The sequence below is a fragment of the Xiphophorus maculatus genome, chromosome 1 (assembly GCF_002775205.1).
Source record: "Xiphophorus maculatus strain JP 163 A chromosome 1, X_maculatus-5.0-male, whole genome shotgun sequence".
Taxonomy (NCBI): Eukaryota; Metazoa; Chordata; class Actinopteri; order Cyprinodontiformes; family Poeciliidae; genus Xiphophorus; species Xiphophorus maculatus.
The window spans coordinates 34,940-296,216 of record NC_036443.1 but is presented as its reverse complement, the minus strand read 5'-3'; the positions used below and the strand labels follow the sequence as shown (position 1 = coordinate 296,216).

General features: G+C 40.9%; 1 protein-coding gene, 1 long non-coding RNA gene and 1 pseudogene across 9 annotated transcripts; 1 reads left to right on the top strand and 2 right to left on the bottom strand.

The window, feature by feature from the left end:
- Positions 1-41,638: 41,638 nt before the first annotated feature.
- Positions 41,639-166,930, top strand: LOC111609308 (protein FAM19A5-like). 3 transcript variants are annotated; one of them, XR_002753051.1, is made up of 6 exons: positions 41,641-42,897; positions 80,293-80,442; positions 125,129-125,256; positions 162,116-162,159; positions 162,554-162,669; positions 164,897-166,930. XR_002753051.1 is itself a non-coding variant. In XM_023336900.1 (5 exons), the coding sequence occupies exons 1-4, from the start codon at positions 42,801-42,803 to the stop codon at positions 162,137-162,139; spliced, it is 399 nt and encodes a 132-aa protein (XP_023192668.1). In that variant the 5' UTR covers positions 41,642-42,800; the 3' UTR covers positions 162,140-162,159; positions 164,897-166,930. The 3 variants fall into 3 exon arrangements, 2 of the variants coding, with proteins under 2 accessions (XP_023192678.1, XP_023192668.1); XM_023336900.1 differs by lacking the exon at positions 162,554-162,669 and having other exon boundaries at positions 41,642-42,897; XM_023336910.1 differs by lacking the exons at positions 125,129-125,256; positions 162,554-162,669 and having other exon boundaries at positions 41,639-42,897.
- Positions 45,427-57,355, bottom strand: LOC111609312. Of its 6 annotated transcripts, none has more exons than XR_002753055.1 (6): positions 56,006-57,355; positions 55,565-55,910; positions 55,422-55,482; positions 53,975-54,585; positions 48,839-48,978; positions 45,427-46,273 (listed from the first exon to the last, which is right to left on the bottom strand). It is a non-coding gene; the product is annotated as an uncharacterized LOC111609312 (long non-coding RNA). The 6 variants fall into 6 exon arrangements; XR_002753059.1 differs by having other exon boundaries at positions 45,427-48,978; positions 53,975-54,040; positions 54,447-54,585; XR_002753058.1 differs by having other exon boundaries at positions 45,427-48,978; positions 53,975-54,040; positions 54,469-54,585.
- A 50,449-nt stretch (positions 166,931-217,379) lies between the features above and the next one.
- On the bottom strand, positions 217,380-219,010 carry LOC102226101 (annotated as a pseudogene).
- Between the last annotated feature and the right edge of the window lie 42,267 nt (positions 219,011-261,277).

Below are 261,277 nucleotides of genomic sequence, written 5' to 3'. Positions count from 1 at the left end.
GTGGCTGGGCTCTCCCTTAGAGATAGGGTGAGAAGCTCAGTCATCCGGGAGGGACTCAGAGTAGAGCCGCTGCTCCTTCACATCGAGAGGAGCCAGTTGAGGTGGCTCGGGCATCTGGTCAGGATGCCTCCTGGACGCCTCCCTGGTGAGGTGTTCCGGGCACGTCCCACCGGGAGGAGGCCCCGGGGAAGACCCAGGACACGCTGGAGGGACTATGTCTCTCGGCTGGCCTGGGAACGCCTCGGGATTCCCCCGGAGGAGCTAGAAGAAGTGGCTGGGGAGAGGGAAGTCTGGGCCTCCCTTCTGAAGCTGCTACCCCCGCGACCCGACCTCGGATAAGCGGAAGAAGATGGATGGATGGATGGATGGATGGATGGGTTGAGGCAGAGTCTGCTGTAGAATCAGGAGCCAGGGCTGGGGGATGATGGATCTTGTCCAGAGGGTCGGGACCCTCAACTGTTGAGAAAAGATTACTTGCTGGAGACGTTGACTCTCTTGAGGTTTTATTTTTACCCAATTGCTAATGTTTGTAATGCGTTGGTAGGATGCTAAGAAGCTTACGGAAAATTGTTTGTACTGTAAACAACCATCCTCCTTTGCAAAGAGAAAAGGGCTGATCTGAATGAGGCGACTGGTTATGTTAGTTTAATATTTGGAGATTTATCACCGATTGAACGACTTACTTCAGTTCCTCTGCTGCCATTGCTAAAACTACAGGCAGAGTACAATTTAAAACAGAGCAGAAGATCAACGGCATCCTTCACCACTCCTGTCCACTGATTGGCCCGGTTATGGATAAAATGATTCTGTCTTTCTTCTGCCTCTTTTATCTCTTTATACTGCCGCTGCTCATGTAACCATACCATTTAAGACTGGCGACAGTCACACAGAAACAAAAACCAATAAACAGACCAACTTCTCAGAGAGTGCAGAATGAGAAGATAAAAGCAGAACTCGCTACAATCTTTGCTTCACCTGTTGTCAGCCCTAAGGTGAGCTGAGTGGAGCCCATCTAGGGAAGGTGAATGTCACTCTGTATCTGTTCCATTTGTATGATTTGTAACATTTGATCATTTTTCAGCATTAAAGTCTGTTTTATACTTAACCAAATCTCATTATTTCTCAAGGGGTTCTGGTCAGGTCCCAGACCTGGTAAACGGACTAGTGTCATACACAGAGGGGAAAAGAGAGCAGCACAAAACAGCCCAGTAGAAATTCTGCATGAGAAATCCACTTCAGTGGGAGAAAGCTCGGACGGAAGGGAGATGAGTGGAGTGGAGTTGATGGAGGTGATGGCCAGTCCCAGTCAAGGCTTTTCTTAGATGAGCAACATTTGAGCCTTGATGAAACTGGTTGTTCTTCATCTGTGATTTTCTTTCAGCCTCACCACATGTGCAGCCCTGTTTCTTTGTTTGCCTAGTTTTTAGAATATAATTTTTTTTGTGTTAACGGCTTACAAAGGTGTATTTTAGCAGAGAGCACAGGTCAGGTGGGATCAGATTCACAAATTGTGAAATTGTGAATATGAACAGCAGTGTGGAAGTTGGGTTTGCTCTGAGTGGCAACTTTCCTCATCATCTAGCCAGAGTAAGAAAGTGAAGAAAGGAAGGAAAGTTTTTGAGTTTCATTCCCAAAGAGCTGGTCCAGTGTTCCACAACCAGGACGAAAACCACACTGCGCTTCTTAAATTCGAGGTTCGACTATCCAACGGACCCTCCTATCCAGGACAGACCTTGCCAGGTAGGCTTAAGAGTGTGACTCCCCTATAATTGGAGCACACCCTCTGGTCCCCTTTTTGAACAGGGGGACCACCACCCCAGTCTGCCAATCCAGAGGAACTGCCCCCGATGTTCATGCAACACTGCAAAGTTGCGTCAGCCAACACAACCCTACAACATCCAGAGCCTTAAGGAACCCAGGACGAATCTCATCCACCCCTGGGCCCCTGATACCTTGGAGCTTTTTAACCACCTCGGTGACCTCATCCCCAGAGATTGGAGAGCCCAACCCAGAGTCCCCAGGCTCAGCTTCCTCAATGGAAGGCATGTTGGTGGGATTGAGGAGGTCTTCGACGTATTCTGCCCACCGGCCCACAACATCAAGAGTTGTGGGCTCTTGATGTGGGTTCAGTGGGGATAGTGTGTTGGTGTTTTACTGCTTCCCATGGGAGTTCGCCCAACTGGTCTACATGTGTTTCGTGGACTTGGAGAAGGCGTTCGACCGTGTCCCTCGGGGAGACTGTGGGGGGTTCTCCAGGAGTATGGGGTACCGGGCCCTTTGATATGGGATGTCAGGTCCCTGTATGACCGGTGTCAGAGTGGTCCACATTGCCGGCAGCAAGTCGGGCTCGTTTCCGGTGAGAGTTGGACTCCGCCAGGGCTACCCTTTGTCACCGATTCTGTTCATTACTTTCATGGACAGAATTTCTAGATGAAGCCAAGGTGTTGAGGGGATCCGTTTTGGTGGCCTTAGAATTGCATCTCTGCTTTTTGCAGATGATGTGGTCCTGTTGGCTTCATCAGGTCGTGATCTGCAGCTCTTGCTGGAGTGGTTCGCAGCTGAGTGTGAAACGACTGCGATGGGGATCAGTGCCTCCAAATCCGAGGCCATGGTCTTGAGCTGGAAAAAGAGTGCCTTCTCCGGGTCGGGGGGGTGTCCTGCCCCAAGTGGAGGAGTTCAAGTATCTCGGGATCTTGTTCACGAATGAGGGAAGAAAGGAGCGGGAGATTGACAGTTGGATTGGCACAGCGTCTGCCATGAAGCGGGCACTGTACCAGTCTGTTGTGGTGAAGAGAGAGCTGAGCCAAAAAGCGAAGCTCTCAACTTACAGGTTGATCTACGTTCCCACCCTCATCTATGGTCATGAGCTTTGGGTCATGACCGAAAGATCGAGATCGTGGATACAAGCGGCCGAAATGGGTTTTCTCCGTAGGGTGTCTGGGCTCTCCCTTAGAGATAGGGTGAGAAGCTCAGTCATCTGGGAGGGACTCAGAGTAGAGCCGCTGCTCCTTCACATCGCGAGGAGCCAGTTGAGGTGACTCCTCTCGATGCCTCCTGGACGCCTCCCTGGTGAGGTGTTCCGGGCACGTCCCACCGGGAGGAGGCCCCGGGGTAGACCCAGGACACGCTGGAGGGACTATGTCTCTCGGCTGACCTGGGAAAGCCTTGGGATTCCCGAGGAGGAGAATGGGGTTGAGGGAAGTCTGGGGCTCCCTTCTGAAGCTGCTACCCCCGCAACCCGACCCAGGATAAAGCGGAAGAAAATGGATGGATGGATAACTCCCAGAGAGTGAGAGCTGGAAACCTTTATTATATATAGGTCAGTCCATTATTTTTTTGATGTGATCAAGTTTTCTCCTTACAATCTAAAGACAAACTGTTACATACGCTCCATATTCAGTGAATCAACAAAGACTTCTCTGGTTGCGATTTGTGTGCAATTGGTACTAAAATGTTCCAATTGCATACATTTATTGAGACAAATTCCTCCATTTCCTAGATTCCAAATGGACATTTGGAAGTTTGATGGGCTAGTTGGGAACATAGCCACTTAGTTGTTGGTGCGGCTTAGTGATGCATGTCTCTCAAACTTATCAGCACATTCAAAACCCTTTCAGGGGAACGTTGTTTTGCTTGTTGTGTGAAAGAATAAATTAACCTTTTTGTGTCAAAGGTAAATTCACTTTGTGGAGTGAAGATTAGGACTGAGCCTGAAGGCTTTAAGAAAAACTATGAATGACAAAGAATGTCTTGGCTACTGCATCACCATGGTAACAGAGAGCAGCTGAAACACCAGTCATTAAATCTGTGATATTCAGAGCATAGAGCTCAGTTTATAGAGCAGATCAACAACTGGTCTATAAACAGATACATATTTTTAAAAACTTCAGCTCGTCCAGTGGACACTTGCAGGGTGTCTCTCGTTTACAACAGTTAGCAATAACTGACTGCAACAAAACTCAGAGCTAAGTTCAGCAACTTTGAATCAACTCATGGCCAACATGAAAAGATGACCCATCAGTCGCCTCTCTCTGCACTTATTTCCTCTCTGTCTTCCTCAAAGTGCAATTTCCAAAGCAGAGATTAAATTACTGCCTATCATTTATGCAGTTCTTACATAGAGATAGCTTTTAAATTGCCATGGAAGATCATCAAAGCCCTGTAATTCTTACTTTTCCTGGAGAAATGATTCCGTGTAGCCTATACATTTTACTAGCAACATGGAGCATGAAGGGGTGAGAATTTTACTTGCTGGCTGCTTCTGTTCAGCTGACAGAGACTAGAATGAGTTTGCTGAAACAGCAGTGGCTCTAACGTATGAATGGAACCATGGAGCCAGGACAGCAGGCGCCGTGTCGTCCTTCAATAAGAAATTAGTCTAATTTTGGAAACTCATGATTTTCCTAAACATGGTTCGGGTTTTTACACGTTAAGATAGACAGGTGTTGTGCCTTTAGAATAGTATTTATACCCTCTGAACATTTTTTTTATGCAAACACTGTTAAGGAGCCACATAAAATCTTTTTACAGCACAACCAACTAACTATGTTAACTTCAGTTGTTATAATGCTACATAAATCAAATATGACTTAAAAGAAACTTGACTTTGTATTTTAACACTATGAAGTTGGGCCTCTGCCTCCTTAAGAACTCCTGCTCTTCCTGCAGCTCTGCCTCCAGGAAGTCATCCCCACATGGCTCCTCTATTAACCCTTTAACAACGTTTTTACCAGCATTGCACTGAGCAGTAGCTCCTATAATGAGCTCAGCTGTTCCACCAGGTAAACACCTAATTGGTACGGGCTAGTCTGAAGGAGCCCCACTTTTCAAATTGCTATTTGTAAAAAATTGTAAATTTGACCTTGACAATTCAAAAGTGTCTTCAGTGTCTTCTTGTTTTCAAGTTAATTTTCAACTATGACTAAAGCAGCAACATATTTTAATGTAAATCCTGGACAGAGGGTTTTGTTTGAGAACCTTTCAGGACAACAGCAACCCAGTCATGCATTGGTCTTTTCTTCCCTTCCCTACATTTTGTAGCCATATTGTTGCATTCAAAGACGGTGCCCACACAGCTGAAAGATAAGCCAAGTCTCTGAGCAGATGAAGCATGTTGCCACTCTTTTCATTTCCCTTTGTCTGCCAGGTGTCAGAGGCTCCTGTCCACAGATACAAAATGAATGCTGCTGCGCCGCTCCACTCTGTCATGGTGTCCAAGAAGACTCTAGATGGCATTGAGAGCTTCTCAGCCTCACATAAATGGAATTGCAGCAGCCCTGCATAACCCGGCGTGTACACACAACAGACTGCTGAAACTCTAAAGTTGTCAGCTAAAAACATTCCCAAGAGATTTAAAGTCTCTTTGAAGGAGCATTAATACAGATCATGCTGACGTAATGATCATTTAACAGACAATGTGATCATTAGCAGAAACCTTACAGGAATCCGACACTCTCTAATAAAACCCACAGTTGAATTTGTCTTTTACTGTTTGGCTGAAAACACAAAAATAATAACATCTTCCTGCATTGCTTCCAGAATCTTGAGTTTGGGTGTTTCTACACCAGGGGCTAAAAACACCTATTGCACTGTCTTGTTTGGAAATGCATCAGAGTAGTTGAAAGACTGACAGGAAGAAAAGAGAGAGAGAACGAGGGGAAAAAAACAATCCTAAGACACTTTGTTAATATACTGTTGCTCTCTTGATTTGCCCTGCTGCTGTTTCTGGGCTGTGAGCTCTGTCACTCTTCTCCTTCCCCTCTAGTTGGAGGCAAAACACCAAAGTGGAGCGAAGCGTGTTGATGCAGTTGCACCATGTCGAGTTTCAAGACTCTCGACTTGCTCAAACCGAACACATTTGTAGGTTTCAGGGTGTGTTTATACATATTTCAGCGGGCTGTAGGTATTCGCCGCTCCACATTGAGAACGGTGCACATGATGAAAACGGGACTGACACATGAGAGGGCCCAGGGCGGGAGGAGTTTTGAAACTAGATTAAACCAGAGACACCCCTGGGCCTACAGGCAGTGATTACAACAGCGACCATTAAAAGAAGCTGTGACGGAAATCCAGGGTGGCATGCTCTATAGGGGAGAGACGGGCGAGGGAGACGGTCAAGGCTGCCTTGTAGACATAAGGCAGTAAATGTTAAAGGGTTGGGAGTAAGTGATACAAGGCATGTGCAGCAACTACTGCCGACTGTCACAACATCGGAGCAAAACGCAATACCAGAACAGGAATGTAGCAAGTAGAATGAGGAGTTAAAGAGTTCAAATTCAGTTGAAGCCAGAGTTACAGCCACAGAGTTACAAGACGTTTTGTTATTGCATGGCATGAAATCAGATCAAATTTTCCTATTTGATCTGATAGGAATCAATAGGAAAAGTTGATTACCATCAGAATCAACTTTGATAGGAAGAGTTCCTATCAAAGTTGGAGCATATATTTTGTTGGATCAACAAAATGCATATATAGATCTTGACCTCATATCGGATCATTTTTCCTAATCGCCGCTTATAAGCAAACTGATCCAGTGTACGTCAAAGAGTTCTGCTGTGGTTTCCTCTGTGTGTAATTATTGCACTGTATAACACCCAATTTTGTTGTCAAAATATCACTATGACACAAAATGAGATAATCTGCATGTTATTTGTTAATTCAGTTCTGCTCCAGGGAGTTATTACATCCAACTGGGAGTCACACGGCTTGAATGACACACACTGAAAATCCTCAGCTTCTTCTTTATGCCTCAGAGATCATCTTACATAAAGCTGCCTTTGTACCCAGTTATGTTTAAGTTATTATATTTATATCCACCTGGTTAGAGCCAAAATCCTTAGACTGCTTTTTCTTTACTGCCACCAGCCCATGTCTTGTGTTTAGTAAATGTAAAAAACTGGAATATTTACTCTGTCAAAACAAAACAAACAGTTTTCATTTTATGTTTACGGTAAAAAGGAAATTGTTCCACCTTTAATTTAATGTATCTCAAGTGCAATTTAGCTTAAAGGAAAAATAAAAACAGCTGAATCAGATTCCTTAATGCTAGAATAAAAAAGTTTTAGTTTCACTGGCAGATGGTTTCACTTATTACATGGAAAAATGTCTTAAGTGAATAAATTGTCGGAGGAGTTACATTTTTATCACTAAGGAGATATTTACTTAAAACAAGCTGACACAGCTCGACGAACAGTTACTTGTAAATTAGTTTTATCCTATTTCAAGTATACTAATATGTTTGACCAAGGCTGGTGATGCACTGATAAAGGAGGGATACCTTAGAAATGTTCAGCTTAACTGACCTGTAGAGCAGTGGACGGGTGGAGCTGAGAAACCAGGTAGAACAGGCTACTGTGGAAGCAATGAAACTCTCCACAAGGAGATCCAAGAGGCGACACCCAGGGACTTTGATGATAATCAGGCAGAGGTCATACACAGGAGGACAGAGAGAGCAAACTTAGCTTGAGGGGCAGGCAATACATGAATCATGACAGTACTCAAGGTCCAGCTCCAGAAGGACCACCTGGCTGGTCAGGATTGGACCGATGAAACTCCCTGAACAGGGATTTGTCCAAAACATGTCGGGCCGGCACTGAGGAGCGCTCCTCTGGCCCGTATACCTCCCAGTCCACCAGGTAATGTATGGACGGACCCCAACGTCTGGACCAAAGGAGGACGGTGCACAGTGTGAGCGGGATCTCCATTGATGATCCGGGCGGGAGGAGGGGGCCTGGAGGAGGGTACCAACTGTGAAGTGAAAACAGGTTTGACACGAGACACATGAAAGGTGGGACAAACCCTGAGAGTCCTGGGGAGACGGAGCCGAACAGCCATGGGGTTGATCACTTTGGAAATTGGGAAGGGTCCTATGAAACGAGGAGCTAGCTTGTGGTTTTCAATCCGCAAGGGAAGGTCCTTGGTGGCTAGCCAGACTTTTTGTCCTTTGAGGTAGGTGGGTGCTGGAACTCTGTGACAATTGGCAAATCTGGAACATAAAGCAGAGATCTTCAGAAGAGCCCTGCGGGCCTGACGCCATACCTGCTGGCACTTCAAGGCAGAGGCATGTGCAGAGGGGACTCTAATGGACCTATCTGGAAGGGACAACACAGGAGGCTGGTAACCATAGACTGTGTAAAAGGGAGACAGTCCTGTGGAACTAGAAGGGAGAGAGTTAAGTGCATACTCCACCCACGGTAGGTTTTGTGACCAAGAAGAGGGGTCATGTTCACAGAGCATACGAAGCTTGGTCTCCACTTCTTGGTTGATCCTCTCTGTTTGTCCATCAGTTTGAGGGTGGAACCCTGATGAGAGACTCACCGAGATACCCAGGAGACCACAGAATTCCTTCCAGAATCTAGAGACAAACTGGGGTCCCCTGTCAGAAACAATGTTAGTTGGCAGACCATGCAGGCGGAACACCTCACTGGCCAAAATCCCTCCCAGCTCCTTGGAGGAAGGCAGTTTGCAAAGTGGTATCAGGTGGGACATCTTAGAGAATCGATCTACGACTGTGAGAAGGACAGAATGGTTATTGGAAGAGGGCAAACCAGTCACAAAATCCATGGATATGTGGGACCATGGGCGTTGTGGAACAGGGAGGGGTCGTAGAAGTCCAGAGGGTCGCCAACAGGATGGTTTAGCCTAACAGCAAACTCTGCAAGCCTTGATGAACTCAGTAACATCTTGTAGCATGGTTCCCCATCAGAAACAACTTCTGATCACAGGTATGTCTCCTGTCCACAGATAGGGACAGAACAGGGGACAGAAACATATAAGAGGCAAGTGGAATGGCAAGATGGTAACCAGCCCAACACCTCACCCTTAAACCAGTGTGATGGTTAAGGAACAGCCAGGCACCGGTTTAAAGTCAAAATAGTTGTTTTTTATTTAACTCAAAACAAAACTTGGGTAAATAATAGAAAAAATGACAAATTTGGGCCCATAAAAGAGGTCAAAGTAACAGACATCAACTCAAACTAACTCAAAAAACAGACCTTACAAACAGAGACAAAAGGGGACTTAAATACTGGCTGATCAGGCCACATACAAAACACAAAGGGGAAAATACACAGAAACCTAACTGAAACTAACATAGCAAATCCCATCCCCCCCCCCCTCTGGATGATGAGTAATGGTGTGAACCAATTTGCAGTCTCAGCTGGCTTGCTCCACCCCTTCTCCACCTCTCTGCTCTCCTAAGGATTGGGGCAGCCAGCACTTAAACTCAGAAACAAAACAAAGATTAAATCAAGCAAAACACAACAATATAAACTAAAATGTGCGCACTTATTCTAGAATACAATGTGATGTGTTGCTTTCTAAACAAAACCAGTTATTCTGTAAATTAAATCCTAAACTTAAAGAAATCCAAATATAAGTGAGATGAACTTATTGCGTGTGGTGAGAGTGAATATTACCACATTTGTGTGGCTGTAACTGCAGCCATCACAACCAGTCAATGTGAGGGTTGTGTTTTCTTAACCAAGCGGCTCCCAAAATGATAGGGAGGTCAGGGGAATTAATTATCACATGATAATGTGTCCTTCATCACCATGAGTTCATGGTGATTCCCAGAAATACTGAACTTAATGGGACCTTCGTTCGTGGGAGACCTGATGAAGTACATGGCCGTCAATTGCCAAAACTTTCAGACACTTAGAGGTGCGAAGGAGTTGGATGCCAAAAGATTTGGCAAGGCCACGGTTCATGAACTCAGTGTCTGCTCCTGAATCAATAAAGACAGAAAGATGCCGAAGTAATACCGTCAGCTTGGAGCGTGGCCAGAACAGAGAAAGAAGAGGATTTCAATCGCTTTTGACTCAGCAGGAGCCTCTTTCCTCCTACTGAGCGTGGCCTTTTACGGGACAGACAAATTTAGGTCCCGCAACAACAATTTAGCTGACCTTAATATTTCCCGTGTTTTGTTTTGGTCATTATTATTACACTTATTGTTGAGATGTGTGTGATAGGTGTGTCTATCAGACAAGAACCCATAGATCATCAGTTAAGCTTTCCACAATGGCTGGATGTGGTTCTGTCGCTGTTCTCCGCGTTCTTCTGCTACTTTTTATACTCTTTGTTACGGAGAACCTTGCCGAACGGAGTAGCGGCATTGTTTACGCACGTGAACAGCTGATTGCGCTGTGTAAGCTTCTGCTGCTGCCCGGAGACAGGCCTGTGGTCCCAGAGGAGTTACGGAGGAGACGCCGGGGCTGCAGATCTGGAGTTAAACGGAGGGAGAAGAGCAGACTGCACAAACCTGCGGTACCGGCGATTATTGTGGGGAACGTGAGGTCTTTGGGGAATAAGATGGACGAACTCACAGCGCTGGTTAGGACCCAGGAGGAGTACAGGGAGTGCAGTATCTTCTGCTTCACGGAAACCTGGCTGCACTCGCTTATTCCGGACTACAGCGTGGAGGTCCCTGGATTTTCCTTGGTGCGGGGGGGACAGGGACTTTTCCAAGAGTCGGAAGGGCGGCGGGATTGCACTTTATGTGAGTGAGAGGTGGTGTAATCCCGGCCATGTTAACGTGAAGGAACAGATTTGTAGCCCGGACATTAAACTTCTGGCTGTGGGAATGCGGCCGTATTATTTACCGAGGGAGTTTATGTCCGCCATTTTGATCGCTGTTTACATTCCCCCATCAGCTGATGCAGCGGTGGCCTGTGACGTTATCAGCTCTACCGCAGCCAAACTCCAGACTCAACACCTGGACGCCTTCATGGTCATCACAGGTGACTTTAACCATGCCTCATTGGACAAAGCTCTACACAACTTCCAGCAGTATGTTGACTGTCCCACCAGGGAAAACAAAATGCTGGATCTCCTGTATGCTAATATGCATACAGCGCCACAGCCCTGCCCCCCCTTGGCAGGTCGGACCACATCTTGGTAAGGATGACTCCCAAGTATGTTCCTCTAGTGAGTAGGCAGCCTGTGTGCATTAGGACAGTGAGGAGGTGGACACAGGAGGCAGCTGAAGCACTGCAGGACTGCTTTGGGTCGACAGACTGGGATGTGCTCTGTGGGCCTCATGGGGAGGACATTGACAACATGTCTGACTGCATCACGGAACACATCAGATTCTGTGAGGAGACTGTCATGCCAGCTCGGACCATCACAATCAACCCGGTACTGGTACTGGTCCACATTCTCAGGGGACAAAACCTCTCCTGGTGTAAATAAAATTTTTAGCTATTGGAGTTACGCTTATGAGAATTTAATTTAATCATAGGATGTCATGAATATGTGCGTAGGGCTGCACAGATTGCAGTTTTCTGGCCGATCCCTGGTTACCAATCTTTAAAAAGCCTGACCTGCCAACTTTGATTTTGTCTGAAATGTTACTAAATATAGCAAGAAAGTCACTGAGTTGGCAACAGTGGGGTTAATATTAACTGTAAACTTACAGATATGACCTTGTGGGCCGGTCTGTCAGTCAAACCTCTCACTGTAGAGCATAAGAGGACAGAGACTGATTTTAAACCTTTGCTGACAAAAAATAAGATCAGGGGATAAGATGGGCTTCACATGCAAGTATTGGCCGATCATAATCCCCCAAAATTAAGGAAATTGGCGCCCAGAAATCGACTGGCCGATAAATGTATCCTATGTTATACATGCATAGGATATAATGTAAACAGCACTATCAGAGATGCAATAAGTATATAGCAGGTGTGCGAATGATCTAATATTCTAACTGTTGATTCCAGCAAGTCCACATTGTTAGCAGAAATAGAGGGACCCAAAACCAAATTTTGCTTAGGGCCCCATGGAGGCTTATGCCGGCCCTGATGCCTGGATACAGAATATTATGTCAGGTTTTTGTTTGCATTCAGAAATGACCTTTTCAACTTCTCACATGTAACATAATTCCCAGCATCAGTCTGTTGGGCTCAAACTGAGGTGGAACAGGGTCAGAATTGTTAACTAATAATATTGACTTGATGTGGTGGAACCACATTGTGATGATGTGGGAATCCGATCAATAGTGTTGAGTCAATAGAGGAGCAGAGATTTCCAACAGCGTTACTGTTAGTGATTTACTGACCTGTTTGCATGTAGAATGGAGACTGAAAACATTTTAATTACTGCACGTTTTTGTTTTCTTGTCTGTCTCCTCTCAGCTGCTTGGATCTGAACACTAACTTATAAAAATCCCACATGGTGGCATGCTCTGGGAAATTTATTTATTTCTTGATGTTGCTCCTTTCTGAACTTCCACCAAATCAAAAAGACAAAAACCTAAACATGAGGTGAGATCTGGATTTCTCTTTTACATTTCCAACAAATTTGCTTTTGACTGTTGTGGCTGCATATTGTTCTGCAGAAGTACTGTGGCTGAGGAGTGTTGATTAGGAATATTTAATGGCCTCCACACATTCAATTATCAGGAGCCTGCTCCACCAGTCAATACTCATCCTCTCATTAATGGCCCAGAACTGATTACCAAGGACAGAGAAAGAAACTGGAACCTTGTTCTTTATTCAGAGCGCTAATTAAATCTGACTAGGTGCTCAAAACTTTCCAAACATTTCACCAGCACATTTGCCTAAAATAACAGCAGACTTTGTGACTTGTCTGTGACTTTGTGACATCAGCCAGTCTAGCATCTGCTTGATGCTAGACTGCACGTATTTATGAAGCCGTCAGACCAACACTGAATGTTCCCAACAAACAGCACAGCTCAAATTGCAGATCTGTGGAGCAAAAGGAGAAAACATCCTGTGATGAATATTGATGAAGCTTTGTCTACTTTGTTTTGTTCTCTTTGCTGAACAGAGCATGAAGTAAATAAATGCCACTAGGTCTATGCCTTTCAAGTCGGGGATGTGGCACTCTTTCTTGTTTCTTTCTATTCTGAGTGGAATTACAGAACAAACTGAAAACCCTTTGCTACATCAAGCCTTTCCTCTGCAGCCTGGATCAAATAGTTCTCCTCTCATCCCCTCAGAAAAAAACATTCATTTGAAGGCTGGAGTCGGCAGGCTGCAGTGATAATTGCTGTTTCATTTCAGCTTTAGTTTTTCCACCAACAGCATTAGAGGACTCACAGTAAACACTCATTTAAATTGTTTGCTATCAAAGACAATTATTGAACACTAATAGCTTGTGTCTAAGGTATTAGCACCTGCTGCCAAACATATTCAAGTTGTTCTTTCAAAATAATATTTTGCTAACATATCTATGTTAGTAATTTGTCTGTTGGGAAGTATGATAAAGTTTTATATATAGTAATAGTAATAGTGCTGTCCACATCTATCGGCATTTTTGTTAAAGATATGAAAAGTCTTAAAACAGATCAAGCTTTTGACGTTACAATGTAAAACTGAACCCTCTGTTTAATAAGAGATTTCAGGAGAACATAGCCTGCTGTTTGTACTTGTCTTAAACAAGTGGTGTGAACTTTTGGATAAAAAACTGGAATCTGTTTAAATATCCCACATTGCATTATGCCACCAGCAGCAGCAACTTATTAAACCACTTTTTGTCACAAAAATGAGTTTTAAGATATTTAAGATGAAAAGACTGTTTAACTTAAAAAACAAACAAACAAAAAAAAAAAACCCCAAAGTGAGCAAACTGTCAGCTTTCTGTTTTCTGTGAATGTTTGATCAGAGAAACAAATAAATAACTTTTTGAATGCAATGTTCTCCTGTTTGTTCTGTTTTGAAGAGAAATGTGAGATGATCCTCTGGATGAATTGTTCCTCAGGGAAGCAGGAAGTGATGTCCTCTTGCTGGGTGTTGCACAATGCAACAGGTGGCGCTGTGCAACCTCCCTAACTTTAACCATGTTGCACATATGCAGCAATGAAGTTATACAAATGTTTAAATTATTACGCTTTGTGGCGCTGCCTCATGCTTACTCAAATGGGGAAATAAATAATTCCTCCATGTGGGTGGTGAATGTTTCTCAAACAAAATGCCAAATAAGGAGGACAGAAATAAAAATAAGCATAAACTTGCTGCACCTACTTGCTGCAGGATGGAACAGGATGTTCATCTCTGTGCAAACTCTCACAACTTCTTCATTATCAAAAACTTTACATTTCTATGAAAATCCCAAGTAATTCAGTTAGGAGTTGACAGCAACATTCAGTGCTGTGAATGTTGCTTTAAGCTGACAGAGTTTTGTTTCAGTCTGGATGCTGTTGGAAAATGAATCTGTTTTCATAAAACTTTTTCCCCTAAATGTAGAAGAAATGTAAATCAAACCTCTGATCTGCATAAAACTGACATTTTTAGTTCCCCTGATTAAGAGTTATTAATTAATTTGATCTTTCACAAGCTCAAATTTGAAAAAATCTTGTTAGGACATGGCGGTGGCACAGTGAGGGGAGCGTGCGACCCATGATGACTTGCTGAAATTTAAACTGAATGGATTTACAACGGTTACCATGAAAGTAGGACACATCGCCAATGTACTGTAAATATCTTATTAAAGGTGCAACTGACTTGAAGTGTGCAGATGTTAGCACCAACACATACAGTCAATACATACAAACCACACATGTCCATAAGTTAAGTGATGTGTGATAAACTGGAGTGACACAGGAAAAAAGTATTGAACACATAAAAAACAGAGGAGCTTTAAGGCATGAAAGTCATGACACTATCAGTAATCGATCCGTCCATGCAAATAATTTGTAGTGTTTTCAACGTAGCTGTTGGTGACACCGAGTTAAACCACAAATGAAGACCCTGGAGTTCAGTTGCAGCTTGTTTAATTGTCTTTATGAACATGTGGTGAAAACTGAAATGACAGAAAATATACTCTATCTCAACATGTAGAGAGATATATGCCCAAATTAAGTGGTTCAAGTTCGCTAAAATAACATTACAGGAAAATCAACAATAACATCCAACTAAACAGTATAAACTGCCATATGATGTAACTTACGGCGTTCCTGCATGATAATTCAGAGTGGATGGCATCGGATAACATTTCCATGCTGCCTCTTGCATGTGAACCTTTGTTTTTAGCAAAAACGGAATACCGGAAGTACGTAACCGGAACCGGAAGTAGAATTTACCGATAAAGCATTCTTTATAAAAACTTATATAAAGCATAAATTGTTTGTCTAAACAACTTGCAATCATTTTAATTACAATGAAATACTTTTAGAATTATTTATTCAACCTTATGAACTTACTTATTTATAGGAATGTCTTAAGGACAACACACTCCCCGCCTGGCCACTACACTAATGAGGCCACTATACTAAACAATCCATTAAACATTCAGTCCTTTGGCATGAGAAGGATAACTTCTGTAACTGGTCGCATGAATGTCTTTACACAACCTTGACTCCATCCCTTTACCTCGATCTTTCTTACTCGACTGTCTTTGCCTGGGAATGTTGCATTAACCTTTGCCATGGGCCAGCTGTTGCGTGTAACTTGCGCATCCTTTAGCAGAACTAGGTCACCAACTTGAAGGTTTCTACATGATACAGTCCATTTCTGTCTTTGTTGCAATGTGGGCAAATACTCATGACTCCAGCGTGTCCAAAACTGGTTGGAAAGAGCTTGAACTTGTCTCCATTGTTTGGTGTAAAGGTCTTTATCCAAGAAGTCTCCGGGTGGAGGTTGAAGGCAAGATTTCTGTGTAATGAGCATCGATGGGGATAGAACAAAGGGGTTCTCTGGATCCGACGACACTGGGACAAGTGGCCTTGCGTTTATGATGGCTGTTATTTCGGCCATGAGTGTGCATAGCACCTCATGAGTCAACTGTATCTTATTTCGCAGCAACATGGAGTCCAGGATTCTGCAGGCAACTCCGATCATGCGCTCCCAAGAACCTCCCATGTGAGACGCATGTGGAGGATTGAACTCCCAGCTGCAACCTTGCTCTGTTAGATACTTCTGCATTGATTTGTCCATTCCTAGTTCCTTGGAAGCCCCAACAAAATTGGTGCCCCGATCTGACAACAACTGTTTGGCGGGACCTCTTAGAGCAAAGAAGCGACAGAGAGCATTTACGCAGCTGGAGGTGTCTAGAGATTCGATTACCTCAATATGGACAGCCCTTGAACTCATGCAGGTAAACATAATGGCCCATCTCTTACTTTCAGCTAGCCCGCCCCTGGTGCGTCTGGCAGTAATAGTCCAGGGCCCGAAAACGTCGAGGCCAACATAAGTAAAAGGAGAACAAGTCTTTAGGCATTCAGGTGGTAGAGCCGCCATGAGTTGTTGTTCTACTTTCCCACGCAATTTGCGGCAGGTTACACATTTGTGGATCACTGAGTTGACAAGTGTTTTGCACCCTAAAAGCCACAGTCCTGCAGCCCTGATGGCTCCTTCCGTCAGATGACGGCCTTGATGTTCCACTAGCTCGTGGTGATGACGAGTGAGCAGGAGAGAGATGTGACTGTGTTTAGGGAGAATTAATGGACTTTTTTCCAAGTTCTCAATTTCTGAGTGTTTGAGTCGGCCACCGACAGAGATGAGACCATCCTGCAGGATTGGACTGAGCTTTTGTAGAGGGCTCTGCTTTGAGATTGGCTTACCAGCATTAAGGGCAGAAAGTTCTTTTTCAAAGTGAGCCTTTTGTGTCTCTTTGAGGATGACAGTTTTTGCCTGAGCTATCTCCTCTGGAGTTCGCGGGAGGTGACATTTGTGCCAGCCTTTGCATTTGCTGTTTGGATTAGTCCCATTGAAAGATTTTGCGATGTGGATAAGGTTTGCTATAGCTCTGACTAAGGACTTGAAAGTAGAAAAGCGCTCAAAACGTTCACTGTTGAGTACTCGGAGGTGAGTAACATAAGTTCTGATTTCTGGCCTAATCTCTGAATCTTTGTCAGGTTCGATTAAATCAAAGACTTCACTCACGTGTGGTATCTCTGCAGGAGGATGGCGGATGAAGGATGGTCCGGTGAACCAAGTTGACCTTTTTAGCTGAGCTGCTGACAATGACCTCGACGCATGGTCTGCTGGGTTTTCCTCTGTACGCACATAGTGCCATTGTTCTGGCTTTGACGACTGGCGAATGCGCTGTGTTCTGTTGTGGACATATGTATAGAATCTTCTAGAGTCGTTGCAGATGTAGCCAAGCACCACCTTACTGTCGGTATAAAAGTGTATTGCATCAAAATGTAAGTCCAACTCGTCCTGAATGAGGTCAGCCATTTCCACTGCCAAGACTGCTGCACAGAGTTCAAGTCTTGGTATGGTTGGTTCTGACAGGGGAGTTAGCTTTACCTTGCCCATTATGAATCCAACCTCAACCTTGCCATCGGCTTGGGTTGCCTTTAAATAGCTTACGGCCCCTATGGCCTTGGTTGATGCATCTGAGAATAAACACAGTTCTTTATGCGTCGCTTGACTGAGAGAAGTAGATGTGAAAGTTCTAGGGACATGTAGTTCCTTTAGGTCCTGAAGGGAATTCTTCCATGTTTCCCAGTTACTTTGTTTGTCCTCTGGAAGGGGTGTGTCCCAATCTGAACATTCAGAAGTGAGTTCTCTGAGCAGAGCTCTTCCTTGGATTGTGACTGGTGCCAATAGGCCCAGGGGATCAAAGACACTGTTGACGGATGAGAGAACACCACGTCGGGTAAATGGTCTGTTTGTGTCGGCTACTGAGTAAGTGAATGTGTCAGTTGTCATTTCCCAAATAAGACCAAGGCTTCGCTGGGACTGTATTTCTTCCCCACTTAAATTTAAGTCTTAAACGACTGCTGCACAGTCTTCTGGGCAGAAGGCCTGCATAACTGCCAGTGAGTTAGAAACAAACTTATGCAGGCGCAAATTAGATTCAGCGAGTGAAGCTTGTGTTCTTTGAAGCAAGTCTATTGCCTCAGCTGAAGAAGGAACAGAAACCAAGCCATCATCTACGTAAAAGTGCCTCTCCACAAACTTGACAGTATCAGCACCGTATTCCTTTGCACCTACTCTGATGGCCTTGCGAAGTCCGTAAACAGCAACAGCAGGAGATGGTGAGTTGCCAAATACATGGACTTTCATGCGATAATCGATAACTTCCTTGTTTAAATCATTGTCTTTATGCCAAAGAAAACGGAGGAAGTTACGGTGGTACTCACGCACCATAAAACAGTGAAACATTTGCTGTATATCTGCCATGATTGCAATGCTGTCAGTCCGGAAGCGGAGAAGAACACCAAGGAGTGTGTTATTTAGATCAGGGCCAGTAAGGAGGACATTGTTAAGTGAGACACCTTGGTACTGAGCACTAGAGTCGAAAACAACTCTGATCTGATCTGGCTTTTGTGGGTGATAAACTCCGAATGTCGGAAGATACCAACATTCCTCATCCTTTTTCAGTGGGGGTGCCAACTCAGCATGACCATTAGAAAAGATCTTTCCCATGAAGGCCACGTATTGGTCTTGCATTCTTGGTTTTCTGTTTAGGTTGCGTTTTAAGGATGAGAATCTTGTGAGTGCTTGTTCTCTGTTGTTTGGCAGCCGCTGGCGAGGTTCTTTAAACGGAAGTGGGGCGACCCAACTGTTGTCCTCATCTCTGTACATAGCATTGTCCATTATTTTGATAAACATGGCGTCCTGTATTGAAGGAGCTGGTTTATTGTCATTTTCCGTCCGGTTAAAAACGGTTTGTCCCAAGGCTTGCTCAGGTGCTTTACTCAGTCTATTCGTGTGTGGCATTTCTTTGAGTTGCAGAAGACTGTTGCATGGCTCAAAAACTGTTGGGCGACCATTTTCTAAGACAACTGTTTTTAGAGTGCTGACGGTCGGCCTATGAAGATTACCCAGACAAACCTCCCCTACTACAACCCATCCTAGATCTAAACGCTGGGCAAATGGAGCATTATGAGGGCCATTAACCCTCTGCCTGACCTTGTGCACCCGTAAAACATCTCGCCCAAGTAACAAGAGTATTTCAGCCTTAGGGTCTAGTTCTGGGAGGTACTTTGCTACGGATTGAAGATGTGGCTGGTGAAGTACTGCGCTAGGGGTTGGGATTTCACTTCTGTTGTTGGGAATGTCCTGACACTCAATGAGCGGGGGTAGAGGAATAACTACCGACCCATCTAGTGACTCAATCTGGAAACCTTGAGCCGTTTTGCCCCATGTTTCTACCACACCAGAACATGTTCTGAGATTGTAGGAGAAAGGTTCAGTTTTAATGTCAAAAAGTTCAAAAAACTCTGGCCTGGCTAGGGAACGATTGCTCTGATCATCTAATATTACATAAGCTTTGACTGCTCTGTTCTTGCAACCTAAAGGGTACACCCACGCAAGACATATCTTAGAACATGAACGACCCCACTGACCTGGTCCGCACACATCTGTGCAGCTTGTTATGACATCAACTGTGTCAGGACTGTTTTCTCCCTCCCCGCCATTCTCTTGTGCCAGTGAGGGAGCCTTGTTGATCTGGGCTGGAGAACCAGGATGCATGATTGTATCGTGGCTTGTGCTATCACATTCAGAACCTGTTACTGCAGATTTACAGTCCTTTGCAAGATGAGTGACTGAAGAGCAGCATTTAAGCATATTCCTTTCTCTTTGAGGAAGGCCTTCCTTTCAGTGAGTGGTTTGTTCCGAAACGTCCTGCATTTTTTGAGTGGGTGTGGCTTATTATGCAGTGGGCAGTTCCTGTTAAAGTCGTTGTTGGGGACAGAGATATTGGTTTTGTGTACAGTAATAGGTTTACTAGAGAAAAAGTTCTTTGAATTCTTTTCTGGTCTTGAGTGTGTTTGGCCGTATTGTTGGTGGAAACTTGGATCATTGTGTCTCTTAGCCTCTTTGCACACGAATTGGCAGATATACTTAAAGGGTGGGAAACAGCCTCGATTTTCCTCTTTATATTGAGATCCATGTGACATCCACCTTTCCTGAAGACCGTGTGGGAGCTTTTCAACAATAGGCCTAATTCCGCGAGAAGTGTCCAGATATTGTAGGCCAGGGAGGTAGCCATCTTCCTTGGCGCTTTCAATCTCTTGTAGTAGATCCCCTAGTTCACGCAGTTTGATGTTATCTTTGACCGTTATTCTTGGAAAACTGTCCAATCGTTGGAAGAGTGACTTTTCGATTATTTCAGGAGCCGCATAACATTCGTTTAGTCTCTCCCATGCTTTATGTAGAGCCAATGTAGGGTTGTTGACATGTACTGAGCGTATGCGTTTTACCTGATCACTCGACTCTTTCCCTAACCATTTTGTCATGAGATCTAGCTGTTGAATGGGACTTAGGTGAACATCCGCTGTTGCACTACAAAATGAAGAGTACCATGCTCCATAATTCTCTGGCCTATCATCAAACTGGTAAAGGCCCGAAGTGATCAGCTCTCCTTGCTATGTATTGTGCAAATGGCTCAACTGGGTATGAAATGCTGGCTGGGGTGTTGCGGTGAGGCGTGAACGGTGAGCAAGTTGGGTTGAAGTGAGCGTTTTGTTTCATTTCACTTATAGTCTGACTGGGCATATTTAGGGCAGCAACATTGTCCTTAGTGAGCTTTTGTTCAGAGCTGATGAGTTGTGGCTCTACACTGTGTTCAACGTGAGGATGCCATGATACAAATGTATCGAGTGAGCTTACTCGTGGGCGAGAGGTGGTTGGTGCTTTTTCAGGACATGGAGATTGTATTATGCCCATTTGAGATTGTACGTATTCACTTGTACGTTCTAATATTGACTTTTCTGACAGAGCTTTTCTCCTGTCGGGCTCCTCTTGTGTTGCTTCAGCTTCCTCCAGCACTTGGGCTTCAGCCACAGCAGCATCAGCTTCCTTTTGTAATGTTATCACTTCCAATGTTGCCTCTATTTTAGCTTTTTCCAATTCACTTTGTGCTCTTTCAACTTTTAACTGTGCTTCTTTGGTTGCATAAGATGCTCTCACCTTAGCAGCTTCTGCTTTAGCTCGAGCGTAAGTAGCACTTACTGCTGATCCAGAAGAACGGCTGCATGCAGAGTTGTTGCTGGATGCCATTTTGATCGTGGAGAATAATCAATTGCCGCCTTTTCACTGTAGTGTTTTCAACGTAGCTGTTGGTGACACCGAGTTAAACCACAAATGAAGACCCTGGAGTTCAGTTACAGCTTGTTTAATTGTCTTCATGAACATGTGGTGAAAACTGAAATGACAGAAAATATACTCTATCTCAACATGTAGAGAGATATATGCCCAAATTAAGTGGTTCAAGTTCGCTAAAATAACATTACAGGAAAATCAACAATAACATCCAACTAAACAGTATAAACTGCCATATGATGTAACTTACGGCGTTCCTGCATGATAATTCAGAGTGGATGGCATCGGATAACATTTCCATGCTGCCTCTTGCATGTGAACCTTTGTTTTTAGCAAAAACGGAATACCGGAAGTACGTAACCGGAACCGGAAGTAGAATTTACCGATAAAGCATTCTTTATAAAAACTTATATAAAGCATAAATTATTTGTCTAAACAACTTGCAATCATTTTAATTACAATGAAATACTTTTAGAATTATTTATTCAACCTTATGAACTTACTTATTTATAGGAATGTCTTAAGGACAACACATAATTATATATAAATAATTATATAATTATATATATATTATATATGTTATTATCAGCTGATTCAGTCCCAGTCGATGGTGTTTCATTACGATGATGTCACACGAAAGCAGCATAATGATGGCCGCCACCAGTTACTGATGGCATTTCCATTTCTAGATTACTGAAGGTTCCAGTCAGAAATATTAGTGCAGGGATCTGAAAGTGGAAAGACGATTAAACCATAACCAGGTTGTTCCCACAATGGATTTTTCCTCAAACATACTGACTGCTTCCCTGTGTGACGTCATTCTAAAATAAAAAGAAATGAGACAAAACATGAGGAAGAGAATCATGGTTCAAAGTTATGGATGTGTTTTGGTGAAAAACATGTAAACCAACCAGTGATGGGAAGCAAAGACATTCTGAAAATGTTGGCAGAAACTGATGAAAGTGTCATTGTCCACCTTGAAACAAGTGTTGTACCTAAGGTTGCCACCTTTCAGAAATCAAAATAAGGGATGCCACCACGGCACATCAACCTACTCACATGGGGTGGGATGTCCACTGCAGTGATAGACATTATTCTATGTGTTTTTTGTTTTTAAAAAGTGATCCATAGAGTAGTCGTTCATGCATAGAGGTCATTTAGAGTATCCCAAAATTGTGCTCCAATCAGAGTAGCATACCTTAAACATGTTTAATTAAGCAAGTGTAAAAGGTATTTGGTAAACTACTCAGTATCTGAGTACATAGCTAATGGCAATTAACATTTCCACCTGATTTAATATTGAAAATATTCAAAAAGTGTCCTCAGAGAGCCAAAAGTATAAAAGTTATACATTGCCTGTTTAAAAGAGAATGAATCCTCACCTTAAAGGGATAGTTCAGATCTGTCTGAAGTGGATTTTGTGGAGTTGTAAAGGTTCCTACATGTCAGAGTTTTATAGAGATAACTTTCAGTTGTTATATTTGTTTTAAAATATTGAATAAAAAAGTACAAGGGAGGTTACAACAGATTAGACGACAAAAGAGGAAATAATTTCTGGAAATTTAAATATATTTCATATTCCATTTTTATCCAGTTCTGGATCATACTGGAATAAAATTCCACACTTTTCCAGACAGGATGGAAATCCTGCAGGCTCAGACAAAAAAATTACTTTGATGTGTAACTGAAACCAAATGTGTATACTTTTTGCAATAATTGACTAGTTTCTGTGCTATAACACTATTAGTTGTCCATTATTGATTATGTATTGTAGCTTTAAATGATCAGCTATGAGGGAACTATTACATTAGTATTTATAATCAATATTGCATGCAGCATTATTTTTACTTACACATTGCTAATGGCAATAAACATTTCCATGCATGTAAGAAAACATTAGAAATTTTCTTACATGCAAATCGCCATTATTATTTATGCTGTTTATTTTGGATTTTTTTCTTTCAATGACATTTATGAGAGCTTGAGTAAAAATATAATTTTTAATGCTATCATGTGTTTTATCAATTAGGCATATGCACATGCAGCATACATACACACACACACACTGTATATACAGTATATATATATATATGCAGCTTCTGTAATAATGTCAGGCTTTTATGAAAATTTGTTAGTGTTTGTGTTCAGGTCTGCTAAATCTTAAAAGGACAGATGTTTCTTCAACTTTCTGCAGCAAAGAGTCAACGTGGCTCCCGGTGCAGTGGAGTAGAAAAATGGGGTCCAGTTCACGCCCCATCAGACTGCCGTGTTCCTCACATTATCTGGGTAAAAACAGCAAGACAGGATGTATGCTTGTAAAAAAGAGAGAAAAAACCAAAACAAGCAGACATCTGTGTAGAACAAGGAGAAGTATTTTCAAAATGCCACCCTCTGGCCTACTGCAACCATCCGCAGATAATGCAGCAGCGTCCCGCTGCCAGAGTCCCAAGGTCTTGCATGGTTTGCAAATTTCGCTCACTTGGATTGGCCTGAAGCCTTTTCTATATGTATGAGCTCTCCAAACCATGTCAGTGGTGACATTGATTTTAATCAGTGTCCTGTTTCATTTATAATGAGTATGCCCCAAACTCAGCTTTATTATTTTAGATATAAAATGCAGTTTTCAGCCTTTCTCTGTTCACTCTGTGCTCTATATAAGTAAAAAACTAATAAAATAAAGATAGTTCTACTGGATATATGTAACTGCAGAAAAATGGAAAATAAACTTATGGATCGCATCTGTGTTTTTCTTGGAAGTGTATGTTTGCTTGTTATTTGAGTAAAGGATAAGAAGGAATTTATATCCTGTTTTTAAAAAGGTGGAAGAAATCGCTTAATTTGTGCGATTGAATCTTGACCTCAAACTTCAATCACAACATAGTAAATAATGATTTAAATTGTGGTGAGTGAAAAGTGTTGCCAGTATTTTTCTGCCTGATTCTTGTGCAACAGTCATACATCCACCAGGATTTTATTCTCTCTTTTTTCTGAGATGTTGCTTTTTTTTTGACAAACACCCTTAATTACAGCTATTTCTAATAAGGCTTTGGTTGTGCTTAAGCTTCCCTCTAGCTTTCTGTCAGGGGTTAGTTGGACTGTTTCTCATTTTCAGGCCATGACTTTCACAAACTGATCAGTTGTGGTTTTTATTTATAAAGGATACCTCCTCTTTTGATTCAGTTTCTTGACATTTTTGGCACACACAGCACAGCATCTTCCAAACAAACTGAAATATCTGGAGTAGTAAAAGTTAAACATTCAAAAAATCTTTTGGGCTTTGTTGGCAGGCTTAGCCCTGTGCCTTAGATGGGCTTTAATAACGCTGGGTGGTGTCATAACGTGGTGGTGTTGGTGGTGAGGCAGACGCTTGTAGACCCAGGTAAGATGAGTAATGAAGGTTTTAATGTAAAGTAATCCAGAAAGCACAGTCCAAACACCTGGCAGCACGGCTGAGTTGAGCCAAGGCTCAACGCCGGTAGCAACAGGTTAACCCAGTGGACATAGCAACAGAATAACGCTGACAACGACAAGGACCCGACAAAGACACAGACACACAGGTGACACACACAGGAGGTAATTAGGGAACAAGAAACACCTGGGAGTAATCGAGGGGAGAACAGGACAACACGGCGACACAGAAAACTCGAAATAAACACACAGAAAAACACAACATGACAGGTTGACAGAATTATTAATAATAAGGGTTAGCAGTGACTGCCCCACTGGGTTTGCTTTATTGGCTTTGTTAATGCTCTCACTATATAATAAAGGTGTCATTTCACCTGCGTAGATGATGTGTTGCTCATCCTCACTAGTGGATCAGAACCAGAACCAGTGACCCAGAATCCTTGCTCTGTATCTTCCCTTTGGAAAATGAAGTCTTCAGTCCAACAGAACCAGAGAGGTTTTGACCAGAACTTTGGGCTGATTCCAGATCTCCATTTGTTTTTGTGAATCTTTGAGCTGCTGGTACCAATATTAGCTCTCTTTTACAACTATTTTTAAAAGAAGCTTAGGCGTAAATTCAAGCTGTGAGACTCTCTTCAGCCTACCTGCATCATCAAAATACCACACCTCCACCTCAGCCAACCAGCAACGGATTGTCACTCCACCCCAGCCAATCACCACGCAAGAGCTCCTTCAAAAGGCCAAACAACCACGGATCCACCTGCTTCAGCCGTGTTTTGACCCACCACCTCCCTGTCTCCACCCTCCTTCCTCTCTGGGTTCTGCTCCACCACCAGTGTCTGAGCTCAGGGGAAGACTACCCTGAGCTTCGCCCCAAGATTATCCAAAATTCGATTCTCAGCATGCATGTCTTCTGCCGGTGTCTGAGTGCCACAGAATTTCGGGCCAATAGAACTTTCTGACTGCTGCTTTTTCTCCATGTATGTCTCTATAGATTGAATTTGACTTCATAGAATTTTCATGTAATTCATTATTTGTATTATGAGCAAAGACAACATAGCCCCTTTCTGTGACATTGCTTTAGTATTATAAAACAAAGATAGAGTTGATGCTTCTGTCTTTTTAGTCTATTATAGCAGTTAGCATACCTAGCTAATATGTCTAAAGCAGCAGTCTTTGTGCTTATTTGCTAGAGAATATACAGTAGATACTGTACTCCAGTACTCCAGTTAACACTCCAGTTTTACAAAAGAGGTTAAATGTTTAAAAGGATAAAACAGTGCAACTATACTACCATTGATATATATTATTTCATGAATATTGATAAATGGTCGCATGAATATGAATGGTGGTTAATTAGCTAATTTAAACACCTGCTCTATTGATTATCAGTGAGAGTTTGTGTGTAGATCATCCTTCTTTTGTATTAACTGAGCCAGTACAGAGTTGAGAAGCACATGTACATGTAAAGGTTGTCAAAGTCAAACTAGCATGGCCTAGCATAACCTATTTCTCACGCCCTCACTATTTTTTTGATTAAAACTTTTTACTGACTTGTGAAACACTATACCTTTTGACTTCATAATCTCACTGTCGTAGTGTTGAAAGCACTAGATGTTCAGTGACCAAACGTCCGTATTTCCCGGGACATGTCCGTATTTCATGTTCTGTCCCGGGCATCCGGGGTTTTTTTTTAGAAAATGAGGAAATGTCCTGTTTTTTAAATTTCCTTCATTGGACCATTAAATTTACAGGCACTAGGGCACTGCGCACGGCGCTGCGTGTGATGTAATCCCTGAGCAGCGTCAGTACAGGCAGCCCTGTTGTTAATCAGAAGATAGATAGCGTTGCTGTCAGTATGCCAACAACATGCCAAAGTGCAAATGCATGGAATTTCCCCGCTTTTAGAGCTCCCCCCCCCCCGCTCCAGGTTGTCCTGGTTTCCCCAAATTAAAATATGGTCACCCTACCATATAGGCCAGAATCCAAACTGGACGAATAATTTACATTGCACATTAGATAAAAGAAATATGAAATAACAAATAATCCTATGTGGATTAGCTACAACACAAAATAGATGCCAAACATACCATATATATATATATATATGTGTGTGTGTGTGGGGGGGGTTTACAATGACAAAATATCAGCTAGTGTATCAGTTACACATATCAGTTATAAACACTAACAGCAACCCTCTTCGGTGTGGAAGAGCTATTTTTGTATTAGTGCAGAGCTTGAATATAAAGTCAGAGGAAGCAAAGTGACATCAGACATAATTCAGAAGGAAGCTAGTTTCTCATGTCAATGAGAGAGGGCAAAACCAATGAGAGAGAGACACTTTTAGCAGATAACAGAAAGGCTAATCAGAAAGGCACAATGATGTATATTACTGGATTGAACATCATATGACTATATCACACATCCATCTCCCTACTATATGGACTCTTTGTTCATCAATTTTGCAGATGATTCACATAGTTCAATAGTTTTGCTTCCTTCACAAAAACAGACATCAGTAGAGAGAAAAGGAGGCTTACCAGCATTTTTTGGGTGTTGTACATAAATAAAGACACTGGATTGCAGAATTTAGTGCTTTAGGCTGGATGTGCCATGGCAGACATTTCATTGGAAGATGGAAGAATTGATTCAATCTGAAATAAAAAAATAATAAAAAACTGTGCAAGTACACATCCCTCTGCAAATACAAATACAAAAGGCTGAAACGCTGAAGGTTTTGCCCTGACAATCTTTATTGAAAATCTGAAGATAGACCTCAAAGGAGAAGCGACTGCTCATGAATTTCACAGAACTTGTTGCTTTTTACAGAAAGAAGGGAGAAATCCCCTTCAAACGAGAGCCCAGAGACTCTGTTGTGGCCAGGAAAGCTTTTATAAGCCGGGATGTTTTAAAATGGGTAAAACTGGCTCTATAAAGCTTTGTGTTGGACACTTGTTATTTCACAATTTAATATAAATACCTTCCTTGCTTTAAGTAAAGTCTTACAATGGTAATGATGCACTGTCTTGTAAACTGCTTTTATACCAGTTAAGTTTTGCACATTTTGTCTTTCTAAATACAATTTTTTTTTCTCCCCTCCAGGGGGTCTTTTGTGGGCTCTAGTGTCCCTTATATGAAAGTAGGCTGACAGGAAAGGGGGAAGGAGAGAAGGGGAAGACATGCGGCAAATATCTCCGGGTCCGGGAATCGAACCCTCGACAGCCGCGTTGAGGACTCAAGGCCTCCAAACGTGGGTCACACTATCCCCTACGCCACCACGGCACGTCCCAAAATACAGTTTGTATTTAGCTCCATTCACACTGATATTCCTATGTGAATCATGGAGCCTAATTTCAGTATAAATCCAGGCTGTTAAAGCTTCAGAGGTTTGATGTGAATAGAGTACATCATGAAAACCAAGGAACATGGCAGACAGGTAGATAAGGGAGAAATAGTTGAAGATTAAAAGCAGGTTGAAGCTATAAAACAATATCTAACAGAGTTAATCACCTGAAAATGAAAATTATCAAGACATTACCGTCTGCTCCGCTGATAGGATGGACAGACGGAGCATGAACCACAGAAGTTGCACCACTTCATACATGTAGCTTTTATACAAAAAGAAAAATATAATAAATTTCATCTGAAGTTTGACAAAAACCACATACTATAGCCTAAAATCACTCACACATCTGGGAAATTTAGATAAACAATTGTCTTCATTCAAACAAAAGAGAGCCGGGTCTCTCTCAGAAGATAATGAAATGATGTCGAAGGAGTTTCAGTTTGAATTGTAGCTGTTTTCTACATTTTATTCCAAAATTATATATCCAAATGTACAGTATCTATGCCAAATGGAAAATCCTTCATTGGAATTAGAACAATTTAAACTTTCCCATAATGACCTACCAGCTGTTTGCATGAGTTCCCAGTCCCTGAGTTAGGAGGACCTGTTGATCAAATTAAAAGGTTACTTTAATCTAAATCTGCCTCGGGTATAAATTATTTTGGACTTTGCTCTTCCACTCCTGCTGCACAAATGTTGTTCTAATTGGTTCACAATGGCTGAATACAAACACACTCTACACTTTTTATATTTTTACTTGTAAAACTTCTAAAAACATATATCAGTTTCTTTCCTCTAACAAATGTAAAACTTTTAAAAGACACTTCCTAAGGATAAAATCTATTTGAGAATAATACTTATTGACTTTTTACCAGCAGTCTCATTGATGGAGAAGACATATTAAACCAACAAATATAATAACTTCCTGTCCCAGAAGGAAGATCATTGTGTGAAGAAGGTAATCATTTCCTTATCTGGAAGTGGTAGCAGCTGCAAAGTTTTACAAACAATACCTATTGACGACGAGTATAATGTTAAATCCTGGATGATTTACTACTGGAGAGCCAATTAGAGGGCTGCTGAATGAGTTTGAGAGAAACGTGCGAAAAGATGGAGCTGGAGATGGAAAATGTTCAGAATGGAGACAAGACACCAAGAGTTCTTTCAGGCCACATGATTGAAATGAGGAGAGTTTACCTCTTCAAAGCTGAAAAGATAATAAAAAGAAAACAATGAATAGAGAATTTCCTGCAAAATCAAGAGGAGAAATAATCATGTAATAAAAAAGTAACCAAGAGAAATGTCCTAGTTCAAGAAAAGTCTTGTTGCACAAAGCTGAAAGTTTTGAGCAAGAGGAAACAGAAAAAAGGAAACAAAAGGTTGACAAAGAGCATCAGGAGAGGAAACGCTTTGGTTCTGAGAAGGAGACTAGGATTGATATCAGAATCTAAAACTGAAAAAGAAAGACACACTGTCTTTAGAAGCTCAAGAAGAAAATATGTTTTTTTTGGTCCAAACAAATAGATAACACTAACAATGAGCAGAAACTGAAGGCAAAACCTGTATTTTTCAAACTCAGTGCTTGAAAAATAACAGTAATGAAAACATACACACAAAAGATGACAGAGGGAGATGAAAAGGAGAAGTAGACAGAAAGAGAGAGGCAAATTTAAGAGAAAAGCCGATCAGGCAGAGGATGAGGGAGATGGCTGAGATGGAAATGTTGGGAACTGGGGTTTGGCTCTCTATGGGGATTTTTTGTTTGCTTGCTGCTCCCCTTTTCGTCCACCAGGTGGTGCCTAGAGGCTGCACACCATGGAGGGCGTGCCTGCTGACTCTGTTCAGCACACCTGTTATTCATCACCTAATCATTCCGGAGTACATGAAGAGCAGGCTGCCAGAACTTCGACTCCTGAGTGTTGCCAGTAATGGTACTCTGCCCCCTTCTGAGCTTGCTTTGTGTTTTCTCCAAAATTACTCCTAGTAATTTATTCTTGTTGCCTCTCTCTCTCCTCTCTCAGGACTTTCCTTGTGATGCCTTGGAAATTCTCCAGAAAGCCAGGATTCCCAAGTCCTGGCTTTCTGGATTTCTCCCCTCGTGACGCCGTGGATTGTTTCCAACTGGTTGCTCGAGTCCCTTCTTCGCACCTGCAGAGTATAAACCATTCCTGGATTCTCAGCTGGCAGAATGCTTGGTATGTATTCATAGTGTTGTATTTTAGTTTCAGATTCACCAGTTCTCTGTACATGTTGGGGCATGTTGGTATGTTTTTTCAAGGTCAGAAGGTTTTAAGCTCAAAGTTATATTTCTTCTTTATTCCCTTGAAATATGATATAATTTGGCCCCTCAGAAATGCTTTTATCCATCCATCCATCCATCCTCTTACACCCTTGTCCCTAGCGGGGTCGGGAGGTGCTGGTGCCTATCTCCAGCTAACGTTCCAAAGCGAGAGGCTCTGGACAGGTCGCCAGTCTGTCGCAACACAGAGACAGACAGGACATATACACTCACACCTAGGGAGAATTTAGAAAGACCAATTAACCTGACAGTCATGTTTTTGGACTGTGGGAGGAAGCCGGAGAGAACCCACGCATGCACAGGGAAAACATGCAAACTCCATGCAGAAAGACTCCGGGCTGGGAATCGAACCCAGGACCTTCTTGCTGCAAGGCAACAGTGCTACCAATTGCGCCACTGTGCAGCCCATAAATGCTTTAATTTAAAAAAAAAGAAAAGAAGAAATGCTTTTAATGTATCCCAAAAAATAAAAATGTTTGGAGCGGATGATTTATTTGTCAAAATGAAGAAATTTGATTCCTAATGAAAATTTTAAGAGAGTAAGGTTGAGCCTTCACCTGTACTTTTCTTCTACCTTATCAGGGACAGACACTGACATCACCAAAGAAGAGAGATCACTAAGTAATCTTAGAAGATATTCACTATCTATCACTCGATGAAATATCTGACTGGAGATCAAAAAATTATCTATTCGGGTATGGGTATTGTGTGGATGCGAATAAAATGAATAATCTCTGTCCTGTGGATAAATCTGCCTCCAAGCATATTTAGTTTTAAATCTTCCATAAATAAAATTGTTGTTTTTAGCTGATTTAGAGAGGAGACAGGGTCTGTCTGAAGATCTATCAAGCACAGTATCTACACAGAAGTTAAAGTTCCCTCCCACCATGAGAAACCCTGATGCTTGGGAGTCCTGAAGAAAAACCTTCTGCATAAATAGACTGTCATCATAAATAGTTGCATATATATTCATAAACGTCCAGGATTCTGAATACATTTGCCCTTGAACCATGATATATCTACCCGAAGGGTCAGACATACTTTTAGTAGCAACAAAAGGGATGTTCTTATGCAGCAAAATTGTTGTTCCTCTCGATTTTGAACTAAATGAAGAAAAAGAACTTGACCCACCCAATCTCTTTTTGTCTGTTTCCTGTCAGACAAATGCTTGTAAGTAAACGATATCAGGTTTTAATATTTTCAGGTAAGTATAGACTCTTTTTGTTGGGTTCTGTTCCATTTTTCACCTGTCAGTTCTCCACCAGATGGTGTCAAGCAGCTCAGTTGGTGAGCAGGAGCTTGCAGGTACATCTCAGTGCACCTGTGAGGCATTAGCACAGTATAAGAAAAAGAAGCTGCTGTCAGCACTCCGACGCCAAAGCGTTAACCCTTGCGGTTTCCTAGACGAAAACCCGGATCTCAGTCTGTCTGGAGTAAGCCCACAATTCACACATCTCATCAGCCACAGGACACTCCCCCTTCAAAATCTACCTGGGTTACTAGCCACCTCTCTTAGCGGAAGATGAAATGGACATTTCTGTAACCTCAGTTAGCCACCATATCCAACAATGCAAGCGGATCTGGTCCAGCACTGTTTCAGCCCTCCAGCACACTGCAGACCATAACCATTGTTTTGCCGACCACAGACGCAGACCAGCACCCAAATATGCACCGGGACAGTGGGTTTGGCTCTCTTCTAGAGATATTAGAATTCAAATCCATTTCAAGAAAACTAGCCCCACGGTGGAGCTTGCAAGTACGTCTCAGTGCAACTGTGAGTCATTAGCATCAGCACAGTATAAGAAGAAGCTGCTGCCAGCACTCCGACGTCAGAGCAATAACCCTCGCGGTTTCCTAGACAAAAACCCGGATCTCAGTCCAAGTTATCCCCGGACTCGTAGGTGATTTGCATCCACCAAGAACCTTCCGGACAAGCCCTTACCTGGCTGGCAGCTTGGACCCGTCTCTTCTCCGTGACAGCTCCACTGTGCACAAACCTGTTCCGCCCGCCGCCGCTCTCCAGACCAGACCAAACAGACGGACCTGTCCATTCTTGGCTGTGCTGAACCTTCCGCACCCTGGCGCCTCCTGCTGTGGACTCTTGCAGATTCAAATTTTTTTTGTAAATAAATCCTTAAAACTGCTTGTTGTCTGAGGGTTTCTGCATGTGGGACAGACCAGCTACTAAAATCATGACACTTTTTCTTTTTATAGGGCTATTCATTCCTTTAACATTAAATGTTACAAATTTCAATGGACATACTAACATTGGCTATGATGAAAAGTTGACCAGCAATTCCCCTGTTTCTCTAAGTAACCAAACAAAGCCAAAATGAACAAATCCTGCTCTGTCTCATCTCTCTGATAGATGAAGGTATTTTTGGGGGGGTGGGAGTCGGGGACGGCCAGGGGCGGAGGAGGACACAAGAGGGTAAGACAATAGCATTTAACATTCGCCACTCTTCTCGATTGCCAGTTCAACATCCTGGCAACCAAACACAAACCTAGCGTGCTGACTCGAAGATGCTTGCTTTTCCTTCTTTCTGAACTAACATATAAACCGAACCTGTAAGCTCTCATAACATTTATAGTTGCGAAAAACAAACACTGTCATATTCCTCTTGGAATATACATCTTAGCCATCAGGGAAGCCTTGGCCAATTATACCTTTTAATAAAAGATTGGCAAACCAATGAACTGTAAGATAAGATAAGATTTATTTGTCATTGTCATCAACAGATTACAACGAGATTGAGATTTGCTCAACTCGAGTTAAGATGCAGGTTATGTGTATATAGGTAATATACCAAGATAAAGAAATAAATAGTACAAAATGAGAAATAAATAGACATCAGAAGATGGTTGCAGTGCCTGGAGGTGTCGCAACAGAATTTACATTTATAACAAAGTGGTGTCAAGAGCAGAAGTTCTTATGCCTTTGAATTTAGTGCCATGATTGCCATCGGGTAAAAACTGTTTTTTAGGCGATTTGTAAGCAATATCCCAAACTTTTAAATGATTGAAACATCATTAACTGATAGGTTTTTATGCTAATTACAAATATAAATACTTAGGACTGTGAGAATCTATGGTCTGCTCTTGGAGTGTGTGTGCCTTTAGCAGCAGGAAGCAAGCCGAATTGGAAGACAGATGGCCTGGAGATAAGAGTGACATCTAACAGGAGAGTACATCAAAGACTAAGGGTCAAAGTTGTATGACCTAGAGGGACATGAGAACTGAAGTTTACAACCCACAGGGGGACGGGAACTGACCCAGAGTATCTCGGGAACTGGAAATGCAGGATGGCACCATTGTTTAAGAAGAGACTCTGTGTTGACAGCTGTGTTTTGTGTTTGCCGCTCCTTCTATGCAAATGATTTGTAACTTAAACCACGCCTCAATGTAATAAATATGCAATTGCAAAGGAGCAGGTTAGAACTGGTCCGAAGACAGAGATAAGGAGTTGTCCCTGGGCAGAGTTCTTCGTTCAATTGTAAGAAATTTAACCGTCTATCTGTGTTCTTATTTTTGTCCAGCGAGAATGTCAGGTTATAGATCTGACATTAACCAGTATACCTCTACATAATGGTATTCACCAACTCCCTAGTACAAAACTAAAATAAAATAGAAAAGACTGGTAGACCATAATGATAAGCCATATGTAATTAGAAGGATCAGGATGGATCACTGTACCGCCAGTTGTCCAGGAACCAGCATGGATCCTATTCACTGTCTCTGGAGAAGTAGACCTGATGGCAATCACGAATATAAATCATCTTAACCATCCATTTTGCTATGGATTCTGACTCTGTGTTAATGATCACTGGTTGTTGACATCTGTTACTCCCGTTGTGCCAGGCTATTGATAAATTTAAAGGCTTCGTCAGTGGAGTCGAAAAAGCAGGTTCCTCCAACGTCTGGTTGGACCTTCTGACAAGCAGGAAAGATGAGGTAGCAGGGAATGTTTCTTGCTTCAATTGCTTGCAGCACGGAGATGAGCTGTCTGCGGCGTCTGGCTAATTCTGGACTCATATCAGGGAAAAAGTAAATTTTTATGTTGTCGAAGCAGACATTCCCTCTCTTTTTAGCCAAAGCCAAAATCTTCTCTTGGGATGGGTCTCGGGGTGGTACGAGATGGTTCACCTGGTCTAGACCCCATAGTCACGGTCATGTGTGCTCATTCAATTTCCACCTCCACCGGCTGAACTGCTGCGTCTGGGCCGCCAGCTCCCAACACCTCCGGTATCCAAGTTGTGAAGAAGTTCACAGAGTCCGTTCCCTCAGAGCCTTCTTTTAGTCCCAACACCAATATTATTTTGCCTGCTATGATTTTCAAGCTGGTCAATTTTCTTTTTAAGGAACTCGTCACCTTTCAGCTGCTTCGTCAGCTGTTCCAGCTCGAATCAGGTCAGGTACATCTGCTCAGTTATACTGAATCCCCGGAGGTCATATCACAACCTTCCTAAAAAAAATAATCTGATTAATTTTTGCCACCAGGGATTTTTTTGAAGAAGGTCCTGGGTTCCTCTCCTTGGGCTGCCACTTTATCGTGGTGGAGGGGTTTGAGTGTCCCAATGATCCTAGGAGCTATGCTGTCTGGGGCTTCATGCCCCTGGTAGGGTCACCCAAGGCAGGCAGGTCCTAGGTGAGGGACCAGACAAAGCGCAACCCGAAGACCCCAATGATGGATAAGAACATTGGACTTCGTGTTCCCTCGCCCGGACGCGGGTCACCGGGGCCCCACTCTGGAGCCAGGCCTGGTGGCTGGGCTTTTACCCATGGAGCCCGGCCGGGCTCAGTCCTAAGAGGAAACATGGCCCCCCCTCCCATGGGCCCACCACCCGTGAGAGGGGCCAAAGGGGTCGGGTGCGTTGTGTGATGGGTGGCGGCCAAGGGAGGGGACCCTGGTGGTCTGATCCTCGGCTGCAGAAGCTGGCTCTTGGGACTTGGAATGTCACCTCTCTGGTGGGGAAGGAGCCGGAGCTAATGTGTGAGGTCGAGAGGTTCTGGCTAGAAATAGTCGGTCTCACCTCGACGCATGGCTCTGGTTCTGGAACCAGTCTCCTTGAGAGGGGCTGGACATACTTCCACTCTGGAGTTGCCCAAGGTGAGAGGCATCGGGCAGGAGTTGGCATACTTGTTGCTCCCCATCTCAGCGCCTGTACGTTGGGGTTTACCCCGGTGAACGAGAGGGTAGCCTCCCTCCGCCTATGGGTGAGGCGACGGGTCCTGACTCTCATTTGTGCTTACGGGCCGAACGACAGTTCAGATTACCCACCCTTTTTGGAGTCCTTAGAGGGGGTACTGGAGAGTGCTGCTCCTGGGGACTCCCTTGTTCTGCTGGGGGATTCAACGCTCACGTGGGCAAATACAGTGAGACCTGGAGGGGCGTGGTTGAGATGAACGGCCCGCCCGATCTGAACTCGAGGGGTGTTCTGTTGTTGGACTTCTGTGCTCGTCATGGATTGTCCATAACGAACACCATGTTCAAGCATAAGGGTGTCCATATGTGCACTTGGCACCAGGACACCCTAGGCCGCAGTTCGAGGATCGACTTTGTCATCGTTTCATCGGATCTGCGGTCGTATGTCTTGGACACTCGGGTGAAGAGAGGTGCGGAGCTGTCCACTGACCACTACCTGGTGGTGAGTTGGCTCCGGTGGTGGGGGAGGAAGCCGGTCAGACCTGGCAGGCCCAAACATGTTGTGAGGGTCTGCTGGGAATGTCTGGCGGAATCCCCTGTGAGACGGAGCTTTAACTCCCATCTCCGGCAAAACTTTGAACACTTCCCGGGGGAGGTGGGGGACATGGAGTCTGAGTGGACCATGTTCCGTGCCTCCATTGTCGAGGCGGCCGATCGGAGTTGTGGCCGCAATGTTGTCGGTGCCTGTCGCGGCGGCAACCCTCGAACCCGTTGGTGGACACCTTCGGTGAGGGATGCCGTCAGGCTGAAGAAGGAGTCCTGGGACTCTGGAAGCAGCTGATGGGTACTGGCGGGCGAAGCGGCATGCGGCTCGGGTGGTTGCTGAGGCAAAAACTCAGGCGTGGGAGGAGTTTGGAGAGGCCATGGAGAAAGGCTTCCGTACGGCTTCGAGGCGATTCTGGTCCACCATCCGGCGTCTGGTGGACCAGACGCCGGATGGCGTCTGGGGGGGGGGGGGGGGGGGGGGGGAAGCAGTGCAGCACCAACACTGTTGGATGGTGTGCTGCTGACCTCTACTCGGGATGTTGTGGGCCGTGGGCAGAGTACTTCGAAGACCTCCTCAATCCCACCAATATGCCTTCCATTGGGGAAGCTGAGCCTGGGGACTCTGGGTTGGGCTCTCCAATCTCTGGGGACGAGGTCACCGAGGTGGTTAAAAAGCTCCTCGGTGGCAAGGCTCCGGGGGTGGATGAGATCCGCCCGGAGTTCCTTAAGGCCCTGGATGTTGTAGGGTTGTGTTGGCTGACGCGACTCTGCAATATCGCATGGACATCGGGGGCAGTTCCCCTGGATTGGCAGACTGGGGTGGTGGTCCCCCTGTTCAAAACGGGGGACTGGAGGGTGTACTCCAATTATAGAGGGGTCACACTCTTAAGCCTCCCTGGCAAAGTCTATTCAGGGGTCCTGGAGAGGAGGGTCCGTCGGATAGTCGAACCTCAGACTCAGGAAGAGCAGTGTGGTTTTCGTCCTGGTCGTGGAACATCGGACCAACTCTACACCCTCAGCAGGGTCCTGGAGGGTGCATGGGAGTTCACCCAACACAGTCTACATGTGTTTTGTGGACTTGGAGAAGGCGTTCGACCGTGTCCCTCGGGGAGCCCTGTGGAGGGTTCTCCGAGAGTATGGGGTACTGGGCCCTTTGATACAGGCTGTCAGGTCCCTGTATGACCGGAGTCAGAGTCTGGTCCGCTTTGCCGGCAGTAAGTCGGGCTCGTTTGCAGTGAGAGTTGGACTCCGCCAGGGCTGACCTTTGTCACTGATTCTGTTCATCACTTTCATGGACAGAATTTCTAGGCGCAGCCAAGGTGTTGAGGGGATCCGATTTGGTGGCCTTAGGATCTCATCTCTGCTTTTTGCAGACGATGTGGTCCTTCTGGCTTCATCAGGTCATGATCTGCAGCTCTTGCTGGAGCGGTTCGCAGCTGAGAGTGAAGCGGCCGGGATGAGGATCGGTGCCTCCAAATCCGAGGCCATGGTCTTGAGATGGAAAAGGGTAGAGTGCCTTCTCAGGGTCAGGGGGGGTGTCCTGCCCCAAGTGGAGGAGTTCAAGTATCTCGGGATCTTGTTCACGAATGGGGGAAGAAGGGAGCGGGAGATCGACAGGCGGATTGGCACAGAGTCTGCCGTCAAGCAGGTGCTGTACCGGTCCGTCGTGGTGAAGAGAGAGCTGAGCCAAAAAGCGAAGCTCTCGATTTACCGGTCGATCTACGTTCCCACCCTCATCTATGATCATGAGCTTTGGGTCATGACCGAAAGAACGAGATCCCGAATACAAGTGGCCGATATGGGTTTTCTTATTAGGGTGTCTGGGCTCTCCCTTAGTGATAGGGTGAGAAGCTCGGTCATTCGGGAGGGACTCAGAGTAGAGCCGCTGCTCCTTCGCATCGAGAGGAGCCAGTTGAGGTGGCTCTGGCATCTGGTCAGGATGCCTGCTGGACGCCTCCCTGGTGAGGTGTTCCGGGCACGTCCCACCGGGAGGAAGTCCCGGGGAAGACCCAGGACACGCTGGAGGTACTATATTTCTCGGCTGGCCTGGGAACGCCTGGGGATTCCCCGGAAGAGCTGGAACAAGTGGCTGAGGCGAGGGAAGTCTGGGCCTCCCTTCTGAAGCTGCTAACCCTGCGACCTGACCCTGGATAAAGTGGTAGAAAATGGATGGATGGATAAAGCGTTCATTAAAGTTTTTCTTAGCTTACAGTGTGAACTAATTATATTTATTTAACCAGGTGAAAAATTGGTACTTGTGATGTATTTTTTGTAAATTGTGCCTTGCATTTATTTCACCTAATTGATGTTGTTCTTGTTTTTCATGAAGTTGTGTATCAGAAATGCGATTGAATGCTAATACTGCTGTTAATGTGCCAGTTAGTGGAAGCTGTTGCTTAGGAGCTTTAGACTACTATTATAGGAACCATTCATGTAACAAAAAACTATTTTTGCTCCATATCTTGAGCTTTTTTTTGTTTTTACAACTCAGAGAAAGTTTTTTTTTTTTTTAATCACCCCCAAGGGTTTTTTTGTGGGCTCTAGTGGGCTGACGGGAAAGGGGGAAGGAGAGGGGTGAAGACATGCGGTAAACGTCGTCGGATCCGGGAGTCGAACCTGCGACAGCCACGTCGAGGCCACATTGCCTCTGAATGTGGGTCGCGCTAACCCCTCCGCCACCACGGCATGCTCCAGAGAAAGTTGTTTTTAAGAATAAAGAACCCTTTTTTATTTGACGTACTGTGCTCTATTAATTCTGGCTTCACTTACAACATTGGTATCATTGTGGTTTAGTTGGAGCTAATTGTAAATATTTTACAGCTTTACACACCCATAAGTTGACCAAGCTTTTGTACTTATCATTCAATGTTATTTTAAATTAGATCAAACAATTTATTTATTAGGGGAAGCATAAAATACATTAAATGCATTTAAACTGCAATTTATGAATAAACCCGAATAAAATCCCTGAAATCTGTTATTTTTAATTGAACTCTGTCACTTTAATGTATTAAACAGTACTATTAGTATAGTTCACATTTGTATGAAAACAATTAAAAGCAAGTGTGTGAATTAGCAAAAACCCTGAAAAATAAAAATGATGCATCAGAAAAAGTGACAGTTTCTGTGAGCCTGTCAGTCACAGTGATGGATTATTACTAATTACATGGCAGCCCATGCTGGGAGTTCACTCAGACACACTGAAACATGGTTTCCAACCTGGATCGCTGGCTGAGCCCAGCTGCAGAAAAGCAAACCCTTCCCCCAGCAGCCGAACTCTCCCTCTAGTGACACCACCCTGTACGCCAAGTAAAGCTGCTGCAGTTTGTTTTCCATAATGCACAAATATTAGGCGCTCTAAATAACACCAAGACCTGCAGGTGAAAAAACACCCTGAAAAAGTTTTCCTGTATTTTTCCAGCAAAGTACAATGCACCATCTTTACAGAGAGAGGGCCCTCAGTAATTTTTCATGTGGTGCTAAACTGATGTGACAGACCTTGGCCCCAACCGATACGTCATCATAAAAGACATTGAGGGAAAAGCTGACAGCACAGAAGCACACACGGGGGATCTCTACATCTGCTAATAAAGTGCACATTCACTGGTCAAGGAATCTGGGGAATGCTAGCATGAGGGTTAGTGAGTTATAGTTTTGGTCTTTATGCAGCCAGAGAGCTTTAGCACTCTCTCAAGAGATACGAGCCTCTTCTGCGCTTTGCTTCTTTTTGTCTAGCAGATAGTGAAGCAAGTGCACCTAGACATTGGATCATTTGGGCACTGCACTCAAAAAACTACTTGGTTATTTCTTTTAACCATTTGACTGCTGCATTTTTGCTGTTGGGACTGAAGTTGGTAAGTTTTTTTTATTTTTTAACCATACATTGGTACATTGGTCAATGTGGAAGAAACCTTGTCTTTCTTCACAGACCGCCATTTTAAACTAAACAACAACCTCAACAATTAATTAAAGCACTGTTAGATGGCAAAAGGATGCTGCATAATAATATTCTTGCTAGCTAGTTATGTTAATGATACTAGGAACATCTTTGTTCACTTAAAACAGGTGCCACCAAGCATTTGCAATAATTAACAATACATTTCTTACATTGCTATGACTACCTTTGTAGAATTGTTTTACATCAGACAAATTTCAGGGGTTTTGTGTCCAACCAGCAACAGCAACTCAGTTTCATTTGGAACTCTGTCTGATTTTAGCTTGTTTTTTTTTCTCAGAACAGGTCTTGCTTGTGATCTTTAGATCATTGTCTTCATATGTAGCTCCAGTGTTCTTGAGGTTCCATGGCATTTTCTGCAATAAGACATACTAGTTTGATTAATTACAACAAGTCCTTCAGGTCCTAAAACAGAAGAGTAACTCCACTCTGTGACATTAAAGAAACCGCTACTTCATTAAGCACATTCTCATTGTTCAATAAAACCTTTAAACCTTTGTCTGGATTAAAGGGCAGTCATGCATGTAGGCCAGGTATTTAAGCAAAACCATGGCAGCTTCAGCCACAGGATCATGAAGAGAAGAGAACTCTATACGCAGGAGACCAGAAACGTTAGCAGAGTGTAAACTCAGCTAGCATATGTAAACACACCACTCCTCTTTATGGCTGGGGGACATGAGGAAAATCAAATATCCTGATATATTTTTGCTATTACAATACACGATATATATTACAATATTCTTAAATGAGCTTCAATGTTATTTTAAATTAGACTCCTTGCAGCATGTCACCCACGCAAGTTCCCGCCCCCATTTCCCTGCTAGACTAAATGTAAGCTCGTATAAAAAAGGATGCAGTGTTTTGCTATGAACTGTCTACACTAAGACTAGATAACAAGGTCAGAAATAAGTTTTAACTAAGAAAAAAACAACAACGAGGGAGAGGGAAGAAGGTCAGTTGTGCTTGACTTTGACAAACTTATCAAATAGATGTGCTGTGGAATAAGATGTGTTTTGGTTCAGCTTATAAATAAAAACGGCGACCAACACAAAAACTGACAGATCATCAGTAAAGCAGGTGTTTAAATTAGAAAATTTAAACAACCACCGCTGGGTTAGCGTGGCTAATAGCAGCGGTGGCTAATTTACCACAGCAATCACTTATTAATAATCTCAAAATACACAACAAGCCTAAAAATATAAAACTGTAATGAACTGAATGTTCTGCTCTATGTGGGGTTAATGTTTGACTGTTATTGGTGCTGAATCCTGATACATAAAGTTGTGTTGTTGCCAGTTGCTATGGCAACAAGTCTTTGTGTATTGTAAAGCTCAGGTAAGTTTCTCATGCTGTAGTAAATATATGAGGTGAGGCTGGGAATGAATGGCCCACTGATCAGCGAAAGCATGAATAAATCTTTGGTCAGATTTTGATTGTCCTGGGCATGGCTAGGCTGCAGACCCAGTCTGGCCATCGCCTTCCTCTGCAGTTCTGCTCGATTCTCATCTCTCTTCAGTGCTCTGTCTGGGATTTCTCCCATTGAAGTGGATTGCCTTAGGTAGAATTTCAACCGGACCAATCGGTGAACAGGAGAAGTTGTGAACAATGACGTTAATCTTCTGCTCCAGATTGTAGTCTGCCTGTAGTTTTAGCAATGGTAGCAGAGGAAGTGAAGGAAGTTGCTGATCACGCTTCCAAATGTTGAATTAATATTAACAGCCATCTATTTCGGTTTGGTACTTCTCTCTTTACAGTTCTTAGCGAAGAACTGGCACATTGGGAGGTGAAGATGGGACAAGAAATGTCAGCGTTTTCCTCCTGGTCATTTTACATCGGGTCGAATAAATTAAACGTAACTCATGGCATTTTCCTCTCCACTCTGTCTCTTAAAGCTGTTGTAAAATAGGGGAAAAGGGGGCCAACCCTTCCTTTCACTTCCCCAGCGGTGCTCCTGCAAAGATCTTCAGGAGTCTAAACAAGCAAAGACACTTGTCAAGTTTTGAATTTACTGCCTAGTAGATCTGTAGTTTATTTTAGAGCAAGAACGGAGGGCACTGTCTGATAGGGTGGGAGACGGATCATTTGGACGCACTGGAACTCAACTCAGGGTGCAGCAGCAAAGACCCAACGCTTCCTCTTCTTCCTCAACCCTGCCTGCATGTTAATGCAGCAGCACGGAATAGAATGAGACAACCAGCTTGACTGCGAGGCGCTTTGTTATCATAGAAATCAAAGCAACGAGTCTTCATCGCTGGGAAATTTCCACAGATTTCTACAGAAAGGCTCATACAGGTGACAAGAGCTCCCAACTTCACCGCACCCCCTGGAACCAGCGCGTTTTATCCACAGGGGGTGAGCTGCGTGAGACCCTCACTGCTCCTCTTCTTCTTTAATGTAAATTTTCTTTTTCTTTTTTCCATTTTGACGCGACATTTCACTGCGCCGATGTGCATGCGGCCACGCAATGACGCACTTGCGGCTTTTGGCCGCGTTTCAGTGATCTCATTTCGGATTGTTCTCATTTTAAGGGGGGAGTTTAGAGATGGCGCACCGGAGTGTCCCGTTTTCTGACAAGTTTCCGTTGCTGTTTGGTATGTTCGTCATGTCCGCCCGGCTTCACGCGCGCCTCTCCGTGTAGAACCAGACGCGGATTCAGAAGTTGGCCTAGAATAACAATAAGAGGAGTGCGCAGCTCGGAGGACGAAGAGCAGAAGTGACAGCGGCATTCATGGGGTGCTGGGCGGCTGAATTTACTACAATCATCCGCATCTCTTTGCGAGGAATAAAAACTGCGAGGGGGGTTCTGCTACTGCCCACCCTCTCTTCATCCACACACTTTTAAATTTTTAAAACATTTTCTGTAGTGAATCCAGGCTTCTGGCGCCGCAGCTGCGCAAAACTTGGCCAGATCCGGGAACATTGTCGCTTGTTTGCGCAGCCTGGATGGATATGCGGCTGACGGAGGGAATTTATTATTATTATTATTAATAAAAAAAAGCAAGGGGGGATTATTATCAGTCCCTCGTCCATTATACCCTCAAAATGGATGCCTACGTCAGGCTTTGGGGACGCCACTGGATAATCGGCATCTGAGAAGCGCTTACAGGCGTTTAAAGTTTGGATAAATCCGAAGTGGCTGACAGGCTAGAATGCAGTCTGCGGCCAAGACGCTGTCCGCAGGTGGAGGGGCGTCGCTCTGCTGCCTACTTCTCCTCTGGATCATCTACTCGCACTTGCTCAGAGAAGGTAAGGGCGCTTCCAGTCAGCCTCTAAACTACTTTGCCAGCAGCAGCAACAACGTCTGTACGGACTGACCGGGTTGCAGCTGCACGGTGTGGTCAGGTCCTTTTATCTGAGACAAAAAACCGTCCAGTCCAAGTAAATCAGCCTGTAGCGATCTGTAACACATCATCACTTTATTTATGCTCTCCTTTGAATGATATCTTTTAAATATAGTTATCTAACTATTGCAACGTAACTGTAGAGTCTCCACAGTTTGTTAGGATGAAATGCTTGACAGTGAAAGTGGTAACTTTTAGTTTGAAATTTAAAAGATAATAGAGATAAACTAAACAGCCGATTTTCAATTGATCGGCTCTGATCAGCTCTAAAACGTCTGATTTTTTCCCTGTTCTTTAAATGCATCAGAACTAAAAACACCTACCATTGATATATATTAGCACATAAACAACATGAACTCTGTTGCACTTTCCGAGTTTCATGGAAATTAGATAAAGGTTCTTAACACTGCTGGGTGAAAATAGAGCTATTTATGTTATTAAATTTTGTTTTGGCGGTTGCAGTTGTGCTCAGTTTCTTTAAAAATGTTTCTTTTCCAACACCACAATGTCACCGCTGGCTCTGAACATTTGCATCTGTCACTAAAGTCAAGATCAATTGTGGACAGAAACTAACTGCAAGTTCAGCAAACATATTATTGGTAATCAGAGTTTAAATAGACAGGATTCAAGGTAGCCTAGCAAATATTGCATGCAATCCTTTGAGATTGCAGTATTGCAAAAAACAATATTGCGATGAAGACTGGGGATCTGTAGCTTGTACAGTTAAAAACAACATGATTTTAGTTATTTTGCAAAGTCCTGAGGCAAATATGGACTGATGCCATGGGAGTGATTATTATTTATTGAAACTGCATAATAATAATAAATTATAACAAAAAAATTAAATAATAATAAAAAAAAACAAAAAGATAATCTCATAATTATTTAGATAGAAAATTCCATACTGTTATCACTTCAATATTATTCAACGGTAAATGAAATAATGCCTTTCTATATTGGCTGTATGAACATTGCTCTGCTCAAAGCGTGAATGTACAGCAGTTAGCTTTCTAAAATATGGCTAGCACTAGCTTAACGCATTAGCTATTATCAGGTAAAAGGCTAACGTTAGCTTTGGTAAAAATTGTTTTGTGTTTTAAAGTTATTAACAAAACCCTTTGATATTAAAATAATTAGAAAGCCTAACATTTGGTTTAATGAAATAACAAAAATTGTTTGAATAATTAGATGCCTTGACATGTAAAATGGGTTAATGTTCTTGAATTTTTAGCTACATTTCAAAAACTACACTTTAAGAATAATAAAAAAATTTAAAAAGCTGCTGTACATATTTTTCTGTTATGTTTTAGTCATTGGAACACAATAAATATGTGAAAACTGAAAATTGGTGTTCGACCGAGGAAGGAAGGATTAGTGTAATTCTCAGTAGCTCCAAGGTTTTAATGTTGTTACAGACTTTTCCCATCATACTCTTTGTTACAGTGGATCATATTTTAATATTGGAACAACGTTCCCATTATTCCTGCTGCAGACAGAGGAAGCCCTAATTTCTGCTGTCACAGTTTTATATTTGTGCTTTCAGCTTAGGCTACATCTGTCAACACCACACTTTGCTGCTGAATAAAACATCCTTTGTTCTGACAAAGAATAAAAAGCAAAACGATGTTTCCCTGCACATTACTGTATTTGATTACTGCCAGTGACAGATTATTTTGGATTGAAGTGATATCTCATGCAGTGGAAGAGAAGATTTAAAGTGCTGGAACTTGTTGGGAGATGTTAAACACCAAGCTTGCAGATTAGATATTTTAATCAGCAGTGGCCGGCTGCATAATTATCACTATGGAGGAGGGACAGTGCACACATCAACGTCTTTGTCAGCTTGCTGAAAACAAAAGTAGACAGCGATGTGACCTATCATTTCCTTTTTTTTTATCCAAACGTTTATAGTCATCCCTGATCCTCCTCTCAATTCTTTGCATCTCAGAGGAAGCCAGCCCAACATCAGCCATGTTTTATTGACACGTTTTCCATCTGAAAAATATCTTAACACATTATTGTACAAATTGCTCAATCAATTTGGTTAACTTTTTTCTCATTGATATAGTCTCAGAGTAAATGGATAGTTAATCCTCTGGATGCAATTGTAAGGCTGACATTCTCTATATGTTCCAGCCTTGTTGTGATGGACCGAGCAGTCAAAGGAGAGCCATGCACAAGTTTAAATTAAAAAATAATTGTTTTTTATTTAACCCAAAACAAAAACTTGGGAAAATAATGAAAAATGATAAGGTTGGGCCCATAAAAGAGGTCAAAGTAACACAATTCAACTCATACTGACTCAAACAAACAGGCCTACCTAAATGAGACAAAGGGGAAACTTAAATACTGGCTGATCAGGCCACATAGAAGACACAAAGGGATGAACGTGTAACGGTTGTGAAACAGGATCACACAGGAATAGTAGTCTGCGTTGTTTTTTTTTTTTATTCCTATAAAACAGTGGAACACACTCAGCACCAGGTATGATACACGATCACCGTCACAGTCCAGCAGCTCAGTTAGGCAGCTTCTTTTTTTAATAGATTAACAACAAATGGACTAAAGAAAAGTAAAATCTTGCACAAATCAACATCAAACCACAAAATAAATCTGTGTATCCATTACATACCTATAAAACAGTGGAACACACTCAGCACCAGGTATGATACACAATCACCGTCACAGTCCTGCGGCCCAACAAACACATTTTGGAGGGAAACTTTATACAAACTTAATAAACGTAATACATTAACTTTAACCAACACCAAAGTTTGTCTTAAAAACACTTGCACAGTTAACATTATATTTTTGCAGAACAAAAGCTGTGAAAACTATTTTGTACAATATAAACATTATTAAAAGTGAGAGGTAGCTTTAGCGCGCGTCTTACCAGCAGCTCAGTTAGGCAGCTTCTGCCTGGCTGCTGCAGCTACGTCACTGAACATTGCTTTGTGCAACACTAATAACGTTTCCCCAAAAACAATATTTACATTAGGAACCAAAAATAAAAGCAGTCAAAACAGAAATAGCCATGTCAGCAGACATGTTAATTCGACAAAATAGAAATAAAAATGTTTTGGGAAGGTTCATAAAATAATAAATAAATAAAATTAACTCGGCTACAAACGCACACAAAAACCTAACTGAAGTCAACATAGGAAAATCCCATTCCGCCCCTCTTGATGATGAGTAGTGGTATTAACCAATTTGCAGTCTCGGTAGGCTTGCTCCACCCCTTCTCCGCCTCTCTGTTCCCTGAAGGACTGGAGCAGCCGACACTGAGGTAAATTAAAACAAACAAAGGTTAAATCAAGCAAAACATAACAGTGTAAACTAAAATGCGTGCTTTTATTCTAGAACACAGTGTTATGATGTGTTACATTCTAAACAAAAAACAGTTATTCTGCAAATTAAATCCTAGATTTAAAGAAACAATATAGAAGTATGGTGAGATTGTCTAAAATATTGTGTGTAGTGTTACCACATTTAAATGCAGCCATCACACTTGTATTCTCAGCTCTTTGGCAAATCTTAATGGCAAGATTATATGTACATTCCATCTTTAAATCCGACTAAACTCTTCCTTTGAATGTCAAAGGATCTGAACCATTGCCAATGGTTCAGATCTGTGAAGTTGTAAAACTGTTCTCAACACTACATTTCTTCTAAGGATTTTATCACTTTTTAAACACTATCATAAAAACACTGTCAGCTGCAATAACCCGGAGGTCACAGCCAATGTAAATTCCTGGTTGGGAGGCTGCTCTGCCTCCACCATCGTCGTAGGTCATCTGTCATGTTGGCAAGGACAGAAAATCAAAGCAGATCTGCTTTCATCTGTACATAATTTTAGGCTTGCACTGGTCTCGATAAATAACAAGTCAGTCGCTCTCAGCATCAGTGGTTTATTCAGTGACAGTTTGAGAATGTCAAACTTCACATTCCCAATGTCAAGTTTGGGACACCAGCTCAAAGGTGCACCACTGAGCTGCACCATTCCAGCTCAGTGGTGCAGTCAAAGTACAGCAGCAACCTCTGAAGTTTGAGCAAATGTAGAGAGAATGTAGTCCTCTGAAGATCACATATCCCATTGTTAAGCAAGATGATTTCTAAATGTCTGCAATTATTTTTATTTATTTGGAATTAAAAGTCAGTCTCAGAATTAAAGACTTTCTTTAAATCTCTCTGTTTGGGGTTTTATAATGGAAGTATGCTTCAATCTTAGACTCTGTGCTTCTCTAAAGAAATTTAAAAGAACCTCAAGTTTGAAAATAATTTTCATTTCTTGCTGTAAAAACTTCTCCACTAAATAGTGTTGTCGTTGTCATGACCTGGTAGTGTTTAGTTATAGTCAGTTCACTGATGGGAAAATTATTAGACTTTTGAATATCTGGACAGCTAGTAATTTTTTCAGTGCATGTCTATAAAGGAATATTTTTTTTTACTAAACACAGCAGAGCACATGCTAACAGAACAATAATTTGAGAGTAAAACAGTGAATTTGTTCCTTCTTCAGTTTGCTGTGTGTATGTCTGAGCTCAGCTTGGTTTGAATTGTCTGTTTTACATACACCTTTTTTTACAGTGTATGCTTTGCATACACTGTAAAATCATAATTACAGTGTGACAGTGATTTGTTTGAATAATCCAATTTATCCTGCAACAATCTGTGCCGTTGCCGGGCTGCGCTACATGAGCTGTCGAAGGAAATGACAAATGGCATTTCAAGAAATATGTCTCCAGGTTGTGTTGCTACATTCTGAAAGTGAATCACTCCAGCTTTACAATCGGCTTTCACTGATGACAGACTCACACAATCCCACTGTTTTCCACAAACCAGACAGAGTTTATCTTTGAAAAAGTAAGTTTGATCGGATTACTGTTTACTCCTTGAAACGTAACTTAGTTACATTAAAAGTAACTTTTTTAGTTACTCTCATCTACGGCTGGGGGATAGGAGGAAAATCAAATATCCTGATATATTTTTGCTATCACAATACAAGATATATATCACAATATTCTTAAATGAGCTCCAATGTTATTTTAAACTAGATTCCTTGCAGCATGTCACCCACGCAAGTTCCTGCCACCATTTCCCTGCTAGACTTAAATGTAAGCTCATATAAAAGGGATGCAGTGTTTTGCTATGAACTGTCTACACTAAGACTAGATAACAAGGTCAGAAATAAGTTTTAACTAATAAAAAAACAATAACGAGGGAGAGGGAAGAAGGTCAGTTGTGCTTGACTTTGACAAACTTATCAAATAGATGTGCTGTGGAATAAGATGTGTTTTGGTTCAGCTTATAAATAAAAACGGCGACCAACACAAAAACTGACAGATCATCAGTAAAGCAGGTGTTTAAATTAGAAAATTTAAACAACCACCGTTGTCTTAGCGTGGCTAATAGCAGCGGTCACTAATCAACTACAGCAATCACTTATTAATAATCGCAAAATACACAACAAGCCTAAAAATATAAAACTGTAAAGATCTGAATGTTCTGCTCTATGTGGGGTTAATGTTTGAGTGTTATTGGTGCTGAATCCTGATACATAAAGTTGCATTGTTGCCAGTTGCTATGGCAGCAAGTCTTTGTCTTTGTCTTTGTAAAACCGACAGAGAGCGAGAAAAAAAATGAACGAGTAGTTTTGAGGTATTGTTCCCTTTGCATAGCACTAAATGAATCCTACCTACGTCTCCAGGTTTCACTTTACCAGACTAGTTCTACCACGGCAGCGCGGCTATGAACGGCATGTAAAAGAATACTCTCATAGGTGGTGAAATAAATTTGTGGTACAATCTTTTGTGGCAATAGTTTTATAAACATGTTTCGCAAATTACCTCATTTTGTTCGACATCCTCCATATAAAATCTGAACCATTGCCAAATTATTGACCAACGCCGTTTCTCTTCATAAGTAGACTAGTTCATCTGATTCCTCTTCAGTTACTGTCTCATTCACGGCTCGCCTCAAACTCTCGCTGTCACCAAAAACACAAATGACACAAATTTGTCACAAATGCCATTTGTTTCTCTGCGCAGCATGATTGGTAGAAAATTTTAAGGTTATGAGGGGGAGGGACTAGTGATGCATTCGTAGGGTGTCGGTGAACCATACTCACAGTGAATTTGACACCAAAAGTTTATTATTTGAACGACAATTTATACTTGATGATTGCGATATAGCCATTTAACTATCGTAAATTGAAAATATCACGATACATTGAGTATACTTGATACATTGCCCAGCCCTACTTTCAGCAGCTGCTAACAACAATGCTCCACCACCTGTGAAAATTACATTGATCTTTTCCAATACTTAATTACAAGTTATTCTATAATGCTAATATCAACAATGTGTCTCCACTTATATGATTGAACTGAAGGGGAGATTGTTTAATCTTTAGTAATTTGTGTGTGTGTTTTTGTGCGTTCCAGCATTGTCTGGAAAACTATAAATAGGTTTTTGGCCCCCTTCCCCCCGCCCCAGCGTCCCAGTTGTGCGTTACAGCCCTGCGTTTGGTGTCAGAGTGGTGCTCACAGCGCTCCTCTTGCTGCTCTACAATTCAGATGTCCTGTTGCACAGATTTGTGACACTTAATATTATGGTGTTTAGTTGCACAACTTTACGGACACATTCATTCGTAGCTGTTTTCACGTTTATTGCGCTGTTCATATTAGTCTTGTTGTTTGCAGTTTTCTGGAGCGCAACACGAAGCTCGATGTAATTCAGAGGTAATATATTAACTTGACATTAACAAAGACACAGTGGGACGGATCATCTGGAAAATGATGGACAGGGAGAGTCTGACTAAAACTAACTGGATGTCAGACCAGGGGTGTAACTACATACTTTCTGAGGTGTATGCAAACATGTCATGCCCCTCTCCCCCTTCTCCTCTATGACATAAACTTGTACAACTCATCTTTAATTAATGTATAATGTCATACTTTTCAGAAGGGCTGTAGATGGTGATCACTTTACCGCCTGTCCAGTTCTTGAGTAGGTCAGCCAACCACTCCAGCCATGCCCTGATTTCAGACTTTTTGCTGACTTTGCTGGTTATGAAATTGCGAGCGACAATCTTAGAGGGGCCGACGTTCTAAGATTGTTGTAAGGGGAAAATCATGGCAAAAAATTGTGTAGTGTGAACTATTGCATCAGGTAGTCGATGTGCCCATCTTCTCTATTTAAATCTAATTATTACTGAAGGGCAACATAGTATACAGACTTCATAATCTGCACTCTTTTGGTTGAATCCAGTATTTATTTCCACTTTGGCTTTATGTTGTTTAGTTTTTATTCAAGTACATTTTTTGTTAATGGAGACTGAGAATCCATTTTATTTTTGTTTTTGGTTGTTTTATCAGTTCCAGTGTTTAGTATTCTTTTGAAAATAAAGTGTATCTATCTTTGGCAGGAAATCGAATGCTTTATTACGTCATTTCCATTAAATCAGGTCTTCAAACAATATTATATTTTATTGCAATAATTTTTGAGACAATTAATCGCTCAGCAAAATTTATCGTGACAGACCTAGTTATTGTTGAGATGTGTGTGATAGGTGTGTCTATCAGAAATTTATAGCAATACTGAATAAATCGCGTCCCGTATTGGTTCAATACAGGGTGGAGACAACAACAACCACCTGTCATTTTAGGCTAGCTTAAGCTAATCTGAATATTTACAACTCTCTTTTTGATACACTGACATTACTTACCTACTGTCTTTCAACCACTTTGAAAAACTTTTCTTTGTCTCTCCAACATCTTTATCCCTCCCCCTCTTTCCATTTTCTGTTTTATGTTCCGGAGTTTTTTTCTGCTGCCCCATCTTTAGCTCCCTGTTGTCGAGATCATTCCTACAATTCAAATATAAAAGAAAAAAACTCACCCAAGCTACTTGTATGGGAAGGGAGAGTGGCTGGTAGGAGGGGAGGGGCGCCTAATCAGTGCTGTTCCTCTGTTATTGATCATTTCATACACAACAGCTGTTAAGTACATAAAATGCTGACTAGAAAAAAATTTGTTGCATACAGTGCATACCCATTTTTTGCGCCACTGATCACTGATTACTGACCTCATTCACCTCTTGACTTTGGTGTTCTCCACTAAGTCATATGGTCAAAAAGCATTATATATTAGTTGTAAAAATTACAGATCTTAATATAATTTTAATACAATACAATTTAAAAAAAATGTTTAAAAAATATTGCTTGGGATTAAGTAGCTGTTCCCTCACTAACACCTAATATTAGACCAATCTGTTGCCTTAACCTGTCTGTCCTGATTCATCTTCTCTTCTTTCTCTCCATCCTCACAACTGAATAGCATTCATTTTGTGTTAGGTAGGTTTAAAAAATACAACAGTCAAATCACATAAAAATGAAACTTTAATTTAAATGATGTCCTTGTTGGATAACAGTTACTGACTGGATACTGCATCTGATCTGACTTGTGCATGTACATATGTGTGAATAAATTGCAGCCTAGAGATCAATTAAAAAAGAATGTAACAAAAATTAGGGCAATATCCATCTTATCATTTAATATATAAGTGAGCCAAAGAGCCATTTCCGCCAGCCTCTAGAACCGCCTATGGGCTGCAGGTCTGAGGCATTTTGTTAACATGTTTTCCTTCATTCTTATAGCTTGATGGGAAGTCAGGTTACCTAAACTGGCAACCCACATTAATAAAATAATAGTGAAATAACATTGACCACATAAAACTATTTATAAAAGATATCAACATTTTTCATACACAGAAAGCCCTAGCAAACTAATTTAGAAAAAATAAACAGTTTCTCTTCACAATATTTATTTACCATTAATCTATGATTTGTTCTTTAAATTGCCCTCTAGATTTTTTGGTCTCAGGAGGTGATTGAGGGATGAAGAGACATTTATGTCTGGTCCTTCTAGGTTCTGACAGGTCTGCACTGTTCCTCTCCTGACCCGTTCTGTCAGATATCCCTCCATGCGTCACTGAATATCGCCGTCACCTTCTCTTTTTAAATCACCCCTTTTTAACTTCACTGAAATTGTTCAGCCTGAAATGTCTGGCCACTCACATCTGTATTTTTTCCAGAGGTTTTGCTTCAAAAGACAATGTAGTATCGGTGGACATTTTAAAAAGATGCGGAGGGCGCGCCGTGGTGGCGTAGGGGTTAGCTTGACCCATATTTGGAGGCCTTGAGTCCTCGACGCTGCCGTCGAGGGTTCGACTCCCAGACCCGACGATATTTGCCGCATGTCTTCCCCCCTCTCCTGTCAGCCTACTGTCATATGGGACACTCGAGCCCACAAAAGACCCCCTGGAGGGGTAAAAAAAAAAGAAAGATGCAGGTTGAGAGCAGCTTACCTGTGTAGTGCCGTCTCTAGGCAACTGTGACGAGCATCCGGGGGTCCTATTAATGTCCCGCCATGACAATTTAGCTGACCTTAATATATCATGTGTTATGTTTTGGTCATTATTGTTGAGATCTGTGTGACAGGTCTGTCTATCAGACATGTATAGAAATACCGTACAAATTGTGCCTGGTATCGGTTCAATGCGGGACACAACAATTAACAGCCTCTAGTGCAGGGCCCCTATGCGTTGCATACAGCGTATACCCATTGATAACAGTCACATAGAAACGGTGGTCACTCCTCAAGACACGTAGAGGAAATACAATTAAATTACAAAAGAAAATAGTAACGCACAGTAACGCAGACTGATTTCAATAAGTAACTGTAGTCTGACTACTAGATTTGAAATAGCAACTCGTTAGATTACTCTTTACTGAAAAAAGTGGTCCGACGTCAGTAACGCGTTACTAAGTACTGACATCACTGTCAGAGACGTTACTGTGCTGCACTCATGGGGGCTTAATAGTCTGATGTTCACTACCATCTCTGCGTTTGCTTAAAGATGGGATTGTTTTGATTGAAATTTACATTTATCTCTGCATCTCAAAGTTGTTCTTTGCCTTTCGCATTACTACTTAAAGCTGCACTGTAACTTTTACAAAAATATTTTTCCATATTTGTTAAAACTGTCAATATGTGTGACAGTATAGTATGAAATCTGCAAAAAATCTATCTCCTCCAATCAGAGCCAGGAAAAAGGGCTTAGTGCTGTCAATCATGCTCAATGGGCCAGTGGGAAACAACTTACTGGTTCAGGAAACTGTATCCGCTGTCATCGGTGGCCATGCTAAATAGCGTTAGCATTCATGGCAGGCTATGTTATGATGAACTAGCTGTAGCGTAACAGAGAGCAAGGGGTGAACAGTGCGTACAGGAGATTGATTGACAGCGCTAAGACCCTCCTCCAGGCTCTGATTGGTTGTTTCTGCAGTTATTCCTAGAAGAAGACAAAGCAAAGACATGATGATAATTTTAACAAATATCAAAAACATTTTCTATATAAGTTACAGTACATCTTCACTTTTAAGTACATCAAGTCTATTTTCAGCAGCTTCCTTCTGCAGAGCCTTTTATCATTTACTTTTGCAGTTTGGCAATATATCTATGTAAAGCAACCTCTTTCATATGTTCTGAATGAAAGGACAGACCTGAATTACACTGTTAGCAGGGCATGCATGTACTGGGGTGTTTTCTATTTAAAAGCTGCCCTTGGCAATGTCACACAAGCGTTGCCTATAAACTTCTCAAACATAACTAAACCAGAAGGACCTAGAAGTCCTGAAAAGTGAAACTATTCATGGAGCAGTTCTGCAGCTAGCTGGAGAACCAACATTTGGGGCAACCAGAGCACATCTCTGTTACCAGCAGTGTTGTGCTGCTTGCTCCTCTTTCTCTGCAACCCCACTGGTTGCTTGTGACTGTATAATGATGGTGCTTGAAGTAGCTTTGGGGATTGTCAAAGCTGAACACAGAGCTGATTGGAATATGCCGAGCTTTTTCAGGAGGACGATGCTGCCTGACTGGATGTTAACATGCATACAAAAGAGATGATCATATAAAACTTACCGCGTCTGTATGGAAGTCCTCTGTTCCATACAGGAGCCTGCTCTGGCTGCAGGCAGGACAGAGCAGCTGCAAGGCCAAACAGAGGTCAAACAAAGGTCAAACGAAGTCAATCATGCAGATGGTGACCTGTTTGGTAGACAGTATCCATCCATCCATCCTCCCTCCCTCTCTCCCTCCCTGGTTGTTTGCCATCCAACAATCCCTGGAGATTTGCAGATTCTCAATTTCAAGGTGTCAAATTACAAAGTTGAATTTCTTTTAAGTCATATTTGATACATAGAGCAGTTTTATAACAAATGAAGGTAACATAATACATAATACTGCCACTTTAAAAAAGGATTCCTTTAAAACATGCAGAGCTCACAACATTAAGCTGTTTTCTCTGCTGGATTTGCAGAGCTGCATTAGATCACAGCGGACGTCATGTAGCACCGGGTCAGTCAAACAGATGTTTGACAGATGTCAGGCTCACCTGGAGTCCTGTTTCACCATACCTGCTGTGCCGCACACATCAAGTGGTGCTACGGTAATGAGATGCGTTTGGCTGCAGCTGCTTGACAAGTGTATGTCGAGTGGGTTAGGTCATCCTGTGTCGCTAATAACAGGCAGAGCTGTGAGATTAGAGCAGATTAAAAGGAAAAGTTAAGTCTTTAATGCTGAAGTTAAAACTAAAGCAGCAGTAGGAGATTAGTCTGTATGCACTAAATGGATTTACATTTATAGAACTGGTTTCTTTTCACTGTCTTTAATATGAAGTGTAAAGCAGTACCATGGCAGATTTAGCATGATATTGTACTCCAAGGCTGATTAAACAATTTTTTTTTATAAATATTAGAATATTCCCAACATTTGGCTCAGCATCTCGAGCTGAGATGCTGTCTTTAGATTCAGTTGCATATGAAATGATAAAAAAAGATTTAAATAAGCAAAGGAGGGAATTTTTCTGCCATGTTCTGGACTTACTGGAATAAAACGTCTCTTAAAATTAAATTTCCTTGAATCTGTGAGGAAATATGTGAATTCTCCATTCTGAAGATCTACAGGAGATTTCAGACTATCAGCTGAACATTTTCCGTTCATCACTTAGAAGAAAAAGTTAATTTGATCAGATGTAAACAGGGACTTCCAATTTGTTTTCCTTTATCAGGTCTGATAGAGAACGTTTCACTGCAAAAATAAAATCTTAAAGTATTTTTTAAATCTGGTTTCTAGTGCAAATATTCTCAGTTTACTTGAAATAAGACAAAACTGACAAAGATACAGGAGCTTGTTCTAATATAATACCTTAATATTGATGAAAAATTATTAGTTCCACTGGCAGACTATTTCACTAAGATATATGTCCGATATTATATCGGTCATGTTGGTTTCTATTTGTCTCGCCCACATACAGAACACCACACTGGAGAAACGGAATCAGTAAAAATAAGTTTATTTCTTTATGCACCGAGTAATCTGCTGGGATCGGTCTGGGTAGGGGGGGAAAGTCTCTTGGAGCGGTCGAAGCTCTATGAGAAACAACGGAGTATGGGTGAGTTCACAGACGGTGGGAAAAGGGAGCGAAAACAGCAACAAATGGGTAGATCTTACTTGTATGGGTGAGAATATTCGGTCCGGGAGGAGTAGTCCGTGGGTTCGGGTTCCTTTATCTCTTTGTGAGTCCAAGTTCCAGGTTCTGGGCAGATAATAATCGAGTAGTTCCGTGAAGGAGCGGTGGAGAGCTGGCAGGTAAATTCAGGCAGGCCGGCGACAAGGGAGCGGTTCGGCTACCAGTCGGAGGCAAACCAGGGAAGACTTGAGATCCAACGGGGAGGTTTTGCAGACGGGAGTCGGGCAACCAGTGGGTACTGTCCACGGCGTCACGAGGGAAAGAATCCGGAAGGAAAACCAGACTAGATCGTCACTGGGAGATCCACGGCGTCTCGAAAGGGAGCACCTGAAGGCGAGATACAAAGAAAACACGAGAGAAGTCACTCGGAGGGAAAAACCTCCGAGGGAACACTGAGACAAGCTCTGGGGGCTCAGAAATACCATTGCTGGCAAACACTCTGGCGACGAAGTACTGGCAGGTCGCTCCTCTTGTACTCTCGGCCTGATGAGATGATGAAAACCCGGTGTGGAGGAAAATCCACCAGTCTCCAGAGAGAAGGCGAATCTGACGCCATCTAGTGGCTGAAGGTTGAGTAAACAAAAGAAAACAAAACCCACAAAGAAACCCAGGAACCACCCCGCTCCACAACAATATCTGCCAATGAAAACTATGTTTTTTTAAACCAATTTTAAGGAACTTTGACTCAAAAAAAGTTCCTGTATTATGTTGAACATTTTCTTGTAAATTGATTTAGTTTTTTTCCAAATGTTCTAAGATACTGACACTAAACTAGAGAAAAATACTTAATTTAGTGTTTTTGCATTGCTGCTAGAGAACATTAGATGATTTACCTAGATGGTTGAAGCAGATTATCAAAATGAACTGAAAGCATTGTTCTTAAGACATTACTGATATTTTAGGAGTTTTTATTTTTATTTGTTACCTTGGTTAATTCTTTTATTGTCATTTTGTAGCGTGTGGTATGAATAAAATGTCATTATTACCATATTAAATATTGTACATCTGAAGCTGTGAACCATAAGAAAAATGATCAGTTACATTATGTTTGGTGTAATATGAGACACATCGTGGCTGGTCATTGTTGATGAAAAGATGGATAGAAATAAAGCAGGACATCCTGAAAAAATGTGTTAAAGTTAACAACATTTGGTTCTGGGTTGGAGGGTCAACTGCACCAAAACTGGCTCCACAAGCAACGTATCAGCTAAAATGGAGTTAAATGCAAAAACACTTTAGATTTTTTAAATAAAAATATCTGGAAAGACATGTATTTAACTAGGCCATCATAATTATTTACAGCTTTGTGTTCTGTAAAATCCTAATGAAATTGATTTTGTCAGTTGTAACATCAAAATGTCTACAGAAACTCAAGGGGGTGTGAATACTTTGCAGGGCATTGCATTTGTATTGCATTTGTTTTCAAAAAGATGAAATATTCTTCCACCTTTTTAAGCTTACTGAACTTTTGGGGTTTTATTGAGAAGTTTAATTGGGATTTTTAGCTGCATGTCCCGAATGCTGTTCAGGTAATGAGCAAAGTTATTATCAACTGCAGAAAACTTTTTTCTTCCTGGCATCACCTGGAGACATCATGTCATCAGTGCTGTCAGAGAGGAGAAGCTGCTGCTTTCACTTAATTGAAGCTTCATGTCTGAAAGCAACTGAGAGAAGTGCTGTTAATTTTCTGTTGTAGTGATGTGGAAAAATTACAGCTAGGTCCCACCTGCTAGTTGTATTGCTATATGTTTATTCTAAGTTCTGTATATTCCCACCAAGTTAAAGCTGTTTGGGTTACATGCACAAGGTTGGATGTTGTTTTTCCCCAGCTGCATGGGAACCAGTCTGATTCCCATGCTTTGGATCCCTTATTCCTCTGTACAAAACTCATGTGTTGTCTCTGCCTGGCAGAGCTTTCCGTTTCAGACTTGCTTCATTATTGATTGTCCTGTGAGCTCTCTGAGTTGTGCACAACTCATGAATAAACCTGATTGAGTGATTTTACCTGAACAGTGCTTGGAAATAGTTTTTTTCTACGACATGTAGCTATAAAGACAAAGTGCTTCATGATTTGAATAGGCCGGAGCAAGAACACTGACACTATAGAATGTTGTCCATCTGTTGACAACATTTGTGATTTATGGGATAAACTGTCTTTCCTAACTGATAAACAAAATATTTATTTTAATATTAATTTATTTGGTGAGAAATACAATATTTTAAAAATGGAACCGTGTAAAGACATCAAAGACTATAACTCATTCTAGTGTGTGAATTAAACACTAGGGCTGCAACTAACAATTATTTTAGTAATTTATCATATTAATTATTTGGATGATTAATCGATTTATCAGATTAAAAAATATTTTAAAACCATTTATCATGGTTAAATAAGTACCTTGCTGGTTTTTGTTAACATTTCCACATAAAATCAATCCAGCTAAAAAAAATAAACAAATACACAATTACTCAATGATCATAATATTCATTTGTTGCAACATCAGAGTTTACAAAAGTGTCAAATGGAGGGCAGTGTTTAACACCACTGGCCCCCCTCTGATCACGTTTTACAATTTGATAATCACAGATCAATTTAGACTGATTACTTGCACCGTGAATATTTCAGATATTTCCCTCTGTGTTTTAAAGAGTGCATAAAAGATTTACTGAGCTCATATCTGATGCTGTGCATGCTAATGTGATTATCATGCTATCTAAAGCGCTGCTTTGTTGGCGGCACTCTTTTTTCAGCGGAGAAGTGAAAGATAAGATAAGATAGATTAAGATAAGATAAGATAAATCTTTATTGTCATTGTCACAAGGACAACAAAATTCAAAGGGTGCCATCAGTCAGGGCACATGCCCAAAAACAAAAAATAACTGTCTCACAATTCACACACAACAGTGAAGAGAATCACTTATGCCTCATATTGTGTGGCAGGGTTGTGATTAGAGCCTGATTAGAAACTGGTTTAGAATCAATGCCATGATCTCTGGACCGAGCTGACACAGCGGGACTCCGCTCTGTAGCTGTGTCATAATGAGGAGTAATACCAAACTAAGTTTATTGAAATTAATAATTAACAGCTCATGATCTAAAAGAGGGCAAATTTTTAATAAGTTTTGAGACAGAATCCTATTTTGCAACGTTGCTCCTTGCTGTAAAACATAGTAAAACATCACTTTCATCCTTAGCAGCCCACAAGTAATTACATTCTTTAAAGGGAGATTGTTTTAATATGGAAGTGGAGTCGGTGTCATACTTCATTCACTGCAGCCTGTCATATAATTTTATGGCAGGCTGCCATAAAATTCTCCCTGAGGAGAAGCAGAGCATTTCACACACAAGGTCCTAGTCTGGTTCCAGTTGTACTGGAGCGGTGAGCAGCAGCATTTAATGGGATTGCCTATTAAATCTGATCAAAGTATTTTGTCAGTGCGGCTGGACTGGCCTAATTAAAGAGGAAAACTTGAAAACTGAAAACCTAGAATGGATGGAATGTTTTATTGAGTGTATAAAAGTTGATGCTACTGATAATAAATGTTTTTTTTCTTTGTTCCTTTTCAGGGAATTAAAGTGTTTAGAGTTGAATAATTGCATCATGCCCACCAGGCCTAAATTCTGTGCTGAAACACGGTGACTCTGGGGAAGATGGTGAAAGAGTCAGGCAGCCTGTTCAGGAACATATATTATGATATTTCTATGCTTATACTTTGATGGTCTGTAATGTGATCACAGCACATATATGTGTAGCACAGATTTACCTTCTTCTAAAAGCTTCACATCTTCAACCACTGTATCGTGTTAGCTATATAGGTTCCATTTCAATGCTAGATCACATAAGTGCAGAGAAAAGAGCTGTAAGACATTCAGAAATCATGTGGTTATTATGTCAGTTCATAATGGTGGCGGCGCCCTGTATGGCTGCGGCTGCATGGGCTCTCGACAACTTGCGAGTATTTGAGCAAAATATGCCGCCTAAAACGCTACAAACTTTGCATCCACTCAGTAAGTTAGCATATGATCGCCAGCGTCTGCTGGAATTACGATCATCAAGTGATTTTGGACTCATAAATATGACTACTCTGGAGTGTTTACGTGATCTCGGAGTGCTACGGAGGCAAGACCCAGCAGCCCACAGCGCAGCGGACTCGTGTAGCAGCACTAGTCGGAGGAGAAAGCGAAGGCGGTGCGACCGGCAGCGGAAGCACGGCTGTCGAAGTGGACTAACAGCTAAGCTAAACACTAACCCCCACAGATCGCCGCTTCCGTCCATCTTCCTCTCCAACGTCCCCTCTCTGGACAACAAAATAGACCATCTGCAACTAGAACTGTCTTCAAAGAGAGAGCTGAGGAACTGCTGCGCTCTCATTCTGACTGAGACATGGCTCAACTCGTCCATACCGGACAACGTTGTTAGCCTGGAGGGGCTCGCTACATTCCGCGCAGACAGGAGCAGTGCTCTCAGCGGTAAAACCCGAGGAGGGGGGCTGTGTATTTACATCAACAACAACTGGTGTAAAAATGCCATGACTGTCGCCAGTTACTGCTCCCCGGACATCGAGCTTCTGACTGTTAACTGCAGACCATTCTACCTGCCCAGGGAGTTTACTGTTGTTAGCATCACTGCTGTGTATGTGCCCCCCAGTGCTAACACTAAAGAGGCTGCGAGTGTTCTCTACTGGACCGTCAGTGAGTTGCAATCCTCATACACAGAGGGCGTTTTCATCATTGCTGGGGATTTTAACCAGGCCAACATGAAGACTGTTCTCCCTCACTTCAACCAGTATGTGGATTTTCCAACCAGGGGAGAAAATACTCTAGACTTGGCCTACACCAACATCAAAGAAGCATTCAGAGCAGCCCCCCGCCCCCACCTTGGCTCTTCAGACCACCTATCTGTTATGCTAATTCCTGCATACAAGCCCCTGCTGATCAGAACAAAACCTACAGTGAGGCAGGTGAGAGTGTGGACTGAGGGGGCCATGGAGGCACTCCAGGACTGTTTTGAGTGCTCTGACTGGGAGATGTTCAAGGCAGCAGCCACTTACAATAACCAGATCAACTTCGATGAGTACACCATGACTGTGTCAGCCTACATCAACAAGTGCACAGAGGACGTCAGCATTACTAAGAACATTATCACCCGGGCCAATCAAAAACCCTGGATGACTAAGGAGGTACGGGAAATGCTAAAAGCACGGAACTCAGCCTTCAAGTCTGGCAACAAGGAGGCACTGAGGACAGCGAGAGCCAACTTGAACCTTGTTATCAGGTTAGCAAAGCGAACCCACAGTCAGAAAATACAGGAGTTCTTCCATGACACCAGCAACATCAGGAGTATGTGGCATAAAGGCGATCACAGATTACAATCCATCCTCCCCCCCCAGTGGGCGAAGTTGATGCTGGCTTCTCAATGGACTCAATAACGTCTTTGGGAGGTTCGAGGCACTGAACAGTACTCCGGCAAAGAAAACTGTTCCCCACCAGGAAGAGGAGGCATTCTGCCCGGACACAGCCGATGTGTTGAAGACTCTGAAAAGAGTCAACCCACGGAAGGCCCCAGACCCCGACACATACCTGGGCGGGTGTTCAGGGAATGCGCAGGTCAGCTGGCTGGTGTCCTAACAGACATTTTTAACACGTCACTGGACCAAGCCACAGTGCCAGCCTGTCTCAAAACTGCCTCCATCATTCCGGTGCCAAAGAAACCTCAAGTCACCTCTTTCAACGATTACCGGCCTGTGGCACTGACTCCCATCATGATGAAGTGCTTTGAAAGGCTGGTAAAAGAACACATCGTCTCCAGACTCCCCCCCACATTCGACCCGTTCCAGTTTGCCTACCGCCGAAACCGCTCCACTGAGGACGCTATCTCCTCCGCCCTACACCTGAGCCTGGCTCACCTGGAGGAGAAGAACACTCATGTGTGGATGTTGTTCCTGGACTTCAGCTCAGCGTTCAACACAATCATCCCACAGCATCTGGCAGAAAAACTGGGACACCTGGGCTTCAGCACCCCCTGCGCAACTGGCTGCTAGACTTCCTCACCGACAGACCTCAGTCAGTCCGGATCGGACAACACACCTCCGATGTCATCACCCTCAGCACAGGCTCCCCTCAGGCCTGCGTCCTGAGCCCTCTGCTGTTCACTCTGATGACACACGACTGCGCCCCCAGGTTCGCGACCAATCACATCGTGAAGTTCGCGGACGACACAACGGTGATGGGCCTCATCAAAGACGACAACGACCTGAACTACAGAGAGGAGGTGGAGCAGCTGGTGGACTGGTGCAGAGACAACAGCCTGATCCTGAACGTTGACAAGACGAAGGAGATGATCGTCGACTTCAGGAAGAACCGGCCCAGCCACGCTCCACTGCTCATCAACAGCTCGGCTGTGGAGGTGGTCAGCAGCACCAAATTCCTGGGGGTGCACATCACTGACGACCTCACCTGGACTGTGAACACCACGTCTCTGGTCAAGAGGGCACAGAAACGTTTGTATTTCCTGCGGAGGATGAGAAGAGCACACCTGCCCCCGCCCATCCTCAAGATGTTCTACAGAAGCACCATAGAGAGCATTCTGACCAGCTGCTTCTCTGTGTGGTGTGGAGGCTGCAGCGCCTCCGACTGGAAGAACGTGAGGAGAGTGGTACGGACAGCAGAGAGGATCATCGGGGCCCCCCTTCCCTCCATTCAGGACATTTCATCCCAGCGCTGCGTGTCCCGAGGCCGAAACATCATCAGTGACCCTTCACACCCCCACCATGGACTGTTCTCCCTGCTGCCCTCTCGAAAGAGGTTCCGCAGCGTCCGGTGCAGGTCCACCAGGTTCCGAAACAGCTTTTTTCCCACTTGCCATCAGACTGCTGAACTCTTAACTGGACTGCACTTAAAATCTGGTCTCCACTTTATACCTTGCACATGTACAGAGCTAAGTAACTTCCTTTTTACTGTCAGTCCTGCACTTTATATTTTATATTTATATTCATATTTTATACTGTATTTTATTTTTATTCTGGAGTAACCTCACAACATTGAAAGCTCAAAACACTGTCCTGAGCCGTATGCAACAAAATTTCGTTCTGTATACACCCTGTGCATGCAAAATGACAATAAAGTCAGTCTAAGTCTAAGTCTAAACTCGAGCAGAACAGTGTGAGAGATGTGTGGAAAGGAATGAAGCACATCGCTGGGATGAAGGGGAAGGACACACAGACATCTTGGAGCCTGGATAGAGCAATCCAGTTCAACCAGTTTTTCAACAGGTTTAGCTCACCTCCTGCTACTCCCTGACCACCACCATCCCCCCACACATCCACACTGCCCCAAGTTGTTCAACCCACCTACCGGCATTCTCCTGCGCACCACCTCTCCTTCAGCCCCCCATGCCTCCTCTCTTCCCCCATCTCCACTGCAGACAACAACACCTACCCCCAGCTAACTGTGACTACAGGCCAGGTTAAGAGAGAGTTCGAGCAATTACACCAGGGGAAGGCTGCAGGACCTGATGGCATTACAACACGGATCCTGAAGACCTGCTCTGGCCAGCTGTGCCCTGTACTGGCACACATGTACAACCTGAGCTTGAGGCTGGAGAGAGTCCCGCTGCGGTGGAAGACATCACACGTGGTTCCTGTTCCCAAGAAGCCAAGGCCATCTGACCCAGAGGACTACAGACCAGTTGCTCTCACATCTCATGTGATGAAGGTCATGGAGAGACTGGTCCTGGCCCAGCTGAGGCCTCGGGTGAGGACGTTTCTAGACCCCCTGCAATTTGCCTACCAGCCCCACTTAGGAGTGGACGATGCCGTCATCTTCCTGCTGCAACGAGCACTTTCGCATCTGGATGGTGGAGGAGACACTGTGAGAATCACATTCTTTGATTTCTCCAGTGCCTTCAACACCATCCAGCCTCTGCTGCTGGTGAGAAGCTGCGGAGGATGGGTGTCAACAACTCAGTGATCTCCTGGGTTACTGACTACTTGACAGGCATACCACAGTTTGTCCGTCTGGGCAGTGTCCTGTCTGATGTGGTGGTCAGTGACATAGGAGCTCCATAGGGATCTGTGCTTTCTCCCTTTCTCTTCACCCTGTACACCACTGATTTCCAGTACAACTCTGAGTCATGTCACCTACAGAAGTTTTCTGATGACTCAGCGGTTGTCGGGTGCATAGGGGATGGAGGGGAGGGGGAGTACAAGACACTGGTGGACAGCTTTGTGGAGTGGTCTGAGCAGAATCACCTGAGGCTCAACATTAGTAAGACCAGAGAGATGGTGATTGACTTCAGAAGGAAGAAGACATCTTCACGGCCACTGAAGATCAAAGGGGAAGTGGTGGAGGAGGTGGAGGATTACAAATACCTGGGAGTTGTAATCGGCAACAGACTGGACTGGGCATCTAACACTGACGCTGTGTGCAGGAAGGGGATGAGCAGACTCTATATTTTAAGGAAGTTGAGATCCTTCAATGTGTGCAGCAAGATGTTGGAGACCTTTTATCACAGTGTTGTTTCCGGTGCCATCTTCTTTGCTGCTGTGTGTTGGGGAAGCAGCATCAGAGCCAGCGACTCTAATAGACTGGACAAAATCATCAGGAAAGCTGGCTCTGTACTGGGACTAAGGCTGGAGTCCCTGAAAACTGTGGTAGAGAGGAGGACACTGAAGAAGGTTCTGTCTATTATGGACAATAAACAGCACCCTCTCCACCACATAGTGGACAGACAGCGGAGCACCTTCTCACATAGGCTGCTCCAGCTCCGCTGTCGTAGGGACAGATACAGGAAATCCTTCCTGCCGCATGCCATCTCACTGTACAATAAAAGCTAAATCATTGTTCTGCACTAATCAGTCCAATTTTGCACAACTGCACTGTGGCACACTTGCTGTACATACAGTATATTTAAATATACATATCTGCATTTTTTGAATCTTTGCAAGGACTGCTCTTAAGTTGCTTTTTATATTAACAGCATTTTATATTTTCACAATTCATAGCATTTTATATTTTATTTTATTTTTTATTTTCATTTTATCTACAACTACTACTCAGTGGTAGTTGTTATTGTGTTTTGTCTCTATGCTGTAACTGCAAAGTAATTTCCCTGCTGGGATGAATAAAGTACTTCTATTCTATTCTATTCTAAATGCATGCGCTTGCAATATTTTACTAGTTTATATATGCAATCTTAGTCTTTTATGTATGTGTGTGAGAAAAAAATAGTATGCGTTTGTGATATTTTAGTAGTGTATATGCTCAATTTTAGTATTTTGTGTCTGTGTGAGAAAAATTGTATGTGTGTAACATTTTAATAGTATATACGTATGTGCAATTTCAATGTTTTGTGTGTGTATGAGTAATTTTGTTTACTGAGACTTCGTAATTCATTTTATTTGTTGTTTCTGTTGCTCTGTTTATTTATTTTGGATATTGAAAATGTCTTCCAGTCCCAGTGCTATATGTTCATTACAATTTAAAGTTTATTGATGTTTGAGAATGTGTTTTTGCATTATTATTATCCCATTACCATTATACTACCTTAAAATGCCCTCAAAATAACAATATTATTGTTTATCGCGATAACTTCTGGAACAATTAATTGCCCAGCAAAATTTGTTTTCGTAACAGGCCTTAGCAGTTTTTTTCATGGTTGTGTTTTATGACTGTAAAGATTGCCTTAGGCTGTGATTTTATGTAAAAACCCACCACTGAGAACTGCAATCCATCTACTAATCTATTAATTAAGATGCAGGTTGGCCTGTGAGCAAACATTTGGTGACAGGATTGTAATGTGAAAGAGAGAAAAAGTCTGATCTGTGAAAAGATAAAAGGGAATTACCAAGAATTCATCTGTGGATGACAAATATACACAACAGTGTTTACTTAATGATTACTAAGTTTCTGAAGTGCAAACAAGATAAATGTCTGAGAGACCGCCAAGTGAGCATTTTAACACAGAAAAACAAAACATTACAAAAAATGGATTCTGCTGTTCCCAGAAGATTGACAGTCTAAAGAATGACAATGCAACTCAAACCCAAGACATTCCTTTTATCAGTTCCTGTTTAATACACAAATCATTAACCTGTACCTTTTCCTAGTCAAATAATCAAAACTGAAATGGGTGGCATTTGTTTTGTTTTGGTGCTATGAGTAAAACATATTTGCACTGCTAAAATGCCTGCGCCTGGTAAAAGGCTGCAAACTGCAAATTACTTGTCTGTTAGAGAAAATGATTACAGCTGCAGCCTTGCATTGTAAACCCTGAATAGATCATGTTTATGGTGTTTATTCATGAAAAATAAATAAATGAATTAATCTCTCATGTAGATTGAATTTCCACCCACATCTGAAATGAGGTTTTGGAGAAATAGTCTAATTTGCTCATGTTGTCCCTCATGTGTTTGGCATTTCGATGTAACTGTAACCTTGCTGAATAAAAACACAAAGCATAGCAAGGCAGTGGTGTCCATCCATTGCCACCTTTTTTCTGTTAGTTCACTCTTATAAATATCAAAATAACATTTATTGGAGTCTAACAAACACATTTTCTGACTGTTGGATATGAGTAGGTTAAGGAGGATTTCTTTAAAACATTGGTTATCCAAACGGGCCTGACGTTTTTCCAAGGTGTGTCTGAATTGTTGCATAATCAGCTTACTGGGGCAGTTTTATGTAAAATTGATTTTTTTAAGCTTTACATCAAGTTATAATGTTATTCCCTGATCAAACTCAAACTAAGAGTGTTGCTTTGATTCTTTCATGGATATTTGAGAAATCCTTCAATCTCCATGGCAACCATTCAGATGAACAAAATGCCTGGTTGGACTGAAGGTGCAAGAGTTGCAGCTTTTTAGCTTCTGCCTCACAGAGCAGCTCCTCCCACTCAGCTCCTTCAGACTAGCCAACAGCAATTAGCAAACATCTTGTGGAACTGCTGAGCTCATTGTAGGAGCAGATTATGAATAACTGTATTGCTGAAAGATGTTGGGTCATGTGATTGCTCATCAGCCTATTTTGGTAGGAACCTTTGTTGGTGATGACAGGTGCATTCCACCCAGAAGGGGGAAACAGTTTTTAACTGCTAACGTTAAACGCTGAAAACAATGAATGCTGTACGCTGCACTGCTGTCAACATGTTGGAGGAATGAATTGTTGTAAAAGGATATATGATGATGATTGCCGAGAATCATGGAAAATAAATGGATTACCTGTGCTAAAATCAAGGACGACTCTGGTTATAATTCAGCAGATAAGATAATGTAGCGACCCCAGTGTACCACCTCAGGGGCTTAAAGCCTTGGCTTAGCCTCTGGACTCATTAGAGGAGATGCTGCTCAGAGCTGCTGATAAAAATAAGGGGTTGTTCAAGGGGCCATGTTGGGATGACTTAAATACTCTAGCTGTAATACTGTATAAAGAACAGGGACATTTTTGAGTTTTATTAAAGCACATAAAACCAGAATTAAAAAACTGCCACTCACTGTTATACTTAAAAAATTTGCAAATAAGCAAGATTTTGATCACAAACTTCTATGAGGGAAAAACCAAAGGAAACAGAAAAACAGAGCTAGCTTCCTTCTTTCTGAAATTTAGGGAAGTGTACTTCCTTTTATATTTTAGTTAATAGAAAAGCAAACAGTAAGAGCAGAAATGCTTTGATTTACCGCTTTCACAGTACAGTGAATTCTCTGCCAATTTGAAGGTAAAACCGACAGACTGTAATAACGAGGAAGCATTACTTCTGCTTTGATCCAGAGAACAGACTCTCACTTTTACTGCAAATCAGAACAAATGTGAATAAAATATTTAAAAAGTGAAGATGCCCAATGCAAAACCTGCAGAGTGGGAAATGACTGCTGCGCTAGTTTTTATGAATAGCTTCTAACTGAATATGAATGTATGGACTGTTGCACACAAAGCACTAGTTTTTCTCAAAATTTCCCTTTAGAACACTTTTGGATAACAAAAAAACTGTTTTTTGACTGATGTCTTTTTTCGTAATGAGATAGTTAAACATCTCGATTCTGCGACTGCAGATATCACAGATTCATCTTTTCAGATTCTGCTCTTAAAGGAGGTCAGTGTGGGAACCTGGATGCTCACAACTGTTGGGTCATTTTATGAGTCATTCTTGTTGATCAACAACCCATTCAACCTTTGCCATTAGCGTGCTCATTTCATACTCACTTAATGAACCTCTGAGAGCGTTTTGGACTGAGCCGAGGCAGCAGAACCGAGGGCCAGTGCTTGGTGACTGACCTGACATGAACTGCTGCCACAGATTCTTCTCTGCTCTGCCTTCACCGAGCTCATTTCATTTCATTATCAACCTGAATTGACCTCTCAGGCATTTTTCTGTACAATATAAAAGAGGGAAAGAAGAAACTTGCTCTCCTTTTTCCAGCTCATTACAAAGGTGAAGCAAGTCTGCAGTGGTTTTATCTCAGTTTTCCAGTTCCACCTTGAAAAGAACCACAGAAATATTCTTTGCCTGTTCTTTCTATGGACATTTGCGTCTGGAAAAAAAAGTTAGTTTTAGATTGGATTTGTTCGTCTTACCTCATATTTCTAATGTTTAAATGCAGCTCGTCTGATTGTTAAGTGGCTATCTCCCTCCTATTACAAGATTTCAACAAGTAGCTGATTGAAAATGACAAATGAATCACCTGTGCCGTACCATTTGTTCTTCAAAGCAGCCGACGGCCTCTAGCAGTTTATTGTGATTAAAGTTTGTGTATCTGAAAAGTGAAACATTATTAACATCTAATAGGTTTACTGAACACACCAGGAAAGGCTGAATTATACTTAAAAAAAAGAAAAGACAATTAAATGCAATCCCTCAGGTTTCCAAATAATCTGCTGAAATATAACCGCCACTACATAATGTGTTGCAGGAAACTCCTGCACAGGGTTTCATAAATGTAAACACTAAGAACTCCTCTTTTGTTTCTCCCGGCTATTGGACGGTTTTTGTTTTTTTCCGCTGCGAATCGTCCGAGTTTTTCTGTGAAGCTCTTTGCAATGAACATCCCTGACGCTGAATGGAACATCATCCCCCCGGGACCCGACACTGGTGGTGGAGGCGATGAGGGATGCGGCCGGATGGCCGAGTGAGTAGAGGTGAGGGGGTGGAGGTGGGTTGAGCTCTGCTGGAAAGCGAGAGATGCCATGGATGGTGGTCCTTTTCAGCTGGAACTCGGTCGGAGATTGGGCATGACTTGGATTTGGACCAGCGTTGGTTAATCAGCGGTGAAGCGCCTGTTGGATGATGCAGGTGGGGCTAAAGAGTCTTCCAGATTGAATTTACGCCTAGGCTTCATTATGCAGTATTTACCTTATGATAGCTTCCTTCTGTTCATTTTTGTCACACCTACATAATTTTAGATTTTTTACTAATAATAATGATGATTTAATAAGAGAAAAATCCTGTAAACTAACCAGACCATATGGAAACAGAAATAAACATGGAGGGGTTTTGAGCATGACACACATGTTCGACATCTTTCCTCAATTGCGATTTTGGACTTTAACTAGGCCACTTTTTTTTCTGCTTGATTTCTGAACCATGATCACTTTTATAGTTATAGTTCATATAGTTCTTAAGGTCTAGATCTGATCTAATGTGTTCTTTCTGCTGATTTTGTCCAGTGTTGTCTAGTTCGTTCTCACACTGCACTGAGTCATACAAGTTACACTCTTTGAAAAACACGTTCTCCTCCTCAACTGTGGGGGCGCTGCACCATGAATGACATGAAAAGATTTTAGTGGTTGTAGAATTTCTCTTATGTCTTTGATAAAAGACCACTATCCACTTCTCCTGTTAGTGCTAGGCTAGCATGTTTGCTTTGGTTGCATTTACCCAGAATATTCTGCGATGTAGTCCACTTCCTGCTTTTGGAGAGGTCTCCGGTTCGCTTGATATTCACATATGCATTGGAACCACACCAGAGTTCACTTCAACTAAACTGACGTTTTGATTGAAGTGAAGGTTTTTAGGGGATCACAGTTAGCTGTTTGGTCTGCATCAGAGTTTGATTGATTTACACAAACAATCTAAACTTTCTAGGCAAATGAATTAGTTTGATTACAGCACACTGAACAGGACTTGGAGTAACATCTGTACCCCTGTAAAACGTATCACTTTTCCATGTTTATTCATAGATAATATTTGTCACAACGGTGAATCCCTTTGCCGACTGCTTCTTCTTCATAGTGTAATGTGTTGCTCTTTGAGATTTTTGCCTCCTTCATGTCATCAGACCTGCAGTGGACTGGCAACCTGTCCAGGTACCCTGCCTCTCGCCCGTTGACAGCTGGATATAGGCACCAGCACCCCTACTGATCCCAATGGGATAAGGGTGTAAGAAAATGGTGTATGGATGGATGTTGTCACATGGGTTCTATTAATTATTTCTCAATTTTTCTTTGTTTGGCAATCATCAGGCCTTTTTCATTTGTGAAATGATGCTCATTTTCCAAAAAGTTTCGTTAATTACCACATTATGTGAAAAAGATGAGAAGATAAGGAGCATTTTTCCTCAAAAGAGAAAATAAGGTGCACGAATTTGTGGCAGGAAATGTCCTGCCCAAAGTTTCACTAATTAGTAAGAAGAAAATGTGAAATAACATTTTTGGTGGCCAGTTAGCTACTTTATTAGTTCATAACGGTGTCAAAACGTTACAGTTTTTCTGGGTACTTGGACAGAAATTATAATAGTAACTCTCAAAAGGCAGCGTTGTCTGGGTGAATCGTCAATCTGAGAGGTTCTGTTCATTTGCAGTCTCAGTAGATCTCAACTCAGCTTGAAAATTGGTCTGTCATTGAAGCACAGAGCCCACCAATCTCCTCTTTGTCATCCAAGTCACATTTTACTCCTGGCTGTGGTACATGTTTCCTCAACTCATTTCAATAGTCAAATAAAAAAATCCAACCAGTGAACTTTCAATATTTTAAATTATAGTCTGGTGCTGCCCTCAGGGCCCGCATAAAATTGAGATTCTGAACACAGGAAGGTTTGTTTCAAATGATGTGTGAGGTTACAGTTTTTAACAAGAGGAGGTGCTGTTTTGATTTTCCTTTCATTTTCCCATTAAGCCTCCTCATAAACCTCTGAGACCATTCTCTGCTGTGGTAATCTGTGGCTACTTTCAGTGTTCAGACTAATTAACTTCCAAATGTAGGCTATTTTTAAAAGATGCTCAATGAATGAGGCACACTGAGTTTTATGGTGATATCTAAGCTAATTTTGATGAAAAATTCCCAAAAATGTTCTGTTTATACTGTGCTTTTATCAATTGAGCCTTTAGACTTCCCGCACAAATATTCTGGTGCACTGAATTTTTCTTGCAAATGTATATGCAAGATAAATTTGTCATGGTTTGACATTACTGCCACAAACTTTAATGTCATCAATTAACAAATATTCAATAGAGCAGGAAAAATTATAAATTCTTTGAGTACTGTACTGTCGTGGGAAAAACACTATTTCGAAGCACTGTTCAGGTAAAATCACTCAATCAGGTTTATTCATATATTGTGCACAATACAGAGAGCTCATAGGACAATCAGTAATGAACGAAGTCGGGATGCAAAGCTCTGCCAGGCAGAGACAACACATGAGTTTTATACCAAGGACAAAGAATTAACAACAAAGGGCGAGACAGCCTGGTTCTGATGCAGCTGTAGAAAACAACTTCCAACCTTCTACATGTAACTCAAATAGTTCTTTTGGTGAGAGTTCACAAGCATTTAGTATAACATGACTAGCAGATGTGACCTTATTGTAATTTTTCCATCACATTTCCCCCCTTTTGATTATAAATAAATATGATAATATTTAATATACACATTCCCCTCCTCAGTCATAAGACATAACACAACACTATCGTGGAAGGCATAACAAAAGAAACATATACGCAAGATACGAAAAACCTACCGGCAGTCCCCTAGTCTACCCTGCAATAATATCACTGTGTTTGGTAGGAAAAGTTACCTTAGACTTAGACTTAGACTGACTTTATTGTCATTTTGCACGCACAGGGTGTATACAGAGGGGTTGCAAGATACCTTGCAACCCCTCCTTGCCAGGGAGGCGGTCCTCTATATGTTCTGTCCAGGAAAATTGTGGAGGTATCATACCAATGATTGAAGACATAAAAAAACCCCCATAAAACCATTAAAAAAAAAAAAAAATCTAACACAAAAGCTAATTAAGGAGGAGAAAAAAATTAACAATAAAACACATTTAAAAAGAAAAACAAACAAAAATTAAGCTTGGGGTAAAAAAAACCCCAAGCTTAATTGAAAACTTATATCTAATTGCATAAATCAATCTAAACCAACATCACAACAACAATCCATAATAATGAAAATAAGTGAAAAGAAGTAACATATTTCCAGATGAAACAAAATGTTAAATCAAATCATAAATGCATATGTAGAACATGCAGAAAGGACAGGCATTTGTTTTTGTGAAACATCGACATTTCTGTGAATTGCAAAGCAGTATAGGAAAGCTAAGCTAGGATACTAGCCTGAAAATATCAATGATTAACATCACTTAAAGACAAAAAACAAAAACAAAAAATCCAAGTCATCAGAGTCATCACTTAGATAGGTAGGGTCACAGAACTTCTTTTTGTGCAAGTAAAGTGTGCATCAAGAGATGAACATTAATGAAACTTTCTACTAACATTTTAAGTAGGGGAATCATACAACAAGACGAGATTAACAGTATCCTCAATACAATAAAACACCGGTGTGAGGAGTTTTAATAGGAGTTGACTCCAACCGTTAACCGAAAGCCACGAGAACCAGTCGGATGGAGCAGCATGGTCAATATTAAGAGCATTCTTCAGAGCCGTTAGGTTTGACAGTGCATGAGCAATAGCACCACCATCTTCATCATTAGCTGGGATAACAGTACAACAAGAAGCACCTACCATCACACAAACCCCCCCTGTAGAAGCTGTTAGTTGATCTAGCACCATCCTATTTTGAAGAGTCATTAGCCTTAACGCAGTTAATTCAACTTTAGCCGCTCCAAGACCAACCAATACATCATTAACAAATGACTCAAACCTGTAATTCAAAGTTTCCACACGAAGCATATGTTTACCAACACCTAAGGATGGAAAGAAGGATAGGGCAACCTTCTCACCCTTACTCCACAATTTGCGATCTTCTGGGACATTCAAACCCCAAATTGGGTCATGCCGGGCTGTGGGTGATCTGCGGACCCGTCGGTGTTGCTCATGAATTTCTACACCGCCAACAACATAGGAATGTGTTGCTATAACTGGGGCACACCTACCAGTCCAATATGCTGGGAGAGCCAGGTATAGGGAATATCCACAGAGTCAGAACATATCAATTCACGGCAAAGTGCCAAGTACACCTGGAGCCTGGTAATAAGGGGAACAGATAGTTCCTGGAAGAGCTTGAGAGTAATTAAGAGAAGCATTGTTAGCATACAGAGTGCAAGGAACATGCACAGATTTGCAATATAAACGGGGTATATTGCCCATAAATGCAGGAGTGTGACCTATGAGTTCAACCTTGAAGTTAGAAAAACAGTAAAATTTTACCTTAGGAGGAATGTGAACAGAGCCAATGAAAGGTTCCTCAAAGGAGGCGTTGGTGACCTGAAACACCTTTGTGAAGCTTCTGGAACCCTTAAGAGATGGAATTGGAGGAGAATTCAAAACCGCTGGGAACAAGTCAGAGACGTTTGGATAAGGCTGCGGAATCACCATTGGTGCGTTGGCAGCTAAAGGCATGTGTGAGCAAACATAGCAATTTGACCTCTTTTGAGCAATATACTTAGCATAGCGGTACCACAAATTCAAGGTGTAAGGAGTGGAGTGTTTAAGGTTTAAGTCAACAGTAGACAGCCAATTAATATCTCGCAGTTCATGTAGCGGACACGTTTCTACCATAGCAGAGGGAAAGAAACCCCACCACCTGAGTGACACAAACAAACAACAAAAAATCAGAAATAACCAACACAAATATCTGTAATTGAAACAAGATGAAGACGTGATGAATGTCCTTGTTTTTTCTTCTTTCTCTCTCAGGAACTTTTTAAAAAATTATTTATTTCAATCTTCACTCCCCACTTCGACCACTCGCAAGTGAACCAGCAATAGTTCTTTGGTTGGGGAGCCCTGTTGACGTACAAAAGCAACCAATGTTCGTTGTTATGTTTGTCTTTTCCATATTCCTTTGTTTCGTCTCTTTCCTCTTCCTGAAGGTTGGGTGTCAGAGGTTACTAGCACTTAACACCAGTTGTAATGAAGGTATTTCAGTAATCCAGGAAATTAAACGTGTCTGTCTGCGGTGTCAGAGGTTACTAGCACTTAACACCAGCAGCAGTAAAGTAAGTTGTCCTCATCCAGAAAGTTGAGCGTCGTCCTCCTTGGTCTGATGTTCTGTCGACTGTTGGACACCAGGATGGGCGTTGTTTCGACCCTCTTATAGTGGTTGGCGTGCATCCACGTCGCCCTCTCTGCGACCTTAACAGCCACATGTGTGACGAGCAGCTCTGGAAATGGTCCCCGCCAGTTCCAATGCGTTCTCCGGAAGTCTTTCACCACCACCCAATCACCTGGCTTGACCTGGTCCTTGACACAAACGGGTAAAAGTCCATAATTTTCCTTCAAATCCAAAAGCAAACCAATTTAATTAGTTTAATTATTTATTTAATTAGACCTACATCATATTTCTTTCTTCTTTTTTTTTTAGCCCAAAATCATCAGAAACTTTAGATAGCGCTTTTGGTAATGGAGACAGATCTGTTTGAGATAAAAAATATGCTTCAAAATTTGGATCTGTGGTAGGAATATCATGAATTGCGGTGTGAGGTGGCGAGGCAAACGCAGCAGACCCAGGTAAGATGAATAATTGATTTTAATAAAGGAAACACAGTCCAATCAACGGGCAGCACGGCCGAGCATAAGCCAGGGCTCGACGCCGGTAGCAACCATTAACACGAATGGACAACACGAATGACAGAACGCACATTAGACGAGGACCCGACAAAGACACAGACACACAGGTGACACTAAATACACGGGAGGGTAATTAGGGAATGAGAAACGCCTGGGAGTAATCAAGGGGAAGACAGGACAACACGAAGACACAGAGACACAGGAAACTCAAAATAAACACACAGAAAAACACGGAACATGACACTACCCCCCCCCCCCCCCCCCTCAAGGGCGGCTACCAGATGCCCAAAAAACAACCCAACGGAGTGGGCGGAGGCACAGGAAGGGCCAAGAGTCCAAAAACAAACAAAAACTACCCACAGGGTGGGGGGAGGGACAGGAGGCGGGAACCACGGAGGTGGTCCGGCGGCCATCCGCGGCGTCGGCGGCGACGAGTCCCGGGGGCCGCCCAGAGGTGGCGACGACGACGATGAGGAGTCCCGGGGGCTGCCCAGAGGCGGCGACGACGACGAGGAGTCCCGAGAGGAGCACTGAGAGGCGGGGCCTCGGGAGGAACACTAAGAGACGGAGACTCTGGAACACTAATCCTAGGGGGCGACAAAGGGTCACTGAACACACTAGGAAACGAGGAAGATGCACAAGGGTACTCGGAGAAGGGACTAGGAAACAACGAAGAAACACTAGGGAACTCAGAGGGAACACAGGGAGCCCTAAAGGATTCAGGGAGGAGACTAGGGAGCTTGGAAGAAGCACTGGGCAACAACGAGGGAACAGATAACCCACTAACTGGGGCAGGAAACGCCCTCAGCTGCGCAGCCTGTCGGCCAGGTGCCAGGATGGCCGCCTGAAACCCCATCACTATGGGAACAGTGACTGCAGCAGTCTCATACTCATAATCAGCTCCCAATGAAACATTTAAAACGCAGCTTAAGTCATCAGGCTGTTTAACATCGGAAAAGGGAGAGACTAAAGTTTTCACTTCTTCAAGAAGTGGTTGTGAAAGAGTCGAATTTGGAAGCTTCCATTCATATACATAATTTAGAGCAGATAAGTCAAATTGCACAGCTGTGTGAGTCCAATTAGAATGTTACGTAACTTTTACACCCACAGGTGTTGAGACAAGATCAATCCGTAATCAGCACATCAATCTCGCCCTACAAGATTTACTGGGCACATATTACTGGACATGTAAAGTTTTGTCACGTGTGCTACTGCCAGCAATCAGCTCTTCTTTGCCAGAAACAGGAAAATCAAGAGACTCATACAAATCCTCATTCAAATTACCATCTCGAAAATAACCTAAGCTCTCAAACCGTCTCATGCGATAATTCTTTAAGAACTTAAATGTTTCAATTAGTGATGGGATTTTCGGCTCCTTTTCGAGATGCGGCTCTAATGGCTCTTCTTACTGTGGAGAGCCGGCTCTTTCGGCTCCCAAACGGCTCCCCATATATATTTTTGACATTATTAATTAATTAATAGCTTAAACCTAATTTTATAATATTTTGTTTCATTATTGACATTGTTAAGCACTTATGATGAGTAAAAATGCCGCATAACAATGCTATAGCAATACCGATGCGTGTGATGTCCGCATGTGCCTGTGCAGGTTGTTTGTCGAGCCTGCACGATAGGAAATGCTGACTTTGCACAGTCTGCACTCTGCCTTGGAGCTTGATGTAGCATTAAGATGAGTCCAAATCTTGCTCCGTTTTCTGTCACTCATTTATTTTCACCTATTCAGTTCTCACACTGACTCCCCTTCTTTCTGTCGTGCTTCTTGACCGCTGACTGAGTGTCTGTACATAAACACCTGCCGACGAACGCTATACAGCTTGGCCAATTGCCTGCCGTTTCCACAAAAAAAGTGGAGATAAACTTTTTTTTCAGTGTTTTCCCGCCACATTATTAATTGAAACTATGTGTGATTGGTCAGATGTGTGGAGCACACGCTTGACATGAGGGCAGTGGACCGACCGAGGGAAAAAAAACTCTCCGCTCTAGTACTGGCAGGAGAGCAAAACGCGCAAGGAGAGGGAGAAGGGGGAGGAGAAGGGGAGAAGAGACAGCGAGGCACCGCAGGACAAAAAAAAACGATGTGGGGAAAAACTATTGGCTCTGGCACTTGCAGAGCACAAGCACAACGACAGGGAGGCGGAGAGACAGCGATATACTGTAGAAAAAAACCCGGCTCCCAAATAGGATCCTAAAACGGCTCCCATTGTGGAGCCGGTTCCAATCGTTCACTTCAAAGAGCCGGCTCTTAGAGCCGGATCGTTCGCGACCGACACATCACTAGTTTCAATCAATCAGTCTAGTAAACAATGTTCAGTAACACAAAACATACAAACAACAGTCACCCCAACATAAAACAGACACAAACAAACGTTGCTATCAGAATTTGGAGTCAAAAGTCCATCAATCAAACATTTACAGTCAAGTCCTCATTTTGTCTATATTGTCTTAAATTGAATTTACCAAATTTACTGAAGCTTCAAAAAGTTTAAATTTTCTTTCAACAACATACATTAATGTTTGAATTCAACTCCAGGATCCTGTTTTAATTTTTAAGCTACTGTATGCACACATACAAAAAAGATCTCAATATAATTTAGGATCATAGCAACCAATTGATCAAGTTTTTGCTGAAGCGTTTCATTAATTATTTTTATTTTCTAATTTTTTCATAACTAGAATTTCCAGGACAACAAAAGAGCTCTTAACCTCTAAGTTCAAATTTATCACAGCTGTATTTTATAGGAACTTTCCCTTGTTCAATTTAAACGCAACCAAACATTATATGGTATACCAAAATATTATAAACACTGCAGTAGCAAGAATCTGTAATTCTTAACAATAAAAAAAAAAAAATCATTTAATTTATTTTGGATTATTTTATGTAACTCAGCATAGATTTTCAAAACGAAGGAACAAATCTTTAAAATGTTTAGAGTCAAGGGACACCGGTATTTTATATAGGACCGCTTTGTAAGTCTCATTGATAACATTGTATTTACTGTCTGTGTCTGCAACGGTTCAGCTTTTAAATTATTTATTTATTTAACTTTTCTTCCGGAACCATAATTTTGCTGTGTTCTCCAACATCTTATTTGTTATATTCCAATGGCATAATTTTGTTACAGAACTACAGTTATTACAGTTTCCCTTCACAGTTTCTCAATCTATGGCTCATGGACCCCTAGAGGACATTTAATATTGGTTCTTCTGTTCAGGACTCAGAGATAACAGGGGCACGAAACTCTATTGAAGTCAATCCTTTCTCGCTAAAATAAATTCTAAATGTGTACAGGATTAGTAGCAAGCAGTCTTCGTTGCAGTGGCAGTGTGCTTGTGTTATAGCTGTGTGTGTGTACAACTTATCTTAAATGTCTCTTTTCGCACATCTCCCCCTCTTCCTGCCGGCATCGCTGCAGCAAAATCCTTCCCCGTCTCTCTCCTCCAGCTTCCTGTCAGTCCAACTGGTCCTGGCATTGGATCTTTGGGTTGTCCAGATCGTCCCTCAGTCAATGTCCATGAAACAAGCATCAAACAGTTCAGTCTTCTTCTTTCACAGTTCTGAAGCATGTTTATCTTTTCCTTCTCCATGCTGATTCAGGACAGCGGAGGGTTTTAAAGCTCAGTTGCACACAGTTTTCATTCTGAACAGGAGACCGACAGTTGTCCCCTGAATGTAAATGTTCCATCAGTTCTCTGGTGTCAGAAACAAAATTAGGATCAACAGACACTTCAGTGCCTGGAGGTAATGGAGGTCTCCTTTGTCTTCTTCACCTTCTTGATTCTCCAGATCTTCTCGGTCACTTTCATCAGCTGGTTTTGTAGGAGGGACATCATCTGGTCCATGGGAGGACAGGTTTGGAGGAGTTGAGGTCAGAGGTCAGATGCACTGCAGTGAGGCTCAGACAGAGGGAAAGAGAAGAAGCCAGTAGAAATCGATTAGGGCTTGTTTTGTAGTTTTCCTTGGTTTTCTATACATATGTATGTATTTATGAATCTTATTTTAACCTTTGGCATGATCACCAGAGAAACCAGAGGGCTAATTGTTTGTACAGCTCTTTGAGCTGCTTGTAGTAAGAAAGGGTCCCTTATAAATAAAATTGATTGATTGATCCTTTTAAGAAATAAAACAATTTTGTTTATTCAAATACACAAAAAAACAAACATAACAATTTTTTAAAACATATTAAGGCCTGTAATTCAGCCACAAAAGATTTATATTCAGCATTTTTATTCTTTATTCGTTTCCCCCGCTTTTTCTTTTCAATATTTCATTATCATATAGTCAAACAATTCACCCTGAGGAGGAGATTGCGTTCTGGAACCACGTAGACCCATTCTTCTTGAATTGGGTGGGATATCCTCTTTGGACTGCAAACGTCTTCGCAGAATCCAACAAATCAGCTTTGTGGTAGCTCTGCCTCTTACTCCTTTAAGAGGGACCTTTATTTCCGATAAAGGTCTTTAGGATTCTCCAAAGGTTTAGTTCCCTTAATTTAGAAAACCAAAACTTCAGAAAATATCTGCCTTATTCACCATTAAGGACTTTCACTAGGACTTTAACCTAGAAACCTGTGGTTCCTTTTTTGGAACTGTAACCCAAACAATTCTGGAGGGACTCTAACCCAACTGCTTGTTTTTTTTGTCTTTTTTTTAATAAAAAAAATAATCACTTGTTTTTATTCTTTTCATTTATTTTATATATTTTTTATTTTATTTATTTATTTTCATTTTCTTCTTTTTTCTTTCTGGGACTTTAACCCAGAATAACGCCAATCTCTATTCCTCAGGGTGAAAGATTTATTGGATCCTTTACTATTTTAGATTTAATAATTTAGAATTTGTAAAATTAATTTGTTAGCCTGAGTGAGTATCCCTCCTGATAACAGTGGTTGTGAGTTCGTTGATCCCAGCGCTGGAGCCTTAGAGCCAACCAACAGCCCTCTTCTCTCTTAAATCCTAATTTGTTTGAGGCGGGAGTTTAGTCCAGGTCGGTACCAAAACGCTGTTCGTCGACGTCCTCGGATGTCCAGTCGAGGGATCCGGGTCACTGCACCAAATTGTCATGGAAAAAATACTATTTCGAAGCACTGTTCAGGTAAAATCACTCAATCAGGTTTATTCATATATTGTGCACAATACAGAGAGCTCATAGGACAATCAGTAATGAACGAAGTCGGGATGCAAAGCTCTTCCAGGCAGAGACAACACATGAGTTTTATACTAAGGATAAAGAATTAACAACAAAGGGTGAGACAGCCTGGTTCTGATGCAGCTGTAGAAAACAACTTCCAACCTTCTACATGCAACCCAAATAGTGCTTTTGGTGAGAGTTCATAAGCATTTCATATAACATGACTAGCAGATGTGACCTTATTGTAATTTTTCCATCACAGTACAAAAAACATGTTTTGCCCACTTTACTTAAAGACCCATAAATAAAACCAGACATTAGAACAGAATGGATAAATGGATGAGTACTTCATTAATACTTTGAATATCTGTAAAGTATTATTGCCCCTTGTCGTGAGTACTATGACAAGGGGCAATAATACTTTACTCTATAAAACTCTACTCTATCACTTTCTTTTGTACATAAAACACATAAACATATCTGAGCTAGGTTCTATGCAAACAGCTGATTTTACCTCCCAACACCAGTTGCTCCTCTTTAATGTTAATTATAGTCTCATTATGCTGACGTTGTGGCCCCGTTCTCCTCATCTTGTTTGGCAGGCCAGTTGGTGGTGGGGACCTGTGAGATAGTGATGCTCAACAGAGACAGCAGTGTTCCGAGGCGGACAATCGCACGGCAGACCGCGCGCTGCGCCTGTCGGAGAGGCTTGATTGCCGGCACCACCAGGGCGAGGCCAGCTTGTGTAGACGGTGAGTACAACAAATTCCCTAACTTTGATCAAGGGACATACTCTCATCTTTTGCACAAAAGCATCAAACAAAAAAAACATTAAAGTGGGGCGTCTCCACTCTCCAGAAAATTTAAAACACTATGTTTTAATTAACCTGACCTTGCACCATTAACTGAAAGAGAATCCTGGCAGTTAACCCATTTGTGTTATTTTTAAGTATTACAGTACACATGTCAGAGATTTTAGAAAGTAACTAGATTTTTTATTGGATTTTTATGAATAATATCATTATAATCTTTAGACACAGCAAATTCATTGTTTTTAGTTGGCACAGCAACCTAAGCAATCTATTCACTAGCAGGAGTTATCTCTTTCAGTGATGCCTTTTGTTTTCTCACCTCTTTCACCAGTAGAAGAAAATGTCCTTTCTAAGGAACTTATGAAACTTTGTCTCTAAGTAGTTCAACTGTTACACAAATAGGAACCTTGATCTTGCTTAATTAGTGTGTTTTTTCTTGTCAAAGTAGCAGTTGTTGACTCAGTTTGTAAAAATCTGAACAAAAAATTACATACATGTGTAAAACTAAACATGCAGAGATGATACCAGGAGGATGTTAGGTCTCTTGTAGTGTGTTGTGTAGTTTATCTCCTTGTTACCCAGGGAACCAATGAGATCAGCATATTAAATTAAAATTATATCCATCAAAAGTGCTCTACTATACATTTTTGGGGTCAATGGACAGTGGCACAAAACAGAACTGACTACCAGTCAGACATTTACAAAAGTACCTAACAGTAAAATGCTATTTATCATATTCAAGGACATGAATCTGCTGTGATTTGTCAGCTGATTTTCATTATCAGAAAACTTCTTTCTCTGAACTCCTAAAGTTGGGACTTTGACACTTTTTCATCTTTAATTTACATGAAGGGTTGAAGTAAAAACGCAAAAGAAAAGAAAATAACCGCAAAAAACTTTTTTGTTCACTAGAAAAGAAGAGGTTTAATACTATATTACTGAATAATGTTTATTGTCCATCCATTGCTCCTCTGTTTCCACAATAATGACTTGATTTCTGAAAGATATACAGATGTCAAAACGCTGATTTGGTGATTTGTCATAGGTAGCTTAGTGATGGGCATGTCTTTATGGGTTCAAGATGAAATTGTCTATTGGTAATTTCATTTCAAAACTTAAAAGGTTGTAAAAAGTACATGACTGTTATAGTAAGGGCCCTCTTAGTTAGTTTTTCTTTTTCACACATTATTTCAAATAATCAGAAACCTTGAGTAAAACCAAATTGCATTTGAATATCGGTTTCATATAAGAAGGGAAAACACTGTTCAAACAAATTTGGGGCATATTGTTTGAATAGTGATCCTGTAAAATCATTAAATTCAATTAACAATATTATAAATAGAATTAATCAAACAATGTAGATTAAAGTAGGCTGAAGCAAGTAACATCACACAGAAAAACAGGTGGTTGCTAATGCGCTTAAATGTCAGGATTACTGTGCATTGCTTTGGTGGAGAGTGGTTATTGTGAATAGCGTTTTAATCTACTAATTTTCTATCAAAGAATCAATCAAAAAGCAGCAAAACTTGTCAGCAAATGTTTTGTGGTGTTAGCCTTTAGCTAGTCTCAGTATCTGCTTGGATGCACTCAACTGACACAATGTAGCATAAATATCTGTGATGTTCCACCCCGCAGTACTCATTCTGATCTTTTCTAAGGGAAAGAACTTTACTCAAAAGGCTTTCTATTATTTTGTTAAATTTCTGCTCTGCTTTATTGATGTTGGTAAAAAAGACTGCCAAAAAAAAAGCTCTAAATTGTTGAAATACACCAACAATACACAAATTAAACTGAGGGGTCATTAATTGCACAGATGTATTTTCTATGGCACTGACATAACAAGAACAACATGAAAGATTGCACCAGAAAAAGCCCAGCACAGGTGTAACTATTAGCATTATTGATATCTCTGTTCTGTTATGCCTCCTATTGTACTGGTGTGTCATCCACAATGCTAGCGGCTTAGCTCTGGCACACAGGAGATGGAACACAACTGGTATTCAGATTAATTACACATTTACAAAAAACCACTTTAGCAACTGTTAAAGAAGCACCTTGCATAAATAAAAAGAAACAGAATTCATTGCTTTTCCATCAGTGAGAAATTACACAACACAATTTTAAAAGTTTCACATCTTTGTATATTAAAGTAGCTTTTCTGTACCTCTGTATCAGTTGTTGGGATCGAGAAGCCAGAGCAAGTCATAAAACACTTTGACAAGTGGAGGGTCTTGAGACAATCTCCAAACATTTACAAATGTTCTCTCATTATTTATTTTTGCTATAATAAAGAAAAGATAAAAAAGACTTTTAGAAAGATTAAAATGGAGAAAACTAGCTTATTTGCTAAGATAATTTCTTGGGGCAGCAAATGCAAAGATTTGAGCAAGTTTGAGAAGAACTTACCTCATCACTTACATGTGGACACATTGGACCAGAATACATTGTAAGTAAGAAATCTAGTAGGTGGAGGTAGTGTGATGGCTTGGGAAATGTTCTTCTGAGAAATCTGGGATCCAACAATCTGTGTAAATGTGACTTGGGCATGTACCACCTACCTAAGAAATGTTGGGGATCAATTACAAGGCCTTAGCAGAATAACCCATCCTGCTACCAAAATGGTTCAGCAATGACTTGGGAAGCATGACAAAAATTTTGAGTTGAGTTGAATTCCAAATGTTCCAGAGCTAACACAGCCTGTTTTTAGGTATACCTCCTCCACAATTTATCCTGCTAAGTGTGTGCTTCCCCATCATGAAAATGAGGGATTACAGAATAAAGCTGTAAAAAATGTACAAGTTAGTGAGATTCATATCCCCGACTTCAGTGAAATCTCTTCTACTTTTGAGGGATCCTCAATAATACCAATTCTGATAAATAACAGACAAAAATTAATAAATCCACGCAGAGACAAAAAAGTCTTTAGATTGCAAAATTTTGTATCTATTCCACTTCAACCAATGTTGAAACCAAACAGAAATGTGAAAGCTTCATGCTGCATATGTCGGGATCTGTTCCTTATCTGTGTATATTTTGAGTTTCTGTCTCTCTGAGTCTCCGTGTTGTCCTGTCTCCCCTTGATTGTTTCCAGGTGTTTCTTGTCTCCTTGATTACCCTCTGTGTATTTAACCCCACCTGTGTTCTTTGTTCCTTGTCGGGTCCTCATCGTGTCTGTCTAGTTTCCAGTTGTCACCTGTAGTGATCATTGCTCTCTGCTTCTGTGTTCTGGACTTTTGGATTTGCATCTTATTAAATCATCTACTTTATCGCTACCTGGGTTTGCTGCCTCTGCCTCACCACCACTCACACCACAAAACCTGACAGCATATTAAAATTGGCTTCATTAAACATCAAATCTTTGGCAGGAAAATAATTTTTAATTCAAGACTTTGTTTATTGATCATTATCTTGACTTTTTGTTCCTGACTGAAACTTGGCTGAATCAAAATAACAGCTAATCTATTCTTATTGAATCATGTCCTCCAAATTTTAGCTTTATAAGCCAGAACCGACAAAAGAGGAGGTGGAGTTGCAGTCTTGTTTAATTCTGCCTTTACTTGTAAGCAGATATCCTATGTAAACGTTTTATCTTTTGAATATGCTGCCTTGCAACTAAACTCATCCTCTCGTATCTTGCTGCTGAATATATGCAGACCTCTGAAACTCTGCAAACTTCTTTGATGATTTCACTGAATTATTGTCCCTAATTTTTGTTGATTTTGTTCTTATTGTTGGTGATTTTAATTTTCATATCGACAATCCTTTGGATCGAGGCAGTTAAGAGCTATGCCAGATCCTGAATAACTGCGGACTGATCCAAGATATCTTGGAACCCACACATAATCATGGACACACTTTGGACCTTATTATTTCTAAAGGACTCATATCTAAAATTGTAGTGCTTGATGTAGCATTTTCAGATCATTTTTGTATTTTTGGGACAGTTTTCTCCCAATTCTCCCAATACAAAACAATTGTGTATAGTTATCAAAAAGACAACTATACACAAGTAATTTCAAAAAGATGCTTTACAGAAACTACTGCCAATCAATTTATTCAGGCTTTTCCTTCAACTGCTATACACTCCTGTACTTCTCTGAGTGATGTAATAGACAATTTTATTTTTAAAATTGAGAATGTTATTGACACCATTGCTCCAGTTACTACAAAAGTAATATCTGGGAAACATAAACCACCTTGGAGAAATTTTGAGTCGGTTAGAAAAGGGAAAAATGAGTGCCGGAAAGCAGAACGTCGGTGGCGTAAAACTAAACTACAAACCCATTTAAATATAAAAGGAAACTCAAAATTTTTAATTTTGAACTGACAAATGCAAGACAGTTTTTTCTTCAAATGTCATTTCTACCTCTATCAACAACTCTTGTGCTCTGTTCTCAATTGTTGACAGATTGACAAATCCACCTTCTTCTGTTAACCATGAATTTTTCTCCTCTGAGGCTTGTGGACAAATTTGCCACCTTTTTCATAAATAAAACAATGAAAATAAGGGAGACAATAAACTCCTCTCTGTCTGTTGTTAGGAAACAATTAACTATGTTTTCCCCTAATCAGAACTTACCTATGATGACCCACTTTAACCTGGTCACTGAAAAAGATTTGAGTTGCACTTTACATCATATGAAATCATCCACCTGTTCCCTTGCCATTATACCTACGAGTTTATTCTTAAAGGTCTCAAATGTTTTTGCTCCTGATTTTTTTTTACAAATAATTAATAAGTCGCTCTCCACTGGAGTCTTCCCTCTGGCTTTAAAGACTGTGGTAGTTCTAAAAAAAAAAAAACATAATCTAGACTCATCAATTCTAAACAATTATCGACCAATATCAAACTTACCTTTTTTTGGCTAAAATAGTAGAAAAAAATTGTTTTTCAACAGATAAATGGCTTTCTAGCCCTGAACAACTGTTTTGATGTCCACCAATCAGGCATTCGTCAACATTACTGTACTGAAACTGCTCTTGTGAAAGTATTCAATGACCTCCATCTAAACACTGACTGCAATAAAATGTCAATATTAGTTTTACTTGACTTGAGTGCTGCATTCGATACAGTTAATCATGATATTTTATTATCCCGATTAGAAAATTGGGTTGGCATTTCCGGAATAGTACTCAGCTGGCTTGAATCTTACCTGTCCGACAGAACATTTTGTGTGTCCATAGGCAACTTTAAATCCAAGCTGAACGAAATTACCTATGGAGTTCCCCAAGGCTCTATTCTGGGGCCGTTTTTTTTAATATCTATATGCTTCCATTAATTCAAATGATACAAAATAATAAGATAGAATACCACAATTATGCTGATGACACACAGCTATACATACTCTGTACATACTCTTTCACCAGGAGATTACAGTCAGGCTCAAATACTCACTAAATGTATTGAGCAGATTAATGTCTGGATGCACCAACATTTTCTCCAACAAAATAAAAACAAAACTGAAATATTAGTGTTTGGACCAAAAGAGCACAGATAAAAAATAATAACCTACTTTCAGTACATTGGATTAAAATGTTCTGACAAAGCCAAGAATCTGGGGGTGATCATGGATCTTGATCTGAACTTTAATTACCACATCAAATCTATCATAAAAACATCATACTACCATCTAAAAAATGTTGCTAAAATTAGACGACTTACTGTATGTCCCCACAAGATTCTGAAAAATTAGTTCATGCAATGCCATTTTTACTGGATCAAAAAAAAAACAATAAGACAGCTCCAGCTTCTCCAGAATGCCGCTGCAGGAGTCCTTACTAAAACAAAAAGAAATCAGCATGTCAGTCCAGTTCTAAGATCCCTGCACTGGCTGCCTGTTGCTCAAAGAATGGAATTTAAAATCACCTTAATAGTTTACAAAGCACTTCATAATAGAAACCCAGATTACATTTCTGATCTTCTTCAACCTTATAGGCCACTCAGACCTTTAAGATAATCAGAATCAAACCTACTAACTATTCCAAGACTCAGAACTAAACACGGTGAAGCAGCTTTTAGTTTTTATGCTCCAGCGCTCTGGAATAAGCTTCCTGGTCATTGTAAGACTGTCCCTACCTTGAGTTTAATTAAAACAAGGTTAAAAACCTTCTTATTTGAAGTTGCCTATTCTTAATTTTTTTAATTCTATTCATTCACTATATTTACAATTTTTAATATTTACTGTGTCTATTTTTAATCTGCTTAATTTATTTATTTTATTACTATCTTCTTATTGTATGTTGTTTTTAACTTTCTTGTACAAGCACTTTGAATTGTCTTTGGGTTAGGGTTAGACATCTAAGACACTTATCAGGCACAACAGTGTCTTAGAGACATCTAAGACACTTATCTAGGAGATGACCTTGTTTAAACTCAGATGGACGAGAGTGTAACCTCCAAGAAACTTAACTTGAGCTCACTTTTCCCGATTAAAAGTAACGTCCAGAGTAATTTGGTGGTTTTACCAGCTGATCAATCATCTCTTTGTGTGTCTCTCTTTCTTATAGTCTGTTTGGAGTTCATTGTGTCATTGCTTGTCTGCTTCGATGTCTTCTCCTGCTCAGTGCCTTCTGTCAATGTCTTCAGAGTCCGTCAGCTTAAGGGACTTAAGCTTTAGTCTTTAATGTGTTCTACTTTAATGAAGATCACCTGTAACAGAGAATATTCAGTGTCCCTCCATTTTGATTTTACACTTTAAGTCCCTATGTGTCATTGGATAGTATCTGGTTATTGATGATATAAAAAATGAAGGGATAGAAACCGGACTGAGTCTTAATCTAATGGTATCACTGTCGTAGACATCTCACTGTGCCATTACTTCATCAGCCTGGACACATGACTGTCATCTCATAGCCAACACCACATAGCCTCATTCCCGAGAATGAGCCCCAGTTCTCTGCAGACAGATCTCTGTGACACTTTACAAATGTTGATTAATCTACAGAGAAGTAAGATTACAGCTATGGAAATAAATGATTACTGACTACCTGCCACTCCTTCCATTCTATTAGCAGGCGCAGCATTAAAGATTGAACTTGTTGCTGGAGGGGTTGTAGTGGACTAGTGTTCATCATCAATCGATACCTCACTCATTACATTAGAATATGTTCTATAGGTTAGATATGGGTTAGTGTAATTGGTTAAAATGCCACAGAAATCAAGAACATGGTCTAATAGCTTTCATAGTAGTAGTATTTCTTTTAATGTCTGCCCTTAGGAATAATATCCTATTTTACTGTTCTGCTCATAAAACAGTCACAAAGTCACAATCCTATATTATCTGGTTTATTAGTCTTTATATCTGCTTGGGTAGAATCTGCCATTGGCTGCTTTATAGATATGTTGTTTGTATTTTATCAGCTGTGATATGAAATTGTCCATCCTTTGTCAGTACCTGCAGGATCATTCGAGTGGGGGGCTGGTGTTTCTCTCCAGAGGTCATTGTGAGAAATCACATTGCTCAATCCATCACACGGCAACACAGAGACACAGGACAACCATCCACACACACAATCATACCTAAAGGCAATTTGGAGAGACTAGTTCAGCTAACCATTTGAAGAAGCTGTAGTGCCTGGAGAGAGCCCACTCATGTACCGGGAGAACCAGCAAACAGCATGCAGAATAATCTAGAACTACCAACTGCACCACTCCACCACCCAGGCTGTAATTCAGTGCTACTTTGATAGGTGATGCTCCCTCATGTTTTACACCATGACTGACCCTGGAGAGACCACTATTTTCCCTGGTGATAATGGTGTGTTTGGGCTGATGTGTAGCATTCTTTTTCCTCCACAAATATAATTTTGCACAAAAGCCATGGTTGTTGTATGTGTTACATGGCTTGTGGCAAATTCTAAATAAGGATATGTGTCTTTTGTTTAATTGCTTCCTAATGCCACTTTTCCATAAAGGGCATCATTAAATAATTCAACCTAATCTTTAAGTAATGCTCACTTTACCAACCTGTGTCTTGGCAGGCTGGCAGCGTTGCAATGCTCTTTCCATTTCTGAATGACAGATTGAACTGTGCTCTGTGAGTTGTAGTCCTGCTTTGAGCTTTCTTCATGACTTGTTCCTTTTCTTTATGATGCTGTTTGTTTGTTCACTAAATGTATGAAAAAAATAACAATTACAATATTAATCTACAGAATTGTGCTGGATTTTACTTATGTAAAGATTGAGCGCCTTTCATGCCTTTAACTTCCACTTGAACATTGTTTGCTACTTTGTGTCTTTCACATGAAGCTAAACATATTTAGCTTTTTGTTCTTAACATGATATTATGTAAAAAATGTTAAAGGATATGAATATTTTTTGACTCTGCTTAGTGAATAAAATTCACTCAGAATGGAAACTCATTACTGCAGTTTGAGTTTTCTTTCTGACCTTTACGTCAGAGGAGCTTTAGTTCTTTAGTTCTTCACAGTTATATTAAAAATTTGCCTCTTGGCATCTGTCCTCTTTTGCTGACTTTCAAACATATTTATTCATTGCAAATATTCCAGTGTGTGTTTTTTATTTAGAAGGATCTCATCTTAGTCAATCAATTTAATGCTATAATCCTTTAACAGTGTCAGAAAGGGAACAGAAAGGGAATTCATTTCATTTTATATTGATTCTGATATTGAAATGCCTGCAGGTCTGGATAAAAATAGCATGAATGTATTGGTGAAGTAGCACAGAACTTTACAACAAGAGGTTACAACATAAAGAACACATAATTGAACCTCTCTTGGTAACATAATATAAAATGTTAAAATATAAAATGAACAACCAAAAGTTTTCTTTTTAAGTTTTAGTATCAAACAGTATGTGTTTTTTTCCAGCTGAGATTAACAGTTACAATAAACATTCACAATCTGTTTTCCACAATCTCTCTGTTTGCCGTGGGGTGCTAAAAGCTGGAAATAGCATATTTTGAAGGAAAAAATCTTAATTCAGCATTTATTTAAATACCATTCCAAAAATGTCCCTTGCTGCACACTGTCAGAATGGTGGACTGGCAGACAAATGTCGAGTTAACATGACTATAAAGTGCAATACAATTATTTCTTAATACAAGTAGCATAATGACTAGATCTGAACAAAATTATTCTGATCAAATATTTGTTTTGCAGAAGTTCATACAGACTGCCACTGTTGTTATTCAGATTGCATCATTTAATGTATAGTTTTACGGCACGAGTGTATCTTTTCACTTAATCAACATTCAAAATTATTGCCAGCCAGATACTCTGGCTTTTGGATGTTTGCAAGAAGTTTATTAATAAATAAATAGAGTAAACACCAGTTTTGCATTTGACAACAATTACCGTAGTTGTCTGAAACGTAACTTATTAACTCAGCTGGTGGATGTTGATTCCTGCTCCCCCTTCCCCACTTACCTGTCCCCGCCCACCCCTCTTCACCTGGAGAAAATAGTAACACAAAAATGACTTACCTAAATTTCTTGGGGAATATTTCATCTGCTTCTTTCTCTATGGTCCAATAGGGGCTTCTTTCTCAGTGCCTGGTCCTCATTATCATCCTCCACACCCGTAGCATGTATTCATTAGCAACATTTGCCCCATCTCCTCCCTCTCTACCATGTGTCCTTAGGCTAAAATTGTTCTAAAGTCGGTAAAGCAAAGAAGACAAGCACCGTGTCACATCAGCCATCATGCTACATAATGTACATAAAAGATAATATATTAGCTTTTAATATCTTTTTCATTTGTCCTTTTTAATGTATCCCTTTTTCATTTATCTCTTTTTGATTAATCTGTTTTTCATTGATCATTCATCAATTTATTTATAGCTTCACCATAAAATACAATATAAACCATACCTGCACACTGCTCACCTTTACGGCCTCTCTGGAAGGACAGCAGCGGTGGATGTCTGGTAATGGAAAGATGGCCTTCAAGGCTTGAGTCACAAAACCAACTCATTCTTAGATGCTCCATAGAGCTGCCTCTGAATATTGCAGTTCCCTTATGATGTACAGAAAAGTTTGCACCTTATAATTGGATCACAGCTGGTAGTTATGGAGGCGTCCCGAAGTTTCAATCGTAAGCCAACTTCAGCGGCCGCTTCATCCAAACTATGAAAACCCCGACGGTGAAGCTCTGAGTCCATGAGAGCCGCTAACTGAAACACGTTCTGTCTGAGCGGCTATACAAAAAATAAAGTCATGAGTTATAAAACTATTTTCTAATGAAGTTGCTGAGCTTCAGCTCACTGATAAAGCGGTGGTAGGTCGCCATCTTTCTTGAAGCAATGTACGGTGTGACGCTAACCAACCAATTGGATAAGTTGTAGCCTGATGACGCTGCCCCTCCTCATTAGCATGTATTTATTTACCTTTTTTCCCAGTTCTGCACTGTAACAAATTGCCCTGTATTTTTACAGTAAAAGGCTGGCAGCAGGGTTGCCAGCCTTTTACTGTTAATTATACAGTACCCTTACTGTAATCAACTTTACAGTATATTACTGTCACAAAAGAAATCTTTTGATTACAGCACATTGCTGTTTTTATCAGATTTACAGTAGACTACTGGCAGCTGTGTTGCCAGTATATTACAATTTTTCTGTGGTATCATTACTGTTGAATTCACATACAGCTTACTACTGTAAATTTCCAATACAAAATAGAAACATAAAAAAAACACTTAGAAAATGTAAGTTCCATCATGTCAACCAACATTTATTTGGGAAAAAAAGAACCAACTCAAACATTGACTCATACACAGTCTTTAGTGGGCCACATAACAAAGAAGAAGGTTTTGAAACGACAACGTATGTGTGCCTTTAACCTAAACCTTTTCTACAAGAATGTTGAGGGTAAACTGTCCAAAGTATATCGTATTCTGGAAAAACAGTAAGAAAATCACCATCTATTTTGTAAAATAAATTTCTTAATAACTGATTTAAAGAGTTTTTGAATGAAGCATGAATTGTGGCCTTTTGATTAGTCTGAAATAAAATAAGTATGAAAGAAATTATGAAATAATGCATTGTACAACTCAGCACACTACTTTTTCAATACGAAATACTACTTTTAGTGGAAGTGAGGAACAATATGATGCAACATAAAACAAATGAAACATTTAACTTTCAATCTAAAGCATAGAAAAAAATTGCAAATTTTAGTTTGATAAAAATTTAAATGAAACATTTAGACTTGAATTTCCTTTAGGGCAAAATCAGAGCTCCAACATCAAATGATAAAACAATGAAACAATATTTGACAGCATACTGCCAAGATAAGTTAAACATTGTGCCTGTACAGTCAAAATTACAAATTACATCTGAAGAACAGAAAGTGGGAGCCTTGACAAAATTTATGCTATAAATTAAAAGAGATATCTAAGATTATGCTGACCTTTAAACCAAAAAAAATCTCTCAAGAACACTCCTGTTCAGGGATAAGTTGCCTTCATGCCTGTATAGTTTTTTGTTTGTTTGTTTGTTTGTTTGTTTTTGCGCGGAGGGGCAACAATATCTATAGCCTGGTTAGAAAGTTCTCACTAACCTATATGAAATTCCACTCAAAGTCCAAGAGGTTTTTTAGCAGAGTTGAAATACGGGGGTTGACAGTGACCGACTTCTTTTGAACAGTTTTTCCTGTCCTTTTGGAGATGATCTTGCCACAGCTGGCCTTGGTCCCTCTTTCAGGGTTGATATCAAGAAAGCGCCTGAAAATGCAGTAATTTCAGATTAGCATATGATGCTTAAGGAGTCAGGGTCAAGATATATCAAATAATGTTATGCTAGCTTTCTTATTACAGCATGACAGATTAACTAAGCTAACTTTCAAACAGCTACAGTCTGCTTAAAAATGACAACTGTATGACAACATCATCTGACAAATAAATTATGCTCCAACTTACTGGATTGGCTCATAAAATGCAGGATTCAAATGGATAGTCCTTGTAAAGAAAATTCTAGAGGTTGCTTCCACATGTCACAACGACGTGTCTTCTTGAGAAATACAGTAGCGTTCTGTTTAAAGAGAGCCTCCTTGCCGTTGAATCTAACATCATTCCCAAAATGCAATGCTACTCACAGTATATTACAGTATTTTATTAAAAACAGTAATAATTGCCCAGAATGCATTGTTTTTCACGGTGCAGTACCGTTTTCAATAGAAACACTATGATACTGTTCAGTTTTGGCCGTTTTTATACAGCAATTTGTTACAGTGTGGGGAAAAACTGATAAATGAAAAAAGAAAAATTGAAAAAGAATAAATGAAAAAGAATTAATGAAAATGAAAAATTTAAAAAGGACAAATGAAAAGGGATAAATTGATAAATGAAAAGGAGAAAAATGAAAGAGGGATAAATGAAAAAGATAAATGAAAAATAGATAAATGGAAAAGTGATAAATGAAAAATAGATAAATGAAAATGGGATAATGAAAAACAGATAAATGAAAATTAAAAATTAGAAGCGGATAAATGAAAATGAAAAAATGGAAAAGGATAAAGATGTCAGAGAGACAAAGAAAAGCTTTTCAGTTGAAAGACAGTAGGTAAGTAATGTCAGTGTATCAACAAGAGAGTTGTAAATATTCAGGTTAGCTTAAGCTAGCCTAAAATGACAGGTGGTTGTTGTTGTCTCCGCTCCGTATTTAACCAATACGGGACGCAATTTATTCCGTATTGCTATAAATGTCTGATAAACACGCCTATCACACACACCTCAACAATAAGTGTAATAATAATGACCAAAACAAAACATGGAAAATATTAAGGTCAGCTAAATTGTCGGGACCTAAATAGGACCCCCTCCCCAAAACGCCCACGAACTGACGCTGTTGTCACGATTGTTTAGAGACGGACACTACGCAGCCGCGTTGAGCCGCTATCAACCCTTATCCTTTTAAAATGTCCACCCGATACTACACCGTCCTTAGAAGTAAAACCTCTGGCAAAAATACAGACGTGAGTGGGAAGACGCACATTCCAGGCTAAACAATTACAGTGAAGTTTAATAGGGGCATTAAAAAAATGTGTCGCGATATTCAGTGGCGCACAGTGGGTTGTTTGATATCAGACAGAATGGGTCAGGAGAGGAACACCACAGATCTGTCAGAACCTAAAGAACCAGACATCAGTCTGTTCATTCCTCAGTCATTTCCTGAGACAGAAAAATAATATAAATGGCAATTTAAAGAACAAATAATACAAATAGATGAATAAATAAATGAATAAATATTGTGAATAGAAACCATTTATTTTTTCAACATTAAAACATTTGTTAGGATTGTGTAGGAAAAACACTGATATCTTTTACAAATACAGTATTTTGTGGTTAATATTATTTCACCATTTTATTAATGCGGGTTGCCAGTTTGGATAAGGCTTCCTATCAAGCTATAAGAATGAAAGAAAACATGCTAACAAAATGCCTCAAACCTGCAGCCCATAGGTGGTTCTAGACACAGAAGTGGCTCTTTGGCTCACTTATGTATTAAATGATGAAATACTGCCCTGTTTTTTGTTTCATTCTTTTTTAATTGATCTGTAGGCAGCAATTTATTCACATATATGTACATTTATTATTATTTATACTTTAATTAAAGATGAGTTGTACAAGTTTGGCATAGAGGGGGGGTGGTGCCGATGACATGTTCGCATACACCTCAGAAAGTATATAGTTGCGCCCCTGTTGAAACCCACAATAGATTAAAGAATAAAAGATCCTATTTATGAGAAAAAAAATTTTAAAACTTGCTGAGCAACAATTGCAAGATAATAAACAGCAAACAAAATGTCAGCTGTTACTTCATTACATGAGAACTTACAATATAATGGCTATTGTTTGTTGACCCTCAGCAGAGCTTTTTATCAGATTTGTTCAAACATCAAAAGGATAATTAAAATAATTTTGACCTTCTAACAATACATCTGTAATGAAAAAGACTTAACAGATAAATTAAATATTTAATCATAAAAACTACACAATTAAGATATTAGAACATCTGGAATACTCTGAATAACAACCAAAAAAAAAAGAAGAAAGTTTACACCGGCCTCTTTATTAGGTACCCCTTGCTGGAGAGGGCTTGGACTTTTTTTTTGCTTTCAGAGGCACCTTAATTCTTCTTAGTATAAATTCAAGGAGAGTTTCAGAAACTTTCTTCTGCAGGATTTTGACAAAATGGCATCACTTAGTTACATCCCAAAGTTGCTCTGTTGGACTGAGAGATCTGGTGGCGGTGAAGTCACTTCAGGACAGTTCAAGGAACTAGCTTGAGATTATTTGAGTTTTATGACATGATGCATTAGGGCAGGAGTGGGCAACTCCAGGCCTCGAGGGCCGGTCTCCTGCAACTTTTAGATGTGACTCTACTTCAATAATGAGGTCAAATAATGAGGTAATTAGCAGGACTCTGGAGAACTTGACTGCACTTAGGAGGTGATTCAGCTGTTGGATTCAAGTGTGTTGGACCAGGGAGACAACTAAGAGTTGTAAGACACTGGCCCTCGAGGACCAGGATTGCCCACCCCTGCATTAGGGTGTTGGGGGAACCAAGACAAGAAGGTGCACTTGGTCATAAAGCACAGGTGTCAAACTTCAGTCCTCGAGGGCCGCTGTCCTGCAGTTCTTAGATGTGCCACAGGTACAAAATGGCTTAATTACCTCCTCCTTGTGTAGATCAGTTCTCCAGAGCCTTGCTAATGACCTAATTATTCTATTCAGGTGTGGTGCAGCAGAGGCACGTCTAAAAGTTGCAGTACACCAGCCCTTGAGGACTGGAGTTTGACACCCCTAAGTGATGAAGATGGTCAGCAAAAATATTCAGTACTCATCAAACCAGAACAAGGTTATTTTCATATTCTGGTGACTCAGTATAAAATGAGCAAACAGAGAGGAATCTGGCCAGGACTGACTGAGGAAGAAGCAGTTAAAAGTGTGGTTAATATGAATCGGCTTTATGGGTATACCTAATAAAGTGGCCAGTGAGTGTATATACTGTACTAGCTGTAACAAAACAGTATTCTTCCAAAAAAACCTCCCAGTTTCTAAATAATAATAATAATTTTTTTAAAAAATAACTCAGAGAACAAACTGTCCGGAAACGCACAGAACAACATGTCTAAATCACTTTAAAAGTCAAGCCAGAAGAAAAAAGGAGAAAATAACCACTTCCTGGAAAAATAAAAATTTTCTGATGAAAAGATCCGTTTGTACATCTGTTCAGTGTGCTGGTGGATTCTTTTAAATGTTCTTTTTCTATCATCACTGGAAATGAAAGAACACCAGGTCCCCAAAAGAGGGCTGGGAGACAAAGGGATGGAAATCTGTCTGCTACAAATTGATCTCCGACTGCAGCTTCATCCATTAGTAGAAGCGATTGTACAAAGCTGTTAATATTTCTTAATCCTGGCTAAGTGACTTAGCTCATCATCATGCATTGTTATTGTAGCAGAAGAAGCTGCTGTTTACCGTCAATTATTAAATGACTAGGAAGCACATACTTACTATTTGTTTAATCATTGTATCAGAGAAAATTGCCTCTTTGTTTGAGACATTTCTAAAAACAAATGATTCACTGGCGGCTTTAGCATAAAATCTGGTGTTATATTTGCTACGCAGTGGCAGAATTTTGCCAGATTAATAGTGTCTGGTTCAGAAGTCGCTGTTGTGCCTCCTGCCCTGCTCGTCTGGCATCACCTCATCAAGTTGGGCAGGGCTTGGCTCTCGTGCTGGGGGTTGCAGATGGTCTTTTGTGTGATGTGGTTGGAGGTCCAGAGCCGTACACCAGTGAGGACCTTGGCAGCTGACAAGCTTGGCCCGCCATATGCTCCGGCAACAGGATGGGCCACCTAGGTGTCAGCCAGGCAGACTCTGCCTCTGGTCCAGGCACCTGAGCCGGCTGTTTTGCCCCCTGCTGCCGCAGGGCAGCAGGGGGCCAAACCCCCTGCTGTGTACCGGGAATCCGGTACACAGGAGATGTGGAAAATGGTCTTCAGCTACGACACAAAACTAATTCTTGATGGAACGTCAAGAACACCTAAACATTAGAATAATCTTGAGAAAATTTGTGTAATGAAGAACCCACATTTTTCTGTTATTTCCACAAATTTCCTGTTTTATGTTTTTGTGATGGACCATAACAATGTAGTGCATTATTATTAGTGCTGTCAATCAATTAAAAAACTTAATCAGATTCATCACATCTACCACTGTGATTAATAACTTTGTAAACTTGAAATGTAAAAAAATCCTAAAAAGGTGTTTCTATGGAAGCATTGACTCATGAGGGCTGTGCACTAATGCAGAATACACATTTCAGTTCTTCCTATTTAAATGAATAATGAAATTATTAAATCCATGTTTTATTTATCTTCTTCTATTTATCGGGATGTCAGATGAAACTCTGGTGTCATAACATACACATTATATATTCAATGTGTCGTCTGATGTAAAATAAATATGGTTCGCATAAGATTAACCCTTTTTAAATGAGAAAAATGTTTGGTTTTCTGACATAGAGACGCCTAAGAAATGACTATGAGAAAATAACATTAAAATAAATCCTGGTAGGCAGGAAGATCTTGAACTGGACTGTATCATCACTCTAAAAATGACTTCACTTTTTTGAGCAAAAAGTCAGATTTTTATGTTCAGAAAAATGAAAGACTTTGCAAATGCTAAAAGCAGTTATCATGCATTTTAGGACTACATTGTAACTCAGTGGCTTTGTTGTTTCTACATAAGCCAGCACAGATGGATCGAGACAGGTTGAAGCCAGAAGGTTTTTGTTTTTGTTGTTGAACTATTTCAACAAGTCTCCGCTGCACCATCATCATGCTTATACTGATGGTATGAAAAACAATGGAAAGTCTGGGCTGGTTGGTGCCAGCTGTGGCCAGCGATGTAGAATGTTTTTATTTTCTCCAGTATCCGACGCTCTGCTGGCAAGACTGATGCACTCCACGGCTAGTCAGCACTCCCACCAGCTTTACCAGCTCAGCTTTTATCAGGTGCCCTGGAAATTCAGTTTTGCTGGCCCTGTAATGTACTCAAAACTACATCTGCAAACGACTGATAAATCTATGTTTTGTTGTGCCTGATGGATGGGTAAGAAAATGAAAATTTGCTGCGGCATGTTGCTGTGTCAGCAGGGAGATCACTTCAGATTTCCCCCACTCCTCCGCTCATAATGACCGCTCTGTCGCTGGAATCTAGTCGTGAACCTTTTTTTTTTAAAGGTTTTGTTGGATCTAGTGGCCTTTATTTGAAAGTATTTGACAGGAAAGAGGGTAGTAAGAGAGGGGGAAGACATGCGGCAAATGTCGCCAGGCCGGGAATCTAACCTTCGACTACTGCCACGAGAACTAAGGCCTCAATATGTGGGTGGTGCTTTGACTCTGCGCCACCACAACACCCAGTTGTGAACCTTTTAAATATTTTTTTAAGCTTGGCAGGTTCTCCAAGCTGACAAGTTTCCAGATCGTTTTGTTCCACCTCTGCATCTCCTGGCTGCACTGCAAGAGCAGGCTGAAAAAGCACAGCTCTCCTCTGATGTGCTAATACATTTTATTTACTGAGGGAGAAAATCTTTATATTTGCAGCGCAGTGCTTGTTTGAGCATGCCTTCATTCTCGCTGGGCTACTGTTTGGTTTTTCAGTCAGCTCGATAGGGATGACACACCTTTATTGCAGTAAAGGCAGTGAGGGTCTGTCAGTCGAAACACCAATTTTAGTTGCCTAACAAGACCTGAAGAAGGAAAACCTCTGAGAAATGTCATCATGCCTCCCTTCCCTTTCTCTTTTTTCTTCCCTCTTTCACTGTGGGCTCTCTGTGAATTGTATTCCCGCTCTTTCAATTTGCCGACTGTGTTAGCACGCTCCACAATGCTCTGCCTTCGGGGGATCGTGGGTAGGCTGGAGCACCAGCCCCGGTCAGGCCCGGAGAGAGCTGCTAACCTTTTCCGTGTTGCCTTAGCGTTGTTTAAAGAACAATCAGCACTTAACAGCACTGACTACAGATGAATGCTAAGGCAGTGCTACGTAGGCAGAACATCTCGCACTCCGACAATCTGACGTCTGCTACAGACAAGAAGACGAAAGAGAATGGTGAAATGCTGTTTATTGCCATTCTGTTCTGAAATCCTCCACCTGTAATCTACTCTCTGGAATTTCACTTTTTATTTTAGCTTTACCCCGCAGCTGTCATTTGCAGTATTCTAGTGGTATAAAAGTCAGGAGAGGCATTTGTTCTAACTGCATAATAATGAAAATGGATAAATTCAATGTTTACCTCCCTAATAACTGTGGTATGAAAACAAACCAGACAAAGGCTAGTGAGCAAAAAGCATCTCTAGTCATTTTGTGATTGCAGGTTAATGGAGGACCCAAATGCAGAATGGCAGAGAGTAAATGATGAAAGAATGCTTTAATAAAAACAATTAACAAAAAATTCAGAAAGAGCCAGGGTAGAATGCAAGGAATAAATCCAAGAAAATACCCAAAAGGAGGACAAACGAGAGGTAATGTAGTCAAACGGGGTTGTAACGGGAGGAACCAGTGAGGAGTGACTGAGAATGAGGTTCTTAAGTACAGGGAGAGTGAATGTTGAACAAAAGACATAGGGCCTGGGGACTAGGAAATGAATCTAACAAAAATAACTAAACATAATAAAAACAACATGGGTTCTCTCCGGGTACTCCAGCGTCCTCCCACAGTCCAAAAGCATGACTATCAGGTTAATTGGTCTCTCTAAATTCTCCCTAGGTGTGAGTGTGTGTGTGCATGGTTGTTTGTCTCTGTGTTGCCCTGCGACAGACTGGCGACATCTCCAGGGTGTACCCCGCCTCTCACCCAAAACGTTTGTTGGAGATAGTCACCTGCACCACTCCTGACCCCAGTACCATGCCATACCAACTTTATTTATGAAGCACTTTATACATCGACAGGACCAAAGTAGTAAATAGAAAAGATCGAATATAAAATACATATTAATATACAGACACAATAAAACAAAGTGAAACCTCTCAGATTGTGCCAAAAGCCAAAGAAAAAAGATGGGTCTTAAGAAGGGACTTAAAAACAGCGAGTGAAGAGGTCTGTCTTATGCCCAAAGGAAGATCATTCCATAGCTTAGGGGCTGCCACAGAAAAAGCACAGTTCCCTCTGAGCTGCACTTTGTCTTTGGCACCTTCAGAAGCAGCTGATCAGCTGACCTGAGGGAACTGGAGGGTGTGTAAGAATGTAACAGTTCAGACAGATAGGGAGGGGCAAGGCCATTAAGAGCTTTAAAAACAAATAAAAGGATTTTAAAATGAATCCTAAAATGTACTAGTAACCAGTGTAAGGAAGCTAAAATAGGGGAAATATGGTCAAATTTTTGTGTACCTGTTAAAAGACATGCAGCAGCATTTTGTACCCTCTGAAGCTGGGAAATATAGAAATCATTGACTCCTATATGAAGTGCATTACAGTAATCCAGCCGTGTGGTCACAAATGCATGGATCACTGTTTCAAAGTGCTGTTTGGAAATAATAGGTTTTACTTTGGCTAGCTGCCTTAAGTGGAAAAAGCTGGATTTTACAACAACTCTAATGTGTGCTTCCAGCTTAAGACCAACATCCATCTTGACCCCTAAATTTGTAATAACCGGCTTGACATACTGGTGTAAAGAGCCAAGATTGGTCAGGGAATTTACAGTGGATCTGCCAAAAATTACTACTTCTGTCTTATCTTCATTAAGTTTCAAGAAATTTACGACCACCCAGGCCTTCAAATCTTCCAGACATAAAAACAAAGACCTAAGAGAGGTTGAGTCTGCCTTCTTTAGTAGTAAATATATCTGTGTGTCATCTGCATAACAATGAAAAGCAATCCCATATTTTCTAAAAATAGAGCCAAGAGGAAGGAGGTACAACAAGAAAAGAAGCGGGCCTAGAACTCAGCCCTGTGACAGTGGAGCAGAGGGGGACCTATGGGCATCAAGACAGACACAGAAAGTACGCTTGGCCAAATAAGATTTAAACCAATCCAGAGCTATGTGACCAATGCCCACCCACTGTTCCAAACATGAAAGTAAGATGCCATGATCAACTGTATCAAAAGCAGTGATAAATCCAACAGCACCAAAACAACACAGTCACCAAAATCAGTTGCTAAAAGTATAACATTAAAACTTTTAAAAGAGCTGACTCTGTGCTATAAAATGGTTTAAAACCAGACTGGAAAACCTCTAAAATATTATGTTCATTAAGACAAGCCATTAGCTGATTATAGACTACCTTCTCAAGAATGTTTGAAATAAAAGGCAGTTTAGAGATAGGTCTATAATTTGCCAGAACAGTAGGATCCAAAATTGGTTTCTTAAGTAGAGGCTGCAGAACTGCATGTTTCAGAGTTTCAGGAACAACACCTGAGGACAAGCTGCTATTTACAAGAGCAAGGACAGAAGGACATATAGTAAGAAAAACATCTTTAAATAATTGGGGAGGAATAGCATCATCGGGAGAACCAGCTGGCCTTAAGTGACTAACCACCTGTTGCAATGATTGCAAGGTCACACATTCAAAGCTGTAAAACAGCAGAACAAGCACAACGACTGAAGGGTCATCAACAGAAGGGATGTTCTGGGCCCTAATAGAAGCGACTTTCTCATTAAAAAAGTGTAAAAAGCTTTCACATACAGTAGGTGAAGTCTCCATAAAACCACTATGTGGATTATCTAGAACAGAGTTAATAGTTTTAAATAAGATAGCAGGATTGTGACTGTTTGATACAATCAGACCCGACAGGTGTCTTCTTTGGGCGTCTTTTACAATCCTTTGATAATGGCGCCAGCATTCTTTCAATATTTGGAGCGACACCTGTAATTTGTCCTTTTTCCATTTGTGTTCAGCTCTGCGACAGTCTCTCCTGTCAGCCCGAGTGATCTCATTTAACCAGGGTTCACGCACAGAGGCAACTGTTTACAAGTAAAGCAACTTTTAAAAACAGTCACTATTCCTCCACCAGAGCCCGCCATCCTTGGAGAATTAAAATAGCCGCAGTTCCGCAGTACAAGTTCATTAAAAATGCTGGAGTCACACAAACCACTTGTCCATGATTCTATTATATATAAAACATCTAATCCTTGAGAGGAAAAGAAATCCCTAATGACAAAAGTTTTATTTGCTAGTGATCTGGCATTAACCAAACCGATCCTGGCAGAAATCGGAGGGTCTACACCATCAGCTGGCGTCCAGGCCAAGAGGCCGCAGATTGCTAGGATTCACCCTACATCTACAGGGCCGAGAAGCGCAGGGACAACTGTAATACTCCATCTTGGCCTCCACCGACGGGTATCAGACAGGCATCCACAGGATCCAACACACGGAATGGGCAGGATAGGCGAGGCACCAGCCCAAACATCCTGAACGAGGCTGAGAAACTGCGCCGCAAAGCAGCCTTTAATCGTACTAGCCGACTGCTGCGCTTTCCACGGCAGTGAGCTCCCTTCGGTCGGAAAGGTAGAGTCCAGGAACAACACAGGTGAGCTGGAATGCCCAACAACAGGGTCGAGGTTTTGTCTTTAGTATGAGTCCTCGATAACATATTTCCAGTCGAGGCTCCAATGTCCAGCAATGTTTGGCAATTATACACAATCAGAGTTTACAGTTGTAATAAAATTAAAAGCGGACAGCAGACAAAGGCAAAACAGGAGAAGCGTCAGACGGCAAGCCTCAAACACCGGCGCCCTCTTGCTTTTGGCAGTAGGGACAAGGGTGTACAGAAAATGATGGATGGCTGGATAATAAAGACAAGAGTAACTAAGAAAAGGACTAGACACTGGAAATAAAATAACTAGAACCAGTAAGAAGGAACTGAAGTAAAAATAGAAACAATGCAGAAATAATAGAACTAAGAAACACAAATAATAATAAATAATAACAAAACAAACTCAAACAAGCCAAGATCCTGACATCTCTTAAGAAATCACAACATACTTAAGTGAGTATGTTAGCAGGTGTTGGGAATAGAGCTGTGTTATTTAGGAAGAAGTAGTTTAAAGTGATAAATATTCATCAATGAAACACACTTTCTGGCACAATTGACTGTATAATTGCATAATTTGACATTTTGCAAAAAATTTGCTTAGCAGAAATATGCAAATAAAAACTGCAACTGTTTTCACATCACAGAAGTCACATGATCAACAACCGGATGTTAATAAAACCATGAAGATGACAGGAAGTGGCAGGAGGATGATGTCCCGGCAACTTTTTAATGATTTATCTCTTAAACAGACTTATTCAAATGTGATTTTAATTATCTTACTTAATGGTAATTAAATAAGGTAATGAAACAGGAGCTGTGGAGAAATTTGGGTCAACTTGATCAACTAATATTGATCAACTGATATCAAAGGAGGATTCTTAGAATTGGAAAGGACAAATTCTAAGAACAGTGATGCACATAGACCATCAAATTCCTAGTTACTAATTGACCTAGCTCTGCTTTTGGACCTGGGACCTTTTGGATGCTAGGTCTACATGCAAACTCCATGTGGAAAGGCCCTCAGGATTTGAACCCAGGACTACATGGCTTAACTACTATGCCACCATGATAGGCATATCATGTGTACACAGGCATATGGGTAGTACACATCTAGAAGAAAAGGTAAATTGGTTAATTTTCCTAAAAAATTACCAATTTGACTACAACACCCCACTCTTCCAAGTCAAATTATTTATCATTTATCCTGATAAATGTCTTATTATAAGACTTCGACTCAATGTTGTCACGATAAATTCCTATTAGTGGTGTTTAAAAACCATCCATCCATCCATCCATCCATCCATTTTCTGTTCACCCTTGTCCCTAATGGGGTCGGGAGGGTTGCTGGTGCCCATCCCCAGCTACGTTCCAGGCGAGAGGCGGGGTACACCCTGGACAGGTCGCCAGTCTGTCGCAGGGCAACACAGAGACATACAGGACAAATAACCATGCACACACACACTCACACCTAGGGAGAATTTAGAGAAACCAATTAACCTGACAGTCATGTTTTTGGACTGTGGGAGGAAGCCGGAGTACCCGGAGAGAACCCACGCATGCACAGGGAGAACATGCAAACTCCATGCAGAAAGACCCTGGCCGGGAATCGAACCCAGGACCTTCTTGCTGCAAGGCAACAGTGCTACCAACTGCGCCACTGTGCAGCCAACAAAAACCCCTGTTTAAAATCCCCTAAAACTATACTGTCAAGCTTATTATTTTTTCTCCATTGCTTGTTCAAGAAATGTGTACCAATAAATTTCAAAATATGATTACATGAAGTTACTCTCTTCATTTTAGAGATACAAATTACATTTCTTATTTGAGTGTTGTCATAAAAAAGCGTATGCACGTGTGAATGTTTTTCAGGAGTATTTTTTTTTTGTGTGGGTCAATGATTGGTATGTCATGCAGCCAGAGCTAATTATCTAAAAAAGAAGTAATAAATAGTTCTCATCCTCACTTTTAATGTTATCACAGTATTACCACAAAATATTGTGATAAAACTTTTAAGTATTGCACAACTTTTACTGACAAGAAGGCGCTTCAGAGGGTTGTTAGGGCAGCAGAGAGAACCATAGGCTGCCCCCTCCCCACTATGGAACAGATTTACACTGCCAGGCTCCACAAGAAAGTTTTGGACATTTTAAATGACTCTTCACACCCTGGCCATGGTCTCTTCCAGCTGCTGCCATCAGGCAAGAGATACAGAGCAATAAAAACCAGGACAAATCGCCTAAAAAACAGTTTTTACCCGATGGCAATCATGGCACTAAATTCAAAGGCATAAGAACTTCTGCTCTTGACACCACTTTGTTAAAAATGTAAATTCTGTTGCGACACCTCCAGGCACTGCAACCATCTTCTGATGTCTATTTATTTCTCATTTTGTACTACTTATTTCTTTATCTTTGTATATTATGTATATACACATAACCTGCATCTTAACTTGAGTCGAGCAAATCTCAGTCTGTTGATGACAATGACAAATAAATCTTATCTTATCTTATATACATATACAAAGGCATTTTATTGGGTAATAACCCTGTGAAAAAACAATATACTTTATACAAACATACTTAAGTACATTTAAAGTATTAATTGTACTACATATAAAAATATACTTAGTATACTAACAGCATGCTTGTACCAATTTTGATATTGTAACATTAGACACACCTAAATATAACTGTACCAAAATACACTTTTAAGAAATATACTAAATAAAATTATACTTGAAGTGAACAAAATATATATTTCCTCAAGTGTACCAATGAAACAATATGCTTTTAAAAATATTTTGTGTAGGTTTAAAAATAGTATATGCTCACTTAAAGCTTACTTTAAAAGTAAATTATTAAAATGCTGAAATTTCAGTTTATTTTAAATTACATCTCAGCGTATACTTTAGGCTAATGAAGGATGCCTTTTGAGGTGCCTTAATAATCTTTCACTGTTTTGTTAAAATGGCAAAGAATAAAAGAAATTAAAGCTGCAAGCAGCCTCGGGCGGCCCTCGCAGCAAGCGCCGCTCCGGCCTATTGGCCACCGCGGGGGTTCCAGCCACCGCAGAAGCTCTCGCGCGGTTTCCAGAGCCGCAGCCCGCTCCCCACCGCGGAAGCTCCGCCGCAGTTTCCAGCACCGCCGCCCGCCAGCCGCCGCAGAAGCTGTCGCGCATTTTCCACGCCCGTCCACCGGGCGACAGGCATGAATGCGTTCGGCGGCGCTCCCCGACGACTGTCGAAAAATCTGGTGCAGATCGGTCGATGCGTCGAGGAGATACGGCCGATGTATTAACTTAGGGGGCGCAGTGGAGCCAAATTACATTTCAACCTCGTTGGGCTCTTTAGAGGTGAACAAAGGTCATACATATCCAGTTTGGCGCCAATCGGATGATCTATGCGTGAATAAGAGCCAAACGTATGCATATGGCGAGGGACTGATATTCGCCATTTGGCCACGCCTACACGGTTCAGCCAGCAGCAAGCATTGACAGAGTTTATCATCCGAATCATCTTGATTAGGTCAAAAGAGCCATAAACAGAGCTTTCCAAGGAAAAAAATGGCACTTCCGGTTCCGAGGGGGCGGGGCTTAGATGACGTCATAATGTGATGACGTAGGATTGACGGGCAAGCCTCCAGGATCACTCAGGCCAAGTTTGATGCAGCTCGGTCAAAATATGTGGAATGTAGAGGCAAACGTATACGAACGGCGTTGCCGCCATTGAACACTCTTGGCACTTTAAAGCAAGTGAGATCAACTTCCTATCTGTCATCCAACACAGAATCAACTTGATTAGGTCAAGAGAGCCATAAACAGAGCTTTCCAAGGAAAAAAACGGCACTTCCGGTTCCGAGGGGGCGGGGCTTAGATGACGTCATAATGTGATGACGTAGGATTGACGGGCAAGCCTCCAGGATCACTCAGGCCAAGTTTGATGCAGCTCGGTCAAAATATGTGGAATGTAGAGGCAAACGTATACGAACGGCGTTGCCGCCATTGAAAACTCTTGGCACTTTAAAGCAAGCGAGACCAACTTCCTATCTGTCATCCAACACAGAATCACCTTGATTAGGTCAAGAGAGCCATAAACAGAGCTTTCCAAGGAAAAAAACGGCACTTCCGGTTCCGAGGGGGCGGGGCTTAGATGACGTCATAATGTGATGACGTAGGATTGACGGGCAAGCCTCCAGGATCACTCAGGCCAAGTTTGATGCAGCTCGGTCAAAATATGTGGAATGTAGAGGCAAACGTATACGAACGGCGTTGCCGCCATTGAACACTCTTGGCACTTTAAAGCAAGTGAGATCAACTTCCTATCTGTCATCCAACACAGAATCAACTTGATTAGGTCAAGAGAGCCATAAACAGAGCTTTCCAAGGAAAAAAACGGCACTTCCGGTTCCGAGGGGGCGGGGCTTAGATGACGTCATAATGTGATGACGTAGGATTGACGGGCAAGCCTCCAGGATCACTCAGGCCAAGTTTGATGCAGCTCGGTCAAAATATGTGGAATGTAGAGGCAAACGTATACGAACGGCGTTGCCGCCATTGAAAACTCTTGGCACTTTAAAGCAAGCGAGACCAACTTCCTATCTGTCATCCAACACAGAATCACCTTGATTAGGTCAAGAGAGCCATAAATGAAAGTTTCCAAGGAAAAAAATAGCACTTCCTGTTCTGAGGGGGCGGGGCTTAGATGACGTCATAATCTGATGACATAGAATTTTCAGGTATCACACCAGCATCACTCAAGCCAAGTTTGGTGCAGCTCGGTCGAAACATGTGGAATCTAGAAGCAAACGTATGGCATCGGCGTTACAGGTCACTTCGCCACGCCGCCACGCCCAGCTGCTATCTCAAAGCCGGTCAGGGTTGGAATCCTCAACACACCAACATGTCTTCTGTGTGTGGACACAGTTTCATGTTGATTAGGTCAAAGGGCTAAGAGAGCGACCGCTCACAGTAAAACATGACACTTCCTGTTCTCAGGGGGCGTGGCTTAAGTGATGTCATCATTTCACCACAGGGTATTTTAGGACATCCGATGCCGATCAATCACTGAAAGTTTGGTCCCTCTATGTGTTTTTTTATAGGAAATATAAGAGTTTCGTGTTTCATGGCGAGTAGGTGAACTTTGACCCCTGCTAACCCCCCTTCAACATACTCCAAAACTCACCAATTTGATAACTTTAAATCAAACATGCCTTATGATCAGACTGACCGAGTTTGAAGTCGATCAATCGAAATTCCTAGGAGGAGTTCGATCAAATACGAAGGCTGTAAACGTCAAAATCGAGGAAAAAAATGGACGTTCAAGACAAAATGGCCGACTTCCTGTGATAGTTGGCTAATAACATTAAATGTAAGTTCTGAGTCTTTTGGTGAGCTCTACAAGTGTACCAAATTTCATGTCTCTACGATGAAATACGTTCATACCATTGTGTCAACAGAAAATTGCTAGTTGCCGCCGTTGAGCAATTTTTTTTGCGATTTTTGCGACAACCTTAAAATTCAAAATTTTTAAATTTTCTAGTCGCGACCGCCAAGTTTGGTGAGTTTTTGAATATGATAAAGCCCCCAAAAAGGCGCCTCTTTGGGGGGGCAGAATCGTAATAATAATAATAATAATAAGAAACAGTACAGAAACAATAGGCCTTCGCAGCGCTTTGCTGCTCGGGCCTAATGAACAATCCTTATATTTGAACTTGATGTCAGGATGTTTAACAAAGTAATAATGCTCATTCCTGAAAACATCAAACATTGACAGTTTAGTGACAGAGGTTCTACAACAAAAACATTACTTGTCCTTAACACTAAATGTAGCAGGTACCTTCAGTTTTACACCTCTCCAAATATGATCTGTTGTTTTCAGTTTTTTAACTAAAACACAGAAGCTATTTTTACCCAATCCATTTTCAGATGTATGATGTAAGATCCCTCTATTACTGAACGCCATTAGCTCCAGTTCACACTCCAGAGGAGATGGTGGCGGTAATGCACACTTTCAGTTTTTTTGAAAAGCGCCGTATAAAGAAGAACAGTCTTGAAGCGGGGACGAAAGGGGATGCTGTTCAAATTCGCCATCTTTACTTCTACAAAATTGCCTTAAAGGTAGAGATAATAGTTAGTAGCTTTGGTAAATTCAAACTGGTGAGCTCCTAGTCTGAGTTAAATAACACAACAGGACAAGAACTGGATGGAAATTAAATGTTGGTCACAAAAGGAGCCCAAAAGGAGGAAGGTTCTCAATGTGTTGCTAGCAGGTGGTAAGTTTGCTTCAAAATGCTAATTATCTTCACTTAATTATAAACAATGCAGTACATTGTTTGGTTATTGTTTAGCAGTAATAGTTATTTTTTCAATTTTGTTGTGATTTTTATGATTATTTTAATGACGTTATCAGTCATAAGGTTTATGTTGCAACTGCACGAAGGCTCAGTTTGTTGCGACTTAATATAGTTTGTTTTTTATAAACTTAACCTGGTTTATGAAGGTATACTGAGCTCAGTATGCCAAAGAGACTTTGATATTGTGAGGCTGTTATAACTTGTTCATCATTGTTTTTATCTTCAACATATTTTTGCAATCTAATCAAATTAAGATGAAAGAGGAAGCCTGGGATCAGGTATTAGAAAACCTAAAGACTTTCCTGTCTCAGGTCACCGCATGAGCTCTGAGGTTGATCCTCCACATCGTCTTCATGGTGTAAGGCTTTATTTTTTTTACACTGAGCAGCAGGTTACATTTTTAACAGCAAAAACTGGTGTGTTTCAAACACTAAATCCTTAACAAATATATGCTTAACATATGTAAAAATATTGAAAATAATTTGACAGAATTTATTCCCTTTGTTATTCTACCATTTCTCTTTCATACTTATTATTCATTATTAGTGTTCATGGCCCTGTGATGGACTGGTGACCTGTCCAGGGTGAACCCCGCCTCTCATCTGATGACTATTGGAAATGGGCACCACCAGCCCCCCTCACCACCCTGCAAGGATCAGTGTGCTCAGATCGTGGATGGAAAGATTTTAATGTAGTTTGTCTCCCTTAAGTCCACACTTAAAACAACTTCATAGTTAATGCCAGCATCAAATGATTCCATGATATTGCTGACTATTTTTCTACTTCTGACATAAACAGGTAAAGAAGTTGTAGCAGCTCCCCAGCAGTTGAATTAACCAGCCAGTCTCGACGGGTGAATTTAGCGTTTTTATTTTTCTTTGAGTGATTCAGAATCACCACAGTCACCATGAAAAGTAAAACATATACAAATATTAGAATACAAACATAAACTTACAATACAAAACGTACCTCGCTGCTTTCACTGGGGAACACTAAGTGTTGATTTCTTCATGCTATTCAGCTTGACAGTTCAAGTCATTGATTGACACGAAGATTCTACCAGCTTTTAAAGGGCCTGCCCTCATTAATTACGGCAGCCCAAGAGGTACAACAAACCCCCCCCCCAAAATATTACAAATGTAAATACCATTAAACAAAACAAAAAAACAAAAAACAAAAATGCTAATCAAAACAGACAAACATCCACAAACAATCTGCGTCATACTTAATTTAGAAAATTCTTAATTTACTTTAGTCTACTATCCGTTACACTCCCACCAATAATGCATGAACTATTACCAAAAAATCATGCATTATTTCAAAATTTCCCTTAAAACCATGCAGATTGTTTAAAACATGCTTGTCTGTGTACATTCAGTTTACAAGTCACTTTCTAATAACACCACCAATTTTTGCACTGGTCTTTCTATCACTGAACTCTTAGAGATAAAATCCCTTCCTGATCTTTGTTCTCCTGTTCTCAACTTCACTTTTTGAACTAAACCCTCACTATCAACCATTGTTTCCACAACACGACCCAACTGCCACCTATTTCTTGGGAGAAAAATCTTCTTTAACAATTACATAATTTACCTTTAGATTGCACCAAATTACATGTCATTTTTGTCTAATGGAAATATTCTGGAGGTATTCTCTCTTCCACCGACTCCAAAACTGTTCAACCAATTAGTAGTTAAAATCTCAGAGGCACATAACCCTCTTGATGCATGATCTGCTGGATTTTCAGTGGTGTCAACATGATTCCATTGATTTGGATTTGTGTTCGCTCTAATTATCTGGACCCGATTTGCCACAAATACATGAAACCGTCGTGCTTCATTATTAATATATAACACTACTTGTGAATCTGTCCAGAAAAACTCAGTGTCTATCTTCATATCAAGTTCTGATTTTAACAGAACGCTCAACCTAGCAGCAACCACTGCAGCTGTAAGCTCTAGACGAGGAATGGTTGTAATTTTCAAAGGAGCAACTCTGGCTTTAGCCATGATTAAAACACAATGAATTTCACCTTTGTCATTCTCACATCTGAGGTAAGAGCATGCACCATATGCTAGGCTGCTACATCTGAGAAGTGATGTAGTTCTGTTTTAACAATTTTTCCAAATCCTTTGGGAATGATAACATCTTTGTATCATTAACCCTTTCACATCCTGAAGGCTAAACTTCCACTTCTCCCACTGTACAAGTAAGTCTTCAGGCAGAGGGTCATCCCATCCAATACTTCTGCGGCACAGATCTTGTAAAATACATTTCCCATTCATAATGAATTGTGAAATAAATCCCAGCGGATCATATAGAGATGCTATTACTTACAAAATACCACGGTGTGTATCAGGTTTGTCCCTCAGATCAATGTGAAAGCCCAAACAGTCACCTTTGACATGCCATCGCATACCTAGAGTATGTTCAGTAAGTGTTAAATCAGGCTTGAGATCAGCAGAAACCACACTTGTGGCTCTCTCAGATGGATTCACACAATCTAGAACTTCAAACCTATTGGAATTAAATTTGTGGAGTCTCAAACCACCTTCTTTGCACAGTTTCTGCGCTTCAGTTATTAGTGTGGTGGCATCATTAGTTGTAGGGACACTTATTAACCCATCATCAACATAAAAATTATTCTCCACAAATGCTGCTGCAGCTGGAAACTTTGATCTCTGCTGTTGTGCCAAATATCTCAGACCAAAATTAGCACAGCCTGGAGAGGAGGCAGCACCAAAAAGGTGGACTTTCATCTGAAATTCTTCAGGCTCCAAATCTCCTTGCTCCCACTATAGAAACCTGAGGTAACAACAATGCTTTGATGAAACATAAAACTGGTGGAACATCCTTTCAATGTCACAAATAATAGCAACAGCTTCTTTTCTGAAATGCAGAAGGATTCCAATTAAAGAGTTAATCAAATCTGGACCAGTCAACAAAGTGTCATTCAAAGAGGTACCACGAAATTTAGCTGAGCAGTCAAACAACTTATCTGGTTTCTTTGAATGATACACCCCATGATGAGGTAAGTACCACACACAACCATCATTGATGTTTGTCTCAGGAGCTAGTTCAGCATCACCACAGCTAATGATTGACTCCATAAATGTTTTATAATGATTGTTGAACTGATTATTTCTTTTTAACCTCCTCTTTAGATGTTATAAACAAACAATAGCCAGCCTCTTATTATTTGGCAACACAGAAAGGCAGGGTGTTTTAAATGGAAGGGGCATCTCCAAATGTCCATCGTCTTTCTGTGTAATGAAGCCTAGGCGCAAATTCAAACTGGAAGACTCTTTAGCCCCGCCTGCATCATCCAGTCGGCGCGTCCCGCTCATCACCGCCGACCTATCAACGCAGGACCAAGCCACGTCACGTCCACTCACCGACCAAGGCCCAGTTGATAAGGACCTCCATCCATGGCATCTTCCGCTTTCCAGCTGTGCTCAACCTGTTCAGCCGCACGCCTCAGCTCCCAGTCAGTTATCTCACCAGATCCTTTTCTCCGTGATTGCTCGCCCTTCCACCTCTAATGTCCCTCTTAAAAGCCGCTAAGCCGTTTGCTTGGCCCCTTCTTTCCCTCAGTCGCTCCTCGGATGGAAGAAGTATTCCTCCCGGCCTCATTCATTCTAAGCAGCTTCTGCCGCCGCTCTCTCGCCTGACCGGGACCCACCGTCCCTTGCTCCCGCGCCACCCACTCCACGGCCTGTCTCTGGCAAGCGGCCACATAATCCCACTGTCTTCATCCCTGGGCCATCTTTCTCCGCCTCAGGCCCCTGGCCAGCCCGCCAAGGTCTCGCCGCACCGATCTCCGTCGCCCTCCCAGCTCGTCGTTCATCATCTTTCCACCGCGTTCATCACGTCGCCTTTCTACCGGTTCCCCGCTCTGGTTCGGCCACTTCAACAGCTTCACTCACTTCCGCATAGCTGCTGGCAGCCCGGTCATCAGCGCCTCCCTTCGGATTTCCCACGCTACGCCCGCCTCGGGCTTTCAGGGTAAGACGTAGCCTCACTTGTCTCATTCATGTTTGCAACGTTAGGAAACGCGGAACTTAGTCTATCCCCTTCCCGAACTTGCAGGCCCATTTCGCATGCGCCATCCGGCCGCGGTTCAAGTGCTTCAGAGCTTTTAATTGCATGAATGCATAAATGAATTGGTAATAGTGGCATCCCTCCCGGCGTGACCCAAGGTGGATCGCCAACCTCTTTTCTACAGCTTCCCGACCTCGGTAGTAGCCTCCGTTATCAAGCCCCGTATATTCCTCCTCTAACTTTATTATGCCCGCACTGGACTTACTGCTCCTTTTCTCGGCCCCTCTCAAGGCAGCGTTCGTGTTTGGTCACGTTTATCCGCACAGCGGGATTATTCATTCATAAAACAGTAGCCGCATGCGCACCCAGCTACGTAGAGCCGTTCATGGGCCGTCATGGTTACCGTATTCATTTTCCCTGCTTCAACAGTGACTATCTTAAATCGTGCACCCGCCGTCTTTAACCGCGTGACAGTACGTCACGCTCCCACTGGCATTGCTGAGCGGGATGCGCATTATAATCAAAAGGAAAAAAAAAAAAACCCTCGACATTTTGCATGCCGTTGTCAGGATTCGAGCACCTGGCCTTTTAACAAAGTGCCCCTTTTTCCTAGCTTAAGTTTTAGGATTGTCTAAGTCGTTTTCTGGGTTTATCCTTGGTCTCAAGAGTTTACCTGCTTCCCCGCCAGGCCCAACGGTACGGGTGAGCTTCGGAGTGTATTGCCTGCCCAGAGTAAGCAGTGCCCCTCCCCACCCCCTGAACCGGAAGCTGCCCGTTTCCACCCCAGAACGGCCAATTCTCCGTCATTCCTATGTTGATTTGATACTATGGGGGCTCCCGCGCTTCCCATATCCGCGTCCCCGTCACTTTCAGCAGTTAAAACTGTTTAATCCATTAAATGTCGTAACCTGTTTCCCGAGCCGCCCTCAAACGCAACTTGAACTCTGAGATGCTTGCTGGATTTACACCGGTGCGGCAGCGAAGGAGACCTGCTGCTGCTGCGCAGAGCTGTGTATGTCCATTATAATCACGCCACAAACGCAGAACCCTGCTAAGTTTTCCCCCAAGGTAACGACCACGTTGAGCAATGCTGTCGGATGCAGGTATCGACAGATAAATGATGCTCAGCTAATATTACAGCATCTTAAGCCTGTTAACAAGTAGCCCGCGGCTACCGAGCCGTTACCTACGTTCAGCTACGTAGATTCATTTTGCCCCCAAATAAGTCCATGCCCCCTGATAACTTGCTTAACCGTGGCCCGCCAACAGTAAACTGCCTCGTATGCCGACATTTCAAGCTCATGTCCCTGCTGGCGCTTCTAAGCTTCATCTCTCACCAGAAAATTGTCCGGATTCGCATGCTATTCCCAGGCCATCCTGTCATTTCCAAGTCTATGCAGCCTATCCTCTAGCTTTCCCAGGTTTCACTAGCGCATTCGTTCCAGTCCCTCTTCCGAGCCAATTATCATAAGGCACCTACGAGCCACCCTTGCTGCCAGTTAGCAACGACCTACCAGCACTCGCAGTTGTTCTGAAGCCAAGGCCCCATCCGGAGGAGCAGAACCTCCAACATCATTGCTTAGGTCCAAGTCAAGTTAGTTCGCATGGTTCGTTTCACAAGCGCCAAAGCTTTGCACATCTTCGGTTTAAAAAAAGAAAAAAAAAAAAAAAAAAAGATTTCATTATCGCCCATTTTATCAACCCCCATCGGGGTAAAGCCAGCACCTCCTTATCGCTGGGAGTATAGGACGGCACCTCCTCTCTAATTTTCTCATTCTATCCAGCCTGTCCTGCATGACCCTTTCGAGAGGGAACCCCCATGCAGCCGGTTCAGCTCCAACCTCCATTTCAGCAGCTCGAGTCCTCAGCATTCTACGAAGCCCGTTCCACTTCTGTAGCCTGTTTCCCGAGGGGTCATTTCCGTAAGCGTCCCCACATCGCCGCTCTCCGCCATAAGCTATCATGTTTGACCCGCAAAGCCGAATCTCCACCATTTTCCTCGCCATCATTGGCCATTAATCAATTTAATTGCCACTAATCATTCTAATCACCTCCGCTTATGGCAGATCTGGCCTTCATCTACTATCATCCCGCCATTCGAACACTCTCGCTTCCCCAGCTGGCCTTCATCTTCCAGCATCCTGCCATTCTATCACTCTCGCTGATAAGCTATATCTCCCAGCCCTTGTTCAGTCCAGTCCAGCTACTAGACAAAATAATCTATTTCAAACCCTCATCCACGCCTCGCACCGTAATTTTATTCCCTATAGTTCCTCAGTTTCTCATCCTCATTTCCAGTCTTAGCTTCCTCTTCATGCTCATCCATCATTCCAAGCCCCTGCATTCTCTCAATCTCGAGGCCATAATTTATATACGACATCATTCAACTCTTTAGATCACGTTTAACCAGTTTTCCAGGTATTCTCTCGACCTTACGTCAACAGCTCCATAGTCATCTTCAGCATTCTCTTCATATAATTTTACGTATCTCGTCTCCGTCTTCATAGCTTCCCTCAGTGCCCGACGTGCACTGCGCAATTCACTGGTGGTGGTTGGTCAACCTCACGCAAAGCGCACACTCCCATCCAGCAAATGTTATGCTCATCTTTCCCTGTTGTCCTTCACTCCCCTATTTTAAGTTTCATTCCAGAATGTCCCCATATCTCGCTCGCATCCTCTAACGTCACCCTGCGAATCTAATCCTGGTTCTAGCATCTCACCTCCAGTAGCAGGCAGCTATCTTCTTACATCCTAATCTATTCCCTCTCCCATCCTTTTCTCGCTATCTCAGTACCATGCAGCTGATCTCTTTCCTACAGCTAAATCATCATTTCAGTCGGTCTACTCTACGAGCACCCTGCCATTCCACGCCCATCTATGTCTCCGGCTGACCTTCATCCACTGGCTTTCATCAATTTCCCCTACCATCAGTACCGTCACCCTGTATAGCCTCCTTAAGGTTCCAGCCCGCAAGCCCCGAGTTGGCGTAGCTCCCGACCTTTTCTCACTCTCCCAGTCTCTAACTCCCAGCTCCGGCCCCAGCCTCAGCTTTCATTTTTGGGGGGATATTATTTCTAATTGACATACTATTTCATAGCATCACCACATTACCCCAGTCAGCCTTCATCTACCAACTTCCTGCCGTTTCATCTTAACGGCGCCCCCAAGTTAGCCCACATCTACCAGCATCCAGTCTTTTCACAAATAGCGGCTTCCCCAGCCGGCCCACATCTACCAGATCCGGTCATTTCAAGCATAGCGGTGTCCCCAGCTGGCCTTCATCTACCAGCATTTAGTCATTTCATGCATAGCGGCGTCCCCAGCTGACCTTCATCTACCAGCATTTAGTCATTTCATGCATAGCGGTGTCCCCAGCTGGCCTTCATCTACCAGCATTTAGTCATTTCATACATAGCGGTGTCCCCAGCTGGCCTTCATCTACCAGCATTCAGTCATTTCAAGCATAGCGGTGTCCCCAGCTGGCCTTCATCTACCAGCATTTAGTCATTTCATGCATAGCGGCGTCCCCAGCTGGCCTACATCTACCAGCATCCAGTCATTTCACGCATAACAGCATCCCCCGCTGGCCTCCATCTACCAGCATTCTGCTATTTAACGCCGCACCTCTTCCCCAGCTGGCCTTCATCTACCCACATCCCGTCATTTCATACCTCGCACCATCCCAGTGTCTTTCATCTACCAGCATCTCGCCAATACACGCCTAGCAGCATCCCCGCTGACCGTTATCCACCAGCTTCATAATTTACCCCTATCACAGTAACATCACCTACTACGATCTCCTCAAGTCCTAGTCTGTAAGCCCCGAGCTAGCGTAGCTCCCCCACATTACTCTCTGACCCTGTTGCTAATTCCCCGGCCTCGGCCCCGGCCTCAGCCTCCCTTTTTGGGGGATGACATTCCTAACCTACATCGGGAATGCTCATCCGAGCTGATTGCAATTCACAGCTCAATGTCCTCAGCCGGGGCCCGAGCGCCAAAGAACTTTAAATTCATGCATGTCAATAAACCTGTTTAATCGCTGTTTTTTCCGTCTGAGTCTCTCCAGATTGAAATGAAGCCTAGGCGCAAATTCAAACTGGAAGACTCTTTAGCCCCACCTGCATCATCCAGTCGGCGCGTCCCGCTCATCACCGCCGACCTATCAACGCAGGACCAAGCCACGTCACGTCCACTCACCGACCAAGGCCCAGTTGATAAGGACCTCCATCCATGGCATCTTCCGCTTTCCAGCTGCGCTCAACCCTCCTCCACCCCTTCTCCACCTCCACTCTTCAGGCTCCCATCCTTCACCGACCCCCACCACCAGTGTCGGGTCCCGGGGGATGACATTCCTAACCTACATCGGGAATGCTCATCCGAGCTGATCGCAATTCACAGCTCAATGTCCTCAGCCGGGGCCCGAGCGCCAAAGAACTTTAAATTCATGCATGTCAATAAACCTGTTTAATCGCTGTTTTTTCCGTCTGAGTCTCTCCAGATTGAAATATTTTCACTCAGAAGTTGTATAAACCGAATGTCATCTTGGGAAACACATTTTCCTTCTGGACCCTTTTCATTGAAATCCAACTCCAAAACTCTTAAAACATCAGAAGCCAATGGAGCGGGCATTTCTTGCACCATCACTATGTACAAATCTTTGGTTACCTTGCCGATCTAAATGTGGATTGGCTGCCCCGATAATACTCCAATCAAGAGCAGTCCTCTGAGCAAAAGGTTCATTTTCCCCACCAACAACAACTTCCAAGGGAGCCAAAGCAGAAGGACAGTCAAAACCAATGAGTAAACCTACTTCACAGGCTTGTAAAGCAGGCATTTAGCCAGCCAGATGTTTAAGGTGAGGCCACTGTAATGCTGTACTTTTACTTGGTATGCAAGATGCATCAACTGGAATGAAGTCACGCGTGTATGCTTGCGGCAACCGTATATAATTATCAGAGAAAAAACTCCGAACCTGCAAGTCAAACACATTTTGAGTAGAAACAGGTGTATCAACAGAAACCATGGTACTAAGTTTTAGCTGTACTGGTTTGGTTTCAACAGTCAAGTTTTTCACAAGAACTTCTAAAACAAAGGAGGAGTCACTCTGAGTATCAAGGAGTGCATAAGTAAGTATTTCTTTCCCAGGATCCTTCACAGAGGACAGAAAAACTGGAATAATACTTGATGTGGCAGAAATGTTTCGGGTGAGTGCATGTGATAAAACACTGTGAGAAACCTGAGCTGTTTCTTCTGGAGAGATTGAACACTGCTGACCAACATCCTGACATCTCACTCTGTCCTTATGTAAACAAGTAGGATGATGTCGTCTACACTCTCCACAAACATGCCGCGTTTTACAAGCTTTCAATAAATGGCCTTTCCTTAAACATCCAAAACAAAGATGGTTCTGATATATAAATGATCTTTTGTCTTCCATTGATTTAACTGCAAATTTGGGACATTTAGCAACACTGTGTGATATGTCTGTACAAACCAAGCACGGCAGTTTAGATTTCAGAACATGGCCAGTTTCTTGAACTCCATACTGGTATTAAAAGCCTTAGCTTTCCTGGAAAGATCATTTGAAGAAGTTTTAGACTTTAACAAAAATGGAGAAGCAATAGGATTACATGCTATACGTGCTTCCTTTTGTATAAATCTAGAAAAACATTCAAAAGATGGATATTCTCCACATGCATCAAGAACTTCAACAACTCTACTCCTTTTACATACAACCCAGTCTGGTAATTTCTTCAACATCTTATGATTTTCTTCACAATCATTTAAGATGGACAGTCCTTTTACTTGAGGCATAGCCTCTTCACAACTTTTCAAGAAGTCAGCAAAATCTCTGAGAGACAATGGATCATTTGGTGCAATCTTTGGCCATAACATAAGTTTATCCCTAAATGCTTTCTGAATTACAAATGGGTTCCCATATCTGTCCTGTAGAACTGACCAAGCACCCTCATATGCATCCTCAGAGCTTCTGTAAAAGAAACCTTCCACAGCCTTTCGGGCTTCTCCAGAGAGATTACTTTTCAAATACAACATTTTTTCCCCAACAGAGATGGATTTTGAATCAATTAAAGTTGTAAATGATATCTTAAAGTCCACACATTTCAAAGGGTCACCTGAGAATATGGCAGGTTCAGGAACAGGAAGGCGACTTAAACTCAATGAGCTCATTAAGGCTTCAGCCAAGATTACTGCAGAAATCTCAGAGCAAGCTTAAGGTGGTAGAATTGATGCAGCCCTTGCAGCTGACTTTCTTGGGTGTTTTAAAATTTGCACTGATTTAACCTCAGGCTTAAAATCAAGATTTTCCCCTTCTACCCCATCTTCAAGTCTGCTATAAACATCAAGCCGAGCTGCAGCCATTTTAACTTCCATATCTGTTTGCATTACCTTTAACTTGCTCTTCTCCTCATCAAGCTGCTGTAGCACTTCAGCTTCATTTCTGCCATAATCTGGGACTCATGACGCTTCCATTCACATTCAAGCTTACTGACTCTCGCATGTTGAGCTTCAATCTCCAACATGGATTTAACTTGTACCTTTTTAGCTGCAAGATCAGCTTCTGCCATTACACGCCCTTGAGAAACTTTGGAGCTGGTAATTGATGAACCACATGTACATGAAGAACATTCAGTAGAGATTTCTCCAAAAGCAGACTGATATTCGTCTCTATTTAAGACTTCTCGCACCCTTTCCTTTCCAACTTCTTGATTAAATTTTGCTTCAACAATACCCCCTTCTAAACGTTTACACACAAGATCATAAATCTCATTTGTTAGTATAGTACAGGCATCTAGTTTCTGCACAATATCTGGAGTATTTAAAGAATTACGTTGAAGAAACTCATAATTCTGTTTCACTTGAGCAAGACTGTTTTGGATCTGCTGATTTATTTCATCCAGATTTTCCTGAGAGCAAAAACCCTTTAATTTCTTCCTGGCTTCTCTGGCGATTTGTTTCCAGGATGCATAAGATTTAAGAAATGCCTTCATCTGTTTTGTAGACTCTGCTTCTCTGTACTGCTCTCCCTTTTCAGTTAACTTTCTTGTGCGAGGACCTGTAACCAACTATTGTCCTTTTGGCTTTTCTTCAGTGCACACATCTTCAGCAGAAAGTCCTTTTTCACGTGGCAGTGACATCTTAACTCTAAAACCTTACAGTGACATTAAACCCACAAACGTAACATTTAGTTACAAAAACACCATTCTGATATTTTCCCTTTTTTTAATTGCATACCTTATAAGTAATTTGGCATATAATTTGACCAAACATAGTCCTTGAACTCATTTAATTTCATACATATTCAGGTGACGTCGTTTCCAAGTTATTTCCGCGTTGTTTGATCAGTCAATTTCTCACCGCGCCAGTGGTCATCTGTTAGATTCAGTTTCTGTTGCTAACTTGGATCCTCCACGAAGACAGCTCCTCATGGTGGCGTTGACTCCGACGCAGCGCCAAACCTCGGCCGATGTCAGATCCAAACGTCTCACCGTCAAATGAAAGGCGACACACGGAAGCCTCGAGTTTCCACTGTAGCAGCTCCCCAGCAGTTCTTCTTCTTCTTCTTTTTCTTGTTTTATGGCGGTTGGCAAACAACTTACAGGTGCATTACCGCCACCTTCCAGGTTGGAGTATGGATCACACGCTTATACCCTCCCCATAATACCCGTCCTTCTTAGAAATCTAAAAACACTCTCAAATATTATATCTCCTGACGATTTCTGAAATATTTCTTCTAAATCTAATTTACAATTATTCAACTCAGTAACCAACATCTCTCTCTCCCTTACATACTTATTGCATTCTAAAAATACATGCTGTATTGTTTCCATCTCTCCACAATATTCACAACAACATGTACTGTGTTTATTAATTAACTTAAGAGTACTATTTAACCTTGTATGCCCAAATCTGATTCTAGAAATAATATCTTCTTCCCTTCTATTCCTATTACCTTTTCTATACCCCCCAATTCTTTTTTGAATTTTATAATAAAATCTCCCTTTTTCTCCTCTATCCCACTGCTCTTGCCATTTTTCCTTCATATACTCCTTAACAACACTCTTTATCTCATTTCTACTTATTTTAATATTTAATTCAACAATTTCTTTATTAGAGGCTCTCTTAGCAAAACTATCTGCCAATTCATTTCCTACAACACCGATGTGAGCAGGAATCCAAATTAATTTAATCTGAGATCCTTTCTTCTTAATCCTGAAAATTACCTGAACTATATCCTCTATAATATCTTGTCTAACTTCCGATTTCATTCCTTGTATACCAATTAATGCACTACTAGAATCTGAACAAATTACAAACTTTCCTTTTCCTATTCCCTCTATCCATTCTAAGGCTATTAAGATTGCCATTAATTCGCCTGTATACACTGTTAGTTTATCACTAATTCTTTTATTTTCCATAACATTTAAATCCAGAGCAATAAATGCTATCCCTATTTGATTATTTGACTTATTTGAAGCGTCTGCATATACTTGGATATACTTTGAATATTCTTTATTTATATAATTTTCCACTTCATTCTTTTCCATCTCTCTTCCCTTTTCCAATAATTTTAAGTCAACTTCAGCCTGTTCTAAAACCCATGGTGGGATGGCAGGAGAGACAACTACTGAACTAACTTGAACTTTATCAATCCCAATTTCTTCTATTTTACTTAAAATTACCCATCCAAAACTATTTGTATTCTTCTTTTCCTTTTCCTGACATGGTTTTAGTGTTAAATATGGAAGATAATTTTTGCTATGACCTTTAATACTCACCCAATATGTTACTGCTATTTGTTCTCTTCTAATCTTCATTGGCATCTCACCCATCTCAACCTGTAGAACCGAGACTGGAGTTGTTTTCATCGCTCCGCAGCATAACCCTCCCCAGCAGTTGAATTAACCAGCCAGTCTCGACGGGTGAATTTAGCGTTTTTATTTTTCTTCGGGTGATTCAGAATCACCACAGTCACCGTGAAAACTAAAACATATACAAATATTAGAATACAAACATAAACTTACAATACAAACAACAAAACAAAACGTACCTGGCTGCTTTCACTGGGGAACACTAAGTGTTGATTTCTTCATGCTATTCAGCTTGACAGTTCAAGTCATTGATTGACACGACGATTCTACCAGCTTTTAAAGGGCCTGCCCTCATTAATTACGGCAGCCCAAGAGGTACAACAAAAAAAAAAAAAAAAATATTACAAATTGTAAATACCATTAAACAAAACAATACAAACAAAAAAAATACTAATCAAAACAGACAAACATCCACAAACAATCTGCGTCATACTTAATTTAGAAAATTCTTAATTTACTTTAGTCTACTATCCGTTACAGAAGTCGCCAGAATTGTTTATTCACCCCAGGCATCCGGTCCCAATCGTCATCAGTTCTGATGATGCCACATACACAGTGAGTCCGGAATGTTCTAAAATTGTAAGTCATACTTTTTTCTTTGCCGTTTTTCTTTACTCTTTAAATACAAGTGCTTTCTCTGTTTAATTGCTCTGTTGTTCTTTTTTGTAGGTTTCTGTAAAGTGCAGTTGTGAAATGAATGGGATTGTTCTGTCGTTGATCCTCACTGTACTCAGGATTTAGAAATGTCAGTTTGTCTGCAGTAATACAGAAATACTGTGACATTGAATTAAAACAATACTCTGTCCTTGGTGAAATATTTTTCACAATTCCTCTAAAGCAGGGGTGGGCACTCCTGGTCCTCGAGGGCCGGTGTCCTGCAACTTTTAGATGCATCTCTACTTCAACACACCTGAGTCAAATAATGAGGTCGTTAACAGGACTCTGGAGAACTTGACTGCACTTAGGAGGAGATTCAGCTGTTGGATTCAGGTGTGTTGGACCAGGGAGACATCTAAGAGTTGCAGGACACCGGCCCTCGAGGACCAGGAGTGCCCACCCCTGCTCTAAAGTGTACCTATTGTTTTATTGTACTAATTTTCATAACCATGTTGTCTGTAAACTTTTAATATGTTGACAATTTGTACAATTCTCTGATAGTATATTGGCAATGTACTCTTGAAAAATATGAATATATTGATTATACAATGTAATTTTTTTCAGCCAGAAAGCGTGTTGTAATTGATCCTTCTGCGTACTGGTAGCCTGATATGTTTGCAGTACTTTAGTGTGTATGAAGAATGTAATGTACAAAGTGGCAAAGCAGAATAATAAAAGACATTAAGTAACTAAAAAGTGTACTTCATTAGCAATTATAGTAAACCAAAAGTGTCATTTGAGCATACTGTGATCACACTACTAATATATAAAATATTTAATGCCAATATACTTAAAATACATTCTAAATATATTTTAAATGTAATTTGATCACAAAAATAGTACACTTAAGATATACTAATCAAGCACGTTTATGATACATTCAAAGCAACATACTTAACAGTTTACAAAGTATAACTTTAGTTGTTCCAAACAAGTATGTGAAAGTACACTTAGTGCACTTTAAATTTAAACCCCATAACACAAATCAAACAGTAATCAAAGGTCAGATAGTGGAGACAGTAGAAAACTATAAATATCTTGGGACTATTTTGGATAATAAGTTAAAATTTACCTGCCATTCAGAAAACGTACAAAAAAAAGGCCAGCAAAGATTATTCTGTCTAAGGGGGCTCGTAAAGTTTCAAGTTGATAAATCCTTGATGATCCTATTTTATAGATCATATATTGAATCTGTGTTGACCTTTTCCCTCTTCTGTTGGTTTGGAAATCTCAGTATTAGACCAAAAAATGCCCTTATCAGAGTAATACATACTAGCAACAAGATCTTAGGGGTTGAACAATTCTCACTTACAGAACTGTGTAAAAAACAAATCATTAGGAAAACTAAAGACATTATTGCTGATACTTCTCATCCCTTACATGCCGATTTCCAGTTTCTGCCTTCTGGCATCAGGCTCAGACTTCCTTATATAAAACGTAACAGGTACAAGCACTCCTTTGTTCCTACAGCAATATCTCTTTTTAATGCAGGACAAGGTAGGGGGACTTGCACCTGATATAGTGTAGCAACTGTTGGCCAATAATGAAATACACTGCTGTATTCTTTCCTTTATGTGTTGATCTGTATTTTATGTGCTTATAGTATTTTTGTTGTTGTTGTTTTTTTAATCTTTGATACTTTATCTTTTAGCCTTCTGTATTTGCTGCAATATTAATTGCCCAAATTCGGATATGAATAAAAGGAATCTGAATCTAAATTGTGATTTTCTACAATTTAAGTACTATTAAAATACACTAAGTACAAAATTTGTTGCTCCAAAATAACACTTCAAGTATACTGATGAGCAGTCTGGCTTCAAGTATGCTAAAATTTAACATGCTTAGTATATTTATTTTTCACCTGGGAATAATTAAAGTATAGTAAACAGAAAAGCAGCATATTCTTAATGACTCATTCATTTACTGATTTTTATTATCTGGAATCTAGACTGTCAGGTCTAAATACCTATTAAACAAACACAGGAAAGACAAGAGAGTTAGATTCTTTGTTTCTCGCGAGGAGAGCAGACAGAGATGTGCTTTCAGTTACAAATCTCCAACCGCTCTGAAAAACACATCTCCCGCTCCTCTGTTTTATTGATTTTAGGAACCCTGCCACACGGGGCGCTGCAACTCTAAAAGGGTGGAGGGGCACATAGTTGCAGCGCTAATGACATTCACTAATCTAGACACATGTTATCTATACTCTAAATCTTTCTTGCTCCAGGCACGGCGTCGAATAGGACACGTTGTATAGCTTCAAAGCAACGGCTTTGTATCACAAAGCAGAGTTTATTGCAGGATTGTAAAACTCTGCTGGGAGCAACTCACACCTCCATTTCCCAGGGAGTCATGCTGAGAATATCTATCACCTCTCTCTCTCAAGGAAGCCTTAGGAAAGAATCAGAATTATTTAACACACAGAAGCATTACTTATACTAAGAATAAAGAGTAAAAGCATATAAGTAAACATTATCTAAATGTAACTACAAGGCTACATAATACAACGAATATTTGATAATACTAGTAACACAATTTACCTAACATAGACCTTTGTAGAAAACTCAATATATACTGTAAAATTCACAAAACATTTTTTGTCTCTTTTTAATAACAGAAAATGCATGAGCAATGACCCACCAATACATCATGACCTATGAAAATAACCAAAAATGTATTAGCACTGTGCAAGTGTTATAAAAACTGTGCTGAACATGTTGGAAGTGTTCCTCACACAGAGCTGGGTGGGTGGATTTTAGAAACTGCATGTTCAGAAAACAGATTGTACAGTTCAGCCTCATAGGAAAAACACCATTGGTGCGCTATAAAATAAAAATTTCATAGATTGAACCAGAAAGAGGTTTCAGGGGTAATTACTTCCACAAAATGTCAAAAGGGAAAAAACTCATTTCAGTGTAGCTGTAATGAAAGCTAGCATTAGCAGCAGAGCAATTTATGGACTGCCATCTGCTCTGTAAAGGTTACTACCACAGGCAATTCAGACATGCAAGTTCTACAAGAAGTTAATTAAAATACATCAGGATTTGAAACACATCCATTTCCACAGAAACTTTTCAGCCTGCCGAGTTCAAAACAGTTTGGCTTGTTCCAGGAAAAGTTGACATTTGAACATCTTTGTCAGTCTGTCTAATGTGCCTCTTTGGCTTCTTGCCTTTTTTGCCCTCCCAGCGCGAATCGTGCGGAGCCGTCAGTGGTGTGAGATGGCTCCCTGCGTGGAGGGGGAGGTCTGCAGCCTCCTGTTCAACAGATCTGGCTGGACCTGCACTAGGGGCAGTGGTCGCATCAAGACCGTCACGGTAATTCCTTCGACGTGACATTAATACACGCCATATGCACTTACAGCAACATGCCTTCAAGTTCAGTGTGAGGCAGCCCCATGAGGTCAGGTCAGGTGTCATATGAAGAGACACACCTGGGACACTTTCAACGTGTTTCAGTCAAATGCTTTGTTGGTGCTAAAGTTTAAAATACTACATAGTTATGCTGAAACCTGTCAGAGGTTTTGACAGATTACAGTTAGCACATAAAGGATGAAAATATAAATAAAATAGAAACCTCTTATTTTATTCAAAGAAAGCTGCATATGTTGTGTGCTTCATCATTTATGATAAAATTTGGCATGTCCAATTTACTGAACTGATATTCAATTACTTTTCTTCACATGTTCACCTTCATCCCAGAGCCGGACCAAGGCATATGCAAGTTAAGTGGTTGCTTAGGGCCCTCACACCACCAGAAGGGCCCCAGGAGCACCAAGCAAGCATGATTAAATATATATATATATATATATATATATATATATATATATATAATTTAAAATGCCATTTAATAATACAAACTAAATATTTTTGAAACAAGAAAATAGTTGATATCTACATTATTTTTATAGATGTTAGACAAATAATATGATAATCATTTCCTGATGATGGCTGCTGCCATTGTTGGGGAAATATAACATATGAAACTTGTTAACTGCTGGGGTTTATCAGTTGATGTTACTTTCAAATAATTAAAATAATATTACTAAGTTTCATGCCACTCTGCATTTCAAAATCTATTTTTTTTTTAGTTTACTAATCCTATAAGATTAAGATCAGCAGCCATAATAGCATAAGTACTGACATGACTCAGACACAGATGCAGTGACTGAGAAGTGAATTCAGAACAGGCTTCTGTTTATTGTGGAACACTTTTTCAAAGTCAGACAGGCCAGAGTCTAAACTAGGGAATCCAAGTCCAGTGGGGTAAATCAGGATCGGGGAGTGGCATAGTTTGGATAGGGTGGGGCATCAGGGGTGATTGACAGACAGGTTAGTCACTGAACAAATCGATGTAACATTCACATCGTGTCGCTGCTTTGGGTTTCACAACAATCTGACACTATGTAGGAGGAAGATTTACCCTTATATGGCAGAAGCTGGAGATCAGGCTGATGATGATGATGATCAGGTGCAGAGGTCACAGCTCAACAGCAGCTGTGGCAGGTACAATATAAGCAAATTACACTGTACCTGTTGCTAATGCTAGTAGGTATGTCATACATACCTACTAGCTTTTTATGAACGATAAAAATCTGGTGTTAGGTTGGTATGGGGGCCTCAAATTAAAATCTGCCTAAGAACCCAATAAGATTTGGGCTGGCCCAGAAAGTACTGAAACACATTGGAAACGCCATCCTTCAAAGTTGCCATATTATGCTGCGTCCCCGCGTTTACAGTAGTTTAATACCCTCTGTTACATTACACGCCCCCTCTCCGCCAGTCAGCAGCACCAGACAGCGATGTTTCCCGTATTCTCAAGTTCAAAACTTGACAGATATGGTCAGAAATGTTTTACAAAACCTATCAAGCAGGAATACGTTTTCAAAACTCTTCCAAACCTCATGCAGGCTGAGGAATTGAAAGACTGCAATAAAAAAAACAAAAAAAACATCAACAAAAACATGAAGATTGAGATAAAACCAGAAGCTTAAGCAAGATGGAGGAGACAGAAGGAAGATAGCTGACTGGATATTTAGGAGCCTCTATGGCAGGGGTGGGCACTCCTGGTCCTCGAGGGCCGGTGTCCTGCAACTCTTAGATGTCTCCCTGGTCCAACACACCTGAATCCAACAGCTGAATCTCCTCCTAAGTGCAGTCAAGTTCTCCAGAGTCCTGTTAACGACCTCATTATTTGACTCAGGTGTGTTGAAGTAGAGATGCATCTAAAAGTTGCAGGACACCGGCCCTCGAGGACCAGGAGTGCCCACCCCTGCTCTATGGTGAACAAAATCTTTACCCTGTATTAACAGCACATCTTTGTGCATTCACATGGAAAGTTTGCAAACCTGCTAAAACTTGATGAGACCAACTACTGACAGATTCTGTAACCTAATTGTAACATGTTACAGGGTTTCCCCCAGAAAACTTGCTAAGCCCGGTGGTCAGAGCACTGAGGAGGTCCACCATGTTTTCGTATTGAAAGATGTTAAGTAGACAGAAAAAGTAAAAATATTACTGGGTAATTACATATTACGGGAAAACATTGTCAGTGAAACGCTATTTAAACCCACAACTAGTCTTAAAAACAACCAATCAAAAAATACATTAAATTTAATACCAATTTGCACTTCTGTTTAATTCAAATTAAGTCAGCAGCTCCATAAGCCCCCCCAGGTCTTTAGGGGCCCCATAAATGCTAATATTTTAACACAGGCCACAGATACATAAATGTAACATTTGTTTATTGGAATTATCAATCCTATTGGATTTGATTTAATGGTTTCAGCATGCATACATTAAAATATTTTAAATTGTTTAACATTTAAATGTGAGATTTTAAGGAGCTGACAAGTTTACTTTGTAAGAGTTCAAAGAACAATATTCATAGTTAGATTGTTTTGTTACCATAACAACAATCTGGTGCTGTGAGTTTAATCTATGAGTATGAGCTAAGTTTGTTCACAAATACAAATTAGTAAACTGCAATTATAACTGATTGTTTTTAGGTTGGCCAATTAAACATACTTGAGTTAAACTTAAATTTTTAACCATACCTTGTGATTTGCAAGCATTTCTGGATGTCTTGTTTTGATTCCCCCAGTGAATAGAATAGAATAGAGTTCAACTTTATTGTCATTGCACTGTCACAAGTACAAGCAACGAGATGTAGTTTGCATCTATCCAGAAGTACTCTACGAGATATAAATATTTATTTACAGATGTACAAGACTATGTATGTATGGACTATAAGGGGTTATAGCAAGAGATATAGATATTGTGTATAAATATAAATATGGGAGCTATATGCACAGATTATACAGATTATACAAGAATGTTAGGGAATGGATTATAGGTAAATAATGGCAGATAGAATTTACAGGTTGTATGTGTGTGTGAAGAAAACACTCTGTGATGTGTGTGTGTGTGAGGATAGTCCATGTGTTATTGTTGTATGAGAGGATAGGGGAGTACAGTCCTTATAGTTTATGTTTCATGTCAGGAGGCGTTCAAAAGCATGACAGCTGTGGGAAAGAAGCTGTTCCGGTGCCTGGTGGTTCTGGTCCGTAGGCTTCTGTAACGCCTCCCAGAGGGCAGGAGGGAAAAGAGTGTGTGTGCTGGGTGAGTGGAGTCCTTTGTGATTTTCCCGGCCCTTTTCAAACACCGCTTCTTGTAGATGTCCTTGATGGCAGGGAGCGGTGCCCCGGCGATATACTGGGCAGTTTTCACCACCCTCTGCAGCGCCTGCCGGTCGGAGACAGAGCAGTTCCCGTACCAAGCTGTAATACAGTTGGTGAAGATGCTCTCAATGGTGCAGCGGTAGAAGTTCGTGAGGATCTCTGAGGACAGGTGGTTCTTCCTCAGGGTCCTCATGAAGAAGAGGCGCTGATGCGCCTTCTTAATGAGTTTGGAGCAGCCGGTCGTCCAAGTCAGGTCCTCGGAGATGTGGACTCCCAGGAACTTAAAGGTGTCCACACGCTCCACCACTGTCCCCTTAATGTGGATGGGTGGATGTGGGTCAGCGTTCCTCCTGAAGTCCACGATAAGCTCCTTGGTCTTCTCGGTGTTCAGCTGCAGGTTGTTTTTGTCGCACCACTCAGCCAGACGATCTACCTCCTCCCTGTAAGCGGCCTCGTCATTATCTCTGATGAGGCTGATCACCGTGGTGTTCTCTGCGAACTTGATGATGGCGTTAGAGCCATGGACAGGTCTGAAGTCGTAGGTGAAGAGAGAGTAGAGGAAGGGACTCATCACACAGCCTTGTGGCACTCCGGTGTTTATGATGATGGTGGATGAGAAGTGGTTGTCCAGCCGGACATGTTGAGGTCGACTGGTCAGGAAGTCGAGCAACCAGTTACACATGAGTGGACTGATGCCGAGGTCTGTGAGTTTGGTAATGAGTTGTGATGGGATGACAGTGTTGAATGCTGAACTAAAATCTAAGAACAGCAGTCTGGCGTAAGTGTTCTTACTGTCCAGGTGAGAAAGGACAGAGTGCAGCGCTATAGAGACTGCGTCCTCTGTGCTCCTGTTCTGCCTGTATGCAAATTGGTGGGGGTCTAGTGTGGGGGGGAGACAGGATCTGAGGTGTGCTAGGACCAGCCGCTCCAAGCACTTGGTAATGATGGGGGTAAGGGCTACCGGGCGGTAGTCATTGAGTCTGGTTGGGTTGGGATTCTTGGGAATTGGGACGATGGAGGTAGACTTGAAGCAGGTCGGTACCACAGCGCGGGCCAGGGACAGGTTGAAGATGTCCATCAGCACTCCTGCCAGCTCCCCAGAGCACGTTCTGAGGACGCGTCCAGGTATGCCATCAGGACCCGCAGCCTTGTGGGATTTAATCCTGCTCAGAGCCGCTCCTACGTCAGTGGGGAGAAAAGTCAGTGGCTGTTGGCCTGGGGTGGTAGATGCTTTGGTTGCAGTTGTGGTATTCCCTCTCTCAAAACGAGCATAGAAGTTGTTAAGTTTGTTGAGGAAGGAGACATCAGTAGAAGCGGGGGTGGTATTGGGGTTCTTGTAGTCTGTGAGAATCTGAAGGCCTTGCCACATACGTCGGGGGTTGGCGTTAGAAAAATGATCCTCCACCTTCCTTTTGTAGTGATGTTTGGCCTTCTTGATTCCCTTCTTCAGCTCAGCCCTGGCTGTACTGTAAGTCTGTGCATCCCCTGACCTGAAGGCGATGTTGCGGGCCTTCAGCAGGAGACGAACATCTCGGTTCATCCAGGGTTTCTGGTTGGGGTACATGGTAATGCGTTTGCAGGTGGTGACACGTTCTATGGTGGTGGAAATATGGTTCAGTACAGATGAGGCATACTGATCCAAGTCTGTATGGTGGAAAATAGTCCAATCTGTATTCCTGAACCGGTCGTGGAGCACAGCGTCTGAGCCCTCTGGCCACACCTTTACTGTCCTCACGGTAGGTTTCGCACATTGGATGAGTGGTAAGTACCGAGGTGTGAGGAACGGGGAGAGATGGTCTGATTGTCCGATGTTGGGGAGGGGTGTTACATTGTAGGCTCCAGCCAGATTGGAGTAGACATGGTCCAGGGTCTTGTCTCCTCTGGTGTGGCAGGAGACATGTTGGTGGAATCTGGGAAGAACTGTCTTCAAGTTGGAGTGATTGAAATCACCTGCAACAATAAAAGGAGCCTCGGGGTATTTGGTTTGGTGTCTACTAATAGTCGCATAGAGTTCTTTCATGGCTAGCTTGGCATTAGCATCGTGGGGGGGGGGCAGTGAGGATGATCGAGGTGAATTCCCTTGGGAGGTAATAAGGTCTGCATTTGACCATTAAAAACTCCAGATTCTGTGAGCAGTGGCTCTCGGTAGTAGCAGAGTCTGTGCACCAAGCTTTGTTAATATAAATGCACAAACCTCCGCCTCTGGTCTTGCCGGAGTCATCTGCTGTCCTGTCGGCTCGGTGTGTGTGGCGTCCACTTAGCTGGATAGCATTATCCGGGCAGCTGTTGTTTAGCCATGTTTCGGTGAAAAACATGACATTTGAGTCCATAATCCGTCTGTCACTCGTGATGGATAGTCGTAACTCGTCCATTTTATTAGCCAGAGAACGGACATTGGCGAGGAAAATGCTGGGTAAAGGGAGCCGGTGTGGTGTTAGCTTTAGCCTAGCTCGCACCCCTCCACGCTTACCCCGCCTTTGTTTACGTTCTCGTCGCGGCCTGCGTACCCTTCCACCCGGCCGGGAGAAGTGAGCAGCCTCCGGTGTTCTGGAGATCTCTGGGATGAGTCGGAGATCGGCGATCACAGAGTCAAAATTGTAGCTCCAAAGGTCCATAAGTTCGTGTCTGCTGTACTGCAGCAACGCTGTGCAATTCCGAAAAAAAAAGTCCAGTCATGAATAGATAAAAAACCACTAAAGAGCAGTGGATTCAAGAACAAAGACTTTTTTCTCTTGTGGGTAGATCACCTAGAAAGTGGGCATTCAACAGTTTTCATGTGTTTTTTGTCTATGAGATAAGTATGATATAGATTGTTTTTAGAGTTTAAAAACATTTATTACCACTAAAGTCCAGTGGTGGTGTTGATTGTTGATTCCCAGAATGGTTCCCCCTTATAACTTTGTCAAATAAAGAGCAAATGCTACCAAACTTACATGATTTATTATTGATGATGAAAGGAATAAACACAGTTAAAGACTTGTTGGTAAATTAATTTGTTCCCATTTTATGGAGGGGGAACGGTTTATTTCAGGCAGCTGAAATATATGGTTCCCCCCTCATAACTTTGTCAAATAATGAGCAAATGTTACCAAATTCACAGGATTTATTATTGATGATAAGAAGAATAAACAGAGTTAAAGACTTGTTGGTGAATTAATTTGTTCCCATGTTATGGAGGGGGGACGGATTATTCCAGGTTACTAAAATATATGGTTCCCCCTTTATAACTTTGTCAAATAATGATCAAATGTTACCAAATTCACAGGATTCATTGTTGATGATAAGAAGAATAAAAAGAGTTAAAGACTTGTTGCTGAATTAATTTGTTCCCATATTATGGAGGGGGAATGGTTTATTTCAGGCAGCTGAAATATCCATTTTCTCTCCTCCTCCCCCCATAACTCTGGCATATACAGAGCAAATGTTTTCAAACGTACTTGATTTATTGTTGATGATGAAAGGAATAAACACAGTTAAAGACTTGTTGCTGAATTAATTTGTTCCCATGTTATGGAGGGGGAACAGATTATTTCAGGCAGTTGAAATATCCATTCTCTACTCTCCTCCCCCCATAACGTTTGGGAATAAAGGGCTATACTACTATACTACTGTGTAGTTCTCATTAAAAAAACTTGTCCATTTCACACCACACACCTCTGTACTCATAGTCATGAGGCTGCTGTATGCTCTCAATATACCTTATTCACCTGATGGTTTTCAGACAATTATTTTAATGACAGAATATATAGTTCTGTTTGAACACATGGCCTTCTATAGCTATGTAACAATTATTTTACTCTTAATATTCTAGTTGTAGATACTTCAAAATATTTTAGAAACTTAACTATTTTACATTTTCAGTTTTGCTTTCTTGGGATTTGTGTTTTTATAACAGTTATAATACAATTATAATTTGTGTGTTCACTTCACACCAAATTGTGACCATTAAAAAGATTGTTCTAAGATTTGTAGCAAAGTTCCAACATTGCTGGATTGCATTTGGTTTGGAAAAGCCATGCTGTTAATTCTCTCACTAACTGCGTTTCCTTTACAAATGTTGAGAAAACTTTGTTGATATTCAGCCAATGTCAAGCCGGCCCCCCACAATTTCGCAATTGCGGTGTTCACGTTAAATTAAAAATGTCATTAAAATCACATGTAATAAGTTTGTTCGTGTGATAAGTGACATCATCCTCCAACTACTTCCTGTTGACTTTTCTGCCAGCAGTAACATCCGGTAATTTATCACATGACTTGTGATGTGAAAAAAGTGTTTCCATTACAGTTTTGCAAAAAAACACTAATTTTGATATGGCTAAAAATGTCATGAAATGTGGTTTGAGGTGGTGAGGATTGATGCGGTGGACCCAGGTTATGGTGAAACTGGTAGTTTACTGGTGACAACGAAAAGTACGAAAGTCCAGTCAGCACAGGTTAAGGCAAGGATCTCAAACACTGGTAGCAACTGAAACAGAACTAGCCAAGGAGGAGAGAGACACGACAAGTGACATGACATGACAAGGATCCAACAGAGAGCAGTGGAAACAGGTGGGATTAAATACACAGGGAGATAATCCGGGGGAAACATGGGACACCTGTAGACAATCAAGGGGAGGAACCAATTAACAGAAAAAATCAAATCCTAACAGAAAAAGCACCTCATCCTAGCACAAAAGAAAAACATTGTTTTTTTTTTAATTGTCATGTTTCTATTAAGCAAGTTTATTTTCATAGTTCCAAGTTGCTCAATTATTTGGTCAATGGAAAATCTACAGATATGTTTTTTTTCCAGCACTGTGCCAATCTGTCACATGCCAGTGTTCCAGGTTTGATGTTTAAGATTTTCCATCTAAATTAGGCAGGTTTTTGCTTTTCTTCCATAGTTTCATCATAGTGAAATGAAAAATCTTCATCAGGTTTGTTAACAGAATAAAAGAATGCAGGTGAAACTGTTTGGAGCTATATGGACCATGTCCCACTCTTCCATCAGTCTATGTTTGTGAGGAGTCTGGTCAAGTCATGGCGGTTCAATTAAAGTACGGTAGCAGAAGTGAGGTGGAGCCATTCTTCATTATAAGGGGTGGGGCTACAAACAGCAGCACAACAAGCAGCACACATCAAGATAGAGAGAAAAAAAACTCTTAAGTCAACATCGTAAATATATTATATAATAATAAATTATTATGAGTCTGTTCGGTAGATTTGGTTGTGGTTATTCATTTGTTTTTAAAATTTTTGTTAAAATATTATACAAAAGTAAGAATGTGTGCTTTTGTAACAGAACAAATACATATAATTAAGGAAGTATAAGGCATCTTATATTTTGAATGCATAAGGATTTATCATTCAAAACATTCCTATTTGCCAAGTTCTACTAAAATATGAGACTGGTATCAGTAGAAAGAGTCATGTTGCTTCAAATCTGCAGATGATTTTACTAGAGATACACAAAATATATGTAAAAAATGTGGATGTGCTATAACATGTTGTAAACATACGTACAGAGAAAGCTTTATACAAGAATCGAAGATAGACTCTATCTAAATTTAGCCTTTAATTTAGCTATAAGCATAGCTGGTAGCATGTCTACAGTATTTTATTATTTTGGCATCACATGGCATATTTTAGACTGTTAAAAATAGTTTTGTTTTGTTTCCCTTTAAAACAGATGATTAGAGCTCCTGTGGTGGCAAATGTTTGGTTCAAATTAAAGAATAGACAATTTCATTTTTTTGTCTTTTTTCACCATGATATACATTGCCTGGCCAAAAAAAAAGTCGCCTCCTGGATTTAACTAAGCAATTAGGTACAAGCCTCCTATTGGATAAGTACTGCATAGGCGATTATCTTTCAGCTGGCAACAAGTTATTTAACCCCAGCTGATGCAATGAGTAACTCCTCATTTCTTAAACAACCATGGCAAAAGACACATCCTGTGGTCGTGGAAAAGACGTTAGTCTGTTTAAGAAGGGTCAAATCATTGGCATGCATCAAGCAGAGAAAACATCTAAGGAGATTGCAGAAACTACTAGAATTGGGTTAAGTACTGTCCAACCCATCATTAAAAACTGGAAGGATGGTGGGGAACCATCGTCTTCCAGGAAGAAATGTGGTTGGAAAAAAATCCTGAATGATTGTGATTGGCGATTACTTAAACGTTTGGTCAAATCGTTTGAAAAACAACAGCAGAACTCAGGAGTATGTTTGTTTAATTGTGAACGCAAAAGCATTTCCACACGCAGAATGCGAAGGGAACTCAAGGGGTTGGGATTGAGCCGTAAGAAAACCTCTAATCAGTAAGGCTAACCAGAAAAAAAGGCTTCAGTTTGCTAGGAAGCATAAAGATTGGACTCTGGAGGAATGGAAGAGGGTCATGTGGTCTGATGAGTCCAGATTTACCCTGTTCCAGAGTGATGGGCGCATCAGGGTAAGAAGAGAGGCAGGTGAAGTGATGCACCCATCATATCCTAGTGCCTACTGTACAAGCCTGTGGGGGCAGTGCTATGATCTGGGGTTGCTGCAGTTGGTCAGGTCTAGGTTCAGCAACATTGTGTGCCCAAAGAATGAGGTCAGCTGACTACCTGAATATACTGAATGACCAGGTTATTCCATCAATGGATTTTGTCTTCCCAAATGGAATGGGCATATTCCAAGATGACAATGCCAGGATTCATCGGGCTCACATTGTGAAAGAGTGGTTCAGGGAGCATGAGACATCTTGTTCACACATGGATTGGCCACCACAGAGTCCAGACCTTAACCCCATTGAGAATCTTTGGGATGTGCTGGAGAAGGCTTTGCGCAGTGGTCAGACTCTCCCATCATCAATACAAGATCTTGGTGAAAGATTAATGCAACACTGGATGGAAATAAATCTTATGACACTGCAGAAGCTTATTGAAACAATGTCACAGCGAATGCGGGCTGTAATCAAAGCTAAAGGCGGTCCAACAAAATATTAGAGAGTGTGACCATTTTTTTGGCCAGGCAGTGTATATAGATGATTAACAGTTTGCCCCAGCATGTGGGTAGGAAATAAGAACAACTTTTTCATACATAAACAAATAAAACCACTTCAAAAAAACATAAAAATTTGGGGCGTGCCGTGGTGGCGTAAGGGTTAGCGCGACCCATATTTGGAGGCCTTGAGTCCTTGACGCAGCCATCGCCGGTTCGACTCCTGGACCCGACGATATTTGCCGCATGTCTTCCCCGTTTCCTGTCAGCCTACTGTCATATAAGGGACACTGGAGCCCACAAAAGACCCCCTGGAGGGGTAAAAAAAAGTTGACCAGAAAAGTCTTCATTTCAGATTTAATCAGAAAAGTTAAAGTGAAAACCTATAAGCAGTCAAGTGTTTTGTAGATCTGCAACTGTACTGGGAGGACTGCGAGTGAGGAAAAAAGGCTCCGCTCATTGAAGTAAAAGCAGTGATGAGCATTTCCCAGCTTCTTAGCACAGGTGTCAAACTCCAGTGCTGGAGGGCCACTCCTCTGCAACCTTTGGATATGTCTCTGCTGCACCACACCTGAATAGAATAATTGGGTCATTAGCAAGGCTCTGGAGAACTTATCTACACAAGAAGGAGGTAATTAAGCCATTTAATTCCAGTGTTTTGTACCTCTGGCACATCTAAAAACTGTAGGACAGTGGCCCTTGAGAACTGGAGTTTGACACCCCCGCTCTAAAGCAACACTAAATTTGTGCAGAGGGGCAATTTCAATGAGCTTTAAATACATTTTACAGGCAGACTTCCAAATCCACTTACATTTGTGACAGTAGGGACATGTCAATCAGGACAAAACCCAAGTTTTTGAAAGCCATAACTTTGTATTTTTTGACAGTGGTTACTATGAGACAAAGAGTAAAAAAATCTTTCTAAACTCATGTAACATTGACATATGTTGTCCTAATTCTTGGGTGCTTGGGTAATTTTCTGTTTTTTGTTATGGGTTATGTATGGTTATTTTTTATTGTATCAGTTCTTTCTGGTGGGTCTGTTTTATAAATTATTCTGTTGTTTCTGTCCCTGAATAGTTTCTCTAGGTTGTTTCTGTTGGTATGTTAGTTTAAGTCTTTTCATATTCTGTCAGTTTCTTTTAATCTTTGCTCATGGGGTTTTGTCATGCTGGTTCACGTCTAGATTCATAGTTTATTCTTTCTTCCTGGTTTTTGTTTTTCCCTTTTGAATTATTCCTGTTCTTCTATCAGGATTGTGGATTTCTTTTTATTTTCATCCTCATTAGTTTCATTAGCACTGTTGCCTTGCAGCAAGAGGGTCCTGGGTTCGATTCCGGGCCCTGGGCCCTGCATGGAGTTTGCATGTTCTCCCTGTGCATGCATGGGTTCTCTCCGGCTTCCTCCCACAGTCCAAAAACATGACTGTCAGGTTAATTGGTCTCTCTAAATTCTCCCTAGGTGTGAGTGTGTGTGTGCATGGTTGTTTGTCCTGTCTGTCTCTGTGTTGCCCTGCGACAGACTGGCGACCTGTCCAGGGTGTACCCCGCCTCTCACCTGGAACATTAGCTGGAGAGGCACCAGCACCTCCTGACCCCACCAGGGACAAGGGTGTAAGAAAATAGATGGATGAATGGATTAATTTCATTTGTGCTATTTAGGTTTGCTGTTCATTTCTTTGTCCAGTAAGTGTTGCTGTATTTTTTGTTAATGTTATGCTTCTTGAGTACTTGTATTTATTTTCTTAGATTGTTTCTCCTTTTGGTTCCAGTTCCTCAATTCAGCATGAAATGGAGAAAGCTACGAAAAGACGCAGAAACTAACCTGGTTCTTGGAAAATGTTTCAGCAGTTAAAAAATGTTAATCACCCAGTTTAACAAAGTTTTTCTATGTATGTTGAAGTTATGTTTAAGTTTATTGTTAGTAAACTTTAGACTGTGTGAATAACTTTAGGCTGACTTAGATTCCAATGTGTCTTTGTTACTTTAAGCATAAAGTAATAAGGCAAACGTTCCTACCAAACAAATCTAAACTCCATAGAGTAACACGTCGCTGACTGATATAATATCCTGTTTGACTTATATACCAGAAGTTCTTTTGATTGCACTACACTTTTTTTCCCCAGTAGACTTGAATAGCTGAATGGCAGCAGAAACACAGACACCCTGCCCCCTCCAAGTATTTTGCCGTCAGAATGAAAGAGGAAGACCAAAGTGAAATAACTTATAGAGACAGGGCAATCACAGCATAACGTAGCAAAACACAGCAGGGGAAGCAGCGGTGGACAGGGTGACATGACAGTTGGATCCTGAGAGATATCCGTCCTTGTCGTCAGGTACACAGAGGTCAGCCTGTGACCTGGTCTGTGAATTTCCAGTCTCTCTGCTTGATGTTTCATTTTCTCCACTCCTCTGCCCATCCATCTATCAGACCCCCCTGACTTTCCCAGACAACTGTGGCAAATTTACCACCATGCTGAATAACGCACCCTGACAGCACACTCAGTTTAGTGCTTTTGACTCAGTATAGACATTAACACAAAATCATATAATTTGTCTTGCTGCATATTTTTAATGAACTGTTGCTGAGCAGTATTACTACTGCTGAAGTAATCACAAGTGATGCTTGTAAGTCTTTTTCTTTTTCCACTGAGGATTTAGCTGGAAAGCAGCAGATATCCTGAAGTATTTGTAGTAAGACCTGAAATTTGAGCAGAGAATGATTGAAAATGAGAGATCTATGAAAGAGGATTGATCAGGTCAGTTTCCTCTTGTGAGCTGCTAGTGTCTTCCAGATGGTGCAAGCAGGAAAACTGGACTCACATGACTGTAGTAATTTCATTCACCATTTCACACAGTGCCATGCACTGTGTCTGTGCAGGTCTTTGAGGTATGATAATGGCTGAGCTCATTTTTTCATGCTGAGGTGCACAAAGTTTGCTGGAGGTGTACTTAGCAGATAAAACAAAGTGACAAACGTGCATGATGGTACTATATTACGCATAAAGCCATGATTTTCATAAACAATTTACTATAAAATCAATTATTGTGTTTTCATTCTGATTTAGCTCATCTAAATAAATGATTCAAATCTTTTTGAGTAGTTTTTAATGCTTTTAAATCAGCACTGAAATTTTTAAATCAGTTAATCCAAATATGTTTTACATCGGATTTGTTTTTTATTTTCCCTTTTTCTATTGTCTGTTTTGTTTTGTTGAGTTTTTCTCGGAGCTTCGCTCAAGGTAATCAAAGCACATTCACTGATGCCTAATGTCGACATGTTTATGCGTCTCTTTCATCCAGAAGAAGACGTCTAAATTACTGTAGGACAGATTACTGAGTAATTAGCTTTAATTCCCAGATGTGACTTCCTCCACCTTATCTTTTTAATACCACTCCAACCATACTGAGGAATTTCTCTGTGAACTACAAATGGAAATTTTTTTTCAGAGAATTCTCATCATTACCACATTTGAGGAAAAGGTATGTCGTGTTTTGGGCAGCTGATGCTTAGTTAAACTTAAAGGGCAGATAAGAAAAGTAGTTTTGCCCAGAGGAGAGACCCTTTAGATTCTTTGCAACTTCTTAAATCAGAAGCAAAGGCAATGTTCACTTGTTTAAAGGTACCATTAATTTATTTTACAGACACAAAGATTTCAAATGGTTACACAATAGTTTGCTGGAGTTTTGGTCCACTCCTCCTAACCTGATGAAATTCAGTCAGGTTAGTAGATGCAAGACATGGCTCCAAAATCCACTTTTTTAACTTTACATTATGTTTCGATGTCCTTTACTCATCAGAAACAAACCTGGAGTTTTGATTTGATTCTTTCATTCATTTTTGAGAAATCCTTTAATCTCCATGGCAACCATTCAGCTGTTTAAATGCTTGGTGGACCTAGTTCCACCTTTGAGGACAAAGCTCCTCCTCAGAGCTGCAGTTTCCAAGCTACCAAGTTTCAGCTTCACAGAACAGCTCCTCCCTCACTCCTCTCCTTCAGACTAGCCAACAGCAATTAGCAAACAGCTGGTGGAACTGCATAGCTCATTATAGGAGCTACTGCTCAAAGCTGCTGGTAAAAACATCGTTAAAGGGTTAATAGAGGAGTCATGTTGGGGTGACTTTCTGAAGGTGGGGCTTCAGAAACAACAGGAGTTTCTTAAAGAGACAGAGGCCCAATTTCAAGGTGTTAAATCAGAAAGTAAAATTCCTCTTAAGTCATATTTGATAAACAACTATAGGTTGTGCTATAAAATTGCACTATGTGCAAGGAATACTCATACTCAGGCATTTGTCTCTAAGTACATTTGGAAACATGTTGTCTTTGGCGTAATTGCCTCCTCCACTCTGCGTGGCTTTTCAACCCATATTGGCACCAGATTCAATTCACTGTCTTACCAGCTTCAGCCAGCATCTTTACCAGGTTTTTACCTTTGTTTTTGGGTTGAGATAAATACTTGTCACTGAATGAATCAAGTGTAGAGAATAGGTGGATGGAAATAACTTTGGTTATCAAACTGTCCTTATGAAAATGGGGAAGTTTCATCTAATATGTCAGAGAATACTTTTATAGAGAATTTTAAAAAATCTGGTTTCAGCTGTGATGAATGCCAATTACTTTGACATCTATTTAAAAGTTATCTGCACCACCTCCATGCTAGAGGTCGTGTAATATTATTAGCAATTTTAAATAACACCACTAGATGGCAAATAGATGGCAATGTCATTTTGCTTCCCCTTACTGTGGCTTTAAGACATTGCAACTTGTCTTAATCAAGGAGGAGCAAACAATTAGGGTTTGTTTTTATTTCAGAAACAGCATTGCTGACAATGTTTTAGAAGACAAAAATGAAAGCATGAAGATTTATAAGTCACATAAATCCTAATAGATGAGTTGTTTTCCTTCACGTAATAGCTAGCATTGATAATGCAGCACAGTGAGAAAGGTAGCATTTTAAAACACCTTTATATATATATATATATATACGGCATATTTTACACACAAGTCAGCACATATAAAAATTAACTTTGTGTCAAAGTTTGCGTAAATATAAACACACTTTTTCCTAGCGTGAAAATGTGTGGCAGTCATGCAAACCTTTTCTATGAACAATATCAAATTACAAAGTGTGAAAACTCACCTAAATACACTGAAATCTGACTACATTCATTGCTACCTAGACCAAGAAGCAACAAAACCGATGTTTTTGTTAGGATTTTATTTTATTGTTTAAATGTAAACAATGAAACTGAACCGCATTAAACCACAGAAAATAACCTAACACCAAATAAAGAAAATAAAACAAAAGGATGTAAAAATCTCACTCAAATGTAAATAGCACATTTTCCTCAGTTTTTGTTTTATAAAGATGTAACGCATTGGTCTGTGCGCTGAAGCACATGGAATCCATCTGAGGGGTAATTTCATTCTATCATCGCCTACCATCCAGTGGCACTCACACCGATCATCATGAAGTGCTTCGAGAGACTGGTGCGGAGTCACATCCTCGCTGGCCTGCCTGCTGAGCTGGACCCTCTCCAATTTGCCTGCAAAGCAAAGAGGTCCACAGAGGACGCTGTATCCACAGCACTTCATGCTGCCCTGACCCACTTAGAGAAGCAGGGGAGCTACGTCAGAATGCTCTTCGTGGACTTCAGCTCAGCATTTAATACTATACTTCCCCAACGTCTGGTGTCCAAGCTACCAAACCTTGGGCTCCCATCAGCCACCTGCAGTTGGATCCTGGACTTCCTAACAGGTCGCTCCCAGAGGGTCAGACTGGGCCCCCACACCTCCACTGCTCTGAGCCTGAACACCGGATCGCCACAGGGTTGCGTGCTCAGCCCACTTCTCTACACCCTCTACCCTCGTGACTGTGTCTCCAACCACCTCAGCAACAAGATCATAAAGTTTGCAGATGACACGACTGTTGTTGGTCTCATCTCAGGCGGGAAGGGGGAGCTGGAGTACAGGGATGAGGTGAAGCGGCTGTCAGAGTGGTGCAAAGTCAATAACCTGCTCCTCAACACCTCCAAAACAAAGGAGCTGGTGATCGACTTCCGGAAGAACAAAACGGACATCCAGCCTCTCACCATCAGTGGGACCTGTGTGGAGAGGGTCCCAGTGTTCAGGTTTCTGGGCATGGAGTTGGAGGACAAGCTAACCTGGAGCACCAACACCAAGGAGCTGTTGAAGAAGGCACAGCAGAGACTGTACTTTCTAAGAATACTCAAGAAGAACCGTCTCCCCTCAGACCTGCTGCAGGCCTTCTATCACTGCTCCATAGAGAGTGTGCTTACGTACGGTCTGTGTGTCTGGTACGGCAGTAGCACATCCGCGGACAAGAAGACGCTCCAGAGGGTTATTAGGGCAGCAGAGAGAACCATAGGCTGCCCCCTCCCCACTATGGAACAGATTTACACTTCCAGGCTCCACAAGAAAGTTTTGGACATTTTAAATGACTCTTCACACCCTGGCCATGGTCTCTTCCAGCTGCTGCCATCAGGCAAGAGATACAGAGCAATAAAAACCAGGACAAATCGCCTAAAAAACAATTTTTACCCGATGGCAATCATGGCACTAAATTCAAAAGCATAAGAACTTCTGCTCTTGACACCACTTTGTTAAAAATGTAAATTCTGTTGCGACACCTCCAGGCACTGCAACCATCTTCTGATGTCTATTTATTTCTCATTTTGTACTATTTATTTCTTTATCTTTGTATATTATGTATATACACATAACCTGCATCTTAACTCGAGTCAAGCAAATCTCAATCTCGTTGTAATCTGTTGATGACAATGACAAATAAATCTTATCTTATCATGTTGGGTTCCAGTTTCTATACCCACATACAGAACACCACCCAGAGAACACATAATCAAATAAATAAAGTTTATTTTAACAAAGATGAAAAGTGAGATTGTGTGGGTCTGGTCCTTGAGGGTAGCAACTGGGATCGTCTGTACACTGAAGAGCAGTGAGAGAGAAATGGTGAGTTTGTGGTCGTCGGAAATTAGAACTGCAAGAAGAATCAAACTGATCTTACTTGATGTGAAGATTGATATCTGCCTGGGGGGGGAGTAATACAGTGGTGAGATCTTGATGGAGAGAGTTCATTGTTGGTGATGTGAAGTGTTGGGTAAGTTACTTTAAAAATGTAATCCGTTACAGTTACAAGTTACCTTGTTTAAAATGTAATTGTAGTGTAACTTTTTCGATTACTTTTAAAAAGTAATGTAACTAATTACTTTTGATTACTTTTTGATTACTTTGAATAATTATATGTTCAAAGTAGCATTAATTAGGGCCTGCCCATAGCAATGCATAAGGAGAGTAGTGACTGACTTGCAAAGCAAGTTATAAAATTCCACAAGCTAATGACTACTATTTAGCTAAGCTTAGCATTGATGCTAATTTTTAGCATCAGAACGCTGGGTCCAAACCGACGGGCACACTTCGGCAGGCCCCAGTTAAATTTCTTCAGGAATTTTCTAGGTTACTTTATGTTCATCATGAAAACCATAACACTAGCACATTGCATACAATGTCTCATGGGAAAGAATAGATTCCAACGTTTGTCATGCATCAACACCAAACAGTCAAATATTCGTAAAACAATACGCTTCGTCTATCAGTGAGTTGCACTTACCTCTAAATGTTTCCTCAGGTTTGACATAGATTGCTTGACATGGACAAGCTCTTGATAGCCGGCAAACACTTCTTGCACTGCAAGGTTAAATTTGAGCCATTTTCACATATGTAAATGAAATGCTCCTTATATTTCCAGTGCTGGAAGGCTGTCATTTTTGATGCGCTGCTTGAGCTGAAATGGAACCGTCAGCTCGCTTGCTGTTCCTCCAGGAGGCTCCACCAGCACAGGATGGAACATCAGAGTGGCATTGCGGCTGGCAAATATGATAGAGACAAGGAGCCGTAGCGGGAAACGGCGATATAGGGCGCAAAGTAATAAAAATATCATTACATATTTCGCAAAGGTTTTTGTTCATATTTTTTTTAAAATGTAACTAATTTGTGATTCTTAATATTTTCGGAAGTAACTGTAACTGAATTACATGTTTTCTCATTGTAACTGTAACGAATTACAGTTACTCTTTTTTTGTAATTAAATTACGTAACGTCGTTACATGTAATCCGTTACTACCCAACACTGGTGATGTGGAAGCTGCGGTGGAGGGCAGACAAGTAAATACTGGTGGGGCGGAGAAGAGGAGCAAACCGACTGCCAGCTGGGAAATCCAGGAACGGTTTATGGTTTATCTACAGAGGTGACGAAGGGATTCAGGCAACCAGTGGGTAACTATCCATGTCGTCACGAGGGAGGATATCCAAAAATCCAGGACTTAGGCTTCACAGGGAATCTTCCAAGGCGTCACGAGGAAACACCTGAGAGAGAGAGAGGCAACAATGGTCGATTACTAGAAGATCTTCTAAGGAAATCACAGAGAGCTAACTCAGAGGGGCCCAGAGTACCATTACTGGCAAACAATCAGGCGTTGAAGTGCTGGCAGCATGCTCCTCATATACTCCTGGGTGATGAATCACAGGTGTGCTGACCTGAGTCAGTGGGCTGTGGATGAAAGGGGAAGCAGCAGGCAAACAGAAAAATCCCCACAAAGAGACCAAAACCCCAGTTCCCAACACATTCTCATTAAAAAAAAAGAAAACATGGTTGGATAATCTGTCCAAACAAGTCAGGTTTGATTATTTTTAAGGTGATCAAGGTGTGTATAATCACACATATATAAGTAGCAGCACAAAGGTGAGCTGCGTAATTGTGGAGAGCTTTGGCTCTGATGAAGAACATCGCCAATGGAATGATTCAGAGGGAGCGATTGATCAGAGATCACATTGATGATGTTGATGATGGCTTATTAGTGTTTAGATTAATCCAGACTGATCATCCTGGAGCTCTGAGCAAAATTTAAAGAAGGAGCCATGTGGTACCGGTACCGGTGCAACTACAGTCATCCTTCAGTGCAGATAAACAAGCCCACTTTCCCCACAAAGGACTCTCTGACACGCTGTCTGTCTTTAAATTCCAGCTGAATGCACTACTATTCAAACAGGTATTTTCACAATCTTTTTATTATTTTCTTTTTTTAATTTGGATTTTTTTTTCTTTAAAATTTATTATTTTTATTCTTGTGAGGTGACCTTATGTGCCCTGAAAGCACTTTTTAAATAAAATATAGAACTATTATTATAAATGCTCAAACTGCTACAAACAAGGACATTGCCATGGCTATTGCTTCACGTGGTGGCAGACTTCCGGGTATTTATACTAATTTACTTAGGTATTTATGGGTAACAACAGGGCGGACCAGCAGCTGCGCTCTATTTCCTGCAAATTGGGATTTATAAAGGAAACGGCTTTATACATCCGGATTTTTTTGTGTGCCTCACTTTTCTAAATTTGTCCGTACGCCAAGTTTTAGTGTGAAAACTGCACACTCTTTTGTACATGAGGCCCCTGGTCATTTATATATTGGAACTAGTCTGTTAGAAACCAGCTTCTTGTTCTACGCTTCACTTTGTCCAGAGCAGGGCTCTCAAACTCCAGTCCTCAAGGGCAGCTGTCCTGCAGTTTTTAGATGTGTCACAGGTACAAAACACTGGAATGAAATGGTTTAATTACCTCCTCCTTGTGTAGATCAGTTCTCCAGACCCTTGCTAATGACCTAATTATTCTGTTCAAGTGTGGTGCAGCGGAGGCACATCTAAAAGTTGCAGGACTGCGGCCCTCGAGGACTGGAGTTTGAGGCCCCTGGTCCAGAGACTTCATCTGGACCCTCAGCTATTGAGAAACAGTTACTTCCTGGAGGCGTGGTTTTAAAGCTAACCCAACCTCTAATGTCTGTGCGTGACGTAATGTAATGAAAACAACCGCTCTCCACTGTGAAGAGAGAAGAGCTGACCTGAATGAGGAAGCTGTTAATTCAATATATGGTGCGTGACCAACACGGACAGAACGGTTTCCTTCACTTCGTCCATTGCCATTGCCAAACTACAGACTGCAATTTTAAAACAGCGCAGAAAATTTACATAATTTTTGACTTTTTGACTTTCTCTTTTGCACGATTGAAACTCTATTGGAGGAATCCATTTCAATGGAAGAAATCCCAAGTGGATCAGTGAAGAGGGATGAGAACCGAGTGTAGGAAGGATGGCCAGGCTGCACTGGAGACCTTGACAGTGGTTGATGTTTTAGAATGACTGTAGGTTTTACTTCACTGTACTGTATACAATGGGAAACATTAATGCCTAATGCTACTTACCTATTGTTAAATATGAACTCCCACAGCTCTCAAAAAGTACAACGTGGGTGACTTTGGAGGACAATAGGATGGCTTTAGTTCAAGCTTATGTAACATTCAGTTCAGTCTAAAAGCCAAGAGTTGTTTTTAGTATTGATAGACTATAATTTTAATCCTTTTATATAAAGAGATTTAGTGCTGCACCTTCATCATACAGAATTATATTACACACAAAACTGACACCTGAAACTCCTGCTAAACATCCTTCTCCTTGTCAGCTGCCTTTTCTTGTTTGTGCAACTTATGGTGGCACTGCCAGGTCACTAAACTATTAATGGAGTTTGTACAGTATATGCAGCATGCACTCCACTGCCAGCTAGCCATTAGTATGAATTACTCTCTAGGGGTCCGCAATACCCCCATGTTTCCTACCCATTTCTGGAAACAAGCTGGCAATTTGTCTTCACTAGTGATCCAGTGAAAGGTCCACATATGATATTCTCTGAGGTGGATAGTGCAGCTCAGGAGGGCTGGGAAATAACATTATGTGTTAGGTTTTCAAGCACTTGACAGCAGGATGTGGAAGTGACAAAAGCATCCCAGTGTTGCTTTTATCACTGCCCACAACAAGAAATCTGCACACAAGAATAAAGGATGCACTTGATTGTCGGGTGGAAATATGAGAGGATCAACAAATTTTAGGATGAGAACATGTTTTTTTTCCTTCTTTCTTGGCAAATTCAAGGGTAGTGTTGTTGCTGTGACTGGTGAGAGCTCTGATACAAGCTCTTATTTTCTGTTTTAGATTGTGACAACCACAGTCTGAAACCATTTATATCAGAATAAACTCTGATCCACTGACTTTAGTTATGGAATATAAGTATCTTAAAGCTTGATTTGATCATTTCAGACTATTTTAGGTACATTTAATCCCCATTCAGAATTGACGTTATCTTAGGAAAAAAAAAAAAAAAAACTACACCCACACAACAAATGCTACACTGTGAGCTTGTGGGTCGCCTGAAGGGAAGTAGTGTAGTTGGGCTTTTTTTCTCAAACAAAAGAGGAAACTGCAAAATCTAGAGCTTCCACACTGAAATACACAAACCGAGTAACCCACCAGGTCAAAGAGGCTTGCATCTATTTTTTTTTAATTTTTTTATTTGCAGTTTCCTTTTTTTCCTGTGCTTCTGGTGGCTCTCCTCCAGCTATGTCCTCTTTGTTTCACCATCAGCTGAAGCAAAAGTGGGTGGAACATGTGTGTAGTTTTGCCAGTGTTGCTCTAAACACGAAGGCATCACAGTGAGCTGAACACCCTGGGCTGCTTTGAAAGGATGGCATGTGACAGAAGAAGTTTGGATTCTTCCAGGAAGCAGTGAATCAGAGGTATTCTGCTGTACGATGTTAGCATCATACAAATCCGAGTCTAGTTATGAAACAAATTCTTATAAAAAGAAGTGAGACAAGGGGGTGTCGTGTTTAGTTATGCAATTCTTTGTGGCATCTCAGTCATAAAAACCTCAGTGTCCACAACAACCCATCAGCCAAGACGTGAGTCGCCATGGTCACCGTGGTGCTGACAGCCCATCTGACCGCAAACACACTCCTAATGGGACCATACCTCAAAGGAACGGCAAAAGCACTCCACAGGTCTGCCATCAAGGCGACTGCCTTTCTGCATCTTCTTGGCGCTGAGCTGTTGATTAGCGGTGAATTGTCGAGTGCCGTGGGAGTGAGAACAGATCAATGGTTCACTCGCTGTTATTGTTGTGAGAAGGCAAACGAAAGAATGCTACGTCCGAGTAGGAATAAATAGAAAAGCAATAAAATGTCCAACTGAGCCTTGGAGTGCTTTTGCTAAACAATTGGCCCAGCTTGTCTTTTATTTCAAACAGTGTTTTCCCACTGAGCAATAGAAGCAGTTTCAACAGTGAGTCTTGTTGTGGTTCTTATTAAACCTTGAAAATAGCTGGCTAAATTGAAACTGCAACAAGTCCAAAGCTGTTTAGTTCTTGCACATTGATTTCTGTGACACACAATCGACTGGAACTAAAAGTTATTTTATTGATTTATTTGTAGATGCAGAGACACATCCGTTGGTAACCTTTCACATAAGAAAAGAAACAAGAGAAAAAAACACCTCTGTCAAAATTCACTCTAATTTTTTTCTTAGATTTCTGTCAATAGTTAACATCCTCCAAGGTTTCATTGAAAGGAGCCCATTATGGTTTAAAATTAAATGCACTATGTAATTTCCTCCACCAATGATTTCAGAGGCTAATTCCTTACTGACCAGCTTTATGTCAGTGTCCTGGGAAATTGGCTACACTTCAATGCCTTTCATTTATTATTGGGAACTGAGATCATAGGAACATGAAGATGTTTGGAGATGATGGTGAAGCTTCAAAGCCTGTTCACCATGCTGCACCCAGCAGCACCAAAAGGCCAAGCAGCATGTTTGTCCTCGTTAAAGAGGGAGGATTATGTAGAATAAACCTTTTTGAGCTTTATATCATCCTATGAAGTTATTACCTCATTAAAAAGGTACCTGGGGTGTTGCTTTGATTCTTTCATGCATGTTTGAGGAATCCACCTACTTTCACGAAGCTGAGGTTCCTCTTTCAGAGCAACCCTCCGCCACTCAATTCCTCGAGACTAGCAGCAGCAGAAATTAGCAAACAGCTGATGGAACTGTGCATCAGTCCAATGCTCCTAACAACGGTTGTTAATGGCATAATGAGAAGCATTGCTGTGATAACTTCCTGAAGGTGGTGTGTCAGAAAGAGCAGGAGCTTCTTAAAGAGACAGAGGCTCAATTTCAAGGCATCAAAAAGAAAATTGACTTCAAAAAGTCAAATTTCTTTTATACCATGTTTGATATAAAGCATTTTTATAGCTGATGGTGACAATGACTTGATTGTGCTATAAAATGGTGCTACATGGTTGGAGTATGCATAATATTTCCCCTAACGGGCAACAACAACATAAAGAATGCGAGTGGTTTTGAGTTGGTCTAAGTTTTTTTCAGTTATTTTTCCTTTGCTGTGACGCACTGTGCTAAATTAATAATACCTTTATCTCCAGGTATCATTTCGTGACAGTGCGGCTGACATCTTTTTTTCCCTCCAGCATTGTTTGCTTGTGCAAGCAATGCTGGAATAGCAATAACATGCAACGTATAAGATGGATAAGAGTTATCTATTTCCTCAACATGTTGCAACAAGACCGGTTTGGAGCTACTATAACCTTATGCATCTAAAACATCTGTGGCTCCAAAGAAAAGAGATATTTAGTTATTGTTCCACATCACATGTCAAATCTAGAGAAATATCTTTTTTTTATCAGTTTTTGTAGGTAAAATATTCTTTCAAAATGTTTTATTTAATTTTGTTTTATCTAAACACCTCACTTCAGAGTAAAAGCTTCATCTAAAACGGCTGGTTAAGACCCCTTTGGCACACTTGATTGTGGCTTTGCTCTCATGTTTTGCATAAAATATTCTGTTTTGTGGTTTCATACGCTGTCGCTTTATTTCTCACATACACCTTTAATATTTACCACATGCAGAAGCACTTGCAAACTGTTTAATTCTCAGTGGGACGTAGTCTTCACATGAGAACATTTTTGATTCTGAAATAGACTTTATTAGACGCTGCGCACTGTTATTGTGGGATCAGCAAAGGTCTTAATTATATTTATAGATTAGAAATAATACTCAGACGAGTCCTTCACAGGACTGCAGGCCACGGCGGGTGGAGATTTATTACACTGTTCCACAGATCAACTTACAGTACAAAGTCAATTCTCAAAAATCTCCCCAAAATCTCCCCGTATTCTTAGTCAGTCAGTTTTATAGAATCTCATTTTCATTGGTGTAAGTTGGTAAGTTTTGACCAATAGCATTACTGCCCGTGTTTGATGTGTGTCCTTACGTAAGAACTCTATCAGCTTTCAAATGAGTGTGTATTGGAGTTTCTTTGGGAATATTCAGACCTATTGACCTCCAACATCTGCTCCATTTCAAAGGTGCAAAACAAGCCAATTATTATTCTTATCTATCCAAACAGATTGTTTCCCAGACATTCTTCCCGTCTCACTTCGGCTTCGCATGCAAGGGGAAGCCGGAAGCCAGGTCAATTCGACCTTCTATGGCGCCAGATTTCCTCAGTGAAAAACAACTCCACAAAGAGTATTTTCGCTCTTACCAGCATTTCAAGTGATCAGAAACTGAGTCGGTGCTCCGACAACTATCAAACATAGCAGTAAGCTTAAACACAAATCACTTTCTTTTATTCCTCATTGAGTCAGGTGCCATCAACTCACTGGTCTGTCAAAGGTTACAAATTAGTGAAGGTTAAACATCATATTTCAGATTTCTCCAAAACTCTGTCGTTTGTTGTAATGTGTAATTATAGTAATAAGGAATAGATCATGCACTTCTATATTGTAATTCAATTCACGAGGATTTGGATTGTAAAGGTTAATGCCTCATATTCAGGACGTTGCTCCTTTTATGCTTAAATAAATCTACAACCAAGAGAAGGTTTTATGTTCTTACAACTAAGGTCAGTGTTGAAATATAAATATTCCATTGAACTCGTTTTGTTTTCTGTGTATTTAACTGTATTCAGCCATTCATCTCAGCAACACTCATTCTACACTGCTCAAAAAAATAAAGGGAACACTCAAATAACACATCCTAGATCTGAATGAAAGAAATATTCTTATTGAATTCTTTGTTCTGTACAAAGTTGAATGTGCTGACAACAAAATCACACAAAAATCATCAATGGAAATCAAATTTATTAACCAATGGAGGCCTGGATTTGGAGCCACACACAAAATTAAAGTGAAATAACTCTACACGCTGATCCAACTTTAATGTAATGTCCTTAAAACAAGTCAAAATGAGGCTTAGTATTGTGTGTGGCCTCCACGTGCCTGTATGACCTCCCTACAACGCCTGGGCATGCTCCTAATGAGGTGGCGGATGGTCTCCTGAGGGATCTCCTCCCAGACCTGGACTAAAGCATCCGCCAACTCCTGGACAGTCTGTGGTGCAACGTGACGTTGGTGGATGGAGCGAGACATGATGTCCCAGATGTGCGCAATCGGATTCAGGTCTGGGGAACGGGCTGGCCAGTCCATAGCTTCAATGCCTTCATCTTGCAGGAACTGCTGACACACTCCAGCCACATGAGGTCTAGCATTGTCCTGCATTAGGAGGAACCCAGGGCCAACCGCACCAGCATATGGTCTCACAAGCGGTCTGAGGATCTCATCTCGGTACCTAATGGCAGTCAGGCTACCTCTGGTGAGCACATGGAGGGCTGTGCGGCCCTCCAAAGAAATGCCACCCCACACCATTACTGACCCACTGCCAAACCGGTCATGCTGAAGGATGTTGCAGGCAGCAGACCGCTCTCCACAGCGTCTCCAGACTCTGTCACGTCTGTCACATGTGCTCAGTGTGAACCTGCTTTCATCTGTGAAGAGCACAAGGCGCCAGTGGCGAATTTGCCAATCCTGGTGTTCTCTGGCAAATGCCAAGTGTCCTCCACGGTGTTGGGCTGTGAGCACAACCCCCATCTGTGGACGTCGGGCCCTCATACCATCCTCATGGAGTTGGTTTCTAACCGTTTGTGCAGACACATGCACATTTGTGGCCTGCTGGAGGTCATTTTGCAGGGCTCTGGCAGTGCTCCTCCTGTTCCTTCTTGCACAAAGGCGGAGGTAGCGGTCCTGCTGCTGGGTTGTTGCCCTCCTACTGCCTCCTCCACGTCTCCTGGTGTACTGGCCTGTCTCCTGGTAGCGCCTCCAGCCTCTGGACACTACGCTGACAGACACAGCAAACCTTCTTGCCACAGCTTGCATTGATGTGCCATCCTGGATGAGCTGCACTACCTGAGCCACTTGTGTGGTTTGTGGAGTCCGTCTCATGCTACCACGAGTGTGAAAGCACCACCAACATTCAAAACTGACCAAAACATCAGCCAGACAGCATAGGTACTGAGAAGTGGTCTGTGGTCCCAACTGCAGAACCACTCCTTTATTGAGTGTGTCTTGTTAATTGCCAATAATTTCCACCTGTTGTCTATTCCATTTGCACAACAGCAGGTGAAATTGATTGTCAATCAGTGTTGCTTCCTAAGTGGACAGTTTGATTTCACAGAAGTTTGATTTACTTGGAGTTATATTGTGTTGTTTAAGTGTTCCCTTTATTTTTTTGAGCAATGTATTTATATTTCTACCTCCTATCAATTTTATTACACCTCTTTCCTCCCTGGGGATTCTAGTTTATATAAATTTATTGATTATTATACTTATTTATAAAAATATAAAATTTAGTTGGCTACTGATTTAACTAGCCATTGTCCAATTTATATATGCACACATTTAATTCTGTTAGTACTTAGTCATTTCAGCCATGGCAACAGAACCACTTACTCCTCTCCAGAGATCTCAGACAAGGAAATTAAAACAAATACTGCAGTTTAACTCACAAAACAATCCTTAAAAAACTCAGTTACTAAAACTTCGAGACTTCTCAGAGCTTGTCTCATACTCTTTAAAGGCCTTCCAGTGCCCTAACTGGGAGACCTCTGTCTCCTCAGCAGAGAGACGGAACTCAGAGTCATGCTCCCACCCGGCTGGGTTACATGGTCCGATCGACCTTTTAACCTTAGCGCTTTCACAACAACTATATAGAGATCTCAATCTCTGCTCTATTTCTTTTTCTTCTTTTTCAACAACTTAAGAGATGGCAATCTCTGCTTTTTTCTTATACATATATTCTCAGGCCACACAGAGAAATCTGCTTTCTCTCTTGGTGGAGAGTTCCGTCACTTTGAAACCGGGGAAGTTTTGAAAATTCTCCTGGCTTATTTCTAGAGATCTCAATCTCTCTTCGCAGATTCAGCTGGCTTAATATTAAAACTCATGGCCTCTTGCCATTCTCCTAACCCACGGCCTCACGCCGTATTTAACAAATCGTGATATGTTTTAATTAATCAACTCGCGAAGGCGCTTGCTCAGAATAGCTTCACCCAGCTCGCTGAAATGTGGTAACTTATAACGCGGAATGGAAATTCCTAGAGTGTTACACATCGCCAAAAGGGCGTAAAGCCAGACTGAAAAAGGTGCTTATTTTAAGGGTTGCGTATATTTCCAGAATGTAAAAGGTAACTATGAGCCTTGGTGATTAGGCAACCCCCCTTAGTGCTAAGGGATCGCTTGATGATGAGCAGAAAAGAACCTTATCACTTTTTAGCTCTTCAGACTGCCACCAGACAAGAATCCTTTCTATAATTTAATAAGCAAGAGATACAAATCTTACCTCTTTTTCTGTGTCTGGCCCGGATCCTTGTCTTGCAGCTAGTCTGGAGAGAGAGACACCTTTTTGTCCCCCTTAAGTCTGAATCGGCTGAATCGGCACGTCGGGGTCACCATTTATATGGAGGAATTTAAAGGTGCCTAAACTCATAGAATATATAAATAAAGGTTAAATAAGACTCGGAACTCCATCTGCTCATGGTCAAACGAAAAGAGATTTTTAATGCACATCTGCGGAACCAAAACATCACATACACATCGTTACAGTAGTCCCAAAATCTCTTGCCTTCTACTTCTGGTATCAGTTTTTTATAGGGTCCGAGCTCCACTGGTGTGTATTGCGAAGCCTCGACCAATGGCGTTGCTTTCCTCCATTTACGTAGTTCATTTGGCTCCGTCTTACACTGGATGTGTATTAGAAGTTCCTTGCTTGTAATGTTGCACCAGCATCTAGTTAGCCTAAATAAAATACATAAAATGAGGAGTAAACTAGGATGTCTGTTGAACAGAAACTCCTGAACTGTGCATAAATAAAAAACAGACCTTAGGCACGGAGATATTTAATAAGTGGTCCTCTTTTTATTCTAGCAGAAAAAAGTAAAGGTCATTCAAGAAGAGTTTGCATCTTCAAAAATAGTAAATCTTCTGACATGATTCTTAAACAGATATCTGGCATTAATGCTGCAGCCCAGAGAACGGCAGATTCATTCCCTTTCACCGTTTCATGTTTCTCCTATTAAAATCATTATTCTAATGTACTTCATTGAGAATTTGTTTTAGGCAAACACATAGTAGCGCATATTTAAGAGACAGTATTATGTGTTTTCCAGCCACACACAGTGCAGTTTTAGAGCACATTAAAAAATAACTTTGTCACCTTCAGTTGTTATAAAAAATATGGAATTTATTAGACATGGCTTTAAAGAAATTTGACTTTGCAATTTAACGCATTGAAATTAGGCCATTGTCTCTTTAACAAGTTTCTGCTTTCACCAACACTCTGCCGTCCACATCTCATCACATCCACATTTTTCTCACATGTACTTAGAAATGTTCATCAGAGTAATGCTCTGAGAAGTAGCTTGTGTAATGAGTGCAGATGTGCAGTTCCACTGGGTGTTTGCTAACTGCTGATGGCTAGTCTGAAGGAGAGGAGTGGGGAAGTTTCAGGTGAGGGCTGCTCTGTGAGGCAGAAGAACAGAGACTGCAGCTTTGAGGAGGAACTAGGTCCCACCAAGCATTTTACAAACCTTAATGGTTGCCATGGAAGGATTCCTCAAACATGCATAAAAGGTATAAGGCAACACTCCACATATCTTTATGATGAAGCAATAACATAATGCGATGTAAAGCTAAAAAAAAGTTGGTTTTACATAATACTGCCCTTTTAAGAAGTGTAATGATAATGAAGTGTCAGTTGGACAAGCTCTCACTTATTTGCTTATTAGGCTCAAGGAGCAAAAGCCCTGTGAAGCCTATTATAATTGCTCCGTTTCTTCTTATCCCTCCTGTTATGTTGTGGGTCAAATTGACCTGTTTTAAAGTTTAAACATTTTTTTTGAAATAGTTGTAAGTATTTTTTTTGCATGAAACTTTTTGTATTTGTCTTAATAGGTGCACTCTGCATATAAATTGAAATTTTTTTCATGTTACACGTTTGCAACCACCCCTACGTCTACATTTTACATAGATACTGTCGGGTCAATTTGACCCAGCACTCAAGTTTAAGGGTAAAAAAAGAAGAAAAAATGTCCAATTATATGTTTCCTTGCAACTATGAGACATAGTCCCGCTCCCCCCCCCCACAGACACACACATACATGCACACGTGCACCCCTACAAGTCCACTTTCTCACTATTCTCTTTACTTCACTAGGAAACTGCAAAAAAGCAGGTGTTCATGCAACTTTTGACAGGAACCTTTTCTGTTCCCGTGGGCAATCTCCACCCACACTGAGGGCACACTCAGCAGAAGTGGGGGGAAAAACATAAATACTCTCTGCATCACTTATTTGTCTTGATTTTAATCAGTGGGTCAATTTGACCCTGAACAGAATATGTGTCTCAAGTTCAATTATAAAGATCAACCTTGAAAAAAAAATTCAAAATGTAATATTAAATTTTTTTAGAAAAGATCAGTTTCAGGGATAATTATTCTTTTTGTGTGCGTGTAGGCTTTTTCAGTGGACATAAAAAATGTAAATTAAATTTTTTATGTCCAAATGAGTAAATGAGCTAATTGTCGTCATTGATCCTTTATTTGTGAGAAATAAAAAAATCATCATTGGACATTGGCAATTTTGAAAAAATGCAAAAGAAATGGCCCCAAAGCGCCACCTAGCAACTTTCAAAGTACCCTCTGTATTGACCTTACTTTATTGTAGAGCAGGGGTCACAAACTCCAGTCCTCGAGGGCCGCAGTCCTGCAACTTTTAGATGTGCCTCTGCTGCACCACACCTGAATAGAATAATTAGGTCATTAGCAAGGCTGGGAGAACTGATCTACACAAGGAGGAGGTAATTAAGCCATTTAATTCCAGTGTTTTATACCTGTGGCACATCTAAAAACTGTAGGTCTGCGGCCCTTGAGGACTGGAGTTTGAGAGCCCTGTTGTAGAGACATGAAATTTGGCACACTTATAGAACTCCCCAAGACGCACAGAAAAGTCTATTTATGTCATGGTGTACTTCAATCCAAAGTTAGCGATTTTGGATTGAAGTTAAGATTTTCATGCCATTTTGACAGTTTACAGTCTTCGCATTTGATCAAACTCATCCTAAGGATTTTTATTGATTGGGTTCAAACTTGGTCAGATTGTTCATAAGGCATGGCCGAAAAAAGTTATCAAGATATTGACTTTTTGTCAATATTTGCACATTTTGTTTTGTTTCTGTTCGCCTTTAAGAAAAGAAAAAAGGAAATGAAATACTGTTTGCAAAAAAAATCTAAAAAGTGTGGTGTGCATATGCATTCACTTCTCTTTGTTTTTGACTAATAAGGAAACAAAGCAAACCTGCTGAAAACTAAAATGTAATATTCTGGACTTTCATGTATAAAGCGTGTGCACAAAAAAAAAACGTGCGGCACCATATTTTATGCATAAGTTGGCATGTACAAAAATTAATGTGGCGTGAAAGTTTACATAAATATACACAAACTTTTTACCTGCCGTGAAAATGTGCAGCAGCCACGCAAACATTTTTTGTGGACAATAACAAACTACAATGCACAAAAGAAGCATTGGACCTGATGTTTTTCATGATTTTAATCTTTTATTGCTTAATACATCTGAATTGTTTGTGCGCCGCACTTTTCAAAATTTGTCTGTATGCCAATTTTTAGTGTGGAAAGTGTGCATTATTTATAGATAAGGCTCCTGGTCTACATGCAGAATGGTCCATGTGCCAGAAAATTAACACGCTAGAGGCATAGTGAACCATAGCTGATGGAGTTCTCCAGCAAGTACTGTTCAGAGTTGGTGTAAAAATGGATGGAGCATGGCGTGCTGTGGTGGCATAGTGGATAGCGCGACCCATATTTGGAGGCCTTGAGTCCTCGACACGGCCATCGCTGGTTCGACTCCTGGACCCGACGATATTTGCCGCATGTCTTCCCGCCTCTCCTTCCCCGTTTCCTGTCAGCCTACTGTCATATAAGGGACACTAGAGCCCACAAAAGATCCCCTGGAGGGGTAAAAAAATGGATGGAGCTGGAAAATCCTGAAAGACATTTCACCTTCAGGGAACACAGCCCAAACATCCAGCCAGATCTGCTATGGAAAGGTGTTGAGGTTTTTGTGTTAGAATGGCCCAGTCCAGGAAAAAATCCAAATCCAGTTGAAAATCTTTGGCAAGACTTGAAAAGGGTTCACTGATGCTTTCCCACAGAGTGTTTCAGCTCCGTCAAAGCTGACATGACTAAAGTCTGTGGAATTGTGCAAACTATATATTTCTTTGTATTAAATCTAAAGAAGATATATTCAGTGAAAGGTTCAAATTTTCTAGCTCTGTTGCGGTAAATGTTAATCTTTTATCAAAGGAACACATTATTGATGATATGATTGGACCATTGTCTTCCCTGTGAAAAGCGCATGAGTCCAACTTTAATGTTTCACTGGCTCACCTCCAGGCATTCATACACATATCTGCTCAGGAAGTGACAGCACTCTGGTCATATTGTATCTCCCAGCCTCTCTCTGGTTCCTCTGGGCTAACACTTTGTAAATGGACTGCTCTGCCTTTGGTTACAGGCCGACATTCAGAAATAAATGACTGATGTTCAGACAAGGCATGTGGCACAACAAACGCAGAGGTTACACTTCGCAAAATCTACGCTTTTATTCCCCTTTCATTTCCAGGTCTTTTAATTTGTCAGGACTCGAGAGAAAATGCACTCCTCATCTGTTTGTCAGATGTTGCGGCATGATCATCAGTCTGGGCGAGGCGGAGCATGGAGCGATGCAGAAGATGTATTGGGATATTTTAGATTGATAGAGATGTTCACAAAAGAAAGAAACAGCTCAGGATTCCTATTTGACTTTCTCATATTTACTACCAGAGGTGTTGTGTTATTGTCCTAGCATGCGGCAAGAAGTTTTATGATTAGATTCTCAGTCAATATTTCCTCTTATATTTATTCATAAGGAATAGAATAGCAACACTATTTTGCAAGTTCTGCCATTCTTTAAATTTTTTTTTTTTTCAGTTCAACTTTAGCAAGCATATGTTGGCTCCCTCCAATCCCTCTCTCTCTCTTTTTTTCCCAGCCTGAGACCCAGGGTGGATGTCGGCCCTTCTGCTGTCACTTTCGGCACACTGTGCCCCGCTCTCCTATTTGAATTTCTGTCATTGCAGGGCTTTGAATTGCCACTTGTGTTTTACCCAGCATGTCGCTTGTCTCTGGAGTTTTGTCTGGTGTGAAATTGTCTGAGCTATGGGCCACATTTCAACTCTTATTTTTTAATAATAAACACTGGACACATTCAAGCATGCTTAGCAGCACTCTCTCTATGTATTATAAATTTCTGTGAGCTATTCAGGCACTTTGTTTGTGTGTATTTTAATAAGTTGTGCAGAGCCGTTGTCCTGCTATGCAACCACCTAGGAAAGTCTGTTTTCTGTCCAGCTGAAGTGATCCTACAATCAAACGTTGAGGGCTTGTTGGGATGTTGGAAATAGTTGAAAATGATTTAATTTGTGTGAAGTGTTTTGGAAGTTTTTAAAGTGCTTAGATTTTGTATTAAATCTTTAAAACTGTTGGAAACTGTGATTGTTCATGTTTAACATATATATATTATGTTGCTTCTTGGATTACAAATATTCCAGTTGTTACCTTAATAACTGAAGCAGCCCCTGCTGAGTGAGTGCTGCACTGTATTTGGCCTTCATTCACGTTTAAAAAAGTCTGAATATGCTTCTAAATTGCCTTTTAAACAGACTAATGCATCGTTGTCATTCATCTTTTAACAATTGTTCAGGAATTAGCGGGGCTCTCTTCTAAGGTGACCTCTGTTGCTCCAAGAAAAGAACATTATTTACTTTTTGTAGTGTTTCCATAAGGATATGAATAATCTCTGTTGAGATTAGTGGAGATGCTGTAGAAGAGGGATTGTTATGGAGAAATAGCTAGAATACCAGCTGCTGAGGAGGCAGTCCACTAACAGTCAGGACACAGAATGTGCTTAAAGATGACAGGTAAGTTCAGAGATCGTAAGATTGAGATATCGCCATCTAATAACCTCTGAAATGACCTCTGAAACTGTACACATGTACAGTTTTCAAAATCAAAATCTTAAGGGCTGAGTCTTAACCATGAGCAGAGCAAAACAAATTTTCTAACAAATTAACAGACTGCAAAGCTGTTAGCATGTCAGTCTGTTAGCTAACAGCCAGCTAGTTCTTAATAACAATAATAACTTAATTTATAAAGCGTTTTCACAGGAAGCACTTAACAGTTACAAGGAAACGAGACAAAAGTAAAACAGTACAGATTAAAAACAGATAAAATACCAGAAGACAGTAAAACAAAAGTAGAGCTTAAAACTAATTGGGCAGAATAAACAAGTGGGTCTCTAACTTAGCCTTAGCTTTGCTTCTTTTTCTTTGGCGCTTGTAGTATAAGAGCTTGTCTCTCACATGTTGAGACAGTCTGCTAGCTATGTTATCATAAAACATGGCGCTGCAAAGAGCTAGATTCTTTTACAAACTGTTATTATTCACACATATGCTACTTTCTGGACAAACAGATGATATTATTGAGCAAGCACTAATTAAAGTTGACTTGACTTTAATTACTTGAGAACCTTGTGGTTCCCATGACAACAGAAAAAATGTTTCTTCATTCCAGATTAGTGAGGTTACCTTTAGTTTTGAATAAAATAACTATTACATAGACTTTAACGTGTACAAAATTTTAAGCACACCTTTTTTTTACATGCAGTTTTCATGTAAAAAAAGATGTGTCTGCCCATGTAAGGGTTAAAGAGACAGCTGTCCAGTTTCAAGGCGCTAAATTTTAAAGTCAAATTTTGTTTAAGTCATATTTGATATATACTAGGGTGACCAAATGTCCGTGTTTCACGTCCTGTCCCGGGCGTCCCGGGTTTTTTTTAGAAAGTGAGGAAATGCCCTGTTTTTTAAATTTCCTTCATTAAATTTACAGGCACTAGGGCACTGCGCACGGCGCTGCGTGTGACGTAATCCCTGAGCCTTGTCAGTGCGGGCAGCCCTGTTCTTAATCAGAAGATAGATAGCGTTGTTGTCAGTACCCAACAACATGCCAAAGCGCAAATGTATGGAGTTTCCCCGCTTTTAGAGCACCCCTCCCCCCCCACGCTCCAGGTTGTCCTGGTTTCCCCAAATTAAAATATGGTCACCCTAATATATACAGCGTTTATTTGATAATTGGAGATAGCATAGTTACTTGATCAAATGGCACCATGTGGCTGGAAAACACATTAACCTGCCCCTTTAAATTTCATAGCAACTTTAGCAATTAGCAGAGCTCTGGTTCTCACTTCTTATCTGCGAATCTCCCTCATCCATCGTGCCGATGGGAGATAAATGCATCTTGGATGTCCTTGGGTCCTCTGTCTTGTAAACACTAGAGGCAATGAGTGCTGTTTACTGGAGAGCACGACGCACAAACAGCGTGCTTCATCTCTCGTGCCAGTTGGTCCCATGGGGCCAAACTCACCATGTTACCCTTTTAATTAGTGGCAGCAGTTAATAGTCCCGGTTGCCTGTGCTGCCTCAGCACTCCTGCCCTGACTTCAAGAATCCCCTTCGATCAAAGCAAACACTTGGACTGAGACAGAGAGACAAAGAAGAGGCAGGAACTTACACTGTGGGGGCACAGGTCTGATAATTTATTTACAGGAAAATCAAATGGATTTTCCTGGCAACTGATGGGATCTGCATTAGCTCCCCCCCCTCTCTTGTGCCTTTAAAGAGATAAGACCTGTGGGTTTTTCAAGACCCACAGAGTCCCTCTTAATCACTTTCTCCTTTCCCGCACTTCTTCGAAAATGAATGCAAAGAAGCAAAGGGTCTGCCCAGATGATTCTATTGTGCCCTTATAAACGTTTATCCCTTTTAACCACTCACATCCTGTGCTCATTTCTTTTCTTGTTTTGATTTAAAGATGCAGTGGAAGTACTTAGCATTTAGATGACATGCTGCGAGAGAGGTGTGATGGATCAACACCTCTTCAGAGAACTGAATTTCTTTAAAGGCAACAGGGCTAGGCAGGACGGACAGAGTGACTGATAGCGGAGTGACAGGCGGGGGGCAGGCGGAATACCAAGTCGGAACGCCGCGGCGGAAGAATGGGACCGGCTGCTGGGAATGCCAATGCTCCTCCCAGACAGCTTGTCTCGCTGAGGTACCTCTGATCAAAAGTTCATGTTTCTCCTATGAGCCAATGAGCGAATGAGCCAAAAGTTTGCTCATTCGCTAGTTTTGAGAAGGCATAGAAGCTGTTTCATCTTGTGGTCAGAGGAAAACAATTATGAGAGGACTGTAGTTATTGTGTTCACAATGAAACAATGAAGATTACTCTTTATCATTCTTCCTTACCGCTAATCCAGTGAAAGAATAGTAGGTTCTAATCAAAGAAAAAGTTTTCTCTTGAATGCAAATGATGAGATAGTTATTATATGCTCCTTGTATATTCAGATTGAGGAGCAAAGCAGCACCTGTTAGCGTATGAAGTTACCACAAGCTCCTTATCTTAAGATTCACAGCAGTTCTGTTTAGTTTGCTTTAATCAAACTCCAGCAAATTTGTCTAGAAGATCTGGTTCGTTTGGGGAGGGATGAATGCATAATTGAACTTTGATGCGGACCAAAAAAGCAAACTCTGGTTTGCCTAAAAACCTAGGTCTCGATTCGGTTGTAGTTTGAATACATAAGTGAATACTAACTGGACCAGAGAAAACTTCAGAAGCAGGAAGTAGACTACAGTGCTCCAAGTTAAATACAAACATACTAGCCTACCACTAGCTGGAGAAACAGCTTACAGTCTTTTATCAACTACAAAAGTGATAAAAGACTGCTCCAACTGCTAAAACCTCCATTTTTGTTTGCCCTTTTTTAAAGAAGGAAGTTGCACTCAGTGTCTTTTTCAGAGGTTTTGTATTGTTCCTTCAGTGGTTCTAGGTTCAGCGCCACCACAGGTGACGAGGGGAACAGGTTGGTCAAAGGATTTGGTTTGTCTGACACAGTGCTGTGTGAAAGAAAACCACAGCAGCTGAAAATATAATCAAGTCTACCCCACTATCAAGTCTCAAAACATCCTAAAAAATTTAACTTGAAGATTGGTACTTTCAAATGAAATGATCATGTTGTGTGTAATTTGTATATAATTGAGGAAATGAGATGTTTGTGTCAGCACTATTCACTTGATTCTCACCCTCTACTTTTCTTTTTCAGCCTTTGCCCAGGGAGCCGTCGTAGGACAAAGGGGAAAACAGCAAGTATGAATTTTGGATAACAAGCTCATTTATGCTGATTTGCACGCTGATAACTTGACCTTGGTTTGAGGCATTTTGTGCTATGTATTTCTGCTGTTATAATAACTTTAAGCAAAAATCCCACATTGGAGTAGTAATTAAAAAAGCAAAACAAAAAAAAAAGCAGAAAGTTAATTAATTAGGCTATTTTAATTTTTCATACACAAGAGGGCAGAAATCAGGAAGCCATATTTTAAATTCAAAAATTTACAAAATGTCCAGAGGTTCATTAAGCAAATCAGCATTTGGTCTCTATTCATCATGTGTTTTCCACCAACACATTTATGACTAAGCTCAACCTGTCTTAAGCCCTGGGCTATAATTGAAACCTCCATTTCATAAACACTCTTATATTTAGTCAGCAACAGCCCCACAAATGAGAGGCCAAACTGCGCTGCGCAGCCTTTGGCTCTGAGGACCCGAGACGCTTGGGGGATTCGTGAAATGCAGCAAGTCTCTTTATCTCATCGCCAGGTCAGAGATAAATTTCAAGAAAATCCTGTCATTTTTATGTCTGCGTAGTTACAGCTGTAAATCTGAAATAACAACCTCATAACTGCCCCAGCTACAGATTTGGCAACTTTGTCACAGCAGAAATGAAAAATCGACAACTTTTTTAGTCTCGTAGTTTTGATGTTTGTTGAATAAGTCAGGCTTTAGAACATTATTTTTGTAAACACGGTCAGAACCTGGAGTCGGGCCTCTTAAAAGTAGAGGAGGGTAGAAACAGTTAATCTTGGATGAAGGAAAACCACAAAGGAATTGTCAGCTTGTCAGGATGTAGGCACTTTGATGATTTTTTGGGGTAAAAAAAACTTGAAATCAGGGTTGTTATGGGTAGTTTTACTAAACATAACAACAAAAACAGCTCCCCTGGGTTCGCATCAAAGGTAAAAGCTTCTTCAAAAGTCCAAGCGTTCTTTCAAAACAAAGCAGGAGAGAGTGTATCCAAGAATAGTTCTTGACAAAAACAATTTGTGGAAATGTTGTATTTATAAAATAACCTAAACAACAAGAATTGCTAGTGCTAGGATTACGTATCCTACACCCTTCTACACCAAGGTCGTCCTATTAAAAGCCGGTCAGGCTAGAGCCGATGATTCATACCCGCATAGCAGGTAAAAACATAGGGAAATGTGCTAAAAAATAAAATTAATCCCTGTCCAGGGAACGTCGACTGAGTATCTGTGAAGCTTTAATATTCTGCAAAAACACAATTATTTGGAAATAACATGCTTTATGTCTCCTAGCCAATATCCGAAGATTGATTTTTCCCTCCTCCACTGAGAAAACAAAATGAATCATATACAATTGCCAAGGAAAGGAAGAAAAGGGGAATTGGTGGAGTCATAAATATTTATTTGCCCAGCCCTGGGAATTTGTGCAATTCTATATGGATTTATCAACTTATATTGAAGTGTCTGCATGGTTTATATGGGCAGTCTTGAAATGTCACATTTCTCCACTGTTGCCCTGAATCATTTATGCATTAACATTTATAGATTAATACATATAACATATTCATGGTGCGAGTCCACTCATTTGGCGAGGTTATCCTGATTAAGTGATTGGTTAAATTAAATCATTAACTGTAGGACTTCAACTGAGGGTGAAATATCTTCACATTCAGAATACTGTATGATTCTGGCTTTTGGGTTTTTTGCTACCATCACATAAAAGCGATGTGAGATCTTTTCATTTGGGTTAGAATTTTTAAAATGAGAAGCAAATAATAAATAGTGTTAATTGATTCTGGGTAAAATAATCTTGTGTGAAGTGTTAAAATCAATCAAATGAATTACATTCCTCACTTTGTTCAGGCTGAAGTCAGGTTAACTAATGTAAATTATGGTGGTTAAGATTTATTAGAGAACTAATTGATATTTTAATACCACTAATTAATGTCTACATGTAGCTGAAATGTCTAAGAATACTACAAATATGCGCTGATGTTTGAATTAAGTCTCTCTGTATTATAAAGATTAAACATATCCTTGTCTAAATTTTGCAGGTGTGACATCAAAAAATTATTTTCAGTCTTTTTCTATCTTTAAATGACATGCAACCTGTTCAATTCACCTGAAAAACAAACAAAGCTGTTGAGAAGGAAATAGAAACACTTTCTAAATGCTGTTTTATGTACCTTTTAAATCCAGTTTCAGCATTCAGTCTGCAATGGTGTGGTGGCATTAGTTGTTTTGTACATCTGACAACAATCTCCTGTATTTGTTGTGTGTTCCTTTCTTCAAAAAGAAAATATCCAGACATAGCTAAAAAACATATGTAGCCCTGGCCAAGGCACTAAACTCCAAGTTGCCAACCAAAGTGGGTATTTCAGAGATGTCCTTAGAATCTGACTGATTTGGTGAATTTTATCGGCAGGACTTGAAGAGTGCTGTTCTGCACAACTTTGTGCTGGTCTGTTGATAAAATCCCAATGAAATACATTGAAGTTTGTAGCTTTTACAGCTAGGTGTAACCCCCCGTTCCCTAAAACTCATAGGATTTACAACCTTTTCAGTCCAGCAGTGGTGTTGATAAGATAATTGAATTAGATTAGGACTTGTGCTGTTAGATAGTAAGCAGCATGTTGTATTATGATAGAACATATTGTTAGCATTGTACCATAGACTAAAAAAGGTTTGCTGAATCAAATCCTTTGATCGTTTAATGTCTTGTCTTTCTTCTTTCTTCTCTTTAGGGTCACAAACATGTTTTTTTCAAAACAAAGCAGTGGCCAGTCACTATATCTGTATCCATTCACTAACGGGCCTCACAAAATCTCCTCAAGGACTGACCTCCCAGGACAAAAAAAGCTTCTCCAGTCACTCCAGTGACTCTTGGGATAATTCTGAGAAGCCTCAGCTGAGCCTCTCAATACACCAACAGCATCAAACTTTCACCACAGACTGATTTACCAAGTCATCACTGAGAGAGAAAGAAAATTCCCTATGAGGAACAGTTTTTAGTGGAGCATTGACTTTCTGGCCTTTTTATGCGGTTGTGTCCTCCACCACCTGATTTCTAAGGGAAGGATCCTTGAAGATCTTTTTATTCATACCTTTTGTGACTGGATTCAAACTTATGAGGAACTTCTTTTAAGAGTCAGCCGTTTTAGCGTCCTTACATTCCCCTCCATGAAGCCGTAATAACCCAGTCACATTTCATTAACAACACTTTGCTGCTAAGGAGCTGTGATTTTACTGACGCTGAGCCAAACACTGTAGTCTGCCAGATTAGAGCCTTTAACACCTTTCTCTCGTTTGACTCGGTGGAACTTTACAAGGCTGAGGAGAACACCGCAGGACCATCACTGGGAAGCAGTGAGGAAAGTCACATAGACAACAGGAAGACGTCATTGTGTATGGCTCCTTGCTGAAAGTCGGTATTATGTGGACGCTTTGGTTGACTTAGTTTGTGTCTTTTGTTGTTTTTTTTTATGTGGCGCAAACATAGCCTAGCAGAGTAGTTTTTGTCAATGAACCTGAGCCATATTGCCCACACCACTGGGAGTATTTAGCAAATGTGGACCCCCGGCTCATTTTATGTGTTTTGGGAGATGGTGCATGTCTGCATCTGTCCATGTGTGTCATTCTCTGTGGGGGTGAACGTTTATGTGTGTGTGTGTGTGTGCCGGGGTGTGTGTGTGTGTGCATGAGTACAACAGGAAACACACTGTGAAAAAAGTCCTATCCAATGCATTTTTCATACTCTTGTATATTTTTGGGACATGCCCAGACTAGAGCTCACCATCTGGCGAAGAGAATTTCACAAATGTTGGATCCAGTTCATATCCATGGTTTCACCTTTTGCTTTTTTTTTTTTTTTTTCGGTTTCCCTCTTCCTGTGGTATTTACAGATATTTTTACTGAAGTAACAAATGGTTAAACCTGGATCACAACTGGTCAAATCAGTTAAATCCTCTAATCAAGCTCTTGTTTATGTGATTAATATTATTTCTGAATCCAATCAAAATTGAATATATTTTGATATACACGTCCAGCTCTTTGCAGGACGTGGTATTTGCAGATATTGATGATAGTGTGACTTATTTTAAAAATGTATGTAGCTCAATATATATCAGACAAATATATTTTGTGTTATCATTAAAGGGCAGCAGAACTGTTTGATTTGGGTGGACACAAAAACATAAGCACTTCTAACAATACTCAGCCTGAACATTATAAAATTAGTCAACATTCTCCTACATTTTGAAGATTATTTTATTTTTTGTTTTCATTTCTGGCAAGAAGACAGGAACAGTCTGCTTTATGATGCTGAAGTGTTTTAGTTCATGTGTCCATTCCATTTGTTTAATTCTTTCTACTCAAAAACAAAAAATCCTCCTGTACGTCTCCATTGACTGTTTGCATTCGAGGATATAAATAATGTCTGTTTCGGATGAACATGGCGTATTTGTGAGAATCGATTTACACCACTCAAATCCTGTGGGTTGTGACAGTTTTGTACACTGTTCAAACATTGGTTTAGGCTTTATAGCTCGGTTTAAGGCATTATGTGTACAAAGGCTTGTAAGAAATCCAAAATAGCAAGTGTGTTTATGAGAGATTTGTTTTGTGTGTGTTTGTTTTTTCCAGGTCAGCTATGGTCTGTATTGTGAGAAAATATCCATTTCCATCTAATTCAATGGTTTTGATTTCATGTAGCCTTTTTAATCACTCCTTTGGTTTTGCACTCTGTGTAAATAAATTGTCGCTTTGATTTGACTCCATGCCACTTTCGGTGCTGCTGCAGATGGATTCATTAAAGCTTTTGAACTGGAACGTAGTTAGAAGTACAAATGAATTTTTTTTTTCCTATTGGTGAAAACATGGTGCAGTATTAGATTTTAATAGTATGGTCATCTTGATTAACTTACATTTGTTTCACTGAATTATGCTATTTATACTATTATGGAATGCATTTCAATAGTTTAGGAAAATACTGATTTGGGTTGCGAACTGTCTACCATCACATGTGACATTGTAGCCCCACCAATCTGATCTTTACATAATCCTGATGGATTATTAAACCTGTTGAAAAAGTGTTAAAGACACATGTGCTGTTGCAGCATTGACAACAATATCCAACAGTTAAGGTAGTGTCCCGATTTCTCTTTCTACTCTATGCAGACTTTCTGTCTGCAGAAATGAAGATTTACTTACTAAGGTAAGTAAATCTTCATTTCTGCAGACAGAAAGTCAGCTGAGGGCTTGGAAAATTTCCAACTGATGTTCTCTGGCTTATTTGATCATGCCAGCTAATAATCATTGAAGCACTTGGGGAATATTAACATTTTTCTCCAGAATATCTGCATTCACTCTTATTTTACGGCATATATTATTTATATAAGTTGTAATACTGATGCTGTGAAATATTTGGCGTCCAAGAAGCTGGATTTGACTAAACTCACATTCTTTATGCTTCAGTTTTAGATGTGTTACGGGTTCTGGAGTGTTATTTACTTGAAGCCACGTCTTTTCTCTGAATCACAAGGAAGATTCACAACAACGTTTTGGGTATACCTTTGTGAGCTTGCAACTAAGCTATATCCATAAATGATCTCTAAAAAGCAAAAGTTTCTGCAAACGTTTTTTGCAGAAAACAAAAATGTTGTTTTAAAATTGGTAGAAAAAAGCACAGGGCCCCCTCTGCCACACAGCTGACTGACAACTTGTAGCAACAAGTAAGATGGAAACTTCATGCTATACTACATGTGTCTAGAGAAAACTTTGCATTGTCTCTATTGTTGTAGTAAAAAAAAGTTTAGGTCATAACAGTGATCTGGTTTTTTATTTGCGTTTTTAACCATGGTATAGATTGAGAAGCAAACAGGCTGATACCTGTGTCAGCACAAATGGCCAAACTAAAACAGATTTTCATTCATCTAAAGCAGTTGTAACTCACTTGACTGCCTCAACAAAATCCCACTGTGACTGTGGTCTGCGTCTGTTGTTCCCTAAAACAAGTCAAAATGTCTAAACTTGCATTGACTTCTGTATTACATTCGATACCCAACAGTGAGACACCCCATTGTATTAAGATCTGATGCAATGTCTTTATTTACCTGACTGAATTTGAAAACAAATTAATTTAATAAGTAAGCCAAATTAAAGGCGATACCCTTAACATTTAAAGGCACTACACAATGATGAAAGAGTGTCTACTCAGTGGTAAGGCATCTGACTGCAATTTGAAATGCCCCTCTGTAATGATACTATTCATTTCTGGTTTGTTTGTGCAGATATAATTTTTAGTAGTTCCCTGAATCCCTTTAAAGAATAAGGGGAAAAATACATCCTTCTTCCCAATACAGTCTATTTCATTGATATTGCTTGTGTTTTGCGCTCTCACTTTTGGGTTGTAGAAGTAAATATCTGATGAAGAAATTGTCAAAATGTAGTAGCATTCATTGTCTTCAATGATTTTTCAGTTGGCTATAAAAGCTCTTAGATGTGTAGATGCAGTTGCTGCTGTGCCAAATGTTCCCACTCAACTCCCACTCAGGGAGAGATGTTCTTTCAACTCAAACCCGGCTGCTTCCTTCCTTCCAGTTTCAATTTTCTTGCTTGCTGTCTCCAGGTTTTGTATGTGGGCTACTATGAGGATCAATAGTGAAAAGACCTGTCATGAAGCAGCTTTTGCAAGCTACAGCATTTTGGTCATTTCAAACCAACAAACATTGATGGTTAATGTAAATGAGCATACATGCACCGTTTGTATCTATTCTTTGTAAGATGTGAAAATGCTGTAGTATAAAGGCTGAAAATTCCTCAGAAAAATCCAACTTCATTGAAATAAAATCCCTTTAAATACAGCTATGGTTATTAAAACATATCTTATGAGATTAGACCCATTTCACCTTCTTGCTTTTACCCCTGAGACCTGGGACTAAAGCTTTGCAGGTCAATGCAAGGTCAAAAAACCTACAAAATGTAAGCTAGTCACGCTGCTGGATCTCTTATCTGACCTATATTTCCACGATGTGAAAAACACTCCAAAAGTGGTGCATGTAACTAGATTACAGGAAAAGCCAGGTGGCTACAAATGTTCTTGGACATGTTGAAGCATTAGTATTGCAGCAGTCATAAGTACATATGTGAACAGTGCAACAGAATTATTTAGCCAATTCTGCTGAAGAATTGACTAAACAATCACCCTATCATAGCATTACTTAATATCATGCAACATAATGCAAACGCTTTGTCTACGCCAGTGGTCCCCAACCCCAATTGGTACCAGGCCGCGCAACAAATAATTAAATATTTCCGTGTTATGTATAGAGTCTGGAGGATCTTTTATTTTGAAAATCCTTTAACTGGATTCTGTCAGTTACGTCTTGGGCGGCAACATTGAGCCCACAAACAGCATCGGTTTCGGTCTCCTCCCTATGCGTGCGCACCCCCCCCCCCCGTCCGCAGCAAATTTGCAAAGTCTTAATCGGTCCGCCGTACTAAAAAGGTTGGGGACCACTGGTCTACGCCGTTTAAGATTCACTTAATTTTCGATTTATAAAACTCAAAGTGGAACTGATAGTACAACCTACTTTTCATTTTTTTGCCTCACAATCTTCTGAATATTTGGGATAAATTAGAGCACTCAAACTTCCTTCCCAAGTGGTCAGTATATCAGTAAAATATGGTCAAAACAAAACAAAACACAAAACAGTGACACTATCCTGTACAAAATATAACACAACCACCTGTTGTAGGTGAACACGTGAATTTCACATACATGATGACAATACAGACACTATACAATGTCGATGCATACCAAAAGCCACAAAATACTTAAAAGGAACTAATGGTGTCCAAATTATTCTTCAATTCTTCACCTTCAAACCTTCATGACAGAATTTTGAGATATGCCAACATGCAAGGTGAGAAATAAGGCAATATTAAATAAGATTGGATATTTTCTGTTTTAAATCTGCTGTTGCAAGACACATTGAGATGTCTAGTCATTCCAATGAGTTTGTCAGTAACACTAGATGAACTTTGAGTTTCTTACCAGGGTGTGCCGTTTTATAGTCAGTGTTATGCAAGTTCATCCTTCACAAGACGTTTGGCTCAAACAGATTAAAACTAAATTATTTATGGTCAAAGTTCTCTACCTAAAACTTCTGAGCCAAATTTGTGACCCAACATGAACTTTATATTTATTTATAACTTTGTACACAAAGCTGTTAAATGCTAAAATGAAATGTCATTACTTGATTAGAATATTAAACCTGAAAAAGCTAAATAGTATAATCTGGGAGCATTCTGCTTCTAGTGATTCTGAGCACCACCTCTGTTGCTCTACATCCAGTTCCAGAATGTGAAGCTAATTAATGTTTCATCCATAAGCGACTCTAAATATAATCATACAAGGTTGCATTTGAGAATCTGAATCAGAATGAATTAGAAATAGTCTCTGCTTATGTAGCATTTTGACAAACCCACTGTTGATGTCAGTGGTCCTCAGTGGGGAGACCACTGTGGATTTCCTTTGTACCAGCTCACTGAGGCTCTGGCAGAGTACCTCAGCAGGGATTTTCTGAGAGGCTATCAGAGTGAAGAAATTCCTAGTGAGAACAGAGAGGAAAAAAGATCCATCATAGCGTCGACGGCTTATTTTCATCATGAACTGCCTTGTAAGCCAGTTTGTGGATAATGGTAATCAGGTTGAAGATCTAATCTTTGATCAGAGGGGTACTTTTAATATGTAAGTTTTAAAAAATACATTAATAACTGAACTATTTCAAAGTGTCAGCCTCCTATATAAGCATCTGTGAGTATGAATCCAGATTAGTTGGTCCAGGAGGATCAAGCTGATGACTAGCTAGAGAGGAACCAAGACCAAGTGGAATGCTACTGACTGAAAGTACGGCTAACATTTTGGATCAGGCCACCCAGAGTTCAATCTGATAGAATCTGTGGAGGAAGCTAAAAATGAGGATGGTGGCAAGAAGTGCCTCACAAGCCCAAACACATCATCAGCAAAGATAAATGATCAAAATACCAGAAGAAACAGGTAAAAAACTGGTTGATTGCTTCATTGGTATAATTTCTATTCATACTAATTTTTTCCGTTATTCTATTGAGAAAAGTGTAAACAATTTTACACATACTATTTCAAAAACAGTAAAAAAGACAAATGGGCTTCCGGTTATGGCAGCCACGTGAGAAGACGTACCGAACTTCGCCCTGCTGTTTGTTGCTTTAATAAGGGGAAAATAACAGCTGTTCACAAAAGATTTATGCAAAAAAGATTTATGCAAAAGATTTATGTTGTTTAGTTGCCTATTGTTAGGAAGAATAATTTATAAATTAACTTTGGAAAAAAGTTGGCTCTCTCTTCCTATGGATCCCAGGTACTCTCAGCGGGCGACGTACGGCCACAAGGAAAACAACAATGCGTGTTGACGTCACAGAATTACAGAGTTTAATCCCATACAAAGCAACGTATGAATTAACAACAAAACTGCAGAGGAACAGAGATATGCATTCTTTACCTGAGACAGGAAAAAATAGAGAAAGAAAAGACAAAGAAAAGGCAAAGACGCATCTTTGGAGAGAGCTGATGCAAAAAAGCAAAATAGTGGCAGCTGTCTGGTTTATTACTCCTGTGCACGAACTCTTATACTGAAGGTGTGTCTTTCCTTTTTAATATATTCAATTAAGGCGTACCTCTGGTTGACCAACTGGAAGCTACCTTGGGCACTCAGAGAAACTTAGAACTCCCCCTAATTTACGCCAAAGATCAAAGGCCATTTGTTCTCTGGATCAACAAAAGAGCAAACAGCTGCATCCTGGCCTTCTGGATTATATGGTCATTTGGGTAAAGAAAAACATAAGATAAAATTTCACAGATACCTGTGTCAAGAAAATCCGAGCTCATCCCACTTCCCCATGCTGGAGATTTTAGTTTAACAGTAATAATAAATAAAGTTATCTTTAAAATGAATCACTCAAGTGACATCAGGGCCCAGCAGTAGACTTAAGTGTCAATAAAGTTAGTTTAACAGTAATAATAAATAAAGTTATCTTTAAAATGAATCACTCAAGTGACATCTGGGCCCAACAGTAGACTTAAGTGTCAATAAAATAAATCTAGTTGTGTGTGTTGTTTTTGTCTCATGCAAGCTTTGCTTTAATTCTACTTTTCTCTATTTAATCATAAGAAATCATAGTCAGTCAGAGAGAGTCATTAAACAGGAAACGCAGGTTTCCTGGAAAAAGAGGAAGTAAGTTCCAGCCTGCAGATTTATAAAAATAGCTGAGACTATTCTTTATTTCAAAGGTAAAGTTTTAAAGAATGAAATCTAAACATTTTTGAGTAATTTGATAAGATTCAAAGTAAAATACTTATATTAATATTGGTTTACTTGTAATAATACTTACACTTATATTTGTGGGAACACTTACAAGGAAAACAAGTAACTGTAACTTTAGTAGTAAATAATTAGAATCATGTATTATTCTTTTGGTTTCTTTTCAGAAAAACATCTGTAATAACTCACATTAGGATTATAATAAGGATAATTAATAAGTTATGGTTATAAAATCATAAATGAATGATAAATCAGAGAAGCTGAAGAAAATAAATGTGATATAAGTTATGGTTATAAAATTATAAATGAATGCTAAAATCAGAGAAGCTAAAGAAAATAAAAGTGATATAAATGTGATTTTGACATTGAACTTGAAATGGTGTAAAAGGTGTAACTGCAATTAAACATCACTGATATGTTGGAGGTAGAGAGTAGGTGAAAGGTGAAAGGCAAGGAACTAACAGGAGAGCAGAGATGATCAACGCCTTATTTAGAGAGTAGGTGAAAGGTTGTGCAGGCAATGGACATAGGAGGTTGAGCAACTCTGAGATATTAGCACAGACATCAGGACATAATGTCTGTAAGACAGTGATGGATATGAGATCATCTGTCTAAGCAGACAGCCAATGAAAACGCACCGAAAGGGTGGATAAACCCTATATAAGGTGGGTGCAAAAGAGGAACTTTTTGTTGGATCCTCCGGGCAGCTTCGAGCCAAGATCGAGATGGACAAAGAACTCTGCAGCTGAAGAAGAGCCGGGGCCACGGAGCCGAAGACTGTCCGGCCATGGGGACCAACCCGTCAGCCCTACAACCTGTGGCTTCAAATCGCACTTCTCTCATCGGCTGGGTTCAGACCCCAAAGACAAAGATGAAGACAAAGGCAAAGACAAAGAAGAAGAACTGGTGCCTTCCTTCCTGCCAGCACCAAGTCCTGTGTGACCTCACCATCCATGCGGAGAGGAGGCTCATCAGACCTACAGAGATCCCTGCCTTCATCGATCGGCGTCTTCCTCCTGCTGCAACACCTTCTTCATCATCAGACCTGCGGAGATCCTGGCCTTCATCGATCGGCGTCTTCCTCCTGCTGCAGCACCTTCTTCGTCGTCGTGCCAGGTCTGGGGTTCGAGGCGTCAAGCTCCGTCCGTCTCTCTCAAAGGTTCCTTTTTTTTAGTTCTCAGTCAGCAGTAGGGAAAGACAGACTAGATGACTGATTTTACTTATTTGATTATTTCTGCTACTGAATTAAGCTGTACTGACCCTTGCAAAAATGCCTTACTAATAAAATATTTAGCATAAAGAAAATCTAAAAGATGTTGTGGACATTCAGTTAATGAGTCACCTTAAAGTTCTTTGATGGTTGTAAAATAGCTGTGATGTTTGATTCTGGAGAGGAAAAAGTTTAAAATGTTTTTAAGTTGCTGGTAGCCCAAATTTAAAACGTCATCCTTGGGACTCGCCCGAGTCACTAAAACCTACCTGGTTCAATAACAAATGCAAGTTGTAAAATAAGAGAACGAGCGACCGTTAACAGGTGTGCTCTGTGAAACTAGTTGGCTGTAGGCTGCTCAGTCTGGCTAATTCACAGAGGGAAGAAGGGTGAGACACCTGGATGTAGGCCGTTAAAAATCAGGTGAATCGTTTCTCGAAACCAGCTTAAACAGAGTTTACTTCAGTTCTGGACAGGGTAAATCCCGGCAGATTTAGGAAACTCAATTAACCCGTTAGATGGAGAGCTGGTAGCACATCTCCCCTCTCAGAAGAGGAAGCAGAGAGTGAGACAGTAGAGACAGAAAGGAGGGGGGGGGTGTTGCGCAACAACAAGTGGCGCCCGAACAGGGACTCGACTAACGGAGTAGGAGGGCCCTATGCCAAGTCAGTAAAAACAGATGTGAGGATCTGAATAGCTCACTTGGTTTGTTAACTTTTAAGGAATAGAGTTAATGGTGACTGATATGGCCGTCAGTCACAACCCTTGCAGTAACTGTATGGCATACAGGTGAGGGAAAGCTTCTACTGAGGATAGATGACCGGATCCAGACAGTGAAGCTAGTAGCCAACATAGTCTAGACCCATCCCTGCTCGAGAGCGCAAAGAGAGGCTTTGGGGGATAGACAACTCGAACCGACAGAGAGACGGAGTGATGGATGATCACTTCGAGGAGGAAAATCTGGGGAAGAAACCGGAGGAAGCCGGCCGCCCAGATCGTTTGGAGAAAGAGGAGACCTCAACAGAACTGCATCAGTTTCTGCACAGCTACTGTGACTCAGACCTGAAGCAAGTGGGGAAGTTGGTTCCAAGAATGAGGAACTGAAACATCAACCCCTGACAAAGAAAAGTTGGCTCACTCTTGCTGGAGTGGATCGTGATGTCATGTTGACAAGAAAAGAAAAGACCAGCCTGCAAGCATGCACAAGAAACAGAGAAAAGTATCATCAGCTGACGATGGATGAGGAAGCACACCGCGTCCTCCACTGCAGCCATCGAGAAGACATCCGGCAACAGAGGAACAAACACCAGCAGCTGACATCATCACACAGACGCAGACATGGTTAAAGACATCCTGCTGGACCCGGAGCTTGAAATTGAGCCAGCACAACCCACCAGTAAGAAACGACCGCAAGCGACATCTGAGAAGCCAGGACAACTGGAAGGGGCAATCTACACCGATGGATCCAGAAAGGGGTCCGACCAGTCGGCATACTGGGGATTTATTCTGAAGCAAGACGGCAAAGAGAGATGCCGTCAGAAAGGAAAAGCTCCCGGTAGTGCTCAAGCCGGAGAAGTAACGGCAGTACTGGAAGGATTGCTGGAGCTGGTGAAAAGGAAAATCAAGAGTGCCAGGTTAGTAACTGACAGTTACTACTGTGCTCAGGCCCTTAGAGAGGACTTGGCCATTTGGGAAGAAAATGGTTTCGAGACTGCAAAGGGCAAGCCCGTGGCACACAAAGATTTGTGGAAGAAGAAAGCAGAACTGAGGCTCCGCCCGAAACTTGAGGTGCAGCGACAAGGCGCACACCTGAGAAGAAGCCCTATGGAGGGGCAAAGATGACGACCTTTCGTGCCACTAAGAAAGGTTGTCTCTGCCGGTGTCGAGGTGGGACAGAACACCTAAGGACAGGTGGTCCTAGAGTAGCACGGGGACCAGGTAGTACGGTGCGTGCATAAGGCCCTCGAATATGCAGGCGTGCTACACCCCCGTGAAGAACTGAGCAAGCAGGACTGCTGGATGTCCCTTCAGCCCATCCGATGCAGCTGTGTGACTTTGAGGTATGTGGTCGATACGCAGGGCACCCAGGGCAGCGGATGGAAGGTTTGTTCATCAAGAGCACAGTCCCATGGGGTTCAGTCTGCATGGATGTAGCAGAGCCAATGGGGACAACAGGAAAGAGAGGTGAGAAGTACCTCTTGGTGCTGATGGACACAGTGACAACTGCTAGAAGAGCAGGTCTTCCCCTGCAGAGGAACTCCGTTCACGTCACAGAAAGCAGGGAGGCGAAGACACTTCTCCTTTTTGCTCAGAGGAGGAAAAGGGAAGTTGCAGCTCAAAGTGTCACTGAAAACAGGGCAGAGAGTTTGGATTAAAGCTCAAGATCGGCCTGCAGCTACGGGGATCAAGCTGAGATTCAACGCCCAAGATTTTGTAAAGTAAGTACTGAACTTCAACACAGTACTACTGATGAAGAAAGGGGTCCATGAGGAAGCAGTGCTCAAGCCAGTTCTTAGCTACAGCAAACCAGAACATTACGAGAAGATGGCCAGAGAATCAAGCACCATGCCATCCTACAGTAGACTGGCCACTATTACAGGAAGGTTGCCGTTCAAAGAACAACTTCAAGGCTTTGGACTGGGAGGGCCGTGAAGAAATTGGATTATGCTAAAGAAGAACTCCTGTCACAACCTGATGGATTAAAATGGAAAAGGATCATGATTACGGATAAAGCGTCATGATGCTTATGCTTTTTGCTTTGCTCTGCTGAACAGCCAGAATTTTTTTTTTTTTGTTTGAGGCCTTCTGTCTCAGCCCATCTTCCCTAAAGAACCATCCCACATCCTGAAGAACTGACAGTTCATCCAGCGAAGGTTCTTGTAGAAGAATCAGAGCGATCCAAGTTTTCTTCGACATTCATCACCTCATGGGGGAAATCAAAACTCCAAGGAGGGGGTGTCAAGAGAAGTGGAGTTTTGATGACTACACTGAGCCCTTTGTGACAACTGAGGATGAAGAATCTGCATCTTCACATCCCAGACGAACATCTTCTCTTTCCAGGGGATGAGGACGGCGAACTGCAGGAGGGTGATGGACTCCCAGCATGTGAAAGGTCTGACCTCGTGGAGGGGGTGTCAAGAAAATCCGAGCTCATCCCACTTCCCCATGCTGGAGATTTTAGTTTAACAGTAATAATAAATAAAGTTATCTTTAAAATGAATCACTCAAGTGACATCAGGGCCCAGCAGTAGACTTAAGTGTCAATAAAGTTAGTTTAACAGTAATAATAAATAAAGTTATCTTTAAAATGAATCACTCAAGTGACATCTGGGCCCAACAGTAGACTTAAGTGTCAATAAAATAAATCTAGTTGTGTGTGTTGTTTTTGTCTCATGCAAGCTTTGCTTTAATTCTACTTTTCTCTATTTAATCATAAGAAATCATAGTCAGTCAGAGAGAGTCATTAAACAGGAAACGCAGGTTTCCTGGAAAAAGAGGAAGTAAGTTCCAGCCTGCAGATTTATAAAAATAGCTGAGACTATTCTTTATTTCAAAGGTAAAGTTTTAAAGAATGAAATCTAAACATTTTTGAGTAATTTGATAAGATTCAAAGTAAAATACTTATATTAATATTGGTTTACTTGTAATAATACTTACACTTATATTTGTGGGAACACTTACAAGGAAAACAAGTAACTGTAACTTTAGTAGTAAATAATTAGAATCATGTATTATTCTTTTGGTTTCTTTTCAGAAAAACATCTGTAATAACTCACATTAGGATTATAATAAGGATAATTAATAAGTTATGGTTATAAAATCATAAATGAATGATAAATCAGAGAAGCTGAAGAAAATAAATGTGATATAAGTTATGGTTATAAAATTATAAATGAATGCTAAAATCAGAGAAGCTAAAGAAAATAAAAGTGATATAAATGTGATTTTGACATTGAACTTGAAATGGTGTAAAAGGTGTAACTGCAATTAAACATCACTGATATGTTGGAGGTAGAGAGTAGGTGAAAGGTGAAAGGCAAGGAACTAACAGGAGAGCAGAGATGATCAACGCCTTATTTAGAGAGTAGGTGAAAGGTTGTGCAGGCAATGGACATAGGAGGTTGAGCAACTCTGAGATATTAGCACAGACATCAGGACATAATGTCTGTAAGACAGTGATGGATATGAGATCATCTGTCTAAGCAGACAGCCAATGAAAACGCACCGAAAGGGTGGATAAACCCTATATAAGGTGGGTGCAAAAGAGGAACTTTTTGTTGGATCCTCCGGGCAGCTTCGAGCCAAGATCGAGATGGACAAAGAACTCTGCAGCTGAAGAAGAGCCGGGGCCACGGAGCCGAAGACTGTCCGGCCATGGGGACCAACCCGTCAGCCCTACAACCTGTGGCTTCAAATCGCACTTCTCTCATCGGCTGGGTTCAGACCCCAAAGACAAAGATGAAGACAAAGGCAAAGACAAAGAAGAAGAACTGGTGCCTTCCTTCCTGCCAGCACCAAGTCCTGTGTGACCTCACCATCCATGCGGAGAGGAGGCTCATCAGACCTACAGAGATCCCTGCCTTCATCGATCGGCGTCTTCCTCCTGCTGCAACACCTTCTTCATCATCAGACCTGCGGAGATCCTGGCCTTCATCGATCGGCGTCTTCCTCCTGCTGCAGCACCTTCTTCGTCGTCGTGCCAGGTCTGGGGTTCGAGGCGTCAAGCTCCGTCCGTCTCTCTCAAAGGTTCCTTTTTTTTTAGTTCTCAGTCAGCAGTAGGGAAAGACAGACTAGATGACTGATTTTACTTATTTGATTATTTCTGCTACTGAATTAAGCTGTACTGACCCTTGCAAAAATGCCTTACTAATAAAATATTTAGCATAAAGAAAATCTAAAAGATGTTGTGGACATTCAGTTAATGAGTCACCTTAAAGTTCTTTGATGGTTGTAAAATAGCTGTGATGTTTGATTCTGGAGAGGAAAAAGTTTAAAATGTTTTTAAGTTGCTGGTAGCCCAAATTTAAAACGTCATCCTTGGGACTCGCCCGAGTCACTAAAACCTACCTGGTTCAATAACAAATGCAAGTTGTAAAATAAGAGAACGAGCGACCGTTAACAGGTGTGCTCTGTGAAACTAGTTGGCTGTAGGCTGCTCAGTCTGGCTAATTCACAGAGGGAAGAAGGGTGAGACACCTGGATGTAGGCCGTTAAAAATCAGGTGAATCGTTTCTCGAAACCAGCTTAAACAGAGTTTACTTCAGTTCTGGACAGGGTAAATCCCGGCAGATTTAGGAAACTCAATCCGGAGTCTCTCCCGTTATCTCTCCTTACATAAATTCTCAGGACAAACTTAAATCCAGTAATTTGGTTAAGGAAAGGTTATCTTCACAAAACCCAGTTTTGCTCCTCTGCACCCAGCACCTCAAAAGATTAAGTCTTGCCAAAATAGCACATACAATCAACAGAACAAAATAAGGTATAATTCCTTTTCTAACCTATGAAACATAATATTCAATCCTAAGTATACCCCATTTAACATAAATCCTGAGCCATTTTCTAATACTAAACAAAACATTTTCATTCAAACAATTTCCATTTGATTCTGATATTGTCACAGATAGTACAATTTTCAAATACATTCATCATTTACTAGATTAGTAGTTCTAAAATTAGATAATACAATCTTCTTTAAAAACATGGTATTAGTACTTAGAAAAATGTCTTAGAAATTAAATGTTAGTGGTTTCAACATTCTATGTTGTATTCAGTTTTACACCATCTCAGATGTTGGTTCTGGAAGACTTTTGATCTTCTGTGAACCAAACAGACTTCTCTCCTCCAGGCTCAAGTGATACTGCCCTGCAGGAGATGCTAATTTTATGGCCTCCTGTCCTCTGATAACACAGCAGGAGCCTCATTGAGAGATCCCCTTTGATCTTCATTTGGTTCCTGTACTTCGAATACTTACCCATTAATAGTTTAGTTTTAAATCCTTAACACAAACCTGTTCAAAATTAAGAAATTTGTTCAAAATAAGAATGTTCAATATACCTTTTACACATGCCGCAAGATTAACTGTATTAAGCACTAAAAATAATCATTTTTCCTCAACACTATCTCAACTAATTATCAACACAAAGGGAAAAGCGAAGCATCCAAGCAAACGAAGCTGTTCGACCATAACCTCCGTGGAGGTTATTGTTAGCTCGCAAAGCTAACAGAAACATGGCTGCGCAAGAAGGGACAAGCGAGTCTGAAAATAGTAAGTCAGATCAAATCCTAGCGACATTGGAGTCATTAAGAAGCGAGTTTTCCGCAAAACTTGATGGAGTGATGGTGACACTACAAGATGTAAAACAAGAAATGAAAGATTACAATGAATGTATGTCGCGAGTAGAGAAGAGGTCTTGTGCGAAATTCTGTTCCCTTGTGAAAATCTGTTCCCCCTGTGTCGGGAGCGCGCATTGCAGCCAGAGAGGCGGATCTGACTATTTTCATGGCGCTTCTGATCGATTACTTGGTAAAAACAACTCAGTTAATCATGTCAAACTTGTAACATTTAGTTTAATCGGCAGCTGTTGTTTACAAAATTGTAAAAATAATTAAATAAACGAGGTCTTTTTGTTTTGTGTTATTTTAAAGGCCAAGAGAATTGGTCCTTTTCCAACTTTTGTCACTTCCGCCTGACAGAAATAAAAGTCAGTCACCAAAACACAGTTTTTCAACACGTAGTGTGTATTTATAATTTTTCATTGCTGATATAAGAGGATGGAAGCTGGCTGAAAGCATGGCACAAAAATGAAGACTTCCTGAAAAGACGAGAGCGTAGACTTTCTGGTAAATCCCCTTCTAATGTAAAATATGACAGATTACAGTAGTAAGGAAATTTCTAGTAAACTACATGCTATCACACATAATATTTTTTGGGAATTTAGCAACAGTTGCTCTTTATTCCCAAAACTTATGAGGGGAGGAGAGGAGAGAATGGATATTTCAGCTGCCTGAAATAAACCGTTCCCCTTCCAAAACACAGGAACAAATTAATTCACCAACAAGTCTTTAACTGTGTTTATTCCTTTCATCATCAATAATAAATCATGTAAGTTTGGTAGCATTTGCTCACTATTTGCCAGAGTTATGAGGGGGGAACCATATATTTTAGCCACCTGAAATAATCAGTTCCCCCTCCATAAAATGGGAACAAATTCATTTACCAACAAATCTTTAACTCTGTTTATTCCACTTATCATCAAAAACAAATCATGTAAGTTTGAAAACATTTGATCATTATTTGTCAACATTATGAGGGGGGGAATCATATATTTTATCCACCTGAAATAATCCGTTCCCCCTCTATATAATGGGAACAAATTAATTTACCAACAAGTCTTTAACTCTGTTTATTTCTCTTATCATCAACGATAAATCGTGTGAATTTGGTAACATTTGATCATTATTTGTCAAAGTTATGAGGGGGGAACCATATATTTTAGCCACCTGAAATAATCCGTTCCCCCTCTATAACATGGGAACAAATTAATTTATAAGAAAGTGTTTAACTGTGCTTTGGAAACATTTGCTCTTCATTTCTCAAAGATAAGGGGCTTTGGGATTTAAACTTTTTTTCCATAGCTGCCTTATATCAAAGTCTTATAAGTATAAATATCAAACAGTTTTCAAAATGTAATTTATTAACCATTAAACAACATACATAAACAAGCACACCACAGCAAACTCAGGAACAAAGGCAAACTAAGGCAACTAAAGCAAACACGCAAAGCAGTGATTTTATTTGTAGACAATTTCCTTAAATAAATGTTTTCAGAGTCCATGTTAATGTATTAAGTTTGGCTAAGTACAGATGTTTTAGTCAAACATACAAATAATAGTAATCATGATAACAATTGTCATAAACACTCAAAATAAGAATATTAATGTTATATATGTTATATCCTTAACCACTGTTAAGGATAAGTCTCACAGCAATTTCCAACCTCATGCTGTAGACCACCTCTCTGGAAACAGGAAAATCCACAACCTCTTTTGATAGGATTTTTTCTGCAAACTGAAATGAACAGCTTCATTTAATGGCTTTAAATTTAAGTAACAAAGAAAGTAATTCACTGTACATGTCTCAAAATATATATCAAAATCCTAAAGTCATACACTGTGTGACAATATGTATGCACCTTTAGTGAACATACACCACATGATGTATTCTATCTTGTTGTTTTGGATGCTGTCACATGTCCAACATTGCACCCCTTCTTCCTCATAAATGCCCTGTAAATATAGATATATTAATAAGAACAACTTTATTTGATTTTCATACTTGAGTTAAACTTAAATTTTTAACCACACCTTGTGATTTGCAAACATTTCTGGATGTCTTGGTTTGGTTTCCCCAGTGGATTCAAGAACAAAGACTTTTTCTCTTGTGGGTAGATCACCTAGAAAGTGGGCATTCGACAGTTTTCATGTGGTTTTTGTCTATGAGATAAGTATGATATAGATTGTTTTTAGAGTTTAAAAACATTTATTACCACTAAAGTCCAGTGGTGGTGTTGATTGTTGATTCCCAGAATGGTTCCCCCCTCATAACTTTGTCAAATAAAGAGTAAATGCTACCAAACTTACATGATTTATTATTGATGATGAAAGGAGTAAAAACAGTTAAAGACTTGTTGGTGAATTAATTTGTTCCCATTTTATGGAGGGGGAACAAATTATTTCACGTGGCTAAAATATATGGTTCCTCCCTCATAACTTTGTCAAATAAAGAGCAAATGTTTTCTAACTTACATGATTTGTTGTTGATGATAAGAGGAATAAACAGAGTTAAAGACTTGTTGGTAAATTAATTTGTTCCCATTTTATGGAGGGGGAACAGATTATTTCAGGCAGCTGAAATATTAATTCTTTCCTCTCCTCCCTCCATAACTTTTGGGATCACACCCTCATCTCACTGGAATCACTGTTGGACCTACAGGACACAGGATTTCCTTGTTCGCAGACGATGTGATCTTATTCATATCAAAATGAAGTTGATCAATACAAATTATTATGGAAATAATTAAATTATTTAGTCAGATATCTGGATACAAAATAAGCAAAAATTAGTCTCCTATTCTATTAATGAAAGAATTAGCCCATCCTCAGATGTATTACAGTTTAAAATAGTTAATGAATTTATATATTTAGGGGTACACATCTCTTCAGATCTTGAACAGGTTGCTGTAACCAATTATAAACTCATATTGAATGAAGTAGATACAGTAATTCATTTGAAAGATGGATGCCACTACCAATATCTATGATTAGAAGAATAAATATAATAAAAATGAACATATTGCCAAAACTACTCTATATATTTCAGAATGTTGCTCTTCCGCCTCCTCCTGAATTCTTTTCACAAATAAAGACGAAGATGTTGCATTTTTTATGGAACAACAGGAAATCCAGATTCTGTTTGTCTTTACTGTACCTCCCTTATGACCGAGGAGGCTTGAAGTGCCCAAATTTTCACTTGTATTACTTACAGTAATCATTCTCCACATTGGACTGACATGGAGACTCAGGATTTGAAATTGACTCTGCCTTCATATTTATATTCAAATTCAATATCAAAGCTTCTGAAATATACTAAAAATCCATTTCTTAAGACTATGATAAGAGTATGGAGAGATAAGAAAAATTTTAAATGAACCAAATTGTTTATCGCTGTTCAGTCCGGTGTGGGGTAACCAATTTTTTGTACCCGGTAGAGCTGATTCAATATTTAAAGTATGGAAAGACAAAGGACTCCAAATGATTCAGAATCTTTATGTACCAGACTCAGACATACTAATGAGCTTTCAGAATCTGCAACATAAATTTAATCTAGTTAGAAAACATTTTTTTTAATATTGCCAACTCAGAAATTTCATAAGAACAAATCAAAATAATGAGTTGACAAAGCCTGCCAAGTCAACTTTAGAAAAAATGTTAAAGGACAGTTTGAAGAAAGGTATCATATCAGAGTTTTATCACTCAATAATGTTACATATATCTGAAGGATCTCATGATAGACTTAAGGTTTGGAAAGAAGACTTACTACTAGAGTTATCTGAGGAAGATTGGCAAACAGCATGTAAACTGGCCCACACCAGCTCTATCAACACATCTCTTAAAATGATTCAATTCAAATGGTTAATGCGTGTTTATATAATAACACAAGTGGACTAACAGGTATAACAGGGAGATACCTGATATATGTCCAAAATGCACAGAGGACAGAGGAACTCTGGTTCACCGCATTTGGTATTGTAGGATAATTACACTGTTTTGGAAAGAGGTAAAAGATGTAATAAAGAAAATAATTTCCAAACAAATAATTCTTGAGCCAAAGCTGTTTGTGTTTGGACTGTACCATGAAAAACATAATTACCGTATTTTCCGCACTATAAGGCACACCACATTATAAGGCGCACCTTCAATGAATGGCCTATTTTAAAACTTTTTTCATATATAAGGCGCACCGCATTATAAGGCGCATAGAATAGACGCTACAGTAGAGGCTGGGGTTACGTTATGCATCCATTAGATGGAACTGCGCTAAAGGGAATGTCAACAAAATAGTCAGATAGGTCAGTCAAACTTTATTAATAGATTACAAACCAGGATTCCAGTATTGTATAAAGTACTGAAATCTCAGAGTCAAGTAAAAGTATAAGTACCTCTCCAAAATATGACTTTGGTAAAAGTCCAAGTCACTGACTGAAATGTTACTTGAGTTAAAGTCTTAAAGTATCTGAAACTTCTTGTACTTAAGTATGGAAATTACTGTAAAAATGGATGTACTCAAGTAATGTAATGAAAAGTACAAGTAAAAAGTAAAACAAAGCAAATGCAGTTTGAATGACATTTTTTATATTTTGGTAAACTTGTCAAATACACTTAAAATAATGTACCCAACCAAGTGCAGGCAAAATTAAACCTGCTAATAGATAAACCTGCAGGCATCATTTAGTTAAGAAAATTAGGTGCTTTACCTATAGCACAAGGTTAACTTAACCTGCTTTACAACTGAACCAGCTTCTTAGTATACCCTCCAGGACAGAAAATACAAAGTTTTTGTAAGCCTTAAGTTTTCCCTTCAAGTAAGGTCAGTGCTAAAAATGAGAAAAATAAATAGTACAGAAAATGCGGCCAACATGAAGAAAAAGATCTGTTACGATTACTTTACTTCACAAATCAGTGAATCAGTCAATGCTACAGTCAGTAGGTGGTGCACACAACTGGTCATTATGCAAAAGAAAAAAAGAATTGGGAGGGAAATGCAGCTTATTGGCATCTGAAGAGGGAGACCTTTTTTGTAAACCTGGTTTTGAACTTGCATGCCTTTCCTATATTCGTTAAATTTAGTCTAAATTGCTATCGCTATGGTTTCTGTCCCCCCTTGAACAGAGGAGTCTAGGTAGTCTGCTACAGTCAACATTAAGCCTAAGCTAAATACACCACGTGTGGAACTGAAACAATGCCAAACAAAGTTCATTTATGGTCAACGTTTTATAATACAGTAGTGTCTAGTGACCAAGCTATAGTTACTGAAACAGGAGGATTATAACCATTTCATAAGACGTTACCTCGATGTGTTTCTTCAAGTTGGACGGGGAGTTTTTGTAAGATAGAATTTCAACATCTTCGGGCAGGAGTAACATACTGTAGCGGTTAGAGGGTGCTGTTATGTTGTTATGTGTTTTTCCCATGAGGCTTAGCGGCAGAGAGGAGAGCGAACCGTGAGCGAAAAGGCTATCTGTTCGAATGAAAAGACCTGTGTGTTCCGCCATTAAAGTTGTGAATGTTCTGCCTATCTGACCCTGTGTGTGTTTTCATTGAGCCCTCAACAGAGGTTACATTGGTGTCAGAAGTGGGATAGCTGAAAACTAGAAAAACAAAATTTCTGAAGAAATTTAGCCGGGGCCTGCCAAGGCGCGCCCGTCGGGCTTGGGCCCGGCGTCGTCACGCCACAAATTGGCGTCGACGCTAAAGAACGCCGCAACGTAATCAGTGGCACGCGGAGAACCACAAGAACGTTAAGCGAGGCGGACGTGCACCATTCAGTACGATTTAAAATGTTGTCAAGGCTTTTATTTTGGAATCCCATGCGTAATAGTCCTTGGGTTAAAATAGTTATATAATGCTCAAAACACAAGTAGCTGATGTAAAAATATTCAAGGCTTTTATTTTGAAATTTTCAGTATGCTCCATTTTAAAGTTCCGAACTAATCCCATGTGTAACAGTGCTTTGGATGAAAAAGTCATATACGGCCAAAAAAAGCAATTACGTCATGTAAAATATTCAAGGCTTTTATTTTGAAATTTTCAGTATGCTTAATTTTAAAGTTCCAAACTAATCCCATGTGTAACAGTGCTTTGGATGAAAAAGTCACATAAAGCCAAAAACAGCAATTACCTGATGTAAAAATATTCAAGGCTTTTATTTTGAAATTATTATTATGCTCCATTTTAAAGTTCCGAACTAATCCCATGTGTAACATTGCTTTGGATGAAAAAGTCATATACGGCCAAAAAGAGCAATTACGTCATGTAAAATATTCAAGGCTTTTATTTTGAAATTTTCAGTATGCTTAATTTTAAAGTTCCAAAATAATCCCATGTGTAACAGTTACTGAGTTAAATCAGTTATATACAGCCCATAGCAGCGGGTAGTTCTAAAGGCCAGTTCTCAGTCCTGATCTGTTTCAACTGAGGATAGATAGAACTACAGCGATGCGTATTTGTAGTCCAAATCAGCAGCCAACAGCCTCTTGAGTTCCGTTGCCATGGTAAATAATGGTCTCAGCAGGTGTGAGCTGTGAGTCATACATGCTCAAACACACAATTGTGTGTTTGAGCCAACACGGTTTACTGAAAAAAAGCATTGGAAACAAATCCTTCTTGTTCGGGAACCGTAATACATATTCGAAAAGCGTTTCGAGCGTATGAGAGGCCTATGTGTCTTCTGCGATAGTCCCGAGATTCATATCTGTACCTCACTCAGAGCATTTACAGTGATGAGAGAAAGAAATGTTGTGCCCAGATCTGAAATTCTATTCAAATACATGGGAGAGAGCCTCAGACAGCCTCAGAAAATCCTGTCGCATGACTTTGCTCTGAAGCACCGTGACAGAAAACCGTACGGTCTAGATAAATTTCGAAAACATTTTACCGGAGCAGACAGGCGTATCAATGTCAGGACCGATTGTGATACTAATCGTGCCATATTTGTGGGCGTGATGGCGATTTCAAAAATGATTTGGGCTGAAAAAGTTGTCTTCATCTCTCACTCTAAGCAGCCAGAGACGCACTCTAACTTTAGGAAAAATGAGAAACTTTGGGTCGCTTAGAGGCAAATTGTGGACAAACCGTAACTGGTATCGACGAGCCGTCTTCACTTTCGAAGAGATCACAGACGTATCTACAAAATGAAATTTGAATGGCATTTCTAGGTGAATTTGTGACGACACAGAAAATCCTCAAAAATAGGGTATTTCTAGGATTTTTCCCATTGACTTATAATGGGGTTTTTTTCGTAGTTTTTTGCGAATTATGTCGCCACGTTAAGCCCAAATCCCACCAGAAGTAATAGCTGGAATGGCGTGAATTTTCTGCAGGTTTTGATACCTCATTTGTAGGTGTGCACCAAGCGGTATGAGCCGCATTAACGGTTACGGAAGAAAAATAAAGAATAAAGAAACACTTTCTCCGACAATAGCAATAGGTTCCTGCCATTGCTTTGCATGGCAGGCCCCAATAACATCGTTACAGAACATTGAACGGCTGCTAGCCGAACTGGAAGAAGAACTCGCTTTCACAGAGGAGCAGCCTGGCTCAGAAAGACGGAAAAGAAGAAGCAAATTGCCTTTGTTAAGGCAGGCGGCGGAGCAAAGCGCGGGGAACACTCGAGCCAGCAGCAGCCGACCAGATGGAGCGAGCGCTGTCCGTGGGCGGCCTTTGTCGAGGCTGGTAGGTGCCCGCGTCCCTGCTTCCCCGCCTACCATCGGAAGGCAAGAGTCGGAGGAGAGGATTGCTTGGGAGGAGGTTCCCCGACGGCGTCACCTTCCAACTCTACCCAAGCTCCCGCGTTATAATGGGGAGACAGCACTGGATGGTTACCTTGTCCAGGTGGAGATGGCTGCCGAACTGGGTAGCTGGTCCCCAGAGGAGACAGCGCTTCAAGTCGCCTTGAGCTTAGAGGGGGGTGCCCTACAAGTACTGTCTGACCTACGTCCAGAAGAACACCGCAGTTGGCCGTTGATCCAGGAAGCTCTTCGGAGGTGTTTTGGCAGGAGCATTTATGCCGAGCATGCAAGGGAACAGCTGATTAATCGCCGGCGCCTGGATAGTGAGTCCCTAGGCTCTTATGCAGCTGACATTCTGCTACAAACTCGACAAGGTTACCCTGATCTGGAGAAAGCAATACAGGAGAAACTTGCCCTCCAAGCCTTCATTAGGGGACTTCGGCCAGCCAGACTTCGTGAACATATCTGTGTCCACTCTCATAACAGCTGGGCAGCGGTGCTGGAGGAGGCAGAGAGGGTAGAGCCTATTCTAAGCGTCAAGAATACCGCTCCAGGGGTGAGGCTGTATGCAAACCAAGCTTGTACTGAGAGTGATGATGAGGATAACCTGAGACAAGCAACAGCTGTCCAACCGCGAGCACCATCCGGGGGTCAGCGACGAAGAAGACCAGAGTGCTACCGTTGTGGAGAGCTGGGGCATCTGGCTCGTGATTGTCCAGCACCAGCTCCACGTAAAGGAGACTTACAGCCTCCTTTAAACTGATTGGGGGTGGTACTGGAGGGGGCCTGCCACCACCAGAATACACCCCTACTACTGAAAATGCAATGCGGTTGGGGCGACTAGGCAGCCCACATGGACTATATGTGAACATTAGTTCACCATTCAACAAATGGTGTTGCCCTCTGTGCTCTGATAGACACTGGCTCCACGGCCTCCTTGGTTCGACCGGGCATACTGCCTGGGACAGAGGCACCAAGTCCTAGAGGATGGTCCCTAACTAAGAAATACATCACCACGGACACTGGGGAGCGCTCAAGGATGAAAGGCTGGCGGGTCCTTGATGTGGAGGTGGAGGGTCAGAAAAGTCAACACATGTTTTGGCTGGCGAAAATCCAGGACCCCTGTATTATTGGATTGGACTTGCTGGTGGCGTGGGGGAGCATAATAGATGTTACTTCAGCCATGCTCCGAGTGGGCCACAAAGCCGTTCAACTTCACTCCCAACGTCAAGAGAAGGTGCAACAGGTTAATGCACCAACACTAGCAGAAGACCGCAACAGGGCTCCACAAAGACCACTGGATGACTTGGTGGGGACGGAGGAGGCACATGCAGAACTGCCATCAGAGGAGACAAGGCAGGCTGTACGGGAGCTGTGCCTGCGGAGCTGTGGCGGACTGGATCAGGAGCAGAGTGAACGGTTACAGGACCTGCTGGAGGCCTACATTGACATTTTTGCTGCTAAGGATGAGGAGTGTACTCACACTAATCTGGTACAGCACGACATCGACACTGGAGAAACGAGACCCATCCGTCTACGGCCCCACCGTCTGCCTTTTTCAAGGCTGGCTGTGGCAGAGAAGAAGATCGAAGAGATGCTAAAGGCTGATGTCATAGAGCCCTCCAATAGTCCCTGGGCCGCACCGGTAGTGCTGGTGGGAAAGAAAGACAAAGACTGGCGGTTCTGTGTTGACTACCGACGACTGAATGAAAACACCCGCAAGGACTCCTACCCCCTCCCACGCATTGACGATATGCTGGACTACATTGCTGGGTCCAGTTGGTTCAGTTCCCTCGACCTTCGCAGCGGTTATTGGCAAGTGGAACTGTCTCCAGAAGCTCGCCCAAAGACAGCATTCACCATTGGGCAGGGACTGTGGCAATTTAAGGTGATGCCTTTTGGTCTCTGCAATGCCCCAGCTACCTTTGAACGCCTCATGGAAAGGGTGTTGGCCCATATTCCACGAAGCCGCTGTGCGGTCTACCTGGATGACCTTCTGGTGCACGCAGACAGTTTTGAGGCTGCCCTGGCCAACCTTCAGGAAGTGTTTGATGCCATTCGCCAGGCTAACCTGCGACTTCACCCACGGAAGTGTCACCTGCTCCGGAGAGAGACCACCTTTCTGGGCCACATCATCAGTGCAGCCGGAGTATCTACAGACCCAGACAAGGTCAGTGCAGTGAGAAATTGGCCAGAGCCTCGGGACACTAAGGAGCTGCGTAGCTTCTTGGGGCTAGCCTCCTATTACCGGAGATTTGTAAAGGACTTTGCCACTCTCGCCAGCCCCCTGCATCGGCTGACCCAAAAGGGACAAACTTTCCACTGGGATGAAGACTGTGCTGCTGCCTTCTCTGCACTCAGGATGGCACTGGTGGGGGCCCCAGTACTGCAGTATCCTGACCCAAACCAACCCTTCCTTCTGGATACTGATGCCAGTGATAGAGGCATTGGGGCGGTGCTCTCGCAAGGGGGAGAGACAGGAGAACGGGTTGTTGCTTATTACAGCCGCACCCTCAGCCGGGCAGAAAGGAACTATTGTGTCACCCGGCGGGAGTTGCTGGCTGTTGTCCAGGGGGTTCGACACTTCCGCCACTACCTCTATGGGAGGAAGTTTCTTCTTCGCACTGACCATGCATCCCTGACCTGGTTGCTGAATTTCAAAGAGCCAGAGGGGCAACTAGCACGGTGGTTAGAGGCACTGCAGGATTACAACTTCCAAATCGTTCACCGGGCTGGTCGACTTCATGGCAATGCTGATGCCCTGTCCCACCGGCCGTGTGCAATAGGAATTGGCTGTAACCAGTGTCAACGGGTGGAAGGACGTGGGTCAATGGGCCCCCAGGCCGTGGCTCTACAAGTCGTCAGCAAAAACCCACAACATCCTAGGTGTCTCAGGGTGACCGAAGGGTCTGTGGATGGTGTGGAAGTTATGGAGGCCGAACAACTGCAGGAGGAACAAGATCGGGACCCTGTTCTCGCTCGGATCAAGCAGTGGGTGGAGGCTGGCCAGCGGCCCACCTGGGAGGTGATAGCAGCTCTAGATCCAGAGTCTAAGGCACTGTACTCCCAGTGGTCCACCATTTGCTGCCACAGTGGGCTCCTTTATCGACAGTGGCAAGCTCCAGCAGCACAGCGTGACGTTCTTCAGTTGCTGGTGCCCAAACAGTTGCGGGCCAAGGTGCTCCAGATGGTCCATGGCTCTGTGGGGGCAGGTCACTTTGGAGTCGCTAAGACGCTGCAACGCCTCCGGTCGAGATTCCATTGGTCCGGCTGCCGCCAAGATGTGGAGCTCCATGTCCATTGTTGTGATGCTTGCACAGCAAAGAAAGGGCCAACCCAGTGCTCACATGCCCCCTTGAAGCAGTACCAGGTGGGTGCTCCAATGGAACGAGTGGGTGTGGATGTACTAGGCCCATTTCCTGTGATGGAAAGAGGGAACCGCTACATCCTAGTTGCCATGGACTATTTCACTAAGTGGCCGGAGGCATATGCCATCCCCGACCAGAGCGCTGCCACCACGGCTGAAAGACTGGTGAGCGAGATGTTCTGTCGCTTCGGTGCCCCCAAGGAGCTGCACAGTGATCAGGGCCGGAACTTTGAGGCGGAGGTGTTTGGTGAGGTCTGCCGGAGGCTTGGCATCAAGAAGACACGAACCACGCCACTTCACCCTCAAAGCGATGGGCTGGTTGAGCGGTTCAACCGGACCTTGTCCACCCAGCTGGCTATTCTGGTGGATAAACGGCAACATGACTGGGATCTACACCTGCCTGTCATCTTGTGGGCTTACCGGACAGCGGTCCAGGAGTCCACTCACTGCACCCCTGCCTTGCTGATGTTTGGCCATGAACTACGCACCCCAGTGGACTTGGTGTTTGGACCACCCCCCGGAACGGAGCAACCTGTTGGGCCAGGGCTGAGCTACATCTGTGATTTAAAGCAGCGTCTACGGGTTGCTCATGAACTGGCTCGGGAGTGCCTAACTGCAGCCAGACTCAAGCAGAAGCGGGCCTATGATTCGCGCTGTCAGGGGAGGAACTTTGAGCCTGGGGACAAGGTTTGGGTGTTTTGCCCTGAACAGAAAAAAGGACTGTCCCCAAAGCTCACCAGTCAGTGGGCTGGGCCATCTGTGGTGAATCACAGACTTTCTGATGTGGTGTACCGGGTGCAGCTGCGCAAGAGGGGCCAGCTGGTGGTTCTTCACCGGGACCGCGTGGCCCCATACCAGCCAGGCAAGCCTGCGGTTGGCGAGCTGGAGACGGACCCTCCGCCAGTGGTTTCTCCTACGCCTCAAGTTGTCCGGGGTGAGTCCCGGCGCGCTAACCCCAGACAACGGCGCCTTCCTGCACGGTTTAGAGACTTTGTAGTTAATCCGTAATGGATTAAGAGTTCTGTTGTTGTTCAATGTTGTGGCTCATTTCACGTAGGCATTCCTGGTTGCTGGGGACAGCTAACCGTCTGAGGGGGGGCAATGTAGCGGTTAGAGGGTGCTGTTATGTTGTTATGTGTTTTTCCCATGAGGCTTAGCGGCAGAAAAGAGAGCGAACCATGAGCGAAAAGGCTATCTGTTCGAATGAAAAGACCTGTGTGTTCCGCCATTAAAGTTGTGAATGTTCTGGCTATCCGACCCTGTGTGTGTTTTCATTGAGCCCTCAACAGAGGTTACAATACACTGCATGCGGTACGACGAATGTTTAACACCCACGAAAGAGTATATTGTGTTTAAATAAGGCCATGGGCTCTCATCACCAGCTGGTGGTTCCCCTGGAGCTGTGTCCGACGTAGTTGCAGTCGTTGTGGTCTCCATCTCCTCCTCCATGTGACTGCTGCTGATTGCGAGACTTACTTTGTGTTTAATGGGAGAAGCGAAACAGGTGTATCCTATTGGAGGTGATGAACAAGCTCAGGCAAGTAGGCTACGGACTTTGTTCGGTAGCCTACTTGCTACTTGCTAATCAGTAGGTGGGATCAAAACACTTGCGTTTCTCTCTCTCGCTTTTTTGTAACGAGTAACTAAACCACACATTGAAAATGTATCGGAGTAAAAGTACGCAATTAAATTCGGAAATATAGTGAAGTAAAAGTGAAAGTCATCAAAAATTTTCATACTCGAGGAAAGTATGAAGTACTCCAAAATATACTTAAGTAAAGTAGTGAAGTATTTTTACTTCGTTACTATACAACACTGCAGGATTCTGGCAACTCCGTTCATTCCCAAAATGAATAAACAGCTGTTTTATTATTTTCCCCAACGTAAAGTAAGTGACGGGGTATTTTTGTGACACAGTTTATCTTTTAACAACAGCAAGGTATAACATATAGTGAAGGGGAACTTTTCCTCGATTCAATAAACACATAAAAAACAGTCTGATACTGTTACTGATAATCAAACGTTGGTGCAATCACAATATATCCACTTCCACACCATTGATTGGTTCATGTTAAATTCTCTTGCTGCTGCTTTATTCCCGTGTTCTACTGCGTGACTGATCGCCTTGAGCTTAAACTTTGCGTCATAAGCGTGTCTCTTAATAGGAGCCATTTTGGGGTCTTTACACAAAACCCAGCGTGCACCGCGCGCTTCTTCTTCTACAGGGGAAAATGATGTCGGCGGCTGCTAACCGTAGTTGCGAGACCTGTTGTGGCTCAATATTGGTCCATATATAAGGCACACTGGATTATAAGGCGCACTCTCGGCTTTTGAGAAAATTGAAGGTTTTTAGGTGCGCCTTACAGTGTGGAAAATACGGTATACTAAAAATGAACGGACATTTATAAACTTAAGTTTGCTTAATGTGAAAAGATGTATATCAATGTTTTGGAAAAAGACTCATGGACCGACCATAAACCAATGGTTGCAGCAGATGTTATCTGCCCTCCCTCTGGAAAAAATTACGTATATATTAAAGGGCAAACAAGATTTATTTGAGTTCATCTGGAATCCCTTCATTAGGTATGCCAATGATTTGAACATCTTGGAAGATGGTACAAGTGACTGAAGAACATGATAACTGCAGTTCCCAAAGACAATTCTATTTGAGGACATATACTGTTAAAATCTCAATTTAAAGACGATATGTAAAATATGTGATGGGTTGTATTGGAACCAGGATTGTGAGAGACATTTTGTTGTACTTTTTTGTTTGTATTTTATTTTGACTTGAACAGTATACTACTATTGTTGTTGCCACAATTTGCATACTTTTCAAGTTGTTTGTTTAAACCACTAAAATTCTAATAAAGATATTTTGGAAAAAAAAAAAGACAAATGAATTATATTGTTCTTTTATTTGATTTTGGGCCAAAAAACATCTAACCCCATCCTAAAGTTGGACAAGCTCCCAGATATTTCTCATACTTTACAGTCTCCAGTCACAACAAGCTAGCATTGGGTTCTTATTAACAGAGAAGTCAATGATTACTCCGTGATCGTAGGAGGTGGTACGCCAACAATATTTTCCTGTATGAAACATTTTCAGAATGGAACACCTAGAGTGTTTCTAGTCAATTACCATCCAAACATAAAATTAAATCAATCCGAATTATCACAACAGTTTATGTGAGACATTTTTTAAGTTTTACCCTGGCTTAAGTTTCTTTTAGAACACTGACTAGATGTTCCCAAAATGTCTTTGAGGTTGCAGCTGTTTTAAGATTATAACCACATTGGTCTTAGCCCTTCTTGAGCTAACTGTTACCTTCTGCCATACAGGACCAGCTAATCTAGATTCATACTAAATAAAAATACTGTAACATGTTAACTGCTTATAACTTTTTAATAGAAACTCACATTGAAATCCTGAAGTATAGGATAGTGCTTATTTTTTTAACTGACAATTGATCTGTTGAAGTCCCACAAGCCTTATTGGAATTTCCTCTAAAAGGTAATTGTGTCTGCACTGGAAATCTTTTCAAATGCATCAGGGGCAAGGCTGACTCCTATTTCCACACTGCAGAACATTGACATTGTTTCCCCTGTCTCGGTGGCAAGTTCTCCTCATCCACAAAAGATCCCTGGCCGAGTTTAATGAGACACAAACATACCCCTAAGGTTCTGACTGACTTCTAAATGCTGGCTATGTAAAATAGCAGGACAACACAGCAAATTAGCATTTATGCCCACGTAAAAATTTATTTACTGATTCATTAGCTTAGCATAGTGCTAATGAGCTACCAGTGATAATTTGCAAGGGACTTTAAAAGTAGAAATCTAACTTTTCCCAGAGCCCACTGGTCAAATCGGATGAGTGACACGTCCATCCACCATCATAGCAAATAGAATCCAAAAATTACCTAGCCTAGACAACTCCACAATAACAACAAGGCTTTACGCATTTTCCATAAAGCAAAGGAATGAGTCAGAGTTTTCTACACGGTTATCCAACATGGATCAGGATCATAAAATAGCAAAGGAAAGATTGAGTTTGTTTTTGTCTTTGTGAAATAAGCCTATTTCTTTCTGTTCTTCAGCTGCTGATTCACTGAATTTTTTTATGTAGGCTGGTGATGCCTATTCCGTTAGAAAGAGCAGAGTTTGAGCTTTAATTTAAGAAGTAGTTTGTGTGTTCTTCTGGGTATGAGTCTGTAGCTCCCGTTAGCATTTCTTTCGTATTGGAAGTAGGTCTTGTTGAGGTTGAAAATGTTGTTTCTGTCATTTAGATGAGCCTCTTCCCATAACAAGGAGATGCAATATGAAAATATTGGTCGATGTATAACATGTGTTTGCATTGGTTTTGTTGGTGGAAACGCTGCTGCCCACAAGTACCAGGGGTTCTCGGGACGTAGAAGTTAATACTGAAAGTAGAGCAAAACACACATCCTGACCTGGAGCCACAATCAATCTGACACTATGTATATTTTCAGAATACAGCCCAACTGCAATGAGGATAAGAGCAGAATGTATCGCAATGGAGATCAATCCCACTCATATGAGTTAGCAGTAGATTTCTGTGTGATGTAGAAGATACTTCTTTTTATGTTCAAAGCTTAACTCACAATGTTAAATAAGTCCAGCAGCTCAAATGGAGATTTTGGTCAATACTATTAGAAAAATCATTGTCAAGTATTTGAATTAGATTAGAATATTTGCTTTTGCTTAAGATTTTCTTACGTTTTTTTTTTTTTTACCAGGTCAATGGATCAAAACAAGAGAAGTGAATAGGTATTCTTGCAGCAAATGTGTATATTAGAATTAACAATTCTTTCCAAATAAGACCACAATGGCAGAATATTGCTGACCTACTATAAATTATTCATAATAGCTAAACCAGCAGTCTGAAATTCATCCTCAACTGTCACTGCCCTGCAACTTTTGGATGCATCTTTGCTCTAACACACCTGAATCAAATGAATCATTAATGACAAGGCCTTTGCAAAATTTGCTGACATGAGAAGGGGATAATTCTGCGTTTTAAATTAGGTTTGTTGGAGTCAGGAGGCATCCCAAAGTTGCAGACCCTGATCTAAAGCACGACAAAATACATATCTAAACATGTGTTTTGGCATCTATTTCACATCTCAGGCCCTAGTTACTGTGATGCTAATTAGAAGATGACAGCTAATATTGTATTAGAGACCTCTGTTTGAAAATGTAAAGCCAAAGAGAAGGATGTTGATATGCATAGGTGTTAAGACATTCATGAAAAGATAACTTGTTGTTATCATATTGATGTTTTTTAGTTCCTTTCCTTTTTAAACAGGACACATTCTAGAAGACCAAGCATTAAAATAAAATAAAATAGTTTCAACAAACTTGTTGAATGAGAAGACCAATGTGCTGATGGAAATACGCATTTTAGACAAACTAAATGAGAGGTCAGTGGACTGTGCTAACAGTGGAAGTTGTATTTGTTATTCAATCAAGCTAGCTTCAAATTAACAAATTATCCCTCAATCAGATTTGACTGATGATCAGCAGAACAAACACTGAATAACAAGTTGGATTTTCTGAGTGGTGTGGGCTCTGTTCATTCCATGCATTCAAACTTAGAAGTTTGAACTTTTTACTGTATTTATACACATGTTCAATACAAATAACACAGTCTAACTGCTTTCACAACAAAATGCAACAATTATTCCGACAGCTCCTAAAATACTGATTATTATTCATCTCCATTTTGATACACATACTTGGACAAATAATAAAAACAAACAAAAAAAACACTGTAAAGTGGGACTTTTTAAAGCGCTTAATGTACAAAATATGATCCCGTTTCCCTTAGGTACAGTTACACAATAATTCAAAATATATCATCATCCCAAATTTGGTAAGTGCTTTACTGATATCACAAAGGACTGTTTGCAATATTTATTGGCAAATAAATCCCAGGAACTGAGTCTAACAAGTTGATCATTAAGGCTGTCTGACTGGGCAACTAATCAGTAACAGGATATAAAACAATATTGCCAAAGTATGACCGATAGGTAATACTCCTGTTACCACAATACCTGTGTTTTTTGCAGCCAGAAATATTTTAAGTTGGTTAAATGCGTATTTTTTGTGAGTGAAGAAAATGTGTTGCACCCTTTCAGCCATCTGACTGGCAGTTTTCAGCTACAGATAGGAGTGGGTAGGATTCCTACAGCATTCCTCTATGCTAGCCAGATACACTTTCTCTGGCATGTTTTTAAAATACTGTTAACCCATACATAAATACAGTAGGGTGGACGAACATTGTGGATTTAGAAACGGCAAGTTTTTAAAACCCTGGTTTATTTGCTACTTTGAATGGCCTGAAACATAGGGTCAACTGATGCAGTCCACCTAGTCTGTGTGCAAGTATTTTTAAAGTAAGGAAGTTATTGTTGTTAATTTAGTCTATTTTTAATGGTATTTGATGGTCACACCAAGAAAAAGTATACCAACATTCCGTGAGAGGCTATGCCAAAACAAGTCCTGTCTGGTAAAGACATGTCTCCTTCTCCCTTGTTTACTGGAAGGAATGATACTAAGACTTAAGTCACAAGCCAATTGTCAATGACAGCCAATAAATAATACTTACAGATTTTAATATATAGGAGCTTTGCACAATTTTTTAATGGGTATACTTTTGAAATTAGGATGAAGGCTTTGATTGAAATTTAAGATCTTTAAATGTTGTCGGACACCTGCAAGTTCATTTTGGGAGAAATTGGGATTCCACCTTTTCAAAATCTGCTTGCTCATGCCTGGAACAAAGACCGAGGTAGTAGTTCTGTCATGATGGGTTTAAGGTTTCTAGCCCACATGCAGAACACAAGACAGGAGAGTTGGAATCAGTTTAAGTAATTTATTAGGAGTACACAATTATCAAAAAGTGTCAAGGTGGTCTGGTCCAGGGAATCAACGGTAATGGGCAGCAGTGGTTCACTGCGAGGGAAAAGAACAGACTGGTGAGTTCAGGGGTCGTGGGAACATGGAAATCTCAGATCAAACACTCGTTGTTCTTACTTGTGGTGGTCGGATCTGAATCTTGGAGGGTAACTGAGTATGTCCAGGGTCTCGGTCTCTTAGTGGGTCCAGGAACAATGGAGGAGTGCGGCGGAGAACGGACAGGTAGGCTTGGGTGCAACGGAGACACAGAGGAGTGGTTCAACCGCCAGCCGTGGGATCCAGGAGATACTTGCAAAACAACGGAGAGGTGAGTCTGGGAACTCGGGCAACCAGTGGGTACTCTCCACGGCGTCACGAGGGAGGTTCTGAAACCAGGAAAACTGCCAGGATCTAGTCAGCGGGTCCAGAGTGTCAAAGGGATCACCTGAAGGCAACAGAGAAACACAAAGAGGATCACTGGAAGGCTCAAGGCAACGAGGAACACAGAGACAGGGCTCAAGGGGGCTCAGAGGTACCGTGACTGGCAAACACTCAGGCGACGCTGGACTGGCGGTCAACTCCTAAAGTATGCTCCGCTGATGAGGGTAATCGGTGACAGATGTGGATGATGATGACCCCACCGCACTCCAACCAGAACCTGCCGCCATCTGGTGGTAAGAGGTGGAAAAGGCGCACAGGAAAAAACCCCACCAAGAGAACCAGAGAACCCCGGAACATAACAATTTCTACCAGCTACTACTCACAAGCTGAGTAAAACTAAAAACGCTCAGCAACTTATACAATAGAACAAATTTAAGTAGTTTGGATTGGCCAAATATTACTTTTAAATTTTATATATTTTTTCCTTGTCGATGGTTTCTCGTTTAACTTGAAAAATATGCTGTCGACAAATGATTTGGCAAAAATAACAAACATGCTGAAAACAAATGATTCAAACTAGAGAATTCTATTTAGACTAGAGAAGCATTTGAATGATTTCTGCTAAATCGATGAGAAAACTGATCATTTCTTCAACCCTTAAAAGTGTCCTTAGTGCCAAATCCTTCCACAGAGAGGAAGTGGAGAGGTATAAATCGATTGCAGGAGCAATATGAATTTATCATTCTCCAGGAGTCAGGCGACGGTCTTTCTAAACAGAATTCTAAACAGAATTTTAGTGTTGTTTTTTATGGGTCTTAATAAACTCTATTTTGCTGCAAGCATTTATGCAGAAGAGCACACATCCTTCACTCGGCTCATTTGGTGAGTCAAGGAGAAAGGTGCCAGAGCCAAATCTGACCACTGGCCATAGGACACGCTGAGATGAAATATTAATATATTAGGCAAAGTTTGGGAGTTAATCTTTAACTCTTAAATGTACAGCAGTAGTAGTAAATTTACAGGCACTGAATTATTCTTGAATTCATTTGGGTTATATCAATGATTTATTTGATAGATTTTTTTCCAGGATGTACTGATTATGCAATATGAAACTTCAAAGAATTTTAAAATCAGAACTAACTGGTAAAATCACCGGTAATTGCATAGATCTTTTTCAAGTCCAGAGGACCCAAATAGCTTTATAATACAACCATTCACCCATTCACACTCACATTTGTGTAGTTTTTTTCCTTCACTAGTAATTATGCTTAGTTAATGTCATAATTTTTCAATTTGTACTTGTGTTTAGTGATTTGAAGTAGTTTGCACCTCAAGGCCACTGTACACAACCTTTAAGGATCAGAATACTACTTGCAGCCTGACTAATATCTGGTTAAATGATATGTGGCAGAGAATCCACACAATTTTTGCAGTCACCAAAAACCACTGGTATAATTCCGACTTGATATTTGACCATTCTTCTCATCGAAGCAGAAACTGTTACAGAAACTAATTGATTACATAAGCCTGGCCACAACACAAATACTCTTTTTGAAAAACATTCTCTTTTGTAACAAGTTTCTTTAGGACAACAGTCACAGAAGTGTGATTTGTATCACTAGACCACCGCACAGCATAACTGCATTTAATGGTATTTTCATATTCATTTGTATGTAGTCATACTCTTGTTGAACAAATAGAGGAGAAAATGGTAAAACTCATGATCCCAACAATGACAGTTTTGGGGGGCTTTAAACATCATTCATTAGAATTTGTGACGACAAATCAAAATTCTTATCATGTTAAGAAATTTATTGAGATACTGTAAATAAATTTTAATTTATCTTGTGTATACAATAAATACCCAACCCTGTTTGTGTGAGGATTTGGTTTTTCTATGTGTCAAATCATTGACAGAAATGTTTTGTTGAAGTGTAGGAGTACTCAGAGAGAATTCATGTTTGCACGGGGAGAACAAGCAAACTTCTGCAGAAAGACCGTTGGCTGGGATTTAAACCCAGGACCTTCCTTCTGAAAAGTAACATTGCTGCCAGCTGCCGCACTGTACAACTCCTTGACGTCATCATCTAGTTTGGTGGAATTTTCCTGCCACAATCCAAGAGCACATATTTTCAGTCTGAAAACAAGATTTCATGTCTTTTGTTCTCAAAACTTTTAATACTTTTGCTTACATTTTCATTTTGAAAGCAGGACTTCTTTGTCTTTCTTCTCAAAACTTGTAACGCTTGTACTCAAAACTTCTCCTCGCGCTCACACTTAGGGTGCATTCAGACCAACCCAGGATTAGAGTCCTGAATCAGACTCTAATCCGTTTGTCTAGAAAGTCAGATTTCTTTGGGAGGTCAGAATGCAAATTTGAATTCCAAAACGGACTTAAAAACCAAACTCAGATCTGTCTAAAAACCTTGGTCTCGGGCCGGTTGAAGTGAACTCTAAAATGGTAGAAAACCTCTCTGAATGCAACCTGACTAGAGACCATTTCAAAAGCAGGAACAAGTTAGCTACAGTGCAGGACATTCTGGTCATATATTACTCTCTTCTCTGCTGGTTAACGAAGATTTTGTGTCGGTTGTCATAGGAACAGGTCTGCGTGCCAACAAGGAAAAGCAGAATATAAATGGTTTAAAGTTGTTTTTCACCTGTTTATCAGCTTGAGTCCCCATTGCTGTGGCACTCTGCAGTTGCTGTAATTTTTAAACCTTTAACAAATGACAAAAATGGGACTAATTTGGTGTTGAAACAAATGTTCAAACGTTTGTTTGAACATTTAATCATCAAATAGGATGACATATTTCATATGTTCCATATACAAGGTATGAGACTTGCTTATTGAATTTTAAGAAGGTGACTGATACCATTTGACACTGAGGCCAATTCATCACATAATTGCTTCCCGCCACATCTGGCTTCGCAACAATTAAAAGACATACTGCAGAGCACTCGGTCGTTCTTATTTGAACACTCATTGCCTTTGCCTTTGTACTCAACATCAACCACTCATCCCTGAGAAACCAAAGAACCCTCAGGTGAGGCTTGCAGCTCTGTGAAGGACAGGCACAAACACAAAGTTTATTATGGCAAGAGCAGAGCAACCTCAGAGGCTCAAAGACAAATACAAAGTGTTGTATGAGGTGCAACATCTAAACAGTTGTAATTTGTCTTGCATTTGATGAAAGCACAATAGGTTCATCATGGATATTAAAAAGAACTAAAGCGTCAGCGCATTAATTTGGTGATTATGGTATTTGCTAAAGAAGTGGAGGGCAAACATCCTTAAAAGATAAGCAATTTCTTACAAGACGACTACAGCTAAGATGAAGTTATTAATTACGAGTGCTCTTTATTTTGTCCTCTCTTGCATAAATTTGACGAAACATATGTACTTCTGTGCCCATATGGCACCTTGCAAAAGTAGTGCACTGCTTGCATTGCTTGCACCCCCTGCACTGCTTAGCTTTTTGTCACATTTCAAATACAGATGGATTATATTCTGATATTTTTTGTGATGAATCACCACATAATTTTATTTTTACAAAAAAATGTGACACATTTGTATTCAGTCTTCCACTTTTGAATTTTTATCCTATTTTGTTGATTAATAAATAGAGTCCACTTGAGTGTGTGATAGGTTTATTTTAATTCCTAACCTGCAAAGAATCAACTAGAGACACAATTTACTTTTCTGCAGAAGAGGAGAGTAGACCCGAGACACGGAATACCGCTGTCAAACACTGTCTGGAATCAACTCTGCCAGATCTTTTGTCTGCATTGCTCTTTATTAGAAAAGCCAAGGAAGGAGGTTGGGCTTTTTCACATAGTCACACAAAGAATTTGACCAATGACCTTTTTCTACAGGGTGTTCTGGAACCTTCTGTGGACATGCCCTTACAAGGGCATGGGGCTGACCGCAACTAATCAGTTTCACATAAAGCTGATAACACAGGAATGTGCAAACGTATCTAGCCTCCAGGCAAACATCCTAAAAATGGTTAATAGTGTTTCACAGAAGAAAAGGAGTCAAGTAAACAACACACGAAATAATAATATGAAAACATAGCCTTTCAAATAAACTCACAAGTAAATTAACTTAGATAATTTTTCTAACAGTGTGGTTTCATTTCATTAGAAGTCTAGCTGTTTTGGAAAGGCTTCAAGTGTTTATTAGAAAACATTATTGAACAAACAGTTTCATGAGGACCAAATTTATCTTTGACGGACGGTTAAAAACGAGTTGTGAAGAAGTTAACATTCACCTCCACATGACCTTTTCCAATGTGGGATTTGCTGGTGGTAGCAAATTGCTACTTAGGTCTTTATCTTCAACTGGAAGAGAGAAGCTGGCTAGAATTGATTAGAAAAATGGGTGGTGCTAAATCCAAAGCGATCTTGACCTTGAATTTAGCTTCAGCAGATTGGCAACAATGAACCCACATGCACAATGAAAAGATTTAGATAAAAGCTAAATTCATCTGTGTAAGAATGGTACAGTCAAAGTCCAAATCTATTTAAGAAGCTTCAGGAAAACTAATGATCTCTCCATCCAATCTGACTAAATTTGAGCTATTTTGCAAAGAAGAGTGGACAAATGTTTGTTGATTTCCAAAGTTGGTAGAGACACACCTTGAATGACTTGCAGTGATGACTGCTACAAAAGGAAGTTCTATAAACACTTGACTGAATATAAATGAATATCGCACTACACTTACAATCTATTTCAATACTATGCACTGTTGCACTGGTTTGCAACTTGCAATTTCAATAAAATGCATTAGAGTAAAACTTAAGACTGTATGAATATCTCAGTAAATATAGTTTTAGAAGTATCCTCTCCTCAGTTCTCATCTCTCTTCTCTGCTCCATCGGGTACTCAAGTATTGTGGACCCATGCACCTTTGTGAATCAGAGCATGCTTGAGCTGTCTTTATTTCTGTCAGCTCTGAATGTCAACATTAACTGAAAGTGCATACATATGCTGTCCGAAATGTGTGTATGCGTGTGTGTGTGTGGGTGGGTGGATGTGCGATTGAACTGGGATGCTGAGTGCACTAGGGCCAAGATCTCATCTGTGAATCACATGTCTCATATCAGCCTGTCAGCACTGAGGCAAGCCAAATCAATACCCTGAGGGCCTCCAACTCCAGCAGCTGAACAGCTCAGATGAAAACAGACACATGAGAGACTAAGAAAGAGGCGTTAAGGGAGACTTTATGGGAGACGTAGTGATAAAGTGAAGGATAAAACTCACAGCTAACATTTATTTTGCATCTAGGATGTGCCTTATTTGATCTGTAGTAGTGTTACTTGACACCCAATGTCTCAATACTTACTCTCGTCTGATGCGTTACCTTTTTTTTATAGGATTTCTCAAGTTCTTTGGATGTTTTCTTTGGACTTCTGTTGGTTTTTCACTCACTTTCTGCCTACTTTCTGTACTTCACCAAAACTCTCTAAGGAACAGCAGTACAGAGGTAAAATACAGAGAGGTGGACTCTACTTTACTGCTTAGATTATTTCTGAAGACAATTAGTTGTACTTGATCTTATAAACTCACTTGGGTATCACTTTCTATTTCAGCTAAACCTTACAGGATTGCTTTTGTCTCTCTCCAGTGTTCTTCTGGGTCAGAGGACAGGTTGCCAGTCCACCACAGGACAACACAGATACACAATCATACACACTAAGTATTTCTATCTTCAAAAGGATATAAATACTTGAAGCTCAGGTGGAAACACTTGAAGCTCAAGTGGACACAAGAGTACTAGAAACTGCACCACTATGTGCAGCCCAATTCACATCGTCATTTGCATATTTTTTGCAAAACAACTTAAAACTATGTCTAATTTTCCTCCTTTATATTTGCTAAACCAAATATTTTTTCATTTGGTTTATCACAAAAAGAATTCCTGCAAATTATGACCAAGTCTGTAATTAGGACAACTTAAACAGCCTGAGGAGCATGAATAGTTTTAGTGTGGGTAATTTAGTTATATTTTTCTTTGACAGTCACATCCTGAGTCCTGAAACTCACTATCATAACTTTAGGCTTAATATATTTAAATCTTTGGTTCCATGGTGATATTAACAGCAGTGAGGTTGGATGTACAATGACGTTTTGAAGCCTTAATAGGAGGTATTCTGTACTGGATGCAAAAGCAGGAAAAAAGTTTTATGTCTTATTTCTGACTATATTTCCAGCAAATCAGTGAGCCTGATCCACCCACATCTAGTGGGTTTGGATGATAATCCACCAACATAAGGTCTTGAATTCATGCCATGAATTTAATTTGTTTTTACTAGTCCTTTAGGCCTTGGTCATGAAACCAGTTTATGGGATCACTTTTTTTGTCAATGCATTTCCCAAAAGATAGAGAGAGAGATGGATGGAATGGGAGAGAGAATGGCAGAGTGATTCAGCATGTTTTCCTCTCTGTCCCCTGAGGATGTCTATGTCCAGATGGCTCATCAGAAAGTATCCTCCTCTCATCCACATAAACCACAGAGGGGCAAGTTTTTCCTCCCTACTCCTCTTCAGGATGCAAGTTATCAATTAGGTTTATCTGAAGTTGATTGGTCTTATCAATTGACTAAGGATTACTTGTTGAGTGGCCATTTTCTTAAAAACCTTAAATTTCTCGACTGTCAACTGTCTATCCATAACATAACGGTCTACATTTTTTATAGTACACTGAACTAAAAAGAACAAAGCACTATTTAGGTGAAACTTAAAGCGCCGGTCAAGTTTTTATATTTTAAAAGAAAATCATATGAAATGCATTTTTCATCACACACTGGACTCTCTTTGGACCATTTCCCTTTCCCATTGTGGTGTGGCCCCGCCACCTTTGATTCTGTATTAACTGGCTGTCCTTAAGGATGACCACTGGTGCCCTCTGCTAGATTAGGGCCATATTACAGCACTAAAAGGTCTAAGTAGACGTTATTAATTGGAACTAATTTAAGTTTAATAAACCATTAATCGTCAATCGCAAATTGATTAATTGTTTTCATCTCTAAGTTCCTCTACATTATGATCTGTGGTCTTTAATCTGTAGCATGCGTCATTTTTTCAAGTGCACTCCTCAGGCACATCCTCTGAACTTTGACCTATTGATTCCCAATGTCAACATTAGGTATGTTTGTGTTTTTACTGCATGTGTGAAATGATATACTTAAGTATGTCAACCCACATTAAAAAATTCATTCAACGCAGTTCATTTACCAGCCGCATGTGTTTGAAAGTTGGAGCATGTGGAAAAAGGAAATATTGCTGATTCACAAATGGCTACAACATTGTTTTCATTCATTATTGGGAAGTGCTAGCTTGAAATGAAAATTTAAATTCTTTGCACTTTTCAATTAAAAAGAAAAAAAAATGTTTATGTCAGCAGCAGAAGCGCTGCTTTTCAGAGTTTTTAATTTCAACTTATTCGGCATGCAAATCAATGAGTTAGCAATGTAGCGATTGGAATTCCTCAATTGCAGGAGAATGACATTTGATTGGAATTTGCACAGGACAAGTCGAAATATCACAAAGAAATATCCACAGCTATGCTTCAGTGGGTGCATCTGGCCCCACCATTCATTTTGTTAAGCTAGTCCATTGTGGCAGTCAAAATGAATTAGCATGACAATTTAATTTCTGAAAAGGTTGAGGGCTGAAAAGGTTTTTTATTGATGAATTTCAATAAGGACTTGACAAAAGGGTCTTTGAAATGGACCGTCCCCACCCTGCTGCCCCACTTCCGATTGACCTTCAGGTAAGCTGTGTCTCTGCTGTGCCCAAACGTAAATGTCCGTATCAGCCAGAATTGTTTGTCTTTCTTTTTTTTTATTGCTACAGAGCTGTATTAGTTTGGGCTATTGAGGGTAAGCACCAAGGGTGATGAAAAGGTCTGAATAGATGATGATTACTGTCATAAATCCACCAGTGCATTGGGCATGGAACTCTTAGTGCTCTTTCTAATCTCGCTCTCAATTTGTTCATGATTTAATACACAGGTGTCAAACTCCAGTCCTCGAGGGCCGCAGTCCTGCAGTTTTTAGATGTGCCACAGCTACAAAACACTGAAATGAAATGTCTTAATTACCTCCTCCTTGTATAGATCAGTTCTCCCAGCCTTGCTAATGACCTAATTATTCTATTCAGGTGTGGTGCAGCAGAGGCACATCTAAAAGTTGCAGGACAGCGGCCCTCGAGGACTGGAGTTTGACATCCCTGATTTAATATGATATAATTCTGATGATGACTTGTGTTCTACGGTGATCAGTGGAAGACAGACTTCTAGAAAAATGTGTTGTCATTAAACTGTAAAATTCCAAGTAATTGAAGGAAGGAAAAGGCACAATGGGTCACTGGATATGTGTCAAACAAATTTAGACAACCAACAGAAATTATTTCTTTCTCCATGTTTGATAGATTTACATTTATAGTCTTGCAATCTGTACCACTTGAACATTTTGATGTTTTAACCACATACCTCAAAGTATTTTACTTAGATTTTATGTCTGACACAAAGTACACACATCACTCTGAAGCAAAAAGGAAAGAATGAATATTTTCCAAAATATTTGTCCAGAAGAATCTGAAAATTGTGGTGTGCCATGTCGTAGCTTTGAAGGCAGAGTCAGAGTGGATTTATGTTCAAACTTTGACAGGGTCATTTTGACAGATGGACATTCTTTGATCTATCTCAGGATTTATAACCTGCGACTCTGGAGCCATAAGTGACTCTTTGAACTTTCTACAGTGGCTTTTAAAAACTTTTGCTAAAAAAAATAAAAAGAACCAGTTATTGTTTCTACACTTAGATATACAAGCAGACTTTAACAATGCTTCCCCTTTTCCAGACAAAAGTTGCATTGAATTTCCACAAGGAATGACACTAAAAATGCATGGAATACGCTCTTAAATCTGCTGTTTGTGTCATTATGTTGGAATCTATGTGCTTTTTACATTTTCCATCTCTAAAACAATAGATCCTTCCTCTTTTTGCTAAATTTTATATTTGTCTAAAAAAATTTTTTTTTACAAAAGGTCATGTAACATTTGGAAAGTGTGGTGTGCCACTTCACTTTTCAGTTGGCATGAGGTAACAAAAAGCTATTTAGGTTGTAAAGGTTGCAGACCCCTGATCTAAAATATTTTGCCTCTTATTGAATATTTAGGATGATTTCTATCCAGGTATTACATCTTGTGCATCCTTCTTTCTGGATTATCTTGTATATAGCTTCACTCATCTTCGTAGCATCCAGTTATTATGACATAGCCAATATCATGTTTCACAGTAGTATTTATTATTCTGTTTGCATTTAGGTCAAAAAGAAAAAAATTCTGCTGTGTTTTTTTTATTATTTTTTTTTTAGAAATATTCATAATTCATCCCAGCAGGGAAATTATTTCGCAGTTACAGTTATTTTTTAAAATAAAAACAAAAAACAAAATAAATAAAGCTGCTAAGCATTATTTCTAGCAAAAAGCCATCCAGGGAGGTGGTTTACCATAATGGAGTACATACAGCCTGAATCTTAATTTTTAAGCCATTTAAACACTGTGGAAGTAGAGTTTAACTTTACCCAGAGCCAGCGGTTACAGACTAACATGTCTGACCTGTGGTGCTTATCACAGCTGTGTGCACTTGCTGCTGCAGGGCTGTGATTTTTACATGCAATCCATGACACTTTACATAAATGCTGAACTGCAGATTGTGCATAATATCAAAGAGGCCAAATGAGGTCTCTTTGAGCAGTCCACTCAAATGTAACACTGTTAACCTGTTAGCCTGTGAATATCACTGATCATTGCTCCAAACTGCTGTTTTACTCTAAAGCTATCTGTGCTAGTTTGGTTTAAAATGCATCTGATATGGGAGATACAATTTCTGCTCCAATTCTGCTCTGATAAGAATAAAAGACTGCTCTATTAATGCTAGACTGCATCTAATCCAGTTTAAAGTGGTACATCACCTGCACTATTGTAAAGCACGGTTCAGTAAAAATATTCCCAAATCGTTCAAATGGAGTGGAAGTCTGCCTCACCTCCCTCTTTTAAATGCTGGCTGAAAAAGATGGTTTGTTGTTTACATCTCAAAAAAATACACTACAATCTAGATAATAATGTACCCAGATATGTTAGGATGTGGGGGCCATTCCTCCAACATACGAGTGGTTCCATTGGTGTAGGTCACAGGTAGTGGCAGCCTTGTTCCCACTCTGTATCCCTGTTCTTTCCCTGCCTGTCAGGTTTGCTGTAGCATGGCCCACCAGTCGGTACACATGTGAGTTTGTATATTTTGCCACGATACTTTCATATTCCCAATGGTCTGTGGTGGAGCTGAATATATATTTTTTTCATTTTGTTTTTGTTATTCTATTTTTATCCTCTCATTTTCAAAATTCCTTAATTTGTTTACTCTATTCTGTGGTCGGTGGGTTGGGGTATTGCTTTTCTTTTCTGTGGACCATGGCACTTTATTTTTCTACAAGATAAATGACAGTTGGAGTCTGGAACCTGTTTGCAGCTGTGATTGCCGCATGGACTCATCAACAGACAAAGATGATGTAGACGATCCCAGTGGTGTAAGCATCAACCCACACTGACTGGTCTTAGCAGATTGATCAACATTTTGAAAGCATTTGTATCCTGATAACTGTCCTGCTGCTTTATTAATAATTTGTTGAAAACAATAAATATATATCTAAAAAAATGCATCTGATAATGCCTCCCACTGCTAATGCCAACTTTTTGTTTATGGAAAAGTAGGTAATGGATTTTGCCATTTTCTTTCATTATGCAAGAATAAAGAAAAGGAATTTCCTTCATAAACCTGGCAGAGAATTAAAATTTTGTCGTTGCTTATAAAAAAAACAATCCCAAGCAAAAATTCAGAAGGTTGTTACATGATAGATCCAATCTATAACATATCATATCAATCTTAAACATCATTGTTCAAATTCAACAGAATGGAATCATGTTTATCCTAATAGAAGATAGAAATAGCCTTCACTGTCCCAGAAAGGGGAAATTTCTGTGCAATAGCAGCAAAGTGACAGAAAAAAACAGCAAATACTCACACAAGTATAAAATATAATTATATATAAACAGAATACAGAACACGAATAGTGTAAATTGCAACATAAGTAACATTTAGTTACAAAAATTGCTCTTGTCCAGAGGAATGTGCAGCTGAGTTGGTTAAAAATTCACAGAATGTACATGTCTATATGAGCAATAAAAGACCAAACTATTTACACTGAGTGAGAATAAAAAACTAATACAGTCTGCACTTACATTTAATGTCAGATTTAGTTACTAACTATTCAGTTTTGCCCTATTTTTTCTGAACACAGTAAAGGCAGTTTCAGCTGTTAATATGTCATTGAGTCTGCAGTAATGCTTCTTCTTGAACAAGCATAAAATATGCTTTCTACATATTTGTATATTTCTTCATTTCCAATTTCAAAAAACAAAATGAAGAAAAGCTGAACATCTGTGAGAAAAAAAAATCCTGCAGGTTCACTGTGAAATTTGTAAAGAAAGTCCTCAAGTCTATAATCTGGTGTTAAAAAAATGGGTTTTTTTGGTCTTATTAATAAAAACATTAATTCTGCTGCTAGGGTCCTGAGCAAAACCAAGAAAATGTATCTTTTTCTGTTTGTAATAGAATGGATTTTCGTCATCCATAAAACACTAAATTGTTTCAAAGTTGTTGTTAAAAGTACATTTATGAGTTGCTTGTTAAATATGAACCTATGTACACCCCACAGGTCATCAGAAACTCAACCCGGACCAGAACTAAACAAGGTGGTAAAACCTGAAATGCCTGCAATCTCCTGAAAACACTGTTTCCTGATTACTGCAGCTTTTGATCAGTCTGGCATGAGAATCATTTTGCTGATCACTGATGTTTGAGTGAAGTGAGAGATTAAAGATTGACAGTTAATTATTTAATGCAATATGTTTCAAAAGGTAGGGTTTTAGTTATTTTTTGTGCATTTCATTTGATGTTGAAACAAGCACTTTGGGTTACCTTGCATTCTTCTGTATAGCCTTCCTCTGGTGTTAGCTTTCTGCTGCCATCTGTAGTGTTAGCGGGTCATTTTGGACCCATGTATTAAATCAGCCATAAAATACCCTAAAAACAATCTTTTATCATCCAATGTTTTTCTTAACTCTTGTTTAGCTGGTTGGGCTCCCTCATCCATGAAAAGACTGGTTTTAATATTTTTTGTGCCCCCCTGGGCCTTTGTTTTAACAGCATACCCCTCGTTTTCAATGTCTAAAAAGTGGTCAAATGAACCTTAAGAGAAGAAGGCAACAAAATAATCAGTTTTTCTGTTACCTGAGTGTAACTGAGAGATATTAAAACACATTTCTTAAATGTTCAACAAAAAAAAGATTTTAATTTTAATATTACCAAATATAGTAACATCTATGGTGTTTCGGGTCATTTTGGACCCGTATATATTTACTTCAAGAAAAGGGCAAAAACAAGTCTTTTTTTCCACACAATAGAACTTTAATACAATATTTAACAATATGAAAAACAGAACAGTCATAAATAATAAACTAGAAAATTTCGGAAGAAATTTAGCCGGGGCCTGCCAAGGCGCGCCCGTGGGGTTTTGGGCCCGGCGTCGTCACGCCACAAGTCGGCGTCGACGCTAAAGAACGCCGCGACGTGACCAGTGGCACGCGGAGAACCGCAAGAACGTTAAGCGAGGCGGACATGCACCATTCGGTACGATTTAAAATTTTCTCAAGGCTTTTATTTTGGAAGTTTTGTTAAACTTCATTTCAAAGGGCCAAACTAATCCCATGCGTAATAGTCCTTGGGTTAAAATAGTTATATAATGCTGAAAACAGCAATTACATGATGTAAAAATATTCAAGGTTTTTATTTTGAAATTATTATTATGCTTAATTTTAAAGTTACGAACTAATCACATGTGTAACAGTGCTTTGGATGAAAAAGTCATACAAAGACAAAAACAGCAATTGCATGATGTAAAAATATTCAAGGCTTTTATTTTGAAATTATTATTATGCTCCATTTTAAAGTTCCGAACTAATACCACGTGTAACATTGCTTTGGATGAAAAAGTCACATAAAGCCAAAAACAGCAATTACCTGATGTAACAACATTCAAGGCTTTTATTTTGAAATTATTATTATGCTCCATTTTAAAGTTCCGAACTAATCCCATGTGTAACATTGCTTTGGATGAAAAAGTCATATACGGCCAAAAAGAGCAATTACTTCATGTAAAATATTCAAGGCTTTTATTTTGAAATTTTCAGTATGCTTCATTTTAAAGTTCTGAACTAATACCACGTGTAAGAGTGCTGTGGATGAAAAAGTCAAATAAAGCCAAAAAGAGCAATTACGTCATGTAAAAATATTCAAGGCTTTTATTTTGAAATTTTTGTTAAGCTTCATTTTAAAGGGCCAAACTAATACCACGTGTAACAGTGCTTTGGATGAAAAAGTCACATAAAGCCAAAAACAGCAATTACCTGATGTAAAAATATTCAAGGCTTTTATTTTGAAATTATTATTATTCTCCATTTTAAAGTTCCAAAGTAATCCAATGTGTAACAGTGCTTTGGATGAAAACGTCAAATAAAGCCAAAAACAGCAATTACCTGATGTAAAACTATTCAAGGCTTTTATTTTGAAATTATTATTATGCTCCATTTTAAAGTTCCAAAGTAATCCCATGTGTAACAGTGCTTTGGATGAAAACGTCAAATAAAGCCAAAAAAAGCAATTACCTGATGTAAAAATATTCAAGGCTTTTATTTTGAAATTATTATTATTCTCCATTTTAAAGTTCCAAAGTAATCCCATGTGTAACAGTGCTTTGGATGAAAACGTCAAATAAAGCCAAAAACAGCAATTACCTGATGTAAAACTATTCAAGGCTTTTATTTTGAAATTATTATTATTCTCCATTTTAAAGTTCCAAAGTAATCCCATGTGTAACAGTGCTTTGGATGAAAACGTCAAATAAAGCCAAAAACAGCAATTACCTGATGTAAAAATATTCAAGGCTTTTATTTTGAAATTATTATTCTCCATTTTAAAGTTCCAAACTAATCCCATGTGTAACATTGCTTTGGATGAAAAAGTCATATACGGCCAAAAAAAGCAATTACCTGATGTAAAAATATTCAAGGCTTTTATTTTGAAATTATTATTATTCTCCATTTTAAAGTTCCAAAGTAATCCCATGTGTAACAGTGCTTTGGATGAAAACGTCAAATAAAGCCAAAAACAGCAATTACCTGATGTAAAAATATTCAAGGCTTTTATTTTGAAATTATTATTCTCCATTTTAAAGTTCCAAACTAATCCCATGTGTAACATTGCTTTGGATGAAAAAGTCATATACGGCCAAAAAAAGCAATTACCTGATGTAAAAATATTCAAGGCTTTTATTTTGAAATTATTATTATTCTCCATTTTAAAGTTCCAAAGTAATCCCATGTGTAACAGTGCTTTGGATGAAAACGTCAAATAAAGCCAAAAACAGCAATTACCTGATGTAAAACTATTCAAGGCTTTTATTTTGAAATTATTATTATGCTCCATTTTAAAGTTCCAAACTAATCCCATGTGTAACAGTTACTGAGTTAAATCAGTTATATACAGCCCATAGCAGCAGTAGTTCTAAAGGCCAGTTCTCAGTCCTGATCTGTTTCAACTGAGGATAGATAGAACTACAGCGATGCGTATTCGTAGTCCAAATCAGCAGCCAATAGCCTCTTGAGTTCCGTTGCTATGGCAAATAATGGTCTCAGCAGGTGTGAGCTCTGAGCTGTGAGCTCTCAAACACACAAGTGTGTTTGAGCAAACACACTTTACTGAAAAAAAGCATTGGAAACAAATCCTTCTTGTTCGGGAACCGTAATACATATTCGAAAAGCGTTTCGAGCGTATGACAGTTCAATGTGTCTTCTGCGATAGTCCCGAGATTCATATCTGTACCTCACTCAGAGCATTTACAGTGATGAGAGAAAGAAATGTTGTGCCCAGATATGAACCGAGATGGGCTGTCACTCTAATTTGAAGAAAAATGAGAAACTTTGGGTCGCTTAGAGGCAAATTGTGGACAAACCGTAACTGGTATCGACGAGCCGTCTTCACTTTCGAAGAGATCACAGACGTATCTACAAAATGAAATTTGAATGGCATTTCTAGGTGAATTTGTGACGACACAGCAAATCCTCAAAAATAGGGTATTTCTAGGATTTTTCCCATTGAGTTATAATGGGGTTTTTTTCGCAGTTTTTTGCGAATTATGTCGCCACGTTAAGCCCAAATCCCACCAAAAATAATAGCTCCAATGGCGTGAATTTTCTGCACGTTTTGATACCTCATTTGTAGGTGTGCACCCAGCGGTATGAGCCGCATTAACGGTTACGGAAGAAAAATAAAGAACTAGAAAATTTCGGAAGAAATTTAGACGGGGCCTGCCAAGGCGCGCCCGTGGGGTTCGGGCCCGGCGTCGTCGCGCCACAAATCGGCGTCGACGCCAAAGAACGCCGCGACGTCACCAGTGGCACGCGGAGAACCGCAAGAACGTTAAGCGAGGCGGACGTGCACCATTCGGTACGATTTAAAATGTTGTCAAGGCTTTTATTTTGGAAGTTTCAGTATGCTTCATTTCAAAGGGCCAAACTAATCCCATGCGTAATAGTCCTTGGGTTAAAATAGTTATATAATGCTCAAAACACAAGTAGCTGATGTAAAAGTATTCAAGGCTTTTATTTTGAAATTTTCAGTATGCTTCATTTTAAAGTTCTGAACTAATACCACGTGTAAGAGTGCTTTGGATGAAAAAGTCAAATAAAGCCAAAAAGAGCAATTACGTCATGTAAAAATATTCAAGGCTTTTATTTTGAAATTTTCAGTATGCTTCATTTCAAAGGGCCAAACTAATACCATGTGTAACAGTGCTTTGGATGAAAAAGTCAAATAAAGCCAAAAAGAGCAATTACGTCATGTAAAATTATTCAAGGCTTTTATTTTGAAATTTTCAGAATGCTTCATTTCAAAGGGCCAAACTAATACCACGTGTAACAGTGCTTTGGATGAAAAAGTCAAATAAAGCCAAAAAGAGCAATTACCTGATGTAAAAATATTCAAGGCTTTTATTTTGAAATTTTCAGTATGCTTCATTTTAAAGTTCTGAACTAATACCATGTGTAACAGTGCTTTGGATGAAAAAGTCAAATAAAGCCAAAAAGAGCAATTACATGATGTAAAAATATTCAAGGCTTTTATTTTGAAATTATTATTATGCTCCATTTTAAAGTTCCAAACTAATCCCATGTGTAATAGTCATTGGGTTAAATCAGTTATTTATTGCTCAAAAGAGCAATTATCTGATGTAAAATATGTCAAGGCTTTTGTTTTGGAATTTTTGTTAAACTTCAATTCAAAGGTCCAAACTAATTCCATGTATAACAGTCATTGGGTTAAATCAGTTATATAATGCTGAAAACGCAAGTAGTTAGCAAAATGCTAATGTTAGCATCATTGCTGTCACTAGCATGTGGGACATCACTAGGATGTTCTCTATAATGGACTTACTCCATTCAGTATACTAAACATGGCTAATAAGTCCAATAAATAGCTAATAGCTTATTTAAGCTAAAATGCTAATGCTAATGAACTGCCTTGCTGTGCAAGGCAGTTCCCTAACCTGAGAGAAACAGATAATGCAGAATAATATTATTGCACTGCCTGCGGCGGTGCACTAACCTCAGGGGCATGTTGAGGCTTTTATTTTGAAATTTTTGTTAAGCTTAATTTCAAAGGTCCAAACTAATCCCATGTGTAATAGTCATTGGGTTAAATCAGTTATTTATTGCTCAAAAGAGCAATTATCTGATCTAAAATATGTCAAGGCTTTTATTTTGAAATTTTCAGTATGCTTCATTTTAAAGTTCTGAACTAATACCACGTGTAAGAGTGCTTTGGATGGAAAAGTCAAATAAAGCCAAAAAGAGCAATTACGTCATGTAAAAATATTCAAGGCTTTTATTTTGAAATTTTTGTTAAGCTTCATTTTAAAGGGCCAAACTAATACCACGTGTAACAGTGCTTTGGATGATAAAGTCATACAAAGCCAAAAAGAGCAATTGCATGATGTAAAAATATTCAAGGCTTTTATTTTGTAATTATTATTATGCTCCATTTTAAAGTTCCGAACTAATACCATGTGTAACAGTGCTTTGGATGAAAAAGTCATACGGCCAAAAAGAGCAATGACGTCATGTAAAATATTCAAGGCTTTTATTTTGAAATTATTATTAAGCTCCATTTTAAAGTTCCGAACTAATCCCATGTGTAACATTGCTTCGGATGAAAAAGTCATATACGGCCAAAAAGAGCAATTACGTCATGTAAAATATTCAAGGCTTTTATTTTGAAATTTTTGTTAAGCTTCATTTTAAAGGGCCAAACTAATACCATGTGTAACAGTGCTTTGGATGAAAAAGTCAAATAAAGCCAAAAAAGAGCAATTACGTCATGTAAAAATATTCAGGGCTTTTATTGTGAAATTTTCAATATGCTTAATTTTAAAGTTCCAAACTAATCCCATGTGTAACAGTTACTGAGTTAAATCAGTTATATACAGCCCAAAGCAGCAAGTAGTTGTAAAGGCCAGTTCTCAGTCCTGATCTGTTTCAACTGAGGATAGATAGAACTACAGTGATGCGTTTTTGTAGTCCAAATCACCAGCCAATAGCCTCTTGAGTTCCGTTGCTATGGCAAATAATGGTCTCAGCAGGTGTGAGCTCTGAGCTGTGAGCTCTCAAACACACAAGTGTGTTTGAGCAAACACACTTTACTGAAAAAAAGCATTGGAAACAAATCCTTCTTGTTCGGGAACCGTAATACATATTCGAAAAGCGTTTTAAGCGTATGACAGTTCAATGTGTCTTCTGCGATAGTCCCGAGATTCATATCTGTACCTCACTCAGAGCATTTACAGTGATGAGAGAAAGAAATGTTGTGCCCATATCTGATCCGAGGTCGGCTGTCACTCTAATATGACCAAAAATGAGAAACTTTGGGTCGCTTAGAGGCAAATTGTGGACAAACCGTAACTGGTATCGACGAGCCGTCTTCACTTTCGAAGAGATCACAGACGTATCTACAAAATGAAATTTGAATGGCATTTCTAGGTGAATTTGTGACGACACAGCAAATCCTCAAAAATAGGGTATTTCTAGGATTTTTCCCATTGACTTATAATGGGATTTTTTTCGTAGTTTTTTGCGAATTATGTCGCCACGTTAAGCCCAAATCCCACCAAAAGTAATAGCAATCATGGCGTGAATTTTCTGCACGTTTTGATACCTCATTTGTAGGTGTGCACCCAGCGGTATGAGCCGCATTAACGGTTACGGAAGAAAAATAAATAAAGAGACGCTTCTCTCCGACAATAGTAATAGGTTCCGACGCTTCTCTCCGACAATAGTAATAGGTTCCTGCCATTGCTTTGCATGGCAGGCCCCAATTATAATAAAGAGACGCTTCTCTCCGACAATAGTAATAGGTTCCTGCCATTGCTTTGCATGGCAGGCCCCAAAAATGACAATAAAACAAAGATTTGCAAGATTGAATAAACAACAACCAATCGAGAAAATCACATCAAAAGGAATCAAGTACTTGTTCTATAAATACTCTGTGCAAAGAACATGCCTGTGTGTGTGGGGGGAGGGGCGGGGGGGGGGGGGGGGGGGTGTTTAGATGCATGTGTTGCAAAAAGTGACACTTTTAGTGTGTTCTTTCCAGATATATTTGTTGCAGGTGAGGCACACTATGTAGGCTTTTCTGTCCATATTGCTAGGACAGACCTGACACCTCTTTCTTTTTGAGTGAGGTGGTCTCACTGGCATTGTGGCTGTGGATGTTGATTGCTTGAGGCAGGGCTGGCTGCTGAGGGGGAAGGTGATGCTGATGCTCTTCTTGTTGCTGTGGATGTGGATGGCGTGTTTGGTGACCACTGCAGCTGTCTGACCAAGTCTGCAGCAGCTGGGTCTTGGGGCACCCGTTCCCGTTGCTCAATGTGCGGCTTGACAAGGGAATTCCCGAGCTCCTCAAGAAACATTCTCCACTTGGTGTTTTGGGTTGAATTCCACCCTTGGTGAATATGGGTCCACAACACAAATGCATTGTATGCAGACACATTGAGGATGTTGTAAAACACAACCATTGGCCATCTCCTGGTCATTCGCTGGCAAGTGTAGGTGGCAGTCAGCTTGTCCAGATTGTCCACTCCTCCTTTGTTTTTGTTGTAGTCCAGGATGATTATGGGCTTTTTGTCACTTCCTGATGACACAGCAGCATCTTTGTGAAGAGTGGACATCAGTATCACATTCCGTCGTTTTTTTGGACAGTATGAAACAACAGTGGTGTTAGGAGGAATTTGGAGGAAAGTGGAGCCCTGTCCTTCACCAGGAACATTTCAGCGGGCAGCTCAGGTTTATTTTTTTTTTACGGTGCCCACCATGGTGAGTTTCCTCCTGAGAAGTTCTTGTCCAAGGTCATAGCTGGTAAAAAAATTGTCACAAGTGATGTTGTGACCCTGCAGTCCAGTAGTCAAATCGAGGACTACATGTTTTCCTTGGTTTTTTTTAGGGATGCCGCTTGCAGATTTGCCTGTGTAAATTGTAGGTTCCACGCATAGCTTGTTTTAGCATCACAGGCTGCCCAGATTTTTATGCCATATTTGCCTGGCTTGCTGGGCATGTATTGCCGGAATGGGCATTTTCCTCGGAAAGGGAGAAAACGTTCATCCACTGTCACCTCTGGCCCTGGGTTGAACATCAGTGGAAGGAGTTGCACCCATCTCTCCCAAACATCCCTAATGGGAGCAAGCTTGTCAGATTTTGCTCTGGTGTCTCGAATGTGAAATCTGAGGACTCTTGAGATCATCTGAAAGGTCCGAAGAGACATTGTTGCCCGGAAAATATTTCTGCCCGTTGATGCATCACAGAGACTCTCAGTTGCCTCATTGCTGGATCTGTAAACTCCAGCAAGGTGGAGAACACCAATGTAGGCATCCAGGTACGTCTCATCAATGTCTTTCCATGTGTTGCCATGGACTTTTTTCCCCTCAAGGTTTGTCATAGCAATTATGACTTTTTTTAGTGACAATGGCAAAAAAAGATCAAAGCACGTCTTGATGTCACTTACTCTTGTCACAGCAAACCTCGTGACTCCAGGGGTCATTTTGATGATGTTTGCAGCAGCTGTCCTTCCATGCACATCAGGAGGAACAGTGCTCCAACAGATGTTGCCACATTTGGATTGGAATGATTCAGCAGGAGCAGCTTCAGCACCAGTGACCTCCTCTTCAGACTGATCAGTTGTGTCTGCTTCTTCCAATTGGTACTCCACATCATCTTCGTTCTCAGAGGCCTGCTCATTTCCATCGCTAAAATCCTGTGTGTCCTCTGCCTCATTTGCAGCAAAGATGTGATCCAAAGCTTCATTTACAGTGAATCTTCTCCTCATTGTTGCATCCTGTGAATTGGAGATGTGTACTCTGCAAGTCACCACCTCTACACTCAAATGGCTTGACAAGCCTGGACTTGTCTCCCTTTGTTTGTTCTCGCAAAAAGGCAAAGAGAAAAGCCCCTAAATGAAACTCAAGTGGTTGGAGGAAGAGGCTGTTGGTTGATTGTGTGTTCATGATTTAATTTTTGGCATATTTTTATTGTTTTATAATCAAAAATTTTAACCGGGTCACAAATGACCCAAACACCACAAGAGTCATTTTTTTCACCAGAGCACTTTATAATTTAGTAAAAAATAAAAAAAAAATGTTTTTACTTTGTTTATATGGAAGTCCCTGACAAAGTCAAAAAGTTTCAACGCAAAAAACAAATGTATGAAGTACTTTTATGCATGCTAAAACTCAAAACGGGTCCGTAGGGACCCTAACACCATAGGAAGGATAGATAAACTTGTCTTGCCTTGCCTGGAGAGAAGCTGAGCTGTCTGCTGTAACCAACTGGGGTTTAAGACAAAAAGCTCTGGGTCAGGATCACTTTCCACTGCAAAGAGAAGCACAGAGAGCACATACAAAGATAATGACACCATTAAAATCTCCTAAATTACAGCAATCATTAAATTGGTCTAACTGCTTCATGTAATTGCAGGGATTCTATATGTATGTACATAGAAATGAATCAAAACAATATTTAGACTTTATAAAAAAAACCTGTAAATTATTCCAATTATTTTTATTTATTATTATTTTTTTCAATTTAATTAAATCTTTGTTAGGTGTTTATTTTTTCAATGAGTCAGTTTTTGCTCAGACCTGGTCCTGATTTATAATGAGCTCATTTATGATGCATTAGATTTAATCCTTTGTCTGCTGTCTATTGTCCCTGGCCTTCACCTGTTTTATTTGTCTTTTCTTAGTCATCTAATGACCCTTGCCTTTCCTGCCTAACTGTTAGTTCAGTTACTTTTCTGACCAGGGAATACATGAGGTAATAATATGGTTATCCATTATTAGGAAAGTATTTCTGGTCAACTTAGAGAAATTTTGTTTTGAAGGTATCACTTACAAATAGCAAAGTTCATTTACATCTACTTTTAAATATATGAACGGCATAGATCCCATCTAAATTATGATTTTTGGAGTTAGAAACAGGATTCCTCTCACCCCACACCAAAACTTTGCATTGTTTACAAAAGGCTCCCACATACTCGTACTTTACTTGCACTAGCCATCCATAGTTGGGAATTCATAGTCAAATGTACCGATAGCCTACATTTCTTATGACAAATTCCTTTATTTTCCACAATTCTAACAGACACTAGTTTGATGAGCTAGTTTTACGCCTCACCTCGTTTTTCTCCATCAGGGCAGTCAGTGCGGGACAGAGTGACAGTCACACTGCCAATCCAGCAGCATGACTGTGTGCATTGATTCTCAAGCTAATCAGCTCAGTGTCACACACTAAAGTACACCTGAGTATGTTAGGAACTAATGGGTGATGGAAAGTAGTCAGAAATAATCAAGTCAGTTATGTGAGACTTTTAAGTTTGTCAAAAAATAGTAATCAACAACCAGACGAGAAACAAAGAATATAACAAGAAAAAATACATTACATGTCTAACACCTTCCATTAGTCACCATTGTGTAAGGTAGATAGCTAGTTAGAGATAAAATTCAATTTAAGTAGACTGTTTCACAGTACTTTTAGTTTTGATCAAGGATATCATCCTCCCAAGTTCCTCATGCTTACTAACCCCAAATTTCAGTCCACCAGATCAGTCTCTAACCCTGTCCCTGAGGCTAAATCACTATCAATATGCGCACCCCATGCCTCGCATCACTACAGCCAGGCAGCCATTATTTACGGCCCCCTTGCTTGAAGCCATGAACAGCCTAACGCCAGGCCTGCTGCGACATGTTGTAGGGATTTTCAAGTGATAAACCGAGGAGGATCAGATTACCTGAAATCCTTTACTCTCCCCCCATTGCTGCTACCATCAAAGAGCAAGGTGGTGTTTGATCTAGCCCGAATTAAAAGATGAGGGACAGAAGTGTCCTGCAGTACAGCATGAGGCCAGGGAATGTCACGCTGAGCAACTTTGGTTCTGTCAAGCAGAGGCTGGTATAATTGAGACCAAAGGTAGTCCATCTTGTGTCCTGAGGGAAGTTCCCACAAGGCCTCATCTGTACTACTTCAAAGGCAAAGGATTGACGTCACTCTGCTCAGAGATCTTTATCCCCCAGTTCCCCTGAGCCCAATAGAAACACAAGTAGAATCACATCATTATCATAGGAAAGTAAAGAAGTCTGGGAGGCTGCAAGCTCCAACATGTTTGCAACAGCTCTCTTTGTTTTTTCCACAAGAGGGTTCTCAATCAACTTCCCATTTCTCAATCTCAGTCCTGTTTTTGACCAAACAACTTTGTTCTATTGATGTTCAATGGCCAAAGAACTAGCTTTTGGGCCTAATCATCTGAAAGCACATCATTGGCCTCCCAAAGGTACATTGTCAGCAACCTCAAAAGTGCATCAAAGAAAAGGGAGCCAAGGCCAAGAGAAGGAAAGGAAGTAATGGAGCATGGTGAAGATGTAGAGAGAGAGAAATCTGGTTTGTGTTACCATTTATCATCATCCATCTGTCTTAAAGACTTGGCTCAGATCTCTGCTAGTAAAATATGTTGATGAGAAGAAAGAAACGGCAGCCAGCGAGGGAGAAATTGGAAGGAAGGATTGATTAGCTGAGTGAAAGGAGGAGGGAAGGAAGGGCGCTGCATATAAAAGAGAAGACAGAGTAAATGAAGCAAGTGGAAAGGAGGCACGAGCATAGTGCTTTCCATCAGATCAATGCTGCAACTTTGAGGCTGCTGCAGGAGCTCTCCATGCAGAGATGTTGTCTACCATACCATACCATACCATACCAACTTTATTTATAAAGCACTTTAAAACAACCACAGCTGATACAAAGTGCTGTACATCAAAACACAACATAACAATAAAAAAAACATAAAATAAAAACTTACAGTTTAAAAACAAAAACATACAATTTAAAACTAGATCCCGCTAGAGTTGAAAGCCAAATAAAATAGATGGGTTTTAAGACGAGCTTTAAAAGTGGACAGTGAAGGGGCCTCCCTGACCTGCAAAGGCAAGTTGTTCCATAATTTGGGGCCCATGACAGAGAAAGCCCTGTCCCCTCTGAGCTTCCTTCTTGATCTCGGTACCTCCAAAAGCAGCTGATCTGCGGACCTAAGAGACCGATAAGGTATGTATGGGTGAAGAAGCTCAGAGAGGTAAGCCGGGGCAAGATTATGTAGTGATTTAAAAACAAACATAAGAATTTTAAAATGAATCCTAAAATATACCGGCAGCCAGTGAAGTGAGGCCAGGACAGGGGTCACGTGTTCCCTCTTTCGAGTTCCTGTCAGCAGTCGTGCAGCAGCATTCTGTACTAGCTGCAGACGTGAGAGCAGCGACTGACTAACTCCCAGATAAAGTGCGTTACAGTAATCCAATCGAGTTGAAATAAAAGCATGGATCACTGTTTCAAAATGCTGCCTGGAAAGAAAAGATTTCACTGACGCCAATCGCCTTAAATGATAAAAGCTGGACTTAACCACGGCTCTGATTTGGCTATCCAATTTAAAATCACTGTCCACCTTAAAACCAAGATCTGTAATAACAGGTTTAAAATAGACCTCCAAGGGTCCCAGGTCAACAGAGGAGGACTCACAGGAGCCACTGGGTCCAAACACCATCACCTCTGTTTTGTTTTCATTAAAATGTAAAAAGTTCAAGGCCAACCAAGCTTTAATATCACCTAGACATGCCAGGAGATGTTTGATAGAATGTACATCCCTTTGCTTCAGGGGCAAATAAATCTGACAATCATCAGCGTAACAATGAAACGGAATCCCATGTTTCCTGAGGACAGAACCCAGAGGCAGTAAATAAAGAGAGAAAAGCAGTGGGCCCAGAATGGAGCCCTGTGGGACGCCATAAGGCATTGAAGCAGCAGACGATTCAGAGTCACCAATCTTGACCGAGATTGTTCTCTCCTCCAGGTAAGACCTGAACCATTTAAGAACAGTGCCACCAATACCTACAACATGGTGTAATCGCAATATTAAAATGTCGTGGTCTACTGTATCAAAAGCAGCAGTTAGGTCAAGTAAAATCAGAACAACATGGTTACCAGAATCACATGCAAGAAGGATGTCATTAAAAACTCTTATTAAAGCAGATTCTGTGCTATGAAGAGTTTTAAAACCTGACTGGAAAACCTCCAGAATGCCATTGTAATCTAAAAACTGTTTCAGCTGACAGTACACAAGTTTTTCTAAAACCTTAGAAAGAAAAGGCAGCTTCGAAATAGGCCGATAATTAGCCAGAACAGTTTGATCAAGGCCAGGTTTTTTAAGCAGTGGTTGCACTACTGCATGTTTAAAACTAGCAGGGACCACACCTGATGACAGACTGCTATTTATAATTGCAAGAACAGGCTGCCCTATGCTAGGTAAGATATCTTTAAAAAATCGTGGAGGGACAGGATCACGAGGGGAACCTGATGGCTTAATATGGCCAACCGCGTCCTCTAAAAGTGAGACAGTCACAGGCACAAACAGATCGAAAGCAGCCGAGCGAGGGACCAAAACAGAGGGGTCAGAGTCAGGAGCTGTGATAAGAGCCCTGGTACTACCAACCTTTTCAATAAAAAAATGCAGAAAATCATCACACACATCAGGAGACGCTTCCAAACAGGCATTCAGTGGAATATTAAGCAGAGAGTCAATGGTGTTGAATAAAATACGTTGGTTATGGCAGTTTGAGAGAATAATATTTGCCAAATATTCCCTTTTTGCCTCTTTAACCGTGCTCTGGTAGAGACGCCAACAGTCTTTTAACATCTGAAAAGTAATCTGCAATTTATCCTTTTTCCACCTGCGTTCAACACGACGACATTCCTTCCTTGCAGCACGAGTTCTGTCATTAAACCAAGGCTCAGGTTTAATCCTTGGCTGCCTGGTTTTTAATGGAGCAACCGAGTCCAGAATGGTTTGGGAGGAAGAATAGAACCAGGACCAGAGCTCTTCTGTATCAGAGTGGAGAAAGTCAGATGATCCACAGAGCTGAAGAAAAGCAGTAGAGAACTGAGCGGCAGTGGAAGGGTTAATAATCCGACAGCGCCGAGCAGCAGCGCGAGTTTTAACTGCAATAGGTGTCAAACTGACATTGAATAAAACAGGCAGGTGATCCGAGAACACGGAGTCACAGATTTCCAGGTTAGTCACAGGCAGACCACAGGAAATGACCAAGTCCAGTGTGTGTCCGTGCTCATGTGTTGGGCTGGATACAGCCTGCACCAAATTAAAAAAGTCCAGAAGGCTTAAAAAGTCCTTTACCAGAGGTTTATCAGGACAACACACGTGTATATTGAAGTCTCCAACAATAAGAACATGTTCATAGTTAGTTATAATCCCAGATAAAAAGTCAGAGAAATCGCTTATAAAATCCTTATTATATTTGGGGGGCCGGTAGACGACAGCACAGAAAACTGGGTTTACGTGTCTCATCTCAAATGCCGTAAACTCAAAGCTGGGGAAAGACGTCTGTAGAAAACACTGCTTACATCTGTAGTCCTGTTTGTAAACAGTCGCTGTGCCTCCCCCCTCTATACATAATTACACAAGCTGCTTCACCTCCCACCTGTCGGATGCTGATTAGAGCTACCAGAAAGCCAAGACAGGTCTTCCACTTCCTGCAGACAAGCATCCATGTTTTATGGTTTTGTCTGCATAAGATTTGACGTGTGTGTTTGAGATTCAAAGTGCATTGAAAAGAGGACAAAAAAGTAACTGTAAAGATTTCCTCGTTAGTGTGAAAGAATGGTGAATGAAAAGTGGAGGCCATTGTGAAATACACTACAACTTTTTCAAGGTCCAGTTCAAAATTTTGGATACAAGGGGCATGTTTTGTATAGTAAATTGCCTCAAACTGCTTCCAGTTTTCATGCAGCCCAGATGCCTGTTGAGGCATAATTAACACGTATCAAGGATCTGTTTGAAGTTACTGATAGTGATTTGACTACATTAAGCTGAATATGAAATTCTGTGACAATGGACTTTCACAGATTGTACATCAAGTCAAGTCAGTTTATTTCTATAGCACATTTCCAACAACCTCAGCTGACCAAAGTGCTTCACAACATCACATGTAGATAAATGATAAAATAGAAATAAAATAAATTTAGTACAAATAATAAGACAAATATAAAATTGGCAGAGATACCCAAAGCTAATAGTATGAATAAAAACCAAACAATATTGAACTTTAGCTGCAACGATTTTCTTCCATCCTTTACTTTTTCTTAGCTGGTGTTGAAGGTCAGAGAGAAAAGATGAGGTTCAGTCTGGACTTAAACTGACTGAGAGCTTAACAGACAGAGGGAAACTGATCCGCAGAGAAGGCTCTGTCCCCTCTAGTTTTTGGCCTAGCTTAAGGGACAGACAATAAAAGCTGGCCAGTTGATCTCAGGGCTCTGGATGGGCTGTAAGGCTGCTGCAGCTCACTTAAGTAAGAAGCTCCCATAGAGTTTAAACACTTAAAAACAGTAAATAAGACCTTAAATTTTATCCTAAAAACAACAGGGAGCCAGTGAAATCTTTGTAAAACCGGGCATTCCCACCCCCTTGTTTTGGTCAGCAGACAGGCTGCAGCAATTTGTTTGCTCTGCAGTCGCTGCAGAGAGCTCTGCTCCAACCCTCGTTAGTGTGAACGAGGGTTCACACTAAGTACAAATAGTTACAATAATCTAAAAGTGACGTAATGAATGTCTGGATAGCCATCTCAAAATCAGGCAAAGAAAGATAACATTTTACCTTAGCAAGGGTCCTCAGCTGAAAGAAACTGGCTTTAATAATAGCACTCTATGCTTATCAAATTTAAACATAGGATCAACAATCACACACAGATTTTTCACGAATGGATGACAAAAAAAGACAGGGGACCAACCACACTGTCATGTCCAAGAAGGGGACTACATTACCCAAACACTAAAATCTCAGCTTTTTCCTGATTTAGTTTCAGAAAATTTGCTCTTAGCCAAGCCTGTACATCCTGAAGACAATCCTGTAACATGTGTTCAGCAGACTGGCTGTCATTTGTAGTTACAAGTAGATAGATTTGAATGTTCTGAGCAAAACAATGAAAACAGACTGTGCTTTTTAAAAATACAACCCAGAGGAAGCAGATACAAGAAGAACAGGTACTAATATCGACTCATGGGGAACCCCATACTTCAGAGAAGACACAGAAGAAGAATGCTGTCCTAGATTTACAGAAAAATTCCTGTTTGACAAAAACGACCGGAACCAATTTAGTGCTGAACCTCGAATACCGGCAAGTAACTCCAGACGGGTCAAAAGAATGCTGTGATCCACAGTGTCAAAAGCAACAGACAGATCTAAAAGTAAAATAACTGCTGATTTACCCTCATCAACAGTTAAAAGATAATTTAAAACTTTTAAAAGGGCAGTTTTAGTGCTGTGTTCCAATTTAAAGCCAGACTGACATCTTCTGTTTGTATTTTTAAAGGTTATAGAAGGCACTTATTGTTTTTCTTCTCACCCTGATTTACTTTTTGGAGGCATTTTGGGATTAATGTACATTGTGAGTTTGGTGAAACGTTTGCTAAACGATATACTGTTTCACGGTTTTCATCTGCAAAAAATGATCTTATCATTTAGCTGAAATCTGCTGAGTTTTCAGCTCAGCAGATTATGTTTATCTGCTGAGCGGAGGAAAACTCCTGAAAACTGACACTGAAGGCTTCCTGACAAAATAGCCTCATCTGATGTCAACTGAGTGAGAACAGACTGCCAAAATGATTATACTGCCATTCTCAACATGCTCTGCATGTCTGATTACCATGTACTGTAATCAGACATCTTCTACAATTGTCAGAAGATTTTGGCATCCTGTGAATGGCTTTGTGGTATTTACAGATGTACTCAGGAAACATACCCAAGTAAATCAAAATTTAAATGGCATAACAATTTGAAAGTCGTAGTTCAGCTTTGGTACAATATTCTATCCCTGCAATATTATATTCATAACTCACAGTGCACGTAAAGCCATTTTACGTGGTCTATGTGGTTTGGAAATTAACAAAACCAAAGTTTGCAAATTAAACTCTTCTCCTCCTCTCTCAAAGTTTCTCATTGATGCATTAAAAATAGAATCTTTGAAACATGAGGCAAAAGTGCCTTAAATGATTTAATTAAATGTTTTTATTCATGTTGTGCTTGCGGTTTTACAGATAAAGTGGCAGATGCCAAAATTCTCCACTCATGTCTTTTTAAACATTCTTAAAGGGACAGTATTATGTGGTTTCCAGATTCAGTACAAGTTTATGGCCTAATCAAGTAACTGTTACCTTCAATTGTTATAAAAATACTTTATATATCAAATATAACTAAAACTATTTTTATTTCTGATTTAGCGCCTTGGAATTGGGCCTCTGTCTCTTTAACAACTTGTTAAAAATACTCCAGGAATGTACAGTATTTGATGAGTGTGGAAAACTCCCTGCTGGAGCCAGCGTCGTGACGTCAGAGACATTATTGGGGATGTACCACGCGCCTGCGCGTATGCATGACTCTTGACTTTCAGTGTGCTTGGCTAGTAGACACATGCAGTTCTGTTCCAGCACCTCACTAAAATGTTGAATTCTTTGTGTGTACGTGTGCGTTGATGACAATGTAAGTACATAATTCATTTCATCCGCTTGTGTTTCTTACACGCTGCTTAGTTCGGCAACCGTGTAACCTTGGTTACCGCGAGCTCCAACGTATTTTGATGAGGAAATGCCTATTTCTTAAATGCCTGGCTAAATGCTCATTTCTTGGTTTAACGTTACAAGAATAGTTCAGTTTGAGAGTTGCCTGGCAGTACTCTGAATTGTAGTGTTATTTCTACTGTTCTGAAGATGTTCAGGACGGTAAACTAGCTTCCAAATGTAGCATCGAGCGCTTATGGAGCCGGTATGTTCGAGTGGATAAACATTTTCTCGATCTTGCGGCGGGAAGAACTGCTTCTACCATTTGTGGTCTTTATGCGCCACCCTGTGGTCATTAAGTGTACTGCATCTATATGCTCTGTATTAACACTTTGAGTGCCTAGTTCTCACCTATATTATCCTGTTATTACTTGTTACTTGCAGTAATTCTCTTCCTTGTTACATTAATGTTACTGAATTGCAATTACAACTATATATATTGTTCATGTAACTGGATGTGTATATTTGATTCTACCTGAAATCGAATATTTTGCATATGTTAGAATTTGTATATGTATACGTGGAATTTAGATGTACAATATTCTAATTACTCTTTCTGTATATGTTTATCTTGCAGAGACCACACACACACACACACACACAGACACATATGTTTATCAATAAAACCCATAACATCACCTAAAGTCGCAGCTGTTCTCACACATAGTCAGTGAGGGGGCGACTAGCCATCGACGTACACGTCCGTCACAATGAGGAAATAAGAAAACATGAATTGAAGCTCAAAAAAGTCAATTTTACATCTTTAACCCTGAAGCAAGGGAGAAAAAATTTTAAGGTTTATGGTAAAAAGAAAAAGATGACAGAGAAATGCCTTCTGTCATCATTAAGAGAAAAGCTTTGGGACATAATTTGATGGATTATCTCATTTTTATTTAACCTTTTTTTAAACTGAAACAGGTAATACTCAGTGGGATCAAAAACCTATTTGATCAAAGACCCAGCAAAGATGGGGAACATGTATAAAATCAGACTTACATGAAGGAAGCAGGAAATTAAATTATATTTTAAAAAAAATGGAATATAATACAAATTTCAAATCTCAAGAGGAACTTATTTTTTTTTACGCACAGATAGTCCAGATGCAGCCTGGTGGTGGAAGAAACCCATAGTAACTTAATACTATTGTAGCTTTTGTGGATCCAGTGGATAATTTGCAATATTCCAACAGGAAGTGGGTGGAGAAAAAAGGAAAAGGAGATACAGAAAAGGTCCTGAGGCAGTGTTAGGATGTCGGGTTGTTTAGTTGTTTTGAAGTTTGATTTATTTATTCCAGTTAGATTTTTCTGTGTTTTTCAGTCTTTTCTTTGATTAGATCAATCTTGTTTCTGTTTGACTTCAGTTCAGTCTTTCTTAGTGTTTCTATGTTTATTCCTCTACCGATTCTTAGCTACACTACTTTAATTATGATTCTTAGGTCAAGAATCCTAATTAAAGTAGGATTCTTGACCCTTGTGTCCTCTCCCCTCTGTCACTTTCTCTCCCCCTTCTCATCTGCAACCCGTTAGGCAATCAGCCCAGGTCTTTTGTTCAGCATTCACCTTCCCAGTGTTTAAGCACCTTATCCCCAGTCACTCCTTGCTGGTTGCTCTCGTCTGCTCCTGCTGTCATTTTTCCCTGGATTCCTGTTTTTGTTCTAGATTTGGCTCCCTGGGTTCCCTGTTTTGTTTGTAAGTTTTTTCAGTTCACCCTACAACTCACACTTCATGACAGGTGGCTGCAGTACAGTAGCATAGTTTTTTGCTACAGGAAGTGAGAAAAGCAGCGGTAGGTTGTGGCTCATTATTTTAATCTGTTAAGACCTGTTGGTGTTTACTATATGACAACACTAAATATGAGTGTTTCTGAGGACATTGCTTTAATATTTGTGAGTCAACTATAACAATTATATATAGGTTATTGTTAATTTTAAGTGTTTACTCTGTAGAAATGTCTTCCTCTACCCCATTGATAGAAATTTTGCTTGTGATGACCCAACATGCAGAGCTAAGAACATCTATAAATGCTACTGGCTTCCTTTTACTTCAGGGTTAAATTTAAAATTTTGTGTGCTTATTTTAAAGTTTAAAAACGGACAGAATGTATTTTGGAAATCATGCAACAATAGTTCCTTAACAAAAAAATATCTGATCTATATACACATGTGAAAGCATCAAGGTTGGAAAATACAGTTTGAAGTCTGAACACAAAGTAATTTTAAATAAAGCTGTTCATTTTGCATTACATTTTCACTTGGTGGTGAACATATAGCTGGGGGAGTTTAGGATGTGACATCTGAATGAGCCTTACTGAGTTTAGGAGTTTATGTGCAAACCAACCTCTAACAAAGTATTAACAGGACAAGCAATTTGCTCCTTTGCCCAACTACATGAGATAAAAAAAGGACTTTCACAATAATGAGAAAACCAGAAAAGACGATGGAAATGAACCCTTATCTCTTCTAAAAGAGGAAAAGAGGGAGACTTAAATAGCATAATGTATCATCATAGAGGAGAGGAATGGCAGATAGAGTCAGAGAGAGAGGAAAACCTGATTATTCACACATTAGCCCCTTTAACCTCTAGTTTGGATGGACCAATTATATCGCAGAAACACCTTTGGTAACAAGCCACAGCAGAGGCATGACTAATCAAATTGGTCTGCATTACATTTCGTTATTACCCTGACAATTAAAATGTATGCTTAAGAAAGCAGATGATGAAGGTTCTAGGACTGTCCTCCAACAGCCATCATTACAAGCATTTCTTATTAAAGAGACGGGTTGAGGGTTTGTCAAGAACCTAACCGAAGACTATTTGGTACCTGAAGACAGTTGTCTTCATTTCAAACCACTGCATTTGAAACTTTGGGTGAAGATGCCCTGTTCAGTCCGCATTAATCGAACGTTAGTGCATTTGTCTGGCAAGTCTTACATTTGCTAAAATCTGACTCCGTGCCATTTTTGTTTACATTTCGTGACGAAGGAAGTTGGCACTGACTCAATGAAATGTTAGGTGTCTGAAAAAGTCTACAGCAACAGCAGCCTACTGCAAAAGCCAATAAATATAAAATAATTTCATATAATTGTATAGCCATTTTGAGGTTTTAGATGGCTGTTATTTTGGAAACAAAACACAAATTTAAATCTAAACACAAATTTGTTTATGTTATGAAAAGCTAGTTGCACAAACAACAATGAAAGTTTTTTCTCATATATTGCTTACTTTAACTGTCATACTCACACCTGAAAAGGAAAAGCATTAAAATGGTTCCATACACCCTTTATAAATGAATGTGATGTTTGTCAAACATCCTATTGTTCTGAAACATGGCAGAAAATAAAACCTGTTTAACTCCAACGAGACACTTCTTTAACTTTCACCATTTACATTCACAGAATCCTTTCTTCTCTCATCTTGAGGCATTTTCTTCTCTTAGTCGCTCAGGTACTGAGCAGGAAGCTGTGGAGGAGGGAGGAGAAAATAAGAGTTATTTTCCCATGTGTGCCTCCAAAAGTAACTGTATGTACCAGAGCTGCAGGGCGCTCACAAGTGATTTGTGAGTTTGTTATGGATTAGATTCCTTATGGAACAATTTTGTGCTTTTTGTCGTACACAAAATGACTGTTATTTAATTTTCATGAAGATGTTTTTCAAAAGGTTACTCAAGTATTAAAAATGTTCAGCAACATTCCTCTCAGGATCTTGGGTTGTTTTGGTGTTTTGATGATTTCATAGCAGTTTGATTATTCTGTGTTCCTAAGTCTCTTTTTTTGATTGGATCAGTTTGGTTTCTGTTTTACTTTAGTTCAGTTCTTCTTAGTGTTTCTATTTATGTATATTTCTTGTTTCTAGTTATTTCTAGTTACTCTAGTTTCATTATATTTCTAATCTTTAGTGTTAGATTTATTTCCTGGTTTTTGTGCCCTCTCCCTCACCCCCTGTGCCACGCTCTCTCTCTCTCTCTCTCCAAGTAAACTCATCAGCCTCATTCACCCTCACAGTATTTAAACTCTTTTCCTGCTCTCAGTCCTTGCTGGTCTCTTCCATTATACTCTGTTACTCTCCATGGTTTTTCACTGTTTCCTCTGCTGGCTTATTCCTTGGATTAAGCCAAGGAATAAGCCAGGTTTTTGTTTTGCTCTGGGTCCCTGCGGGGGGGGGGGGGGGGGGTTGTACCTTTTTGTTTTTTCATTTTTCATTAAAACTTTCTATATGACATATATTCCCAGTTTCTGTCTGCATTTTGGTCCATCCTCAAACTTGAAAATCATGACAATACCTGCCTGATATTTTTGCCAAATTGTGGATTAATCTGGACATCCACAATAAATTCAGTACCAATGCTGTGCTCAAACATATGCCGAAAAAATGACTCGTGTATAGTTCAACCACTGAACTATAAAAGCCTAGAAGAAATTCTAAATCAATAAAACTCAAGATCCTGCTGTCTCGATATTCTATCCACACCATTCCTTCAGAAAGTCCTGCCTTCGTTGATCTGATCCAAGTAGTAAGCTCATCGCTTTCATCAGGCGTTTTCCTTTAGGCTTTAAAAACAGCAGATATCAAACCTCTGATAAAAAAATCGCCAGTCTAGACAAATCACTACTGCAGAATTACAGAATGATCTCCAAACTCCCATTCATCAGCATCATTACTGAAAAATTTGCTTGAACAGTTAAATAGCTTCCTAACGATGATCGACTTTGCTTTGACGTCTTTCTGTCAGGATCTGTGTTTTTCCGTGTTTAGTTAGAGTTTTCTGTGTCCTTAAGTCTCTTCGTTGTCCTGTCCTCCCCTTGATTGTTCCCAGGTGTGTCTCGTCTCTGTGATTACCCTCCTGTGTATTTAACTCCACCTGTGTTCCTTGTTCCTCGTCGGGTCCTCGTCAATGTAGAGTCTAGTTTGTCGTCGTCAATGTTAGCTTCAGTGTCGCCAGTGTTTCCGTGTTCCTGCTATTCGTTGTTTTGACTGGTTTTTCATCATTAAATCCTCATATTCATCATTCCTGGGTCCGCTGCATTCTGCCTCACCACCCTCAACCCCCGCACTTCATGACAGTTTCCAGTTTCTAGTCCCACCACAGTACTGAGATTGGACTAGTGTTCAATAATATCCATATAAACACAGACTGTGGAAGAACCATAGCGGTAGTTCTGTTGGACCTCAGTGTTGACCATGACTGGAACAACTGGAGAGTAGGGTCGAACTCTCCAGAAAACAAAACTGAAGTTATTGTCTTTGAACCTAAAGAGGACCAATCTAGAGTTATAGATCTAGAGTTAGAGATCTGTAGTTATATATCTAGAGTCAATGAATGGCTTCAGTTGTTCCATCTGGAAACTAGCGATCAGGCTGACCTCTGACCTGAACCTTCAGAGCCACATAAAGATGGTTCCAAAGTGGGCTTCCTATCAGCTGGAGAACATTTCCAGGATCAGAGGACTAATGTCTCAGCATCAAAGAAACTCATCCAGGCATTTATCTTTAGTAGCATTGATTACTGCAGCAGCATCTTCACAGGTCTGACTAACAAATCAATGGTCCAGCTGCAGCTGATCAAGAACGCTGCTGCTGGTGTTCTGACTAAAACCAAGAAGATAGAGCACATCATCCAGATCTACATCACCCGGTTCTACAGTCCTTCACTGAGAGAAGAAACTTTAAAATCCTGCTGGTAGTTTAGAAATCACTGAACAGATTAAAGATCTCCTGCTGCATCAGGGTAGCTGTATAAGCGGTTCAGGGTCAGAGATGGTGTTTCCTCACTCTGGCAGCAGGCTGGAGTTAAAATCTTTCTAACTTAAGCTTCTTCTGCCTGCGGGGGGTATTTTAGACACTCCAGCCTCATAAAACTGATACATTAATATCATGTTTAGCATCTCTGCATCAGAACCAGAACTGAACATGGAAAAGCAGCACTCAACTTCTATGTACCACAGATCTGGAACAAAGTTCCAGAAAACATTGAGTTCCTTTAAATCTAGTTATAGAATTAAAATAATAACCCATATAAATACTAATCATTATATTTGAGGATATCAAATTTGAGAATTTGTTAGATTCTATGTCTGTTTCTCTAATGTGTGCCTTGTGAGAGATGTCTGCAGAAAGCGATATGGTTGTCAAACTGAGAACTGACCTGGCAGGATAAACAATGGAAGATTAAGGGTCAAAGTTTATAACCCAGGGACACGGGAACTGTGCTTGAGACCATAGATGCACAAGAAACTCCATTGTTCTGTGAGTTTATCAGTTCCTACATTATTGCTACAGAAGGAAACAAACAGGAACTGAACTCTGAACTTTGTACTCTACATTTCAGCAGCCCGTAGGTGCAACATGCCTGTGACTCAAGAGAACAGAAGAAGCAGCTACACTATGTGATTAACTCAAGATAACCAAATAGGCTATGTAACTAGGACCGCCCTCAGGAAATAAAAAAAGGGTCTGGGAGGAGCTGTTTTAGAGCAGGTAGGAGATTGTAACTAAAGCACGCTCCTGTCCGTTCTCCTTGCAAGTAAATCTAAAACTCACTTGTCTCTCTCTTCTTTTTGTGGGTGCTCAGATTCTTTGAACCTAACATCTAGACTAAAACCCAGTTGTTTAGAACTGCATTTGAAACATTATAAACGAAACATTAATCAACAATCTGATGTGTATCAATGGGACTTGAAAAAATGGAATGCTTCAGTTTTCACTGTTTTTAACTTTATATCTTTGTGTTTTTATAAAGAAATAAACTTGATTGATTGATTGACTAATTGAATGATTGGTTAAACTTCTCCATGACTTTCTCCCTGCTGTGTTCCTCTGTCTTCATGCTGTTGTTTTTCACCACATGTTCTCTAACAGATGTCTGAGACCAGGGCTGACCTCAGGACCGGCAGCATGGGCGAGCATTGAGGAGCATTGCCTGCCCACAGAGTAAGCCGTGCCTGCCCCCCTCCTGGACTGGAAGCTACTTTTTTTACATTTACCTCTGAGTGGCCAACTCAAATTTCCTATCTCAATTTGACACAGAAGGGGCTCCTGCACTTCCTGTTTCTATTTAATCCATTGTTAACATGGATTGTAACATTGTAACGTGTTTTTCTGAGCTGTCTTTAAACGCAACATGAGGGCTAAGATTCTCACAGAACAGCAGAACAGCACGCCGCTATGTGCTAGAGTCATGTCAGGCATATTTTTTCCCCCAAGCTAACAGAGTGAGTCGAGTAATGCTGCTGGAAGCAGCCAATGTTAGCTACATGAAGGCTAGTTAATGCCAGTATAACACATAAAGATTGTAAACAGGAACAGGCTGCTAATATGGTTATCTATGTACTGGTTACATTTAGTTGAGTAACTTTTAGGGAAAAATTTTACTTAGTATTTTAACTGCACTGTACTTTTTCCTTTTACTTGAGTAATATTATTTCTACTTGAGTAGATCGCTGTTGGATTTTAAAAAAATAGACTTCAGAGATCAGAAACCTTAGATTTCTGCAATGTATGAGATAATGTTTAAACAAATTTGAGCATAATTACTCAATCTTTTATATATGTCACTTTATGCATCCTTATTGTTTACTCTGGATACCAAACATGGTTATTTTTTGGGAAGGTTACATAAGGGTTTGTTTATGTGAGTTTTGTAATGCAAGTAACTTCAGAAAGCACCATGTCAAAAATTCTTAAAGTGTCTGGTGCCCAACAAAGACAAACAGAAAAGAAGAAGAAAATGTGACAGAAAAATAGGTAGAATAAAACTAATTAGATTAAATTACCTGTTGCTTTAGTTATTTAGAGTGTAGTGTAGCCAGCCAAACACAGAACTAATCAATATGTAGCCTACCCAGTTTTTCTTGATTGCAAAGTTTCACCTAGGGCCTCAAAGTGGGTAGGGCCAGCCCTGCCTGACGCCATGAGGACAGGTTAACATCTACACAGGTTGGCTCTTCTTATTTGTCTATTTTATTTAGGAGTAACAGAGTTAAAGGGGCATCAACACAAATGCAAACAACATTCATAAAGATTTTATTTGTAAAAGGAAGCTGGAAGCCATTTTTTCATATCCATCTTCCTTGCAAGATGGACTTTCTTTGTGTACACATAGACAAAAAAGTCTATATGTAGACTTTCTTTGAGACTACACATAGAATTTTAACATAGGCTGCAGTTAGTTATGTGACATAATCAATGGACCGATATCTGTCACAAACCTTTTTGCATTGATTTCTTATTTCATTTGCTGTCACATAAAATCTATGAGACATTATTAAAGATGAAAGGCTTGAGCAGCACCAGATTAGAATCTAACTTTACTGTAGATTGTCATGGTGAGGATAAAGGAGAGGAGTCTGCAAATAAAAGGTCGGTTTTCATGTCACTCTCACTTATTTCCAGTGTTTCCCTTCTTTTTATTCTCCCTCCAAAACTTTGCTAACTTAACTCTCCATCCTTCTTCCTCTGATCCGCTCCTATCATCACCTGTTTCCTCTCCTTCCTCTTCTCCCTCTCTATCTCTGTCATCACTTTGCCTCTACTGTGCCATCTCTCCTCCCTCCCTCCCCATTCTCTCCCTTACCCCCTTTCCTTTTCTTTCTCACCGTGAAATGTGTAGCTCATTAGTTTGCTCGCCACACCGTCTCACGTCAGTCTGTCCTTCACATCTCACTGCACTGCTAAGCCATTTATGCTGCTGCGTAGCTCCCCTTCTCCCCATCGCCTCCACCTCCCCTTGTTTCCCTCCCCCTCTTGCAAACCACACCACCACCCTCCATATGGTTTCATCATCATTTTGCAGTAGCACCAGGAAAAAGACATCCCAGCCCTTCAGACTCCTTCCCCCTGCCCGAGCTTTGAACACGTTGTAAAACAGGAGCGTTCTCAGAGTGAGGCTGCAGACTCTTTTAAAGGGGAAGGGAGGCACAAAGGGACGAGGATTATCCCAAGCGTAATGATACCGCACTTTGATAGAGGGGAAAGGGAAAGGCAGAATTGCAGAGGAATAAAACCTAAGCCGCTCCTGAAAACCATATAAATGCGGGGATAATAAAGGAGCTGCTTGGCATTCATGGGAGTGGGTGGTGTATCAGCACGGAGAAATCTTAGCGAGAGTGTCGACTAGAGCCAGCTCTCTTGCCTTCCTGCTTCAGAGCCAGCAGGGTGTCTGGGTACTTTTATGAGAAGGAGGCTGGCAGAGGAAGTAGGGGGAGACGGTTTGACGATGGAGGCCTGGGAGACACTTGGCATGAAAGTCAAATCTGCTCTGTGATGACTAAAAGTTGCAACATGTAACTTGTACTTTCGATCACCTTCAATTCACAGCAGCAAGCTGAGATAAATTCTGGTTCTGCTACTCATTTCCCTGTCTGAGTAAGCTGTTTACTTTCATGCACCATTAACATGCAAGGCAGATACTCAATAGGTGTAGGAAGAGTGCTCTGAATGTGAAAGAATGTCGTATTCAGTTTCGTCGTGCTCTTGCCGTGTGGCTGGACACCACACACTGCACAATCGAACCCGTTATACCTACGTTTTTTGTCGGCTAGTGTTTTGTCTCTCAGGTTTTGAAAATTTTAAAATTGTGTGGTGTGAACTGGGCTTTACACATTTGAAGTTGTTGTCTGACCGGAGCAGCATATTAACAACTTAATCCTCATTATAGTAAGTCATGGTTGTTGTTTTTCTTCCTGCTTGCGAGTATCAGGATGCAGAATAGTGAGATTTGTTGAGTATCAGTGACGTTCAATTCAGGTGAATGCAACCTGAATGTTAGGTCGCATTTGAATCAGATACTGTCATAAGGTGCGGTGTGAGGTGGTGAGGCAGACGCGGCGGAACCAGGTTGTAGTGAAAAATTATGATATTTAATCATGAGAATCCAACAAAAGTCCAAAACCCAGGCAGCACTGCAGAGCGGAAACCGGGGCTCAACACAGGTAGCACTAGCTACACGAATGGACATGAATGAAAAAACACACGACTCACTGTTGGTAGACAAGGACCCAACAAAGACACAGACACACAGGTGACACTAAATACACAGGAGGTAATCAGGGAATGAGAAACACCTGGGAGTAATCGAGGGGAGACAGGACAACGAAGAGACTTAAGGACACCGAAAACTCAGAAATAAACACAGAAAAACACAGATCACAACAGTACCCCCCCCTCAAGGGCGGCTACCAGACGCCCAAAAACAAAAAAAAAAAACAAGGGTGGGCGGAGGGGAGCCAGACGGGGGGCCAGAGTCCAAAACAAAAAACAACCCATCAGGGTGGGTGGAAACACAGGGGGCAGAACCCACGGGGAAGGTTTGGCGGGCGACCGCGACGCTGGAGGCGGGAACCACGGAGGTGGTCCAGCGGTCATCCGCGGCACTGGAGGTGGCGACGAAGAGTCTCTGGGGCCGCCCAGAGGCGGTGACGAGGGGTCTCGGGAGGATTCTAGCTTGACTTCACCATTCTGCACACATTCACGAATGTAATGGTAACGAATATCTATGTGCTTGGTTCTTGAATGGTCCACCGGATTCTTTGCTATTGAAATGGCTCCTTGGTTGTCCTCCTGAATCACTGTAGGCTTTGTGACCATTCCAAGATCACTCAGTAATCTTCTCAGCCAGGTACCTTCTTGAGCTGCTTGACTAAGAGCAACATACTCAGCTTCTGCTGTTGAAAGTGCAACCGTTGCTTGTCTTTTGCTTAGCCAGCTCACTGCTCCTCTGCTGAGTAGAAATATGTTGCCTGTTGTTGAACGGCGGTCGTCTTGATCTCCAGCCCAGTCAGCATCAGAGAAACCAGTCAAATCTTTGTCCCCTGAACAGTCATGCTTTAGAGCAAGGTTAACAGTGCCCTTCAGGTATCGAAGAATCCTCTTCACAGCAGTCAGATGTGCAGTATTTGGATTTGCATTGAACTTTGACACTGCACTCACTGCTTGTGCTATGTCTGGTCTTGTTGTCATCGCCGCATACAGTAGACTTCCAACCATGGACTGATATGTGCTTGGATTGACAGGATTACTGACAGCATCATCCTTTTTCAGTTTTACACTGATGTCAGCAGGGGTTGCAACAGGATTTGCTTTATCCATCCCATATTTCTGAAGAACGTTTTCAATGTACTGTTTCTGGTGAAGAAAGATGCAGTTTTTTGCTTTGTCTTGAATAACTGAGATGCCGAGGATGTAGGACAGTTCACCCAAGTCCTTCATTTTGTAGTGCTCTTGGAGAGTCAGTTTTAACTCATCCTTTCAGTTGATTCTGTAATCAGCATCAGATCATCTACATAAACTGCAATTATCTCCAGCTCCTGTGATGACTTCACAAACACACAGGGATCCGAGGTGCTCTGCTTAAATCCAAGATCCATCATGAATTTTGTGAACTCTTTGTTCCAACAACGAGGAGACTGTTTTAATCCGTAGATCAATTTTTTTAGTTTGCATACAAGATGCTCCTGACCTGGTTTGATGTATCCGTCAGGTTGTTCCATGTATATTTCTTCCTCCAGGTGTCCATTTAAGAATGCATTGACAACATCCATTTGATGTACATGTAGGTTATTCTGGATGGCAAAGTACAATAACGTATGAATTGAGCTAAAACGTACTACATGCAAAAACGTTTCTTAGTAGTCAGCACCATAGAGCTGTGAGTAGCCTTTGGCAACAAGTCTGCACTTGTATCGCTCCACTTCTCCATCACTTTGATGCTTGACTTTGAACACCCATCTTGATCCAATGACCTCTTTGTCCTTTGGTAGTTCCACCAGGTCCCATGTTTCATTTTCTTCCAGTGACTGGTATTCCAAATCAGCCGCTTCTTGCCATTCTTTTGCATTTGGACTCTTTAATGCTTCTTTCAGTGTGATTGGTTCCATGACAGAACACACATTAGCACAATGATCAACAGTCACCATATCTGCAAACTCGTCATATCCATATCTCTTTGGAGCCTTTCTGATTCTGCTTCCTTTTTTAATAGTTTCATCGACAGTGACGTCATCATCAGTTGTTTCCTTTTCTTCTGTGATAGTAATCACCTCTTTCTCTGGACAGGAAACTTCCTCCTTCTGTTTCCAGTCAATGTCTGACTCATTAAAGATGACATCCTTTCGAATCAGAATTCTTCTTTTTTCTTTATTGAACAGACGGTATCCTTTTGCGTTGTTTGCATATCCCACAAACCTGAGCTTTACAGCTTTCTTGTCAAGTTTTCGTCTTTCAGCATCTGGAACATGTGCATAAGCAACACAACCAAACACTCTCAACATGGTTCCTGTCAGGTTTTTTACCAGACCATCGTTGGTAGGGTGTCTCTTGCTTCAGAACAGATGTTGGCAATCTGTTTTGTATGTAGGCTGCTGTTGCTACTGCTTCAGCCCAGTACATCTTTGGTAGCTTAGCATGTGACAACATGCTTCTAGCTGCTTCAACCAATGTCCTGTTTTTTTCTCTCTGCAACTCAATTTTGCTGAGGTGTATGACATCTCATGGTGGATACCTTGAGCCTTCAAATATTCTTGAAACTCCCTTGAAATGTACTCCCCACCATTATCTGATCTCAGTCTTGCAACTTTGTGTCCACACTCATTGGAGAATGCTGTCTCAAATTCCTTGAATTTGCTTAAGACTTCACTTTTTTGTTTCATGAAGTAAACCTTACAACATCGAGAAAAGTCATCAATGAAGGTTACAAAGTATTTTGACCCACCGATGGATTCAGTCTTGTTAAAAAAGAGGATAATTTAATGTTAACTTTGGACAAAACGTGTGGCTCTTTCCTCTTTAATTTTCCCGGGATCCTCAGCGAGTGGCGGCGTGCTGCTAAAGTGAAAACAACAAAGCGTGTTGACGTCACAGATCACAGAGTTTAATCCCATACAAAGCAACGCATGAATCAATTAACAAAGCTGCAGAGGAACAGAGATATGCATTTTTCTCATAAAAATAAAGACAGACAAGGGGAAGACAGACAAACACAAAACAAAGACGAACAAAAAGGCAAAAAATAGTGGCCGCTCTCTGGATTTTTAGCGCTGACACGAAATTTTATACTGAGTGGGTGTTTCTTCAATTTAATATATTCAATTAAGGCGTTCCGTTCTTCGACCAATTAGAACTCCCGTAGGGACTCAGAGAGACTTAAGAACCTCCCTGATTTACGGCAAAGATTGGAGGGCTGTCTGGTTTTTGTCTAAGCAAAAGGGCGGACCACTTAGTGCTAATCCCTGTCTGGTACGGGCGGATCCCTGGCGCCGAAAGGTCCTGAGATGAGATTTCGCAGATACCTCTGAAGTCTCTTCCCCCAAACTCCCGTACTTCTGCCCCATCGGAATGCTAATTTTATGGCTCTGTGTGACAGCGGGAGGCCCCATCCCGCATCTCAGACAAAACCTGTTCCAAATAAGAGTATTGAATATAACTTTTACACATGTCGTAAGATTAACTGTATTAAGCACTAAAAATAATCATTTTTCCTTAACAGTCTGCATGGGTCCACAGACATCATTATGGATCAGTTGCAGCTTACGTTTGGAACGGATTTTTCCCACTGCCTTACATGGCTGTCTTGTGAGCTTTCCTTCCACACAGGATTCACAGAAAGGAAGTTCTTTGTCTGCAGAGAATTTCACTCCATTCACCAGAGCTTCTAGTTTCTTTAGTTTGGTGGTGTGACCTAAGCGCTGATGCCACAGATTAGGTGTTACTGATGCACTTGATGCACTATGACAGACCGGCGTAGATCCTTTAATATCCAACTGATACAGTCCATCAGATCTTTGTGTTCCCATTCCTTGAAGAGTTCCATCCTTGCCACGAATGTATCACCGAGATTTTTTGAACTGCACTGTATTTCCTTTTCTTGTAGCAGCTCCCACTGAAAAAAGATTTCCAGACAACTTTGGGACGTATAACACATCATACACTGTGGCAGATTTAGCATCACTTATTTTGAAGGTTGTGTTCAATTTAACAATGCCAAATCCTTGAGCTTCCACCACCCTGCCATCACCCAGTTTTACAGACTGTGTTTATGAAAACTGCTGGTAGTTTTTGAAGGATTTCTTTGTCACAGGTCATGTGTTTTGATGCTCCAGTTAGATTTGCATTTTCTGCAACAAAGGCACTCTCAGAGGGGTCTTCTTCATTTTCACATACTGCATTTTTGGCTTTGTGATTTTTGATTCGTTTTTTCCAGCTTGGACAGTTACGCTTTATGTGTCCTTCTTTGCCACACTTGTAACATCTCCATGAACTCTGTCTTTCAGCTCCCACTACTTTTGAATGGTCCACAAGTCCACAAGAAACACAAGTTTCTCTGTGAACTTGTGTTGACATGGCTGATGCACCAACTGACATAGCAGCACTGTAGAAATCATTAACATTGACTCTTTTTTGCTCTTCATTGATTAATGCTTGCTGAACAAATTGCAATGTCAAATTGTCCATCTTTGTTTCTAGAGCAGTGACAATCGTAGCATAGCTTGGTGGTAAGCTACCCAGGAGTGTTACAATCTTATCTTCCTCTTCAATTACAGCACCTATTGCTCTTACCTGATCAGTCAGTTCCTTCATTCGTTTTAAATGGTCATTTAAGCTGTCCTTTTCTTTCATTTCACATCTGAAATATTTCTTCTTCAAGAACAGTTTATTTGCTAAACTGTCTCTCTCAAAATGTCCTTTTAGCATGTCCCAAGCCTCTTTTGGAGTTTGACAGCTTGTTATTAAATACAACTGGGGTGTACTCACATTTAGCACTAACATGGAAAATGCTCTTTCTCTCTGTCTCTTGAATTCTGCCTGAGCTTGTGCGCTAGCGTCCGGAGTTAGCATATCCGTCTCCGTTAGCATGCCCCATAGTCCTTTAGCTTTTAGCAAATGCTCCATCTGAAACTTCCTCGTTGCCCAGTTCTCTGCTCCGCTCAGCTTGTCGATAAACATCTTATCATCCATTGTGAATCCCACAATTCCGTTTATCTGACTCAAAAACTTCACTTACAGAACTTTTTGCGATGCTCTGGGCCCATAACCTGAAGAGAATAGGCGTTTCAACGTGCGTTCATTTATTGTCTTTCTCAGAACGATACAATACAACTGCAGTACTCAGAAGACACAGCAGACGGCAGCATAACAGCCTCTCCATTAATCATTGAACAAATTACTGCTTCATATTTCAACAGAGCACTGAGAGGCGGGGTCTCGGGAGGAGCACTGGGGGGGTCTGGAGGAGCACTGGGGGGCTCTGGAGGAACACTGGGAAAGTCTGGTGGGGCCGAGAACCCACTAACCGGGGCCGCCTGTCGGCCTGGAGCAGTCTCTGGAGCGGGGGCAGGAACGGACTCAGGAGCAGAGGCTAGAATGGACTCGGGTGTGCTGGCTGGGACGCCGGCTGGGACGGGCTTGGGTGTTGCTAAGGAAAATGATTATTTAATGCTAAAAAACATACTTAATCTTCCAACATGTGTTAATCACTCGTATTTGAAAAACAGGCTTTGTGTGACCCTTCGAAAGAGGCCCGGGGAGACAAGCAGACGCCTCCCACTGTCTAAGAGCATACAAAAGCCATAAAATTAGCATCTCCATGGAAACGGCAGCTGGAATGTAGGAGAAACTCCAGGGGAGTCGGCGAGATTTATAGCAGGACTTCAGTGGGGGTTTCTCTCCGGTTTGGCTTGATGGACCACAGAGCACCTTCGTAGCTGGGCTGAAAACAAGGGGAGTTTCCGGGGGCCTCTGAGTGGTCGAACGACAGACCGCCTTCTTTGCATATATTAAATAGGGAAACACCCTTTTAGTTTATAATTTCAGGTCCGTACCCGAGAGAGAGAGAGAGAGAGAGCGGCCGCTAATTTTTGTTTTTTTGTCTGTGTTCTATGTTTGTCTGTCTTCCCCATTGTGTGTTTTTTATTTTTATGAGAAAATGCATATCTCTGTATCTCTGCAGCTTTGTTGTCGATTGCTCTGTATGAATTAAACTCTGTGATCTGTGACGTCATTCTGCTTCGCCGTAGTTTTGCAGCCGTGACGACATCTGCTCGAGACCCGGCTAACAGGAGGAAAAGGAGAGCCATGCTTTTTCCAAAATTTAAGCTAACCTAATAACTTTCCTCCTTAACAGTGTGCCGGCTGGGACGGGCTCGGGTGCACCGGCTGGAGGTGCTGGTCCTGGAGATGCTGGAGTTGGGTCTGGGGCTGGCGGAGAGACTGTGCGGCTTGGGAGGCAGAAGGTTACCCTTCAGCACAGCGATTGCCGTCAGGCGCTCCCCCTCTGCCTCCTGCTGCAACTCCACCAGACCCAGGTGCGGAAGACACGGGATCCAATAGTCCACTAATAGCACCGAGCATGTGGCTATATTAAGGCGCTGACGGGCTGAATATGGTCTTGCCACCTCCTCTACAAAATCCTTTATTGTTCTTCCTAATCCTGCTGGATCCATATTGGGAGCGTATCTCACCACTATCTTGGTCGGGTCCTTCTGTCATAAGGTGCGGTGGAACCAGGTTGTAGTAAAAAATTATGATATTTAATCATGAGAATCCAACAAAAGTCCAAAAACCAGGCAGCATTGCAGAGCGGAAAACAGGGCTCAACACAAGTAGCACTAGCTACACGAATGGACATGAATGAAAAATCACATGACTCACTGTTAGTAGACAAGGACCCAACAAAGACACAGACACACAGGTGACACGAAATACACAGGAGGTAATCAGGGAATGAGAAACACCTGGGAGTAATCGAGGGGAGACAGGACAACGAAGAGACTCAAGGACACCGAAAACTCAGAAATAAACACAGAAAAACACAGATCACAACAGATACGTATCAGATATGGGTCGCATTTGAAAAGAATCTGACCTGTGCTGTTCAGACTTTCATGAAAAAATCGGATACAGGTCGCATTATGTCAATAAAATAGGAATTGGGTCACTTCAGGCTGCAGTGTGAATGCAGCCTTACATGACAGTATTAAGCATTCTACAGTTTAAAGTCGATACAAACTGTCAGAAGTGCTATATAAATCGTTCATTTTACTGTATTTTATATGCTTGACAGTCATATCATTATGAAAATATGGTTTCTTTTGTGAAGTTCAGAGAAGGTTATTGTTGCATTTTCAACTGGAAACTCCAAAGATTTGACATCTGAGAGCAAGCACAAAGCTATATTGGAGCACCAATCTAGCTGTAAGAGCATTGTGTGGTTGTTTTCCAAAGACTCTTCTGCATCCCTGTACACTGATGTTTGAGAAATATGAACATAGTTTGTTTTGTTTTTCCAGCTCTGGGTGTTTTTTTCTAAGATTAGTACCATTTTCAGTGTGTGCTATTGTTATTTGGTGACTATGATCGATATGGAAGAAGCGCAGGTTTCCCAGCAGAACATCGTAATAAAAGACAAACAGTCTCTCTCTTATAGTCATGGTGTAGCACTGGATATCTTTTCTACACATCCAGGATGTGGTATACTAAGATTACGGTATTTTAAGAGCCACAGACTTGTTACCTTGACTGTGATGGATGATCTTTATTGCGCTTTATGTCTGCTCAGGTATGAGAAATGTTTATGACTGCTTGGAGGTGTGCGTGTGAGTTCAGTCACACCTGCATTCCTCCCTCTGTCTGCAAGAATGATAGACATTCAGAGTGACAGTCGGCATCAGAAAAGATGAAGAAATGAGCACAAAAAGACAAGGAAAACAATAATGGAAATTTCTGTGACGTATGTATAAGCAGACTGCTATATTTTATGTAAATCTTAACCTTTCTAGCAGGCTTGTTGACAACCTAGTTTGTATCTGTCCTGTTGACAAGACAAACAAAGAGACGAGAGGAAGAAAAGATGGAGGAAAAAAAGGACCTGACTGTGTTGACTAATTACACTGCAACCAACCAGTTGAGTCCTCTGTTTACATATGGACCTCCAAGGGTGGCAGAGATGAGCATCATTAATCAGATTTCTCTATTGTATACTCCCATGCATGCAGAATAACACAAGTGGCTCAACAGATTACAATTAGCCAGCAGTCATGTTTTAGACTTGACATGAAGGACGGTCTTTCTAATTACCAAAGAGTTTGCAGTAATGAATTCCAATAAAAAGCAAGAGCAGATGTGGTTAATCAAAACTCTCCAAGGACTCCTGGATGCAAGCACCAGGACGAAAAGCTCTCTTTCAAAGTCAATGGAGATGCACCATCACTTCTCTCAAAAGCACTCGTCAGCTGTTTATATACAGTATATGTATATACTGTATGTGTGTGTGTGTGTGGGGGGGTGTATAAGTAGACGGGAGAAACTAGCGAGGAGTGACTGAGAATGAAGTGTTTAAATACTGGAGAGGTTGAGTGCTGAACAAAATACCTGGGCTGATGAACTAACTGAGGGGAGAAAACAAGAGGCAGATTGAGGAGAGAGAGAGGAAGTGGCACAGGGGGTGAGGGAGAGCACACAGGGGAACAGGCAGTAAATCTAACACTAAAGAATAATTAGATAATAAATAAACTAGAATCACTAAAAAGAAAAACAGGAACTAGACTAATTTAGTAAAAATAAGAAACTGACACAGAATAACACACCAGCAGCAGCATTCTGGATCAGCTACAACTGGAGGACTGATTTTTAAGGCAAACCTGTGAAGATGTTGCGGTAATCAATGTGACTAAAGATAAATGCATGAATGAGTTTGTCTGATGCTGAGAAATTAGTCCTTTGATCCCGGAAATGTTCTTCAGGTGATAGAAAGCCGACTTTGGAACCGTCTTTATGTGGCTCTGAAGGTTCAGTTCTGAGTCTGTCACTACACCCAGATCTTGAGCCTGGGTAAAAACTGAAGCTGTGTGCTGACTCTAGATCAATAACTAGAGTTAGGTTATTTCTTAAGTCCTTCTAGCTCCCCCTGTAGTGTTTCTAATTTTTTTATTTTTCACTTTAGGTTAAGTTAATCTTTTTGTCTGAATCTATGTCCATCTTTCATAGGATTAGTGATTCTAGTTAGTTTATTTCTTTGTTTAGTCATTCTAGTTACTCCAGCTCTATGTTCCTTAATTCTTATTATTGTTAGATCAGCCTTGTTTCTGTTTTGTTTATGGTTCCCCTCATGTCTTTTTTTCCTAGTTTACCAGGTTTTCTTTAGTCTTAGTGTTTCTTTAGTATTAGAAGTATTTCCAGCTCCCTGGTGTTTCCTCCTTTTGTATTCCCCAGTATGTCTTCTTAGCCTCCCTGTGCCACCTTCTCCCCACCCCTCAGCTAGCTCAACTCACACCTGCAAGCAGTTAATTCATCTAGCTAGTTCCATTGTTCAATTTGCTACCTTTCAGTATTTAAGGTCCTCTATCTCAGTCACAACTTGCCAGTCGGTGATCATCTCTCCCTTATGTTCCTCTGCATCTCAATTTGCAGTTAAGGATTTTGCTTTGGTTTATTATGCTCTCCTTTGGCTGTTCCTTGGATTCTGATTTTGTTTCATTAAACACTCACGATCTTTCTATAGTTTTGTCTGCTGCTTTTGGGTCCACCACATCATGACAAGATTACTTTTTCACATAGGGTCAGATTGATTCAGAAATGTGTCGTTCATCTAACATGAACGTTTTATTTGACAAATGGCTTGTATTTATTCCAGTATTTTTCTGATATTCAAATGTGTTTGTGACAATGTGACACATGGAGTTAATGGGTTAACTTCAGTTCGGGAGCTGGGCCACGCCCAAACCATACCTCTAATTTTCCAGGCAACCTATTTATACTCTGCTCACCCACTCACCTCAATCTGTTACATTTCGTCAACCAGAGACAAGATTCTTCCAACTCCTTTCATCTTTCGTACCTCATCAAACAGCATCCCTGTCATCCGAATATCCTATGCTTCCGGCTTTTCCTCAGCATCTGTTTCCTCCTCCAACATCTCTGGTGACGTCATTCCGATGCTGGCTCGTAGACCTCCATCGGAGTGTCAGGCTCCTCCCAGATCACCTCGGACTTCCAGAGTCTCTCAGCCATGCAACACCAACATATCCACATCTCAGCGTTCCTCCTCAGAAGCTCAACAACAGAAGTCCACACATCCAGGGCTTCCGCTACCTCCTCCAACATCTCCGGTGACGTAATTTCTGCCTCCACTCACACCAATTCCGGACCTTCACTCGCATCAATAGCTTGTGGGAGCTAGGTAGTATTACACTCTCTGCCGCATCCTCTTTGTTTGAGCTTTCCAGCTCCTATCTGTACCATCATTTCATCCTCATCCTCAATGTTTGCAAACAAGCATCCCTTCATCCCCTTATTGTCATGATTCCAGCCCTTCAGCTCTGCCTTGGCTGTGCTGATTGCTTATTGCCCTCACCTGCACTGAGCTGGTTCCTACTTAAACAGCTGCTCGTCACCAGCTCAGTGCGAGATCGTCTGTTGCCCCTGTCACAGCTTTCAAGCCTTTGTTATCTCATGTTTCCAAGAGTTGTCTGGTTTTTGATCCTGCCTGTTTTTTGACCACAGATTTTTGCCTGATCCTTCTGCTGTAGAGAGTCCTGTTGCTGAACCCTGACTGTTTCTGACCCTGCCTCCTGCCTTCTGGATTTTCACTGCCTGAGAACCTCCCGTGCATGACCCTGGACCGTTTTACGACTTTGTCTCCGGTTGGTGGATTTTGTCCTCGTCGTCTGTTTGCCCCCTCAGATCTCCCCTTGTCCATTCCCCCTCCCCTCCCCCGGCTGGACTCCTGACCCCTGTGGATTCCTCGTCTCTGACCCACCAGTCTTACCACACCCTTCAACACCTTTTACTTTTTTGTAATAAGACCTTTTGGTTACCAACCTCTTGTTGTGGCTGCGTTTTGGGTTCTGGCTGAATCTGCTTTTAACCTTACAGTACGATCTCGCCAGTATGAACCCACAGCCAAATCCCAATTGGTGTTCTAAAGTAGAGGATGCTATTACCGGCCTAGAAAGAAATGTCCAGGAGCTCTTACGGGGACTTTCTTCTCTAAGGGATTCCCAAGCCCAAGCTAGGCCCTCAGTTATGCAGCCACGTTCACTTTCTGCCACTCCCACAGTTAACGTTAACAACGAACCTAAGATCCCCCCCCCTGAGCGTTTTGATGGGGACCCCGAACAATGCAGACCTTTTCTAACCCAGTGTTCTCTGCTTTTTGAACTCCAGCCCTCAGCCTTCCCCTCTGAACAAGCCAAGGTGGCCTACGCCATCTCTCTACTATCTGGTAAGGCTAAACTGTGGGGAACTTCTGAGTGGGAGAATGATGCTGACAGCTGTGACTCATTTTTAGAGTTTTCTGATGAGATGAAGAGGGTTTTTGATCCTATCCGTCCTGAGAGAGAGGCTGCCAGGAGACTGTTTTCTCTCAAACAGGGCTCTCGTCCTGTTACTGACTATATCATAAATTTCCATGCCTTGAAATCCAGTTGTCTTTGGAATAGTGAGGCCCTGTTTGACGTTTTTTACCAGGGCCTGTCAGATGAAATCAAGGATGAGATTGCTACCCGTGACCCTCCCAAGACCCTCGAGGCCTTAGAAAGGCTTGCCACACGGATTGACCAACGCCTGCGTGAACGTAAGAAGGAAAAGTCTTCATCTAGTTATCAAAGAAGGGTCTCAACTGTTCAGGTCAGTCCAAGCAGCATGCCCAAAGTCTTCACGTCCCCCCCTGTTAAAACTGAGGAGCCCATGCAGTTGGGAAGGACCAGGCTCTCTGCTGAAGAGAGGGAGAGGAGGTTCAGAAACCACCTGTGTTTTTACTGCGGGGAGAAGAACCATCGAGCTCTTAACTGTCCGTCAAAAGGACAGGCTCAGTAAAGCTCGGGGGGTCTTTACTGAGCCCTATCCTCAGACATCAGAATCCTCCCCACAATCAGTGCACCATCAGATTTCCTGACTCACCCGAAGGGAGTGGAGTCCCTGTTTTCATTGATTCCGGTGCTGACGCTGATTTTATCGATGTCAACTTAGCTCATAAGCTCGCACTGGAATTGGAACTTTTAGAGAAACCACGTGAGATCTTTGCCATAGATGGGCACCTCATTGATACTATCACTCACTGCACTAAACCTGTTTCTGTACTGATTTCAGGAAACCACCACGACAGGATCACGTTTCTACTGACCAGGTCTCCAGAGATTCCGGTGATTCTGGGACGCCCTTGGCTCATCAAACACAGTCCAGTCATTAACTGGTTCACTGGTGAGGTTCAGTCTTGGGGACCATCTTGTCCCACTTCTTGTTTAAGGGAAGCTCCTATCATGACATCTCCCTGTGAGATCATCCATGATTACCCAGATTTGTCTAGGGTCCCAAGGGTTTATCATGATTTGCGTGAGGTATTTAACAAGTCTAAGGCCACTTCTCTGCCTCCCCATAGAGAGTACGACTGTGCCATTAACCTTCGCCCGGGAACCACCCCACCTCGAGGCAGATTGTATTCTATTTCTGGCCCAGAAAGAGGGGCAATGGAGGAATACATTTCTGATGCCCTCAAGGCAGGTCTAATCAGAAAATCCTCTTCCCCAGCAGGAGCAGTATTCTTCTTTGTGGGCAAGAAGGATGGCTCTCTTAGACCATGCATTGATTATCGAGGCCTTAATGAAATTACAGTTAAGAACAGGTACCCTCTGCCTCTCATGACTTCTGCTTTTGAGCTCCTTCAAGGTAGTACCGTGTTCACTAAACTGGATCTGCGTAATGCTTACCACCTGATCTGCATAAGAGAAGGAGATGAATGGAAGACAGCATTCAACACCCCTTCAGGGCATTATGAATACCTGGTCATGCCCTTCGGGCTCACTAATGCCCCAGCCGTTTTCCAGGCATTGGTTAACGATGTGTTAAGGGACATGCTAAACAGGTTCGTTTTTGTATACCTTGATGACATCTTGATTTTTTCAAAGGATGTTCCTACCCATATCAAGCATGTGCGGGAGGTTCTCCTCAGACTGCTCCAAAATAAATTATTCGTTAAGGCGGAGAAGTGTGCATTCCATCAGTCATCTGTATCTTTTCTGGGGTTTGTCATTGCTCCTGGCAGGATTAACATGGATCCTTCTAAGGTGGCAGCAGTCTTGGAGTGGCCAGAACCATCCAGTTTGAAGGAGCTTCAATGATTTCTTGGGTTTGCTAATTTTTATCGCTGTTTTATCAAGGATTTTAGTTCTGTGGCTGCCCCCCTTCGTCAACTCACTTCTTCTAAGACTCAGTTCAAGTGGTCTTCAGAGGCTAAACAAGCCTTCTGTAAGCTTAAGCATCTTTTTACCTCAGCTCCCATTCTGCGTTTTCCAGATCCATCTAACCCGTTTGTGGTGGAGGTTGATGCCTCCGACACTGGGGTCGGCGCAGTCCTGTCTCAACGGTTCGCAGATGATGCCAGGCTACATCCTTGTGCCTTTTTTTCTCGCTGGCTCTCTGCCTCCGAAGATAACTATGACGTTGGAGACAGAGAACTGTTGGCTATCAAGTTAGCCTTAGAGCACAGGTGTCAAACTCCAGTCCTCGAGGGCCGCTGTCCTGCAGTTCTTAGATGTGCCACAGGTACAAAATGGCTTAATTACCTCCTCTTTGTGTAGATCAGTACTCCAGAGTCTTGCTAATGACCTAATTATTCTATTCAGGTGTGGTGCAGCAGAGGCACATCTAAAAGTTGCAGGACACTGGCCCTTGAGGACTGGAGTTTGACACCCCTGCCTTAGAGGAATGGAGGCACTGGCTAGAGGGGTCCACACATCCTTTTACTGTATGGACAGACCATAAGAACTTGGAATACCTAAAGTCTGCCAAGAGACTGAATCCACGCCAAGCTAGGTGGGCACTATTCTTTAGTAGATTTGACTTCACCCTGGCCTATCGACCTGGCAGCAAGAATGTCAAACCAGATGCCCTTTCGAGACTTCATCAATCTTCTGTCTGTCCTTCTGATCCTGTTGACCACGACTACATCCTTCCCTCCAAGACCCGGCTAGCTCTTACCAGTATTGAGACCTTGCTCAAGAGGAGTCATCAGAAACAGCCACCTCCAGTTCAGTGTCCTAAGGGTCTTCTGTTTGTTCCTGAAGAGATGGTGTCTAAAGTCATTCAGTTCTGTCATGGCTCTAAACTTTTCTGTCACCCAGGTATAACCAAGACTCTAGCAGTGGTCCAGTCAGGATTCTGGTGGCCCACTCTCAGAAAGGACACACGAGAGTTTGTGTCAGCATGCGCCATGTGTTCCAGAGTAAAGCCCTCCAGACGTCCTCCAGCTGGTCTACTAAGGCCCCTGCCTATTCCACATCGACCGTGGTCCCACCTCTCAATGGATTTTGTCACTGGCCTACCTCCCTCTCAAGGTAACACTGTACTCCTCACAGTGGTTGACAGATTCTCCAAGATGACCCACCTCATTCCTCTACGCAAGTTACCTTCAGCACCTGATCTCGCTGAAGTGATGGCCCGAGAAGTGTTCAGACTTCATGGCATCCCCCGCAACATCGTTTCTGATAGAGGACCACAATTCGTTTCCCGTTTTTGGGGTGAGTTTTGCACCCTTCTCGGCATTGACATCAGTCTCTCTTCAGGTTTTCACCCTCAGACGGATGGCCAGACAGAGAGGATGAATCAGGAGGTTGAGTCCAAGTTGCGCATCCTTTGTATGGATGCTCCCAGTCGCTGGTCCCAGAACTTACCTTGGGTTGAGTACGCCATCAATGGATTACCATCAAGTGCCACAGGTCTGTCACCATTTCATGTCGTTTTTGGCTATCAGCCGCCTATGCTCTCTGTTCAGGAAGGGGCTACCAAGGTTCCTGCTGCCCACTTATCAGCACGTCGTTGTCTCAGAGTCTGGAGAAAGGCCAGAGCGACTCTCTGCAAGACCTCTGCTGTTTATGCCCGCAATGCCAATCGCCACAGATCCCAAGCCCCACGATACCTGGTGGGTCAGAAGGTGTGGTTGTCCACCAAAGATCTGCCCATCAAGGTAGAGAATCGCAAGTTGGCACCCCGTTTTGTGGGCCCATTTCCTGTTGCCAAGGTTATTAACCCATCAACGGTGCGTCTCCATTTGCCTTCTTCGATGCGTGTACACCCCACCTTCCATGTCTCCAAGGTCAAACCTGTGAGGTCATCCAGGTTTTGCCCTCCTTCCAAACCCCCTCCATCCCCCCGAATCATTGATGGAGCCCCTGCCTTTACTGTCAGACGCTTGCTGCGTTCCCGACGTTGGGGCCGTGGCGTCCAATACCTTGTCGACTGGGAGGGCTATGGTCCTGAGGAGAGGTCTTGGGTGCCTTCTCGCCTGATCCTGGATAAGGGCCTCATTCGCAATTTCCATAGCCTGCATCCTGACCAGCCCAGAGGGGCGTCACGAGCCGCCCCTTGAGGGGGAGGTGATGTCATGATTCCAGCCCTTCAGCTCTGCCTTGGCTGTGCTGATTGCTTATTGCCCTCACCTGCACTGAGCTGGTTCCTACTTAAACAGCTGCTCGTCACCAGCTCAGTGCGAGATCGTCTGTTGCCCCTGTCACAGCTTTCAAGCCTTTGTTATCTCATGTTTCCAAGAGTTGTCTGGTTTTTGATCCTGCCTGTTTTTCGACCACAGATTTTTGCCTGATCCTTCTGCTGTAGAGAGTCCTGTTGCTGAACCCTGACTGTTTCTGACCCTGCCTTCTGGATTTTCACTGCCTGAGAACCTCCCGTGCATGACCCTGGACCGTTTTACGACTTTGTCTCCGGTTGGTGGATTTTGTCCTCATCGTCTGTTTGCCCCCTCAGACCCCCCACAGATCTCCCCTTGTCCATTCCCCCTCCCCTCCCCCGGCTGGACTCCTGACCCCTGTGGATTCCTCGTCTCTGACCCACCAGTCTTACCACACCCTTCAACACCTTTTACTTTTTTGTAATAAGACCTTTTGGTTACCAACCTCTTGTTGTGGCTGCGTTTTGGGTTCTGGCTGAATCTGCTTTTAACTTTGCACTTATCCTACCATCCCTTCTTCTAATCTTCCTTCTACCTTTCATGTCTAGTTGGCTCATGCTTCTTTCAAAGCTGACAAATTCAGTTCAACCAATACTTCCTACTCCATTTCCTTCTGATCCATCCTTCACTCGCCGTCCACAAATTTTTTCCTAATGTCAATATTGCCACCGCATTTTCTCTCTGTCCAGCCCACTTTATCAATTCAACGTCCTTCTTCTGTTTTACCTTAATTTCGCCATCAAATTCTAAATGATGTTGATGACCGTTGGCAGGAAATATCTTCTACAACGATCTGCTCTATACTGAATCTGAAAAAACCTCTGTCTGAAAATGCTCTGAATAGACAGTTTTGTGAACAAAATGGTCAATGTTGTTTAGAATTTTCTTGATTTATGAAGAATCATCTCCAGAGGTTCCACAGTCAATCAGTTAATCAAGTTCATTTGTATCACACATTTCAGCAAACAGGGCAGTTCAAAGCGCTTCACATATTAAAAAAGAAAAAAAAACTGCAATCCTAGAAAACACCGTTAATTTGAACTGTGAAATTTAACATTTTGTCTTACGCAATCTTAATAAACATGGGATAAAGCTACTCACTGCAAACCTTTTTCATTTTATCAACAAGGACAGCAATTTGATCATCGCTTCAGAAGAACAGGCTCAAGGATGTCTGACTAGGATGGAACCCTCCGCTTATCAGAAGCAACTACTTCCAAGACAAGCTGATACAACATCAACTGAAGACAGAGCGACTGGTTCCCTTCCTCCTTCTCCCTCCCTCTCTGCTCACCCACTAATTCACAGGATTCACAAGATACATATGAAGAAATGTCTTCTGGACCATAGTCCAAACTTACAGATGGAATGAATCAACAGGTTTTACTTGGGACATCTCTCCTTAGCGCTCACATAGCAGACCTCACTTCATTTAAGCCACCTGACTCTAATTTCCCAGAAGATCCATCACTCTCCGTTTCTGAGGCCGGGGTCCAGATTTTATCTTTACACCCGTTTTTACTCCAGAATGTGTCTGGCCCCCCGGCACTGCAGAACAGGACATTACCTGTCCGGATCACTACAAGAAAATTTGCAAAAAACAGAAACATAAAATACAGCTGTTTTAATTCAAACCTCAGACTGTTCCCCTGCCTAAAGGAACCTCAGACTGAAGAACTCTTGGCCTTCAAGTCACTTAAACTAGCTCTTTTAAATACAAGATCTCTCTGTGCTAAAGCTATATTAATTAATGATTTCATCACTGAGCATAATATCGATGTTATGTTTCTGACAGAAACATGGTTGAATGACAATAATGAACCGATCGTACTAATTGAATCTGCGCCTCCTAACTACAATTTTTTCAGTGAGAATAGAAAACATAAAAAAGGAGGAGGCGTGGCTTCAATATTTAAGAATACCTTAAATTGTAGTAAAATCTCTTTGGGGGTTTTTTGGGTAGTTTATAAATCACTGAACGGCTTAGCACCACAATACATTAAAGATCTGCTGTTATTGTATCAACATTCCAGACTTCTCAGGTCTTCTGGTTCTGGTTTGCTCTTCATCCCCAGAACCAGAACCAAATGATGAGAAGCAGCTTTCAGCATCTATGCACCACAAATTTGGAACAAACTTCCAGAAAACTGTAAAACAGCTGAAACACTGACTTCTTTTAAATCTCGACTAAAAACCCACTGTTTAGAATTGTATTTGAAATGTAATCAATTACAAATTTATTGTAATTGATTACAATAAATCAATTATTGATTTATAATTAATGCTGTGTTTTGATTGTTGATTCTATCTTACATTGTGTTTCTGTGTTTGTAATGATGTAAAGCACTTTGAAATGCCTTGCTGCTGAAATGTGCTATACAAATAAAATTTGATTGATTATGGCAGTATTCCACACCATTTACAACGGTTCAACAGCAACTCTAAACAGGCATGTTTTAAATCTGGATTTAAAAGAATTAAGTGTTTCAACAGTTTTTGGTTCTGGACGCAGAACAGACCAGAATCAGAAGACCCGAAAGGTCAGGAATCTACAACAACAGTAGATCTTCATGTATTGTGGCGCTAAGCCATTCAGTGATTTATAAACTAACAACGGTATTTTATAGTCTATTCTCTAAGCTTCAGGGTGCCAGTGTAGGGACTTTAGAACTGTAATAATGTGTTCTATCTTCCAGGTTTTAGCCAAACACCAGCAGCAGCAGCATTCTGGATAAGCCACCGCTGATCCGAAACCATTCTGTAGACGATTTTAGTCATCTACACTCTCAACAATAGAATTATAGAAGATACGCAACATCTTGCTGCAAACCTCAAAAGATATTGTTTCCTTCATTAAGTGCAGTCTGCTCTGTCCCTTCTTGGCTTCAACTATGCAACTAAAATTTTTCAGGTCCTCATTCTAAAGACCTCACTCTGACCAAATTTGCTCTGACGTTCCTTCTATTCAGGAATTCCATACATTCGAGCATCTAGTTCCCAGGTCCGAATTTGAGGACTGTCTCCATTATTCTCAACACGACTCTCCGATGTGGAAGCTTAGGCTTCCATCAATGTCACATTCTTTTTGCGACAGGTAGCTGGCCGTTTTCAACAATTCGATCAGGGGACATGCCGGGTTTCCATGAACCGGAATTGGACTGCCGCATCATTTTGCTGCACGCACATCTTTCTGTGATGCTACATCTAATCCGGCCACTGCTTGTACAATTACTCTGCCTCTTCATCCTCGTTCCTCATCTCGCCCTTCTTCAGCCTCCGTTTGGCAGTCTCCCTCTGCCCTTCCTCTTCATATCAACCCAAAAACCAGACATCAACCTTCTTGTAAACTCACCAATTTCTGAGGGTGCCAACAACTGGGCCCACGCCATCATGTACCGGGGGGGCAGGATGATCTGCAATAATTTCAACGATGTTGGCAGTTCAGTCTCCAGCCACAAACTGCTGCATGCCTGTTAATTTGTGGCGGTGCGTATGCAAGGAGTTTCTGTCCCTACAATCCTACTTCCATGGCAAATTTACTAAAACAATATCTTCACTCTAAATCAAGGTGAACACTCTCATTCCTGCCTTTTAACATCATCCCGATAGAGAGTTAAACTTTCTCACTGACAGGTTCATTCATGGTTTTCACCCCGGGCATGGATATTCCAAATTCCACCTATCATTGTCTCTATCTTCAGTCTGCTCCTTCAGGTCCAGACACAGTTGACTCATTTCAGCCAAAGAAGTTAAAGGAGGGTCCGACAGACCATTAAATTCATTTGCTTAGCAGGCCAACACACTGGGCTCTTTAAAGGAGACATCACCTGCGCATTCAAAGTCCCCCTCATTCACCCACATTTCTGCCATTTATCGGCATGTTTTGGAAAGGAGCTTTTACTTCACAGTTTACCTCACTTTCGGTTGTTAACTAGCCCCAAAGGAGCAATCAAATCACTTTTCTCCTCTCGATTTTACCCACTGACAGATGTTTTAAACAATGGTTTCTGACATTTCTTGGCTATCTGAGCTATGCAATTCATATCATTCTTCAGAGAAATCCTACATTTCTAATATTTCATCAAAAAAAAGCAGCCAGCATCCCTTCTGTTCAAGGCTCACACATCTTTGATTGCTCCTGCAAGGGCACATTTTTCTTCTACAATTAATTCCAAAGACTTTCAACTCTACACAAATGCAACTATCTCTATAGGCTTGGTGGCTATTACAGAGGCAAATGGTTGAAGCTGAAATGGCCTCAAAAGTTCCTTTCTCTTGCACTTTTCGAACTTACCCCATCATTATTGTAGCAAAACCTTTGGGGTTATGAATTGCATAAGAAGTCTACTCTTGTTTATTCAGACTTACTCTGGTCTCAGCCTAACACAGCGTTTCTCAATTCCAGTCCTCAGGCCCCCCTGCCCTGCATGTTTTAGGTGTTTCCCTTCTGTTACACACCTGGATTGAATCTATGGGTGATTAACAGGCTTTTGCAGCACTTGAGGGTCATGCAATCATTTGAATCAGCTGTTCTGGAATAAAGGCACATCTAAAACATTCAGAGCAGGGGGGGGCTGAGGACTGGAATTGAGAAGCACTGGTCTAACATCAGTTCCAGCTTTGAGCAGCTCACATTCCAGTAACTCAGAACATCACTGATGTTCTGTCACTTTCTTCAAAAATTCTGACTCTTCGCTCCAGATTCAGAAACACATCCAACTCCAGTTCCATTGTTTTCTTCAATAATATCCAACCGACTCCCCTGTTGTTCTATCTCAAGTACAATCCTTCATTCATCCATGCTTTTCAGATATCATCATTCACAGTAATAACACTCAGATACTACTCTCCAGAGAAGTCAGTTAGCTGTCTCAACCAATTAATCTTTTCCATCCTAACTCCATCCTCCACCCATATGAGCCAATCTTTATGTTCAGACCAGAATTTCAGCAAGCGTTTCATCTCAAGGTCCATACCTCATCTCAGAATTCTGAAATCCAGCCACTTGAGTCTGGTTCTCCAGTCATTTCTGTCTAGACTTTTTAAGATCAGGTATCTTTTTTGAACATTATTCTGCCCATTATCTCTTGCATAGGAGCTGCTTCTTTAGCATCCTGTCAGGCTATCTCTGATCAGACGATTCAAGTTTTAGGTTGCCGGTCATCCCAGGTGTACCGTTCATGTATTTGCAAAAATCTCAGTGATTTGTTACAAGCTCATTATCTCCTCTGTTCAATTTAAATCAGACTCTTTTGGGAGTCCTATGCAGGCTCGGGAAGAGAAGAGGAACCATTTCCCGAAAACCACGCAGGTGTCTGTGAAATCTCATCTTAGGACGTTTGGCGCCAGGGATCTTCCGTATCAGGCAGAGATGACCACGGGGTAGTCCGCCCTCTGCTTAGATAAAAAACAGACACCTTTGCTATAAATCAGGAAGTCCCAACTTTCTTTGGGGGCCTGAGGGAGTTCTAATTGGTCGAAGAGCAGAACGCCTTGACTGCATATATTAAATAGGGAAACACCTTTTTCATTTAAAAAGTACAGGTCAGCAAGCAAACGGAGAGTTTTTTTCATCTTTTCTCCACGTGGGCGCCTTTGTCTGTCTTATGTGTTTTCGTGTTGTCTGTTTCATGTTGTCTGTATAAAATGTATATCTCTGTACCTCTGCAGCTCTGTTAACGGATTCATGCGGTGCTTAGTATGAATTAAACTATGTGATCTGTGACGTCATTGTGCCTGCCGTCTCCTTGCCAGCTGTGACGAGATCCGTTTGCGACCCGGCTAACAGGAGGAGAGGAGAGCCATGCTTTTTCCAAAAGTTTAAGCTAACCTAATAACTTTCCTTCTTAACAATTTGGGGGCTCGTTCGGTTGCGGATTTTGAGCGGGTGGCTCTGTCACGCGTTGGCCTGGTTCGGCTCGGTGAGGTGAGAGACTTTTCATTATTCTTTTGTTGTTTGCACCGCCGTGTGCTGGGAAAAAGGCGAGCTGGATTGTTGTGGCTGTATCCAGCCGCGCGGAGTTTTCGGAGCTGCAGAGATAGATAGATTGTGTCTTTAAAATAGCCAGTGAATTACTGATTGGATTGCAATACACAGGAAACAAGAGGATCGTGGCGGTTCCGGACATAGGATTTGCTACCCTATTGTCAAAAAGGCTGGGTTTTTCTTCATTATTGTTCTTTTGCCCTGAGGATTTAGTCTTGTATCTCTAAATTGAAAGGAAATTGTGTATTAAAATTTAGTTTGAGTGTGTGATACACTTTGAATAGTCTGAGGTAGACTGTTACGGTAAAATAGCCTGGGGTAGGCTTTAGATTTTGAGAAATAGTAATCAAGTATTAGTGTGTGGTACACTAGATAGGTCTGAGGTAGACCGACGGATAGAATTTGTGGTAAATTCTTATTATAGTTTGTGGTAAACTTTGAGTGTGTGGTACACTAGATAGGTCTGGGGTAGACCGACGGATAGAATTTGTGGTAAATTCTTATTATAAGCTTGCGGTAAGCTTTGAGGTTGCATTTTTATTTTTAGCTGGCGCCTTCTTTGTATTTTTGTTTTCCTTCTCCTCTTGTCTTTCTAATTTGTCTATCATTCTGTTTAGTGTTATCTCTATTTGTCTGTTTGTGGTGTTTTTGAAGCTAGCGGCTCTTCTGGGTGAAGTGTGCGTGCAGAGCTCTGCGTGTGTATCTGCGTGTGTATCTGCGTGTGTATCTGCGTGTGTATTTGCGTGTGTATCTGTGTGAGTATGTGTGTGTGTGGCCGTGTGTGTGCGCGTGCGCGAGTTCGGGCAGGCTGTGTGTTTGAGCAGAGTATTAAGTTGTTTGGATAGCGCTGTTTGTGTGAATTTGGGTTGCTTTTGCTCCGTTTTATTGTAAAGTTATTATGGACGCTGAGTTGCGACACGTGCTATACGCTATTTTATGGTCGGGGTTCGTCTTAACGGGGAAAGTAGAACGATGGCGAAAACGTGGTCGTTTAGTTTACAAAATAAATAAATAAAAATAAACATAACAGTTAAGTAAATTAAACTGGTACCAGACAACAAAATTATTGGTTGTGGTTTGATTTTAACATAACTTTGAGATGTCTCTTTTTAAACGTGCACGGGGAATTAAAAGGTTCCTGACGATTGGGGTTTAAAATTAATTAAATTGACATATGGAAATATGTTAATAAAACATTGGACAATTCCTGAAGCTTCAGTAAATTTGATATAAATTACAGAAAATTTGATAAAATTACAGTACAACTTTGATAAAATGATGACTGACTGAAAACTCTGACTGACTATAAAACCTGGCCAGATGTGTGTGTTTTGTGTTTTCTGTAACATGTTTTGTGTTTTTGTATTGTGTTGCAATTCATGTTGGTGTGAGAGAGTGTGTGATTGGAGATAAAATACCACTGGGTATTTCATGTCATATAAAATACAGAGCAATTTTTTAGTGTTGTTTTATGGTGCAAAATTTCTAGTTTTTACAAACATCCTCTGTGTTAAATTGGACTAAATTATTAAAATTAAACATTAACAGCAGTGTGACCTGCAGTGTACAGTTTGGAAGGTGATTAAAGGATAGAATTTTGATAAAATAAATCATCTGAACAAATTGAAAATAAATTATGGGTTCTAAGGTTAAATAAATGAATAAATAAATAAATAAAATAAGAAAGAATAAGCCAAGAAAATTAAGTCACAGAGGATTGTAGAAATGCTGTCTTGGCAAATTAATAGATAAATACATAAATAAAGTGAATAGATAAATGGATAAATACACACATGATTGGGTAGAGAAATAAATAAACTAAAAAGTATATAGCGTTGACAACTAAAATATTAGCTTAAATGTTAAGTATTCCTTTTAGGCTGACGAGGAAGTAGTAAAATGGAATAAATTACAATGAGTAAAATAGGACTTTTTTTTCATGAGTTGAGGATAAGACAAAACGAAGATTTTTAGAGAAACAGGCTCTAACTGTAAGAGGAAATTGTT

Excerpts from the sequence above, each read along its gene's own strand:
- LOC111609308 (XM_023336900.1), top strand. The coding sequence starts at position 42,801 with ATGCAGTCTGCGGCCAAGACGCTGTCCGCAGGTGGAGGGGCGTCGCTC. Across the intron at positions 42,898-80,292 it reads CTCGCACTTGCTCAGAGAAG|GCCAGTTGGTGGTGGGGACC; the intron begins GTAAGGGCGCTT and ends CTTGTTTGGCAG. Across the intron at positions 125,257-162,115 it reads GTCGCATCAAGACCGTCACG|CCTTTGCCCAGGGAGCCGTC; the intron begins GTAATTCCTTCG and ends TTTCTTTTTCAG.